The 288358-nt window shown below is 38.4% G+C and overlaps 1 protein-coding gene and 1 pseudogene across 3 annotated transcripts; both read left to right on the top strand.

Moving 5' to 3' along the window:
* The first annotated feature begins 80571 nt into the window (after positions 1-80571).
* Nhp2-ps2 (NHP2 ribonucleoprotein, pseudogene 2) lies at positions 80572-212037 on the top strand (annotated as a pseudogene).
* A 47028-nt stretch (positions 212038-259065) lies between these two features.
* On the top strand, positions 259066-276871 carry Oprk1 (opioid receptor, kappa 1). Of its 3 annotated transcripts, none has more exons than NM_001318742.1 (4): positions 259066-259278; positions 259639-259941; positions 269285-269637; positions 273001-276871. In NM_001318742.1, exons 2-4 carry the CDS (start codon positions 259685-259687, stop codon positions 273618-273620), a joined length of 1230 nt encoding a protein of 409 aa, NP_001305671.1. In that variant the 5' UTR covers positions 259066-259278; positions 259639-259684; the 3' UTR covers positions 273621-276871. The 3 variants fall into 2 exon arrangements, with proteins under 3 accessions (NP_001305671.1, NP_058863.1, XP_038965287.1); XM_039109359.2 differs by lacking the exon at positions 259066-259278 and having other exon boundaries at positions 259328-259941.
* Positions 276872-288358: the final 11487 nt, after the last annotated feature.

The raw sequence follows: 288358 nt of genomic DNA, 5'->3' as shown, positions 1-288358 counted from the left end.
CTTTCCTAAGGAGTAGTTTGTTGTATGATCAAAATTCTAGTTCTATTAAAGTAACAGACAAATTACTGGGAAAATGCTAAACATCCTGATATACAAGGTATTCACTAGGTTCATAAAGACAAACAGGATATATTTTAATGCACCTCAGAGAAGAACAACTAAGCACTCTAAAACTTATTGATATGACCAAATACTATAGCTAGTAGAGGTAATAATCATCTTTACTGTACAGGGTAAGCATTCTGTATTCAACAGGTGGTGTTCATGCCACACAATGGGTGAATGCCAAGCAGTGCACAGCTTGTGTCTGCTGAGCCTTGCAGGTTACTCTCACTTTACAGTTTTCCACATTACTCAAAGCTGTGTCAAGACTATAGGTTGTTTTGTTTCAAAGAGAAACATTTCCCCCTCAGCTTCCAAACAAAGTGCTCTTTTCCTGGTTCATGAACCTAGTCTTCAAGGAAGTGGATGAGATGTGGTGAGAGTGACATTCTGTAGCTATGGAAGCGTTGGCTTGAGGGTCCCATTTTCAAGTTCTCCATCCTAGACTTGATTGTAAATGAGGGATGGAGATGCACGGCTAGATACCATTTATCTCTGGATTTGTTGGTAAGTCTAGAAACAAGCCTCTTGGAGGGCAGTGTGAAATGGATTGGTGGTGAATCCTTGCTTAAGGTTGTACCTGAATAGCTGAGTGGAAAGATTTCTTTCCTGATAAAAGGATCTGTGAAGCTTGAGTTTTCCCTAGCTACTTGCTAACCAGCACTGAAGAGAGTAGAGACATCTTGACCTTACAGTGGGATTCAGAGGGGCTGCACTCCATTACTTATTTTAACTGTGCCAATGGGAATCACTTGCTTTCTTACTTTTAATCCCAAGGGAGCGTTTTTCCATGTTCTTTTCCTGATAGCCAACCCTGGGCCGCCATCCTTCACTAAGTTTATTTTAGGAACAATATACTAACTTAAACGTTTCTGTTTGTGAAGTTTAGACTTTTAAACATCCTCCTTTTGTAGTGTAAAAATCTTAAACTATAATTGAAAAATGATAGGAAAAAAGATACGTATTTAAAATGAAAATTAACTGTTTCATGTTTTTCATTTATTCATTTTTTTCTCATCCTTTGACTCCATGGAGGAAACCACGCTGAACTGCTATTTTGTGTCTACACACACACACACACACACACACGCACACACACACACACACACACACACACACACACAGTGTGGGACATGTTTTAAAAAAATCTTAGTATTACATTATGGATAGTCATGGCTGTATTGTGTAGAATAATTGTTTAAGTACCATTTGTTTAACTATTATTAATGATAACATAACGGTGGTTATTATTTTTGTTTTGTTCTAAATAACACAATATACATTAAATATATTAATGGCTATTGTGATTCTTGTAAGACTAAAACCATGTACAGACAATTTTGGCACCAAAGATATGGGCAACTTAGTTGGTAAAAGAACTTCCTTCTTTTTTTTTTTTTTTATTATCTTGAGTATTTCTTATATACATTTCAAGTGTTATTCCCTTTCCCGGTTTCCGGACAGACATCACCCTCCCCCCTCCCCTTCCTTGTGGGTGTTCCCCTCCCAAACCTCCCCCCATTGCCACCCTCCCCGCATAGTCTAGTTCACTGGGGGTTCAGTCTTAGCAGGACCCAGGGCTTCCCCTTCCACTGGTGCTCTTACTAGGATATTCATTGCTACCTATGGGGACAGAGTCCAGGGTCAGTCCATGTATAGTCTTTAGGTAGTGGCTTAGTCCCTGGAAGATCTGGTTGCTTGACATTGTTGTACTTTTGGGGTCTCGAGCACCTTCAAGCTCTTCCAGTTCTTTCTCTGATTCCTTCAACGGGGGACCTATTCTCAGTTCAGTGGTTTGCTGCTGGCATTCGCCTCTGTATTTGCTGTATTCTGGCTGTGTCTCTCAGGAGCGATCTACATCCGGCTCCTGTCGGTCCGCACTTCTTTGCTTCATCCATCTTGTCTAATTGGGTGGCTGTATATGTATGGGCCACCTGTGGGGCAGGCTCTGAATGGGTGTTCCTTCAGTCTCTGTTTTAATCTTTGCCTCCCCCTTCCCTGCCAAGGGTAATCTTTTTCCTCATTTAAAGAAGGAGTGAAGCATTCACATTTTGATCATCCGTCTTGAGTTTCCTTTGTTCTAGGGATCTAGGGTAATTCAAGCATTTGGGCTAATAGCCACTTATCAATGAGTGCATACCATGTATGTCTTTCTGTGAGTGGGTTAGCTCACTCAGGATGATATTTTCCAGTTCCAACCATTTGCCTACGAATTTCATAAACTCGTTGTTTTTGATAGCTGAGTAATATTCCATTGTGTAGATGTACCACATTTTCTGTATCCATTCCTCTGTTGAAGGGCATCTGGGTTCTTTCCAGTTTCTGGCTATTATAAATAAGGCTGCGATGAACATAGTGGAGCACGTGTCTCTTTTATATGTTGAGGCATCTTTTGGGTATATGCCCAAGAGAGGTATGGCTGGATCCTCAAGCAGTTCAATGTCCAATTTTCTGAGGAACCTCCAGACTGATTTCCAGAATGGTTTTACCAGTCTGCAATCCCACCAACAATGGAGGAGTGTTCCTCTTTCTCCACATCCTCGCCAGCATCTGCTGTCACCTGAGTTTTTGATCTTAGCCATTCTCACTGGTGTGAGGTGAAATCTCAGGGTTGTTTGATTTGCATTTCCCTTATGACTAAAGATGTTGAACATTTCTTTAGGTGTTTCTCAGCCATTCGGCATTCCTCAGCTGTGAATTCTTTGTTTAGCTCTGAACCCCATTTTTTAATAGGGTTATTTGTTTCCCTGCGGTCTAACTTCTTGAGTTCTTTGTATATTTTGGATATAAGGCCTCTATCTGTTATAGGATTGGTAAAGATCTTTTCCCAATCTGTTGGTTGTCGTTTTGTCCTAACCACAGTGTCCTTTGCCTTACAGAAGCTTTGCAGTTTTATGAGATCCCATTTGTCGATTCTTGATCTTAGAGCATAAGCCATTGGTGTTTTGTTCAGGAAATTTTTTCCAGTGCCCATGTGTTCCAGATGCTTCCCTAGTTTTTCTTCTATTAGTTTGAGTGTGTCTGGTTTGATGTGGAGGTCCTTGATCCACTTGGACTTAAGCTTTGTACAGGGTGATAAGCATGGATCGATCTGCATTCTTCTACATGTTGCCCTCCAGTTGAACCAGCACCATTTGCTGAAAATGCTATCTTTTTTCCATTGGATGGTTTTGGCTCCTTTGTCAAAAATCAAGTGACCATAGGTGTGTGGGTTCATTTCTGGGTCTTCAATTCTATTCCATTGGTCTATCTGTCTGTCTCTGTACCAATACCATGCAGTTTTTATCACTATTGCTCTGTAATACTGCTTGAGTTCAGGGATAGTGATTCCCCCTGAAGTCCTCTTATTGTTGAGGATAGCTTTAGCTATCCTGGGTTTTTTGTTATTCCAGATGAATTTGCAAATTGTTCTGTCTAACTCTTTGAAGAATTGGATTGGTATTTTGATGGGGATTGCATTGAATCTGTAGATTGCTTTTGGTAAAATGGCCATTTTTACTATATTAATCCTGCCAATCCATGAGCATGGGAGATCTTTCCATCTTCTGAGGTCTTCTTCAATTTCTTTCCTCAGTGTCTTGAAGTTCTTATTGTACAGATCTTTTACTTGCTTGGTTAAAGTCACACCGAGGTACTTTATATTATTTGGGTCTATTATGAAGGGTGTCGTTTCCCTAATTTCTTTCTCGGCTTGTTTCTCTTTTGTATAGAGGAAGGCAACTGATTTATTTGAGTTAATTTTATACCCAGCCACTTTGCTGAAGTTGTTTATCAGCTTTAGTAGTTCTCTGGTGGGAGTTTTGGGATCACTTAAATATACTATCATGTCGTCTGCAAATAGTGATATTTTGACCTCTTCTTTTCCGATCTGTATCCCCTTGATCTCCTTTTGTTGTCTGATTGCTCTGGCTAGAACTTCAAGAACTATATTGAATAAGTAGGGAGAGAGTGGGCAGCCTTGTCTAGTCCCTGATTTTAGTGGGATTGCTTCAAGTTTCTCTCCATTTAGTTTAATGTTAGCAACTGGTTTGCTGTATATGGCTTTTACTATGTTTAGGTATGGGCCTTGAATTCCAATTCTTTCCAGGACTTTTATCATGAAGGGGTGTTGAATTTTGTCAAATGCTTTCTCAGCATCTAATGAAATGATCATGTGGTTCTGTTCTTTCAGTTTGTTTATATGATGGATCACGTTGATGGTTTTCCTTATATTAAACCATCCCTGCATGCCTGGGATGAAGCCTACTTGATCATGGTGGATGATTGTTTTGATGTGCTTTTGAATTCGGTTTGCCAGAATTTTATTGAGTATTTTTGCGTCCATATTCATAAGGGAAATTGGTCTGAAGTTCTCTTTCTTTGTTGGGTCTTTGTGTGGTTTAGGTATAAGAGTAATTGTGGCTTCATAGAAGGAATTCGGTAGGGCTCCATCTGTTTCAATTTTGTGGAATAGTTTGGATAATATTGGTATAAGGTCTTCCATGAAGGTTTGATAGAATTCTGCACTAAACCCGTCTGGACCTGGGCTCTTTTTGTTTGGGAGACCTTTAATGACTGCTTCTATTTCCTTAGGAGTTATGGGGTTGTTTAACTGGTTTATCTGTTCCTGATTTAACTTCGATACCTGGTATCTGTCTAGGAAATTGTCCATTTCCTGAAGATTTTCAAATTTTGTTGAATATAGGTTTTTATAGTAAGATCTGATGATTTTTTGAATTTCCTCTGAATCTGTAGTTATGTCTCCCTTTTCATTTCTGATTTTGTTAATTTGGACGCACTCTCTGTGTCCTCTCGTTAGTCTGGCTAAGGGTTTATCTATCTTGTTGATTTTCTCAAAGAACCAACTTTTGGTTCTGTTGATTCTTTCTATGGTCCTTTTTGTTTCTACTTGGTTGATTTCAGCTCTGAGTTTGATTATTTCCTGCCTTCTACTCCTCCTGGGTGTATTTGCTTCTTTTTGTTCTAGAGCTTTTAGGTGTGCTGTCAAGCTGCTGACATATGCTCTTTCCTGTTTCTTTCTGCAGGCACTCAGCGCTATGAGTTTTCCTCTTAGCACAGCTTTCATTGTGTCCCATAAGTTTGGGTATGTTGTACCTTCATTTTCATTAAATTCTAAAAAGTTTTTAATTTCTTTCTTTATTTCTTCCTTGACCAGGTTATCATTGAGTAGAGCATTGTTCAATTTCCACGTATATGTGGGCATTCTTCCCTTATTGTTATTGAAGACCAGTTTTAGGCCGTGGTGGTCCGATAGCACGCATGGGATTATTTCTATCTTTTTGTACCTGTTGAGGCCCGTTTTTTGACCAATTATATGGTCAATTTTGGAGAAAGTACCATGAGGAGCTGAGGAGAAGGTATATCCTTTTGCTTTAGGATAGAATGTTCTATAAATATCCGTTAAGTCCATTTGGCTCATGACTTCTCTTAGTCTGTCTACATCTCTGTTTAATTTCTGTTTCCATGATCTGTCCATTGATGAGAGTGGGGTGTTGAAATCTCCCACTATTATTGTGTGAGGTGCAATGTGTGTTTTGAGCTTTAGTAAGGTTTCTTTTACATATGTAGGTGCCCTTTTATTTGGGGCATAGATATTTAGGATTGAGAGTTCATCTTGGTGCATTTTTCCTTTGATGAATATGAAGTGTCCTTCCTTATCTTTTTTGATGACTTTTAGTTGAAAATTGATTTTATTTGATATTAGAATGGCTACTCCAGCTTGCTTCTTCTGACCATTTGCTTGGAAAATTGTTTTCCAGCCTTTCACTCTGAGGTAATGTCTGTCTTTGTCTCTGAGGTGTGTTTCCTGTAGGCAGCAGAATGCAGGGTCCTCGTTGCGTATCCAGTTTGTTAATCTATGTCTTTTTATTGGGGAGTTGAGGCCATTGATATTGAGAGATATTAAGGAATAGTGATTATTGCTTCCCGTTATATTCATATTTGGAAGTGAGGTTATGTTTGTGTGCTTTCATTCTCTTTGTTTTGTTGCCAAGATGATTAGTTTCTTGCTTCTAGGGTATAGCTTGCCTCCTTATGTTGGGCTTTACCCTTTATTATCCTTTGTAGTGCTGGACTTGTAGAAAGATATTGTGTAAATTTGGTTTTGTCATGGAATATCTTGGTTTCTCCATCTATGTTAATTGAGAGTTTTGCAGGATACAGTAACCTGGGCTGGCATTTGTGTTCTCTTAGGGTCTGTATGACATCTGTCCAGGATCTTCTGGCCTTCATAGTTTCTGGCGAAAAGTCTGGTGTGATTCTGATAGGTCTCCCTTTATATGTTACTTGACCTTTTTCCCTTACTGCTTTTAATATTCTTTCTTTATTTTGTGCGTTTGGTGTTTTGACAATTATGTGACGGGAGGTGTTTCTTTTCTTGTCCAATCTATTTGGAGTTCTGTAGGCTTCTTGTATGCCTATGGGTATCTCTTTTTTTAGGTTAGGGAAGTTTTCTTCTATGATTTTGTTGAAGATATTTACTGGTCCTTTGAGCTGGGAGTCTTCACTCTCTTCTATACCTATTATCCTTAGGTTTGATCTTCTCATTGAGTCCTGGATAAGAACTTCCTTCTTAAATGATCACATTCTCTCTTCTTTAATATTGGTGGCTGTGACAAATATGAATACCAGGTTCAAATTCCCATTACATTTAGGTTTGGACTGAACTGCGAAATGTTCAGTTCCTTGGAGAAAGCTCCTTGAGCACAGAGAAGACCTCTGAGACACAAACAAGTTCTAGTAAGGAAAAAAAGTAACCAGGCAGTGTTGAGTAACTTCTCAAGATGCATACAGACTCAGTGTGCTGCTAAAATCAGAAATGAAAAGAGCAGGGTGCTTTTTCCGGAACTCTGAGATACTTTCCATTTCCAGTATGTATTCTAGACTACCACATGAGAATTTCATTATAAACTGTTTAATAGATAATATTTTGTTTTTCATTGGTAATCTTTCAAGGTGTATTATTCCATTTCCCATTGGAACAACAAAATGTGTAGGCTGGGTTCATAGAAAGAAAAGTTATGCTTAGCTTGGTTTTAGATTTTCTAATCTGTTCAACATGCGAGATGGACTAAGCAGGGATGTTAGGGATATACCCAGGGAGAGTGAATTTTTTCTCCTCACATTTCAACACCCCAGCATATATTCTCACCTCACTTCAAAGGTGAGAAGGAGACATACCTAGTTGTGTGCCCAGGAAGGAAAGGAAGGTTGAAGAAACAACAGATCATACTTTCTACAGGAGTGCTAGTTCAGGTACCTGAATTAAGTAAGTATTTGCTACTTAAACTAGCCTTCAGGTTAGATAGGTCTTCTGGGACATAGAACATGGATTACATATCATTGATACCACCACTGACTTTATAGGTGACTTAGAAAGATGCCCTCAATAATAAAATACCATAGTAAACCCAGGCATTGTGTGGGTTTATAAATTTATAAATTCTCATTATTTATAATGGGAAAGTGAGTTTTATAAGTATTTTAGGAGTTGACAGGGGGTTTCTAGAAATAGGAGAGGCTGACATCATGACTTGGATATGTCTCAGAATCCATGTGACATTAGGGAATGTTTCTCCAAACTTTCTACCTTCTGATATGGTCTATCCAGCCTTTAATCCAGATATCGAGGCATAGTCATGCTTATAATGAAAAGGAATTAAAGAAAAACTTAGGTTTAGGTGGTGGTACATGTTTTTAATCCTTGCTCTCTCCTGAGCCATGCAGATATCTGAGTTCCAGGTCAGTCAATATTTGGTGGCAACATGGATGTGGATATCAACATAGAACTGACTTTAGTGAGACCACAAACCCAGACATGGCTCTCTGTGACAACATGGACCCAGTAACCTGACTTTTCTATTATTTTGCTTTGAATAAAATTTCCCTAATGCTTTTGCAAATTTGTCTTAGACATTATTTCAAATCTTTGGAGAAGAGGCCACAAATCTGCAAACATCCTGACATGATCCTGACCACTGGTATCATACTTATTTGGAGCTTACCCAAAATATTGAGTTGGAAAGTATTCTATTTTCTGCCACTGTAATGAAATACCTAATAAAATCAAATTAAAAGAGAAAGGATTTATTTTGGTTCATAGTATTATGTTACTTAGTCTACCATAACAGAGAAAGCATGATGACAGAAGTAGCTTACATCGTGTCAAAGGAAGAATCAGATTTTTGGAGACGTTCTGGGGGTTGACCAGAAAGCAGAGAGCTCAGGCCAGAGCTGTAGGTGTATATTGCTTTTAAGGTCTGTTGGTAGCATAAAGGTCCTTGTGCTCACATATAGCATTAGGGAATCCAGGAATGTTAAATACGCAGGGTTGTCTTTTCAAAGGAAAATATGTATTACCTGTTTTCTACTTAGAAGTCTGAAATGGGGGGTGGCTAATCACCTAGGTGATACTTGCACTATCAAAGAGATATACCATACTACACTCTCATAATCAGGACTGGAGATGACCAATAGTCTAAGTGACCTTTGTAATAGCCATATGGCAAGGGGCTCCTGTTACCCCAAGCTTCCACAATCAGGATTGAAGATACCTAATGATCTAGGTGACCTTTGAGTTATCTATATAACTATGGACCCCCTCAAGTTCCTACAGCCAGGAGCAGAGGTAGCTAGTAACCCACATAACCTTTATGGTATTTGTATGTTTGAGATTATACTAGATCCTCCCCAGGACCTTAAGATAACAATGCATCCTAAAACATCTCTAGAACGAACTTCATGAAGAAAGTGACATGTACTTTGAGAAGAGATTTTATGTAATTATGCCTCTTTGTGTACAGGGGATGGAGTTACATCAGAAAGCTATTTTTTTCTGAATTGTGACATCTTTATATATGCCAAAAATAAATGGTCTGGTGACAGATTCTAAAAATTTGTACCAACACTGGCTACTGAGTTGTGTTGAATTGGATTACCTTCTTGCCTCATAGGGATCATAACTCTGTCAGCCTTGGTGTTTGAAGAGACCCACACAAAGTTCCACTCAGCTAACCTACTTCTGTTTGCTGAGGCATATCTGAAATGTGCCCACAACTTTGCAAAACTATAGCTTAAGAGTGGGAGGGAACATATAAATTCAAATGACCAAAGAAGGGTATTGATTCTCTCCATAATGTTGGTAGGATGAACAATGCTTCTTCATGAGACTCTGGGACTGGTTATGCTGTGTTTCTTAGTTACAATATATTGGAGTTTTGTTGAGGTTTGGTCTCTTGCTGTGCTAAGTCCTCATTGTCCCCAGAGACCACATGAAGACCCAGGCGATGCTATGTGGCCATGTTCCTCAGTTATCCCTCGTTGATAAATAAAGTTGGGCAGAAGAGACATAGGTGGGGTTTATATTTCCTGAGTTTTGGGGTGGAGGAGAACCATTCAGAGGGAGAAGAAGATAGTGAGAGGAGAAATACGTCATGGGTTAGGAATCAAGAATCATGGCCATTAGGGCTGTGAAGAGCAGCCCTGATGAAACTTAGTAAATAATAACTCAGGGTTATCAATAGGAAATAGATGTTAATAACATACAGGGTAGATATCTGCCCAGAATGAATTAATGATAATAAAGGCTTTTTATGAATATAAAGGTCATGTGTGTCTTTTTTTTTTCTTTATACAGCTCTCTGGCAGAGCGCTGCAAACTCTGTCTCATGGGTGCTTCTGGGTCCTTCCGGCTCTGTGCCCATCTGTTAGCATTCAGACTCTGCCCTCCCCTAGCCCTGCCTGCTCCTTCCCAGAAAACTACTTTTTAAAGAATCTTTCGCAACTGGCTTCCCTATAACTTGGGCCAGTGGGCATTATTAACAGAAGGTGAGAAAAGCGAGAAAGAATACTCCCATTTCTTTTTCTCTGCCTCTAGTAGATTCTCCAGCGGTGGCTGTACTTTTTTTTCCTTTGTCTCCCTTCCCTGTTGGGCAGCATTTCTTTCTGTAGGCTCCACTGGGTACCAGCCAGCCTGGTTTGGGCTCCTTCATTGGTCATTCATTCCTGAGAATGCAACAGCTTCCTGCAGTTTCTAACTTCTGGGTGGTTTAGCTTCTCAGTTTCTCTATTACCTGGCGAGACAATTACCGTACCACCTGCCCTTTGTTAGAAATACCTAGAGTGGAGCTGGGGAGATGGCTCAGTGGTTAAAAGCACCGACTGCTCTTCCTTCCAGACATCCTGAGTTCAATTCCCAGCAATTATATGGTGGCTCACAACCATCTGTAATGGGATCTGATGCCCTCTTCTCGTGTGTCTGAAGACAGTGACAGTGTACTCCATGTGTGTCTTTTATCTGGGAACTGAATAGTCAAAATGGAGTAGAAGCCCCTGATTGAGATTAAATATTTTCTACAACATATTGTCACCCACTGTCTGGCAAAAACATACTTAAAAAATTTCAGATTCTTGAATAAAAAATAGATGCTGTCCCTTTAAGACTAGAAAGACAGGGAAAGATGGTTTCTTAACCATGTCAGTTTTTTTCCCAAACCATGCAGAAGCTGTGAGGTTTAGAACAAGGGTTGAAATACATGCTGATTTGGTGCACATGATTCTAGGGTTCATAGCATGAGCTAAGACACAGCTGTGTCTTTCCCCCAACTAAATGGCAAATCAGGTGACAGAGCCCTTAAGCTATACCATGGGCTCGGATGCCATCCAACCTAAATACTTCCTGGATGCTGCTGCTAGAGCTCAGCTCTAAGCTGAGGACGGAAGTCAGCTTGATCTTGCAGTAGTGGCATAGAATCTCAGCTAGATAATAGCAAACATGGGAGACAAGACAGGAAGATCTCTAAATTTTGATACATATCAATCTTTTATTTACGTAAGATAAAGGGGAATATGAGTATATTTATAAGGCATGTTTACAATTTCTATGTTATAATTTCAAATTGAAGAACAGTGCTTTTCTCTTGCTCTAGGAAAGGTATATTCTACTGATAAATGTGAAGACTCATAATTGGGATGGGGCAGAATTCTTTCAATTTTATCCAATAGAAAAAGAAAAGCTATGATCATGAGAGCTAACATGGTATAGAGTTTCATGCTACACTGAGCAGTCAGCCTGTGTCTTTGGAATGTGGGTTTCCAGAGGAGAACCATGGGAGCTCGAGAGCTAACATAAACATATGTGTCACACTGATATGAGCAACCAGTCTCTATAAACATGGGCTTTCTCAAGAGAAATGGCTATTGCTTAGTCTGGTGCATGGCATACAGCCCATGCTATTTTGGGAGAGAGGCTCTGTATTTGTGTTAGGAAAGAAGAAAAGGCATTTGATATTTTTCCCAAGTAATAAGGATCAGAATTGTTAGAGAAGACCCCCTAAAGGTCTTTCTGCACACAGGAAAAAAACCAAAAAGACCAATTGCACTGATAATGTATATTGCTAATCTATCTATTGAAACAGCTCTGAAACTGATTGGGACATATTAGCGTCTCTAGCCAGAAGTTCAGCTATGCACAGCCAATGGATCTTATTGGCTACAGAGTCCTCAAGATTCATCATTCTATCCTTTTATATGGCATAATGGAGATTTATATTATAGTTTATACAGTTAAATATTTATATTACAGTTTGATTACATGGTAAAATCCATTTAAAATGAAGACTTGTCTTTCATCTGCTCAAACAAGGAGCAAAAATTCATCTTTAACTGACTGTGCACATTGCACATTCCAGATGGCATGTTAATATAGAAACATATATTACCTCTAAAAGCTTTATATTCACAGACTCACCTACAGGACGGCCCTGACAGGATTTACATTCTGACATACTGAGAATCTGGAACCTGCTGCTCTAGCTCCTTGCTTCATCCTACCTCAGCTGCATTGAAGTTGTTTTCTCTGAAGACCTGCTTTCAGGACATTTCAGAACAGCTAGCTTGCTCATCCAGCCATTCAGACTGTTACAGTTAGGATGTTGGATAAGCCATAAACTTTCTCAGCACATAGAGAATGGACAACAAATGATGCTAGTTACTTTTCTTTCGAGAAAACCATTTTTTTCTATTTTCTTTTGGGCCCCGACAAAAGAATTCTTTGCCCTCATTCAGCAGGAAACAATTATAAGGCCATCTTCCCAGTCCCTTAAGTTTGGGTGTATGGCGTTGGTTGTTTTATGAGTTTGGTCATTTTAGGGGATGGTTTACAAATAATTATGTTCTTGGACAGGGAGGAAACAAAATAGGAAACAGACTCAGGGATTTCTATCTTTTCTTTCCTCTTCTCTATCCTTTCTTTTTAGGTAAGGGAAAAGAGGTTGAGAAGAAAAGGGCAGGATATAGAAATATAAGAGATTAAAGAAATAGCGACAATTATTTAATCTACTATTAAACTAAAGCATTTTATATATATGTATATATATATAATCTTACATTGGTAGAAATCTTTATATTTTGATGCAGAATTGAAATTATATCTTCTTACATTGCTATGAAATTTTGTATGTTTATATAAAATTTAAGATTAATTATATTTTTATTATATATATGTATATATTTCAACTCTTAGATAGACATCGTGACTATGCAACTCATTTAAGTATACAAGATTTAGGTCTAGCCCTTTTAATAGCTGTTATTAAAAACTGTTTAGAATAATTAAATATTGTATGTTTGTCAATAAAATTCATAGTCAAGTTAGAATTGTAGCTGTAAAATTACAAAAAAAAAAAGGCTGTTTTTTGCCCCTACTAGGTCCAGCACTGCAGTGCTCCAAGATATCTGTATAGATATCTTCATCTCAATCAGCAAAGCGCCTCACCCACTCTGCTCCATCCCATATCACACTGCCAGAAACATATATCCCAATTCCGTGGTGGTTTAGTGTCTCTAGCCACCACATACTCTCTTAAACTTAAATTGCTACATGAATGGGCTGTCTTTTATCCCCACTAGGTCTGGCACCACAGTACCCCAAGATATCTGGTAGATATCTTTTCAGAAACACACATCCCAACTCTGTAGTGGCCCAGTGTCTCTAGCTGCCACATACTCTCTTAAACTTAAATCACTATATGAAAGACCACACAACACAATAACCTCTGATCTAATTGATAAGATATAATTGCCCACCTGAACATACAAAGCCCAGTACACATCTATCCCTTAAGAATATTCATAGCAACCTGTAAATACACAGAGTGGAATCTTAATGTCAGCGTCCATGTTCTCTCTGTGGCTTCCTTTCCATCTCTTCCATTCCAGTGTCCTCCTCTTTCCTCAAACTTTTCTCCTGCCCATCCTTTCTTCTCGTCTAATGACAGGCCTCATTCTATCCTGTACCCTCCCTCACCTGTATGACATCCTACAAGATATTAGTCTGGATTATCATAAATATAAATCCTGGGTTGTGTAGATAATCTGTAATAGAAGACAGGCATTCCTTAGTTGTTTAGATGCTATAAATAAATAAATGGTCTTCAAAAGTGTCAGAGATACTCAAAATATGGTATTTAAAGTTATTTCTTTATTAAAAAGATCTCTTGACCATGAGACAGGTTTGCTTCTGACAGTAACCCTATTTATTCCATTTCAAAGAAGCTCATGGGCATCATTAGCCTCCATATAGAATTACTTCAATCATGGCAGGCTAGTCACTGGGCAAAGAAAATGCCTTAACTTTATATACAGAGAGAACAAAATGAATGCAGGATAGTTGATTTCTAAGCTCTGCCACGACAAGTTAAGCTAGTTCTTCATAATTCCCGCTTCACGTAAGATCTGTCAGATGTTCTGGGCCAGAAGGCTGAAGCTCCAATGTTATAAAAACTGTTGGGAAGGGTCCAGGAAGCCATGTTTTTCTGTCATTTCTTTAATTTTTGGGAGTTATGATCCTGTACTTCCTGCAAACTTAGACAATATCTATTCCTTCTCAGATTTCTGATGGGGTTGATGACTACATAGTTATCGTCTCACAATTAAACTTAAATTGTTTAAGATTTGCAATGTTCTATGTCTAAAAAGAAGATGTTTTTAGAATGGTAATATAGGTTAAGATAATAAAATATATATAAAACTCTAAACTCATTAAGGTAGAATAGATGATAAAATACCTTATTTACATTGCCACATATGAAGACTGGGCCTTTGAATGTAACTCTTAACTGATAATTCTCATAATAATTTCATAATTGTTTATAGGAGTGCTATTTACCATTATAAGAGAAAGAGCCTTTTTATTTAGACTAAAAGGGTCCCCTTATTGAAGTTTGGTCTTTGGCTATACTGGTTGCTCACTGAGACCTCATGCAGACCCAGTTAATGCTATGTGATATTGCCTGCCCCCAAATTATCCATGATTGGTAAATAAAGATGCTAACAGCCAATAGCTTGGCAGAAGAGACATAGGAGGGGTTTAGGTTTCCTGGGATCTGGGTTAGAGGAGAACTATGAGGAAGGTGAAGAAAATGGAGAAAGGAGAAGATCCCATGGGTCTTAGACTTAGAACATTGCAAATCCTAAACATGAGTCAAGAAATCATGCCCATGAGGGCTGGCCAACTAGAGTTAAGAGCAGCTCAGGTTAAACATAGTAAATAATAATTCAGGGTTATTGATAGTAAATTGATTTTAATAGCATAGAGGTTAGATATCTGCCCAGAGTCAATGCTAATAAAGACTTATTATAAATATAAAGGTTATGTTTGTTTTTTATTTGAGAACTGAATAATAGTAGAAACCCCTGATTAAGATGAAATATTTTCTACAACAGACTTTTTTCAACAACTTAATGGAAGAAACATTTATTTTTGTTCTGTTTCAAAAGTTTCAATATATGGTTGTTTGGTTCTCTGTGCTTGACCAAAAAATTGTGGTCATGGGAGTATATGATAGAGGACAGGTGTTCATTTCATGGTAGATTAGAAAACAAAAAGCCAGATAGAAGCTGTCCAGGGACATTTTAAAGCCTGGCACTCAGTGATCAGCTTCCTTCAGCTAGGTTCCACTTAATCTCCACCCCCTGCCTCCCATAGTGCTATAAACTCAGACACAAATCACAGCAACCTGTAAAAACACATTTCAGGATATTTTTTTATGTCAGACATCTCTACTTATTTTTTTACTTTGAAACTACTTTGAGTACTCTTAAATTGGATTAGTTTCACCCAAGTTCTTATCAAATGAAAAACAAACCAAGGGATTTTATTTGAAAGAGTCATTATGAGATGAACTAGTACCCTAGAAAGGATTAAAAGGATTATTGCAACGAGGAGGAAGGCCGCCTATTGCTATGGTGCAGAGATGAACAAATTGCCTTTAGAGACCATTCATTTTTAGGGAGGAGTAAATCCTGAAAGAACGAGGGTGGAGAAATGGGATCAAAGGTGATGTAGTTGAAGAATTTATCTGAGGTATTCCTCCTTTGCACTTTAATGCCCAGCAGTGGTTATTTCCTGCCTCTGCCTAAGTATGAGCCAAAATGCAGCAGTAAAGAAAAAGAAGATGAAATTGCAGGAATATGGTTAATAAGAATTTATCATGTTCAACAGTAGGGGTAAGAGGGGCAGGCAGACATTAATGAGCTGGAAATTTGGAGGGGCTAGGTCTGTACCATCGGTACGTAGAAGGTGGGTGTTAGGGTCTCAGGACAGGGGTTTTTAGGCAGGACATTCATTCTGCTTTCTAGGATCCTAGTGATGAAGAAAACCTTCTACATTGTTGTTATTGTACTTCCATGGCTAAACAAAATTTTAATATCTAGTTTAATCTTTTTTTTTGAAACACAGGAAGTGAGATATTTTTTCTTATCATGTTCCTATGGTTCCTTGTTAAATGCAGGGAGAAGCACAATGGCTTCTCTTACTCAATGCGACTCTTCTGAATCTCAGAAGTTAGATACAGGGCATGTTGTTTTAAATGAGAATGGACTCCACAGGCTCATATATTTGAATGCTTAGTCATCAGGCAATGCCACTATTTAATAAGGGTGTTTGAAAAGGATATTTGAGAACGATGCATACTGTTTAGGAGGGTTAGGCCTTGTTGGAATAGGTTTGGTCTTGGAGGAAATATGTCACGGGCAGTGAATTTGAGGTCTCAAAAAACCCAAGCCAGACTCAGTTCTCTTCCCCTCTGCAACGAGGATCAGAATGTAACTCTAAAACTACTTCACTAGTATCAGGTTTGCCTTGCCCGATGTTATGCTTCCTGCCTTGATGAGAATGAAATAAATCTTGAAACTGTAAGCAGGCCTCCAACTAATGTTGCGGTCTTGAAAATCTCTATCTAAAACAAAACAAAACAAAACAAAACAAAACAAAACAAAACAAAACAGAAAGAGTTGCAGTGGTTTAAGACGCTGGGCTATGTGAGAAGATTAGGTATCAGAGCAATCTGTAAAACAAGAAAGATGTAAAGTATGGAGTAGAAACTTGCACTATTTAAAATGCTAACTCTTCTTCCAGATCTGTTTACTTATCTTCTTCATTTGTTATCTGCCGTCTGTATAAGACTACAAATTGTGTGAGAGAAGAGTTTTGTTTCCTGTTTTTCTACCAATGTAGAATAATATGTATATGCTTCTTCAGGACATATTAAACCATCTAGCAATTATCCATAAACTGCAGGGTTTCAGGCATCCCAGTCCAGTGCTCCAAGAAATATATTAAACCATCTACCAAATATCCATGGTATGCTGCAGAGTTCCAGGCATCATTTCCAGAACTAAGATAGAGTTGGGAAGAACTGCCAACACCAATACCTGGCCAGGACTGGTAACCAATGAGCTATAATGGAGAAGAGTGACTCAAACAAGGTGCAAAATGTTGCAGAGTGAGATGGTGTCTCATTCTAGATGGCAGACAGGGTAGACTTCTCTGGGGGACCCTTTAAAGTGATGAGAAAGCCGCCAAGTAAACTGGCAACCAAAGCAGAACAGCTCAGGAGAGTTACATTTCCCAAGCAATTTACATTCACAGAGGCTTTGTCTATTTCTAAGTGCTTTGCTGGCAGAGATTCTCAGAGGGCTAGATGCTGTTATCACGGTCTCTGGCTTATTAGAAAGGGCTCTAAAGTTTGCCTTTCATCTAGAAAATCATTTTTGCTGTTTGTTTGAATAGAGAATGGAAAGGCTAGCCTTGGGAATTTCTGTTTTAATTTGCATTTAAATCCACATTTCTTGTGAATAACAGTGAATAAGACTGAAATGAAAAGGGTAGACTTCTGTCTCCCATTTCTTCTAAATATGGTCAGAAAAAAATATTATACATAGTCTGCATTACTGTCACAGGGTCAGTATTCAAAGTTAATGTAGATTAACAATTCCAACTCCTTAAATTTTAAAATATATTCTGCCTTTAGAGAGAAAAGCAAAATTGAGTTTAATGAAAACGTCAGGAAGTAGTTTAATGAGTTGACATATAAATGAGATGGTCGCTAAAATCACTCCAAAGAAACTTTGGGATACAATCTTTATCACTCAAAGATCGTTTTAATTAGTGTTGAAGTAGAACAGAATTATATCTTTGTGAAGCGTCATCTCAGTTTTCACCTGCATGCTTACCAGACATAAACACAAACATTTTAGCAATAGAAACATTCAGTATTAGTACGGAGGCTGGAGAGATTCCTCAGGGATTAACAGCATTTGCTGCTCTTCCAGATGATCTGAGTTCAATTCTTAGCACCCATATGGTGCCCACTACCACGTCCACATTCAGTTTTAGGGGAACTGATACCCTTTTCTGCTTCTGTGGACACCAGGGGTGCATGAGATGCACAGATAATGCATGCAGGAGCACCCTCCCCGCCCCGTCCCATGAAACCCGATTCCTGCAGCACCCTAAGATAGCTACCAAAACATCTCTCACAGTCGATTCCAAATATTTTGCAGTGAGGAATACGAACTCCATAAGAATAATCTCTTTGTGCTAGTCATTGGATACTACACTGGGGATCTATGACATGCCTGACAATCTGTAACGGCTACGGACACATGTGTCTGCCTTGCCACAGGAAGGTTCCAGTTCCAACTCAGCAAGTAGTGTGCAACTTAAGTGCCATATATAAAATAAAAAATAACTCATTGTTAATATGTGCTTGCATACTTTACAAAATAATATAGAGACATTTTACTACTTATTTTAGATGTTCTAACTTGATATAATATGCGTTTTTTTTAAGGTATAGCTCAGTTCTTGACTTTTTCGTTCAGTTTTGTAGTTTTCTCAATCTAGAAATTTGAAATTTGTCTTTTTTTTTAGGTTTTCTAAGGTAATGGAGTACAGGAATTCCTTTATAATATTCTGATTTCTGTGCTGACTCTTGTAATGTTTCCCTATTCATCTCTGATTCTGTCAGTTTGTGTCCTCTTCTTTCTTTCTTTTGGTTACTTAGATTAAGGGTCTGTCACCTTACCTTCTTAAAGAACCAGCTCTTATATTCATTGTTCTATGTATTGTTTTCCTTGTTTCTGTTTAATTAATTTCTGTTATGATTTTAATTAATATTTATTATTTATTAGATTTAGGTTTGGTTTATTCTTATTTTTCTAGATCCTTGAGTTGCATGATTATTTGTGATCTTCTGGCTTAATTAATTTATTTATTTACATCCCAAATCCTGTCTCTCTCCTGGTCCCTCCCTCACGTCCCTTCCCTTCTTCTCTGAGAGTGGGCCTCCCCTGAGTATTCCCCCCACCCTGGAACATCAAGTCTCTGTAGTTTTAGGCACGTACATCCTCTTCTATTACAGCCAGACAAAACAGCCATGGGAACTGAGCTACACATCTGCTACATCTGTGCTGGGTGCCTCAGTCCAGCTTGTGCATGCTTCTTGGTTAGTGTGGCTCAGTCTCTGAGAGCTCCCAGTCTTTACTTGAGTCTGTTGTTCTTCCTGGGGAGTTCCTATCCCTTTTAGGGCCTACAATCCTTCCCTTAATCCTTCCAGAAGAGTATCAGACCTTGTCCAATGTTAGGCTGTGGGTCCCCACATCTGTTTCAGTCAGGTGCTAGGTAGAGCCTCTTAGAGGACAGTAATGCCAGGCTCTTGTCTGCAAGCATAACCGAGTATTATTATGAATAGTGTCAGGGACTTGTGCTTGCTCACTGGTTGGATCTCAAGTTGAGGCCAGTTATTGGACGGTCATTCTTTCAGCCTCTGATCTATCTTTTTCTTTGCATTTCTTTTAGACAGAACAATTTTGGGGTCAAAAATCTTGTGGGTAGGTTGGTGTCCTTATCCCTTCACTGGAGGTTCTGCCTCTTTAGGTTCCATGTCACCACTGTTAAGCATCTTGGTTCAGGTCACCCCCATTGACTCCTAGGAGGCTCCCCCATCCCAAGTCTCTGGGACTTCTTAGACATTTCCCCCAAACCCAAACCTGCAGCTGAAAAATTTTAATTATTCTCCTGGCCCTCTAGCCCTCTCTCCTGTCTCTCCACATACCTGATCCTCATTACCACATTCCCCTTGCCCCTTCCCTCACATCCAGTACCCACCTGCCTCCTATGACTATTTTATTCCCCCTAAGTTAGATTCAAGCATCCTTGCTTGTGCTTTCCTTATTGTTTATCCTCTTTCTGTCTCTGGGGGGTATATCATGGGTATCCTGCAGTTTCTGGTTACTCTTCATTTATTAGTGAGTACTTTTGGGTCTGGGTTACCTGACTTAAAATGATATTTGCTAGTTTCATCCATTTGCCTGAAAAATTCATGGTATCTTTCTTTTAATGGCTGAATAGTATTCTATTGTGTAAATGAACTGGATTTTCTGTATCCATACTTCAGTTGAGGGACATCTGGGCTGCTTCCAATTTCTGGCTATTACAAGTAAAGCTGTTATGAACATAATGGAGCAAGTATCAATGTTGTATGATGGAGCATCTTTTGGGTATATTTTGTCAGGTAGAACTATTTCCAATTTTCTGAGAAACTACCGATTAATTTCCAGAGTGTTATACAAATTTGCAATCTGACCAGCAATGGAAGAATGGTCCCCATTTCCCACATCCTCACCAGCATGTACTGGAGTTTTTAATCTTAGCCATTCTGATGGGTACAAGGTGGAACCTCAGGGTAGATTTGATTTGCATTTCCCTGATGAATAAGGGTGTTGGACATTGCTTAAAGTGCTTTTCAGTAGTTCCGAATTCCCTGTTAAGATTTCTCTATCTCTATACCTCATTTTTAAATGGGTTATTTGGTCTGTTGGTGTCTAACTTCTTGAGTTCTTTATATATTTTGGATATTAGCCTTCTATTGGATGTAGGATTAGTGCAGGTCTTTTCTCAATCTCTAGTTTGCTGTTTGCCTTATTGGCAGTGTCCTTTGCTTTACAGAAGTTTATCATGTTCATGAGGTTCCATTTATCAATTGTGGATCTTAGAGTCTGGGTCATTGCTGTTCTGATCAGGAAATTATATCCTGCATCAATGAGTTCAAGGTTATTTCCCATTTTTTCTTCTATTAGGTTTAGTGTATCTGATTTTATATTGAAGTCCTTGATCCATTTGGACTTGAATTTTGTGAAGGTTGATAAACATGGATCTATTTTCATTCTTCTATATATAGGCATTCAGTTAGACCAGCACCATTTTTTGGAGATGCTTTCTGTTTTTCATTGTATGCTTTTGGCTTCTTTATCAAAAATCAAGTGTTTATAGGTCTGTGGGTTTATTTCAAGGTCTTTGATTAAATTCATTGATCAACACATCTGTTTCTGTATCAATACCATTATTTTTCATCAGTATTGCTCTGTCGTACAGCTTGAGGTCAGGGATAGTGATTTTTCCTGAAGCTCTTTTATTGTTCAGAATTGTTTTGGCTATCTTGGTTTTTGGTTTTGTTTTGTTTTGTTTTACTGTATGAAGTTGAGAATTATTTTTTCGAGGTCTATTAAAATTGTGTTCCAATTTTGATGAGAATTGTATTGAATCTTCTGATATTTTCTTCAATTCAGGGACTTGAAGTTCTTGCTATACAAATTTTTACTGGCTTGGTTAGAGTTACACTAAAATACTTTATATTATTTGTGCCTATTGTAAAGGATTTTTTTTCTAATTTCTTTCTCAGCCCATTTATCATTTATATAAAAGAGGGCTAATGATTTCTTTGAGTTAACTTTTGATCTATTCACTTTCCTAAAGGTTTATCAGATGTAGGAGTTCTCTGGTAGAATTTTGAAATCACTTATATATACTATCATATCATCATCAAATAGTGATAGCTTGACTTCTTCCTTTCCACTTTGTATCCCCTTAATCTCTTTTTGTTGTCTTATTGCTCTAGCTTGAACTTCAAGAACTGTATTATACAAACAGGGAAAGAGTGGATAGCTTGTCTTATCCCTGATTTTAGTGGAATTGCTTCAAAGTTTCTTTCTATTTAATTTGATGTTAGCTATTGGCTTGATATATATTGCTTTAATTATGTTTAGTTACATATTTTGATCCCTGATCTCTCTAAGATTTTTACCGTGAAAGGGTCTGATTTTTCACATTAGAACATAGATTTTTCACTTTAGATCGTGTGATTTTCTTTTTCAGTTAATTTGGTGGATTACTTTGATAAAGTATATATATTGAACCATCCTCACATCCCTAGGATAATTTATCATCATCTTGATCATGGTAAATGATGGTTTGAATGTACTCTTGGACTTGGTTTGGCAGAATTCTTCTGAATGTCTTTGTGTGGATGTTCATGAGGGAAATTGTTCTGAAATTCTCTTTCTTTGTTGAGTCTTTGTGTGGTTTAGGTATAAGAGTAATTGTGGCTTCATTGAATTAACTAGGTCGTCTCCTACTCCTTCATATTGTCTAGCTGTGGAATCTTCTCTGAGAAAGTGTCTCCGAGGAAGGTTGAGTGAGCTAGTTATCTGCATCCCAGCTCAATGTGCACAGTAGGAGTCCTTGGTGGATCAGTGGATGATACAAAAGAATGGAAGGAATGCTGAAAAGGTAATGGGTCTACATCAAGAAATTGAGTCCCCATGGAAGCAAGATAAGAGTGAGAAATGGGTTTTCCAAACAGACTGTGGGAGGACTAAGAGTAAATCTTAAGACACTGGAATAGAAGAGCTACGGGGACCCTGAGTCTGTAACAAGAGGTAGAGTCAATCCAATACTTATAGAGTTATTAAAAACATACAAATTAAACAAATGAGGACTTCTAAACTCTATAAAGGCACTTTACTCTAATACACAAACCAGATAAAGACAACAGAAAAAGGAGAGAAAAGCACAGGTTTGCCAAAGAACAAAGCAAAATGACTTATTAAAATCCTCATAAGCTGAATACATGTACATATAAAAGAGGTCAATATATCATGATCCAGTTAACTTTATCGACATGTTCAAGTTAATAAATCATATTAATGGACTTGAAGATAAAAACACATAATCTCTCAATAAATGCAGAAAACACTTTAAAAAAACCCAGCATGACTTCATGGAAAATGTACTGGACAGAAGGACTGGAATTAATGAGTATGCCTCAATGTAATAACAGCTCTATATGACAAACTTAGCATTAAACTAAATAGCGAAAACTTGAAGCAATCCTATTAAAATCAGGAATGAGATAGTGCTGCTTACTGTCCTCACTCATTCAATATCATGCCCAAAGAATTAGCTGAAGGAGTAAGACAGGAGAAGAAATAGAAGGGATACAAATAGAGAAAGAAGAATACAAATGATCCTTATTTATAGATGATACTGTATTCAAGAGATTCCAAAAATTCCACGAGAAAACTTCTAGAAATGGTAAACAATGTCAGCAAAGTGGCAGGATATAAAAACAACTTAAAAATCAGTAATCTTTTTAAACACCAGCAACAAGCACACTGAGAAAGAGATCGTGGACACACATTCATTCACAATAACCTCAAAGACAATAAAATATTTTATTATAAACTTAACTAACTCGTGGTTGAGAATGAGAAACACTGAAGGATTCTATGACAGCCTCCAACTCTCATAAAGAAAAAAAAAATCCAGTCTCCAGACAAAGCCATTGAAGAGAGTCCTTAAAAACCATGACATACGCCCATAGTCACAGTTTAGTTCTTCACAGTTGATGGCTTCTGATAGTGGGTGTGGAAGGACTCAATCACCTTTAAGGGGTTAAGCACTGGGACCTTGTCCATGCCCCAATGTGTATATGAGCAACACAAATTGGATTTCGTGTATTTTTGAAATCTTTTTTGGGGGAGTGGGGAGCACAAGGGTGGGAGGGCAGACTTGGGAAGAATGGGATGTGAATGTGATCAGGGTATATTGTGTGAAATTCTTAAATGATCAATTAAAATATTATGTTGGGAATTATAAAAGCATGATGTAACTGATGATGGCAGAATGCTGACCACATTTTCTTAGGATTCAAAATAAATACATTCTCTTTCCTGCAAATAAATAAGCAATCACAACTAAAGAGGTGAAAGACCTCTACAATAAAGAATTTAAATCTCTGAAGAAAGATTAAGCAAGATACTAAAAAATGGGAAAAACTGCTACACTTTTGTATTGGTAGCATTAATATTGTGAAATGACTATCCTAACAAAAACAGTTTACAGATTCAATGGAATCCCACACAACTACCCCTACAAAACTTTTCAAAAAAAAAAAAAGAAAGAAAGAAAAAATCTCCAAATTAATATGGAACTACGATAGACCCAAGATAGCCAATGCAATCCTGAACAAAAAGAACAATGCTGGAGAGATTACTACACCAGCTAATAAACTATATCAGAGAGATACAGGTCCAGTTGAGACCTATAGATCAATGAAATATAGTAGAAGACCCAAATATAAGTCCCAGTATCATCTAATATTTGACAAACAGGCCAAAACCAGATACTTAAGAAAAGACTGCTATTTACTGCTCTAATTGACAGCATAAATCTGGTAGGGTTGTGTTGTGGATTGCCCTAGTGCTGTTTGTTTTTTATGTTAATTATGCCTCCTCATGAGGAGCTGTACCAGAGAGTGAGTCATGGACTCAGGTGATTTCATGTGAACCTTCTCCCCATTTTAACTGGTTAATAATGATGGCAGAAGCTAATCATTGGGAGAAGGAACAGGTGGGATTTCTGGTTCCCAGAAGGAAGAGGAGGAGAGAGAGGGGGAGGGATTCAGACCAGGCTGTGGAGCAGGGAGGAAGCAAGACATGTATTTCTTGGGGACCTAAAGCTTGTAGCCTCTACAGGTGGAGGAGGTTAAGGAGGATGAGGTAGGATATTCTTTACCCAGCAGTTGTGTTATCTGGCTGGTTTTAAAATATTAAGACTGGTGTTTTTCATCCACAATGACTCAGATGGGCAGGAGAAAGGGCACAGACTCTGGGCAGTCATTAGAGATTTGGCGAAGCTAGCCATGGGAGCTGGGTGAGACCACCATTGCTGGCACCAGGCAAGGAAAAAGTGTGCCATTTTAAATTGCATGTAACAGAGTGGGCTCTAAATATGAAGCAGACTAAGAGCTCACGCAATAGTCAACTTTATTCAGAGCATTAAGCAATTCATACCCAGTGTTAAGTCATCTGAGTAAGGCATTTGACACAATCAAGTGGCAAAAATGTGTTTTTCCACAGAAGCACATAAATAACAACAGGTGAAGTAACTCACTTCTGTCTGGTACACGTGGAAGGGCACAAACACATAGTCCAAGAACAATTTCCTGTTTGAAGTAACTGATGTCACAAAACTCTTTTTTTCCCTCCATCTTTATTAATGGGTATTTCTTATTTACATTTCAATTGTTATTCCCTTCCCGGTTTCCAGGCAAACATCCCTCTAACCCCCCCACTCCCCTTCTATATGGGTGTTCCGCTCTCCATCCTCCCCACATTACCACGCTCCCCCGAACAATCACTTTCACTGGGGGTTCAGTCTTGGGAGGACCAAGGGTTTCCCCTTCCACTGGTGCTCTTACTAGGCTATTCATTGCTACCTATGCAGTTGGAGTCCAGGGTCAGTCCATGTATAGTCTTTACGTAGTGGCTTAGCCCCTGGAAGCTCTGGTTGGTTGGCTTGTTCATAGGGGGTCTCAAGACCCTTTGAGCTTTTTCAGTCCTTCCTCTGAATCCTTCAACGGGTGTCCCGTTCTCACTTCAGTGGTTTGCTGCTGGCATTCGCCTATGTATTTGCCATATTCTGGCTGTGTCTCTCAGGAGAGATCTACATCTGGTTCCTGTCAGCCTGCACTTCTTTGCTTCATCCATCTTATCTAGTTTGGTGGCTGTATATGTATGGGTCACATGTGGGGAAGGCTCTGAATGGGCATTCCTTCATCCTCTGTTCTAAACTTTGCCTCCCTATTCCCTCCCAAGGGTATTCTTGTTTCCCTTTTAAAGAACGAGTAAAGCATTTGCATTTTGGTCATCTTTCTTGAGTTTCATGTGTTCTGTGCATCCAGGGTAATTTGAGCATTTATGCTAATATCCACTTATCAATGAGTGCATACCATGTGTGTTTTTCTGTGATTGGGTTACCTCACTCAGGATGATATTTTCCAGTTCCATCCATTTGCCTATGAATTTCATAAAGTCACTGTTTTGATAGCTGAGTAGTATTCCATTGTGTAGATGTACCACATTTTCTGTATCCATTCCTCTGTTGAAGGGCATCTGGGTTCTTTCCAACTTCTGGCTATTATAAACAAGGCTGCTATGAACATAGTGGAGCATGTGTCTTTGTTATATGTTGGGGTATCTTTTGGGTATATGCCCAAGAGAGGTATAGCTGGGTCCTCAGGTAGTTCAATGTCCGATTTTCTGAGGAACCTCCAGACTGATTTCCAGAATGGTTGTACCAGTCTGCAATCCCACCAACAATGGAGGAGTGTTCCTCTTTCTCCACATCCTCGCCAGCATCTGCTCTCACCTGAGTTTTTGATCTTAGTCATTCTCACTGGTGTGAGGTGAAATCTCAGGGTTGTTTTGATTTGCATTTCCCTTATGACTAAAGATGTTGAACATTTCTTTAGGTGTTTCTCAGCCATTTGGTATTCCTCAGCTGTGAATTCTTTCTTTAGCTCTGAACCCCAATTTTTTCTCCATCTTTATTAAATTGGGTATTTCTTATTTGCATTTCAGTTGTTATTACCTTTCCTGGTTTCCAGGCAAACATACCCCAACCCCTCCCACTCCCCTTCTATATGGGTGTTAACCCCATTTTTCAATAGGGTTATTTGTCTCCCTGTAGTCTAACTTTGTGAGTTCTTTGTATATTTTGGATATGAGGCCTCTATCATTTGTAGGATTGGTAAAGATCTTTTCCCAATCTGTTGGTTGTGGTTTTTTCCTAACAACAGTGTCACAAGACTCTTATCTTGTTTTCTGAGAGTTTTCTTACAAGCGCTGAGAACTCTCCCACCACTTCATTCTTATACTGTGTTCTGACAGAATAAATATTCAGCAAGTGGTACTGAAGAAACTGGATGTCCACAGGCAGAAAAATGAAATTCAAGTTATATAGATTATGTAGGCTACTACTGTTGCCCTTAGTAGACTCTAAGAAGTTGAAGGGAAGTCACTATTGATGAAGTCACTGCACATTTTGGACATGGGGTTGGAGTAATTAGTCTAGATCTGACATGGAACCCTCCTCACAAACTGCTAAGGAAGAAAAGCAATCAATCATCTTAAGCTATGAACCACATAACGACCAGCATGGAAAATTATCCCTAAGGTGAAATAGTAGTATTTATACCTTGGTAGTGTCCAGTATCTGTCTACTTGAAATTAAGGCCCACTCAATACATAGGAAATAATGACTGTTTCCTAGCCAAGTTGGTTGTGGTATGTTTGGTGATGTCATGTAACCTAGGGGAGAAAACACTACTGCAACTTTTCAAATCACTGTAATATCTAACTTCATATTTAATTCTTATGCTCATATTTACATCAAAGAAGCCATCACCCAGAATCAAAAAAAAAAAACCTTCCTTTGTAGCTGTCAGAGACTGTTAATTAAAAAGTTAAATTGGTCAAAATGCAGAAAGCAACTGACAATACTGTGCTTTGTCCCTAAGACTCAGAGAACACTGAAGAAGGGGGTAGAAAGACTGTAAGAGTCAAGGACCAGTACATATGCTGTGAAATTGAATCTTCTAGATATGACAGAGAAGTTATACTCATGAAATCTCAATAGCCTGGTTGCCTAAACAATACCTACACATGCCAACATGAATGGGGGAATTTTTTTTCTTTTTTTTTTTATTAACTTGAGTATTTCTTATATACATTTCGAGTGTTATTCCCTTTCCCGGTTTCCGGGCAAACATCCCCCTCCCCCTCCCCTTCCCTATGGGTGTTCCCCTCCGCCCTCCCCCCATTGCCTCCCTCCCCACAACAGACTAGTTCACTGGGGATTCAGTCTTAGCAGGACCCAGGGCTTCCCCTTCCACTGGTGCTCTTACTAGGATATTCATTGCTACCTATGAGGTCAGAGTCCAGGGTCAGTCCATGTATAGTCTTTAGGTAGTGGCTTAGTCCCTGGAAACTCTGGTTGCTTGGCATTGTTGTACATATGGGGTCTCGAGCCCCTTCAAGCTCTTCCAGTCCTTTCTCTGATTCCTTCAACGGGGGTCCTATTCTCAGTTCAGTGGTTTGCTGCTGGCATTCGCCTCTGTATTTGCTGTATTCTGGCTGTGTCTCTCAGGAGCGATCTACATCCGGCTCCTGTCGATCTGCACTTCTTTGCTTCATCCATCTTGTCTAATTGGGTGGCTGTATATGTATGGGCCACATGTGGGGCAGGCTCTGAATGGGTGTTCCTTCAGTCTCTGTTTTAATCTTTGGAATGGGGGAATTCTTAAAGGAGCCATGACTATTTGAAGAGCTAGCTACAAGTAACTAATAGCTTATGAGAAAGGCAAAATCAGTTTATCCCAGAGATGAATCTCCTAGTTGTTTATCCAAAATCAAGTGGTCAGTACTAGAAGAACATGCATATAAACACCACCAAAATTTCATTTATATCCATTCATTTATATATGAACCAATAATAATGAAAGAAAGAGTCTGAATATAAGGAGTAGGCAGAGCATGAGGGGAGTCCAGCGAAAAGGTGAGGATTATAATTGTATATATGACATTAAAAAAGCCAACAAACCCCAAATCTCAAAGCAATAATGTATAGATTATTCTATGAATGTCAAATCTCAATACCATCATTAAATATTGCTGTTCCCATTTGCTGCTTGGCCCCTGTTGCTTCACCATCTACAGTAGTCCTAGAAACAGACTAATCAGTCAGTCTTATGCCACAAATAGGACTATATTTAATGTACAGGACTGCTAACTATGATACTAAAATCAGAAAGGACTTGAGAGTTTCATGAAACTAATTTAAAATATTAAAAACTGGGTTGCAAGATTGTCTAGTGTGTAGAAGTGCTAGGAGCTATGTCTGAGGACCAGAGTTTGATACTGGGCCTCACAATGTGTAAGGAGAGAACAGTGTTTTTAATGTTATTCCCTGATTTCTATGTATGTGTTCTGGCACATGCCACACCCCATAGTAAATATGCATACACACATGTAAACACTAAGCATATTCATGGCTAAAAATTTAACACAACAAAGAAATGTGTGAGGTTTAAGGGTATAAGCTATTTTCCTTAAGCATGATCTTCTCTCAAATTTTTCCTTCTGTATTTTTTTGTGTGTGTAGTTTATGAATTTGTTGAGTTTGAGTGACACTTGCGGTAGGATTTTAATCCTACTCTAAACATATTTCTATACTCTACTAAAAATTTACTAGAAGATGTACAAGCAGCATGAGGCTCCTGATTCATGGAGTGCTGCTATGGGCTATGATCTTAAATAAACGAAGTAAACACTTTGAGATGAGATGTGTTTGCCTATCTACAGTCTGCCATAGATTCGAACAGATGCTACTATTCTCCAAATGACACTTTCTGGAGGAGACAAGACAAATATTGAAGACGAGCTTTTTTCTTTGTTATAGCAAATTGAAATGTAACCCTGACTGAAGTTGAGCTGTTGTCTACCTAGAGCCTTCACGCCCATGGACAAGTGTTCACGGTGATGGATAGTACCCTCCACACTGCTGTGATGTAAACACTAACCCAGCTACAAAGCCTTTGATCTACAATGTGACCTACCAAGAGGATATGATGATGTAATGGTGGCACAAAAGTTGTGGGAGTAAGACCCACTCCATAAGATAGAACCCATGCTTGATACTACTCAGGTAGCCAAAAAACCGAGACTAGATAGATCACCAATCTAGAGAAAACTAAATACTAGTGTTCTGCTAAAGGAATGTAGCAATGACTCCGAATGGCATTCTACTATACTTATAGATAAGTGCCTTGTTCAGTCATCATCACAGAAACTTCCTCCTGCATTAGATAGGAATCAATACAGAGCCCCATAGCAAAACAATGTGCAAAGTCACAGTGATGAACTTTGGAACTAGGAGCATCTTAGGACTAGGAATCCAGTCCTATATGGGATGTCTCCATCAAACCTCTCCTTTCAGAGCAAAGGAGGAGGCAGAAAGATTGTAAGAGCCAGTGGGGTTGAAAGATACCAAGAAAACAAAGCCTTTTAGTCACAGCAGAACTGATGCATGTATGAACCCACAGAGACCAGCAGAATGCATAAGGTCTGCACTGATTTAAGCCAGATGGGGTCCCAGCACTGATATGGAGATAGACACAAGCCTTTATCCCTATCATAGAAGCTATCTCCAATTGACAACTGCTTGCAAAGGAAAAATTAGTTTTCTTCAACAGTCTCAGTGAGTATACAAGCCACACCAGGGAGGTTCCATGCCCACCACTAGATAGCCAACACACAAAGATTTCAGTGGTATTTTTGTAAGGTATTTTGTAATGCTAATTCTGGGCCTTTTAATTTTAAACCCTTATAGGCATTTTGCATACATATTAGGGTTTCTGACTTTGTTTTTTATGGGATTTCTTTGTATGGGGCTGTGTATGTCTCTATATTTATATGTTTATATGTTTTTCTACTTTGCTGTTTTTTTCCATTTAACCTGCTAGGAAAATTCTGTGAGCACAGCTTCTCTCAGTTCTTCAACAGACTTTCTTCTTACTGCATGTGATAACCATTCTTTATATTTCAAGCGCCAGTCTGATCAAATGGCTGATGTGCAAAAATGCTAGGCTTCCATGTATACTTTGTCCCCATTGTGTGCCCAGACTGTTTCATGATTTCCAGATTCCTGGGAGTTCTACTCTCAGGCCAAATTTTATTATTGTTTTTCCCCAAATCAGTTATAGCTGGTTACAGAGAAAGTGAAGACAGTTTTTAAACATAGTAAGAGGATGGTCTTATCTAGCATCAATAAGAAGGGAGAGCCATGGTCCTGTGAATGCTCTATGCTCCACTGTAGGGGAATGCTGGAGTGGTGAGGAGGGAGTGGGTAAGTGGGAAAGGAGTACCCTCATAGTAGGAGGAGGAGGAGGTTGGGATAGGGGGTTTTGGAGAGGAAACTGGGAAGGGGAATAACATTTGAAATGTAAACAAATGAAATATCCAATTAAAAAATAAACACAGTAAGAGTATATAACAAAAAAAGAGTATATAATAAAAAATAAACATAGTAAGTTGCTATATAGCTCTGGAGAATATATAGCTTGACAGTTTCCTCATCATCTTTTGGGATAGATTAGACTGGAGTCTTGATATCCAAGTTGTTATCTGGTGGTCAGGAATGCCAATCTTACTTGGACCAATGAACGTGTTAAGTCTCACCCGGACTTATTAATAAAAACACAGACATTGCATTTAGACTGACCCGAAGTTTGAGGTCTTCACATGCATACTGCCCTCTCTTTTGAATTTCTCTTAGAGTTTAGCGTTCTCAAATTAACAGCAGCAGCATCTACTGGGTAATGTTGATTTGAACACCCTTCAGTTAGAGAACTGTCATAGGTAGCATAGGCTAGTCCTCTCAGCTCTCACTGACTCACTGAATCAAATTTTTTGTAAGAATTCCAGCTTAGAACCAACTTCTCTGATTATTTACACCTGATTTCTCCTGACAGAGATCTTGTAGGTGGGTAGACATTAATAAGCCATGTTACAGAGCCTCAAGTTTCATAGAAACTATGTTCTAGGTAAGAGAACAGCAAGAGGAACTGACAGTAAAAGGTAGGGGCAGGGCAGCTAAAATAAGTCTGTCCAAGTGACTATGGAATGGAGAAACCAATATGGGTCTGTGAGTGTCAAAGGAGTGGTCTGAAGTTGATGTGTGGCCAGGCCTCTTGAGGATGGCAGTCATCTGTGGATATCTAAATAATTGTTGCCTGCAGGAACAACTGAGATTCTAATATTGCTGACCACTGTAGTTTCCCACTCAGTAGGCCAGTGTGCAGCCCCATGGGGTCACCGAGGGGCTGCTGCTGCTGCTGCTGTTGCTGCTTCGAATACTTATCTAAGGAGAGAATTCTAAAACAGAAGGCACAGTATATGTTATACCAAGTCACAGAGAAACAAGAAAGTGGGACAGGCCACATTGTGGATCCCAGTATGGAAAGTTGTGGGATATCAGGAGGGCAGACAGAGCCTAGGAGTCATCATTGTCTCTCAGACTGTAGAATTCTATTCTCTGAGAGGGGAAAGGTCTATGTGGGTTGAGGTAGGGAAGAACATGGTCTGATTTGCATTTGTCAAAAACTGGTTTGTTTTTCTCTGGGAGCACGGGCTTAGGGATAGAAATAGAAGTGAATGGATCATCAGAAAGTAACAGCATTGCTCACGGTGCTGGCTAATTTTGTGTTAATTTAACACAATCTAGAGATATCTGGAAGGAGGAAACCTCAATGGAGAAAATACCTCTATAAAATCTGGCTGTAAGACATTTACTTAATTAGTGATTCTGAAGGAGGGTCCAGACCATTGTGTGTGGTGCTATCCATGCTCTTGTGGTCCTGGAATCCACAAGAAAGCAGGATGAGCAAGCCAGGTTGCTCCACATGCATCACTTCTCCATGGCTACTGCCTCCAGGTTCCTGTCCTATTTTGAGTTCCTTTCCTGACTTCCTTCAATGATGGACTACGATATGGATATACAAGCCAACTAAACTCTTGGTTCCCCAACTTAACTTTGGTCATGTTTCATGACAGCAATAGAAACCCCAACTAAAGACAACTTCCTTGGGAGATAATGGTGTCAAAGACTGGAGCAACCACAGTGCAGACATGGAAAACAGGGCTAATGGAGATATCTCTCAACATCAGTTGGCTGAGAGGAAGAACAGATGGCACTGAGGTATATATGTGGGATACACGGTGATCATTCTCCTGAACCAGGAATGTGGAGGCAAGAAGCAGGTTGGAGAGGGGGTGAAAACCAAGTGTTCTTTTTCAGCTATGTCATGATTAACAACGAGGATGAGACATACCAGGGGAAATACCAAATTGGCATCCAGGCAGAATGGTCAGAGAGGTAGTCAAGGCTACAGACATAACTCTTGGAGTTACCAATAGAGAGGTGCTCTTTGAAATCTTTGGCCAGCTTGGATGGTGAAGCCTGTGGATGTCCTCCCTCCCTGATGCATGCCAGCATTCCTAGTGCCCTAGGTTCTTCTGAGCCTGCCTGGCTCTGGTTTCCATAAAGCAGGACTGTTATGTCCCCTTGCTCTGAGTTCAGCTGGTACCCTGCTAGAAAAGGAGAAATGCTCAGAATCAACATCATTTCCTATCAGATGCCATGCTGATTTTAGGCTGAATCATGTCCCCTGTGTTTCCTACTCAACTTCACTTAACTGAACAGAACTGAGTGAACTTACTTAGGTTTTGGACATTTGAGCAGCGTGACCTTTGATAATAGCCACAAGCAAGTATCTTACTGGCGTAAGTTCCTGGATTGACTCACCTGCTGCTCCTTAGTATTCTGGATCCAGCTGATATCCCCTCCTTACCCTGACATCACCTCTTAGCCATAATCTCTTCATCCTATTCCTTGCTTGTTTGCTTGCACTTTGCCAATCTCTCTTTTCTCCCCACCTGGCCACTGATTGGATACATTTCTCAAGTATTTTAAGCCACAAGATTTGCAGTAGGATGGGGGTTTTTTACTAAAAACTACACTCCTCACATAATCTTCAGATGGGCTCTCTTAAAAATTCTCTTTACAGTTTAATCTTGCAAGCCCAATTGGTGGTTTGGAGGTTTTTCAATACAGTTTTCTGTTCTTTCCTCTGATTGTGTTTGCTTCTTTGACCTGAATATGACGTCCCCAGGGTTGATTAAGCTATCCTGGGGCTGTGCTAAGATAGACAAGTACCAAATTTCACTCACTGACTTTCCCTGGCAAGCCCATGAGGAATCTTAGATTTAAAGACTGCACATTTTATTCTGGAATGTTTGTTTGTGGATTTCCATTCCTGAGCTTGCTAAGAGATGTGTTTAAAAGGCTTCCACACTGTGGTTCTTTTTTTAAGCAAAAAAATATTAGGCCAGTTCATCATAATCAGCAACAACAAGTTTTGACTTTAAGTGATCGCACCAAGATGAGCCAAATGAAATGCCAGGGACTTCAACGTGTGCTTCCTGGATGACCCTAATTAAACTTGGTGCTGAACTTGAATACAGTGAGTCCAGTCAGGGATGGATTTTTACGGCCAAGTTGGTTTGGGCTTATTTTTACAAGGTCATCTAGTAATCTGTATTTGCATGGTTTGCTTTCTGCCACTTTCCCACTCTTTTTCTTCTGTGTTTTGTTTTATGTGAATTTTTCCAGTAAGTTTTTTGCACTAGGAATTCTGCTTCCGCTGTTGTTTAGAAGTTGCTGTAATTCCCATGATGTACAGGCATTCCTGATGCTGACTTGAATTTGGTAGGAGGCATTTTCATATTTTGTGTGTGCCTCCAATTAAGATTCAGCGGGGATGGTTGGAGAAAATAGTTTCCATATTTTTTGAGGTAAGGATATTAATATTTAAATAGGAAGCATGGTGAATACCTTTATTTCTGAAAATTCTTCCATTTTACAGAAATGGAACTTTTTTTTAGATCTTGCCATCTAGTTAATAATATACCTTGAGATCATTTAAAACTATGTCCTTAACCTGCTATCCTACTGTTTAAGTTTAACATGTCTGTAAATGTAATAAACCTTATTATAACTTGGATTTCTTATGTAATCAGGTGCTACATTACCTAAGCTAAATGTGTAGCTTTAACCTTAAGGTATATATTATTCCATGTCCCTGACCAGAGTAATATTTCTGCGTATTTGCTAGTTGTGGTAATCATTTGCTGAAAACAGCAGATTAAGAGAAACCTTAAGTAAGGCAAATATAGCACAATTTTTAGAAGCATCATGTGGTTATAGGTTGATGACATCTGTATGCAATTTGGGTGCTATTCTGGGTCAGTAGAGGTTAGAGAGTAACTTCTTTTGTAAAGCTCAAATTTCTGTAAAGAATTCCTTGCTCTGTTCACATTCCGTGTTTTCTTTGCTATTTAACAACTGTTGTTGGGGATAGAAAGATACAGAACACTGACACTCATTTTAAGCTTAGTTTATCTATATCAGGGTCTAAATATATCACAAGCCAACAGCCAACTGTGCCTGCCTGTGATTCTTTTAAGTGTTCGTTTCCTGAAGCCTGCCAGTCCTTGCATGCTTGCTTTGCCTACCACTGTGATCTTGAAGACACAGCACAGATGCCCTGGAGCTAAACTGTTGTGTCAATCTCCAGAGAAGACAGAAAGTTAGGGTCTCTCTTAGTTCTCTGTTCTTAGTTCTCTTGCTTCTCCATGCTACAGTGTGTCAGGATAGGAGTAGGCAAATGCCTTTATGCTCCCTTACACATAGTTGTAAGCACCAATCCTTACATTCTGGCCAATCCTCTTTCAATGCACATTGCTGTCATGTAGATATCCAGTACAGTGGGATGATGAGTGCATATCGATTTTATTAGCCTAAACAAATGCATGGAGGTTTATTTTCCAGATACAAGTGTAAAAGTTATTAATACTTTCTCTTTAGTAAAAGTCTTCACCAGAACCTGGTGTGCCAGAATAAAAAGATCCTATAATGTTTGTCTTTGACTGACATTAAACCCAAAATAGACTCAGATCCAGAAATTTCTGTTACACATTTCAGAGTCTTTTGTGTTTCCATGGAAAAGCATGCTTGGCTTGGCAAAAATATTGTGTGCTGAGCATATTTTTCAAATGATCCTTAGCTTTGGCAAGTTTCTTGAAAAAGAGCATGAAAGAATCTATTGGCAGTCAAGAGAAGAAGCCTCCTTTCCATTCTCTTCTTGGTGGGCTAGTGTTCACAGTTCTTATCAGAAATTGAATTATATGTCACCACATTTGTTTCTAAAAATCAATTATGAGTAAATATACATGATCAGTTTGATCAGCTATTTTTTAACAAACATTTTATTTTGCTTGTTGGATGTTGGATCTCCATGAGCAATTCTTTAGTTCCTCTTTCTTTCGTCCCTTTGCTTTCTCCTGTCTTATTTTTCTTCTTAAATCTGTAAGAGGTGTCAAACCTCTTGTCTCCTTTACTGCTATAGTTGTCCCACAAAGCTTATGCAGAAGTCTTATTGAGAGTCAATCAAACCTTGAAGGGTCGGAGCCTAATGGGACATCTTTAGATCATTGGATCTGTACTGTTGAAGGGATTTTGAGATTTTGTTCCTTTTCCCTTTGCTTGTTCGCTGTCACTAGCTGAAAAGCATTTTTCCTGTGCTCACAGTGATGTGCTTTCCCAGGTCCAGATAAACTTGTCATTTGGCTATGAACTAAAGTTCCCAAACTATGAATCCCAGTAAGCCTTCATCTTTTCCAGCTGATTTATTTCAAGTGTTTCGTCAGAGGTGGAAAGCTTACTCTCCTACCCATTCAGTACCAGTCAATATTTCCTTCTCCTCCTCAGCATGTTTTCAGCCTGTGTATGGAAGCTTGACACTCTGTACAACAAATCAGTTCACAATGACCTACCTGAGGTTCGGAATGCCTTTCTCATATTGAGCAATCTTGAGAGTTTCTTTACATGTGAAACACACACACACACACACACACAATTATTTTTATGTTCTATGATAAATTATCTTTTTTGCATTCCAAATAGCATCAGAAACTCGAGAAAGGAGGGACCATGTGGTTATTGCTATGGAGTGGTATTTCATGAGTTGGCTAAAGAACAATGATGCAGTACAAGTCTTAGTGGACAAGTACATATGAGGAAAGGCTGCACAAACTAGAAAGAGTCACGGGACATTTAAGATGAAAGCATAACTTCTAGGCAAGTAGCCATGCCCTAGCAGGCCATGACTATGCTTTGAATCAAGTATGGTTCAGGGACAAAAGGCATCTTACACCTCTCATGCTGGTGTAACCCTTTTGAACCCTTTGCTTGATCATATGGGTGTAGTGGAGGCATTACCACAGGACCAGACACATAAAGGATGGAAAACCTCATGGTCGTGGGAAGCAGTAATTTTCAACAGGTCTTGTCTACTCTTTTCCTACAGCACTGCCTGACATTATTTTATTTATCCAGTTTTTATGCTTTTATATTACATATTTTTTCATGTAGTTTTAACATCTAAACTTGAAATATGAGGAGACTAATCTAAAGAGGAGGCAGCTCTGCTCAAGTACATGGTAATGGCTAAAACAGCTCAACCTTTCATGCCTGCCTTAGACCTCCTAGTAGACTGGCAGAGCATTTCCTTTTGTCCTCCCCTACCTGTCCATCAGAGACACTCTGTAGTGTAGTGATTTGATCACAGCTGTAAAAGAGAAGCTACTAGCAAAGAACAGGGCTTGCTTCCTTAGCCTCAGATCAGTAGTGGAGGGTGGTTTTCTCAGAAGGGTTAGTCTGGCCCATTCCTACAGCACTCTTTGGTATTATCTATCCATTGCTATTATTGTTGTATTGCATATTTATCGACCCAGTGCTTGACTAAAGCTGAATTACCATCTATTTCATATAGATATTCTTGTACAATTGGTTAAGGAAATAATGCTGGCTATGATGTACATTATTCTTGCCCTCAGAAGCCAAGGAAATATGGTTTCAGGTTTTGAGGCCATCTTGAGCTACAAGGTAAGGTCTTATCTAAAAACAGCATTGACAGCAATAACCAAAGAGCTATTACTGACCTGTATAAAACTCAACTTCTACCAAGATATATTTAGGTTTTTTGTTCCTGCTGAAATAGACTTACATGGAAATAACAACATGATATATGTTGAGTGTGTGCAAAAGCACTAAAAACACAAAAGCGAAGAATTGGGTTATATTAAATGCTTTTGTATGTAAAAACATGTAGTCTATACAAAAGGTTACATTGTCAAATGATTTATATATGATTATATAATAAATTAAGAGCTAGATCAAAGAAAAAGTAAAATGTAAACTATTTTACTGCAGTCTGTATAAAAACAGGCTGACTCCTATGTTTTTTAAGTCATCTTCATCATCTGCTCCATGACTTATGTCCAAGTTTATATTGCTTTCTAGGGTTTAGCAGTCTCATATGAGGAGCTCCATAAGTCTATGCTAAAAGTGATGAAGCCTCAGTGCTAATGTTCTTTAGGTCACAATGTAAGAATATAGGGAAGCACGTGAAACTTAGATTTAGTGGGATGGGAGGCTGAAAAAATGAGAAACTACAGAAGCGCTCTAGCTCTTCAGTCTTGCTGTACTATTTTTTTCTCAGAACACAGTTGACATTTCTTTGACTGCAATGAAGAATATCTTTATATAGCTGTCAAAGAGGAGACTTATCACATATGCCATCTGCCCTTCCCAGAACCCACACACTGCACTGTGTAGGTGGGGCCTCTTCAGGCTGGCTTTTCTAAGGTTCACACACATCAGCTTTCACACTATGCCATTTATAAGAGAATTTATATCAGCAGAATTTATGTGTTGTTAAAAAAAACACATTTCTTGGCATTACCTATGTCCTCAGGTCAGGATTTCTATTTGAGTTATATTACAATCTGAAAGTTACCCCAAAGACAAATTAAAGAGGAAGAAGGAGGAGGAGAAGAAAGAAGAGAAGGAAAAGGATAAGGAGGAGTAGAAGAGAAGGAAGAGGAGGAAGATCATGATGAACTTCCCATTTTAATCATCGTGCCCACTTGATTAAAACCAGCAGGTGAGATCCAAAGCATTCTGTTATTCAGGGATGCTGAACTGTTCATGTACCTGAGACAGAAAAATAACTAAAAAGCCCACATAAACCAGTCAAAAATGCCACTATTTTTAGAGACGCACACCTTTTAGTGCTTTGTATGTTAGAAATCAAGATGGAGGCACTTGTTTATTAACAGCATTTTAAAGGTAGAAGCTCCCTGAACAGAAGCAGATAATGTAATGATGAGTTCTCACGCTGCTTTCTTTCACATGCCAAAGCTGTCCATTAATGGTTATATGTCTTCTTTACATCTAGGCACATTCACAATTTGCACAGCATTAAAGCATTTGCAGTTTTTATAAAAGTATAGATCATGCTTCACCGCATTTGTGGTGTCTGAATTGATGCTATAAGTCTCCCTACAGACTCATGCTGAGCAGACATTCTCCACTGGACAAACAAATGATACAATATTCCCAGACCACCTTGGTGTGGCTGCTAGCTTTCTGAATCAATTGCAGACCCCTGGAATAAATATACATTCTTGAGTGTGCATTTGAACCACAAACCAATGCAAAGGCCAGACCCAACACTCTGTTTTACCTTGCCAGACTCTTACACATTGGGCTTATCCCATGTCTTAATCACCAGGCCAGGTGCTAGGTAGCTCCCGCCCTGGACAAACTGCTAATCACTCAAACTCATGAATCGTAAGCTTGGTTTGTACTTGGTACCTTCCCTTTAAAACCACATTGAAGTCTTTTGTATGTGGCTGATTCTTCCTCTCTGCTGTGCTCTGGGAACTGCCCCTGTGGCCCTGTATGGTTCTGCTCTTTCTCAAGGAATTGTGAGTGTAATGAACTTCTTGCTTGATTTCCATCAATCTTTTTCTCAAGCAGTAGAAGAAATTTCTTTAATACATTTTTTTGGGGGCTGGTGAGATAGACGGTTCAGTGGTTAAGAGCACTAGCTACTTTTCTAGAGGAACTAGGTTTGTTTTCTTCAACTTATAACCATGTTCCACAATTTTAGTTCCATGGAATACAAGCCTCTACAAGCACCAGACATGTAGTGACGCCTAGATGCTTATCCTGGTGAAATACCTATACTACTACTATTACTACTACTACTACTACTACTACTACTACTACTACTACTACTACTACTACTAATTTTGTCAACATGATTGGTTGAGTGTTATTAATGAGAATTTTGATAGGAATTGAAAGTACTCCTAGCTTTTGACTGAGACCTGTGGTGAAAGATTGGAGTATTCCCTTGGGAGAACATGACGATGCTTGTTGGCAAAGAGGGTGATTAAGGAATTGAATTTAACCCAGTTTAGATTTACAGAAGTAAGGAGACTTCTCTACATCTCTGGCTTGCACACGTGTAGCCTCCCTGTTTGTCAGCACACCATAAGAGAAAATTAGTATATTTGTTAGCATTCATGAGTATAGATTTAAATATGCTTATCAGGCAAGTCTGTGGTTTGTATTGAGTTCACCCTTTGCCTTCTGAGATCTGTGGGTTTGGACAACTATATAATGATGAGTATCTGGCTTTATTGAGTTAAACAGAATAGTTTTATTGCAATAAAAATCCTTTTAACTCTACTTCTCCATCTTATAGTTTAGAATTTATACTCTCTGACATTTTCATAAAAAGAATAAAAAAACCTTGAAAATGAATGAAATTCCCAGGAGCATTCTGAAAGTAGGAGAGGGGACAACTGCCTATCTATCACTAAATCTTGAGGAAAATATATAGGCAAGAAAGAGATGAGCCATGCATGAGATGCCTATGTTAGGTTGAGAAACAATGGGAGCAGCATAATTGCTTTATTATCTCATTTAAGACATATTATAAGTGCCTATAATGTGCCCACCATTGTAATGACAGCTAAGTATTTGGGGAGTAATATAAAAGAAACATAATGTTGAAGTTATTTTAAGAATTAACTATGGTAAAGCAAATGCACATGGATTATTACTGGCTTTATGAAGAGAACTTTGGGTAGAAACATAAAGACAGATGTGTAGAAGGGCTGGTGATGCACAGGTCTGAGGATGAGTGCAGACAATCTTGTAAAGTAATTTGATTCTGGGCAAAGAAGGTGGGATCTGAATGATAAATGAGAGTTCTAGGATACAAGGAGAAAGGTATTCTAGAAAAAAAAAGGTGAAGAGAGGAACCTGATGCTTTACTCTCCATAAATACAGTACAAGCAAAACAGAACAGTTTTGGAATTCTACAAATAATCAAACACAGTAAGCCTTAAAGAAGCATTTGAAGAAAACCATTGTAATATTACAACAGCTCTATCCTAGTGAAGGTATAAAAATCCTCCTTCGGGAAAAATTGTTGGATTCAGTGTATCCTGTCTGATGACTTGCTGGTAGTCTTCCTCGAAGGACTAGTACTTCCTTCTAACTCATTCCTAACTCAGTGCTTGAGATACTGCTAATGGGATGCTTGTCAAAACCAGGCTCAGGAAGATGCTCTATTTGTCACTTCCTGATGTTACAAATATTAAACAATAAACTATGCAAAAGGTTTAGGAGAAAAGCCTAGTAAAATATTTGTAAAAATTTAACTTTTTCCTTCACATTTCTAAGAATCCAGAAAGGCATTAACATAATCAAGGACTATGGTATTTATGTTAGCCTTTAATTTTTTTTTATAGATTTATTTACTCTTTTTTTTTTATGTAAGTACACTGTTGCTGTCTTGAGACACACCAGGAAAGGGCATCAGAATCCATTACAGATGGTTGTGAGCTACTATGTGGTTGCTGGGAATTGAACTCAGGACCTCTGGAAGAGCAGTCAGTGCTCTTAACTGCTGAGCCAATGCTCCCGCACCTATATACCCAATGTGGAGAGACAATTTCCTCTGGGTTTGACACAGCTGATGCACTCTTATAGTCTCAGCAGCAGTGTTTATTGTCTCAGATTGGTCATACCAACATTCTGACATTCTGTCGTGGAGTGTTGAGGGGATCTCACAGACCCATCGATGCCTGAGACTTTAAATGCAGTTAATGGATGATGGAGGGGGTAGAAACATTTTCTTCAGTAGTATAGGCTCCTGCAAATAACCTCACACTTATGTTCCTACATGTGACCCTAATTAAATCGAATAAGTTACAAAACAAAACAATGAAAGAAAAAAAGCATGACAACTGAAGGGGGGATATTTGGGCAGAGGAAAAGGGTTAAGAAAGGGAAAATCAACATTCATAAAGATAAATATAATTTAGGATACATTATATTGTATGAAAATGTCATAAATATACCATACATAATCCATGTTAATAAAAAACAACTTCAAATGTTAAAAGTCTTCCAGGAGGCCAAATACAGTAAAAATGGGTAGACATGTACTTCAGACTTAAGCTGTTTTTTCAATTATATGGTTGATAAGGGTCTAGAGTTTAGAACTGAGCCACAAAAAGTCAAATAACTCAAGTAAAAACTGTCAAAGAAATGAAAAGTTGTGCTGGGCATGTAACGCAGTAGGAAAGTTCAATTACAAGAACCACCAAACCCATGAACATTAAAAATGGGTAAAGGATTTGAAAAGACAATTCTCCAAGTATTATATGTAAGTGAGAAAATCTGCTCATGAAAAATTCTACCTATCTTTAGAACTAGGGGTTGTCAAGAGCAAACATAATGATATGTCACTTCTTGCTAGACAGCTAGAATAAACTCAGATAATTATATGTCTCAGTAGAAACCTGGAGAAATCAGATTTTCTGTACCGTTGACAGCTGGATAAACAGGTGTGGCCACAAAATGATTTGACAGTTCCTTGAGGATTAACTATACAATCACCATGTGATTCAATAATTCTGCTTCCAAGTATATAAAAGGGAATTGAAAACATAATAAAGCCACCTAAAAATTTGCAAAGAACAGCTCATGATCAGAATAACAAAATGTAGAAATAATCTAGATGTTCATTTTCTGTTGAATAGGTAAAGAAATGCATTTTAAAATGAAATACTATTCAACCTTAAAAAGAATATACACATAGTTGAATTTTGAAAGCTTTATTCTAAATGAAGATGACCACCAAGGACCACATGTAGCATGATTTCTTGCATGTGTAATGTTATTAATAGAGAATCACTGAATATATTCCAGTATTTGTGAGGGGAAAGGTTGAGAAATGGAAACAGAATGAGGAATAATATATTTATTCTATTTCTTCTGATGAAAGTATTCTGGTGGTATTTTCAAAAATTCAATGACTACCAAATTTTGTAGTTTAAATGGTGAATTTCATTTGAATTCTATATTTTGATGAACCTGCATAAGTTATATACATTAGTGGGCTTCAATGTACTATTTCAATATATATGTATGTGTTGAACTCCTGGTGTGTTTCACTTCACCTGGAACAAGTCTGCCTCTCCAGAAAAAACACAGGGTCATTTGCTACTTTCTAGGAATGTGTAAGCTTGCAATGTGAGATGTGTAAAATTTGGCTCACCCTAAAGGATGAAAGGCAGAATTGAAGGTGAAATGACGAATGTAAATGGACGAAGAGGACACTGAATGAGGAATATAGTCTTCAACTAGAAATTTAAGAAGTAGTCCATGGAGGCCTGATACAGACAGAAAAGGTAAGTACAAGAGTGCAAAAGAGAAGATGTAAGTACAGCCTAAAGCGTGTGATAGCTGAAATAGTATTTTGAAGCCATTCAGTAAATAATGAAGTTGAGGTGCAGCCTCAGAGGTGAATAGCTGCCGTTTGCAAGAAGACTTTGCAAATGATTAAGGCAAGCACCAATGAATACAAAGAAAGAAGAAGCTGAAAGGATGTCAAGCTTTGGGGTGAAAAGAAAGAATCTGATGTCCTTGTGGGACATCTATGGTAGGAGAGGCCCTTGGTCCTGTGAAGGCTCCATGCCCTAGTGTTGGGGAATGCCAGGAGTGTGTGGGTGGATGAGGGGAGCATCCTCATAGACACATGAGGAAAAGGGTGGAATAGGGGGGTTCTGGAGGAGAAACCAGGAAATTGGAAAACATTTGAAATGTAAATAAATAAAATATACCCCCCCTCCCAAAAAAAGAATTTGATGTCAAGATTTCCTCTTTTTTGTTTGGCTTGCGCTTTATGCAGGTAATAAGGACCTAAAGTTCCTTGGTCCCTGATAATCAGGTGGGTTTAAATGTACTAATTAAAGTGGTCATATCTACATAGCAGGTATTTAAGTACATTTGGTGCAACACTTAACAGAAAACCCAAATTTTAAGAGTGGCCAATGGACCTTAATGGGTATGTCTTCAATGGAAAGAGATGAACAGGTATGTGAAAAGGTGTTTAACATTACTACTCATACAGGAACATGAAAACCCAAACCAGAATGAGGTATTGCTTCACACATATTAGGATGACTATTATCAAAAAAGTAGAGGGTGGCAAATGTTGGTGGAGAAAGAATTCTAGTATGTTTTTCTTATAAATGTAAATTAGGACAGTACCATGATTGTGTTATTTAAAAACCATAGGTTAAGATGATTGCGTCTTTCTACAGTGTCAGAATTTATTAAATAACAAGTTTACAAGTTTTAGCAATTTCAGTGACCACAGTTTGTTATAAAACTCACTCACATTGGTAATCTGGGTGAGGTGAGTTCAGGTTCTAGCCTACCAATCCCAATTGCTATGATAATTCTCATGTAATATACCATCAAACTGAGCAGGTGGCCCCAATGGAGGAGTTAGAGAAAGGACTGAAGGAATTGAAGGGGTTTGCAACCCCATAGGAAGAACAATAATATCAAACAACCAGACCACTCAGAGCTCCCAGGGACTAAACCACCAACCAAAGAATACACGTGGAGGGACCCATGGCTCCACCTGCATACGTAGCAGAGGATGGCCTTGTCTGGCATAAAGGGAGGGAAGGTCCTTGGTCCTGTGAAGACTTGATGCCCCAGCATAGGGGAATGCTAATGGTGAGGCGGGAATGGGTGGATGGCTGGGTGGGGGAACACTCTCATGGAGGCAGGGGGAAGGGGATGAGATAGGAGGTTTTCAACGAGGAAACTGGGATGGAGGATAACATTTGGAATGTTAATAATCAAAATAACAAATAAATAATTAAAAATATAACATACACTCTGGAAATCTATATATTTATAGATCAGTTACAGAATGAAGACACATTATGCAGCTGTAGCAGAGTTCAGAAGGATTTGGAAGTAGGATAAGAAAGATATGTATGCATGTATTGACCCTCTAGCCAGCACATATGGATATAGAAACCAGATAAACTCTATGCTTTCCCCCTTACAGTTCCCCTCCATTTGGGATCCCTGAGCCCTGTAGCTGATTGCAAGGGACCGCCACATCTTCCTAGCTTGTGGAGAACATGAGGTCCTTATGTAAACAGAGAAGCATTAGGGAAATATTAAAGAGACTGTCTTGTGTCTTCATCAGAACAGATGTATGCCTGTTACTGTTCAGAAAGTTGGAAAAGGATGTAATGAATAGCTTGATGATATATACTATCTCTAGGACCAGGCCTCGACTGAATCCTCAGACAGTTGTATTAATCTAGACTCTTTTTCCCTAGACCTTTATCTTGATCATGGCATCTCAGTCAGTAGAACCTGTTCTTATTTTTATTTATTTACTTATTCACTTTACATCCTGCTCACTGCTCCCCATCATACCCTCCCACAATCCTTCCCCTGTGCCCTTTTCTTCTCTCCAGAAGTGGAGGGACAACCCCTGGGTATTCCTCCACCCTGGCTCTTTAAGTTTGTGCAAAGCTAGGCACTTCCTCTTCCACTGAGGCCAGGCAAGGCAGACCAGCTAGAAAAACATATCTCAGACAGGCAACAGCTTTTGGGATTCCCCATTTCAGTTGTTTGGAACCCACATGAAGACCAAAGTGTCCATGTGCTACATATGTACTGAGAGACCTAGGTCCAGCCAGTGTATGTTCTTTGGTTGGTGGTCCAGAGTCTAAGAGCCAAAGAGTCCAGGTTAGTTGACTTTGTTGGACTTCCTGTGGAGTTATCCATTTTGGTGGCCTGCAATCCTTCCTCACATTCTTCTACAGAAGCCCACAAGCTCCATCCACTGTTTGGCTATGGGTGTCTGTATCTATCTAAGTCAGCTGCTGGGGAGAGCCTCTCAGAGGACAACATACTCCTGTGTGCGAGCATAACAGAATATCCTTAATATGTCAGGGACTGGTGCTTGCCCATGGAATGTTTCTCAAGTTGGCCCAGTTATTGGTTGTCCATTTCCCAAGTCTCTTTTCCATGCCCTGTGCTGGAATTTCTTATACACAGGATAAATTTGGGGTTGAAAGTTTTGTGGGTGGTTTGCTGTCTCTGCTGATCCACTGGGATTCCTGCCTTGCTATAGGAGGTGACTGCTTCAGGTTCTATATTTTAATGATGTGAATCAACATTGATTCTTGGGTGCTTTCCTTATCCCAGGTCTCTGTCTCATCCTGGAGATTCCACCCACCTTCTTACCCCCTCTCAGTTTCATGGACATCTAGACATTCTTCCTGTCCTTCCCCACACCTGTTTCTGAACCCCCTTCCCATTCCCTTTCTCTCTTAGTTCCCCCCCCCCTCCATTTGCCTCTTATGACAATTTTATTGCCCCCTCTAAGTGAGATTCACGTTTTCTCACATGGACCTTCCTTCTTCTTCAGCTTCTTTGGGTCTGTGGAGTACCTGCATTTTATGGCTAATATCCACATACAAATAAATAAACAGCATGCATGTCCTTTTGGGACTAGATTACCTCACTCAGAATGATCCTCAAGTTTTTGCTTGCAAAATTCATGATGTTTTTGTGGTATAGCTGGTTCTTGAGGTAGAAATATTCCATTTTCTGAGAAACCACAAAATTGATTTCCAGAGTACTTGCATAAGCATAACCACCCAGCAGAAGTAAAGAAATGTTCTTCTTGCTCCGCATCCTGAGGACATGCATTATCTCATGAGATTCCGTCTAAGCCATTCTGATGGTTGTAAGATTTAACCCGCGAGCATTTCCCTCGTGACTAAGGACTTTGAACATTTCTTTAAGTGCTTCTTAGCCATCTGGGATTTCTTTGTGGAGAATTCTCTGTTTAGCTCTGTATCCCATTTTTAAAATTGGGTTATTGGGATTGTTGGTGTCTAATTTCTTGAGTTCTTTGTAAATTTTGGATATTAGCCCTCTGTTAGATGTGGGGTTGATGAGGATCCTTTCCCATTCTGAAGGCTGCCGACTTGTCCTATTGACAGTGTCCTTTGCTTTACAAATGTTTGCAGTTTCATGAGATCTGATTTATTAGTTACTGATCATAGAGCCTGAGCCATTGGTGTTCAGTTCAGGAAATTGTCTCCTATACCAATGTGTTCAAGGGTGTTTCCTATTTCTCTACTATGAGATTTAGTGTTCCCAGTTTTATATTGAAGTTCTTGATCCACTGGGACTTGAGTTTTGTGCAGGGTGATAAATATGATCTGTTTACATTCTTCTACATGTAGATATCTAGTTAAACCACCACCATTTGCTAAAGATGCTTACTTTTTTCCATTGCATACTTTTAGTTTATTTATTAAAAATCAAGTGTCCATAGGTCTATAGATTTATTTCCAGGTCTTTGATTAGATTCACTGATCAACATATCTGTTTCTGTACCAATACCATGCAGTTTTTATCACTATTGCTTTGTGCTACAGCTTGAGGTCAGGGATAGTAATTCTTTCTGAAGTACTTTTATTGTACAGGATTGTTTTGGCTATATTGTTTCTATTTCATATGAAGTTGAGAATTGCTCTTTCAAGGTCTATAAAAATTGTGCTGGAATTTTAATAGGGATAATGTTGAATCTGTTGATCACTTTTGGTAAGATGGCCATTTTCACTATGCTCATTGGAGAAACATGTTCATGTTCATATTTCATGTGAGCAATTGAGATCTTTCCATCTTCTTATATCTTCTTCAACTTCTTTCTGCAGGGACCTGATGTTCTTATCATACAGATCTTTCACTTTCTTGGTTAGAGTTACACCAAGATATTTTTTATCATTTCGGCTATTATAAAGAGGACTGTTTCCCTAATTTCTTTCTCATCTAACTTATTATTTGTATAAATGAGTGCTATTAATTTCTTTGAGTTAATTTTGCATCCAGCCTGTTTGCTGAAGCTATTCATCAGCTGTAGAACTTGTCTGGTAGAATTTTTGAGGTTGCTTATGTATACAATCATATCATCTTCAAATAGTGATAGTTTGACTTCTTCACTTCCAATTTGTATTCCCTTGATCTTCTTAATTTTCTTATTGTACCAGTTAGAACTTCAAGTACTATATTGAATATACATGGAGAGTGGATAGCCTTGTCTTGTTTCTGATTTTAGTGGAAATGCTTTAAATTCCTCTCTTTTTAGTTTAATGTTGGCTATTGGCTTTGATTGTGTTTTGGTACGTGCCTTGTATCCCTGATATTTTTAATACCTTTAACTTGAAGGGGTGTAGGATTTTACCAGAACCTTTTTAGCATCTGTCAGATAATCATGTGGTTTTTCTTCCAGTTTGTTTATATGGTGAATTTCATTGATGGATTTTCATATACTGAACCATCCCGGCATCCTTGAGATGTAGCCTACTTGATCATGTTGGATGTTGTTTTTGATATGTTCCTGGATTAATTTTGCAAGTATTTCACTGAGTATTTTGCATTAGTGTTGGTAAAAAAAAATCCATCTGAAGTTCTCATTTTTTGTTGTGTCTTTGTGTGGATAGATAGTGTTTAAATTTGGATTTGTCTTCAAATATCTAGTTTTCTCCCTCTATGGTGATTGAGAGTTTTGCTGGGTATAGTGGTCTGTATTGCTAAGACAAGATAAGCAAGTCCTTTATAATTCATGCTTCACAAAAATGTCTGTCAGTTATTATTGACCATAAAGCTGAAGATGACACTCCAATGTTTAAAAATAGTGTATAGCTATTCAGGCAACCAACTGTCTGTCTTTTCTATAGTTTTTGAAATGCTTACCTGCATTTACTGCATACTTAGGTAATATTAACTCCCTTCTCAAGTCTCTGATGGGGTTAAAGACTGGATAATTATAGCCTCATAATTATGCTTGAGTTATTTAGGATTTAAGAAGATGCTTTAGATCTAGAAATATTTTTTAGGTTGATAATTCAAGTTAGGATAAAATTTGAGTTAGGCACAAAGCTTTGAATATACCAACATAGGATAAATAATAGAAAGTTTTCCTTAATTGTCAAATACTACAGACTGGACACTGTAAATATATATCATACCTTATAGTTTTCATAATTATTATAATTGTATTAAATTCATATTAGAATGAAAAAGAGACTTTTGTTGGACTATAAAGGGGGAATCGTGGAGAGAATAACTGTGTATGATTTGGATGCATCGTCTGTCAATTAAAAAAACCTATGGCCTACAGATATTGGTAGAATAGAAGATGGGCCCTCTGGAAGATAGAGAGAATATAGAGCCAGGCATGGAAGATTTACCTGGAAAGATGTGATAAGAAGGACACAAAGTACCTGAACATAGGTAACCAGCTATGTGGCAGAATGTAGACTATAGTAAATGCATTATATAAGTTATGATCAAGTCAAAGAGCCTAACTGTATGCACGAGGTATATGTAAATTTATTTTGAGTCTGAGTCTTATTTCTGGGAGCATGGAACTGAAAGGAAGAACCAGGGCCAAATTTCTTTTTCTTCTTTTTAATCTTTATTGAATTGGGTATTTCTTATTTTCATTTCAAATGTTATTTCCTTTCCCCGTTTCCAGGCCAACATCCCCCTAACCCTTCCCCACCCCCTTCAATATGGGTATTCCTCTCCCCATCCATCCCCCCATTACTGTCCTTCCCCCAACAATCCCGCTCACTGGAGGTCCAGCCTTGGCAGGACCAAGGGCTTCCACTTCCACTGGTGTCCCTACTAGGCTATTCATCGCTACTTATGAATTTGGAGCCCAGAACCACTCCATGTATGATCTTTGGGTAGTGGCTTAATCCCTGGAAGCTCTGGTTGGTTGGCACTGTTGTTCATATGGGGTCTCGAGCCCCTTCAGCTCTTTCAGTCCTTTCTCTGATACTTCAACGGGGGTCCTGTTCTCAGTTTAATGGTTTGCTGCTGGCATTCGCCTGTGTATTTGCCATATTCTGGCTATGTCTCTCAGGAGAGATCTACACCCGGTTTCTGTCAGCCTGCACTTCTTTGCTTCATCTATCTTATCTAGTTTGGTAGCTGTAAATGTATGGGCCACATGTGGGGCAGGCTCTGAATGGGCGTTCCTTCAGTCTCTGTTCTAAACTTTGCCTCCGTATTCCCTCCTAACCGTATTCTTGTTCCCCTTTTAAAGAAGGAGTGAACATCCGCAGTTTGGTCATCCTTCTTGAATTTCATGTGGTCTGTGCATCTCGGATAATTCGAGCATTTGGGCTAATAGCCCCTTATCAGTGAGCGAATACCGTGAGTATTTTTCTGTGATTGGGTTACCTCACTCAGGATGATATTTTCTAGTTCCATCCATTTGCCTATGACTTTCATGAAGCCACTGTTTTTGATAGCTGAGTACTACTCCATTGTGTAGATGTACCACATTGCTGTATCCATTCCTCTGTTGAAGGGCATCTGGGTTCTTTCCAGTTTCTGGCTATTATAAATAATGCTGCTATGAACATAGTGGAGTATGTGTCTGTGTCTTTGTTGTATGTTGGAGCATGTTTTGGGTATATGCCCAAGAGAGGTATAGCTGGGTCCTCAGGTAGTTCAATGTCCAATTTTCTGAGGAACCTCCAGACTGATTTCCAGAATGTTTGTACCAGTCTGCAATCCCACCAACAATGGAGGAGTGTTCCTCTTTCTCCGCATCCTCGCCAGCATCTGCCGTCGCTGGAGTTTGTGATCTTAGCCATTCTCACTGGTATGAGGTAGAATCTCAGGGTTGCTTTTATTTGCATTTCCCTTATGACTAAAGATGTTGAACATTCCTTTGGGTGCTTCAAAGCCATTCGATATTCCTCAGCTGTGAATTCTTTGTTTAGCTCTGAACTCCATTTTTTAATAGGGTTATTTGTTTCCCTGCAGTCTACATTTGTAAGTTCTTGTATATTTTGGATATAAGCCCTCTATCAGTTGTAGGATTGGTAAAGATCTTTTCCCAATCTGTTATTTGTCATTTTGTGCTAATGACAGTGTCCTTTGTCTTACAGAAGCTTTGCAGCTTTATGAGATTCCATTTGTTGATTCTTGATCCTAGAGCATAAGCCATTGGCGTTTTGTTTAGGAAATTTTCTCTGGTGCACATGTGTTCGAGATTCTTCTCCACTTTTTCTTCTATTAGTTTGAGTGTATCTGGTTTGATGTGGAGGTCCTTGATCCACCTGGACTAAAGCTTTGTACAGGGTGATAAGAATGGATCAATCTGCATTCTCCTACATGCCGACCTCCAGTTGAACCAGCACCATTTGCTGAAAATGTTCTATTTTCCATTGGATGGTTTTGGCTCCTTTGTCAAAAATCAAGTGACCATAGGTGTGTTGGTTCATTTCTGGGTCTTCAATTCTATTGCACTGGTCTATCTGTCTGTCTCTGTACCAATACCATGCAGTTTTTTAATCACTATTGCTCCATAATACTACTTGAATTCAGGGATAGTGATTCCCCCTGAGGTCCTTTTATTGTTGAGGATAGTTTTAGCTATCCTGGGTTTTTTGTTATTCCAGATAAATTTGCAAATTGTTCTGTCTAACTCTATGAATTATTGGATTGGAATATTGATTGGGATTGCATTGAATCTGTAGATCTCTTTTGGTAAAATGGTCATTTTTACTATATTAATCCTGCCAATCCCTAAGCATGGGAGATCTTCCCATCTTCTGAGATCTTCTACAATTTCTTTCTTCAGAGACTTGAAGTTCTTATTGTACAGATCTTTCACTTGCTTGGTTAAAGTTACACTGAGGTATTTTATATAATTTGGCACTATTATGAAGGGTGTCGTTTCCCTAACTTCTTTCTCAGCTTGTTTATCTTTTGTGTAGAGGAAGGCTACTGATTTGCTTGAGTTAATTTTATACCCGGCCACTTTGCTGAAGATGTTTATCAGGTTTAGTAGTTCTGTGGTAGAACTTTTGCGGGTCACTTAAATATATTATCATATCATCTGCAAATAGTGATATTTTGACTTCTTCCTTTCCAATCTGTATCCCTTTGATCTCCTTTTGTTGTCTGATTGTTCTGGCTAGGACTTTGAGAACTATATTGAATAAGTAGGGAGAGAGTGGGCAGCCTTGTCTAATCCCTGATTTTAGTGGAATTGCTTCAAGTTTCTCTCCATTTAGTTTAATGTTAGCTTCTGGTTTGCAGTATATGGTTTTTACTATGTTTAGGTATGGGCCTTGAATTCCTGTTTTTTCCAAGACTTTTATCATGAAGGGATGTTGAATTTTGTCAAATGCTTTCTCAGCATCTAATCAAATCATATGGTTTTTATCTTTCAGTTTGTTTATATAGTGGATTATGTTGATGGTTTTCTGTATATTAAACCATCCCTGCATACCTGGGATGAAGCCTACTTGATCATGATGGATGATTGTTTTGATGTGTTCTTGGATTCAGTTTTCAAGAAATTTGTTTTTGTTTTGTTTTTTCTTTTCTTTTTTTTCGGAGCTGGGGACCGAACCCAGGGCCTTATGCCTCCTAGGCAAGCGCTCTACCACTGAGCCAAATCCCCAACCCCCAGTTTGCAAGAATTTTATTGAGTATTTTTGTGTCAATATTCATAAGGAAAATTGGTCTGAAGTTTTCTTTCTTTGTTGAGTCTTTGTGTGCTTTAGGTATAAGAGAAATTGTGGCTTCATAGAAGGAATTCGGTAGTGCTCCATCTGTTTCAATTTTGTGGAATAGTTTGGACAATATTGGTATGAGGTCTTCTATGAAGGTCTGATAGAATTCTTCACTGAACCCATCTGGACACTGGCTCTTTTTGGTTGGGAGACCTTTAATGACTGCTTCTATTTCTTTAGGAGTTATGGGGTAGTTTAAATGGTTTATCTGTTCCTGATTTAACTTTGACACCTGCTATGTGTCTAGGAAATTGTCCATTGCCTCCAGATTTTCAAGTTTTGTTGAATATAGGCTTTTGTATTAGGATCTGATGATTTTTTGAACTTCCTCTGGCTCTGTTGTTATGTCTCCCTTTTCATTTCTGATTTTATTAATTTGGACACACTCTCTGTGCCCTTTGGTTAGTCTGACTAAGGGTTTATCTATCTTGTTGATTTTCTCAAAGATCCAGCTTTTGGTTATGTTGATTCTTTGTATAATCCTTTTTGTTTCTACTTGGTTGATTTCAACTCTGAGTTTGATTATTTCCTGTCTTCTACTCCTCCTCAGCGTATTTGATTCTTTTTGTTCTAGTGCTTTTAGGTGTGTTCTCAAGCTGATAATATATGCTCTCTCCTGTTTCTTTCTGCAGGCACTCAGAGCTATGAGTTTTCTTCTTAGCACAGCTTTCATCGTGTCCCATAAGTTTGGGTATGTTGTACCTTCATTTTCATTAAATTGTAAGAAGTCTATAATTTCTTTATTTCTTCCTTGACCAGGCTATCATTAAGTAGAGCATTGTTCAACTTCCATGTATATGTGGGCGTTCTTCCCTTATTTTTATTGAAGACTAACCTTAGCCCATGGTGGTCTGATAGGATGCATGGGTTATTTTTATCTTTAGGTATCTGTTGTGGCCTGTTTTGTGACCAATTATATGGTCAATTTTGGAGAAAGTACCATGAGGTGGTGAGAAAAAGGTATATCCTTTTGTTTTAGGATAGAATGTTTTATAAATATCTGTTAAATCTATTTGGTTCATGACTTCTCTTAGTCGGTCTATGTCTCTGGTTAATTTCTGTTTCCATGTTCTGTCCATTGATGAGAGTGGGGTGTTGAAATCTCCAACTATTATTGTATGAGGTGCAATGTGTGCTTTGAGCTTTAGTAATGTTTCTTTTATGTATGTAGGTGCCCTTGTATTTGGAGCATAGATATTTAGGACTGAGAATTCATCTTGGTGGATTTTTCCTTTGATGAATATGAAGTGTCCTTCCTTATCTTTTTAATGGCTTTTAGTTGAAAATCGATTTTATTCGAATGGCTACTCTAGCTTGCTCCTTCAGACCATTTGCTTGGAAAGTTGTTTTCCAGTCTTTTACTTTGAGGTAGTGTCTGTCTTTGTCTCTGAGATGTGTTTCCTGTAAGCAGCAGAAAGCTGGGTCCTCATTGCGTATCCAGGTTGTTAATCTGTGTCCTTTTATTAGGGAATTGAGTCCACTGATGTTGAGAGATATTAAGGAATAGTGATTGTTGCTTCCTGTTATATTCATATTTTGATGTGAAATTATGTTTGTGTGCTTATCTTCTCTTTGTTTTGTTGCAAGACGATTAGTTTCTTGCTTTTTCTAGAGTGTAGCTTGCCTCGTGTTGGGCTTTACCATTTATTATCCTTTGTAGGGCTGCATTTGTAGAAAGATATTGTGTAAATTTGGTTTTGTCATGGAATATCTTGGTTTCTCCATCTATGTTAATTGAGAGTTTTGCAGGATATAGTAACCTGGGCTGGCACTTATGTTCTCTTAGGGTCTATATGACATCTGTCCAGAATCTTCTGGCTGTCATAATCTCTGGCGAAAAGTCTGGTGTGATTCTGGTAGGTCTGCCTTTATATGTTACTTGACCTTTTTCCCTTACTGCTTTTAATATTCTTTCTTTATTTTGTGCATTTGGTGTTTTGACTATTATGTGACGGGAGGGGTTTCTTTTCTGGTCCTATCTATTTGGAGTTCTGTAGGCTTCTTGTATGCTTATGGGCATCTCTTTCTTTAGGTTAGGGAAGTTTTCTTCTATGATTTTGTTGAAGATATTTACTGATCCTTTAAGTTGGGAGCCTTCACTCTCTTCTATACCTATTATCCTTAGGGTTGATATTCTCATTGTGTCCTGGATTTCCTGTATGTTTACGGCTAGTAGATTTTTCTGTTTTACATCATCTTTGACAGTTGTATCGATGTTTTCTGTGGAATCTTCTGCTCCTGATATTCTCTCTTCCATCTCTTGCACTGTGTTGGTGATGTTCGCATCTCTGACTCCTTGTCTCTTCCCTAGGTTTTCTTTCCCAGGGTTGTCTCCCTTTGTGCTTTCTTTATTTTTCTATTTCCATTTTTAAATCCTGGATGGTTTTGTTCATTTTCTTCTCCTGTTTTGTTGTTTTTACCAATAGTTCTTTAAGGGATTTTTGTGTTTCCTTTTTAAGGGCTTCTAGTTGTTTACTTGTTTTAGCCTGTATTTCCTTAAGGGGTTTTTTATGGCCTTCTTAAATCCTCCATCATCATGTTAAAATGTGATTTTAAATGTAGATTTTGCTTTTCTGTTGTGTTTGGATATTTAGAGTTTGCTTTGGTGGGAGAATTGGGCTCTGATGATGCCATATAGTCTTGGTTTCTGTTGCTTGGAATCCTGCACTTGCTTCTCACCATCAGGTTGTCTCTAGTTTTAGCTTGTCTTGCTGTTTCTGACAGTGGCTTGACTATCCTGTAGGGCTGTGTGTCAGGATTGCTGTAGACCTGTTTTCCTGTTTTCTTTCAGCCAGTTATGGGAACAGAGTGTTCTACCCTCAGGTGTGTAGTTATTTCTGTTGGCTTGCTTTCAGCTGTCACTTTGGGCGGGAACCAGAAGGGCCGCCACTACTTCTCCTAGGTCCCTGTGAGCAGGGGCACAAGGCGTTTTCCTCTTGAGTCAGGAATGTGGGCAGAGGGTAGTCTCCTCTGCTTTCCCTGGAGTGTCTCCAGCTCCTTAGGTCAACACCGCCCCCTCCCCCCCAACCCTGCCACCAAGGGATTTGGTTGCAGGGAGCTGGTTGACCTGTTCAGTTCAGATCCAGGCACAGTCTGGACAGCAGGGCTCCTGCAGCTTGACTGCTCCTATCTTCCTGTGTCCAGAGGCACTATTCAGTTTCCTCTTGGGCCAGGGATGTGGTCAAAGGTGGGCAGAAGTGGCAGTCTGTTCTGCCATCCAGTCTCAGGATTGCCCACACTTCTGTGTGAGCAGCTTTCTCTCTCATGGGGTTTGGGAGCAGGGAGCTGTGGGCCAGGTCACTTGGAGCAGAAAAAAGTTGGTCTTACATCTGGTCTTGGGCCTCAAGTCATTCCTTGGGGTTGCCTTTCAGCTCTCCCTGAGAGCGCCAACCAGAAGGGCCTGCCCCTACTGCTCCTGGGTCCCTGTGTGCAGAGGGCCCAGATGGTGCTAGGCGTTTTCTTCTAGAGTCAGGGATGTGGGCATATAGTAGTCTCCTCTGGTTTCCCAGGAGTGTCTGCTCCTCTCCAGGGCCAAACTTCTACTGATATTTGTTTAGCTTATTTACTTTTGGTAAGAGATATAAAAATCATATTCTATTTACATAATACATTTTTTTGTATCCAAAATACAAGTCTGATATTCCCCCAAATCCTTCATGCCAACTGTGACAGCTGGTTTTATTCACCAATTTGACAGAAAATTACCAGAGAATGGGCCTCTAAGTATGCCTTTGAGGGATTATTTTGACTATGGTAATTGCGGTGGGAAGATCCATCTTAATTTTGGGCAGAACCACTCCCCAGGCAGGGGTTCTTGGGCTCTGTACAAGTGATGACACTATGAAGGGCAAGAGCACTCTTTTGTCTGTTTCTTAACTGGGGATGCAATGTGATCAGGTGATTTGGTTCCCACTGCCGTGACTTCCCCACTGTGGTGAATTATACCCTTGAACTGTAAATTGAAATAAACCTTTTCTCATTAAGGCAAATTTGCTTTGCCAGGTTATTTTATCTCAGAAACAAGAAAATAAAATAAGATATGAGTTATTCCTCAGTGAACAACTGTTGGATTCTTTTTTTTTTCAATTTAATTGTAACACTGATAGCACTGGTTAAAAATTCATACAACACATTCCCTATTTAATACATCACTACTATATTACATGAGGTCTCCCATACTTTAGGCATAGCAGCATTTTTTTATTAGATATTTTATATATTTAAATTTCAAATGTTATCCTCTTTTCCATTTCCCCTCTCTCCCATTTCCTCTTCCCCTTCTTCTATGAGGATGCTCCCCCTTCCACCTACCCACTCCAACCTCATCACCCTGGCATTCCCCTACACTGGGGGAATTGAGTTTTTACAGGACCAAGGGCTTCTCTTCCTATTGATGCCAGACAATGCCATGCTCTGCTACATACATGACTAGAGCGATGTGTAGTCTTTGGTTAGTAGTTTAGCCCCTGGGAGCTCTGCTGGCTCTGGTTGGCTGATATTGTTGTTCTTCCTATGGTGTTTCCAACCCCTCAGCTCCTTCAGTCCTTTATCTCCTCTACTGGGTTCCCCACACTCAGTCTAATAGTTAGCTCCAAGCATCCTCATCTGTATTTGTTAGGCACTGGCAGAGCCTCTCCAGAGACATTCATATCAGTACCCTGTCAGCAAGCACTTCTTGGCATCAGCAATAGTGGCTGGGTTTGGTGGCAAATGGGATGGATTCCCAGGTGCGGCAGTCTCTGGATGGCCTTTCCTTCAGTTTATGTTCCACTCTTTGACTCCATATTTTCTTTAGATAGAAGCCATTCTGGGTTAAAATTTTGAGAAGAGTGAGTAACTCCATTCCCCAACTGGGGGCCTAGCCTAACCTCTGGATATGGTTAGATTCTCCTTCCCCTTTGTTAGGCATTCCAACTAATCTCATCCCTGTTGGTTCCTGGGAGCCTCTTGCTTTACTGACATCTGGGACTTGTTGGTGGGTACCCCCCAGTTCCCCATCCCTGATTGCTGCACACCTCTGTTCAAATTCCTGACCCTCTGTATATCATCTTTGTCTCTTCTCCTACCCGATCTTGCCCCACTTTCTCCCTCCTCCTCCTTTCTTCCTCCCAAGTCTCTCCCACCCTCTACCTTCTATGAGTATTTTGTTCCCCCTTCTAAGGACTGAAGCATCCACATTTTGGTCATCCTTCTTCTTGAGCTTCATGTGGTTTGTGAATTGTATCTTGGGTATTCCAAGCTTTTGGGCAAATAGCCACTTAACAGTGAGTGCATACCATGCATGTTCTTTTGTGACTGGGTTACCTCACTCAGGATGATATTTTCTAGTGCCATTCATTTAGGCATTGCGGCTTTAAATTGGAGTTTCCATTATTCTTTCTTAGGGTTTAATTATCTTGTAAAGACAGAAAAAACAAAAAGCCTGGCTCACTGGGTCTTATAAGCAATATCGCAAATGATATGGTTAAATAGACAGATGGAAAAGATTCACAGGGCAAGGAATCAGGAAGAGACACAAAGTCCATGCCCTGGTTGAGTCCTCACTATCCAGTCATCTCCAATGCATCGGGCACTGCAGAAGTCCACTGAATCTTGCACACAGTCAAAAGTGTATAGACTCCAGCTCATCCCCACTTTCACCTAGGCTCTAACTCTAGTCTAACCAGTATTTCTAGCAACAAGCGCCATGCATCTATCTGGGGTATCCACCACCTGTCATCCCATTTACATAAATACAGATCCAACTCTGTTTGTTAAGAAAGAATAACAGATAATTCTACCTCATTAAGCAAATCCAAGTGCTTTAGAAGCTCTGGGAAATAGGCCAAATACATTTTATATTACACCACACCTTCAAGTTGTCTCAAATACCTCTTCCTGTTCTGCTCATAATATGTCAGGAGTCTGAATGAAGCAATAAAGTAACACAGGTATAAGAAACAGGAAATTAAAGGAGATTTTATCCCTAGCACCAGCCTTTATCATAGTAGAAAAACTGCATCATCTACATGAGTGGAACATTTTATATGTACTCCATTTACCAGCAAATACTTTTTCATTTTTCAAACTTATTTATTTACTTTTTATCCCAATATCACCACTGTTTTTAGTACTCCCTTATATAGATCCTCCCCCTAATTACCTCTTCCCCTTCTCTTCTGAAGAGATAATACCCCCACCCCCCACACATGAAGTCACTGCAGGACCAGTCAAATCCTCTCCCACTTAGGCCAGACATGACAGACTATTAGGGAAACTGGATCCACAGGTTGGCAATAGATTCAGGGAAGACACTGGACTAATTGTTTGGGGAACCTGGATGAAGACCAAGCTGCACATATGTTGTGGATGAGCAGGGGCCTAGTTCCAGCCCATATTTGGTCTTTGGGAGCCCCCAAAGTTGTAGGTCAGTTGACCCTGTTGTTTTGCCTGTGGATTTTCTGTCCTCTTTCAGGTTCTGCAATCCTTCCCCCAACTCTTTCACAAGACTCCCTAGCTCCATCTAATGTTTGACTGTGAGTCTCTGCATCTTTTTCCATTGGCTGCTGGGAGAAGCCTCTCAGAGGACAATTATGCTAGGCTCCTGTGTGCAAGCATAACAGAGTATTGTGAATAGTGTCAGGGATTGGTGCTTGGTCATGAGATGGGTCTCAGTTTGGAGCAGTCATTGGTTGTCTATTCCCCTTTTCTCTGCTTTGTCTTTGTCTCTGCATATCTTGTAGGCAGGACACATTTTGGGTGAAGGGTTTGTGGGTGGGTTGCTGTCTTTATCTCTCCACTGGGAGTCCTGCCTGGCTACAGAAAGTGGTTACTACAGGATGCATATCCCTGATTTCTAGGAGTCTCAGTTAGTTGCCCACTTAGACACCCTGGTCTCTGGCATGTCTTGGAGATGCCCTGCTCCCATGCACTCACCACTGATTTCCATTCTTATTCTCCTGCTCTCCCTATATTTGACATGCCCCCTTCACTGTCCTCCCCCTTCCCTTTCCCACTCAGTCCTCTTTCCATCCACCTCTGATATCTATTTTGTTTCTCCTTCTGAGAGAGATTCAACTATCTGCTTTTGGGCCCTCCTTGTTATTTAGTTTCCTTAGGTCTGTGGATTGTAATATGGTTTTCCTGTACTTTAGGCTAATATCAACTTATAAGTGAGTAGATACAATGGGTGTATTTCTGGGTAGTTATCATACTTCGGATGATATTTTCTAGTTCCATGCATTTGCCTGCAAAATTTATGATGGTCTTGTTTTTAATATCTGAGTAGTATTCTGTTGTATAAATGAAACACATTCTTTTATTCATTCTTTAATTGAGGGACATCTTGGTTATTTTCAGTTTCTGGCTAGTAAGTAAAGCTTCTATAAACATAGTTGAGCAAGTGTCCTTCTGGTATGGTGGGACATCTTTTGCATATATGCCCAGGTCTGGTATGTCTGCATCTTGAGGCAGAACTAGTTCCAAATTTCTGAGAAACCACATGATTTCCAGCATGATTGTACAAGTTTTCATGTCCACCAGTAGTGGAGGACTTTGCTCCATATCCTGGCTAATATGTGCTGTCCCTTGAGTTTTGATATCAGCTATTCTGCTGAATGTAAGGTGGAATTTCAGGGTTGTTTTGTTTTGTGTTATAACACAATTTATTATATTATAATACACACAAAATGAATACATATTTTCAGGTTTATGAAAAGTCCAGATCATTCAGCAAAGGGAAAACAAACTCAGGACATAAGGCCTGGGACAATTCAGGTCAATTCTTATCAGTTGTACTTAACTTTCAAGCAAAATACTAATTAAAATTTATCTTTCAAATTTTATATCAAAACAATGTAAATATAGCTATATACTTAATAATGAGAGTTAAAAACACATCTCTAATTTTTATCTTTCTTACTCTTTCATTACAATAAGATTAAACACAGTCTTTCTTAAACTCGAATCTTTCCAATTTATGCCATTCTTGGTTAAGCAGATGTCACCGCATCCCCCATCCTGCCTTAGTGGATAGGGCTTCTTCCCCTGCACTCTTGGCAGTTTTGCATGGAGCAGAGGTAGGGATGGCATTTTGAATTCCTGCAGCTCTTTGTATTGCTGCCAGTTATTCCTGCTTTTGGTAGATTACCTTCTTCCTCCACTGCTTTCTACGGACACTATGGCTTCATGGAGTGAAGCTTTGGAAAGTAAAGAACTCTCATAATAATAAAAACAAAACATGAAGTTTAGGTGTTTTTAAGACAGAAAGGAATCATCTTTGCCAAGGGTTTCATTTGAGGATAGAATTCTCTGAGTGGCTGACACTTGCCTAAATAAAGATATGTTTCTTCATCCTGGGCCCAGAAAGGAAGGAACTCACTGTTCCCCTAGTGAATAACATCCTTGTTCCAGGCATACTATTCCTTTTCCTGAATATCCTTTAAGCTTTGGTCAAAACATTTCAGAATTTAGTGTGTGTGAGATTAACAACAGGTAGAGTGAGAAAATAGACTGCCTGGAAAATGTGCTCTTTTTGTTCACTCTGAAGGTCTAGGTGTCAAAAGAAGCCAAAGGGATGAACAAATCAGATCTGAAACTCAAGTGCTACATGAGTTTCCTAATTTTTATGTATTTAGGAGTATGTGAAAATATGTACAGTATGTAAATATTTAAAGATATATATATGTGATTTTCGTGAAAGCCTATGTCGTATTCCATTTTGGAAGGGTGAGGCATCAGTCATTTTTTCTGATGGAGGCTGTTATTTCACAGCTTGGCAACCTAAAATAAAATATTTTCTGTAGAAGCATGATGTTCTTGTCTAAATTCTAATCACTGAGATTTGACAAGATGTTATAAAAGTCTGTGAACAGCTATTTAGATGACTATCACTGGTGTTTGGTGTTTAATCCTAAATCTACAGACTGCGGTCTGTGATTATTAGAGGCACACAATGTTTCTAAGGGTTGAAGCTTGATTTTTAAACATTGTAGACTCTAGCTTTATGACTGTTATGATCTATAGCTGTATTCAAGTTTTAATTTCTTGGAATCTTAAAGGTTAAAAAGAGGATAATTTTCTTTCATTTACAGAATTATTATGGTTATGTGTAATTTCAAAAGAAATATTATTTTGCTTTGGACAATCTTTGGTTCCTAATAGAAATTAACTACATACCTGGGAGAAAGACCCCTTTCACTCATTTTTGACAAGTATTTATTTCAAGTATTTTTAAGCTATAATCATATCTATTCCTTGGGATAACTAATAAATCAACCAAGAAAATATGTTATGTTTGGGTTTACATTTGTGCACATGCCTATATATGTTACTGATAAGTAAAAAAACAAGCAGTTAGCTAGTGGCTTGTACTCTAGGAAGATACCTAGGAGAAGAGAATGTCATAAAGTACAGAGGAGTCTCTCTGATGAGGTTCAGTCTAATGGAGCTTGGAATGAGCAAACACATAATTATGTATCCTTAGTTAAATAGAGGAAAGAATGGGCCATTCTTCTTCATGGAAAGCTATGCCATCAAGTCATTAGTTGTGACAGCTTACATATAAATCATAGGTTATTGTAAGGATGGTAAGTTTTAACTTCATGATGTTGTTTTGTTTTGTTTGAAAACAAAGCCTCACTAGATACACCATACTGCCCTTTAATAGGCTCTACTGGGGTTTTGAGTGTGTGGCACCACAGTGGGTCTTAAGTATTTGGATTTGGAATAACAGGCTAAAGTAATTGAGTGATGAAGTTTGATTTACCTTTTAAATGGTGAGTTAGTATAGCTAAGACATAGATTGCATAAGGAGAGGATATACGATCCAGGAGATGCAGGAGGAAATTATTGTAAGCTGAAGCTAAAATACAACTTATGCTTAGACTGTGTGATAATCATGTTTGTGGTAATAATTAATTAGATGAGGCTAAATTTCCAAGAAGATAAAGCATAGGATATGCCTCTCCTTTCACTCTGGAAAATTGTAGGATTAGATATATATTTATTGGAATGATTAAGAAATGGGGTGACCAAATTTTGGAGCTGAGCTGGGGCTTTGTGCCTGTTCAGTAACTATTGTACACAGAGTTGTGTTGCCATTTTTAAACCTTTCATAACAGCATTTATGTAATGTCTAGAACAATTCAAACCAATTTTTAAAATAAACTACTGCCTTTTCTGGTTGGGCCATGTTCTAAATATCTATATGATCTCATAACAGTGGTTGATGTTTGACTATTTCATATGTTATATCGAAGGAACTTTGGAATCTATTTGAGCAGGAAATCAAGTCCAGCAGTATATAAAATATGCTGTGGCAAAGAACTTAACCTATGAATGAAAAGTTGACTGTATGTCCCAATGTTAAATATAAAATAACAATGCAAAATGAAGAAAATAATAGGCAAATAAGTTATATCAAAATTAATATTTGAACATGGAACCATGATTTTAAAGCCAAGGACCATATAAATTTTTAAGATAAAGCTTTATAGTTTTGGTTGTGGACTTAGCCTTTAATAAATAACATCTGAGCTTTCAACAAAGATTCTAAATCTAAAGGTAGGGCCTGGACAGATGTCTTGCAATAAGTAATCCATAATTCTGCTGTATGCAGGAAACACAGTTCAGCAACAAAGACAGACATTACTTCAAAATAAAGAGCTGGAAAGTTTTCTAAGCAAACAGACCCAATGAGCAAGCTGGAGTAGCCATTCTAATATCCAATAACATAGAGTTTTAACCAAACTTTGCCAAAAGAGATGGGGAAGGATACTTCATTGTCATCAAAGGAAGAGCTCACCAAGATGATATCTCAATTCTGAACTTCGATGCTTCAAATGCAAGAGTACCACATCCATAAAAGAAATAATACTAAAGCTTAAATCACACATTGAACCTTACACATTAATAGTTGGAAACTTCAACACTCCAGGCTCACCAATGGACAGGTCATTGAGGAAGAAACTAAACAGAGAAATAATGAAACCAGCCCACGTTATGAATAATATGGCCCTAACAAATCTTCAGACTACCTCATCCAAAGACAAAAGGAAATAATTTCTTCTGAGCACTTCATGAAATCCTCTCCAAACTGAATACATAGTTGGTCACAAAGCAAGTCTCAACAGATACAAGAAAACAGAAATAACTCCTTGTATTTTATCAAACCATCACGGATTGAACCTGGACTGCATCAACATAAACAACAGAAATCCTACAAACTCACGCAAACTGCAAACTAAACAATTCTTCTCTCAATGATCACTGGGTTAAAGAAAATAATTAAAGGCTTTCTAGAACACATGGGCACTGGAAAAAATTTCCTGAACAAAACACCAATGGCTTATGCTCTAAGATCAAGAACCGACAAATGGGATCTCATAAAACTGCAAAGCTTCTGTAAGGCAAAGGACACTGTGGTTAGGATAAAACGGCAAACAGATTGGGAAAAGATCTTCACCAATCCTACAAAAGATAGAGGCCTTATATCCAAAATATACAAAGAACTCAAGAAGTTAGACCGCAGGGAGACAAATAACCCTATTAAAAAATGGGGTTCAGAGCTAAACAAAGAATTCACAGCTGAGGAATGCCGAATGGCTGAGAAACACCTAAAGAAATGTTCAACATCTTTAGTCATAAGGGAAATGCAAATCAAAACAACCCTGAGATTTCACCTCACACCAGTGAGAATGGCTAAGATCAAAAACTCAGGTGACAGCAGATGCTGGCGAGGATGTGGAGAAAGAGGAACACTCCTCCATTGTTGGTGGGGTTGCAGACTGGTACAACCATTCTGGAAATCAGTCTGGGGGTTCCTCAGAAAATTGAACATTGAATTGCCTGAGGATCCAGCTATACCTCTCTTGGGCATATACCCAAAAGATGCCCCAACATATAAAAAAGATACGTGCTCCACTATGTTCATCGCAGCCTTATTTATAATAGCCAGAAGCTGGAAAGAACCCAGATGCCCTTCAACAGAGGAATGGATACAGAAAATGTGGTACATTTACACAATGGAACATTACTCAGCTATCAAAAACAATGACTTTATGAAATTCGTAGGCAAATGGTTGGAACTGGAAAATATCATCCTGAGTGAGCTAACACAATCACAGAAAGACATACATGGTATGCACTCATTGATAAGTGGCTATTAGCCCAAATGCTTGAATTACCCTAGATGCCTAGAACAAATGAAACTCAAGACGGATGATCAAAATGTGAATGCTTCACTCCTTCTTTAAAAGGGGAACAAGAATACCCTTGGCAGGGAATAGAGAGGCAAAGATTAAAACAGAGACTGAAGGAACACCCATTCAGAGCCTGCCCCACATGTGGCCCATACATATACAGCCACCCAATTAGACAAGATGGATGAAGCAAAGAAGTGCAGACCGACAGGAGCCGGATGTAGATGGCTCCTGAGAGACACAGCCAGAATACAGCAAATACAGAGGCGAATGCCAGCAGCAAACCACTGAACTGAGAATAGGACGCCCGTTGAAGGAATCAGAGAAAGGACTGGAAGAGCTTGAAGGGGCTCGAGACCCCATATGTACAACAATGCCAAGCAACCATAGCTTCCAGGGACTAAGCCACTACCTAAAGACTATACATGGATTGACCCTGGACTCTGACCTCATAGGTAGCAATGAATATCCTAGCAAGAGCACCAGTGGAAGGGGAAGCCCTGGGTCCTGCTAAGACTGAACCCCCAGTGAACTAGACTGCTGGGGGGAGGGCGGCAATGGGGGGAGGGTGGGGAGGGTAACACCCATAAGGAAGGGGAGGGGGGGGGATGTTTGCCCGGAAACCGGGAAAGGGAATAACACTCGAAATGTATATAAGAAATACTCAAGTTAATAAAAAAAGAAAGGCTTTCTAGAATTCAATGAAAATGAAGCACAACACACTCAATCTTATGGGATACAGTAACAGTGATAATAAGAGGAAAGTTCACATCAGTAAGTGCCTTCATAAAGAAATTGGAGGATTAGCAATTTAAAAGTACATTGAAAGCTTTAGAACAAAAGAAGCAAACACACCCAAAGGAGCAGATGACAGGAAATAGTTAAGCTCAGGGCTGAAAACAACAAATTAGAAAAAAAAGAGACCAAGACAAAGAGTCGACAAAACTGAGAGCTAGTTATTTGAGAAAATCAAAATGATAGACTAACCTTTATCTAAACAAATTTAAAGGCAGAGAGGCAGTATCCAAATTAACAAAACCAGAAATGAGAAGGGAGACACAAAACAGAGGAAATTTAAAGAATCATTAGATCTTATTTAAAACACCTGTACTCCACAAAAATGAAAAATCTAAATAAAAGGATGAATTTTTTAGATAGATACAACAGTTTAGATAGTCCTATAACCCCTAAGGAAATAGAAGCAGTCATTGAAAGTCTCCCAAACCCCCTCAAAAAGAGAAAGAAAGAAAGGAAGAAACAAAGAAAGAGAGAAAAAATAAAAGAAGAGGGAGCAAGGCCAGGAGTAGATTGCTTTAGCCTAGAATTCTACCAGACTTTCAAAGAAACAGAAGGAGCATTGTGAAACTCATTCTATGAGGCTATAGTCACCCTGATATCAAAACCACAAAAAGACTCAACAAATAAAGAGAAAATTTCAGATCAATTTCCTTTATGAATATTGATGCAAAAATACTAAATAAAATATTCATAAACTGAATCCAAGAACACATCAAAAGCATCTTCCACCATGGTCCACTATGTTCATAGCAGCCTTATTTATAATAGCCAGAAGCTGGAAAGAACCCAGATGCCCTTCAACAGAGGAATGGATTAAAAAAAAATATGGTGCATCTATACAATGGAGTACTACTCAGCAATCAAAAACAGTGACTTTGTGAAATTCATAAGCAAATGGGATGAACTAAAATATCATCCTGAGTGAGATAACCCAATCACAGACAAACACACATGGTATTCACTCATTAATTAGCCCCAAAACTCGAATTACCCAAGATGCAATCTACAGACCACAGGAAGCTCAAGAAGAAGGATGAGCAAAATGTGGATGCTTCCACTCCTTCTTAAAAGGGGGAACAAAATTGTCCATAGGAGGGGATATGGAGGCAAAGTTTAGAGCAGAGGCTGAAAAAAAGGCCATTCTGAGCCTGCCCCACATGTGGCCCAAATATAATCAGTTAACAAAACTAGATAAGATCGATGAAGCTAGAAATTGCATGCTGAAAGGGACTAATATAGAGCTCTCCTGAGAGACACAACCAGAACATGTCAAATACAGAGGTGAATGCTAGCAGCAAACCACTGAATTGAGAACAGGACCCCCTTTGGGGGAATTAGAGGAAGGATTGAAAAAGCTGAAGGGGCTTGCAACCCCATAAGAATAATGCTAACCAACCAGAGCTTCCAGGGACTAAACCACTACCTGAAGACTATGGACTGACCCAGGGCTCCAACTCTATATGTAGCAGAGAATAGCCTTGTTGGGCACCAGTGTAAGGGGAAGCCCTTGGCACCCCCAATGCAGGGGAATGTCGGGGCGGGGAAGGTAAGGGGGTGATGGGAGGGACACCCTTATGGGGGAAGGGAAGGGGATAGAGGGCTTATGAACAGGAAACCGGGAAAGGGAATATCATTTGAATTGTAAATAAAGAAATATATCCAATAAAAATTTTGTAAGCAAAAATCAAACAAACAAAAAAGATAAAGGAGGACACTTCATACTCGTCAATGGAAAAATTCACCAAGATGAACTCTCAATTCTAAATACGTATGCTCCACATACAAGGGCACCCACATTCATAAAAGAAACCTTACTAAACCTCAGAGAACTCATCGCACCTCACTCAATAATAGTGGATGACTTCAGCACCCCATTCATACCAATAAACAGATCATGGAAATATAAACTGAACAGAGAAACAGTGAAACTAACAGAAAAAATGAACCAAATTGATTTAACAAGTATCTATAAAACACTTCATCCTAAAAAAGAAAATACCTTCTTTTCAGCTCCTCATGGTACCTTCTCTAAAATCGACAATATAATCGGTCACAAATCAGGCCTCAACAGATACAAGAAGACTGAAATAATCCCATGCATCCTGTCAGATCACCATGAACTAAGGCTGGTCTTCAGTAACAACAAAACAACAGGAAGCACATGTGCACATGGAAGCAGAACAACACTACTTAATGATCACATGGCCAAGGAAGAAATGAAGAAATTAAAGACTTTTTACATTTAAATTAAAATGAAGGCAAAACATCCCAAAACTTATGGGATGCAATGAAAGCAGTGCTAAGAGGAAAGCTCAGAGTTCTGAGTGCCTCAAAAAAAGAAACTGGAGGGAGCATACACTAGCAGCTTCATAGCACACCTGAAAGCTCTAGAAAAAAAGCAGCAAATACACCTATAAAAACCACACCTAAAAAAGGCCTATACTCAACAAAACTGGAACATCTGGATGAAATGGACAATTTTCTAGACAGATATCAGGTTCCAAAGTTAAATCAGGATCAGATAAATCATCTAAACCATCCCATAATCCCTAAAGAAATGGAAGCAATCATTAAAATCTCCCAACCACCAAAAGCTCAGGACCAGATGCTTTTAGTGCAGAATTCTATCAGACCTTCAAAGAAGCCCTAATACCAATATTCTCCCAACTGTTCTACAAAATAGAAACAGAAGGAGCACTACACAGTCCACTCTATGGAGCCACAATTAGGTTTGTAGCTAAATCCTACAAAAACCTAAGAAATAGAGAGACCTTTAGACAAACTTCCATTATGAATATCAATACGAAAATACTCTATAAAATTCTCACAAGCCAAATCCAAAACTCTTCAAAACGATTGTCTACAATGATCAATTAGACTTCATCCCAGGGAAATCTATGGAAATCCACTGTATAAACTAACTCAAAGAAAAAAAAAACCCACATGATCATTTCATAGATGCTGAGAAAACATTTGAAAAAATTCAACACCCCTTCATAGTTAAATTCTTGGGAACGTCAAGAATTCAAAGCTCATACCTAAACATAGCAAATACAATATACAGCAAATCAGTAGCCAACATCAAGCTAAATGAGAGACCTGAAGCAATCCCACTAAAATCAGGGACTAAACTCTCTCCCTACCCATGCAATATAGTACTTGAAGTCCTAGCCAGAGCAATTAGACAACAAAAGGAGGTGAAAGGGATACAAATTGGAAATGAAGAGGGAAAAATATCACTATTTGAAGATGATATGATAGTATATGTAAGTTCTACCAGAGAACTACTAAGCCTGATAAACAACTTCAGCAAAGTTGCTGAATAAAAAATTAATTAAAAAATCAGTAACCTTTCTTTATTCAAAGGATAAACAGGCTAAGAAAGAAATTAGGGAAAGGACACCCTTCATAATAGTCACAAATAATGTAAAATACTTTGGTGTGACTCTAACCAAGCATGTGAAAGATCTGTGTGACAAGAACTTCAAGTTTCTGAGGAAAGAAATTGAAGAAGATCTCAGAAGATGGAAAGCTCTTCCATGCTCATGGATTGGCTGACGTAATATAGTAAAAATGCCATCTTGCTAAAAGCAATCTACAGATTCAATGCAATCCCCATCAAAATTCCAACTAAATTCTTAGAGCAATTTGCAAACTTATTTGGAGTACCAAAAAATCCAGGACAATAAACTATTCTGAACAATAAAAGAACTTCTGGAGGAATCACCATCCCTAACCTCAGCCTGATTACAGAGCAGTAGTGATAAAAACTGTATGTTATTGGTATAGAGACAGGCAGGTAGATCAATGAAATAGAATTGAAGACAGAAATGAACCCACATACGTATGGTCACTTGATCTTTGACAAAGGAGCTAAAAATATCCAGTAGAAAAAAGATAGTATTTTTAACAAATGGTGCTGGTTCAACTATAGGTCATCATGTATAAGAATTCAAATCAACCCTTTCTTATCTCCTTGTACAAAGCTCAAGTCCAAGTGGATCAAGCACCTCCACATAAAACCAGATACACTGAAACTAATAGAAGAGATAGTGTGGAAGAACCTTGAACACATGGGTATAGGGGAAACTTTCCTGAACAGAACACTAATGGCTTATTCTCTAAGATAAGATTCAACAAATGGGACCTCATAAAATTGAAGAGCTTCTATAAGGCAAAGGATTAGGACAAAATGGCAAATCACAGATTGGGAAAAATCTTGCCCAATCCTACATCTGATAGAGGGCTAATATCCAATATATACAATGAACTGAAGATGTTATACTTCAGAGAATCAAATAACCCTATTAATAATTGAATACAGAGCTAAGCAAATAATTCTCAACTGAGGAATATCAAATAGCCATGAAGCACCTAAAGAAATGTTCAACATTCTTATTCATCAGGGAAATGCAAATCAAAACAACTCTGAAGTTCTACCTCAAACTAGTCAGAATGGCTAAGATAAAAAACTCAAGTGACAGCAGATGTTGGTGAGGATGTGGAGAAAGAGGAACACTCCTCCATTGTTGGTGGGATTGCAAGCTGGTACAACCACTCTGGAAATCATTCTGGTAGTTCCTCAGAAAACTGCACATAGAGCTACCTGAGTACCCAGCTATACCACTCCTGGGCACTTACCCCAAATATACTCAAACCTATAAAAAGGACACATGCTGTACTAAGTTCATAGCAGCCTTATTTATAATAACTAGATACTGGTATATTTATATAAATGGAGTACTACACATTTATTAAAAACATTGACTTCATGAAATACTTTAGCAAATGGATGGAACTAGAAAATATCATCCTGAGTGAGGTAACCCAAACACAAAAGAACACCATGGTAAGTACTCAGTGATAAGTGGATATTAGACCAAATCTCAGAATATCCAAGCTACAACTCCAGACTACATGAAGCTCATAAAGAAGGAAGACCAAAGCGTGGCTTGGGTCCTTCATAGAAGAGGGAACAAAAATTCTCACAGAAGGAAATATGGAGACCATCCAGAGACTCTCCCACCTGGGGATCCATCACCTATATGGACATCAAACCCATACAATCTTGCAGATGCCAGAAGTGCATGCTGACAGGAACCTGATATAGCTGTCTCCTGAGATACTTTGCCAGAGCCTGAAAAATACAGAGGTGAAGGCTTGCAGCCACCCATTGAACTGAGAACTGGATCCCCAATAGAAGAGTTAAAGAAAGGGCTGAAGGAGTCAAAGGAGTTTGCAACACCATAAGAAGAATACCAATATCAACCAACCAGATCCCCCAAAACTCCCAGGGAATAAACCACCATCCCAAGAGTACACATGGATGGCTCTATGTTTCCAGCCACATATGATTCAGAGGATGACCTTGTCAGGCATCAATGGGAGAGGCCCTTAATACTGTCAAGGCTGGATGCTCCAGAGTAGGGTAATGTTAGTGTGGGGAGGTAGGACGGAGTTGGGGGAAGTATGGTCATAGAAACAGGATGAGGGGCATGAGATAGTAGGTTTCTGGAGGCAAAACTAGGAAAGAGGATAACATTTGAAATGTAAATAAATATTCAGAAAAATAAAAAAGATAATGCTCTATAAGACCAATATATGTTTGACAAAAACCCTCCCTTTTTTCCCATGAATGTAGCATCTTTATTCATAATTATTACAATTTGGATGTCCATACAATAAAATGAAGGCATGAAAGTTATGAAAATATATAAAGTAATCTTTAAAATACATAGATAATTGAAAGAGACCAATCTGAAGAAGCTGTACAGCATGAAATCAAATGTAACATATTCTAGAAAACAAAATTTTGAGAGCTGTGTTTTTCAGGGAGGGAAAAAGAAACAAAAGTTGAAAGGGTAGATGAATATATTGACTGCAGGTTCTTTGGGGGCTGTAATAATGTTATATGACAGTAAAGATACATACATGCCATTCATATGTCAAAACACATAGTTCATATGTACAAGATACTTGATCCATAATATAAATTGTAGTATTTAGTTAATAATAATAGCATAGTAATATGTGTCTCTAGTTTGTAAAAATTGCTCATCTATAATATAAAAAATAAATAGAGAATATGGAACTTCCTAATCATATTTTCAGTAAACATATATAATAATATAATAGTGGTGTATGGATTAATTTCTGAAGTTAGAATAGAAAAAATGTACATATTAAAGCAAGCAACCTCTTTGAAATTATACTAGCAAGTTATCTGAACTTGTACAAGAATTGGTCTCCATGAACTTAATATTAACTGGCCTCTGAAAGATAGTTAATAGTCTTTTCCATATGTTCCTCTGAAAACACAAAATCACTTTATTCTAACAATTAAATATTACAATTCCAAATAAAGTCCATGACTGTACTAACCCAGTGCTCAGTCTCATCCCAAATCCCCTAGAAGGTAAAAGGATGAGGTAAGTATTTTATACAAAGTCTAATCTTTAAGTAATCTCAAAATAAAACTGAAAACATTTTAGTTAAAATAAAAATTAATAATTAAAATATGTTGCTTAACATTAAGTAGATCTTTACCAGAACATTATCTGTACCACTAAGTAGCTATAGGATCTTTGGAAAGTTATTTAACATCTGCGAGCTTCGTAGTTCTCATTTCTAAAGCATGGATAATAATACTTGCTCTGAGTATTTCACCTAATATCTCAGTGTTACCAGTGCTTTGTGAACTTCAGAGTGCTTTACAAATAGAATTAGTATTAATGTTTAAATAAATCTTCTCTTAGAGTGAAAATGCAGCTATAACTAATGAAGTGTGAATTAGAACTTTCATGGTCTTGTTCTAGATACCTTGAATTCTAGATAGATTACCAAGTCTAAAAAGCTTTAACCAATAAAATAATGGTAAAATTAATGTCTGGATCTCATCTTACAATGGGAAAGTCTGGTATCCCCTCCCCGCCATGCTGGCAGTAAAGTTAATTTTATGATAGCATGACTCATATGGACTTTTCATACTGGCTAATCAATCACGGTGTTTTCAGACCTAAAATATTTAAGAAACCTATTGCATTTTTGTTTGATCTGTTTAAGCAAAAAATTTCTCTGACAATGAAAGAGACTGCATTCAGTAATGGCAAAAGGGAATATCAGGCCACAAACCAATTTCCAGCCTAGAGCTAGTTTGTAGACCCAGAAACCCTTGAATAAAGGAAATAAAGGGATGACCAGGTGACCATGAAGGACTTTAATGAAGTGCTTACATTTTACTGTTAACCTTTCTCCAGGGGGATTTATGACCCTTTACAAGGATAATTGTACACTAGGGGAAAGGAAATAATCAGGCCTCCTGGTATCTACTGGATACTGGTTCTGAATTGACACTAATTTTGGAAAACCTCAAGAAACATTGTACTCCTCCAGTTAAGGGAGGGTCTTATGGAGGTAAGGTGATTGATAGAGTTTTGCCTGAAGTTCAACTCCCAGTAGGCCCAGTGGGTTTCTGAACTATTCTGTGGTTATATCCATAGTACAGAATGTATAATTGGGATAGATATGCTTAAAAGTTGACATTTTCATGTTAGATCCTTGACCTGTGAAATAAGGGATATTATGTTTGGAAAGGTTAAATGGCAGTCATTAGTATAGCTCATGACAGGGGAAATTGTGAATCAAAACCAATATTGCATCCCTGGAGGAGTTACAGAACTTAGTGACATCATTAAGGATTTTAAATGTGCAGAGGCTGGTAGTTTCCACATCTTGTTTTAACTCTTCTATCTGGCTAGTGCCCAAGACAGGTGGATTGTGGAGAATGTGAAGAGTAAGAGTTGTCTATTGAAAACTCAATCAAGTAGTGACTATGATTGCAGCTTTAATCAGATGTGGTGTCCTTATGAGGACAAATTAACACATCTTCTCATACATGGTATGCAGCTATTGATCTAGCAAAAACTTTTTTCTTGATACCTGTCCATAAGGACCACAAGGAAAAATTTGCTTTCAGTTGTCAAGGTATATCTTTTCAGTTTTACCTCAAGGATATATTAATTCTCCAGCCCTGGGTTATAACTTAGAAATTACTTTAGTAGTCTGACTATTCCACAAAACTACCATATTGGTTTACAATACTGCCCATGAACAAAGTGGCCATGGAGGTAGAGATATAGATTATTCGTGGCCTTAACAGCATAGACTTATCAAATCTGAACTGGCTACAGTTGCTGCTGTGTGCCTGATTTGCCAATAGCAGGGACCCACACTTAACCCAATAGTGAGCCCACTATTCTCTAGGGTAACCAGCCATAGACCTGATAGCGGGTTGACTCTTTTTGATCACTTCCTTGAATAAAAGGACAATACTTTTTCCTTAATAGAGTAGATTATTCTGGTAATGGATTTGTCTTTCATGCATATAATGCTTCTGCGAAAGCACCATCCATAGACACACAGAATGCCTTATTCACCATCATGGTCTTGTATACTGTACCTTGATTTTGACCAAGGAACTCAACAGCCAGATAAGTGCAACAGTGGACCCATGATCATGGAATCCACTGTTTTTACCACGTTCTTCACCATATTAGAGCAGCTAGACTAATAGAAAGAAGTAATGACTATTTGAAGACACAGTAACAGTGCCAGTGAGGTGGCAGCAGCCTGGAAGGTTGAGGCACATTCTCCAGGTGGTATATGCTTTAAATCATCACCCAATATATGGTGTAGTTTATCCCATAGCCAGGAATCATGGGTCCATAAATCAAGGGAAGAAAGAGAAATAGTTTCATTCACTATCATCCCTAGTGACCCACTAAGAAAAAAAAAATTATGCCTTCTGGTTGCTGTCCTCACGGAGAGCTGACACCTGGCTCTGAGGAGCGACTCCAGGACCGAGACCAGAGGTAAGACCAAATTTTCTGCTCCAAGTAACCTGCCTGGAGGACTCAGAACACACAGAAGCAAAATTCTTCTGGGACCAGGCATTTCCAGTTTCTAGCTGGGTCCTGAACCTCGCTGATCCTGGCCCACAGCTCCCTGCTCCCAAACCTCGTGGGAGAGAGAGCTCGCGGCCCAGACAGGTGGGCACTCCTGAGACTGCAGGGCAGGAGAGACCGCCAGTACTGCCCACCCTTGCCCACATCCCCAGCCCAAGAGGAAACTGTACAGGGCCTCTGGGAACAGGAAAATAGGGGCACTCAAGCTGCAGGTCCCCTGCAGTCCAGACACCACCCGGATCTGAAGCAACCCAGTCAAACAGCTCCCTGCACCCAACACTCGAGGAAGGGAAAGACATGCCTGGGAAGCCAGAAGAGACTACACTCTGCCCACATTTCTGACTCTAGATGAAAATGCCTAGAGCCATCTGGGCCCCCTGTGCACGGGGACCCGAGAAAAGGTGGGGCAGGCCCTTCTGGTTGCTGCCTTCACAGAGAGCTGAAACGCAGCCCCCTAGGAGCAACTTTAGGCCTATGACCAGATATATGACCAACTATTCTGCTCCAAGTGACCTGCCTCGTTGACTCAGGACACACGCCTACAGAAACAGCTGAAGACCAGTAGACAGGAAAGACTACATGCCTGAAAGCAGAATACTCTGTTCCCAAAACTGGCTGAAAGAAATCAGGAAAACAGGTCTACAGCACTCCTGACTCACAGGCCTATAGGACAGTCTAACTACTGTCAGAAATAGCAGAACAAGGTAACACCAGAGACAACCTGATGGCAAGAGGCAAGCGCAGGAACCCAAGCAACAGAAACTGAGACTACATGGCATCATCGGAGCCCAATTCTCCCACCAAAGCAAACACTGAATATCCAAACACACCAGAAAAGCAAGATCTAGATTTTAAATCACATTTGAATGATGGAGGACTTCAAGAAAGACATAAAGAACTCCCTTAGAGAAACGCAGGAAAACATAAACAAGTAGAAGCCTATAGAGAGAAATCACAAAAATCCCTGAAAGAATTACAGGAAAACACAATCAAACAGGTGAAGGAATTAAAAATGGAAATAGAAGCAATCAAGAAAGCACAAAGGGAGATACCCTGGATACAGAAAACCAAAGGAAGAGACAAGGAGCTGTAGATACAAGCATCACCAACAGAATACAAGAGATAGAAGAGAGAATCTCAGGAGCATAAGATTCCATAGAAATTATCAACACAACTGTTAAAGATAATGGAAAATGGAAAATGCTGCTGGCCCAAAACATACAGGAAATCCAGGACTCAATGAGAAGATCAAACCTAAGGATAATAGGTATAGAAGAAAGTGAAGACTCCCAGCTCAAAGGACCAATAAATATCTTTAACAAAACCAAAGAAGAAAACTTCCCTAACCTAAAGAAAGAGATGCCCATAAACATACAAGAAGCCTACAAAACTCCAAATAGATTGGACCAGAAAAGAAACTCCTCCCATCAGATAATAGTCAAAACACCAAATGCACAAAACAAAGAAAGAATATTAAAAGCAGTAAGGGAAAAAGGTCAAGTAACATGTAAAGACAGACCTATAAGAATTACACTAGACTTCTCACCAGAGACTATGACAGCCAGAAGATCCTGGACAGATGTCATATAGACCTTAAGAGAACACAAATGCCAGCCCAGGTTACTGTACCAGCAAAACTCTCAATTAAAATAGATGGAGAAACCAAGATATTCCATGGCAAAACCAAATTTACACAATATCTTTCTACAAATGCAGCCCTACAAAGGATAATAAATGGTAAAGCCCAACATAAGGAGGCAAGCTACACCCTAGAAAAAGCAAGAAACTAATCGTCTTGCAACAAAACAAAGAGAAGATAAGCACACAAACATAATTTCACATCAAAATATGAATATAACAGGAAGCAACAATCACTATTCCTTAATATCTCTCAACATCAGTGGACTCAATTCCCCAATAAAAGAACACAGATTAACAACAGATACGCAATGAGGACCCAGCTTTCTGCTGCTTACAGGAAACACACCTCAGAGACAAAGACAGACACTACCTCAGAGTGAAAGGCTGGAAAACAACATTCCAAGCAAATGGTTGGGAGAAGCAAGCTGAAGGAGCCATTCTAATATTGAATAAAACCGATTTTCAACCAAAAGTCATCAAAAAAGATAAGGAAGGACACTTCATATTCATCAAAGGAAAAAATCCACCAAGATGAATTCTCAATTCAAAATATCCATGTTCCAAATACAAGGGCACCTACATACATAAAAGAAACATTACTAAAGCTCAAAGCACATATTACACCTCACACAATAATAGTAGGAGAGTTCAATACCCTACTATCATCAATGGACAGATCATCGAAACAGAAATTAAACAGAGACATAGACAGACTAAGAGAAGTCATGAACCAAATGGATTTAACAGATATTTATAAAACATTCTATCCTAAAACAAAAGGATATACCTTCTTCTCACCAACTCATGGTACTTTCTCCAAAAGTGACCATATAAAAGGTCATAAAACAGGCCTCAACAGATACAGAAAGATACAAATAATCCCATGTATCCTATCAGACCACCACAGGCTAAGGTTGGTCTTCAGTAACAATAAGGAAAGAACGTTCACATATACATGGAAGTTGAACAATGCTCTACTCAATGATAACCTGATCAAGGAAGAAATAACAAAAGAAATTAAAGACTTCTTAGAATTTTATGAAAATGAAGGTAAAACATACCCAAACTTATGGGACACAATGAAAGCTGTGCTAAGAGGAAAACTCATAGCACTGAGTGCCTGCAGAAAGAAACAGGAGAGAGCACATATCACCAGCTTGACAGCACACCTAAAAGCTTTAGAACAAAAAGAAGCAAATACACCCAGGTGGAATAGAAGGCTGGAAATAATCAAACTCAGAGCCGAAATCAACCAAGTAGAAACAAAAAGGACTGTACAAAGAATCAACAGAACCAAAAGTTGCTTCTTTTGGAAAATCAAGAAGATAGATAAACCCTTAGCCAGGCTAACCAGAGGACACAGAGAGTGTGTCCAAATTAACAAAATCAGAAATGAAAAGGAGACATAACTAGAGAATCAGAGGAAATTAATAAAAATCAACAGATCCTACTACAAAAGCCTATATTCAACAAAACTTGAAAATCTGGAGGAAATGGACAATTTCCTAGACAGTTATCAGGTACAGTTAAATCAGGAACAGGTAAACCATTTAAGCAACCCCACAACTCCTAAAGAAATAGAAGCAGTCATTAAAAGTCTCCCAACCTTTAGAGCCCAGGTCCAGATGGGTTCAGTACAGAATTCTATCAAACCTTCCTAGAAGACCTCATACCAATATTATCCAAACTATTCCACAAAATTGAAACAGACGGAGCACTACCGAATTCCTTCTATGAAGCCACAATTACTCTTATACCTAAACCACACAAAGACCCAACAAAGAAAGAGAACTTCAGACCAATTTCCCTTATGAATATCGACACAAAAATACTAAATAAAATTTTTGCCAACCAAATCCAAGAGCACATCAAAATAATCATCCATCATGATCAAGTAGGCTTCATCCCAGGGATGCAGGTATCATTTAATATATGGAAAACCATCAATATAATCCACTGTATCAACAAACTGAAAGATAAAAAAATGAACATTTCAGTAGATGCTGAGAAAGCGTTTGACAAAATTCAACATTTCTTCATTAATCTTCTTCAAATTCTTGGAAAGAGTAGGAATTCAAGCCCATACCTAAACATACTAAAAACCATATAAAGCAAACCAGTAGCTAATATTAAACTAAATGGAGAGAAACTTGAAGCAATCCCACTAAAATCAGGGACTAGACAAAGCTGCCCACTCTCTCCCTACTCATTCAATATAGTTCTTGAAGTTCTAGCCAGAGGAATGAGACAGCAAAAGGAGATCAAAGGGATACCAATTGGAAAGGACGAAGTCAAAATATCACTATCTGCAGATGATATGATAGTATATTTAAGTGATATCAAAAGTTCCACCAGAGAACTACCTTCAGCAAAGTGGCTGGGTATAAAATTTACTCAAATAAATCAGTAGCTTTCTTCTACACAAAAGAGAATCAAGCCGAGAAAGAAATTAGAGAAACAACACCCTTCATAATAGTCCCAAATAATATAAAATTCCTCAGTGTGACTCTAACCAAGCAAGTTAAAGATTTGTTCGATAAGAACTTCAAGCCTCTGAAGAAAGAAATTGAAGATCTCAGAAGATGGAAAGATGTCCCATGCTCATGGATTGGCAGGATTAATATAGTAAAAATGGCCATTTTATCAAAAACGATCTACAGATTCAATGCAATCCCCATCAAAATACCAATCGAATTCTTCAGAGAGTTAGGCAAAACAATTTGCAAATTCATCTGAAATAACAAAAAACCCTGGATAGCTAAAACTATCCTCACCAATAAAAGGACTTCAGGGGGAATCACTATCCCTGAACTCAAGCAGTGTTACAGAGCAATAGTGATAAAAACTGTATGGTATTGGTACAGAGACAGGCACATAGACCAGTGGAATAGAATTGAAGACCCAGAAATGAACCCACACACCTATGGTCACTTGATTTTTGACAAAGGAGCCAAAACCACCTAATGGAAAAAAGATAGCATTTTCAGCAAATGGTCCTGGTTCATCTGGAGGTCAGCATGCAGAAGAATGCAGATCGATCCATTCTTATCACTCTGTGCAAAGCTTAAGTCCAAGTGGATCAAGGACCTCCACATCAAACCAGATACACTCAAACTAATAGAAGAAAAAGTGGGGAATAGTCTCAAACACATGGGCACTGGAGAAAATTTCCTGAACAAAACACCAATGGCTTATGCTCTAAGATCAAGAATCGAGAAACGGAATTTCATAAAACTACAAAGCTTCTGTAAGGCAAAGGACACTCTTGTCAGCACAAAACGGTAAACAACAGATTGGGAAATGATCTTTACCAGTCCTACAACTGATCGAGGGCTTATATCCAAAATATACAAAGAACTCACAAAGTTAGATGGCAGGGAGACAAATAACCCTATTAAGAATTTGGGTTCAGAGCTAAAAAAAGAATTCATTGGTGAGGAATGCTGTATGGCTGAGAAGCAGCTAAAGAAATGTTCAACATCTTTAGTCATAAGCGAAATGCAAATCAAAACAACTCTGACATTACACCTTACCCCAGTCAGAATGGCTAAAATGAAAAACTCTGGGAACAGCAGATGCTGGCTAGGATGTGGAGAAAGGGTAACACTCCTCCATTGTTGGTGGGATTGCAGAGTAGTACAACCATTCTGGAAATCAGTCTGGAGGTTCCTCAGAAAATTGGACATTGCACTACCTGAGGACCCAGCTATACCCCTCTTGGGCATACACCCAAAAGGTGCCCCAACATATAACAAAGACACGTGCTCCACTATGTTCATAGCAGTCTTATTTATAATAGCCAGAAGCTGGAAAGAACCCAGACGCCCTTCAACAGAGGAATGGATACAGAAAATGTGGTACATCTACACAATGGAATATTACTCAGCTATCAAAAACAACGACTTTATGAAATTCATCGGCAAATGGATGGAACTGGAAAATATCATCCTGAGTGAGGGAACCCAATCACAGAAAAGCACACATGGTATGCACTCATTGATAAGTGGATATTAGCCCAAATGCTCGAATTACCCTAGATGCACAGAACATGTGAGACTCAAAAAGGGTGACCAAAAAAGCGAATGCTTCATTCCTTCCTTAACATGGGAACAAGAATACCCTTGAGAGGGAATAGGGAGGCAAAGTTTAGAACAGAGGCTGAAGAAATGCCCATTCAGAGCCTCCCCACCTGTGACCCATACATATACAATCACCAAACCTGATAAGATGGATGAAGCAAAGAAGTGCAGGCTGACAGGAATTGGATGTAGATCTCTCCTGAGAGACACAGCCAGAATACAGCAAATACAGAGGCGAATGCCAGCAGCAAACCACGGAACTGAGAATGGGACCCCCGATGAAGGAATCAGAGAAAGGACTGGAAGAGCTTGAAGGGGCTTGAGACCCCATATGAACAACAATGCCAAGCAACCAGAGCTTCCAGGGACTAAGCCACTACCCAAAGACTATACATGGACTGACCCTGGACTCTAACCTCATAGGTAGCAATGAATAGCCTAGTAAGAGCACCAGTGGAAGGGTAAGCCCTTGGTCCTGCTAAGACTGAACCCCCAGTGAATGTGATTGTTGGGGGGAGGGCGGTAATGGGAGGAAGATGGAGAGGGAAACACGCATATTGAAGGGGAGGGGGGGTTAAGGGGATGTTTCCCTGGAAACAGGGAAAGGGAATAATAATTGAAATGTAAATAAGAAATATGCAATTTAATGAAGATGGAGGCCAAAAAAAGAGAAAAAAAATAATTGCATCTTGTTCCAGTGACATTAAGTTCTACTAGCCTATAAATTTGGTTCTAGAACAGGGAGCAATTCTACCAGAAGTCACACTTAATACTCCATTATACTCGAAGCTCATACTTTTCCCTGGCTCTTTTGGTCTTCTGGTTTCCTAAACTAAAAAGTTTTGCAGGCATAACACAAGTTTAGGAGGCATGATTGATCCAGATTACCAAGAGGGAAATGGATTCATCCTCTATGGAGGTAAGAAAGTTTTTATCTAGAGTTGAGGGGGTGCTTTAGGATGTCTCTTCGTGCTATCATGTCTTGTGATTTAAATAAATTGGAAACTATAATAACCTCATCCAGGTAGGATAACAAAGGGTACAGCCTCTCCCAAGATGAACTGTGGTCATTCTTCCAAGAAAAGAGCCAAGATATTTTGAGATGTCTGAAGAGTATAGGGGAAATACCAATTGGGCAGTTAAGGATGGTAATTATAAATAACAGATAAAGCCAAGGATTATAGTTGACATGAGTGTTTCTATAATATTTTGTTAAGAATGTATTTGAATAGATATTTAAGTTTTCTTTCTTTGATTTCTTTATCTTGTCCTATAACATCAATTAAGAGAATATCAGTAGTTATGATCTTTAAAGTTTGAGATACCAAAAGAGTGCCCTTCAAGGCACATTGCCATCTATCCTCAAATTTATAATGTATTTGCATTATGTTAGGAACAGTTATATCATGTTATATGTAATTATGTCTGGCTTAAATATACAACGTGTTTATGATTGTATATGGGATAGTTATATCATGTTAGAAGCAGTCATGACCTAGCTATTATTTTTTTTTTGGAAATTAAACATGGGATGAAGAGATATGATTGTGTGTTAAGTAGACAAGGGGTAGACTTGTAATGGCTATTCTTGGTTGTTGACTTCATCTGGAATTAACTAAAAGCCAAGCAACGGGGTACACTTTGTGAAATTTTTCTTAATTAAAACATTTGAAATGGGAAGGCCCATTTTAATTTGGACCTTAAAAATCACCTTTAATTGAGGCTATACTCTCTGGTGGCAGTGTATATAAAAGATATAGAGAAAGGAAATTCTGACAGTCTTTGTCTGCTTGCTCTTGTACTGGTTAACAAATTCATTTCTTTTTTGGTTTTCTAGTATACACTGAAGACAAACTTATACATCCTGCTGTGAACTGGATAACCATTGGATTCTTGGATTTAGTTGGTAGATAGCCATTGTTGGACTACCTGGACCACAGCCTGTAAGCCATTCATATATCCCCTTTCCTTCCATACATAGACTCATTCTATAAGTTCTGTCACTCTAGAGAACACTGACTAACACAACTATTTATGCATGGATGACCCTCACCGCCTTTGATGAGGGAAGTTCTTCTTCCTCCACTTTACCAGTTCATATATTAATCTCTTCTGCAAATATGCTCATAGGCATATTAAGGAATGAAGTTTATAAACTAATTGTGTATTCTGTAGGTCAACCAAGTGTTATTCACTTGAAAGAACTATTTTTTCCAGTAGGACAGGAAAAAATAGTTCTTGTCAATAAAAATATGTAATTAACTTAGTAACACAATGATCTGGTTTTACCTCAACAGCTCTAATGATGATGAAGAAGATGGTGTATGTACAGTGTGTGTGTGTGTGGGTGTGCGTGCGCGCGCGCGCGCTTCTATGACTGATACTATTTAAAGGCTTCACGTTCTGGTTAACTGGGGTTAACTATAAACAGGAATTTCAGATCTTTATTTGATAAGAGGTGTACCAGCCATATAATTCATTACTCCTTATTTTGTGAGATACTCTCTCAAACTACCAGCTGTGTTTGCTGAAATAGACAGTGAATTATTTAACCTTTAAAAACCATTTTCTATAATTTTAGGGTGGTATTTGCACATGTACTTTGCTCTCTTTATAAACAAACCATATAAATCTTATTCCACACTGTTAGTGAATGTGGAAAATCCAGGCACTAAGGACAGGGTGATAACATTTGGGCTAATTTGGGAACCATTTAAAAAAATGGTCTGCTCTTGAAACAAACTCCAAATTGTTTGTTTACATAAACATGGTACCATAGAGAATGGCAAGTTTAAAAATTTTTAATAATTACTCATCAGTAATAAATGACATGGAAGAAATGAATTTTACAGACATTTTGAGCGGGATCAAAAAATCTAAAGGCTCATTGAGGGAAATAGCTTCCATTAAGAGAAAAATAAGAAAAAACATGCCATGAAGTGTTGAAATGATTAAGCTGTGAAGCCAATTAAGACTTTTACAACTTAGTTTTATGATTCAGGATGTTTCCTGAGGAAGAAAATTGAGGCTTTGGGTTTTCATCAGGCATCTTGGTCAGGGGTAAAGGGAATGGCATTTGCTTTTCCTAGTGGTTTGAGAGTGTGTGGGGGAGGTGTATGCCACTGGCATTTCTATGACAATGAAACCTGGAACAGCTCATCGTAAAAAATTACCTCAAACAATTTGCTTCATTTCACTGTAGAGTTTTTTTCCCCCAGAAAGTAATTGGAAATTATGCTGAGGGAGAATAGCCGCGGACCTATAATGTAAACAGCATCTGTACAGCCTGCACCACTTCTTAGCAGACTAAGGAAGCTGGCCCTGAGGGCGCTAGGAAAGCTGTGCAGGCAGCTGCCTTGGCAATGAAGTCACAAAGGATCTTCTCTGTCTCAAAACAGATGGATTCATCTGCATGACTAGTATAAGGAAGCGGGGAGAGGGACATATGCTATTTGATTGCTATAATGTTTGAAAAGGTGATCCTGTGATTAGGAATTTTTAAAAAGTCAAAGTGCAATGACGTACCTAGTTTTTATAAAGGCTATGCTGACAACAGAAGAAAGTGTTAGAGCATCCGCAAACTTGACAGGGAGGCTCGTAAGGACAATGGGGATACCAGGCCACAGATCTGAAGAATTGGGCCCATGACTTAACCTCTCTCCACCCCTGATTCCACTGATGAAAGCCTGCCTGTCTCAGAGGCTAAGGTAAAATTGTGGCAGCAATGACAAGGACACTGAGAATGAGTTGTCACAACTGCGAAGGAATCTAGGGGACATGAAAGAGTGGAGGCTTGGATTTAGTTGGTTGATAGCCATTGTTGGACTACCTGGACCACAGCCTGTTAAGTCATTCATAAATCCCCTTTCCTTCCATACATAGACTCATTCTATAAGTTCTGTCACTCTAGAGAACACTGACTAACACAACTATTTATGCATGGATGACCCTCACCGACTTCGATGAGGGAAGTTCTTCTTCCTCTACTTTACCAGTTCACATACCAGCTTTTTCTCTTTCTTTCTTCCTTCCTTCCTTTCTTTCTTTCTTCCTTCCTTCCTCCCTCCCTCCCTCCCTCTCTCTCTCTTTCTTTCTTTCTTTCTTTCTTTCTTTCTTTCTTTCTTTCTTTCTCTCTTTCTTTCTCTTTCTTGTTTGCTTGCTTGCTTCCTTCCTTCCTTCCTTCCTTTCTTTCTTTCTCTTTCTTGTTTGCTTGCTTTCTTTTTCTTCCTTCCTTCCTTCCTTCCTTCCTTCCTTCCTTCCTTCCTTCCTTCCTTCTTTCTTTCTCTATTTCTTTCTTTCTCCTTCCTTCCTTCCTTCCTTCTTTCTTTCTCTATTTATTTCTTTCTCCTTCCTTCCTTCCTTCCTTCCTTCCTTCCTTCCTTCCTTCCTTCCTTCCTTCCTTTCTTTCTTGCAAGCATGTCTCTAAGAACATTTGAAGGAAGAGTGATCTCATGTAGACGTCACTGCAGAGCTTTAAATGGAGGACTGACACAGATCTTATTACTAAATACGTTTTAGAGAAGTGTTAGATTTTCAGACCAAGATACAGAGTTTCTACCTGGCCTGCTCCTGGGCTTCTATTATTGATAGTTTGCCTCACTGCATTGGTACACACTAATGGGCTAGAATTGATGCATCTTTTCTTTTCTCCTGGCTAAGATTATCATAGAGAGTAGTTTGTCTTGGCAGTTATAAATTACACAAGAGTAAAGTTAGAAGTTACATGAGCATCTATCCCTGCAAACAACTTCCTATGAGAGGAACACCTAGTCATAGTGTGGATGATTAAGCACTAGGTCGTTCTCTAAGACAAAAAAATATGGCACTTGTCCGGAGCACCATCATGTAAAGTCTAGAGTCTAATCACTATTTTTCTTAAGAAAAACCTAAGTCAAAATCACAAAAAAATGTTTAACTTACCATTGTGCTGGTATATGTACATTTGTGGTGTGTTTAAATATTCATTTACTTTTGATACGACCCCAATGGAGAAGTTAGGGCAAGGACTATAGGAGCTGAAGGAGTTTGCAACCGCAAAGGAAGAACAATATTTACCAAGCAGACCCTTCCAAAGCTCTCAGGGACTAAACCACTAACCGAAGACTACAAATGGAGGGATCCATGGCTCCAGCTGTATATATAGCAGAGGATTGCCTTGTCTAGCATTAATGGGAGGGGAGCTCCTTGGTCCTGTGAAGGCTTAATGCCCCAGCTAGGGCACTGAGGCATGAGTGGGTGGCTGAGTGGTGGAGCACCCTCATAGAGGCAGAGGAGGCGGGGAGAGGATGGGGACTTGTGGAGGGGAAACTGGGAAAGGGGATAACGTGTGTGTGTGTGTGTGTGTGTGTGTGTGTGTGTGTGTGTGTGTGTGTGTGTGTGTGTGTGAGTCTGTGCCTGTGTGTGTATTATAGAGTAAACAGATTTTAGGAGATTAGAAAAAATTATGAAAACTAAGTCCAGCTGGGAACTAATGGTGATTTGACCCAGGATTACTACAGACAAATATTTGTTAACTTTTTGTCTTTATTCTATTTACATTCCCTTTGTTTTTATTCTGTTGTCTTTTGTTTAAAGAGATCATATCTTTATATAGTTTATACTTCACTTTTTTCAGATTCTTCTTGATTGGATATTTTTTATTTACATTTCAAATGTATTTCCCTTGCCTGGTAGTTTCCTGACCCTAGGCCCCCTATGCCATTCACACTCCTCCTTCTTCTATGAGGGTGTTCCTCCTCCCCAACAACTCCCCCTTCAGACTCCCCACCCTAACATTCCTCTACCCTGACGGTTCAGCCTTTGCAGGACCAAGGGTTTCTCCTCCCATTGGTACCCAGCAAGGTGATCCTCTGCTACATATGCAGTTGGAGCCATGGGTCAGCTCATGAGTAGTCTTGGGTAGTGGTTTAGTCCCTTGGAGCTCTGGTTGGTTGATAATGTTGTTCTTATGGGGTTGCAAGCCCCTTCAGCTCCTTCAGTATTTTCTCTAATTCCTACAACTGAGACCCTGTTCACAGTTTAATTGTTTGCTGCTAGCATTTGCCTCTGTATTTGTCATGCACTGGGTGAGCCTTTCAGGAGACAGCTATATCAGGCTTTTGTCAGCATGTACTTCTTGGTTTCATCAATTTTGTCTAGTTCTGGTGGCTGTATATATATGGGCTAGAATTCCAGGTGGGGCAGGCTCTGAATAGCCATTCCTTCAGTCTCTACTCCAAACTTTGTCTCCATATCCCCTCCTACTAATATTTTTGTTCCCTATTTTAAGAAGGACTGAAGCATCTGCACATCAGTCATTCTTTTTCTTGAGCTTCATGTAGTCGTGGATTGTATCTTGGGAAATTCAAGCTTTTAGGCCAATATCCACTTATCAGTGAGTGCATACCATATGTGCTTTTTTGTGACTGAGTTACCTCACTCATGATGATATTTTCTAGTTCCACCCATTTGCCTATAAATTTCATGATGTCATAGTTTTTGATAGCTGACTAGATGTAGATGTACCATATTTTCTGTGTATATTCCTCTGTTGAAGGACATCTGGGTTCTTTCCAGCATCTGGCTATTATAAATAACGCTGCTATGAACATAGTGGAGCATGTGTCTTTGTTGTATGTTGGAGCATCTTTTGGGTATATGCCCAGGAGTAGTATAGCTGGATCCTCAGGTAGTGCAATGTCCAATTTTCTGAGGAAACTCCAGACTGATTGCAGAATCTCAGGATTGTTTTGATTTGAATTTCCCTGACGACTAAGGATGTTGAACATTTCTTTAGGTGCTTCTCATCCATACAATATTCCTCAGCTGAGAATTCTTCGTTTAGCTCTGTACCCCATTTTTAATAGGATTATTTGGCTCTCTGGAGTCTAACTTCTTGAGTTTTTTTTTTTTTTGTATATTTTGGATATTAGCCCTCTATCAGATGTAGGATTGGTAAAGATCTTTTCCCAACCTGTTGGCTACTGTTTTGTCCTAATGACAGTGTCCTTTGCCTTACAGAAGCTTTGCAGTTTTATGAGGTCTATTTGTTGATTCCTGATTTTAGAAAATAAGTCATTGATATTTCGTTCAGGAAATATTTTCCTATGCCATTGTGTTGGAGGCTCTTCCCCCACATTTTCTTCTATTAGTTTGAGTGTATCTGGTTGTATGTTGAGGTCCTTGATCTACTTGGACTTAAGCTTTATACAGGGTGATAAGAATGGGTCAATTTGGGGCTGGGGATTTAGCTCAGTGGTAGAGCGCTTACCTAGGAAGCGCAAGGCCCTGGGTTCGGTCCCCAGCTCCGAAAAAAAAGAACCAAAAAAAAAAAAAAAAGAATGGGTCAATTTGCATTCTTCTATGTGCTGACCTCTAGTTGATCCTGCACCATTTGTTGAAAATGCTGTCTTTTTTCCACTGGATGGTTTTAGCTTCTTTGTCAAAGATCAAGTGACCATAGGTGTGTGGGTTCATTTCTGGGTCTTCAATCTATTCCATTGATCTACCTGCCTGTCTCTGTACTAATACAGTTTTTATCACTATTGCTCTGTAACTCAGCTTGAGGTCAGGAATGGTGATTCCTTCAGATGTTTCTTTATTGTTGAGTAAAGTTTTCACTATCCTGTTTTTTGGGGTTTTTTTTTGTTTTGTTTTGTTTTTGTTTTTTGTTTTTTTTTTGTTTTTTTGTTTTTTGTTTTTGTCATTCCAGATGAATTTGCAAATTGCTCTTTCTAACTCTATGAAGAATTGAGTTGGAATTTTGATGGGGATTGTATTGAATCTCTAAATTGCTATTGTCAAAATGGCTCTTTTTACTATATTACTCCTGCCAATCCATGAGCATGGGAGATCTCTCCATCTTATGAGATCTTCCTCAATTTCTTTCTTCAGAGACTTGAAGTTCTTGTCATACAGATCTCTCACTTGCTTGGTTAGAGTCACGCAGAGGGATTTTATGTTCTTTGTGAATATTGTGAAGGGTGTCCTTTCCATAATTTCTTTTTCAGCCTGTTTATTCTTTGAGTAGGGAAAGGCTACTGTATTGTTTGAGTTAATTTTATATCCAGCCACTTTGGTGAAGGTGCTTGTCAGGCTTAGTAGTTCTCTGGCTGAACTTTTGGAGTCACATAAGTATACTAGTATATCATCTGCAAATAGTGTTATTTTGACTTCTTCCTTTCCAATTATTATCCCTTTCACCTCCTTTTGTTGTCTGATTACTCTGGCTAGAACTTCAAGAACTATATTGACTAAGTAGGAAGAAAGTAGGCATCCTTGTCTAGTCCCGGAGTTTAGTGGGATTGTTTCAAGTTTCTCTCCACTTAGTTAAATGTTAGCTACTGGTTTTCTGTATATTGCTTTTACTATGTTTAGGTATGGGTGTTGAATTCCTGATCTTTCCAAGACTTTTAACATGAATGGGTGTTGAATTTTGTCAAATGCCTTCTTGGCATATAATGAGATGATCATGTGGATTTTTTCTTTGAGTTTGTTTACATAATAGATCACATTTTCTATGGTTTCTTGGGTCCCTGGGATTCTCTCTTCTATCTCTTGTATTCTGTTGGTGATGCTTGCATCTATGACTCCTGATCTCTTCCCTAGGTTTTCTATCTCCAGCATTTTCTCCCTTTGTGATTTTCTAATTGTTTCTATTTCCATTTTTAAATCCTGAATGGTTTTGTTAAATTCCTTCACCTCCTTGGTTGTATTTTTCTGTAATTCTTTAAGGGATTTTTTGTGTTTCCTCTTTAAGTGTTTCTACTTGTTTACCTGTATTGTCCTGTATTTCTTTAGGGAGCTATTTATGTCCTTCTCAAAGTCCTCTATTATCATGATGAGATGTGATTTTATATCCAAATCCTGCTTTCTATTGTGTTTAGATATCCATTTTTTGCTTTGGTGGGAGAACTGGGCTTTGATGATGTCAAGTAGTATTGGTGTCTGTGGCTTATGTTCCTCAGCTTGCCTCTTGCCATCAGGTTGTATTAGCATGTCTTGCTGTTTCTTAACAGTGGCTTGCCCTTCCTGTAAGCCTGTGTGTTGACACTCCTGTAGACCTGTTTCTTTCAGCTGTATCTAGGAACAGAGCTGCTCCTGGGTTTTTGTGTGCTGAAGCTTTCAGGTCAGTCTCTAAGAGTAGAAGAGTTGGTCTTACCTCTTCTTTTAGGTGTGTCTGAGCTCCAGGAGACTGGCTTTCAGGTCTCAGTGCAGGCAGAAACTAGATCCTGCCCAGGATTGCTCCTAGGTTCTGGTATTCAGAGGGCACTAATCAGGTTCCTCTTGGGCCTGGAATGTGAGCAGAAATGGTGGTTTCCCCTGAGCTCTCAGGATTATCTGCACTTCTGATAGTCTAGCTCTCTCCCGCACAGGATTTGGGTACAGAGAGCTCCGGGAGTGATTCAGCTCTGCCCAGGCAGAAACCAGAAGCTAGACTTCTCTTAATTTTGTGGTTTTCCTGCCTCACCCAAGTACTGGGATTTCAGATTGTCGTAGTCATGCCATGCTTAAATTCTTTTGAGGAAACTTCACATAAAATAATTTAGTTTTAGTTTTCATGAAAATTTTACCTAGTTTAACTCACTGAATGTTTGTGTGTGTGAGGTCTACAGTCACTGTCTCTACTTCATAGCTGAGGAAAATGAGGCAGAGATGTTTTTGTCACTGTTGGGAAGTGTCATCTGGGATTTTGGCTCTGCCCATCAAGCTTTATGTCCTGCGGTTTTAACCAGATTCAAATTTCCTCACTCAATTAAATTTCTGAAATAATGAGTATGTAAGGATGATAATCATTTCATTTAGCTTCTGCAAACTTCCAATCTACACCATTATGAATTATGATGAGTAAAAACTAAGGCATTAAAACTCTGATCATATAAAACTGTAGTTTATAATAAAATAAACAGTGCTTTCCTGGGTAAAAAAGCCAATATCCTAAGTTTGCTGTCATTCATGACCTGGTCCACTGGCTGTGAGCTGTGACATGTTGTATGAGCTGTTCTTTGTGTTTTGTATTCATAAATTTCCTTTAGGAACAGACATATTGGTCCTAACCCAGAAGGAAATGATCATAGTCATTATAAACTCTACCTTTTAAAATAAAGATACCAATAAAAATGACACTTTAAAAAAATCTGTTCAAATAGTTATAAAAGAAGTGCAGCCAGTGGAGGGGGCCTGTCCATTTATACTTTATAGTCAGGTGTGATATTTCCCTTAAGAAATAAGGAAGATCATGTAACCAATTGAATTTTACCATTATATGCAAATTTGTTTTTAGACACTGGTGTGAACACTTGAAGGCATATTGTGTCATCATTTATAATTAAATAATGATGATCTGTCACTGGCCCTTTGAGTATTAATTGGATATCTAATGATCTTATGCTGCCAAAGTTGTTAATGTCAGAGCCTGGGCCCTGGCAGCTCTAACAAGCAAGGCTTGGTCACCCACTCTTATTATGCCAATTAAAGAGGAAAGTAACAGTGAAAACTCGAGGATAGATTTATTCAGTGTGGCCACATAGGAAAGAGATACATAGTGGTCCATTGACCCTCCTCAAATTTATCTTCAAGGTACTAAGATAATTTTTGGTTTACCTAGAGGATGAGAGATATACATATCTAAGTATTCCTGGTGAATTTGTAGTCCCAATCATTATTAGCTCATCATTGTCTGGGCTTCTGTTCCACCTGCAAGGTGATCTTGTAAGTTGTTATAGCCCTGTGAAACATTTTCCTAGAAGACAAACTCCTTCCGGCTCATACCAGGTGTCAGCTTTTATCTTCTTCCAAATGAGATTCCTGGTGAAATTCCAGTTCCTTTGGGAATCATTGTGTTAACATTCTAATAGCCAAAGGCATTAAAATGTCCAAAGTAATGGGTGCAAATGATTCTTAGAATGTATTAATTCCTGGGCTATGATACAATGCTACAAGACAGCCCTTGCAAGCTACTTTCATATGTCAGTGCAATGCTTATGGACTTCCCAGCATTTATAATAGTGAACCAAAGTAAATCTTTTTTCTTATAACTTGTCCAGTCTGAGGCATTTTGTTATAACAATAGAACATGAACTGAGACTGCATGAGAACAGGGAACTCTCAAAAGTTATGCTTTAGGCAGCATTATATCTTGAGATAAAACTGGTGGCATATAATATTAGTAAAATTCTTTGTGACTGACATTGGGCTTACTAACCTGACACAGGATGGTTCAAATGGATAAGGATGTGAGAACTCCAGAGAAATCTGAGAACTGTACACCAATGACTTGTTCTTTTTGGGGTGGGGGTATTTTATGGATTGCTGAAAGGTACAGATGTCTATTGATGGAATGGATGATTGAAAGAATAGAATAGATCAACAAGAATAGGTTAGAAGAGAGTATATAGAATATGCAAGTTTAATGACTGTACATCTCATTTGTTCACATGGGTACCACCACCTATTCAGGGTTAGCCACGAGAAACTTACGTCCTTATCTGTCTTAGTTTCCTAATATTCTAAAAGAATGTCAGTGGTTGGGGACAATGGGGGGAGGGTGGGGAGGGGAACACCGATAAAAAAGGGGAGGGGGGAGGGGGATGTTTGCCCGGAAACTGGGAAAGGGAATAACACTCGAAATGTATATAAGAAATACTCAAGTTAATAATAATAAAAAAAAGAATGTCAGAAACAGAAACTAGAAAAGGAAATTGACTTATTTATAGTTTGGCTAAATGTAATGGGAGGAGTCTACTTGTTTTTCTCACTATGAGACAAACCATGAAAAGGGGCCAGAACATATGTAAATTAATTGTGGTAAGGTTTGGTTGTTCTTGTCTCCATTTATCATTATAGAGATGATGTTTTACTCATGGTACTCAACAAATTCATTTTAAAGAACCCCCAGTTTTGAAAGAGAAAAAGAATCATTAAGGCCTTATGGATAGATTTAAACTCTCATTATTCTTGGCCTAGCAGAGTCTTTGTTCTTAAGTCCTTCGATAGGTTTGGAGGAATGCTTTTTGTATCTCTTCTTTGGAGATTGTCTTCTTTCTGTATGTCTGTTTCACACAGATTTTGCCAGTGCAAAAGCTATAGCTGGGTGGCTGAGGGGAGGGGCATATGTGTCTCTCATTAAACTATTTCATTTTCTCCAGAGTTTCACCACGAAATCTTAGCTACATTTCCAAAGATGGCCACCTTTTCTACTCTTACAGGCTTAGAATGGAAGCAGAAAAAGCAATTCAGCCTTCCAGTCAGTCAGCCACCATAGTATCCTGGGTATCTAGAGTTCTCCCTTTTGTAGAGATTAAGCTATGTATTTTCTGAGTCACTCCATATTGTACAAGATAATGACTTTTAGACTGTGCCCTGTCAAGGGTAATCCCATTTTAAAAAGTAGCGTTTCACCATATTTTGTGTATAAGTAAAGATGAAGAATGACTCTAATTATAACTAATGACCATAGATATGCTAACCTGTTCAGCACCATAGATTAGTAGATAATGTACTCCAAGTAAAAAGGCATTACCTTCAAACTTACCAGAATTGATTTGGAATATATGAGGTCATGGGCTGCGAAAACTATATCAGAAAAATAGTTTCAAGAACTTTGTTGAGCATGCTAGAACAATAAAGGGTGTGGTGCGTTAACCTTTACTTTATAAGAACACCTGATGATAACAATCATCTGGTTACCTGGTGTACTGATCACTGGATTGACAGGAAGAGAGTTAATGAATGCCCTTGAGACTTCTTAATGTGGTCCCCACTGCTTTCTGTTTGACAGGGACCACATAAATCACCTTGCAACCCATCCATCCATCCATCCATCCATCCATCCATCCATCCATCCATCTCTACCTCCAGTCCTGTTCTGTGGTTCGGAGGCTGAACTGTGGATCTGCTGAGCTATGTGGGTCTCCATTAGTTCTCCAACTGTGCTCCTTAATAGCTAATGCTGTGATTCTCTGTCTGGGTCAGCTCTATAACTGTCTAGTAAGACATCTTTGAATTCTGTGGCCTCTAAAATCAATTCATTGTTATTCTAAAATTTCTCTCTTTTTTGTCTATATCTGTGTCCCTGTGTGTGTCTGTCTCTCATCTAACTATCATATATTTATATGAAGTATAATATGTGTTTTGAGAGTTAATATTTACAATTAATATCAAAATAAAAGGAATTGATATCAAGGGAAATCAAGACTGCATGGTAAAATAATTCAATATAACTTGTGAATGAGTTTTTTTCAATAAATTTTAACCTTTTAGAAAGTCACAAACATATCTATGTTCCTGTATAGTATGTTCATAGCACTTCCCAACCATTTTAGTAATTAGAGGTCATTTCTCGTCCATTCTTCACATTCTATTAAGGTTATGGAAAATTACAAGACTTTTTCCATGTAAGATATCACAAAAGATGATGCTTGAAATCCTGGCAAATATCTACCCATCTCCATAAAAAACACCAATATTCCCACATTGTGCCATACAATTCTACCTTCACATCTTTCTTATACCAAAAACTTCCCAATTATGAAACAGTAGAGCAGTTGATAAGTTTATATTTCACTCTGTTCTTGCGTAAAAATAAACGTCTCTTTTTCTTACACTACCAGCACTGACTGTTATTGTTACAGTGTGCAGAGCAGAAAAGAACCTAAGTTGGGGTTAAAAATTAGGAACAGTACCCTTAAGACATATTCTCAGGTCAGGGATTCAGATTCAATCCTGACTTCATTCTGCTTTTTACAGGAGCTTTAGTTTAAGAATAATTGTGTCAGCCCACACCCGCGGATCCCGGCCCGCAGCAGCTCTCTGCTCCCAGACCCGGTGAGAGAGAGACCCAACCGCCTGGTCAGGTGGGCACTCCTGAGGCTGCAGAGCGGAATAGACCACCAACACTGCTCACCCCTGCCCACATCCCTGGCCCAAGAGGAAACTGTATAAGGCCTCTGGGCTCCCGTGGGGGAGAGCCCAGGAGCGGCAGGACCCCTGCCTGAGACACCGCCGGAACCTGAAAGAAACAGACCGGATAAACAGTTCTCTGCACCCAAATCCCGTGGGAGGGAGAGCTAAACCTTCAGAGAGGCAGACAAGCCTGGGAAACCAGAAGAGACTGATCCCTGCACACACATCTCGGACGCCAGAGGAAAAAGCCAAAGACCATCTGGAACCCTGGTGCACTGAAGCTCCCGGAAGGGGCGGCACAGGTCTTCCTGGTTGCTGCCTCTGCAGAGAGCCCCTGGGCAGCACCCCACGAGCGAACTTGAGCCTCGGGACCACAGGTAAGACCAAATTTTCTGCTGCAAGAAAGCTGCCTGGTGAACTCAAGACACAGGCCCACAGGAACAGCTGAAGACCTGTAGAGAGGAAAAACTACATGCCCGAAAGCAGAACACTCTGTCCCCATAACTGACTGAAAGAGAGGAAAACAGGTCTACAGCACTCCTGACACACAGGCTTATAGGACAGTCTAGCCACTGTCAGAAATAGCAGAACAAAGTAACACTAGAGATAATCTGATGGCGAGAGGCAAGCGCAGGAACCCAAGCAACAGAAACCAAGACTACATGGCACCATCGGAGCCCAATTCTCCCATCAAAACAAACATGGAATATCCAAACACACCAGAAAAGCAAGATCTAGTTCCAAAATCATTTTTGATCATGATGCTGGAGGACTTCAAGAAAGACATGAAGAACTCCCTTAGAGAACAAGTAGAAGCCTACAGAGAGGAATCGCAAAAATGCCTGAAAGAATCGCAAAAATCCCTGAAAGAATTCCAGGAAAACATAAATAAACAAGTAGAAGCCCATAGAGAGGAGACACAAAAATCCCTGAAAGAATTCCAGGAAAAACACAATCAAACAGTTGAAGGAATTAAAAATAGAAATAGAAGCAATCAAGAAAGAGCACATGGAAACAACCCTGGATATAGAAAACCAAAAGAAGAGACAAGGAGCTGTAGAAACAAGCTTCACCAACAGAATACAAGAGATGGAAGAGAGAATCTCAGGAGCAGAAGATTCCATAGAAATCATTGACTCAACTGTCAAAGATAATGTAAAGCGGAAAAAGCTACTGGTCCAAAACATACAGGAAATCCAGGACTCAATGAGAAGATCAAACCTAAGGATAATAGGCATAGAAGAGAGTGAAGACTCCCAGCTCAAAGGACCAGTAAATATCTTCAACAAAATCATAGAAGAAAACTTCCCTAACCTAAAAAAAGAGATACCCATAGACATACAAGAAGCCTACAGAACTCCAAATAGATTGGACCAGAAAAGAAACACCTCCCGTCACATAATTGTCAAAACACCAAACGCACAAAATAAAGAAAGAATATTAAAAGCAGTAAGGGAAAAAGGTCAAGTAACATATAAAGGGAGACCTATCAGAATCACACCAGACTTTTCGCCAGAAACTATGAAGGCCAGAAGATCCTGGACTGATGTCATACAGACCCTAAGAGAACACAAATGCCAGCCCAGGTTACTGTATCCAGCAAAACTCTCAATTAACATTGATGGAGAAACCAAGATATTCCATGACAAAACCAAATTTACACAATATCTTTCTACAAATCCAGCACTACAAAGGATAATAAATGGTAAAGCCCAACATAAGGAGACAAGCTATACCCTAGAAGAAACAAGAAACTAATCGTCTTGGCAACAAAACAAAGAGAATGAAAGCACACAAACATAACCTCACATCCAAATATGAATATAAGGGGAAACAATAATCACTATTCCTTAATATCTCTCAATATCAATGGCCTCAACTCCCCAATAAAAAGACATAGATTAACAAACTGGATACGCAACGAGGACCTTGCATTCTGCTGCCTACAGGAAACACACCTCAGAGACAAAGACAGACACTACCTCAGAGTGAAAGGCTGGAAAACAACTTTCCAAGCAAATGGTCAGAAGAAGCAAGCTGGAGTAGCCATTCTAATATCAAATAAAATCAATTTCCAACTAAAAGTCATCAAAAAAGATAAGGAAGGACACTTCATATTCATCAAAGGAAAAATCCACCAAGATGAACTCTCAATCCTAAATATCTATGCCCCAAATACAAGGGCACCTACATATGTAAAAGAAACCTTACTAAAGCTCAAAACACACATTGCACCTCACACAATAATAGTGGGAGATTTCAACACCCCACTCTCATCAATGGACAGATCATGGAAACAGAAATTAAACAGTGATGTCGACAGACTAAGAGAAGTCATGAGCCAAATGGACTTAACGGATATTTATAGAACATTCTATCCTAAAGCAAAAGGATATACCTTCTTCTCAGCTCCTCATGGTACTTTCTCCAAAATTGACCATATAATTGGTCAAAAAACGGGCCTCAACAGGTACAGAAAGATAGAAATAATCCCATGCGTGCTATCGGACCACCACGGCCTAAAACTGGTCTTCAATAACAGTAAGGGAAGAATGCCCACATATACTTGGAAATTGAACAATGCTCTACTCAATGATAACCTGGTCAAGGAAGAAATAAAGAAAGAAATTAAAAACTTTTTAGAATTTAATGAAAATGAAGATACAACATACTCAAACTTATGGGACACAATGAAAGCTGTGCTAAGAGGAAAATTCATAGCGCTGAGTGCCTGCAGAAAGAAACAGGAAAGAGCATATGTCAGCAGCTTGACAGCACAGCTAAAAGCTCCAGAACAAAGAGAAGCAAATACACCCAGGAGGAGTAGAAGGCACGAAATAATCAAACTCAGAGCTGAAATCAACCAAGTAGAAACAAAAAGGACCATAGAAAGAATCAACAGAACCAAAAGTTGGTTCTTTGAGAAAATCAACAAGATAGATAAACCTTTAGCCAGACTAACGAGAGGACACAGAGAGTGCGTCCAAATTAACAAAATCAGAAATGAAAAGGGAGACATAACTACAGATTCAGAGGAAATTCAAAAAATCATCAGATCTTACTATAAAAACCTATAGTCAACAAAATTTGAAAATCTTCAGGAAATGGACAATTTCCTAGACAGATACCAGGTATCGAAGTTAAATCAGGAACAGATAAACCAGTTAAACAACCCCATAACTCCTAAGGAAATAGAAGCAGTCATTAAAGGTCTCCCAACCAAAAAGAGCCCAGGTCCAGACTGGTTTAGTGCAGAATTCTATCAAACCTTCATAAAAGACCTCATACCAATATTATCCAAACTATTCCACAAAATTGAAACAGATGGAGCCCTACCGAATTCCTTCTACGAAGCCACAATTACTCTTATACCTAAACCACACAAAGACACAACAAAGAAAGAGAACTTCAGACCAAATTCCCATATGAATATCGACGCAAAAATACTCAATAAAATTCTGGCAAACCGAATTCAAGAGCACATCAAAACAATCATCCACCATGATCAAGTAGGCTTCATCCCAGGCATGCAGGGATGGTTTAATATACGGAAAACCATCAACGTGATCCATTATATAAACAAACTGAAAGAACAGAACCACATGATCATTTCATTAGATGCTGAGAAAGCATTTGACAAAATTCAACACCCCTTCATGATAAAAGTCCTGGAAAGAATAGGAATTCAAGGCCCATACCTGAACATAGTAAAAGCCATATACAGCAAACCAGTTGCTAACATTAAACTAAATGGAGAGAAACTTGAAGCAATCCCACTAAAATCAGGGACTAGACAAGGCTGCCCACTCTCTCCCTACTTATTCAATATAGTTCTTGAAGTTCTAGCCAGAGCAATCAGACAACAAAAGGAGATCAAGGGGATACAGATCGGAAAAGAAGAGGTCAAAATATCACTATTTGCAGATGACATGACAGTATATTTAAGTGATCCCAAAAGTTCCACCAGAGAACTACTAAAGCTGATAAACAACTTCAGCAAAGTGGCTGGGTATAAAATTAACTCAAATAAATCAGTTGCCTTCCTCTATACAAAAGAGAAACAAGCCGAGAAAAAAATTAGGGAAACGACACCCTTCATAATAGACCCAAATAATATAAAGTACCTCGGTGTGACTTTAACCAAGCAAGTAAAAGATCTGTACAATAAGAATTTCAAGACACTGAGGAAAGAAATTGAAGAAGACCTCAGAAGATGGAAAGATCTCCCATGCTCATGGATTGGCAGGATTAATATAGTAAAAATGGCCATTTTACCAAAAGCAATCTACAGATTCAATGCAATCCCCATCAAAATACCAATCCAATTCTTCAAAGAGTTAGACAGAACAATTTGCAAATTCATCTGGAATAACAAAAAACCCAGGATAGCTAAAGCTATCCTCAACAATAAAAGGACTTCAGGGGGAATCACTATCCCTGAACTCAAGCAGTATTACAGAGCAATAGTGATAAAAACTGCATGGTATTGGTACAGAGACAGACAGATAGACCAATGGAATAGAATTGAAGACCCAGAAATGAACCCACACACCTATGGTCACTTGATTTTTGACAATGGAGCCAAAACCATCCAATGGAAAAAAGATAGCATTTTCAGCAAATGGTGCTGGTTCAACTGGAGTTCAACATGTAGAAGAATGCAGATCGATCCATGCTTATCACTCTGTACAAAGCTTAAGTCCAAGTGGATCAAGGACCTCCACATCAAACCAGACACACTCAAACTAATAGAAGAAAAACTAGGGAAGCATCTGGAACACATAGGCACTGGAAAAAAATTCCTGAACAAAACACCAATGGCTTATGCTCTAAGATCAAGAATCGACAAATGGGATCTCATAAAACTGCAAAGCTTCTGTAAGGCAAAGGACACTGTGTTTAGGACAAAACGGCAACCAACAGATTGGGAAAAGATCTTTACCAATCCTACAACAGATAGAGGCCTTATATCCAAAATATACAAAGAACTCAAGAAGTTAGACCGCAGGGAAACAAATAACCCTATAAAAATGGGGTTCAGAGGTAAACAAATAATTCACAGCTGAGGAATGCCGAATGGCTGAGAAACACCTAAAGAAATGTTCAATATCTTTAGTCATAAGGGAAATGCAAATCAAAACAACCCTGAGATTTCACCTCACACCAGTGAGAATGGCTAAGATCAAAAACTCAGGTGACAGCAGATGCTGGCGAGGATGTGGAGAAAGAGGAACACTCCTCCATTGTTGGTGGGATTGCAGACTGGTAAAACCATTCTGGAAATCAGTCTGGAGGTTCCTCAGAAAATTGGACATTGAACTGCCTGAGGATCCAGCTATACCTCTCTTGGGCATATACCCAAAAGATGCCTCAACATATAAAAGAGACACGTGCTCCACTATGTTCATCGCAGCCTTATTTATAATAGCCAGAAGCTGGAAAGAACCCAGATGCCCTTCAACAGAGGAATGGATACAGAAAATGTGGTACATCTACACAATGGAATATTACTCAGCTATCAAAAACAACGAGTTTATGAAAATCGTAGGCAAATGGTTGGAACTGGAAAATATCATCCTGAGTGAGCTAACCCAATCACAGAAAGACATACATGGTATGCACTCATTGATAAGTGGCTATTAGCCCAAATGCTTGAATTACCCTAGATCCCTAGAACAAACGAAACTCAAGACGGATGATCAAAATGTGAATGCTTCACTCCTTCTTTAAATGAGGAAAAAGAATACCCTTGGCAGGGAAGGGAGAGGCAAAGATTAAAACAGAGACTGAAGGAACACCCATTCAGAGCCTGCCCCACATGTGGCCCATACATATACAGCCACCCAATTAGACAAGATGGATGAAACAAAGAAGTGCAGACTGACAGGAGCCGGATGTAGATCGCTCCTGAGAGACACAGCCAGAATACAGCAAATACAGAGGCGAATGCCAGCAGCAAACCACTTAACTGAGAATAGGTCCCCTGTTGAAGGAATCAGAGAAAGAACTGGAAGAGCTTGAAGGGGCTTGAGACCCCAAAAGTACAACAATGCCAAGCAACCAGAGCTTCCAGGGACTAAGCCACTACCTAAAGACTATACATGGACTGACCCTGGACTCTGACCCCATATGTAGCAATGAATATCCTAGTAAGAGCACCAGTGGAAGGGGAAGCCCTTGGTCCTGCTAAGACTGAACCCCCAGTGAACTAGTCTATGGGGGGAGGGCGGCAATGGGGGGAGGGTTGGGAGGGGAACACCCATAAGGAAGGGGAGGGGGGAGGGGGATGTTTGCCCGGAAACCGGGAAAGGGAATAACATTCGAAATGTATATAAGAAATACTCAAGTTAATAAAAAAAAATAAATAAATAAAAAAAAAGAAAAATTGTGTCAGTAAACTTGAGGTCTGTTTAATTAGACCATCTTGGTCAAGGTGTGCTTCTGTCTGTCTACCATTCACTTATTGTCTCAGATTCAGTCTTTAAGGGCAGGCCAATACAGTATTTATTACTGTCATCAACTGAGAGGATCAATCTGGCTTCTATGAGATAATTTTCACAAGTGTGCAACCTTGCCCTTTCTATTCAACATTGTGTCATTTTCTTCCTTCTCCCCTTATTCCTCTTTTCTCTTCTTAACATCAAGAACATTGTGCTGCCTGAATGTTCTTGGATGTGTGGATTTCCACGGAAGTATGGTTGAATTATCAAGGTATTCTACAGTCTTAGAGAAAACTTACATTTTCTCTACTAATAGCTAAGAATTGTTAATATTTTTTGCATGTAAAAGTAGAGCATTCTGCCCAACTTCCTTCTCCATGCTGATATTTGGTCTGACTTGAGCATGCACAGGTTTTATGCATGGTGTCTCAACCAATGTGATTTTGAATGTACAGCTGCTCCATTGTGTATAGAAAACAGTTTCCTTGTATTTGTCCATTGCCTCTGGCTTTTACATTCTTTCTTTGCTTTCTTCCACAATCCCTGAGCCTTTGGGTGAAGGGGAAGAATATATATGTATCAACTAGGACTGAGGGTTCTCTGGTTTCTTATTCTGTATACTTTGCCAAGCATCAGTCTCTGTATCATCATCAACTACAAATAGAAACTGCTCTGATGAGGGTTGAGAGATGTTGCAATCTATGGATATAAAGTAGGTCATTAGGAGTTGGTCCAATACTGTGTTCATTTAGTAGAATAATTGTTCCCTATTAAATAATAGTGTCTATGTTCTGTCTAGTCTCCTAGTGCTTATATTCTGTCTAGCCTTAGATTCTTACCAGAAACCTAACTTTAGCTGCCTGAGTTTAGTCACAGATATACTTTCTGTCATTTATATTATGTTGGTATTCTCCTTTATTCCATAGTGGTCAGACAGAATGAAGGATATGACTTCAGTTTTCCTATATTTGTTGAGACTTCCTTTGCATGTTCAATTCTGTTTACATATTGTTGGATCTGGGGATCAACCTGAAGGGAAGTCTGGAGGAAACACCCATTATAGCACTCTTCCATTTCTTTATTTTTAGGCCTCCAGGGATTGAACTCAGGGTCTTGTGGATGCTAGACAAGCACTATGCCACTGAGCCATATCCCTAGCTGGTTAACACTCTTATTTTTAAAGATGTTTGTATGAAAACTATGTCACTTCCATCTCAGCGGTATTCATGGCAGATTTGTTATTCATGCTGAAATTCTCAAGTCTCTCATGATCTACTTTGCTTTCTCTTGTTGCTTCTGGAGATAGACAGAGCTTGTCCAGAATCTCAGATATCACTTCATGCCACACCTTAAAGTTCTCTCCAGTCATTAGCATGGCTATTATCATGCCCTAATGTGAAACTAGCACCTAAATCTTTTTTTACAGTAAAGTTTATTTAGCATATTGATCTAATTGTAGTATCATTAAGTTAAAAAAATACTGGCTTAAAGATCAAAAATGTGTTTTATATTTATTTATTTATTTTATCTTTAATATCTATCTATCATCAATCTATCTATCTATCTATCCATCCATCCATCCATCCATCCATCCATCCATCCATCCATCTATCTATCTATCTATCTATCTATCTATCTATCTATCTATCTATCTATCTATCTATCTATCTCCAGTCCAATTGTTATCCCCTTCCTGGTCTACCCTCCCAAAGTTCCTCATCCCATTTCTCCTCCCTGTTGTCTCCAAAAGGATGTCCCACCTCCCCAACTACACCCCCCCTACACCAGGCCTCCGTACTCCCTGGGGTTGGTCTTAAGTCTCTCAAGAGTTAGGTGCCTTTTTTCCTCACTGAGGCCTGACCAGGCAGTCCTCTGCTGTATATGTGTCAAGGGTCTTGGACCAGCTAGTGTACGCTGCCTGGTTGGTAGCTCAGTGTCTGAAAGATCTCTGGGGTTCAGATTAGTTGAGAGTACTGGTTTTCCTATGGGGTTGCCCTGCTCCTCAGCTTCTTCCAGCTTTCCCCTAATTCAACCACAGGGGTCATCAACTTCAGTCCATTCGTTGGGTTTAAGTATCTGCATCTGATTCTTTCAGCTGCTTGTTGGGCCTCTCAGAGGACAGCCATGCTAGGTTACTGTCTATAAGCACACCATAGAATCAGTAATAGTGTTATCCCTTGAAATGGATCCCAATTTGACTGGTCACTGAACCTCCTTTCTCTCAGTCTCTTCTCCATTTTGTCCCTTCAGCTCTTTTAGAGAGGTACAGTTCTGGGTCAGAATTTTTGACTGTGGGATGGCAAACCAATCCCTCTACTTGATGCCCTGTCCTTCTACTGGAGGTAGACTCTACAATTTTCCTCTCTTCACTGTTACACATTTCATCTAAGGTCTCTTTCTTTGAGTCCCAAGAGTCTCTCACCTAACAGGTTCCTGGTAAATTCTAGAGGGTACCCCCAACTCCCAACTCCCACCTCCCAAGATTGCCTGTTTGCATTTATTCTGATTTCCCTCAGGGATTTAATCCTGTTCTCCCTAATACCTGATTATATTCCCCCTGTCCCCTCTCCCACCCAGGTTCCTTCTTTCTGCCCCATGTGATTGCTTCTCCCTCCCAAGTGGGATTGAAGCATCCTTACTTGGGCCCTTTAGCTTGCTAACCTTCTTGAGGATTATAATCTTGTGGATTATAGCCTGGGCATTCTATTCTTTTTGACTAATGTTCACTTATTAGTGAATATATGGCAGCCATGTCCTTTTGGGTCTGAATTACAGCACTCAGGATGATATTTTCTAGTTTCATCCACTTGCCTGCAAAAATCATGATGTCCTCTTTTTTTAATAACCAAATAGTATTCCATTGTGTAAATCAATCACATTTTCTGTATATTTTCTTCTTTGTGGGACATCTGGGTTGTTTCCAGCTTCTGGCTATCACGAATAATGCTGCAATGAAAATATTGGATCACATGCCTCTATGGCATGCTGGGGCATATTTTGGGTATATGCCCAAGAGTGATATAGCTAGGTCTTCAGGTAGATCTATTTCTAATTCTCTGAGGAACTTGGTTGGACCAGTTTGCAATCCCACCAACAGTAGAGGACTGTTCCTCTTTCTCCACCTTCTCACCAACATGTGCTATCACCTGAGTTTTTGATCTTAGCCATCAAATCTCAGGAACATTTTGTTTTGCATTTCTCTGATGACTAAGGGCATTGAACATTTTTTTAAAAGTGCTTTTCAGTCATTTGAGATTCCTGTTGTGAATTTCTGTTTAGTTCTACAGTGCATTTTTCTGTTTCTTTTCTTGGATATTTTCTTTATTTACATTTCAAATATTATTGCCTTTCCAAGTTTCTCCTCCAGAAACCTACTATCTCCCCCTGCTTCTATGAGGGTGCTCTTCTACCCACCCACCCACTCTTTCTCACCTCCCTGCCCTGGCATTCTCCTACACTGGGGCATTGAGCCTTCACAGAACCAAGGGCCATTCCTCCCACTGATGCCTGACAAGGCCATCCTCTGCTACATATGTGGCTAGAGCTATCGGTTGCTCCATGGTTGGTGGTTTAGTTCCTGGTAGCTCTGAGGTATTTGGATAATACTGTTGTTCTTTCTTTGAGGTTAACATCCACCTAAGTTCCTTCAATCTTTTCTCTCACTCCTCCATTGGGAACCCAGTTCTCAGTCCAATGATTGGCTATGAGCATTCACCTCTGTGTTTGTCAGGCTCTGGCAAAGCCCCTCAGGGGACAGCTATATCAGGCTCCTGTCAGCATGCACTTCTTGACATCAGCAATATTGTCTGGGTTTGATGTCTGTACTTGGTATGAATCCCCAAGTGGGGCTGTTTCTGGATGGCCTTTCTTTCAGTTTCTGTTCCATCCCTAACCTCACACTGTATTACATAGCTATAGAGATAACAGTCTGCATGGTAGTTGTACAGAAACAGGCAAGTAGATCAATGGAATAGAATAGAAGACCCAGAAATGAACCCACATACCTATGGTCACTTGATCTTTGACAAAGGGGCTAAAACCATCCAGTGGGTTAAAGACAGCATTTTCAACAAATGGTGCTGGTTCAACTGGTGTTCAGAATATAGAAGAATGCAAATAGATCCATTCTTAATCACTTTGTACAAAGCTCAAATCTAAGTGGCTTAAAGACCTCCATATCAAACTAGATACATTCAAACTAATAGAAGTGAAAGTGGGAAACAGCCTTGAACACATGGGCACACAGGAAAATTTCTTGAACAGAACACTAATGGCTTATGCTCTAAGATCAAGAATCAACAAACAGGACCTCATAAAAGTACAAAGCTTCTGTAAGGTAGGACACTGTCATCAGAACAAAATGGCAACCAACATATTAGGAAAAGATCCTTACCAATCCTACATGTGATAGAGGGCTAATGTCCAATATATACAAAGAACTCAAGAAGTTAGATTCCAGAGAATCTAATAACCCTATTAAAATGGGGTTACAGAACTAAACAAAGAATTTCTCAGCTGAGGAATCAAATGGCCACAAAACACCTAAAGAAATGTTCAACCTAATCATCAGGGAAATGCAATTTTTTGATTGTGTTATTTGGTTTTCTTGGAGGTTATACTGGGTGATTTGTTTTTCCATGTGAAGTTGAGAATTGTTCTTTCCATGTAATTAAACTATTGTGTTGGAATTTTGATGGGGATTGCACTGAAACTGTAGATTGCATTTGGTATGATGACCATTTCTACTACACTAATCCTATCAATCCATGAGCATGGCTATATTTCCATTTTTTGAGGTCTTCCTTGATTTCTTTCTTCAGAGACTTGAAGTTCTTGTCATGCAGATCTTTCACTTGTTTGGTGAGAGTTGTTCTAAGATATTTTATATTATTTATGAGTATTGTGAAGGGTGCTGTTTCCTTGTTTTCTTTCTCAGCCCATTTGTCATCTGTATAAAGAAAGGCTTCTGATTTGCTTGAGGTAATTTTATATCCTGCCACTTTCCTGAAGTTGTTTATTAGAAAATCTCCAGTAGAATTTTTGTGATTGCTTATGTATACTTTAATATCATCCTCAAATAGTGATATCTTGATTTCCTTGCCAATTTGCATCCCATTGATCTCCTTTTGTTGACTTATTGCTCTAGCTAGAACTTTGAGTACTATATTGAATAAATACAGAAGAGTGGACATTCTTGTCATGTCCCTAATTTTAGGGTGATTGCTTTAAGTACCTCTCTATTTAATTTGATATTGGCTGTTGGTTTGCTATATATTGCTTTTATTATGTTTAGATATAGGTCTTTAATTCCTGATCTTTCCAATACTTTCAACATGAAAGGGTATTGTATTTTGTCAAGTGCTTTTCCAGAATCTAATGAGATGATCATGTGATTGTTTTGAGTGTTTATATTGTGGATTACATTATTTGATTACTGTTTATTGAACCAAACTTGCATCCTTGAGATGCAGCCTACTTGACTGTTGTGAATTATTTTAATGTGTTTTATTCGGTGTGCCAAAATTTTATTGAGTATTTTTGCATCACTATTCATAAGTGAAATTTGTCTGAAGTTCTCTTTCTTATTGTGTTTTTGTGTCATTTAGGTATCAGAGTAATTGTGGCTTCAAAGAATAAATTAGGTAGTGTTCTTTCTGTTTTTATTACATGAAATAGTTTGAGGCATATGAGTATTAGCTTTCCTTTGAAGGTCTGGTAGAATTCTGCAATAAAACCATCTGGCCATGGGAATTCTTTTAGTTGAGAGGGTTTTAATGACTTCTATTTCCTTAGGGGATATGTGCCTATTTAGATAGTTTACCTGCTCTTGATTTAATTTTAGTACTTGGTGTCTCTCTAGAAAGTTATCCATTTCATCTAGATTTTCCAGTTTTGCTGAATATAGATTTTTGTTATAGGATCTGATGATGTTTTGAATTTCTTCAGTGTCTGTTGTTATGTCTCCCTTTTTAGTTCCGATTTTGTTGATTTGGATACTGTCTCTGAGCCTTTAGTTAGTTTGGTAAAGGGTTTATCTATCTTGTTGATTTTCTCAAAGAACCAGCTATGATTCTTTGTTAGTTCTTTTTGTTCTATTTGGTTGATTTCAGCCCTGAGTTTGACTATTCCTGCCTTCTACTCCTCTTGGATGTATTTGCTTCTCTTTGTTCTAGAGCTTTTAGATGTGCTGTCAAGATGCTAATGTGTGCTCTCTCCAATTTCTTTTTGGAGGCACTCAGAGCTATGAGTTTTCCTCTTAGCATCCTGTTGGATGTGTTTGCTTATTTTTGTATGTAGGGCTTTTAGGTGTGCAGCTAAGTTGCTAGTATGCTCTAATTTGTTTATGAGGTCACTTAATGCTATGAATTTTCTTCTTAGCACTGCTTTCATTGTGTCCCATAAGTTTGGGTATACTGTACCATCATTTTCACTGAATTCCAGGAAGTCTTTAATTTCTTTATTTCTTCCCTGACTGAGTTATCATTGCATAAAGAGTTGTTCAGTTTCCACGGGTATGTTTTTTTTTATTGTTATTGCCTTAGTTCATGGTGATCTGATAGGATGCATGAGATTATTTCAATCTTCTTGTATCTGCTGAGGCTTGTTTTTATGACTGATTATTTGACCAACTTTGGAGAAGGTTCCATGAGATACTGAGAAGATTGTATATTCTTTTGTCTTAGGGTGAAATGTTCTGTGTATATCTGTTAAATCCATTTGGTTCATAACCTCTATTAGTTTCACTGTATCTGTGTTTAGGTTTTGTTTCAATGACCTGTCCATTTGTGAGAGTAGTGTGTTTTATCTTTTTACAAAATGAGCCATTTAAGATCTGGTGATTCTGTTTTATCCATTGTTAGGTTTGGAAGTTTGAGTAAAATTCTTTTTGTTGGATAGCCACTGACTTTGCTATGGAAAAAACATATTGATGTCATAATCATAAGTTAAAAACCACAGTAAAATATTCATATTTACATATATGCATCAACACACATCTTAAACTAAGCATACAAATTTCAGTACCCAATAAGTAAAAAATAAAATAAGAAATAAAAATGTAAAGCCAAACCAAACAATGAAAAACTGTAAAAGGAAGTGGTTGCAAATTTTTCCACAGTTATTTTAAGGATTTTAGGAGTAGATTGATTTATATACCATGCTGTTTTAAAGTTAAAATGATACAAGGAGTCAATTATCATCATGCACAGTCTGATTACATTAAATCAGGTTGTATCAGGTAAAAACAGTTATTGAAATGCAGTAAAGGCTCAGTAAAACAAAAGTGTCAATAAACGAAACTTCTGTTATATAGTCTCAGGTTGATATCTTCCCCAGTTTACGATGTAATCATCAAAGAGAGACAGATGACAGGTAGATGATAGAGACAGAATGCTTCCTAAATTGAAAATGTATTTGCCCTCCTGATTTCATCCCATAATATACATAATTGGATATAGCAATATTTACTGTTAGTGTAGAATTTAGTTCTGCTTGTAGATAAAATGGTGAAGACATTAGGTCAGAAAAGGATAAACAAGAGTGGGGGATTGATAATAGGCCTCTTCAAAATAATTTGACCTGATACAACACGTTAAATTTTCTAAACTCAATAACATCTCTTTCTATTTTAATACGGTTCCTAACTTTTTGTTTATTGGTTTTTTTTGTAAATAAGCAACTTTATCATTTCTTGTCCTTAGATACTTTTAAATTCAAATTATAGTAGGATTTTCATTTATGATCTTTAATTCTATTGCTTAGGACTTCCAGTGTATGTGAGAAAACCCAGTTTAGGAATTTCAAGTGTTCCCCATTGAAGGAAATGTGAATCAAAGTCATCTTTAGTTATTTCCCCATTTTCCACATACCATGAGTTAAATTAGTACAATTATGAAGAATGAAATCAGCTAGTGTATCAAATGGCAATTTTCTCAAGTATCAGCTCCTCGCTTGTATCTCATTTGAATTCCCCAATTTCTACTGAAATTTATAGACATCTCTATGCTTGCTAGATCGTAGATGAACTTGATTAAATTTACGTGCTGCTTTGGAGAACAATTTCCTTATCTTGATTCCAACATGGAGTCAGTCCTCTTAACTACTAAGCCATCTCTCTAGCCTTGAATATTTTATATTCTTTAAAAAATGGCTTCAGCCTGACAAATACAGAGGCAGATGCCCACAGGCAACCATTGAACTGAGAATAGGGTCCCCACTGGAGAAGTTAGAGAAAGGACTAAAGGAGTAGAAGGGGTTTGCAACCCCATAAGAAGAACAACAATATCAACTAACCAGAACCCCCAGAGCTCTATACAGTTTGGACCTATGGCTCCAGCTGCATATGTAGCAGAGAATGACCTTATCAGCCATCAATAGGAGGAGAAGGCCTTTGGTGCCCCAGTGTAGAGGAATGTCAGGGTGGGAGGTGGGAGGGAGTGAGTGTGTAGGTGGGGAAGCACCTTCATAGAAGCAGGGGGAGATAGTGGGTTTCTGGAGGGGAAACCAGGAAAGGAGATAACATCTGAAATGTAAATAAATATCCAATTAAAAAGTAAATAAAAATGGCTTAAATTGCTGTGTCAGACAGGAGATAATCACCACCTACTCAAAGCCCACATGCATATATCCTTTCACATATGCATATGCATACACATACACACACATACACATACACACAAAGCACATGCACAAACACATAATGAGGATAAAAAAATCTTAAAGCATATAAAAGACTTCAGAGTACAGATTTGCAGCAGATGGCACTGAGTAGTACATATGTGAATGACCCTATAAACAGTCCAGGGATGAGCACTTCAGTGATTATCAGGATGCTCTTCCAAATCTGTTTCACATTTTTTATTTTCTATTTGAAGCCAAGAACTTCTTCTATAGGTCCTGGAGGTGTACAAGTTAGTCTGCACTATTTTTAAACCATAGCAGTGACCTCCTAATTTATATCTTCCACCTTCCTTCTCAAAATCTAGCTAGTCAGTATTAACCACAGCATGCCTTTAGGATCCTGAGAGCACACCTTTCTATCCCCTCTTTGGGGTCCTGACCTGTGACACATGCTATTGTTTTCCCATACTTATGACAGATCCCCATGAATCTGTGTATCACTGCTTTCTTCTTTCTGATCCATCTGCTCTTTCCCTCACCAGACCCTGGGTTTACACACTCACTTGTACAGGTGAAAGAGCAAACTAACAGAGGGAATTTTGTAGTTACATTTCTTCCATTTAGTCTGATCACAGCAACTTTGAGATACAAGGTATTGACGGAAACACATAAGAATATCTCCTGAGAACCTCTTTGTTTCTGGTTGAGAAATGTTTATTTGGTTCTGGCTTTGGAGGTATTCTGAAAGAGCCTTACTGTGTCAACAGGCATAAGAGAATTGGCAGAGGCAGAGAAAACAAATTTGTTTCAAGCCTTCCACAGCATGTGGGGGGGGGAAGGGAAGTATATCCAACATGGCAAGCAGACATGGATGGGACTTCAGGAGTGTTCAGACCTTGAGGATTGTGCTTTTTCCTTTATCCTCTGAATGGCTGTTTGTGCTCCATGCATTTTCCCGAGCTACATTCCCTGAGCTTATTAAAGAAAGTGGCTCCCTGGGCACTGGCCAAGTACTGATTGCCACTTCCTTATGCTACAGAATTTTCTTTGACAAATTCACTCATGTCACTGATATATTATTGTTTTCTCTTCTCTCTTTAGGCCCTTTAGAAGTTCTGCAAAATTTCCATTGTCATGTTAGATTTTCATTTTGATTTTCTGAGCTGGTCATCTTCAGGTACTACCACAAGGTGCATCATAAGTAGAGGGGAGGCACAAGTGTGAGTATATGTGTGTCACTTGTTGCTGTGACAGGCGTTGAGGAATATCTCTTGCTAAAATTCATTGGCTTGAGCCCATGTAATAACTGAAAGTGTATATAGATGGTCACTCTGCCTTTCTTTGCTTTTTCTCCTTCATTTTGAGTCAACTGGTTAATTGTTCATTGAGGTGCTCATTCCTCAAGGAGTATTTCAATGTCTCTCATTCTTTTTTAAGCCAGGCCAAGAACACAGAGATGAGACTCATTATCTTAAGACTGTAGTCCCCTTGCATTCTAAGAATAGCGAACACTAACAGGACCTCCATCCCCAATGAGGACATTATCTATAATGGCAATCTGCACATTGTAGCAGGAATAATCATCTTGCGATGGTTACTCTTAATCTTCAATTTGACATTGTGTAGAATCACCTAGAAAGAGAGTCTCAATAAGTAATTATGTTGCTTATAGGCATATCTATTGGGATTATTTTATCTTGTTAATTGAGGTGAAAAGATTTACTCATTGTGCATGACATCATTACCTGGGTAGGGAGTCCTGGATTGTGTAAGAGTGGACAGAGTGATCTGAGTACCAGTATGCATGTATTAGTTCTTCCTCTCTTTGCTTTTGGCTGTGGATATGACTAGCTGCTTTAAATATCTGCTGCCTTGTTTTACCTAAATGATAAACTATAACCTGAATTTATGAGCCAAATAAATATTTCCTCCCCTAAGTTTCATCTATCATAGTATTTTTAAAGTTTAATTTGTTGATAATTTCACATATGAGTAGTGTGTTTACAGTACTTTTGTTCCTTTCTTCCCAACCCATTTCCTCCAACATCCTCAAGCAATGTTTTGAGTTCATATTTTCTTTTAAAATTACAATTATGTTACACACAAACATACACACACACACACACACACACACACACACACACACACACTCACACTCACACTGTTTCCATGTGAGAAAACTGACTCATTCTTAGCAGACATTGGTTGTCTGAAACTCTTCATCTAGATGTAGGAGCTTGTGAAATTTCCCCAAGTCATACTTCATGGTAGAAGCTCAACTCGTGTTAGTATTAGGTAGGTTTTGTTTTGGTAACAATATTATTGACTTTTTGTTGGTACAATTTCCCTGTCATGTATACTAGGCCCTACCAAGCAGTGGGTACGCAGTTCTTTGGCTTTTACAGTCTTTCCAGTCTCTCTTTCATGATATTGTTTAAGCCTTAGGTATAGCAGTTGTGTTATAAATGTACCAAATTAGGACTGGCAAACAAAGCCTCCATTTTACCCATTTTAAAATTTCTGTAATAGTTTCTATCTTATCAAAGAGACTTCTTTGATAAGAGATGTGAGCTACATTATTCTGTGTGTAAAGATAAATATTGAGAATATAGTTTTAAGTTATAGTGGTTTAAGGAAATGGGAGTAATATGTTTTCCTTCAGGGTTATTGGGATAATTGTACAATTTTGTCGTTATATCTATTTCAATGACTTATATGTATTTGCTTTCCATGTTTTCAACCTTCCCTGCATCTCCAGGGTGAAGCTAACTTGATCGTCATGAATAGTCTTTTTGATATATGCCTATATCAGGTCTGCAAGTATTTTATTGAAAAAAATTGCATCTATGTTCATTAGGGTATTGATCTATAGGTTTATCTCTGTCTCTCTGTCTCTTTTTCTTTCTCTCTGTGTGTGTTTATAGTTAAAGAGATATCGACTTAAAAGAAGGAATTTTGAAGTGCTCCTGCTTCTTTCTTCCTTCCTCCCTCCCTCCCTTCTTCCTTTCTTTCTTTCTTCCTTTCTTCCTTTCTTCTTTTCTTAAATATAATTTAAGAAACATTGGCTGTAGCTCTTTGAATGACTGAAAGAATTACTTGTAAATTCATTTAGGCCTGGACTTTTTATTAGTCAGGAGACTTTATTATTACTTCAACATCTTAATTTGCTAACAATCTGTAAGTTGTTGATTTCTTCTTGGTTCAATTTTAGTGGTTTTGTTAATCTTTATGCATTTCTTTTAGATTTTAAAACCTAACAGAGAATATGTCTTTAAAGTATTTATTTCCTTATGATTTTCTAAATTTCTTCATTTTCTGTTGTAATATTTCTCTTTTCATCTTTGATTCCATTTATTTGAATTTATTTGTTAATTGGGCCAATGGTCTATAAAACTTCTTAGACATGTTGATTCTTTGAATTATTTTTTCTGTTTCTTCTCCATTAATTTTTACTCCGATGTTTATTATTTTCTCTCACCTACTGTATTTGTGTTTGATTTGTTCTTGGTTTTTCAAACTCTTGAGCGGCAATTGTTAAATCATTTATTTGTGCTCTTGTAATTTTTAATGTAGACATTTAGAACTCTAAATTACCCTCTTAAGGTTGCTTTTAATGTATCCCAAATGCCTTTTTTTGTTGTTGTTGTGCTTACAATTTCATTTCTTTTTTCCATTTGTAATTTAGCAATGTGTTGTTTTAATATTCATGTGTTTGTGGAATTGCTAGAGATTCTTTTGCTGTTAATTTTATGCTTTATTGCTTTCTAGTCAGATAGGATACATATAGTTATTTTAATTTTTCTCCATTTGTTGAAATTATTTTTGTTCCCCATGGTGTGATATAGTTTTGAGAGACTTTCATGTACTGCTGAGTATAATGTCTAGCTTTTGATACTTTGGTGAAATATTCTCTAGACATCTGTTAGATGCAGGTGATGTATAATGTCATTTAACTCTTATGTTTCTCCCTTTATTTGTTGTTCAGACAACTTACCAATTGGGGAAAGTTGGGGGTTGAAATCACCTACTACCTCTGAGTTAAGAGTTAATTTGTGCCTAGTTTAATAGTTGCTATATATTAAATTGGGGAGTCAGAGTTTGATATGTTTTATTTGGGATTATAATTTCCTCTTGGTTAATTTTTACTTTTTGTCAGAAGGAAGTGTTTTTATCTTCTTTGATTAGTCTTTGTTGGAAATGTATTTTGCCAGATATTAGGATGGTCAACCATGCTGGTTTCCTGATCCTATTTGCCTGGAATACTTTTTTTCCCCCATCATTTCACTGTAAATGATGCCAATCCTTAAACATGAGATTTTTTAAAATAGTGCCAAGATGAATTTTGTTTCTTAATCTATTCAATTAACCAGTGTCTTCTTATTGGAGAGTTGAGGCCATTCGATATTTCAAATTATTACTGAAAGGTGTATGTTAGTTGCTATCCTTTATTTTTTACTTGCAGTTTCAGTCCTGTTTTGTTTTTGTCTCAATAATTATAGCTTCATTTGCTTTTACTTCTGAAGCCTCCTGGATGTTTTTATTTCTCCTCTCATTCTGAAGCATTGCTTCCTATATTTGTTAAAGGTCTTGCTTCTTGGATGGGAATTCTTTTAGCTTATTTATGTCTTGGAGCATTTTTCTTTCTGATTAGCTATGAAAGAGAGTTTCATTATTTAAAGTAGCCCCGGCTGGTACCTGTGGTCATTTGGAACTAAAAGAACATTGTTTCAGTTTTTAGACTTAAAAATTTTTATAGAGATATGATCCATCTTGTTTCCATCCATGCAACCCCACCCCACCCCCAGAGCTAATCTTTTGACACAGCTATCTGCATCCCAAACCCACCTGGAGAAAGCTTGTATCTTGGGAGTGCTAACACAATTAAGATCACAGGTGAAACCACCACTACTGCCCCAATCTCTGGCCCAAGTGTAACCTGCTCAGAGCCAAGAAGAACTAGGAACTGTGAAGCAGTCTGGGACATGCAGCTAGGGACAGGGAGCTGGGGACATGATCCATTCTGTTTCCATCTGACCCCCAGAGTTGTACTGTGCCATAGTTATCCACACCCCAATCCCACCCAGAGAGATCTTGTCTTCCAGGAGTGCTGACACACATAAGACCACAGGCTAAAAGGCTCAAAGGAAAGACAGGTCCCAGTCAGAGACAGCAAGAATAGCTAACGTCAGAGCTAATCAGTTGGCAAGAAGCAAGTACAATAACCTTAGCAACACAAACCAAGGGTACATAGCATCATCAGAACACAGTTATCCCAACAGAGCAAGCCCTGGATATCCCAATATACCTGAAAAGAAAGATTCTGATTTAAAAATCACATCTCATGATGATAATAGAGATCTTTAAGCAGGACATAAATAACTCCCTTAAAGAAATGCAGAGCACAGGTAAACAAGTAGAAGCCCTTAAAGAGGAAACACATAAGTCCCTTTGAGAATTGTAGGAAAACATAACTGAACAGGTGAAAGAATTAAACAAAACCATCCAGGATATAAAAATGGAAATAGAAACAATAAAGAAATTGCAGAGAGACAACCCTGGAGATAGAAAACCTAGGAAAGAGATCAGGAGTCGTAGATGCACACACCACCAACAGACAACAAGACATAAAGGAGAGAATCTCAGGTATAGAAGATACCATAGAAAGTATTGACACAATAGTCAAAGAAAATGCAAAATACAATAAGCTCCTAACCCAAAACATCCAGGAAATTCAGGACATGATGAAAATACCAAACCAAAGGATAATAGACAGAATAGAGGAATGATTCCCAACTCACAAGGCTAGTAAACATCTTCAACAAAATTATAGAAGAAAGCATCCCTAACCCAAAGAAAGAGCTGCCCATAAACATACAAAAAACCTAGAGGATGCCAAATATATTGGCACAAAAAAAGAAATTCTTCCAATTACATAATAATCAAAATACCAAATGCACAAACAAAAAAGAATATTAAGAGCTGTAAGGAAAAAAGATCAAGTAACAGAGAAAGGCAGACCTATCAGAATTACTCAGATTTCTCAACAGAGACTTTAAAAGCTGAAGATCTTAGGCTGATGTCACACAGACCTCAAGAGAACAAAAATGCCAGTCCAAGCTATTATAACCAGCAGAACTTTCAATTACCATAGATGGAAAAAACATGATATTGCTTGACAAAACCAAGTTTACACAATATCTTTCCACAAACCCAGCCCTACAAAGGACAATAGATGGAAAACTCCACCACATGGAGGGAAACTAAATCCAGGAAAAAGGAATAGATTAATCCCAGAACAAATGCTAAAGAAGAGATCCAAACAAACATAATTCCACCTCTAATAACAATGAAAAAATAACAAAAACAGGATGCAACAGTCATTGGTCTTTAATACCTCTTAATACCAATGGACTCAGCTCCCCAATAAAAAGATATAGCCAAAAAGACTGGATACATAAATAGGATCCAGCATTTTCCTGCATACAGGAAACACATCTCTGTGACAAAGACAGACACTTCCTCAGAGTAAAAGGTGAGAAAAAAATATTCCAAGCAAACAATCTCAAGCAACAAGCTGGAGTAGCCACTCTAATATCAAATAAAATTGACTTATAACAAAAAATATGAAAAAGCATGAGTAAGGAACCTTCATACTCATCTAAGGAAAAGTCCACCAAGATGAACTCTCATTTCTGAATACCTATGCCTCAAATGCAAGGGTACCCATATTTTTAAATATTACAAAAGCTCCAAGTACACATTGAACCTCACGCAACAATAGTGGGAGATTTCAATACCCACTCTTATACAGGGACAGATCATGGAAACAGAAACTAAACAGATATACAGTGAAATTAACAAAAGTAATGAGACAAATGGATTTAACAGATATCTATAGAATATTTCATTCTAAAACAAAAGAATATACCTCAGCACCTAATGGCACCTTCTATAAAATTGACAAAATAATGAAACACAAAACAAGCCTCAACCACTACAAGATTGAGATAATCCCTTGCATCCTACCAGATCACCATGGACTAAGGCTGGTCTTCCATAACAAAAACAACAGAAAGCCCACATACACATGGAAGCTGAACAACTCTCTACTCAATGATAACTTGGTCAGGGAAGAAATAAAGAAAGAAAATAAAGAATTTTTAGAATTTAATGAAAATGAGGGCAAAACATACCCAAGCTTATGGGACACAATCAAAGCAGTCCTAAGAGGAAAGCTCATAGCTATGAGTGCCTCCATAAAGAAATTGGAGAGAGCATAGACTAGCCGTTTAATACAACATCTGAAAGCTCTAGAACAAAATGAAGCAAATACACCCAAGAAGAGTACATGGCAGGGAATAATCAAACTCAAGACTCAAATCAACCAAGTAGAAACAAAGAGAAAAATATAAAGAATGCAGAAAAGCGGGGCCCGAATCTCACTGATCCTGGCCCACAGCACCCTGCTCACGTGGGAGAGAGAACTCACAGCCCAGACAGGTGGACACTCCTGAGACTGCAGGGCAGGAGAGACCTCTAGTACTGCCCACCACTGCCCACATCCCTGGCCCAATAGGAAACCTTATAGGGCCTCTGGGAACAGGAAGATAGGAGCACTCATCACTGCAGTCCAAACACCGCCCAGATCTGAAGGGACCCAGTCAAACAGCTCCCTGCACCCAAATCACCTGGGTGGGAGAGCAAGACCTTCAGAGGGTCAGACACACATGGGAAGCCAGAGGAGACTACTCTCTGACCACATTTCTGAAGCTAGAGGAAAACTCCAAATGCCTAGTGCCACCTGGGCCCCCTGTGCACAAGGTCGCAAGTGAAGGTGGGGCAGGCCCTTCTGGTTGCTGCCCTCATAGAGAGCTGAAACATGTATCTGAGAAGTGACTCCAGGCCTGAGACCAGAGGCAAGACCAACTTTTCTGCTCCAAGTGACCTTCCTGGTAAACTCAGTACACATGCCCACAGGAACACCTGAAGACCAGTAGACAGGAACGACTACACACATGAAAGGAAATCCAGGACTCAATGAGAAGATCAAACATAAGGATAATAGGTATAGACGAGAGGGAAGACTTATACCTCAAAGGACCAGTAAATATCTTCAACAAAATCATAGAAGAAAACTTCCCTAACCTAAAGAAAGAGATGCCCATAAACATACAAGAAGCCTACAGAACTCCAAATAGATTGGTCCAGAAAAGAAACTCCTCCTGTCACATAATAGTCAAAACACTAAATGCACAAAACAAAGAAAGAATATTAAAAGCAGTAAGGGAAAAAGGTCAAGTAACATATAAAAGCAGACCTATCAGAATTACATCAGACTTCTCACCAGAGACTATGAAAGCCAGAAGATCTGGGATAGATGTCATACAGAAGCTAAGAGAACACAAATACCAGCCCAGGTTACTGTATCCAGCAAAACTCTCAATTAACATAGATGGAGAAACCAAGATATTCCATGACAAAACCAAATTTACACAATATCTTTCTACAAATCCAGCCCTACAAAGGATAATAAATGTTAAAGCCCAACCCAAGGAGGTAAGCTACACCCTAGAAAAAGCAAGAAACTAATTGTTTTGCAACAAAACAAAGAGAAGACAAACACAAACATAATCTCACATCCAAACACAAATATAACAGGAAGCAACAATCACTATTCTTTAATATCTCTCAATATGAATGGACTCCATTCCCCAATAAAAAGACACAGATTAAAAAACTGGATACGCAAGGAGGACCCAACATTTTGCTGCCTACAGGAAACACACCTCAGAGACAAACACAGACACTGCCTCAGAGTGTAGAGTAAAAAACTGGAAAACAACTTTCCAAGCAAATGGTCTGAAGGAATTAGCTGGAGTAGCCATTCTAATATCAAATAAAATTGATTTTCAACCAAAAGTCATCAAAAAAGATAAGGAAGGACACTTCATATTCATCAAAGGAAAATTCCACCAGGATGAACTCTCAATCCTAAATATCTACTCTCCAAATAAAAGGGCACCTGCATACATAAAAGAAATCTTACAAAAGCTCCAAGCACACATTACACCTCACACAATAATAGTAGGAGATTTCAACACCCCACTCTCATCAATGGACAGATCATGGAAACAGAAATTAAACAGAGACATAGACAGACTAAGAGAAGTCATGAGCCAAATGGACTTAACGGATATTTATAGAAGACTCTATCCTAAAACAAAAGGATATACCTTCTTTTCACCACCTCATGGTATTTTCTCCAAAATAGACCATATAACCGGTCATAAAACAGACCTCAACAGATACAGAAAGATAGAAATAATCCGATGTGTCTTAGCAGACTACTACGGGCTAAAGCTGGTCTTCAATAACAATCAGGAGAGAATGCCCACATATGCATGGAAGTTGAATAATACTCTACTCAATGATAACCTGGTCAAGGAAGAAATAAACAAAGAAATTAAAGACTTCTTAGAATTTAATGAAAATGAAGGTACAACAACCCAAACTCATGAGACATAATGAAATCTGTACTAAGAGGAAAATTCATAGCTCTGAGTGCCAGCAGAAAGAAAGAGGAGAGAGCATATATAACCAGCTTGACAGCACACCTAAAAGCTCTAGAACAAAAAGAAGTCAACACACCCAGGAGGAGTAGAAGGCAGGAAGTAATCAAACTCAGAGTTGAAATCAACCAAGTAGAAACAAAAAGGACTATACAAAGAATCAACAGAACCAAAAGCTAGTTCTTTGGGAAAATCAACAAGATAGATAAATCCTTAGCCAGAGTAACCAGAGGACACAGAGACTGTGTCCAAATTAACAAAATCAGAAATGAAAAGGGAGACATAACAGCAAAGCCAGAGGAAATTCAAGAAATCATCAGATCCTACTACAAAAGCCTATATTCAACAAAACTTGAAAATCTGGCAGAAATGGACAATTCCTAGACAGATACAAGATGCCCAAGTTAAATCAGGAACAAATAAACCATTTAAACAACCCCATAACTCCTAAAGAAATAGAAGCAGTCATTAAAACTCTCCTAACCAAAAGGAGCCTAGGTCAAGATGGGTTTAGTGCAGAATTCTATCAGACCTACATAGAAGACCTCATACCAATACTATCCAAACTATTCCACAAAATTGAAACAGATGGAGCGCTACTGAATTTCTTCTATGAAGCCACAATTACTCTTATACCTAAACCATACAAAGACCCAGTAAAGAAACAGAATTCCAAACCAATTTCCCTTATGAATATGAATGCAAAGATATCAATAAAATTCTTGCAAAGCGAATCCAAGAGCACATCAAAACAATCATCAATCCTGATCAAGTAGGGTTCATTCCAGGGATGCAGGGATGGATTAATATATTGAAAACCATCAGTGTAATCCACTATATAAACAAACTGAAAGATTAAAAAAAAAACATGATCATTTCATTAGATGCTGAGAAAGCATTTGACAAAATTCAACACTCCTTCATGATAAAAGTCATGTAAAGAACAGGAAATCAAGGCCCATAACTAAACATAGTAAAAGCCATATACAGCAAACCAGTAGCTAATATGAAAATAAACAGAGAGAAACTTGAAGCAATCCCACTAAAATCAGGGACTAAATAAGGCTGCCCACTCTCTCCCTACTTATTCAATATAGTTCTCAAAGTCCTAGCCAGAGCAATCAGACAACAAAAGGAGACCAAAGGGATACAAATTGGAAAAGAAGAAGTCCAAATATCACTATTTGCAGATGATATGATAGTATATTTAAGTGATCCCAAAAGTTCCACCACAGAACTACTAAACCTGATAAACCTTCAGCAAAGTGGCTGGGTATAAAATTAACTCAAATAAATCAGTAGCCCTCCTCTACACAAAAGAGAAACAAGCCAAGAAAGAAATAAGGGAAATGACACCCTTCATAATAGTCCCAAATACTATAAAATACCTCGGTGTGACTTTAACCAAGCAAGTGAAAGATCTTATAATAAGAACTTCAAGCCTCTGAAGAAAGAAATTGAAGATCTCAGAAGATCGAAAGATCTCCTATGCTCATGGATTGGCATGATTAATATAGTAAAAATGGCCATTTTACCAAAAGTGATCTACAGATTCAATGCAATCCTCATCAAAATACCAATCCAATTCTTCAGAGAGTTAGACAGAACAATTTGCAAATTCATCTGGAATAACAAAAAACCCAGGATAGCTAAAACTATCCTCAACAATAAAAAGACTTCTGGGGAAATCACTATTCCTGAACTCAAGCAGTGTTACAGAGCAATAGTGATAAAAACTGCATGGTATTGGTAGAGAGACAGATGTATAGATCAGTGGAATAGAATTGAAGACACAGAAATGAACCCACACACTTATGGTCACTTGATTTTTGACAAAGGAGCCAAAACCATCCAATGGTGCTGGTTCACCTGGAGGTCAGCATGTAGAAGAATGCAGATCCATTCATGCTTATCACCCTGTACAAAGCTTAAGTCCAAGTGGATCAAGGACCTCCACATCAAACCAGATACACTCAGACTAATAAAAGAAAAACTAGGGAAACATCTGGAACACATGGGCACTGGAAAAATTTTCCTGAACAAAACACCAATGGCTTATGCTCTAAGATCAAGAATCGACAAATGGGATCTCATAAAACTGCAAAGCTTTTGTAAGGCAAAGGACACTGTTTTTAGGACAAAACAGCAATCAACAGATGGGGCAAAATCCTTTACCAATCCTACAACTGATAGAGGGCTTAACAAAATATTCAAAGAACTAACGAAGTTAGACTGCAGTGAGACAAATAACCCTATTTAAAATGGGGTTCAGAGCTAAACAAATAATTCACAGCTGAGGAATGCCGAATGGCTGAGAAACACCTAAAGAAATGTTCAACATCTTTAGTCATAAGGGAAATGCAAATCAAAACAACCCTGAGATTCCACCTCACACCAGTCAGAATGGCTAAGTTCAAAAACTCAGGTGACAACAAATGGTGGCGAGGATGTGGAGAAAGAGGAACACTCCTCCATTGTTGGTGGGATTGCAGACTGGTAAAATCATTCTATAAATCAGTCTGGAGGTTCCTCAGAAAATTGGACATTGAACTACCTGAGGACCCAGGTATACCTCTCTTGGGTATATACCCAAAATATGCCCCAACATATAACAAAGGCACATGCTCAACTATATTCCTAGCAGCATTATTTATACTAGCCAGTAGTTGGAAAGAACCTAGATGCCCTTCAACAGAGGAATGGATACAGAAATGTGGTACATCTACACAATGGAATACTACTCAGCTATCAAAAATAATTGCTTTATGAAATTCATAGGCAAATGGGTGGAACTGGAGAATATCATCCTGAGTGAGGTAACACAGCCACAAAAATACACACATGGTATGCACTCATTGATAAGTGGATATTAGCCCAAATACTCGAATTACCCTAGATGCACAGATCACATGAAACTCAAGAAGGATGACCAAACTGCAAATGCTTCACTCCTTTAAAAGGGTCTGATAGGATCCGTGTGATCATTTCTATCTTTCTTTATTTGTTGAGGCCTATTTTATGACCGATTATATGGTCAATTTTTGAGAAAGTACCACGAGATGGTGAGAAGAAGGCATATCCTTTTGTTTTAGGATAGAATGTTCTATAAATAAAATAAAAATAAATAAATGTTCTATAAATAAAAGTCCATTTGGTTCATGACTTCTCTTAGTCTGTCTATGTCTTTGTTTAATTTCTGTTTCCATGATCTGTCCATTGATGAGAGAGGGGTCTTGAAATCTGCAACTATTACTGTGTGAGGTGTAATGTGTACTTTGAGCTTTAGTAAGGTTTCTTTTACATATGTAGGTGCCCTTGTATTTGGGGCATAGATATTTAGGTTTGAGAATTCATCTTGGTGGATTTTTCCTTTGATGAATATGAAGTGTCCTTCCTTATCTTTTTTGATGACTTTTGGTTGAAAATCGATTTTATTCTATGTTAGAATGGCTATTCCAGCTGGCTTCTTCAGACCATTTGCTTAGAAAGTTGTTTTCCAGCCTTTTACTCTGAGGTAGTGTCTGTCTTTGTCTCTGAGGTGTGTTTCCTCTAGGCAGCAGAATGCAGGGTCCTCCTTGCGTATCCAGTTTGTTAATCTATGTCTTTTTACTGGGGAATTGAATCCATTGATATTGAGATTTATTAAGGAATAGTGATTGTTGCTTCCTGTTATATTCTTATTTGGATGTGAGATTATGCTTGCGTGCTGTACTTCTCTTTGTTTTGTTGACAAGACGATTAGTTTCTTGGTTTTTCTAGGGTGTAGCTTGCCTCCTTGAGTTGGGCTTTACCATTTATTATCCTTTGTAGGGCTGGATTTGTAGAAAGATATGCAAATTTGGTTTTGTCATGGAATATCTTGGTTTCTCCATCTATGTTAATTGAGAATTTTGCTGGATACAGTTACCTGGACTGGCATTTGTGTTCTCTTAGGGTCTGTATTACATCTGTCCAAGATCTTCTGGCTTTCATAGTCTCTGGTTAGAAGTCTTCTGTAACTCTAATAGGTCTGTCTTTATATGTTACTTGACCTTTTTCCCTTACTGCTTTTAATATTCTTTCTTTGTTTTGTACTTTTGGTATTTTCACTATTATTTGATGGGAGGAATTTCTTTTCTGGTCCTATCTATTTGGAGTTCTGTAGGCTTCTTGTATGTTTATGGGCATCTCTTTCTTTAGGTTAGGGAAGTTTCCTTCTGTAATTTTGTTGAAGATATTTACTGGTCCTTTGAGCTAGGAGTCTTCACTCTCTTCCATACCTATTATCCTTAGGTTTGTTCTTCTCATTCTGTCCTGGATTTCCTGTATGTTTTGGACCAGTAGCTTTTTCCATTTTTCATTATCTTTGACAGTTGTGTTGATGATTGCTATGGAATCTTCTGCTCCTGAGATTCTCTCTTCCATCTCTTGTATTCTGTTGGTGATGCTTGTATCTACGACTCCTTCTCTCTTCCTTTGATTTTCTATATCTAGGGTTGTCTCCCTTTGTGCTTTCTTTCTTGCTTCTATTTCCATTTTTAATTCCTTCACCTGTTTGATTGCATTTTCCTGTAATTCTTTCAGGGATTTTTGTGATTTCTCTCTATAGGCTTCTACTTTTTTATTTATGTTTTCCTGCGTTTCTTTAAGGGAGTTCTTTATGTCTTTCTTGAAGTCCTCCATCATCATGATCAAATGTGATTTTAAGTCTAGATCTTGCTTTTCTGGTGTGTTTTGATATTCTGTGTTTCCTTTGGTGGGAGAATTGGGTTCCGATGATGCCATGTAGTCTTGGTTTCTTTTGCTTGGGTTCCTGAGTTTGCCTCTCGCCATCAGGTTGTCTCTGGTGTTACTGTGTTCCGCTATTTCTGACAGTGGCTAGACCATCCTACAGGCCTGTTGTTAGGGGTGCTGTAGACCTGTTTTCCTGTTTTCTTTCAGCCAGTTATAGGAACAGAGTGTTCTGCTTTCAGGCATGTAGTCTTTCCTGTCTACTGGTCTTCAGCTGTTCCTGTGGGCATGTGTCCTGAGTCCATCTGGTAGGTCACTTGGAGCAGAAAAGTTGGTCTTACCCCTTGTCCCTGGCCTGAAGTCATTCCTGGGTGCCAGTGTTTCAGCTCTCTGTGAGGGTGGCAACCAGGAGGGCCTGCCCTGGCTTTTCTCAGGCCCCTGTGTACAGGGGGCCCAAATGGCTCTAGGCATTTTCCTCTAGAGTCAGAAATGTGGGCAGAGTGTAGTCTCTTATGGCTTCCCAATCGTATCTGTTGCTGTGATGGTTTAGCTCTCCCTCCCACGGGATTTTGGTGCAGGGAGCTGTTGACCGGGTCTCTTCAGATCCGGGCGGTGTCTGGACCACAGGGGACTTTCCACTTGCGTGCCCCTATCTTCCTTTTCTCAGAGGCCCTATACAGTTTCCTCTTGTGCCAGGGATCCCTGCTATCTCTTAACTTTAATGGACTCCATTCCCCAACAAAAAAAAAAACATAGAATACCAGATTGGATATATAAACAGGACCCAGCCTTTTGCTGCATACAGGAAATGCAAGTCAGTGACAAAGACAGGCACTGACTAAGAGTAAAGTTTGGGAATAAAATTTTTGAGCAAATGGTCCCAAGAAACAAACTGAAGTAGCCATTCTAATATCGAATAAAATCGTCTTTCAACCAAATGTTATCAAAAAAGATAGGGATGGACTCTTCATACTCCTCAAAGTATAAATCTACCAAGATGAACTCTCAATTCTGGACATCTATGCTCTAAATTCAAGAGCACCCACATTCATAAAAGCAACATTACTAAAGCTGAAAGCATACATTGTACCACACACACAATAATAGTAGGAGACTTCAACCCCACACTCTCATTAATGGACAGATCATGCAAAGAGAAACTAAACAGATATTTTCTCTGATATGAGTTTTTGGCTTCATTATCAACAGCTATTACTATTTTATTTTATGTGTATAGGTGTTTGCTTGAAGCATGTCTGTGTAACACAGACATGTGTATGATGGACCCATGAAGGCTAGAAGGGGGTCAAAGATTCCTGTAACTAGAGTTACATGTGTTTGTGAGCTGTCCTATGAGTGCTGGGAATCAAACTCAGATTTCCTGGGAGAGTAGCTAGTTGTCTTAACATTGAACCATCTCTCCAGTAACAAGCATAAATATTTTGATATTAGTCACAGACTAATTTATATTGACAAGAGTCAGACTCTGGTGAGAGAGAAGCAGGGGTTCATCTGGGAAGGCTAAGGAAACTTCAGATGATGTTGAGTGCTTTGTGTTTTGTTATGGGTGGTACTGCATAGCAATAAATGATTGCCAAACTTATTAAACTTAACTCTTCTTATCTTTCCAGAATATGTAAATATTGCTGTGATTTTTAAAAAGCAGTTTTAAGAATTTAAGTAGCAAGTAATTACATATATATGTGTGAGATATATTTTGACACATGTTTACAATATGAATTATCACATCAAATAAACTATCTTTTCTAGGGGCAGTGGAAACCTTTAAAGATTTATTCTTTTAGAAATTTGGAAACAAAGTGTGCATCATCATTTACCACGGTCCCCACTCTGTCTAATGAACAACTAAAACTTGTGCCCCTTTCTGATTTGAATGTGAACTCTTCCTCCATCCCCCCTTTTCTGCATAGCCTGTGGCATCTTCCATCCAAGGTCTAGTTTCCATATATAAGCATAAGGTATTGGTTCTTATGTATCTTACTGACTTTTCATAATGTGCTCTTCATCCATGTTATGACAGAACATTTTGTGTTTAAAGTTTAATATCACTCATTGTATAGATGCACTACAGTTTATTCATAAATCTGTCTGGATGCTGGACGACAAGATTTCATTCATGCTATAGCTATTGGGCTTAGTGCCACAGTGAGTATGGGAGTACAGATATTGTTAATGTACTGCACTGATGGATCAATTGATGCTATTGGTTTTAGTATTATGAAAGCTTCCAAACTTTTCTGTAATGAGTATGTTAATTCAAGTTGCTACTTACAATAAAAAGAGTTCTATTTTTTTAGCCACATTCCAATCAATACTTGTTTTTCCCCTTTTATCTTTTAAAATGTGTTTTATTGAATATATGTAGAGTTTTCTTGTCATAATTCCCCTAAGAATACATACAAGAAGGTTTAAGTTACTATTGGCTAATTAAAGTGCATAAAAATTATGTATAAATATATAAACATTTTATATAAGAGATTTGAGAATCAGTGGATTTTGACACTTTTTTTGTCTTTTCTAAAATAATAAAATAAACCAAACAAATTTTAATAAAAACAAGATCTTAAGCAAACTGTGCTGGGGGACTGCCCTGGCCTTCAGCGGAATGGTACTGGGTGGGACGCAGCATCAGAAAAAGGTTAAAGATTGATGAACACTGGCCATATGATCTTATTTATACTTTAATAAGCTCTTGTTTCTTACTCTGTAACTCTCTCATTATTTGTGCTTTAACGAGTGCTAGTCTCTTTCCTCTCTGGCTCAAGGGTCAATTGTTCATATGACAAGAGGTTTGAGACTCATTAACTCTTTCTGAACCAGAGAAAAAAGAAAGGGAAAAAATTAAAATTTTTTACACAGGTAATATGCAGAACCACACACATACTCATACCCATACACACTCTGGCTGGGCCTGACCAGTTGTCTCATCAACTCCACAAGCATTCATGCATACTTACATACATTTATGTATGCCTACACATGTATGTATTGAGAAGCAAACATGTACATATATACAATACATATTGACCAGCACACATATACATATATACATTTGGTGGATGGACTGAGTCCCAAATGCCACACTTTATTCTTTCTCTCTAGCTTTCTTATACCTTCTTAGAGAAATGTTCTTTAAAAAATTATCTCATAGACAAAATGTTGCATAAAAGGATAATTACAGAAGAATGTTGATATTAAGTTCAAGGCAGTGTTTATAAACATTCATTGTAAATTCAAAGCAATAGTTTCACATAGCTTTGCTTTATCATAGTGCATGCCTGTGACTGCATCCTTGGATCTGAATCTAGGATGAATGTTTTTCCTTGGTCACTAATTTGTCCCAATCCTCTTTCTCCTTTTAGAGTAACTGTGAAAACTCATTGTATTCCTTATTATGTAGTCTTTACTTACTGTTTTATGACTATAACTTTATTATATCTTTCTGGAAAAACAACTAAAACCATCTATTACAACTTTCTTCCAAAAGTTATTTGAATCAAGCCAGGAATTCTATAAAAATCATCTATTGATATAAACAGCATTAATTCATGAAAGTTCATTTTTATGTTGATCCTCAGAAAATCTGCCCAATAGGATAGGCTAATATCCAGGAATCATTAAACTATGTAATAGTGATCAGAAAAGGCATATTAGCTGCAAGAAGCAATCCTGAAAGGAAGTCTTTTGTGACCTTGCCTCTCAGAGCTCACAAGTCTTAGGCCATGCAAAAATAGTGACTCACCTCTAGGAAAGTTATCTGCTAGCCATAACTTCTCTTAGATGTCTTCTGACAAACCTGGGTTTTCGAGACCAGTATAGAGTGAGATAATATATTATGGGAAACTCGATAAAGAGAAAGAATCATAAAGTTATTGTTCCATCTATATTTATAAATAGCTATATTAAGACTTGTTAATCATATCACCTTCTAGACAAATTTGTTGGATATCTATATGTACACGCACATACTCACATATGAGCACATACACAGAAACATAACACCATCTGCCTGTATAACAGAGTATCACTATATGTTTCAGAGATTGGTTCTTGTCTATTGGATATCAAGATGGGACAGTTACTAGTTGGCTACTTCCTCAGTCTCTATGACATAATTTTTCCTCTACTTCTTATAGGTAGGACACATTTTGGGTCAAAGATTTTGTGGGTAGGTTGGTGTTCTTATCATGCCATGGGACTCCAGTCTGACTACAGGAGGTGGCCAATTCAGGTTCCATATCTCCCACCAGTAGGAGCTTCGCTTCAGCTAGAGTCATCCTCAGAGACCACTTGGAACCTCCCTCATCCCAGTCTCTTGTACTTCCTAGAAATGTCCCCTTCCACCCCAGCCAATTTCCTTTTACTTTCTGAGTCCTCTCTTCCCTATTATCCTAAATCTATCTGATTTCTGCCCCATTCCTTCCATTCCCCATTCCCAATTCCCAGTTTCTTTCCTTAATCTACTCCTGATGAGTAGTAGATTGTTTCCCCTTCTGAGTGAGATTTAATTATCAGCCCTTGGGCCTTCCTTGTTATTTAACTTCTCTGGGTCTGTGGGATGTAGCACGGGTATCCTGTATTTTGTGGCTAATATCCACTTACAAATGAATGCATACAATTCATGTCCTTTGGTCTCATTCAGAATATTTTCTAGTTTCACCCATTTGCCAACAAATTTCGTAATGTCCTTATTTTCAATAGCTGAGTAGTATTCTATTGCATAACTGAACCATATTTTCTCAGTCCATTATTTGAGGGGGATCTGATTTGTTTTCAGTTTCTGGCTACTATGAATAAAGCTGGTATAAATATAATTGAGCAAGTGTTTTGTGACATGGTGGAGCATAACTTGAGTATATGCCCATGAGTGATATAGTGGTATAGTGTGGTAAAACTATTTTCAATGTTGTGAGAAACTGCCAAATTGATTTCCAGAGTGATTGTGCAAGTTTATAATCCCACCAGCAATGGATGAATGTTCCTCTTGCTCCACATCCTAGTCAGCATGTGCTATTCCTTGAGTTTTTATTTTAGCCATTCTGATGAGTGAAAGTTGGAATCTGAGTCATTTTGATTTGCATTTTCCTGATGACTAAGGTCACTGAACATTTCTTTAAGAGCTTCTCAACCATTAGAGATCCCTCTGCTGAGAGAATTCTGTTTAGCTCTGTACTCTATTTTTTAATTGTGTTATTTGGTGTCTAACTTCTTAAATTCTTTATATATTTTGGATATTAGTTCTCTGTCAGATGTACAGTTGGTGAAGATCTTTTTCCCAATCTTTAGGCTATTGCTTTGTCCTGTTGATGGCGTCTTTTGCTTTACAGAAGCCTTTCAGTTTCATGAGGTCCCATTTATCAATTGTTACTCTTAGAGCCTGAGCCACTGGTGTTCTGTTCAGGCAGTTACCGCCTGTACCAATGATTTCAAGGATATTCCCCACTTTCTGTTTTATTAGATTTAGTTTATCCAGTTTTATGTTGATGTCCTTGACTTGGACTTGAATTTTATGTCAGGTGATAAATATGGATCTATTTGCATTCTTCTACATGAAGACATCCAGCTATATCTGGACCATGTGCTGAAGATGCTTTCTTTTTTACATTGTATGGTTTGGGCTTCTTTGTAAAAAATCCGGTGTCCTTGAGTGTGTGGGTTGATTCTACGGTTTTCCATTCCGTTCCATTGTTCAACCTGCTTAATTCTATTCCATTGCCATGCAGTTTTTTTTTATTACTATTGCTCTGCAATAGAGTTAGAAATCAGAGAAGATGATACCTCTAGAAATTCTTGAATTGTACAGGATTATTTAAGCTATCTTGGAATTCTTTCTTTTTCCTATACGAAGTTGAGAATGTTCTTCAATTTCTCTCTTCAGAGACTTGAAGTTGTCATACAGATTTTTCACTTACTCAGTAAGAGTCATTCTAAGATATTGCACATTATTTGTGGCTATTGACAAGGATGTTTCACTGATTTCTTGCTCAGTCCATTTATCATTTGTAAAAGGGAGGGATACTGATCTTTTTTGAGTTAATTTTGTATCAAAACCTCTTTGATAAAGATGTTCATCAGCTGTAAAAATTCTCTGGTAGAATTTTTGGGGTCTCCTATACATACTATCATACCATCTCTGAATAGCAATACTTTGACCATCCTTTTCCTTGATTTGTATCTCCTTGATATAATTACTCTACTAGAACTTCAAGTACTATATTGAATATATAGGGAGAGAGTAGACAGCTTTGTTTTGTCCCTGATTTTAGTTGGATTGTGTTAAGTTTGTTTCTATTTAATTTGATGTCAACTATTGACTTGCTGTGTATTGTCTCTATTGTGTTTACACATGTACATTTTTTCACTGACCATTCTAAGACATTTAACATAAAAGGGTGTTGAATGTTGTCAAAGGATTTGCAGCATCTAATGTGATAATCATGTTTTTTTTCTTTCATTATGTTTATATGATGAATTATATTGATGGATTTTCCTATATTGAACAACTCCTGTATCCCTGGGAAAAAGCCTCTTTGATCATGTTGGATGATGTTTTGGATGTGTTCTTGAATTCTGTTTGCAAATCATCTGGCCCTAGTCTCTGTTTGGTTTGGAGACTTCTAATGACTACTTGTAATTTCACTACTGTATGTAGAAATGTTTAGACTGTTTAACTGGTCTTGACTTAATTTTAGTCAATCCAATTTTAGTGGAATCCATGTGGCAAATCATCTATTTCATTCATATATATATATATATATATACATATAATATATATAATACATACATAAACATACATATATATACATATATACATATAATATATATAATACATACATAAACATACATATATATACATATATACATATATATATATTAGACTGCAGGCTTTGGATGTAAGACATAATGATTCCTATTATTCCATCAGTGTCTGTTGTTATGTCCTCATTTCATTTCTGATTTTGTTAATTTGGATATTGTTTGCATGCCTTTTAGTTAATTTGGCTAAGGGTTTGTCTTTCCTGTTTATTTTCTCATAGAACCAGCTCTTGGTTTTATTGATTCTTTGTATTGCTCTCTTTCTTTGTAATTTTTTTTTATTTCAGCCATTAGTTTATTTTCTGTCATTTACTCTTCTTGGAGGTGTTTGGTTCTTTATTCTATAGTTTTCAGGTGTACTGTTAAATTGCCAATATGAGATGTCTCTAATTTCTTTATGAAGGTTCTTAGTGCAAAAAACTTTCCTCTTAGCACTGCTTTCATTGTGTCCAATTACTGGGTATATTTTTGTCTTCATTTTCATTAAATTCTAGAATGTTCTTAATTTCTTTCCTTATTTCTTCTTTGACCTAGTGGATTGAGTAGAGTGTTGTTTCATTTCCATGAATTGGTAGGCTTTCTGTTGTTTTTCTTGTAGTCCAGCTTTAATCCATGACAGTATGATAAGATGCAAGGAATTATATTAATCTTGTTTCTTTTGAGGCTTGCTTTATGACCAAGTATATTGTCAATTTTGGGGAAAGTTCCATGAGATACTGAGAAGAAGGTATATTCTGTTGTGTTTGGGTGAAATGTTCCATAGATATCTTTTAGATCCATTTGATTCATAGCTTCTGTTAGTTTTGTTATTTCTCCATTTAATTTCTGTCTTGATATCCATTGGTGAGAGTGGGGTGTTGTTTTCTCCCAGTATTAATGTGTGGTATTCAAATCATGATTTAAGCTTTGGTGATGTTTCTTTTATGAATGTTGGTGTCCTTGCATTGGGCCATAGCTCTTCAGAATTGAGACCTCTTGGTAGACTTTTCCTTCAAGACATATGAAGTGTCCTTTTTGTTTAATCTATTTTTTGATTGAACATCCTTTTTTTTCTAGATATTAGAGTGGTTACTCCAGCTTGTTTCTTGGGTCTGTTTGCCTAGAATATCATTTTTAGGCCTTAGGTACTTGCTATCTTTGTTTCTGATGTGTGTTTCTTGTATACAACAGAATGATGGATCCTGTTTAAATATTCACTTTGTTAGCCTATGCCTTTTTACTGGGGAGTTGAGTCCATTGAGTTCAATGATGCTGAGAGACATTAATGACCAGTGATTTTTGATTCCTGTTATGTTTATGGTGGTGATGGTAGTGTGTGTGTGTGTGTGTGTGTGTGTGTGTGTGTGTGTGTGTGAGGGAGAGAGAGAGAGAGAGAGAGAGAGAGAGAGAGAGAGAGAGAGAGAGAGAGAGAGAGAGAGAGAAGAGAAAGAGAGAGATTTTCTTCTTTAGGGTGTTACTGGTGTGAAATCACCTTTTTTGGTGTGTGTTTGTGTGTGTGTGTGTGTGTGTGTGTGTGTGTGTGTGTAGTTAGTTTCACTGAGTTGGATTTTTCCTTTTAGTATCATCTATAGGGATAGAATAGTGGAAATTTTTTTTAAAAATTGATCTTGTACAATATTTTGTTTTATCCATCTATGTGATTGAATATTTTGCTGGGGATATTAGTATGGACTGACAACCATGGTCTCTTAGGGTATGCTAGGCATCTGCCCCAGGCCTTCTTGTTTTTAGAGCTTCTGTTGAGAAATCAGGTGTAGTTCTGTTAGGTCTGCCTTTATTTGTTCTTTGGCCTTTTCCTCTTGCAGCTATTAATATTCTTTCTGTGTTTTGTACATTTAGTATTTTGATTATTATGTATTGGGAGTATTTTCTTTTTGGGCTAATCTATTTGGTCTTGTGCATGCCTCTTGTACATTTATAAGCATCTCTTTATTTAGGTTAGGGAAATTTTCTATGATTTTTTGAAGATATTTCCTGGGTCTTTAAGCTGGATATCTTGTCTTTCTTCTCTTCCTATTATTTTCAGCTTTGTTTTTTCATAGTGTTCCAAATTTCTTGCATGTTTTGTGTCATTATCATTTTAGATTTTACATTTTCTTTGATAGATGTATCAATTTATTCTATTGTATTCTTCTATGCCTGAGATCCGTTGTTTCATCTTTTGTATTCTGTTGATGATGCTTGTCTCTATAGTTTTTTTTTTCTATTCCCTAGATCTTCTATCTCCATGGTTGCCTCAGTTTGTGTTTTCCTTATTGTTTCTATTCCCCTTTTCTCTTCTTGGACAGTTTCATTAATTTTCTTCATCTGTTTTATTGTATTTTCCTGTATTTCTGTAATGAATTTATTCATATCCTTTTAAAAGACATCTATCATCTTTATAAGATTGAATTTCAGGTCATCTTCTTGTCCTTTAGCTGTGTTAGATATTCAGGGCTTGCTGAAGGAAGATAGCTGGACTCTGGTGGTGCTATATGGCCTCAGTTCTTATTGATTGTGCTTTTATGATGTTCTTTCACCAACTGGTTGTCCCTGGTGTTTGTTGAATAATCCTGATGCCAGCAGGACTCCCCAGGAAGGCAGAGAGTCTTGGGTTATATAGTGGGGATTAGGGGGTAGCATACAATTCACCTCTGCTGGCTTTGCCTCAGGCTAACCCAAATGTAAAGGGATTATTTGGAGGGATCCTAACTAGTTGTTTTTGGGTCTCCCTAACAGGTTTTCATAGGGAAGCCAGATGCTCTTGAGGTCACAAAAGTCTCCTTGGGAAGGCAAGGTGAGCCCAGAGACATACAACGCACCCCTGCTGGCTGTACCCCTGAATTTTGACATTTGATTGGTGGGTCTGGATCATTCTGGCAAGGAAGATGATGGCTAGCTCATTGTAATTTTTGTTTGTATTTACCCAAGTTAATAATGGTAAGCAATTTTTTTTTCGGAGCTGGGGATTGAACCCAGGGTCTTGCGTTTGCTAGGCAAGTGCTCTACCACTGAGCTAAATCCCCAACCCCCGAGCAATTTTTACATACTCAATGGATATTATGTGCCTTCTTTCGAGAAGTGTCTCTTTAGATTATTTATCTTTCCTCCCTATTCTTAGTGGTGCTATTATGCAAGGCAAGCACTGTGTCTCTGAGCTATATCACCTGACCTTATTCACTTGTACTTTTTAAAATAGTGGAAAGATGTGCATGTGCTTGTGTGTGTGTGTGTGTGTGTGTGTGTGTGTGTGTGTGTGACTTACATATGCAATATATGTGTATGTGTACATGTATGTGCAGTAGAGGAATAGCTGAGTGAGAATAATAAATGAGAATCCTTTCCAAAGATAGGGTTGAGGAGGCAGTTACTGATTTCCTCAAGGGATCAGGTAACTCTGTCATGTGAACTAGATATTTTTAACAGTAGAAGTTAACGAACTTTTAAAACATTTTGCCTAGGAAGGGACATCAGAAATGTATGTTATAATCTCTCTTGGGTGACTCACTCTGACACAGCAGGCCTATTATAGATTTCTATTCATTTGCATGTGATCAACAAACATTGGGAATTTTTTGACAAAATATAGTGAAAATATAATAAATTATCAAGGAGTCTTTCTCTTGGATTTTGAATCATTTTGGTTAAAAAAAGTGCCACTATGTGAACCCAACATGTCAGGGTACACAGGGGTATTTGGCATGTTTAGTGAGCTAGCATGCAGTGAAAATCTAAAATGAGTCAGAAATCTGTCAAATACATTAGTCCATTTACACCAGGTGATCAACTGAGAAACCTCTCTCATAAAAGGGAGGACAGGATCAGATCCTAGTGCATCAGATCCAGTTGTTATCCAGCTCTCTTGATGGTTTGTGTGTAAGTGGCTGCTTCAGAAAGTACTTATGGGTGCTTTTGACCTAGATTTGTTGGTTTCTGTTGATTATATAATAGCTTGTAAATGAACACCTGCAATGGAGTCTGCAGCCTTTCAAATCTAAACATTTTAAACAGGAAGTGATACCTAGATATTTAATCATTTTATTACAAAAATTACAATGAAACAGTATGCATTGAAAAGTTACTATAGTAAATAGAACTTGTAATGAAAACACAAAGTGTAGTGGGGAAGAACAATGTAAAAAAATCAACCATGAGAAAATAGCCATCCTCAAATAAGGATTAGGTGAGAGGTTCCTTTCCACAGGATACCAACAGGTACTTAAGATACAGACTGTGGGTGCTTCGACTGATCGGCAATGACTTCTGATTTCAATAAAGGCTCTTCCATTTGCATTTTATTAGTTTTAAAAATAATTGAGCTCTCAGGAATCTTAATTATAACTTTAAAGTCATAGTTCTTTAATTTCTTTCCTTTGGTAACAATGTTAAAATAGAGTGTCACTACATAGTTCAGAGTGGTTTTGAATTCTAATCTTTCTGCATCGACCTCCTGAGTGTTAGGATTACAGTCATGCATTATCACACTATGACACACAATCTTTAGTTTCCATATATTTCATACCAGTGCTACGACTAAGATTTATGAAGAAGTGTCTTGTTTCCTCTGGACGTGATCCCAACAGAAGCCTTCATCCTTGTATTTGCAAAATAAAATGCTGTCTGGTCATAAAGGAGAGCAAGTAGTCAAGGCTTTCTTTAGACTTGTATCCAACAAGGAAGGAAGAATACACTTTTTTAAAAAGGGAAAGCCCAGCTAAGTGGCAATGGCCCCTATCTGAGCAGGGAAGAGATTATATAATTATTTTTCCTTTCTTGGTAACTTCTTCCTTTGTATCTTCCTGAGTGTGGGGAAAAACTGGCTAGCAAAAAACCAAGCAACATGTAGAGAGTTGGAGAACTCAGTTCTCTGCAAAGTATAGCCTCAACTTAATAGCTTCTCTTCATGACCACCTGTAGACAGTATTTGTGTTTCATGCAATTAGGCATATCTTCAGAAGAATTCATAACTGGACTTTTCACTATTTTGTAGGTTTTCTTTTCTTCCACTCTTCACCCACCCATTTTCTTCCATCCTACCAAATCCCCAACCTTAGGTAGGAAAGAAAGACTAGAGAGGAGAGGAGGCATTATATCATTATACTATTTCCTACTGATTGGGTGTGTCCAGTTCCTTGGGACAAATTTTATCTTCATTGTCAGAATATTAAATTTCTTCTTCCTGTCTTGTTGCCCACGACCACTTGATAAACTATAACAAACCCCAGCAATAGCAACCAGCAACCTTCAACCAGCAACCAGCAACCAGCAACCAGCAACCAGCAACCAGCAACCAGCAACCAGCAACCAGCAACCAGCAACCAGCAACTAGCAACCACCACCACCAGCAGCAGCAGCAATAGCAGCAACAGCAGCAGCAGCAGCAAGACACAGAAACAGCCATAGGAACAGCCACAGCAACCCACACAGCCATCAATTGTGCTGTTTAGTGAGAAATTATAAAGAGAAATTTTCAATGAACTAAATGTTTTTGTTTGTTTGTTTGTTTGTTTGTTTGTTTTCCCATTAGTGACCAAAGTTTTCAGGAGCTCTCTCCTGACCACTTCTAACCACTGTAAGCTTTGATGGTATCCAAAGCTTTTCATTTGCCATGGAAATATAAACAAAGGATGAAGATCCCCAACTCGAAATGTTTGCAGGTTTCCATTCTGATGTTAACACATCCTTATATTATGTAGAGTGATTTAATTTTTTATTTACATTTCAAATGTTATTTCCTTTCCCGTTTTCTGTACATAAGTTCCCTATCCCATCTCCCCTCCCCCTTCTTCTATAAGGGTGTTCCCCTCCCTAAGCAACCCCCTCTCCTGCCTCCCCTCTGCGACATTCCCCTACACTGGGGGTTCCAGCCTTGGCATGACCAAGGACTTCTCCTCCCACAAGGCCATCCTCGGCTCCATATGCAGCTGGAGCCATGGGTCTGTTCATGTGTACTCTTTCGGTTTTTTTCTATAACCCAATGTCTCCCAGCTGCTGTTGTTCCTTTCCCATTAACATTCAGAAAATATAAAATTAACAAAGCACTATTTACTCTATATCTGGGATTTTTATTTCCCCTTTTTGTTTTATAAGCATTTCTTTTAAGGTAAAATTAGATCATTCTATTGTAGCTTAACTTGTAAGATTTTTGTGGTGTATATGTAATATGTTTTATAATATTCAAAGAATTGCTTCTTCTTACTGGAGATGTATGCAGGAGCATTGTCAATCTTATTTTATAGGTTCCCCATAATAGATATTACTTCCAGTAAGTGTATAATTTCAGAATGCGTCTTTTCAGAATTCAAAGAAGTGGCCCATCAAAACCCTAAATGTATATCAGTATTCAAACTTTAACTTTTTTAATTCTGCAAAATGGAACATATCCATCTGCTATATTTCATTTCTTTTGGTACTCCTAGGGTTACTTCTGGCAGGTAATGGAATTTGATTACACAAAGAACAAGTAGGACATTTTCTCAAAATTTCATTGGCATATTGCCCAGTGATAATTTTTTTCCTCAAAACTTTACTATTGACATAATGTTTTATATAAAAAATGATGCTTTTTACACACATTTCCTATTAATAATTGTTTAATTTCTTCATCTTCCTGTGCTGGTGGACCTGTAAAGCTGGTATGAGATCAAATATGGGTGATATATAATGGGTATTTTCTATTGCTAATTGACTGTTGCAGTTACATAAATAAAAGGTTAATTCTGAATATCAGGAATAAATTTTGCAGTTCCTATATCCAAAACAACTCTTTCTGCATAATGAGAGTAATTTTGTTACAATATTCAAAAAAATGTAATAATACCATAAGATTTGCATGAAACTCTGATTTTTGAACTGCAGTGTTTGGGCTTTGAATTACTTTCCTTATTTTATCTTACTTTTCAGCCTGCCATTCCCAACAGATTTTCATCAGTATAGAATATAGATGCTTCATGGATTGGCATTCTCTTGATAACACATGGGAGAATCCAATTGTCTGTTCCTGACAATTACCTTTTATGATTAACTTTTACGATTAAATCAGAAACTTTTTCTATGCAAGTTTTAAATTTTTTACTTTGTGTGCTAGGAAAAGTAAAATACTTTGTGTGTGTATTCTATTTCTCTAGGTAAGAGAGAAAGAAGCTGAAACAGACAAGAGGCATTAATACCTTTAGGCAACTTCCTGCTGATAAAGGGTATATAGTCAGTAGATTAGGAGAGTGAGTTGAAAGCAAAATCACCAAAATAAAATCAAGTTTGTGATTTATGTGATCCATGTATGCCCCTTGCAATCTCTCTTCCACCAGAGTTAACTTTCTCTCTGCTTCAACTGCTAGCCATATTGAACAGTAATTTGAATTAAATTACTTAATTCTTTTGTAGTTAACCCAATGATAGCCAATTAATGTCTCCCAATAATTTTTGAAAATCATTAAGACTTTGCAACAAATCTCTGCTGATTGATACCTTTTGTGGTTGAATTTTTGATTGACTTATTTTATAACTCAAAGAGTTAACATAATCTACTCTTTGTAGCTTCTTTCTAAAACTATCTGTAACCCTTAGTATGGAAGAATTCTTTATGTTTCTTAAAAAATTTTCTCTAAAGTATCTGTGTGAAAATTTGTCAACAAAAAACATCCACGTAATGATGAATAATGGATTGAGGAAATTGCCTACAAGTTATTTCTAGCAGTTGTTGCACAAAATATTGACATAAAGTTGGACTATTTAACATTTCCCCTGGAACAACTTTCCAGTGATATCTTTTTATCGGTCCACCATTATTATAAGTAGGTACTACAAAAGCAAACCTATCCCTATCCTGCTCATGTAACAAGATTGTGAAAAAAGCAATCTTTTTAAGTCAATTACTACCACAAATCATAATTTAGGTAATAAAGAAAGTAAAGGAATTCCAGGCTGTACCAGGCCTATTAGTTAAATTACTCTATTCACCATTCTCAAGTCCTTTAATATCCTCGATTTTCCTGATTTCTTTCTTTCTTTTTTTTTAAACAAATACAGGGAAATTCCATGGGCTGGTAGACTCTTCCAAAAGTTGAGTCTCCATCTGTTTTTGTACCAACTGCTCAAGTATCTGTGATTTTTCCTTAGTTAATGACCACTGATCTACTCGTATAGGCTTGTCAATTAACCATTTTGTAAAGGTAGCCTGTTGGTATTTCAGCAGTGCCCCTCCACCTACAAATTTAGAAACTCAGTTTCTGTGATATCTTATGCCAGAAAATTGGCATAGCATGAGATGGGGGGCATCTACTATCTCACCCCTAATTTTATCATGAGTTATCTCTGGGATTGCAGGTATATTAATCTTGGTATCCTATTGTTGTAATAGATCCCTTCCTCAGATTATTTATGGGTATGTCAACCAAATAAGGTCTTAATTGTCCTATTTGACCTTTAAGTACCACATATTTAACCCATTGTACGCTTTGTTTTAGCTGCGATAACTTACCAATGACTTGAAACTATGTACAAACCCTTTTTAACCTCCAAGGCTTTTGGAAATGATAGTTACATCAGCTCCTGTATTTGCCAAATATGTTTCATCCCCATTGGCTTGAAGGTTTACTTTGGGCCTCTGATCATTAACTGTTTGCCATTTAACTGGAACATTTCTGTTTCCAGTATTTCTGAACTGTCTTGTTCTTTCTACTGGAGTGATTTTTGCCTTTGATATAAGCAAAGTATCAGCTGAGGGATTTTTTTTAAATTGTTTTGTTTATTTACATTCCAAATATTGTTTCCCTCTTCCTGGTCCACCCTGTAAGAGTTTTTTACTTCATCCCCCCCCCTTTGCGTCTGAGACAGTGCACCCCACGGGGGCCCTAGCTATCTACTAGAGGTGGTGTTTTTAGGTTCTATTTGCCACTTTTGGGCATTTTGGCTAAGGTCATTTTTATTGAGCCTTTCATATCTTAGGTCTCTGAAACATTGTAGATGTTCCCCTTCCACCCTTCCACCCTACAGCTGCATGTTTTCATTTATTCTCCTGTCCCTCTGGGCTTCTCGCCTGTCTTCCCCCATACTAGATACTATCCACTTTCCCTCCCTCCCCCTCCATTCTTCCCTTAGGTCCCTCCCTTCCTCTGTGTCCCCTGATTATTTTGTTCCCTTTTCTAAGTGGGATTGATGTATTCTTACTTGGGCCTTCATTCTTGTTAAACTTCTTAAGGTCTGCAGGTTGTATCATGGGTATTCTGTCCTTTTTGTAGCTAATACCTACTTAGCAATGAATAGTATGCAGACCCTTTGGGTCTGGGTTACCTGACTTAGGGTATCTTCTAATTCTGTCTATTTGCCTGGAAGATTCATGATGTCCTCATTTTTAATAGCTGTATGTATAATGTGTGGATAGCTTAGTGACTGCATTTATCCTCTCCTGGAGGTGGTCTCTTCAGCTTCTATCTCCCCACTCTGGCATTTCAGCTAAGGTCATCTCAATCCTGGAATCCTGGAGTCCTGGAATCCTCTGTATCCATTCTATGGTTCAGGAACATCTGAGTTGTTTCCAGGTTCTGGCTATTATGAATAAGGCTCTATGGACATAGCAGAGCATGTGTCCTTGAGGTAGAGTGGAGCATCTTTTGAGTATATATCCAGGAGTAGTATAATTGGGTCCACAGGTAGACCTATTTCCAATTTTCTGAGGAACCACCAGAATGATTTCCAGAGTTGATGTACCAGTTTGCACTTCCACCATCAATGGAAAAATGACTTCTTTCTCCACATCCTTGCCAGCATGTGATGTCACTTAAGTTTTTGATCTTAATCATTCTGATGGATGTAAGATAAAATCTTAGGGTTGTTTTGATTTATAGTTCCCTGATGTGTAAGAGTGTTGAACATTTCTCTAAGTGCTTCATGGCCATTTGAGATTCCTCTGTTGAGAATTCTGTTTAGCTTGGTACCCCATTTTAAAAATTGGGTTATATAGTTTTTTAGAGTTTAACTTCTTGAATTCTTTATATATTTTGGATACTAGCCTTCTATGAGATGTAGGGTTAGTGAAGATCTTTTCCCAATCTGTAGGTTGACATTTTGTCCTATTGACAGTGTCCTTTGCCTCACAGAAACTTCAGTTTCATGAGGTCCCATTTGTCAGTTGTTGATCTCAGAGCCTGAGTCATTGATAATCTGTTCAGGAAAATTTTCCTTCTATCAATGTGTTCAAGGCTATCTCCCACTTTATCTTCGATTAGATTCAGTGTATCTAGTTTTATGAGGTCCTTTGTGGAGCTTCGTGCTGGGGGTTTTCCATGGAGATCTTTGGTGCACAAGTCCAGGCAAAGAGAGAGAACTTGGGCAGGGAGGAGAGACTGCTTTAGCCACAGCCACATCTGCTGCTGGTGCTGCTCCTTTCTGCCACTGCCACTTTGGTTGCTCAGGCGGGCTGAGCCAGCAGGAGACTGACTTGCTGGTGAGGGGTGCAGGGGAGCTTCCAGAGGCCATTTTGGGAGGGCAGATCTCTTTCTCATGAGGCGCTGTTACAGTTCTTATGACAGAAGCTCTCAAATGATGGAATAATTTCTGCACACTTTTAATCCTCCTGAACATGATTCTTATATTTTTGGTTGTGAGCCTAGCCTTTAACGGCTGAGCCATCTCTCCAGCCCCTGAACATGATTCTTAAATACAGGTTTTGAATGGGTCACTGTCTGACAGCAGGTACTTCTTATTAGTTTAGCCTGAGAGCTTGGGAAGACCTCATCTACATATTTGGAGGTGTGGTCCTGCTTCTATGACTGATCTGTTTTGAGCCTATGTGACCCGTGGTCACATCCTCATCTGTGGAGAAGGGGCTTGGGGCATTGCCCTTTGTGACTGATCTGTCTTAAACCTCTGTACAGGGGGTTGAGGGGGGCTGTAGCTATGTGAGAAGGCCCTCATCTCCTGGGAGACTTAGAATGTGCCTGCTGTCCCCTTTACCCTTTAGGGTCCCCCAGGGATTTGACTTATCTTGACCAGGAATCAGGGTACCTTTTACAGCCTGCTGCCCTACAGTCCTTGATCCACCGGGACTTGAGCTTTGCACAGTGTGATAAATATGGATAAATTTGCCTTCTTCTACAAGCAGACTGCCAGTTAGAACAGCATCATATGTTAAAGATGCTTTCTTTTATTCACTATACTTTTGGTTTCTTTGTCATATACCTAGTGTCTAAAAGGTGTGTGGGTTGATTTTTGGGTCTTAAATTCGATTCCATTGATTGACTTCTCTGTCTCTATACCAATAATGTGGTTTTAACACTATTGTTTTGTAGAACAGCTTTAGCTCAGAGATAGTGATTCCCTCAGCTTTTTTGTTGAACAGTTACATCACCTGTGCTAACTTTCATCCTTTTTATATATGCCATAATTTTAATATCTCCTTTGAACTCCCTATCTAAAATTCTTGAATACAAAATGAATCCTTGGGAAGCCAATTCATTCTTTCTAAAGATCATCCCTAGTTTCCCTAAGAGCAAAAGACTATAATTTCCAGTAATTATTTTATAACATTGAATTTTTAGGGATAAGGTAAGAGGTATATCTAGTCCCAAGTCTAGATCAGTACTGCTCATAGTAGTGTGCCTGGTATTGGCAGTATTTAATTGTGTTTTTTATGCCTGCTTATTATTTTCCTGGTTGATAAGAGGGAAACACCTCATCATTTTTGCTGTGGGGACTCAAGTTGCTAAGCTTCCAATTTCATTTCCTGGTGGCAATAAGTTGCCTAAAATACACCTCTTGTACCTACACTCATTAGTTTTGGCATAACATTTGCATACCCTAGGAAGCCTAGGTACTTTTTCTTCACAGTTTTTATGAAAACCATTGCTCCTAGAAAAGGAACACTCATTTTTTCCAGCAGAAAGTACCATATTTCTCACAGTTAATGCACCAGCAATTTGGAGATCTGAGGCCTTTAGGGAACTTTGGTCACAGTCTCTTTGTAAATAACTGACTTTCCTGCAATTTAAGCACCAGACATTTTGATATTGGGAACATTTAGCAATAGCTTGTTCTATGATGTTAACATGATACTTATGAAAATAAAAATCAGTTGTATTCTTTATCTCCTTGTCTACTGTTCCTGACTAAGCCTTTAATAGTCTAATGACTCTTTATTGCATTCTCAAAAGCAAGGGTCTCTGTCAATATCTGCCTTGAGTCAGGCTATGATACACCTTTGTTTACAGCTGAGATCAATATTTTTAAAAAGATCAGTGAGGGCTTTACCAGAGCCTTGTATAATTTTAGTAAATGAAGTGGACACTTCCCCACTCTTCTCATCTTTGTCCCTTAGAGCAGCTAAGTGACATTGTTCTGTAGTAGCATCAACAAATGGGAATTATTCTTCAAGGTCAGAGTACAAACCTTCACTCAGCAACTGATCTTTGACAATATTCATTCCCCTCAGTCTGTTTTGCTTTTCAATATTCACAGTTTCTTTGTTCTACCATGTTAACCATGGCAACTGCTGACCAGCCTTTAGCACAGATATTTCCAGCCCCTTCCAGTCTTTGGGGAATAATTCTATGTTGAGTATTCTGGTTACTTAGAATTTGTTTTACATTCTAAGGTGAATGCATGCCATAGGAAATCATGAACTCTTTGTAATGCCTTAGACCTAGCATTACTATAGGATGCCATCCTATCTCCTCATAATCATTACCTGCACCATTAACAGGCATGTGTTATAAGATTACTGAGAAAGCTGATGATGATTTTATAATCCCAGATCACCGCTCATCTATCTCTTGTGGCCCAGTTGGTTCTAGATTAACCATTACTTTCAAAATGGATTTCAGCTTTTCTTTTACCTTGTCATCCTGCACAACCTGCTGCCTCCCCACCCCACCCCACCCCCGGCCACATATTCAGCTGCCTACTCACCAAGAAATACAGAGTGCCAGGCAGGGCTGTGATCTATGCCTTCTAGCATAATTTGTTTCCTGTTTTCCTCCTGAGGGGAACTCCCACTCTCTTGTTCAGTTAATGAATATGAGCCTTTTATTTCCTCTCTGGGAGTGAAGGAGACATCATAGGGACAGCAGCTGCTATAAACTTTTTTTCTGACTTCCTGAAACAGAATATCCATCCCTTCTTCCCCTGCTGTTTCCTCTATGGCATTTGAAATCAAACTTACCATTCTGTGTAGCCCCACTTTGATTACCACTTATAACAGGCCTTTTTGCTGTTTTGTGGGTTCCTTTCTTTCTACCCTTCGTCCACCCTTCTTCTTCTACCCTTCCTATGCCCCAAGCCTAGGTAAGAGAGAAAGAAGGCTAAAGGGGAAGGGGAGCATTGATATCATTAGACTCCGTTTTTGCTGATTAGGGGTGTTGAGTTCCTTGGCACAAGTTTGATCATCACCATTAAGACTACAATTTCTTCTTGTCTCTTAGTGCACCGTGCCTTGACAGACAACCTGTAACAAACCATAGCAATAGCAACCAGCCAGAAGCAGCAGCAACAGCAGCAGCAGCAGCAGCAGCAGCAAAAAGAACAGCACCAGCTGCAGCCGCTCTGGGTGCTCTAGTATTTATATAGACTTTCAAGAGTCCCCAGAATTTCAAAGATCATACATTTGGATGAACTATCTGCAGCTGCCAAAATCATGCCCCTGAACCAGGCAAATCATAGTCAACTGCTGTGGACAGACTAAAGGAGTCCCATATTCCACACCTGGGAGAAAACAGAAACATTTTCCTGTAACTTTTATGTGGGTTTTTTTTAAAGAGACCAAAATTGTCACTACAAAATTCATAAAACCGTTTCATAAGTGCAACTGTCTTTTGTGGAGGGAAGCCTTGTAAGTCTTAGCTCTCCTATGATAGGAAAAAGGGGGTTTCAGCTGAACCAACCAAGAAATAAAAAGCAGTTAGCTTGTCTTCTTTTAGAAATATTAGAAGTGAAATTTTTACTAATTTTAAGCTTTCACAGTGCAAGACAGTAGTTTGCTACACTAGGTACTATAATTGTAATAACTCAATAAATATATAATATTTATTTCTTTCTCTTCATTAGGAGTGGGAAGCTTTTTTAGAAGCCCAATTATCACCAAATTCATCTTTATAAGTAGGTGTATAAGAGAGACCATATGTCTATCTATCTGTACATTGGTGTATGGGTTTATGTATTCTGAAACTATAACAGGTGCCATGCTGTCATACATTGTTATTCAGTCTTCATACTGTATAAGCATACATTTTCATTTCCTAAGCCTAATATATCCTGCAAAATATGTTTTTCAACCAACACAGAACTTGTAATCCCATGTTCTATGCTCACCCTTTGCCTTGCTAAAATCCTGAACTTATGTATGATTACCCCTTTGCCTTACACAAATGTGACTAAGATATTGTGATGTCTCCCATTGCACATGATGTTTTCTTGCACTCATCTATCCCACAGGCAGCTTTCAGCCCTCATTTCCCCACTTTTATGTCCCCAGTGCTACAATCACATTTATGTACCCCACAGGCAGCCTTGAGCCCTGAGTCACCTACTCTTCTGTTCAGGTGTTAACAACCCAATTATCTCAATGGTTGTTTTTTCAAGCCTTCTTCATCAAAGGGACCTCAAAATCCAGTGAAGGGCTGCCCTATCAAATCCTGACTTTAGGAGAGGCAGCCAACTGGATAGTTCTAAATACAACTTGGTTTAATCAGACAGTCCTGAAAATGGTTCTTTCCTCAGGTCTAACAGTATCCTTAAAATGGAAATGTTTATAAGAAGAAATATTCTACATATGCTCCTGTCTTGATTAATCTCTGAAGCCAGTTCAGGTGATCCAGCTGAAGAGATTACAACCACCTATGCTTTACTTCCTTTTTGGGTGGCCTGAGATGATCCATCTGAAATTAAATGCTATTATACTAATCATACTATCATTACTAATCAACCTGTAACATTATCTTTACCCCCTTTTTCAGAGCCCTAAGCTTCCTAAGCTGGATTCAACTACCATCACCTATTTTTCTTTTATGTCTTATGTTTGGCAGTTTATTGGTCAGAACTTTTCAGAGCTAACCTTCTTTGTAATAAAGGCATCCTTCTAATTCTACAGAAGAAAGCCTCACAGTGATTAGCATATGCACATGACTATCAGTCTAAGTTCAGACTTCACGTTTATCAAAAATACTATTCTAGTTTTATGAAGGCTAAATGATGCAATTTAACAAAGCCTAGGAAGGAAAAGAAGTAATGGCCACAACAACCACACTTATTACTTTTAATAACTCCTTTTATAGTGACTATTCTTAATAAATCTTGAATTGATTTGTGTAGCTGTCAAAGCAAAGATAATAATTGTTTCAATATGTTAATCTACAAGATCCAACGTTGAGAATTTAATAAATGTGCCAAAGCACATTTTTGATTCTACTATAAAGCAATGGGCTTTGGTGGATAAAACATTTTCTGCTTTCTCTTTCAGGAGAGTTCTTGACATTATTTTCAAGTGTAAAATTATATTCTGTGTTTGACCATGAAATTGGACTGCCCTGTTTTTGAAGGCAAAACGTGATAATTGTAATGAATGGCTATAGGTGTTAATAGAATCCTTTTCGAAAAAAAATGATTACACTTTTAAGATTACACAACCGAGTAAATTAGAAAATGATAAATGCGGCAGACCAAGGTTGTCTAGTTCAATCCACTGTGCCACTGTGCCCTGTAGAATTGCTCAGAGGAAGATTGACTTCCTTAAATTCAGTCAAGGAAATTGACCCCAGGGTCAATTAGCTTTAATGTTTTCAATAATGCAAGTTGACGTAGGCCAGTAGTCTGGGAAAGTCATGGAGCATGGTTATAAAAGGGCTTAGTAGAAGTATATATTAGGTATAAATTATTCATTGTCCCATAAAGCCCAACTTAAACCACCTTTGCCTAGTCAAAGTCATACTATGTGTGCAAACAGAAGATAAGGGTACATTTACAAATACCATGATACATACACACATAGCTTGACACAGGGCAAAGGAAGTTGAATCATTAATAGCTCTATTTAATTCGTCATCGAAGAGCAATCATTTTTAAATAAATTGGATACATAGCAAATATCACTACAATGTATATACTTAAAGTATAAAAATCCTTTAATACTGAAGCATATTTATGCATATATAAACATACTTATCCACAGACACAGATATCTGTATAAAGTACACTGTTACTCTGTGCCAATTGCCTCTGATATAAAACATTCCATCTTGGAGTGATGATAAGTAGATGCAGGATGTTCTAAAGTGAGGAGGAACATTCTATCCTGCAGAAAAGCTCTTTAAACGCAAGAAGTAACAAAATAGCTCCAGAAGTCTCTGAAACAGACCATATTCATCAGGTCCAGGCTTCACCAAGGAAGTACTACTGAGAGACATTTTCAGACCAGCAGAACTGCCTGGAACAAGCAGAGACCAACTGATCTGCCTGGAAAAGCTGGTCTCCAACCTGCTTGTTGACTATGCATTTCTATTCAGATTTCGTCATTTCCTAAACTGTCAACAGTCATACACATTGGAATGGTCTTTGTAATGTAGTTGACTAATTTTTTAATCAATTATCCCTAAATATTTACTCTTCTAAGCTCTGTCTTGTGGTCTCTTTATCAAGGATTGTGATTTGTGGTCTATGGGCATTCTATAGAGTGGAACAACGTTTTTTTAAAAATTTTGATTAAAATAGTTTTTCATAAAATATATTCTACCCCAACTCCTCCCAGTTTCTCACCACTTCTTTTCTAATCCAGATCCACAACCTTTGTCCCTTGTTAGAAACAAAATAGGCATTTAAAAAATAAAAATGAAATAAGTGAAAACAAAACACAACAATCAGAATATGACAAAACAAACAGAAGAAAACCAGCTGAAAAATGCATGAGAAATTCCATAAAAATACAAAATCATAATGTATATGCCATAATGTATATGCAAAGATCTCTGAAGTTAAAAAATGCTCTGACATAACACTCCGAGACAAAGAACTTCCAAAAATACCACTGAATTAATTAGTCTTGGCCATCTAATGTTGAACATGGAGTCAATTTTAAGAATAGTTTTTTCCCCAATGAGACTTCTTTGGAGAAAACTAACTTTTAATTTGCAACTGATTATAAATTATACCAAGCTTCTGGGTTATGAATGGGTATGCATGTTCACTTCTCTCAGATCTATCATATCATCGGTATAGACCTATGCAGGCCCTATGCCTGCCACAAAAGTCTCTGCAAGTTCATATGTGTATGTGTCTTGCTGTGTTTTGGTCTTTTTTCTTTAGCGTCTTCCATCCCCTCTCTGCATCTTACATTCTTTCCTCCTCTTCTGCAGGATTACCCGGGCCAAGGGAAGGAATGGTGGAGCTATCCCATGTAGAACTGAATGTTCCATGGTCTCTCACACTGTGCACAGTGCCTAGTTATGAGTCTTTTTCCTATCTACTATGGGAGAAAGCATCTCTGATGATAGATTAGCAAGGCACTGGTATATGAGTATAACAGAATGTCATTAGCAGTCATTTCACTGCTCCAGAACAGTAAGTAGTATTTCTTTGGTGGATTTTTTTCTTTGATGAGCATGTACTGTAATTCCCTATCTAATCTGGTTAGTTTTAGTTCTTTTCTTCTTGTACCTTGAAAAGCACCTCCTTTAGGTTGCAAGAGTTTTCTTTTAAAAATTTGTTTTAAACATTTTCTGTGACCTTTACCTGGCTTTCTTCTCCTTCCTCTATTTCTATTATTCATAGATTTGATCTTCACTCACATGTTTCTGGATGTTTTGTACTGGGTTGATTTTAGATTTAATATCTTCTTTGACTGGGGTATCTGGGTTTTTTCCCTTTTGTTTGTTTGCTTTTCTATCATGTTTTCAATTACTGAGAATCTCTTATCCATCTCATGTATTTGTTGGTGAGCCTTTTCTCCAATGTTACTATTCAAGTTTGTAATATCTTTATCTTTAGTTTTCCTAAGTTTAGGCTTTCTTTATTGATTCCATTTTTGCAAGCTGAGGATATAGTTAGGGAATTATATTCGGACGAGAGGAAAGAGAGCAAAGATTGCCTACCTACTTCCCTGGCTGGTAGGACTATGAGTTCCCAGAAAATGGCTCTTTATGTTTGCAGCCAAGAAATAGGTATAGGGTGGTGAGAAATGCTGTGAGAGAAGGAGCTGCATTGAGGTACTGCTTTTATCAGAGGAGCCTAAGCAATTAAAAAAAGATGTTACAATATCACTTAAAGGACTGGATGAATTTTTAAAAAGCCAATTATATTTGATCTAAGAGTTACTTCTATGCTTCAATGTTTCTTAAAATTGGCCATCAAGAGTTGATTTGTTTTAATGCCCTAATATTTGTTGCTTGCCTCCCTTCAACCTTGGGTCAGATCATAGGATCCAAACTAGATATCATTCCCTCATAAATAAAGAAACATGAGCAAATCAGTGGATGGTTAAATTGAATATCTTTAGAGAAAGTTGTTCAGAGCAATTGGGAACATCATCAGACTAGGAATCAAAGTGAAACTCAGCAGTACCTAGAAACATTTGCCAGTCCTCCCAGCATTTGGGAAGATAAGCAGGAAAATTATGAGCTTGAGACCTATCTGAGCTTCATGGTGAGATTCTTTCTGAAAGCCAAAACATAATGCAATAATTGGGCCAGCTCTTCTAAAAGTGAGTAAAGTGGGAAGGTTATGGAAAAATAGTCTTCAAGTATTGTCACCATCATAACCTGAGTATCTTCTAATCATATTTTTTATTTCTAGTCTGCTTAAAATATTTTTTCTGATGTAGAAATATCTTCTTTTCAAATAATAATCATTGTATCACCCCAAACCTCCAGAGTGAAACCTAAGAATACGAGAGGAAAAATTTAACTGACATAAAAGGAGAGAAGACATTACAAAGATCTCATGCAAAAAAAATGTATTGCTTTCATGGGATATAACAAATTGTTTATATTTAATAAAGTTTAAGACAAATCATGAAATTATTTGTGATTTAAAAGAGCAGAGCTTTTTTCAATTTTGATATGTTTATTTGTTTCTTGTCTGCTGTGCCTTTCAACCTCAGAAAAGTCTCCCTAGTTTGACTTTTTAAACCATTTTCAGTATAACTGCTTGATGTTGCATGTGCTATATATGATGGATAGTTTGTCAATTTAAATATGCAGAGTCACATAAGAAGGGACTCACAGTGAGAAATTTTTTATTTTAGGTTGAGCTATGGGCATGTCTGTGAGGGTTATTTTAGTCAAGTTAATTGAGGTGAGAAATGTACTATGAACGTGGCTGGCAACATATCATGGGATAGACATCAATGTCTGTAAGAATGAAAATCAAGAGAACTGAGTAATAAGCAGGTATGCTTTAGAACATTATTCCTTGCTCTTGACTATGGGTGTAGTAAGCTACTTAAAGTTTCTGTTAACTTGACTTCCCTCTGGTGATGGATCTTGAACTAAGAACCAAATAAACCCTTTCTCCCTGAAATCGCTTCATTTCAGGAACAGGTAATGAAACTAGGGCAGCCTACTTTGGTTCATAGAGTTTTATACAAGATAGTTCCCTCAGTGTTATAAAGCTTCACTAACACTTGGATGGTGCTATATTTCATATTATATAGATCTTATATAAAAGATTGTCCTGGCATTAGTGAATAAAGACCAGATGGGACATTAGCATATTCTATATTATAAGGGCATGTTTGTGCTTCATATTATAAAGAAGAATCTGCATGTTTGCATTTTAAATACAACATGTGATGCCGGGAGGGGAATTCAAGGAGCAGAGTCCTTGGGACATGCAAACCCATTACCACAGAAGGACAATAATGAAGGTAAAATGCAGGAGGTTGGGGTGATAAAGAAGGAAGCATCAATACCATGGACCTCAGAGCTCTCTGTGACCACCTGACCGGAATAACTTTGGAATGTTTAACTTACTTTGAATCCACTGACTCTAAAAGTTTTGTAAATGGAAAGGAAATGGAAGACAGCTTTCATCAGTGTTAATCTACTGTCTTAAGATTGCTGACTCCATGAATAAACACTATTGCTTATAAACTTATTTCCAATCTTGTCTCTGCTGCTCAGAATTTTGATTTACTGTAAGCATGAACTCTACTATTCTAGTTAAACCTCAACTCCCAACAAAGGTATTATGGAAAGAGGAAAAAATAATGTGAAAGCTCTATTTCCTTAAGATAGTAACATCTCTAAGTCGTAGGGCTGAAAACACCTTTAAAAATTACTGAACATAACAGCTGTAAGGTGTATGTCAGAAAACAGAGCATAAAACATTGAACCAGAGACACAGAGGAGGGGAACAGAGTTTGACATGCTTTGGAGAAAGGAGAACCAGGCAACTGTGGGATATCTCAAAATAAAGTGGCCACGCAGGACACACTAAAGCCAGAAGCTGGAAAGAACCCAGCTGACTTTCAACAGACGAACGGATACATAAAATATGGTACATTTACACAATGGAGTACTACTCAGCTATTAAAAACAATGACTATATGAAATTCTTAGGCAACTGGATGGAACTAGAAAGTATTATCCTGAATGAGGTAACCCACTCACAGAAGAAAACACTGAATCAAACCCAGGCTCGAGAGTCAGAAAATCTAAAAGATTTGCCACTGAATCTTTGCATGGTATTAGGTCAGGCATCTTATATTTTGAATCTCAGTTTTTTACCTGGAAAATAAACATGATTATACATTCTTTCTTTTAAAGATAGAAATAATATGAATCTAAGTAAGTAATCGTAAATGTAACTTTTATTTGCCTAGTGTAATTGTTGTCTTTGAGGTTTACCACTGAATAAACTCACCCTTTCTAGTTCTTTCTGAAATCTGCAAGCTAGTTCAACTGAGCTCTTCTGGCTCAAACTCATCTCCACGATGAATGATTTAAACTGGCTTCTCTCAGCTCCTCCCTGAATTACTCTGCTTAGCCTCAAACTAACTCTGTTAATATGTTCTAATCTTCTGGCTCCTTCTCATTCTCTAGCTCATTCTGTCTTCTCTTGCACCCTTTCTCTGTAAAACTATCTTAGTAAATCTCCCTTCCCATGCCCTTCTCCCTGTGCTTCTCTCTTTTTTATTGGATATTTTATCTTTTTACATTTTAACTCTTATCCCCTTTCCTGGTTTCCCCTATGGAACCACCCAATCCCATCCCCCACCCCTGCTTCTATGAGAGTGTCCCCCTCCCACCCACTTACTCCTACCTCACCACCCTAGCATTCCCCTATACTGGGGAATTGAGCCTTCACAGGACCAAGGACTTCTCCTATTTGATGCCTTTGCTACATATGTGACTGGAGCCATGGGTTCCTCTGTGTGTATTCTTTGGTTTGTGGATTAGTCCCTAGGAGATCTTAGGGGGTCTGGCTGGTTGATATTGTTGTTTCTCCTGTGAGGTTTCAAACCCTTCAGTTCCTACAGTTCTTTCTCTAACTCCTCCTTTGGGGTTCTCGTGCTCAGTTCAATGGTTGGCTGTGAGCATCAGTATCTGTATTTGTTAGGCTCTACCAGAGGCTCTCAGCAGACAGTTGTATCAGACACCTGTCAGCAAGCACTTCTTGGCATCCACAATAGTATCTAGGTTTGGTGTCTGTATATGGGATAGATCCCCAGGTGGGGCAGTCTCTGCATGGCCTTTCTTTTAGTCTTTGCTCCACACTTTGTCCCAGTTAGACAAAAACTGCTCTAGGTTAAAAATTTGGAGACAAGTAGGTGGCCCCATAGCTCAACCGGGGCCTTGCCTAATGTCTGGATAGAGTTTCCACAGGTTCTCCCTCCCCTCTGTTGGGCATTTCAGCTAATCTCATCCCTGTTGCGTCCTGGGAACCTTTTGCTTTCCTGGCATCTGGGACTTGATGGTGGCTGTCCTCAATTCCTTGTGCCCCATTGCTACACTCTTCAAATTCTTGACCCTCTGTATATCATCCCCATCTCCTTCCATACCTGATCCTGCCTCACTTTTTTCCTTCTCCCCCTCTCCTCTTCCTGCCAAGTCCCTCCCACCCTCTACCTTTAGTGAGTATGGATGCTTCTGTGCTGCTCTCTTTTCTATGCTGTGTCCTCTTAAATAGCTTCTTTTTCCTGTGATGCTCTTTGGAGAGTTGGGTGCATCCTATCTCTGACTCATTCTATCAAATCTTTCTCTGATTTGTCACTTTGTCTACTCCTCAAACAGATGTCTCCAGAGTAACTTTACCTTTATTGTTTGGGATTGAAGGTGTATTCCAAGGAAATGTCTCCATTCTAGCCATAGGGATTAAAAATGTGTACCAAGTGAGTGTTTGATTTTCTAACACTAGAACTAGTGTTCTAATTTTCTAATTGCAAAGCTCTAGGTCTTTAGCTGTGTTGATCTTGCCAGAGCAACAATGTTACTGGATTAAAATTCCTTTACATATAATTGCATTACCTCTTCATCATATTGCTATTCACGTGGAAGAATATAATTTGCAGCTTTTTCAAGGAGTGATTAAGTCATTTTATCTTCACTGGGTGGAGTTTATAGTAGAGAGATCAGATTTGATCTGTGTTGTATCAGAATCTTGTCCTGGGGAAGATCCACTATGTGTTAGTGAGGATCTTAACAAGTTAGCATTTCAGAGCCTGTTATTTTTATTTTTATCCTATTAAATTTTTAAATTAAAATATAATGGTATGAATTTTCACTTTCCTCTTTCCTCCATCACATTCCATTTCTCTTTCTCCAAAGCTACTCATACCACATTAGTCACTCTTAAGTTGATGGGTCTCTCTTTCTTTGATTATTGTTTTAACATACATACATACATACATACATACACACATATATATATATGAATAAATTTTTAAATATATGCATAATACAGAAGTATAACCTGCAGAGTCCATTTACTATGGCTTGGGTAGATATTATTTCAGGACTGACCACTGCATTGGATAACCAGTTTTGGAGCTAATCCCTGGGAAAGACTAATTATCCCTCTTACTGCAGTCATTAGTTGTCCATAGTGCTTTCTATAGGGTTGTGATCCTGGGCTGTTTGAGTTTTTCAATTTAACACAAACCTAGATGTATCTGAGAAGAGAAAACCACAATTGAGAAATGTTCTGTAATACTAGCTTGTGGTTAAATCTGGTGGACATTTTCTTAATTAATTATTCATATTGGAGGATATTGTCTATTGAGTGGCTGTACTACTTGTGATTAGGTGGTCTGAGGCTGTGTAAGAAAAAGACCGAGCAAGCCCTGAAGATCAATACAGTAATTAGCATTCATCCATGGTCTCTGATTCTGTTCTGGATTGCAAGCTTCTGCCTTGAGTTCCTGCCATGACTTACCTGGATGATGGTTTACAACCTCTGTGGTGAAATAAATCCTTTCTTCCTGGAATTGCTTTTGCTCATAGTGTTTGTCATAGCAACAGAAACTCCAATGAAGACAGGTGACATTTTTCCCTGTCTACATCATTGTTTTGGTCTTATTTAGGAAGCCATATGGCTGAAATGTCATATCTAAAATACACACCCTCACAGGCAACTTTCTGGTCCCTTGCTTCTTCTATCTGAGATGTTACCTGATATTTAGGTATAGAGGTTATGTTGTATATGTAGGAATGAAGGTCCCCATGATCAGTTCTTCTCTGCATTATGACCAGTTGTGGTTTTCTTTAATGGTGTTCATTAAGATTCTTTGATGAGAGGTGAGAGCTACACTTATCTGTGGTTATAAGGATAAATTTTAGAATGTGGTTAAGAATTATGCTAGTCTAGTAATTGACAGTTATAGGTTCTCTTCTAACATCTAGTCATGGTGATTGTCTAGGTTTCTAGTTCTTTATATATGATTTTCTTATTGCGTGGGTCATCAGTCCAATTAGACAACTGTTGGTTATGGCTAAGCTGGAAGTGACATAGATCTCTTCCTATGCTTGACATTGTCATGGTTCATAGGCATCACAGCTGGCTAGGACTAAGTACATCCCTCTCTCAGTATCTTAAATAGTAATTTCTGGCACTATGAAAACTTCATTGTAGGAAGTATGCTCTCAAGTCAGATCCACTTTGAATCTTAGGAGTCCTATGTCTGAAGTGTGAAATGTCTTTGTGACTTAAGCATTAGAGACACACCTCAATCTCCGAGTGGCAACCAAAGGTCACAGCAAATATACATATACATATACCTATACCTATACCTATACATACACACACGTGTGTGTGTGTGTGTGTGTGTGTGTGTGTGTGAATTGTGTGAATCTCTTGGACTACACTGAAACAATTCAAATAGAGATTATTGGGAAGCATTGTCAGCTCAAGTGAAACAACTTTATTTAAGTTGTATGTGTGTAGATTCATGAATATGTGTGTTGCATATAATGGTAAATAAAAAATACTATTTCTTGAAGCTTTATTAAATATATTTGGCATTATTTGTCTCCTTTCCCAGGTATGTTCCTGAAGCACTAAATCATGTAAAATTCATATAAAACCTTATAATGATGTATGCTAAATAATTGTCCTAAATATCATTTAAGATTTAGTCTTATTTCATAATCACATTCCTTTTGTAAACATTTTCACTTTCTTATGGCATTTTATGTTTTATAGCATTTCTGTAATTATAACATAAGTTGATGAGTCTCCTGAGGGTAACATTCAACCTAATATGTTCCACAACTATTTTTGACAGAACTCTAAGCATAGTTATAATGATTTTTATTTCTCTGGTTGCTGTTTAAAATCCCTAACTACAGAATTTCAATGGTTCTATTGCTACTTTCAACAGTTAATGAGGCATTTTTTACTTGAATTTCATTTCCTGAATATCTATAATGCTTCCGTCACTGTTATAATGGTTTATCCTCCATTAATGATAAAGATGTAAGAAATAACTGTAACATGTAAAGAGGATCTGTTTCAATCTGACTGAGAATGAAGAACAGGATGTGAGAATGAACAATTTGCTTAGCCCATCTGGCAGCACATTATAAGGGGCTAATGTGTTATTTGCAGCTCTGTTCTTTAGTTCTGAGAAAGTGGTTTGTAGTGAGCAAACATAACTCTTACTGGACATTTGCTATATGCCAGAGACTCTTCTGGTACCTTACTTATTAAGGCTGTGCAATGACCTCAGTGGTGCAGGCTTTATTAATTCATCCATGGTACTGACATCATGGAGCCCTTGTGAGGCACAGAATCTTTTCTAGACTTGGAGACATAAATCTAAATGAAGCATATGAGATTTAGGTCCTGTAACATTTGTTTCTGAGTCATGTGGTATTACACAGTAGGTTAGACTATTCTTCCTCTCTGCAACCTCTGGTACTTGTAATCTAGAACTAATACACCTTATTCATTGTAGTTAAAAGCTACAATTTGGATGAAGAAAAATTATAAAAATGAATAGAAAGGGTAAATTTATAAAATTCATTAGTGTACATTAACTGCCAAGTATGTTTAGAGTTTTATTTGGTTTTATATATTTTAAATTATTATAATATTTAAAGAGGTAATGTTCATTTGTGGATTATATTTCTGATATGCATATTTAAATAGAATGTGGTGGCTATTGCACAAAAAATTAATATTCTACACATGAATCTTCCTTGTACATGAGTCTGTGATGAATTTTTATATATAGCTGTTGATCATTTAGTTATATAACAGATAAATACAATTTATATTTCATAAGAAAAATATAAACTGAGCTCAGCACTTTTAGTCAATGTGTTTGATTGTTGTGTAGATGTTGTCAGGTGTGTTGTTCTTCATTTTATTTCTCATCTTTTACCTTTGTTTTACTGTAATGATTGATGGTATTTGAAGAAATTAGCTCCAGAAGTCAAGGAAAGAGATATTATATGTTTTAATGTGTAATTAGGAGATAATGAGAAGTTGGCCATGTAAACTGAGGCTCTTCCTGTCAATGTGGAAAACATACCCATATGCCCATCACTAAAATCCAAACCAAAACCAAAACGGGTTATACATATGGTGTTAAAAATCAGGATCTAACACTGAGATGTAATGTAGAGAGAGACAGACAGAGAGAGAGAGAGAGAGAGAGAGAGAGAGAGAGAGAGAGAGAGAGATTATTTACAACTGGGTCAAACTTGAGTCACTCTTGATAGGAGGATGATCTGACCCAAGCAGGAATAATTCTTTATAGCAATTGAGCACATGATTATGGAAGTGGAATTTTGCAGTTATCTATATGATCATGGAAAAGGTAAATGTTATGGTCAGATGGTTCCTCTAACATACCATGAGACAATGGAAACAATTTATGACTCATGAATCACAAGATTATAGACGAAGAACATGTCCAAAAAACCAAGCTGATCTTCATCTGAAAACATGATTAGAGAGAAGAAAATCACCATAAAAATAAATCAAATTCTAACATTATGTTTAACTAGGAGAAGAAAAAAATTGAGTCAGCTGTACCTGTATGAGAGGAAGTGTGAAAAAAAGACACAGGTTTTTGAAATATGAAACACACTAGTCCCATACTTTTGCTTCTTGATGAGAAAAATATTTTCCAGATTATGGAATACATAAGTAAATGATATTTTGGAAATAATTGTTTTGGCACACGACAATGTAGCAGCCTATGTTTGCACTGCAATATATATACTAACTAGTTAAACATTTTATATAAGGAATTTACATATATATGCAAATGCATGCATGTGAAATCAGACAGACAGACAGACAGACAGACAGACAGACACACACACACACACACACACACAGAGTGATGATTCAGGGTGATAACTGGGACTATATTTCTACCACTTTCTCTTCTATCGGGTTTAATGTATCTGGCCTGGTGTTGGGGTTCTGATCTACTTGGAGTTGAGTTTTGTGTAGGGTGATGAATATGGATCTATTTGTATTATTCTACATGCAAACATCCAATTTGACCAGCACCATTTATTGAAGATGTTGTTTTCCTTTCAGTGTGTGTGTTTCTGCCTTACTTACTAAAATCAGGTATTCATAAGTATTTAGATTTAGCATGGGTCTTCAATTTGATTCCATTGTTGAACATGTTTGTTTTTATGCCAATACCATGCTGTTTTTATGGCTATAGCTTTGTAGTACTGTAATCACCAGCACTTATTTACTGGGCCAAGATTACCTGATATGAATTAATGTTGTCCAGGCACAAGTTGGGAGGGATCATAGCAAGACTGAGATTGTGACAAGTTTATTGCAAGCAATGAGACTTTTTATACTCATATTAGTAATAGAATATAATAATGGTTGCCATGACTAACACATAAGTAGTTGCCAAAATACTATAACATTTACAAGCTATAAAAGGTACACAAGATTAAAGTCTGAGAACAGTTGTCCTTTCAAGTTTCTATAGGCCCCACTGACTTCTAAGAAACCCAAAAGCAGCCTGAGTGATTCACTGCCTAAGGAGTACCTTGCTTTCTCAGAAACTAGGAGACCACAGAGTATAACCTGAAAAAGCCATGATATGTGCCTCTCAAGGAACCTAGACCAGGCCAAATTCCTCTTTCTCTTATTCTTTAATTTTAGGTAATGCAAATACATCTTCAAAGCATAGAGTAGCAAATTAATCTTAAGGCTGTGATGCTTCTCAGCACCACCACCATTACCACCACCAGTAAATTCCCAGAGACATTCCTATGGACCACAATTTAGAAGTTCAATTAGAAACAAACTAACAAAAAAATAATGACCCAAAACACTTGGTAGGTTTTGTATAGCGATAGAGAAATGTAATTCGTCTAACTTTGAATGTTGAATAGGTAATATTTTATCATGCAAGGACTGGGCATCAATACTTAAATGAACATGTGCCCATCTTTGCCCAGGGAACAATACAATCAGCAGTGGGGACACACAAGATCCAAGTCATCGACATAAACAAGAGTGTTATTCTCTTCCCACTTAACAAATGAAGTGCAGGTGGATCAGGCAGATGAGCCTGGTTTGTTTCCACAGTAACAGATGCAACCAACAGGGACAAATATCAAGAAGCATCAATTCAGCAGTCACACCCTTTCTCTGTTATTTTACTAACTCTTTTCACCCTGTCTCTAGTTTCTTCATCTGCATCATTGTTGGTAGAGAGACTCTTTTCTTCATGGACCCATGTCACACTCTTCTTACTTTCTTTTCTTTAGGTGTTGCCTATCTAGATATCTTGGAACCTCTTTGTCCATTTTTCACAGGTGGAGTCAGTCTTTCAGGTATTCACAATGATTTTTTAGCACTCTGAGGATAAAACAGAAACATGGCTTTGGCTCCAATGACTTACTGGAAACCAGTCATTCTGTTGAAGTGACCGGTTCTGAAGAAATGACATAACATTTCTTCAGAGTACCGTGACCCTGAATTGTTTTAGACAGGCCCAAAAAATGTTCTGCAGTGGAAGGCCATCCTTGCCAATTTCTTACAAAATTTAAAGTACATAAAATAGAAAATATTTTGAGGAATAGTATTGTACCCCTCTCCAATTCCTTTGTTTTAAAATAGCACTTAAGTTATTCTTTAGGTTTTCCATAAGAAGGTGGCCATAAGTGTTATATGGAATGCCTGTGATTGTGATGGGGGTTATATCAAACTGTTGGCAAGATTCCTTAAAAGGCTTTGCAGTGTATGCAGGAACACTGTCAGGTTTTTAACACTTTGCAGGCATTTAAAACTGCAAAATATCTGAGGAAAAAAGTAACAACATCTGTAACTGCTTCTCCTGAGAGGGAACAGCCAAACTGAGCAAAGAATTAAGTGTTCACAGTGACATGAACGTATTTCAGTGTCCCCAAATTAGGGACACGAGTAACATCTATGAGACAAATATTATTGGTAATAATCTTCAAGGAGTCCAACATAAGAGGGTAGAAGCATGATACTAACTTTTATATATGAAGGACATTCCTTAACTATCAAGTGAGCCTTCTATTTAGTTAGTGAGCAATTCCATTTCAAAGGTAGAGCATTTTGATGAAAGTGTGCATAAGATTTTCATACTTTCTTTAGATTGTTATCTCCTAGGAAAAGAGATAGTATTTAAAGAAACCTAACTCTGACCTGTGCATTTCCCTCAGACAAAGGTTTGGAAGTTTAGAATGAGATCTAATGTGACCAAAATAAACTGGGTTCTCTTGTATCTGTAATTCCTGTTGAATTAATTGTAATAAATTATGAATAGAGGTGTCTGATTAAATGATCTGTGCTACATTTAGATGCTGTGCTGCCAAGACTGCATATTGTGAATCAGACTGTAAATTTAGAGGCTGAAGACGATGTTGTAAAGCAATGCAAAACATGCATAATTCCATCTGTTGTACAGAAATACCTGAGTAAAAAAAATCACTAAAGCATCTCTAGAAAGCAGGACACACTGCCCATCTTTTGTGGCATCTACAAAGAATACTTTTACAGAGGATATGGCTGAAGCTTAGTAATTTTCAAAAATAGAGTAGTATGTTTTGATGAAAAATCAGTAAGTTTAGTGAAAGGAAAAAAATGATTGTCAGCTTGAAAAGGATAACAGCAAATGTCATTGCTAAGTTACTTGAAGTATTCAATAAAAATTTAACTCTCTTTTGCATAAAGAGGAATGCAAATTTAAAGGGTTAATTAATTTTTCTTTTGCAAATGAGTCTTTAAGCATTTTACTGTTTTCAACAAAATGTCATCTATACAGTGTATAATAAAAGCAAGAGGAAACAAATCTCTCTTTTTAAAGCAGTAGCAACAAAATTTTAATGTACTTGAGGTATCATGTTTCCTTTGAGGACCACAGACAGTGTTAACACTTTAGAATAGGAATGTCAGCTCAATCATTGTTATCTCTCTTCTTCTGGAAAGGACTCATGGCAGTCTAGCGTGCAGCATTAGCATTATCATATGCCAGGATCTTGACAATAATAATTCCTATCTCTCCAAACAACTGTCCACCTGTAGAAGATGAGAAACAAGACCTTGCTTGTGGCTCATTAGGTCCCTTTCTATCTTTAGAAAATTCCGTCTCTGCACCCAAATCCCGTGGGAGGGAGAGCTAAACCTTCAGAGAGGCAGACAAGCCTGGGAAACCAGAAGTGACTGCTCCCTGCACACACATCTCGGACGCCAGAGGAAAAAGCCAAAGACCATCTGGAACCCTGGTGCACTGAAGCTCCCGGAAGGGGCGGCACAGGTCTTCCTGGTTGCTGCCTCTGCAGAGAGCCCGTGGGCAGCACCCCACGAGCGAACCTGAGCCTCGGGACCACAGGTAAGACCAAATTTTCTGCTGCAAGAAAGCTGCCTGGTGAGCTTGGGACACAGGAAAGCAGAATTTCTCTAGGACCGGGCACGTTCTGTGTTTACCGGAAGTCCCACACCCGCGGATCCCGGCCCGCAGCAGCTCTCTGCTCCCAGACCCGGTGAGAGAGAGACCCAACCGCCTGGTCAGGTGGGCACTCCTGAGGCTGCAGAGCGGAAGAGACCACCAACTCTGCTCACCCCTGCCCACATCCCTGGCCCAAGAGGAAACTGTATAAGGCCTCTGGGCTCCCGTGGGGAAGGGCCCAGGAGCGGCAGGACCCCTGTGCCTGAGACACCGCCGGAACCTGAAAGAAACAGACCGGATAAACAGTTCTCTGCACCCAAATCCCGTGGGAGGGAGAGCTAAACCTTCAGAGAGGCAGACAAGCCTGGGAAACCAGAAGTGACTGCTCCCTGCACACACATCTCGGACGCCAGAGGAAAAAGCCAAAGACCATCTGGAACCCTGGTGCACTGAAGTTCCCGGAAGGGGCGGCACAGGTCTTCCTGGTTGCTGCCGCTGCAGAGAGCCCGTGGGCAGCACCCCACGAGCGAACCTGAGCCTCGGGACCACAGGTAAGACAAAATTTTCTGCTGCAAGAAAGCTGCCTGGTGAACTCAAGACACAGGCCCACAGGAACAGCTGAAGACCTGTAGAGAGGAAAAACTACACGCCAGAAAGCAGAACACTCTGTCCCCATAACTGACTGAAAGAGAGGAAAACAGGTCTACAGCACTCCTGTCACACAGGCTTATAGGACAGTCTAGCCACTGTCAGAAATAGAAGAACAAAGTAACACTAGAGATAATCTGATGGCGAGAGGCAAGCGCAGGAACCCAAGCAACAGAAACCAAGACTACATGCCATCATCGGAGCCCAATTCTCCCACCAAAATAAACATGGAATATCCAAACACACCAGAAAAGCAAGATCTAGTTACAAAATCATATTTGATCATGATGCTGGAGGACTTCAAGAAAGACATGAACACACTTAGGGAAGCACAGGAAAACATTAATAAACAAGTAAAAGCCTACAGAGAGGAATCGCAAAAATCCCTGAAAGAATTCCAGGAAAACACAATCAAACAGTTGAAGGAATTAAAAATGGAAATAGAAGCAATCAAGAAAGAACACATGGAAACAACCCTGGATATAGAAAACCAAAAGAAGAGACAAGGAGCTGTAGATACAAGCTTCACCAACAGAATACAAGAGATGGAAGAGAGAATCTCAGGAGCAGAAGATTCCATAGAAATCATTGACTCAACTGTCAAAGATAATGTAAAGCGGAAAAAGCTACTGGTCCAAAACATACAGGAAATCCAGGACTCAATGAGAAGATCAAACCTAAGGATAATAGGTATAGAAGAGAGTGAAGACTCCCAGCTCAAAGGACCAGTAAATATCTTCAACAAAATCATAGAAGAAAACTTCCCTAACCTAAAAAAAGAGATACCCATAGACATACAAGAAGCCTACAGAACTCCAAATAGATTGGACCAGAAAAGAAACACCTCCCGTCACAAAATTGTCAAAACACCAAACGCACAAAATAAAGAAAGAATATTAAAAGCAGTAAGGGAAAAAGGTCAAGTAACATATAAAGGGAGACCTATCAGAATCACACCAGACTTCTCGCCAGAAACTATGAAGGCCAGAAGATCCTGGACTGATGTCATACAGACCCTAAGAGAACACAAATGCCAGCCCAGGTTACTGTATCCAGCAAAACTCTCAATTAACATTGATGGAGAAACCAAGATATTCCATGACAAAACCAAATTTACACAATATCTTTCTACAAATCCAGCACTACAAAGGATAATAAATGGTAAAGCCCAACATAAGGAGGCAAGCTATACCCTAGAAGAAGCAAGAAACTAATCGTCTTGGCAACAAAACAAAGAGAATGAAAGCACACAAACATAACCTCACATCCAAATATGAATATAAAGGGAAGCAATAATCACTATTCCTTAATATCTCTCAATATCAATGGCCTCAACTCCCCAATAAAAAGACATAGATTAACAAACTGGATACGCAATGAGGACCCTGCATTCTGCTGCCTACAGGAAACACACCTCAGAGACAAAGACAGACACTACCTCAGAGTGAAAGGCTGGAAAACAACTTTCCAAGCAAATGGTCAGAAGAAGTAAGCTGGAGTAGCCATTCTAATATCAAATAAAATCAATTTCCAACTAAAAGTCATCAAAAAAGATAAGGAAGGACACTTCATATTCATCAAAGGAAAAATCCACCAAGATGAACTCTCAATCCTAAATATCTATGCCCCAAATACAAGGGCACCTACATACGTAAAAGAAACCTTACTAAAGCTCAAAACACACATTGCACCTCACACAATAATAGTGGGAGACTTCAACACCCCACTCTCATCAATGGACAGATCATGGAAACAGAAATTAAACAGTGATGTCGACAGACTAAGAGAAGTCATGAGCCAAATGGACTTAACGGATATTTATAGAACATTCTATCCTAAAGCAAAAGGATATACCTTCTTCTCAGCTCCTCGTGGTACTTTCTCCAAAATTGACCATATAATTGGTCAAAAAACGGGACTCAACAGGTACAGAAAGATAGAGATAATCCCATGCATGCTATCGGACCACCACGGCCTAAAACTGGTCTTCAATAACAATAAGGGAAGAATGCCCACATATACGTGGAAATTGAACAATGCTCTACTCAATGATAACCTGGTCAAGGAAGAAATAAAGAAAGAAATTAAAAACTTTTTAGAATTTAATGAAAATGAAGATACAACATACCCAAACTTATGGGACACAATGAAAGCTGTGCTAAGAGGAAAACTCATAGCGCTGAGTGCCTGCAGAAAGAAACAGGAAAGAGCATATGTCAGCAGCTTGACAGCACACCTAAAAGCTCTAGAACAAAAAGAAGCAAATACACCCAGGAGGAGTAGAAGGCAGGAAATAATCAAACTCAGAGCTGAAATCAACCAAGTAGAAACAAAAAGGACCATAGAAAGAATCAACAGAACCAAAAGTTGGTTCTTTGAGAAAATCAACAAGATAGATAAACCCTTAGCCAGACTAACGAGAGGACACAGAGAGTGCGTCCAAATTAACAAAATTAGAAATGAAAAGGGAGACATAACTACAGATTCAGAGGAAATTCAAAAAATCATCAGATCTTACTATAAAAACCTATATTCAACAAAATTTGAAAATCTTCAGGAAATGGACAATTTCCTAGACAGATACCAGGTATCGAAGTTAAATCAGGAACAGATAAACCAGTTAAACAACCCCATAACTCCTAAGGAAATAGAAGCAGTCATTAAAGGTCTTCCAACCAAAAAGAGCCCAGGTCCAGACGGGTTTAGTGCAGAATTCTATCAAACCTTCATAGAAGACCTCATACCAATATTATCCAAACTATTCCACAAAATTGAAACAGATGGAGCACTACCGAATTCCTTCTACGAAGCCACAATTACTCTTATACCTAAACCACACAAAGACACAACAAAGAAAGAGAACTTCAGACCAATTTCCCTTATGAATATCGACGCAAAAATACTCAATAAAATTCTGGCAAACCGAATTCAAGAGCACATCAAAACAATCATCCACCATGATCAAGTAGGCTTCATCCCAGGCATGCAGGGATGGTTTAATATACGGAAAACCATCAACGTGATCCATCATATAAACAAACTGAAAGAACAAAACCACATGATCATTTCATTAGATGCTGAGAAAGCATTTGACAAAATTCAACACCCCTTCATGATAAAAGTCCTGGAAAGAATAGGAACTCAAGGCCCATACCTAAACATAGTAAAAGCCATATACAGCAAACCAGTTGCTAACATTAAACTAAATGGAGAGAAACTCGAAGCAATCCCACTAAAATCAGGGACTAGACAAGGCTGCCCACTCTCTCCCTACTTATTCAATATAGTTCTTGAAGTTCTAGCCAGAGCAATCAGACAACAAAAGGAGGTCAGGGGGATACAGATCGGAAAAGAAGAAGTCAAAATATCACTATTTGCAGATGATATGATAGTATATTTAAGTGATCCAAAAACTTCCACCAGAGAACTACTAAAGCTGATAAACAACTTCAGCAAAGTGGCTGGGTATAAAATTAACTCAAATAAATCAGTTGCCTTCCTCTATACAATAGAGAAACAAGCCGAGAAAGAAATTAGGGAAACGACACCCTTCATAATAGACCCAAATAATATAAAGTACCTCGGTGTGACTTTAACCAAGCAAGTAAAAGATCTGTACAATAAGAACTTCAAGACACTGAGGAAAGAAATTGAAGAAGACCTCAGAAGATGGAAAGATCTCCCATGCTCATGGATTGGCAGGATTAATATAGTAAAAATGGCCATTTTACCAAAAGCAATCTACAGATTCAATGCAATCCCCATCAAAATACCAATCCAATTCTTCAAAGAGTTAGACAGAACAATTTGCAAATTCATCTGGAATAACAAAAAACCCAGGATAGCTAAAGCTATCCTCAACAATAAAAGGACTTCAGGGGGAATCACTATCCCTGAACTCAAGCAGTATTACAGAGCAATAGTGATAAAAACTGCATGGCATTGGTACAGAGACAGACAGATAGACCAATGGAATAGAATTGAAGACCCAGAAATGAACCCACACACCTATGGTCACTTGATTTTTGACAAAGGAGCCAAAACCATCCAATGGAAAAAAGATAGCATTTTCAGCAAATGGTGCTGGTTCAACTGGAGGGCAACATGTAGAAGAATGCAGATCGATCCATGCTTATCACCCTGTACAAAGCTTAAGTCCAAGTGGATCAAGGACCTCCACATCAAACCAGACACACTCAAACTAATAGAAGAAAAACTAGGGAAGCATCTGGAACACATGGGCACTGGAAAAAATTTCCTGAACAAAACACCAATGGCTTATGCTCTAAGATCAAGAATCGACAAATGGGATCTCATAAAACTGCAAAGCTTCTGTAAGGCAAAGGACACGGTGGTTAGGACAAAACGGCAACCAACAGATTGGGAAAAGATCTTTACCAATCCTACAACAGATAGAGGCCTTATATCCAAAATATACAAAGAACTCAAGAAGTTAGACCGCAGGGAAACAAATAACCCTATTAAAAAATGGGGTTCAGAGCTAAACAAAGAATTCACAGCTGAGGAATGCCGAATGGCTGAGAAACACCTAAAGAAATGTTCAACATCTTTAGTCATAAGGGAAATGCAAATCAAAACAACCCTGAGATTTCACCTCACACCAGTGAGAATGGCTAAGATCAAAAACTCAGGTGACAGCAGATGCTGGCGAGGATGTGGAGAAAGAGGAACACTCCTCCATTGTTGGTGGGATTGCAGACTGGTAAAACCATTCTGGAAATCAGTCTCGAGGTTCCTCAGAAAATTGGACATTGAACTGCCTGAGGATCCAGCTATACCTCTCTTGGGCATATACCCAAAAGATGCCTCAACATATAAAAGAGACACGTGCTCCACTATGTTCATCGCAGCCTTATTTATAATAGCCAGAAAATGGAAAGAACCCAGATGCCCTTCAACAGAGGAATGGATACAGAAAATGTGGTACATCTACACAATGGAATATTACTCAGCTATCAAAAACAACGAGTCTATGAAATTCGTAGGCAAATGGTTGGAACTGGAAAATATCATCCTGAGTTAGCTAACTCAATCACAGAAAGACATACATGGTATGCACTCATTGATAAGTGGCTATTAGCCCAAATGCTTGAATTACCCTAGATCCCTAGAACAAACGAAACTCAAGACGGATGATCAAAATGTGAATGCTTCACTCCTTCTTTAAATGAGGAAAAAGAATACCCTTGGCTGGGAAGGGAGAGGCAAAGATTAAAACAGAGACTCAAGGAACACCCATTCAGAGCCTGCCCCACAGGTGGCCCATACATATACAGCCACCCAATTGGACAAGATGGATGAAGCAAAGAAGTGCAGACCGACAGGAGCCGGATGTAGATCGCTCCTGAGAGACACAGCCAGAATACAGCAAATACAGAGGCGAATGCCAGCAGCAAACCACTGAGCTGAGAATAGGTCCCCCGTTGAAGGAATCAGAGAAAGAACTGGAAGAGCTTGAAGGGGCTCGAGACCCCAAAAGTACAACAATGTCAAGCAACCAGAGCTTCCAGGGACTAAGCCACTACCTAAAGACTATATATGGACTGACCCTGGACTCTGACCCCATAGGTAGCAATGAATATCCTAGTAAGAGCACCAGTGGAAGGGGAAGCCCTGGGTCCTGCTAAGACTGAACCCCCAGTGAACTAGACTATGGGGGGAGGGCGGCAATGGGGGAGGGTTGGGAGGGGAACACCCATAAGGAAGGGGAGGGGGGAGGGGGATTTTGCCCGGAAACCGGGAAAGGGAATAACACTTGAAATGTATATAAGAAATACTCAAGTTAATAAAAAAAAAAAAAAGAAAGAAAATTCCTCTGCTTTTCTTCCAGAATCTACTAACTTATACCATGCTTGTACCAAAACTTATGTATCCATCAGTCTTAACATGTAATGTGTCAGTGAGCATCAGTGTGTGTGAGTGTGTGTATGTGTGTGTGTGTAGTCTCCTGCTAATATTTTAAATGTTATGGCTACACTATTTTGTTCATTTCTAATAGCTTGGTCCTGTCATCTTTCTGGATAATCAGTCATCCACAGTAAATATTCATCTACAGTTAGGCAAGTCAGAGGGAACAAAAAGTATCTCCAAATATAGAATCAAGGAGAGAAAAGGTAAAGGAGCAGTCAACCCATGATGAACACAACTGCTTAAGATCCTTAATCGTCTTAAATGAAGTGGATTTATTATTTCTAACTTGATGCACTGGGTTATTAGGATCAGCCAGCTTGCTCACAGGTTGGAGGAGGAATCCTTCATGTCCTCTTACATCACCCAGGCAAGATGCAGAGCCTCTTGCATTAGAGACCTGTATCTCAACTTAGAAAGTGGATGAGAAACCTCCATAGTAACTTCAGTAAGAGAGGAAACAAAGGAGGGAAAACAATTCTCCATGCGATCATGAATAATTGATAGTTAGGGATTTAAAGTGAATGGAATTGAAGCAGGAGGTTGTGCGTACGTGTGTGTGTGTGTGTGTGTGTGTGTGTGTGTGTGTGTGTGTGTGTGCAAAATCAGCACAAGGAGGAAGACTGTCCACCTGAGCACAGAGAGAGACATTAGATAATATATCTTCAGGTTCTAATTTTTCTTTTATTCCCAGTGTTAGTTACACTTTTTTTCCTGATCCCTTTGATTTTTAATTTAAACTGTCACTTGTATTTATTAGAGTTTTATTTCTTTCTGAACATGAAAAGCTTCACTGGGAATCTTTTCTGATCCCCTTGCATCTAATTCTTCCTGAATTACTTTTTCTAACCAGACTACGTTCTGAGAAAGAGACATCCCTCTTCAGGGAAAGAAGACTGAAGTTCACTAATGAACTCCAGGAATTTCATCAACTGATGATGTTTGCTTTAACTTGTCCATGCAACAACATTCACAGAACATTTCCAAATAAACATCGCTCCTTTAACCCTGATTGTCCCATTTTTTTAAACCTCCAATCAATTGATTTTCTGCCTTTTTATACTTGTGTGTGCACCACAACCCAGGAGTTCCTCACCAATTAACCTTAATATTTTCATTTTTTCTTAAATTCCCATATTTCAAGTTCCTGTTACAAGTGCCATCCAGAAGCAGCAATGCTTACTAAACCAGCCTAAGGTCACATGGAATGGACAGTAAGACGTGACTTGTCATGTTAATATTACTGATCTATCAGCATGGGAGATCTTTCCATCTTCTGACATCTTCAGTTTCTTTCTTCAGAGACTTGAAGTTCTTGTCACATAGGTCTTTCACTTGTTTTGTTAGAGTTACACCAAGATATTTCATATGTTTGTGGATATTGTGAAGAGTGTTGCTTTCCTAATTTCTTTCTCAGACCATTTAACATTTGTATAAAGGAGGGCTACTGATTGGAGTTAATTTTATATCCAGCCACTTTGCTGAAGATATTTTTCAGCTGTAGGAGTTATCTGTTAGAATTTTGGGGTCACTTTTGTATGTCATCATATCATTTACCCATAGAAATTCTTTTTGATTTCTTTATTTCCAAATTATATCCCCTTGATCTCCTTTAGTTGTATTATTGCTCTAGCTAGAATTTCAAGTACTATATTAAAGAGATAAGGAGAAAGTCAGCAGCCTTGTCTTGTCTGTGATTTTAGTGGAATTGTGTTAAGTTTCTTTCCATTTAGTATGATGTTGTTTATTACATTGCTGTATATTGCCTTTTTTGTATTTAGGCATGTACCTTGTATCCCTGACCTCTCCAAGACTTTAATATGAATGTGTGCTTGTTTTTATCAGAGGTTTTTTCAGTGTCTAATAAGATAATAATGTGATTTTTTATTTCAATTTGTTTATACGGTAGATTATGTTGATGGATTTTTATATAGTGAACCATTTTTGCATGCTTGGGATGATGTCTACTTAATCTTGATGGATATTGTCTTTGATGTGTTCCTGGATGCAGTTTGTGAGCATTTTGCTGAGTATTTTTGTATTATTGTTAATAAGAGAAATTGGTCTGAAGTTCTCTTTCTTTGTTGAGTCTTTATGTGGTTTAGGAATCAGGGCCACTGTGGCTTCATAGAATTCATTTGGCATTGTTCCTTCTGTTTCTATTTTGTACAATAGTTTGAGGAGTATTGGTATTAGCTCTTCTTTGAAAGTCTCAGAATAATGGATGGAACTAGAAAATATCGTCCTGAAAGAGGTAACTCAGACCCGAAAGGACATACATGGTATTTACTCATAAATGGATATTAGTCATAAAGTACAGGATAACCATGCTATAATCCTAAGACCCTCCCGCTAAAAAGCCAAATAGGATGACCCAAGGGAGACTGATTGAATCTTTCTCGGAAGGGGAAATAAAATAGATCTCAGAGGAGGATGGAGGGGTGAAACTGGGTGGGTAAGGGAGTGGGGAGAATAGCATGGCAGGATCGTTATAGGGAGACCAGGGGAGAGAGAAAGGAAACAGGTGGTGGGCAATAGGAGGGCATCTCTAGGAAGTGCCAGAGGTCTGAGGCAAGGTGAAGGGGGCCAAGGGCATCTATTGTGGTGACTCTAGCTGAAACTCCTAGCAAGTGAGGGATATGGATACTAAAGTGTCCACTTCCTACAGCCAGTTAAGACTCCTTGTGGTGGGATAAGGACAAAAACCCACACGAAAAAACCTTTGATCTAAAATGTATCCTGCTTACAAGATGTGCAGGGCCAGAGATAGATCAGAGATAGAGGAAATGGCCAAACAGTGACTGACCCAAATTGAGTCCTATCTTATGGCCAAAAACCAATCCTTGGCACTAAATGATACTGTGTTAAGTTTGTTAAGTTTCACGTCACTGTCCTCCGAGAGGCTCCACCCAACAGCTGACCAAAACAGATACAGAGATATACGGCCAATCATTAGATGGAGCTTGGTGTGTTTTGTGGAAGCCAGGAAAGGACTGAAAGTACCCGAAAAGAATAAGGACTTCACATAAAGGAAAACAGAGTCAACTAACCTGGACCCTGTAGGGTCCCAGAGACTGAACACGAACAGAAGAATGAGTATGGACTGGACCAAGGCCCCACACGCATATATAGCAGAAGTGTAGCTTGGTCTTCATGTGGGTCCTCAGCAACTGCATAGGAGATTTTCTCTGAAATTGTTCCCTGCCTGTGGATCTCATTCCCCTTACAGGGCTGCCTTGTCTGACATCAGTGATAGATGTGCCTAGTCCTGTGGTGACTGATGAGCTGGGGTGGGGAAAAGGTGGGGAAAGTCGGGGTTGGAGCAGTGGTTGATACCCAGGTGGGGATCCCCCTTCTCAGAGGAAAGGGGAAGGGGAGGGGAAGAAACTGCAAGAGAGGGAGAATGGGAAAAGGGGGCTGATATTAGGATGTAAAGTGCATAAGTAAATTATTTTTTAAAAAAATTAAAAAGAAAAGAAATGAATCATAACCAGGTACTGGTTGGAGGTGTCACAACCAGACTGAGGCTATGACAAGTGTATTAAAAGCCATCAAATGTTTTATACCCTTATCAGTAACAGAATATAATATATATTGCTGGGATCGATATAACAGTAGTTGCTAGGATACTATGACCCTTGCAAGCTATACAGAGTGCACAAGATTAATGTCTGAGACCAACTGTCCTCCCAAAATTCTATATGGCTCATTAACTTCTAAAGAACACAAAGAAACTCAGAGGCAGTCTGAATGTTTCACTGCCTGAGGAGTGTCTTGGTTTTTCAGAAACTAGACGCACCCTAGGAGCAAGAGACTCTAACCTGAATGTCTTTCCAGGCAACTGGACCAGATCACCTCCTGCTTGATTTCTTTCTCAGGCAGTTTGTCACTTGTATACAGCCAGGCTACTGATTTTTGTGAATTTACTTTGTATCTATTTACTTTGATGAAAGTGTTTATCACCTGTAGGAGTTCCCTGATAAAATTTTTAGAATCACTTATGTGTACTATATCTGGATATAAAGATACTTGGACTTCTTTTCTAATCTGTATCCCATCGATTTTCTTCTACTGTTTTATTGCTGTAGATAAAACTTTAAATACTATATCAAATAGATATGGAAAGAAAGTAGATAATGTAGAATTGTTACTGATTTTAGTGGAATTGATTTGAGTGTTTCTCCATTTAAGTTGATGTTAGCCATGGGCTTGCTCTAAACTGCCTTCATTATGTTTAGGCATGTCCCTGGTGTTGACTTTTGCCAAAGGCCTTTTCTGCATCTAATGAGATGATTGTGTGTGTGTATATAATTTTTGTTCAGTTTGTTCATACAGTGAATTATAGTTTTTGATTTTCATATATTGAATCATCCCTGAGTCTCTGTGATAAAGCCTACTTGATCTTTGTGCAGGATCTTTTTAATGTGTTCTGGGATCCAGTTTGCAAGTATGTTACTAAGTATTCTTGCATCCATGTTTCTAAGGGAAATTGGTCTGTAATTCTCTTTCTTGTTGAGTTTTTGTATGGTTTTGATATTAAGCTTACTGTGGCCTCATAAAAATACTGGGGCAATGGTCCCTCTCTTTCTATATATTGGAATAATTTGAGTATTATATTGTCATTAACTCTTCCTTGAAAATCTGGTAGAATTCTGTGTTAAAACTGTTTAGTCCTAGGGATTTTTACTTAGAAGAATGTCATTGTCTGCTCCTATTTCTGTAGGGCTTATTGGTCTATTTAAATTGTTTATCTGGTCTTGAATTAACTTTGGTAAGGGTACTTATAGAGAAATTATTCATTTCTTTTAGATTTTCTAATTTGGTGGAGAAGAGACTTTCACAGTATGTGCTTATAATTCCCTAGATTTCCTCAGTATCTGTTGTTATATCCCTGATTTTGTTTCTCATTTTATTAATTTGGATATCTATTTTCATCTTAGTTAGTTTGGATAAGGGTTTGTCTGTCTTGATTTTTTTCAAAGAACAAACTCTGTTTCTTTGATTTTTTTTGTATTTTTCTTTGTTTCTATTTTTTATTTTAACCTTAAGCTTAATATTTCTTGTACTCAACTCATTTTTAGTGTGATTTCTGCTTTATGTTCTAAAACTTTCAGTTGTGCTGTCAGGTTGTCAGTATGGGATCTGTACAGTTTTATTCTGTAGGCACTTGCCTACAGAATGAGTTTGCCTCTTAGAACCCCTTTTATTTTGACCCCTAAGATTAGGTTTGCTATGTATTTATTTTCATTGAATTCTATAAAGTCCTTAATTTACTTCTTAATTTCTCTGTAGATACATTTTTCACTCAGCAGAGAGTTTTTCAGTTTCCATGGGCTTCTAATCTTTCTATTGTTTCTATTATTAATATCTTGTTTTAAGTTGTGGTAATCTGATGGGATGCTGGCAGTTATTTTAATGTTTTTGTATCTGTTGAGACTAGCTTTCTATCTGAGTTTGTGTTCAGTTTTGGAGAAAGTTCCACAAGGTGAAGAAAAGTAGATGTATTGTGTGTGTGTGTGTGTGTGTGTGTGTGTGTGTGTGTGTGTGTGTGTGTGTGTGTTAAATATTCTATAAATATCTGTTAGGTCCAATTGGTTTAAAACATCTATTAGGTCCATAGTTTCTCTGTCATTGGATTTTCAGATACTGTGTTCCCTGGTAGGGAATTTCTGTGGACCTGTTTCCCTAAAATATTCAGATGGAGTATTTTCTGGCTATGTCTGCTGCTGTTAAAGGTTTGAATAATGGGATGAGTTGGGATAATAAAAGTGGAAGAAGACCTTTGTGTTTCATTGGTGATGAAGTCAGAGTGGAAAGGGAAATCAAAGCCAGTGTCCTGCTACAGAGCTTGCAATGAGCCTAGGTGGTTGGATCTAAAGGAGCAGAAGGAGAGTTAAATATCTGTAGTTAGCTTTCCTTCTCCTACCAGGATTGCCTACTAGGGGTGCAAGCTGAGGTATAGCAATGAGGGGGAGGAGGGATGTTAGAAGGGGAGATGTGTGGAATGAAGAGGAGATAGGGACAGGCAGGGCAGGAAAGGCTGGAGTGGGTATTCTGTTATAGAGAGTTTGTTGGGGTGAGAGTCTAGCGCATTTTTCTAATTATTCCTTCCTAATTTTCTATGAGCCTGGGCTTCACAGTTATCATGGACAGGAAGAAGCAATGTATGTGACCCTTCTCTAGCTTAAGAAAGAACATTTGCAACTCACAATACTTTCTGTAAACACAGATGCTGATTTATATATTATTACTATGGCAACAAATTTGTTTCCTCACAGATATTTAGAACTTTAAAGTTATTTTTACAGAAATAAAATTTCCTTAATTCTGGATACATTATTTAAAAATCCCTTCTCAAAAATGACTTTTATTTGAGGACACTTTAATTCTAAAGGACAGTGTCTGCATTTCTGCAAGTACATGAAATAGTGATGATTTTCTAACCATCTTGATAATACTTTCAAACCACATAGCAGAAAGTGCTATAATTTTAAGACAATATGATGACAAATCTCCTTAGAAAGAAGCAGTCTAGAGAAGCACTTACTGCAACACATGAGCTAAAGGACAATCAGAAAATGTACATGGTCAATGTTCACTTTCTTCCCTCAACAGTTATAGGGGTACAGACCCAAGCAATTATACTTAGAGAAAGACACACACACACACACACACACACACACACACACACACACACACACTCATAAGCAAAATTCATTTGAATTTTGATAAGTCTAAGAAGTGTACTTAATCAAAAACTTTTCATGGATAGTTCTATCAAGATTATGTCTCATATTTAAGACAGATATGCCTTGGTTTTAGAAATGCAAGCATTTACAAAGAATAAATTGGAATAGTACAAGTCATAAAACCGGAAGCAAACCACCATTGCAAATGCCATACCAGACATATTCAATGACTTGGAGATACCACAAAGAGAAGAAAACAGCATCCTACCAAAAAAAAAAAAAACAAAACTAACAAACAATAATAAAAACAGAAACAGCTCACAGTGTTAACAGTGACTAGTAGTTTAAGAGTGACCATCACTAATGTGTTTGCTTGTAGTCATGTGTGTATATTACTCTGACCAATTTGTTTCTGTAGATTTGTTAGCAAAATTTCCATCTCTAAATTCAAAAGGCCCAAATAGATTTTCCTAAGTTATTGACAAAGTTAGAATCAAAGATTTGATAGTTTGACTCTATAAAGACTTTGACAGAGTGTAGGAAAGATAGACCAATTGGTATAGTGCATGCTGTCCAAGAATAAGGAACTGAGTTCTAATCTCAGTACCTATATTGAAACTGAATGAGTCTATAACCCCAGTACTAAGTGAAACATGACAGATAGATCCTGTGGGCTTGCTCGCCAGCCAGCCCCGCCAAACTGACAACCTACTGGTTTGTTAGACACAAACATACATGTGTGTGCACACATTTACAGTCACACATAAAATCATACTCTGATACATTTACACACATATACATATGCCCACACCACGGTCACAATAAACTCATACATACTCACATTTATGCACATACTTACATGTGCCAATTCTCATATACATACTCACATTCACATCCACATTCACATATAAACAAACACACAGACACACACTCACATACACACACTCTCATATACTCATATAATACTCTCACAAACATAAACATTCAAACAAAAACTCTTATATACTTAACATTATATATATATACTTAACACTTTCTCTCATTCAAAAACTCACACATTCATATATCAACACAGAGATATACACATACACACAGACTCACATTCATAAAGGGACACAAACACACACACACAGACACACACTCAAAGGCAAAAATCACACACTCTCACACATGCACACAATACACACATAAAGAAATACTCACATTGATACAAATACTAACACACTCACACATACACACATGCAAAATCTCACAACACTACCATTCTGAATAATTTCATGAACTTTCTCTCTCTCTCTCTCTCTCTCTCTCTCTCTCACACACACACACACACACACACACATATATATATATATATATATATATATATATATATATATACACTTACATAGAAACACACATATATACACAAATATTTGACCAAAATTTCAAAAATGGAACAAATTTCAAATATGACCACGAGGTTGTCATGAACTGGAATATATCTACGACCAAAAGAGACTCATATCTCTATAACAAAAAGCTTTAACCTTTTCTAAATCACTATAACAAAATCCAACATCCAATAGAGTAGGGAGGGCAGAAGGAAGGGAGGGAACGATAGAGACAGAATCAATAATAAAAGAATGCAAGATTCTCAAACTCTCCAGTCTTTGGGGAGAAATTACCATCACAAGTTTACAAAAATCAGAGAAATAAAAAGCATTGAAATAAGAGGACTCTTGTCTCACAACTCTTACCAAAATATGAATTATATTGTGTTGTGTAATTTGTGACACTGTTCAGTGAGCTCCAGTCCTTTGAAGCATCACTCCCACATATAAATATTTATTAAAAGGAAATAATTTTTAAAAACCCTCACATGGTAAATGGACAAGTCAGGTCACTGTACAATCTTTTCTAATACAGAAATATAGCACTCACTATCATAAGCTCCTATCATAACAAGTAATTGAAATGATCAACTTAATTCCAAAGAGAATGAAGTTCATTGTTTTTAGTTGATGATTGGCTGTCTGCACTGGTTTGGATCTGTGGTGAGGCACCATTTCCAGGTAGATGTGCTGGCAATTTTGCAAATCATTCATCTAATGCTTAAGAGGTAAGAAAATGAAGGAGCCAAATTCTAGGATGCCATGTGAGAGGTCAATTCTAGGGAGTCTGAAGGCCTTCTACAATGCCCTATCTCCAAAGTATCTTTGTGATCATCCAAAGTGACTTCTTGGAGAGAATGATCCCAAATCCTTTAGGGACAATCAAGATCTAATCTATATAGGATCATCTAAGAATTCAGGTTGGTTAACAAAATCATGTATGCTACCACATCTGGCCAGTAAAGGTACAGACTAGTAGTCATTAACATGGAAGGTGGATACATATTCAATGGTACAAATTACCCCAGTTCGGAATACCTTGCCTGTGACATCATGCCACACCAAACACTGTGACCAAAAAGCAAGTTTCAGAGAAAACTGTTTGTTCAGCTTAAACTTCCACAAAACTGTTCATCATAAGCCAAGCAAACAGCAAAAAGGGAGTCAAGACAGAAATACAAGCAGGGCGGGAGCCAGGAAGCACGAGCTGATGCAGAGGTCATGAAGGAGTGCTGCTTATCTTCTTGCTTCCCAATGGCTTCATCATCCTGTTCTCTCTGGTGGTCAGGAACACCAGAGCAGGGATGGCATCATCCACAAGAGACTGGCCCTTCTTCCATGAAAAACTATTTAAGAAAATTCTTACAGACAGATCTTTTTCATTTATTTATTTTATTGGATATTTTATGTATTTACATTTCAAATGTTTTCCTCTTTCTCATTTTTTCCCCATATCCCTCCACTGTTCACCTGCTTCTATGAAGATGCTCCTACTGCCACCAATTCAATCCTACCTCACGACTCTGGCATTTCCCTACACTAGGGAAACAAGCCTTCACAGGACCAAAGGCTTCTCTTCACCATTGTTGTCAGACAATGTCATCTTCTGCTACATATGTGGCTGGAGCCATGGGTTCCTCCATGTGTACTCTTTGGTTGGTGATTTCCTCAGATTCTGTTGTTATGTCTCCCTTTTCATTTCTGAGCTTGTCAATTTTGATACTGTCTCTGTGCACTCTGGTTAGTCTGGCTAAGCATTTGTCATTCTTGTAGATTTTTCTTAAAGAACCAGCTCCTGATTTTATTGATTCTTTGTATAGTTCTTTTTGTTCATACTCCACTGATTTTAGCTCTTAGTTTGATTATCTCCTGCTGTCTAATCTTGACTGTATTTGCTTCTTTTTGTTCTAGAGCTTTCAGGTGTGCTGTCAAGCTGTTAGTGTACGCTCTCTCCAGTTTCTTTTGGAGGCACTCAGAACTCTGAGTTTTCCTCTTAGCACTGCTTTCATTGTATCCTATAAATTTGGGTATATTGTACCTTCATTTTCCCTAAACTCTAAAACGTCTTTAATTTCTTTATTTCTTTCTTGACCAAGTTATCACTGAGTAGAAAGTTATTCAGCTTCCATGTGCTTTTGCACTTTCTGCTGTTTTCATTGTTATTGAAGACCAGCTTTAGTCCACGGTGATCTGATAAGATGCATGGGATTATTTCAATCTTCTTGTATCTGTTCAGGTCTATTTTGTGGCTGATTACGTGGTCAATTTTTGCAAAGGTATCATGAGTTGCTGAGAAGAAAAATATTATTTTGTTTGAGGGTGAAATGTTCTGTAGATATCTGTTAAATCCATTTGGTTCATAACTTCTCTTAGTTTCACTATATCTCTGTTTAGTTTGTGTTTCCATGGTTTGTTGGCTGATGAGTGTGGGGAGTTGAAGTTTCCCACTATTATTCTGTATGGCGCAATGTGTGCTTCAAGCTTTAGTTTCTTTTATGAATGTAGGTGCCTTTTCATTTGGAGAACAGATGTTCAAAATTGAGAGTTCATCTGGGTAGATTTTTCCTTTCATGATTGTGAAGTGTCCTTCCTTATCTTTTTTGATAACTTTTGGTTGAAAGTCAATTTTATTTCATATTAGAATGGCTACTCCAGATGGTTTCTTGGGACCATTTGCTTAGATAATTTTTTCCCAGCCTTTTACTCTGAGTTAATGTGCAGCCACCAAACCTAGTCATCTTGTTCATGCCTAGAAGTGCTGGCTGATAGGAGCCAGATATGGGTGTCTCCTGGGATGTTCTTCCAGAGCCTTCCTGATACAGATGAGGGTGCTTGCAAATAACCATTGGACTTAACAAGGGAACCCCAATGGCAAAGTTAGAGAAAAGACTGAAGGAGTGGAAGAACTTTGCAACACCATAGGAAGAACAACTATATCAAGTGACCAGACCCCACCAGAGCTCACAGGGACTAAACCACCAACCAATGAATACACATGGAGGGACCCATGACTCCAGCTACATATATAGCAGAGGATGGCATTGTCCAGCATCAATGGGAGGAAAAACCCTCATTTCTCCAATGTAGAACAATGCCAGGTATTTGCATTGGAGTGGGTGTGTGAGAGTTGGAGCATCTCATAGAAGCAGGGGGAGGGGGAAGCAGTATGGAAGAGTGGGGAAAGGGAATAACATTTGATGTAAATACATAAAATATCCAAGAAAAATAAAATTTAAAAAAGAGTAGTCATAAGGGTGTTAGTGCTATTTGCGGGAAATAAATCGATTAACAATCACAAAAAAAATATTTTCTAAAATACTAAAGCCCCTATTCGAAGTGTGTGAGTGTATGTGTGTGTGGTTGTGCATGTCTGTGCGTGTAAAGCAAACTCCAATTTAAGCACTGGGTGAGTCCCCTTCTCTAGAGGAATCCCTCTCCTCCACCAGTATAGATCCTAGGATAGAGTCAGGACAAACCCTAGTAATGGGATATGAATCAGCAGCCTTCACTGCAAATGTAAGAAATGACACTTCAGCTTGTGTGACTGTTGAAGAACACTTGAAAGCATCATGTGGCCATCGGGGAGTTTTGCTTAGCAGAGACTAATGCTCTACGTGGCAGAAAAGAGAGATAAAAGAATATATATATAATATATTCTTTTAATTTCTTATTGTTGTTTTCCTATCTGGAGAAACAAATGCATGGTCCTATTGTGCTTTTTACTAAACTTGGAATTGTGGAACACGCAGATAAAACAATCTTCTTTATGAACTGTTTCTCCTGTAGCAGGAACAGTAGCAAAGTCTCGTCACCCCACATTCCCCATGATGTCTGCTGTCATGCTTTTCAATTGCCTCTTAACCTATGTGCTCTGGTGTGTGTGTGTGTGTGTGTGTGTGTGTGTGTGTGTGTGTGTGTTCTGTGATCTGAATAGAAGACTGTTGAAAACAGATAATTATATTTTTAAGGTATGTATTTTAAATGAAAATGGTATCATTTGGCAATGAATAAAATGCCTCAATTTGTTAACTATTGACTAAATACCTAGTATCTTGAGGACTTTGCAAAGCATTTAGAAAAAGAAACTACAAAAATATATAAGGTTTTACATGGTATTCTAACCAAAACTTTCCACTACTTTTAGGGTGATTTTCAGGTCACCTAACTCTATACAGTTGGATTATTTCAACATGAAAGAAAGAGAATTCAATAGAGCCAAGAAACTGGCAAGCTTTTACTCTTGGGACAAACCAAATAAAACACTTGACAGCATTTTATGGACATTCCATCTTCATAAGTTGCTTTTGCAGTGCTTACTTGAATATTGAAAGCAAATAATTCTGTGTAAGAACTACCTTATTTAGTGCCTGAACTCAATGTCTGAATATCCACTCAGTACTCAGGACCTTCCTTCAAAAGCAACTCCTTTTTCCAAGGCAGACACTTATGAACTTTTAATGACTTGTGTTCTAATAAGTTCATTAAAGTTAAAGTATCTTGGGCCAAAAATTCATTTAATGCTTTTAGGACACAGAACATCACAGTGTAGCTTATCTTATCCTAAATCAATTCAGAAAATGTATGTTGGTCTTCAGTCAGTTAAAATTATTTGACATCTGAAGATTTTGCAGCTTTATTAAATATCTATATTAGTCACATTTGCTGTGACCAAATTATTAACAAAATAACATAAGGGGAGAAGAGTTTTAGCTCTAGGTGTTATCTACATGGGGAAGGGGAGGGCTAATAGTGTAGACCACTTCAGATCTCAGAGGACAACAATCAGAGAAAGTAGGGACTACAGGAGAGACCAGAGTGAGATACAGTCACTAGACACAAAGCTCTTAAAAAGAGCCTTGCTTAACTTTGTTCATTGTCTCTCTGTGGCTCGTGAAAGCTCTGTAACTGAACTTTCTGTGTTTACCTTACTAATTTTAACCCACATTCTGGTTTGAATGTGAACTGTCCTTCACAGGCCCACAGGTTTGTATGTTTGGTCTTCAACTGTTGCTACTGCCTGGAAAGGTTGTGGAACCTTTAGGACATAAAGTCTATCACGAGGACATGACAGGCTTTGAGAATTTATACCCTGGTCTTGCTTCCTGTTTCCTCTCTCAGGTGCTGATTGTATATGTAACATATCTAGGCAGCTGCTTGATCCTGCACCTTCTCAACTTGCTGCCATGTTTCTCTGGAAAATAAACTCTCTTTCATTCAAGTTACTTTTGTAGAATTTTTTATCACAGTAACATGAAAAGAAACTAACACAGGATCCAAATCATTATCTTGCAAATAAAGTGGTCATGTCTCTCTATTGCTTATAACAGTGTTAAATCATGAGGACATTCAGATAAACACATGTGTCCCAGAAGCTGCTTATGTAATTTTTTGATATGGTCACTAGAAAAATCATAGGATATTGTTCCCCAGTTCTTTTCTTTAAGCATCTTTGGAATAGTGGCTAAATGAATTGGTAAACACATCCCTCCAAATTCAATGCAAATGGTTGATGCAGAGTCCAATAACAACATATAAGATAGGATGATTATCCCAGCATTCCAGATGCTAAGACAGATGAGGCCAAAGACAGCATGGACTACATAAAAGAACCAGGCTAATCTGGTATGATAGTTCATTTTGACTGTTAATTTGATTAGACTTAGAGCACTGTGGAATTAAATCTCAGTATCTGTGAGGGATTATCTGGATTAAGTTAGCACCAGAATACCCATCTTTAATGTGGGTGGTTATCATTCTACATGCTATGATCCAGGACCTAAAATGAAAAAATGAGCTGAGCATTAGCATTCATCACTGTCTGCCCACTGTGTTTAGTCACAAATGTGTGCTAAACCATGGTGGTCAGATCTGGTCAGATCCGTGGAGCTGCACAAATGCTCTTATTCTGGCTTCTCTCCTGTACATAGCCTCCTGTGAGTCCTCTGTGCTCTTCACTTGAAAATGTCACCCTGGCACAATCCTCAGCTCTGCTTACTCTGTGGCACTCTGAAAGGTTTAAGATTCTATTGTTAAAGGGGCTAGCACAGGTTCTCCCAAGACTCTGTCCTCTTTAAACCCAATGCTCTCTTAAACCCAGAACTTAGCTGTGTGGCATAGAGCACTTAGAAATGTTTCTTCCTGAAGGACTATGAAGAATCCATTATTTTTGCTTATCTGTATGTGTATATACACAGTCAAAGCTGTAATAGGTTTTATGTTGTATCTGATTACATTGCTTCATTCCTGCTAATGAAGGATAGAATATTCCTTTAGACCTGGTTACTGAACAGTAATGGAAATGTCTTCTGTTCTTCTGCTTTATGAAATAAGAAGTAGCATTAGTATAAAATGAACTTGGTATTTGATTTGTTTCAGGTTGTAATTTAAGCATCCTGTCATTAGGCTTGTCAAAAGCCTTTCAGCGTCATATCCATGCTCACTCTCCTGTATTATAATAAAGCAGAGAGATCTTATTACTCAAGAAAGAGCGCCAATGAGAGAAGCTAGCACTGGACATTTTCAAAGCTGAAAAGAGATCCTAGGAGCATGCAGAGATTTCACATGGTAGCAGCTGATTACAGTGTTTAAAAAACAAAATGAGCTTGAAAACCAAGAAGCAAAGCAGGAAGTAAGTTAAAATCTCCTAGAAAGACCAAGTTTTCTCTGTGTTAGATAATCATCTATGCTGCTTTCCATGGGAAATTGATAAGCCATTTCTTTCTGGCAGTGTTTTCCTAGGGACAAAGTGAACTCCAACTCACTTTGTAAACTAGAGATTGTAAACTGGCAGAGCATAGAGCGGAAAACATGCTGATGGGAAGGAGTGCCTGGAAAATGAAGAAGGAAGCATTTTGTTCTTGTTGGAGATTTTCGGCCCTTTTGGAGGGGTTGTCTGGTTTTTGTTTGTTAATGTAGTAATAGAGTGATTAAATGAAGCAATCTATGTGGGATGATGTCATTACACAGGTGAAGACAGGTACAAGATAGAGCAAGGCCTGTCATTGGACAAAAAGGAAGGATGGGCAGGAGAAAAGTTTGAAGGAGGAGTAGGAGACTGGAATGGAAGGCAGAGGAAGACGCAGAGAGAACATGGAGGCTGATGTTAAGATTCCACTCTATGTATTTACAGGTTGTTATGAATATTCTTAAGGGCTGGATGTATATAGGACTTGGTATATTTAGATGGGCAATTATATCTTATCAGTTGGATCAGGCGTTATTGTGTTGTGTGTTCCTTCATGTAGTGATTTAAGTTTAAGAGAGTATGTGGTGGCTAGAGACACTGGGCTACCACAGAGTTGGGATGTGTGTTTCTGGCATGGTGGCAACCTGCCTTGGGAACTGGATGGGTAGAGAGATTGCTGCCAGACTCAGAGAGAAGCCATCGGCAGTGTGATATGGGATGGAGCAGAGAGGGTGAGACGCTTTGCTGATTGAGATGAAGAGATCTACCAGATATCTTGGGGCACTGCAGTGCCAGATCTAATGTGGGATAAAGACAGCCTTTTTTTTTATAATTTTTATAGCAACAAATCTGTTGCTCAATTTTCCAGAAAATATTCTAAAGGCTCCCTTTAAACGTTTTTTGTGTGAGTCTTAGGGAGCTTGCCTCTTTTCCATTTTTTCAAATGATAAGACACAGAAGCCTAAAGCTGTCACTAGTATATGCAAGCAGTACAATGGAGACTAAAGAAAGTTTTAAAAGAAAAGAATCATCCAACTATAAAATAGAATCATCGCTCTGTAAACAAGAATGTCAGCATACCCACAACAGGAAGTTGCACCCAGATATGAAGCACATCTAAACCTAAAAGCAACAGCTTTTGGCTAATCCAGCTAGGGATTCTAGTCCAGCTAAGGGAGCAGCTGGCATAGAAGGAATGAGAATGGCAGTCACACTGAGCATTATGTACCTCTCTCTAAGCATGCAAAGCTCACAGCACTGTTTCTGAATTTGTTATTTATTGTTGAGCTTCTCTTTTTCCAGTGAACTTCTATCAAGTTCTAACTTATATGTATTTTACTCTTGGAAGCCTTTCCCAATTAGCCCAAGGATTCCAATTGCCCTTTCTTGTTCCCTGATAGCTTTTTGTTCATGCCCTGCTTAAAATTACTTCATAAATGCACGCCTTTGACTTTGTATTCTCAGCATGGGCTCCTGAGTAATGAAGAAGAGTTAATCTATTCCTTTAGCCAGTATCTGGCAAGAAGGAACTGCTTAGCAACAAATTAACATAATTGAGATGGTTTGAGCTTTGGCATCCCAATTGTTCTGACAACCATGATGAAAGTTTGTCAACATTGGATGGTTTGAGTCAGGGTTCCACAAGTAGAATTATCCTGTCCCTTATTATTTAAATCTACTTTACTAAAATGGTGTTACACATCTCATGAGTCATGCTCGGGAAAATGTCTAGATAAATTTGTCAAGTATATTGTTAGAATATTGTATAGCATCTTTCTAAAAGCTTCCAAACACACTTATTCTTCACTCTTACAACTACATATTAAAATGATTAGAGTTACACTTTGGGCGGTAAAGGTCTGGAAAGGAAGGAACACTACTGAGTAACTCCATGTATAGATCTACCTTGGTGAAACATCAGTCATCTTGAGTCATAAGCAGCACCACTGCACAGTTTAAGACATACACAAAACAATTCAAGTGGTATGTGGCACTTTATAGTAGAACCTCCAACTCAGGGGTCTGCTTAACTCTTTGATACTAGTTTGAGATGAACTGGGTACACGATGACTGACTAAACGCATTTGTCCTAATGCTTCCTTTGCTAGAATGTGCAGATCTGCTTTGTCCTGCTATTCCCCAGGAGTCCAGATTAGTTGATTCTTCTGGTCTTCCTGTGGAGTCTCTATTCTTTTCAGGTTCCTCAATCCTTCCCAAAACTCTTTCCCCAGATTCCCCAAGTTCCATCTAATATTTGGCTGTGGGTCTCTGTATCTGTTTCCGTTGTTTGCTGGGTAAAACTTTTCAGAGGACAATTATGCTAGATTCCTATCTGCAAGCACAGCAACTAATACTGTTAGGGATTCATTCTCGCCCTTAGGTCATTGGTTTATCATTCCCTCCATGTCTACTCTGTCTTTGTTCCTGTACATCTTGTAGGAAGGACACATTTTCAGTTGAACCTTTTCTAGGGAGGTTGCGGTCCTCATCTCTCCACTGGGGGTCCTGCCAGGCTAAAGTAAGTGACCACTGTAGGGTCCTTATTCCTCACTTCTAAGAGTTTAAGCCAGAGTCACCCTTATAGACACCCTGGGGCTTCCCTCCCCCCGCCCCCGCCACAGCCACATCAGGTCTCTGTTCTCTCTCCCTTGCTCTCCCAATACCTGATCCTCTGCCAGCTCTCCTCCCCATCCCCTCTCCCACCCAGTTGCATCCCTCCATCTACCCCCTATATCTATTTTATTTCACCTTCTGAGAAAGATTAAACAATTCTCCTTTGAATTCTCCTTGTCACTTGGAGTCTTTGGGTTTCTGGACTGCAGCTTTGTTATCTTGTACTTTATGGCTAATACTCACTTATAAGTGAGTACATACCATGCATATTCTTTTAGTTCTGGGTTATGTCACAGAGGATGACATTTTCTAGCTCCATCCATTTGCCAGTAAATTTCATGATGTCCTTGTTTTTAATAGCTGAATAGTATTCCATTGTGTAAAAGAATAACACTTTATTCTTCACATTTATAAAATTCTTCAGTTGAAGAATATCTAGGTTGTTTCAAGTTTCTGGCAATTACAAATAAAGCTGCTATAAACATAGTTGAACTGGTGACTTTGTGGGTTGGTGGAGTATCTTTCGGAAATATACTGAGGAATGTTATAGCTGCCTCTTGAGGCAGAACTATCCCCAAGCTCCTGAGAAACCACTAAAATGATTTCCAGAGTGGTTGTACAAGTTTGCACTCCCACTAGCAATGGAGGAGTGTTCCCATTGCTTCACATCCTCGCTAGCATGTGCTGTCCCTTGATTTTTTTTTGGTCTCAGCCATTCTGATGAATGTAGGAAGAATCTCAGAGTCCTTTTGATATGCATTTCCCTGGTACTTAAAAACATTTAACATTCTTTAATTGTTTCCTAGTCAGTATAAATGCCTCTGCTGATTAGTCTCTGTTTATCTCTATACCCCAGTTTTAATTGGGTTATTTGGTTTTTTGGTGTCTAATTTCTTTAGATTTTGGGTATTAGTGCTCTGTTAGATGTACAGTTGATGAAAACTTTTCCAAATCTGTAGGCTGTCATTTTGTCCTATTGACATTGTCCTTTGACTTACAGAAGATTTTCAGTTTCATGAGGTTCTGCTTATTAATTATTGATCTTGGTGCCTGAGATAAGTGTTTATGTGCAGGCAGTTGTATCTGTCACCAATGATCTCAAGGCTACTTCCCATTTGGTGTTCCATTAGAATTAGGGTATCTGTTTTTTTGTTGTTGTTGTTGAGGTTTGAAGTTCTTTTTCTTTGTTGAGTTTTTGTGTGGCTTAGGTCTCCAGTGACTATGGTGTTATAGAATGAGTTTGACACTGTTCCTTCTGTGTCTATTGGAATAGTTTGAGGAGCATTGCTATTAACTCTTCTTTGACTATCTCATAGGATTCTGTGCTAAAACTATCTGGCTCTGGACTGCTTTTATTGATTGACTGATTGATTGGGAGATTTAATGACTGCTTCTTTTTCTTTGGTGTTTATAGGATTATTTAATTATTGTTCACCTGAATTTGAATTAATTTTGGAAAGTGTTATCTGTATAGAAAACATGCATTTCATTTATATTTTCTAATTTTGTGCAGTACAGGTTTCTGGAACAAGACCTAATGGTTCTATAAACTTCATCATTGTTGGTTGTTATGTCTCCCGGTTTATTTTGGATTTTGTTAATTTGGGTAAGTTCTCTTTGCCTTTATGTTAGTTCAGCTAAGAATTTCTTTATCTAGCTGGTTTTCTCAAAGAATCTGCTCTTGGATTCACTGATTCTTTGTATCATTCTCTTTTTTTTCTAATTTATTGATTTTAACCCTGAGTTTGATAATTTCCCGCTGTCTACTCCTCTTGTGTGTATTTGTTTCTTTTTTTCTAAAGTTTTGTTGCTGATAGTATTTGTTTCTTTTTTTCTAAAGTTTTGTTGCTGATATAAGAACTCTCAATTTCTTTATGAAGTCACTTAGTACTATGAGATTTCCTCTTAACATTGCTTTCATTGCATCCCATAACTTTGGGTATACTGTGCATTCGTTTTCATTGAATTGTAGAAAGTCTTTAATTTCTTTTTTTTATTTTTCTTGACCCAGGCAACATTGAGTAGAGAGTTGTTCAGTTTCCATGAGTTTGTAGGCTTTCTGTTGTTGAAGTCTAGCTTTAATCCACGGTGGTCTGACAGGATACAAGAAGGTATTTCAAATTTCTTTTATCTGTTGAGGCTTGCTTTTTACCTGTTTATATGGCCAATTTCAGAGAAGATTCCATAAGGTGTTGTGAAGAAAATATAATCTTTTGTTTTGTATCTGTTAGGTCCATGTGATTCATAACCTCTGTTAGGTTAATTATTTTTTAGGCTGTCATTTTGTCATTTTTTGCCTTGCTGTCCTGTCAATTGGTGAGAGTGGGGTGTTAAAGTCTCCCATTATTAATGCATGGATTTTGATGTGTGATTTAAGCCTTAGTAATGTTTCTGTTACAAATGTTGGTGCCCTTGCATTTGTTCCATAGATAGTAGAATTGAGACCTCAGTTTGGTGGGTTTTTCCTTTGATGTGTATGAAGTGTCCTTCTGTATTTCTTTTCATTAATTTTGGTTGAAAGTTTATTTTATTAGATATTAGAACGGATACTCCCATTTTTTTCCCTTAGTTCCATTTGCTTAGAATTCCTTTTACTAGCCCTTTACTCTGAGGTACTATCTATCTTTGTTACTGTGCTGTGTTTCTTTTATAGAGTATAATGACGGATTCTGTTTATGCATCCACTCTGTTAGCACATGTCTTTTTATGGAGAAATTGAGACAATTGATATTGAGAGACATTAATGATGAATTATTGTTAGTTCCTGTTATTTTTATTTTGGTAGTGGTTTCTCTCTCTCTCTCTCTCTCTCTCTCTCTCTCTCTCTCTCTCTCTCTCTCTCTCTGTATGTGTATGTGTGATTCTCCTCTTTTGATTTTGTTGGTGTGGAATTATTTATGTCTTGTATTTTCTTGGGTATAGTTACCCTCCTAGTGATAGAGTTTTTCTTTCAATATCTTCTGTAGCACTGGATTCCTGAAAAGATATTGCTTAAATTTCTTTTTTTTTCATAGACCATCTTGTTTTAGCCTTCTATGGTGATTGTTTTCCTGGGTATAGTATTATGAGCTGGCATATGTGATCTCTTAGACAGTGTAGAACATCTTCCCTGAGGTTTCTGGTTTTTAAATTCTCTGTTGAGAAGTCTGGTGTAATTCCTGTCTTTATATGTACCTGGGCTTTTAATATTATATATATATATAATATATATATATATATATATATATATATATATATATATATATATATATATATATATATATATAGTGTTTTGCTTATCATGTGCTGGGAGGATTTTCTCTTTTGGTCCACCTTACTTGATGTTCTATAAGCTTCTTGTACACTTATGAGCACCTCTTTCTTTGGGTTAGAGAATTTTTTTTGTATGACATTGTTAAAGATACTTTCTGAGCCTTTGAGTCTTCACCTTCTTCTATTCCTATTAATTTTAGGTTTGGTATTTTCATAGTGTCCCAAATTTACTGAATGTTTTGTTTTAGAACCTTTTCAACTTCAGCATTTTTTTGGACTGATGTATCAATTTCTTTTATGGTATCTTCTACACCTGGGATTTATTCTCCTATCTCATGTATTCTGTTGATGATTCTTATGTCTGTAGTTTCTGTTCTCTTTGCTAGGTTTTCCATCTCCAAGATTGCTTCCACTTAGGTTTTTATTATTACTTCTATTTCCATTTTAAGGTCTTAAACAAAATTATTCATTTCTTTTATCTGTTTGATTGTTTATTTAAGGAATTTATTCATTTCCTCTTTTTTTTTTTTGGTTCTTTTTTTCAGAGCTGGGGACCGAACCCAGGGCCTTGCGCTTCCTAGGCAAGCGCACTACCACTGAGCTAAATCCCCTATTCATTTCCTCTTTAAAGGCCTCCATCATCTTCATAAGAATAGATTTATGGTCATTTTATCCCGAATCAGGTGTGTTAGGATATTCAGGGCTTGCTGTAGTAGACTAGATGGGTTCTGATGGTACCATATTGCCCTGCTTTTTGTTTATTCTATTCTTAGGCTGGCATTTAGCCAACTGGTTATTCTTAGTGTTGGCTGCCCTGATAGTCCCTGACAGGAGTAGTTGTTTGGGGCTGCAATTGGAACTGGTAGTCCCTGATGCTATCAGGCTTCTGGGATTCTGGTTGTCCCTGTTGGCAACAGGCTTCCAGGAATAAAGGCAGAGTTGTAGCCTGGAAAATGAAGTTCAGAGGGAGTGGTGGACCTTGTGCATGTTGGGTTTGCTAGAATGGCCAGCAGAAAGGGAACTGGGGAGAAGGTCTTTCCTGGTAGTTGCTGATGGCTACACGTATCTGAGGTTGTCATTAGAGGTATGGACTGGAAGATTCAGTTAGGGGAGACATGGTAGACCTCGTGGCTGCTAGAATTGCTGGGGAGACAGTAGATAGTGTCTTGGGTATTGGGGGCTTCACCTGATTGTCCCTAGCAACAACAGGCCTCCAATGACGTAGGCAGAGCTGTGGCCCAGGAAATAGAATGCCTTATGTGATCTTTGGACTTGCCTTAAATGTCAGGAGTAAAGTGTAGTTATTATTCATTTAGCTTAATCAATATTAGAATCAAAATGGAAATTTTGAGACTACAGTGGAAATTTAGTTCATAATTTAAATAAATAATTAAGTTATCTTTAGAGAAGGATGCAATAATTTGTTCTCAAAAACATCATGTTAGAAGGTGAATCAATAAGAAAGATCACTGAAAATTAAATCTCTCTTGATACCTGGCTTTTTATTCATGAAGTAAAGAAGTGAAAATCAAAGCAAATCTCAAATGCTTATTTTTTAATCATAACTGTGACCCATGCTTTTCTATTAAACTCCAACATAGCCATCACTCTCATCTTAATCTCTTTGAAGTTAACTTGGAATTTAAAACTCAGAAACAATTGGAAAAAACCCTCACTGTCATTTGATTTATCATTCTACCTACTTATAGGTATATATATATATATATATATATAATATATATGAACATCACACACACACACACACACACACACACACACACACACAGAGCACACACACACACAGCACACTTTGACTGTCTAGCATGGGATTTGGATTTTTGTCTTGTTATAAGGTATTTAGAAAAGCTTCCCAGTTTTGGTTTTCTTTTAAGCTGGTCCACATCTTCAACACATTAAAATATACAAGTTAGCTCATTTCATATTCATCCATGACAAAATATCTGAAGACTCTTTAATTAAGACCTAAATTAAGAAAGCCTGATAGTGGAAACATGTGAGAAACCAACATAAATACAGTATGTAGTAACAACCTATTATCATAAATGTGTATCAACATACAAAGTCCATACCAAATATAAAATATTTGGCATATCAATGCTCTTTGGTCTAAAAGTAAATTCAATAACCTACCCTTTTTCTTTTCACCATTTCTCCTCTTCTTCCCCTATCATTTGATAGGAGAGAAAGAAGGATTCAAGAAAGAAAAAGAGAGAAATGAGTACCAGAATCTAATCCTCCTGATTTTGTTTTCTCCCTGACTAAGACAATTACCAACTTATAACCAACCCTACTAAAACAAAAACAAACATCCATCACCCAATGAAAGAAAAAAACTGTCCTCCCCAGTTCTTGTGAATAGGCCATCATTCTCTAAATTTCCTTCTTGATATCTGGGGCATCATTATTCCCTTTGAGGGCCCAAATAGAATTAGGATATTCTCTTGCCTTAAGAAAGAAGTAACATTTGCTGTTGAGACTTTGAGTGCTGAGAAAGGGCAGGGTTTAAAGGAAGTCTCAATGGGAACAATCTGAGAGGCTTGACCAACTAGAGTCAGCATCTTTGAAGCTGCCCTGGAAGCAAGTATTGATGAAGCAGCTTATTAGGTAGTCTGATGTTGAATGAAGAAGGATGCTGGAGTAAATATCTCTCAGCATCTCAGCATCTCAGCATCTCAGCATCCTTGAGGTTGAATCTTGACCAGGTCTTTTAAACTTCATTGTATTCTGTAAACTATAAACTTTCACAGGTAATATACATTTCTGCGTTAATGTATTATAAAATGTATGATGTGTGTAATGAGCTAAATATGACTCTCTGCTTTCTGTTTAAGGTAAGGTAACTTTCTTTTAAATTTAGTTTGGACTGTATAACTAAACCATAATATTAATTTTTATCAGTGCCACTAAATGGCATAATAAGTCCTGAGGATTTTGTAGCTGTCAAGGGCCATGCAGGAAGAACAACAGACTTTACAACTCATGGAATGCACCTTTCTGGTTAACATACTCAAGATAGATGTAACTCAGAGAGAAATGAACCCAATGACTACATGTCTTGAGGATTTCATATTGTTTGGTGTTTTGTTCTACTTGTTTCCTTCATATCTTTCTTAATCTAAGAATTGTATGAAAACTCCCATGAGCTTCTAACCCCTCACTGGGCAGTATCACTGGCACTCACAATAATAGTGCTTGATCTTTTCCAGGCATTGCTGCTGGAGCAGATTAATTATTCAATCATTATCCTAGGAAAGAACTTATAGATTAGATTAACAGCAGTGGCTACTACCCTTAGAAAAATAAGTTGTTAGTGGAACTAGATTAAGATGTTTTTGCTCATGACTGTAAAAAATCTTAGGGAAGAATTTGAAGTTCAGAAAACAAACTCTAATTAATTGAGCTACAGTCTTTTGAGGTTAAGGAACAAGAACAATGGCATCACTGGCTGATATGACTCCCACAGAGGCCAGACTAGTAATGGTTGACATCTTGTACCTATGCTGAATCCTGTCATGCAAAAGGAATGGTATGACACAGTTCCTACCCCTGGAGCAGAGCTAGCAGGACATGAGCTTCCATGAGTACTGGCAGCTTCAAGGTGTAAGGCTTGTTTATATAATAGTGTACATATTGTTAAGGAAAAGATCCTACCCAGCTAAATTTATTGTTTGTGCTTGCAAAGGCAAGCCAATTCCTGACTTCAAGGACAGCCTGGGACAAAGTTAGTTTAAGCCCAGGCATTGTTGAAATTGTGCTCTCAGAGCTGGATGTTACCCAGCTAGATAGATAGACCCATAGCCAAACTAACTAAAGGGCACAGAGAAATAAAAGGGAGACATAACAACAGAAACTGGGGAGATTAAAAAAACCTTCAGATCTTACTACTATGACTATATTCAACAAAACTGGAAAATCTAGACAAAATGGATGATCTCTGAATAGATACAATCTTTCAAAGTTAAATCAAGATCAAGTAAACTATCTAAATAGTCCTACAGCCCCTAAGAACATAGAAGCAGTTACTAAAATCCTCCCATCTAAAACTATACCAGAACCAGATGGCTTTAATGCAGACTTCTACCAAACTTTTAAAAAGAGTGCTAATACCAATACTCCACAAATTATTCCATAAAATAGAAACAAAAGGAAAACTGCCTAATTCATTCTATGAAGCCTCAGTTACTCTGATACCTAAAGAATACAAAAATGCAACAGAGAAAGAGAACTTCTGTCCAAAATTTTGCTTATGAACACCAGCACAAAAATACTCAAAAAAAAATCTCATAAACTGAATCCAAAACCATGATCAAGTAGGTTTCACCCTAGGGATGCAGAGGTGGTTTAATATATGAGTGACCATCAACAAAAACCACCAAACAACATAAACAAACAAAAAGAAATCATATTAGATGCTGAAAAAAGCCTTTGAGAAAATCCAATACCCCTTCATGTTAAAAGTCTCCAAGAGTCTAGTAATTCATGGAACATACCTGAACATAATAGAAGCAATATAGAGCAAACCAACAGCCAGTACCAAGTTAAATAAAGAGAAACTTGAAGAAATCCCACTATATCAGAGACAAAACTTGGCTGCCCACTCTCTTTCTATTTAATACAGGACTTGAAGATCTAGCTAGAGCAATAAAACAGCAAAATGAGATCGCGGGGCTAGAGATTGGAAAGGGAGAAATCTGAGTATCCAAAGAGTTGCTATTAGCAGATGATATGATAGTACATATAAGCAACCCTAAAATTTCTACCAGAGAACCCATACAGCTGATAAACAACTTCAGAAAAATGGCTGAATAGAAAATTAACTCAAACCAATTAGTAGCCTTCTTTTGTACAAATAATAAACAGATTAAGTAAGAAATTAGGGTAACAACACCCTTCACAATAGCCTCAATAAAATAAAATACTGTGGTGTTACTCTAATCAAGCAAGTGAAATATCTGTATTACAAGAACTTCAAGTCTCTGAAGAAAGAAATCAGAAGATTTAAAGATCTCTCATGCTCATGGATCAGCAGGATTAACATAGTAAAATTGGCCATTTTACCAAAAGCAACCTAAAGATTCAATGCAATCCCCATCAAAATTCCAAGTCAATTCTTCACACAGAGAGGAAATTCATCTGGAATACCAGAAAATCATTCTCAACAATAAAAGAACTTTTAGGGGAATCACCATCCCTGACCTCAAGTTGTACTACAGAGCATTAGTGATTAAAAACTACATGTTATTTTTGATTGATGGAAAAGATGTGTAGACCCAGAAATAAATGCACACACCCACATACTTCTACAAAGAAGTCAAACCCACACAATGGAAAAAAAGAAAGCATTGTCAACAAATGGTGCTAGTCTAACTGGTGGTTTTCATGTAGAAGAATGCAGATTGATCCATATTCATCACTCTGCACAAAGCTCAAGGCCAAGTGAATCAAGGATCTTAACATAAAACCAGATACACTGAATCTAATAGAAGAGAAAGTTGGAAATAGCCTTGAAAACAGGAGAAATATTTCTCAACAGGACACCAATGGCTCAGGCTGTAAGATCAACAATTGATAAATAGGAACTTTTGAAACTAAAAAGCTTCTGTAAGGCAAAGAAGACTGTTAATAGAACCAAAATGACAATCTACAGATTGGAAAGGCATCTTTACTAACCCTACTTCAATATAGCACTAATATCCAATATATAAAGAAGTAGACTCAAAAAACAATTTAAAAATTCATACAGAGCTAAAGAGAATTCTCAATATACGAATCTCAAATGTCTAGTCAAGAAGCACTTAAAGAAATGTTCAAAGTCCTTCATCATCAAAGAAATGCATACCAAAATGATCCTGTAGTTCTACCTTACAACAATCAGAATGGCTAAGATCAAAAAGTCAAGTGACAGTACATGCTGGTGAAAATGTGGCCAAAGGGGAACACTTCTTCATTGCTGGTGGGATTTCAAACTGGTACAACCCCTCTGGAAATAAATCTGGAGGTTCTTCAGAAAATTAGAAATAGTTCTGTGTGAAAGCCCAGCTATACTGCTCTTGGGCATATACCCAAATATTTCTCCACCATACCACAAGGACAATTGCTCCCCTATGTTCATAGGAGCTGTATATGTAATAACCAGAAACTTGAAGCAACCCAGATATTTCTCAATGGAAAACTGGATATAGAAAATGTGGTTCATCTATACAATGGAATATTACTCAGCTATTCAAAATGAGGACAATACAAATTTTGCAAGCACATGAATGGAACTAGAAAATATCATACCGAGTGAGGTAACGTAGACCAGGAGAACATGTATAGTATGTACTTACAGATAAGTGGATATTAACCAAAAAGTACAGAATACTCATGGCACACCCCACAGAACCTAAGAAGTTAAACAAGAATGAAGACCCATGTGAGGATGCTTCAATCCCACTTAGAAAGGATAACAAAATAATCATGGAATGCTTAGGGAGGCAGGGACTTGAGCATGAGAGACTAGGGGAAGAGGAAAAGGGCAGCAGGATCAGATGTGAACAGATATAGGAGAGAAGCCCAGAGGACCAATAGAATGAATGTAAATATGCAGCTACTGGGGGGTGGGGATGGGGATGAGGGGAATCTTTAGAGATTCCCAGAGACCTGGGATGTGAGAATTTACTAAGTGACTGGTTCAACTTGGGATCCATACCATGGATGGACCCCAAACACTATACTATTGCTAATGTTATGTGTTGATTTAAGACAGGAGCCTAGTGTGGTTGTCCTCCGAGAAACTCTACCAGCAGCTTACTGAGATATAGAGGCAGATACATCCAGCCAACCATTGAACTGAAGTCTGGAACCCCATGGAAGAATTAGAGGAAGGTTTGAAGCAGCTGAAGGTGATAGCACTCCCATGAAAAGACCAATAGTGTCAATTAACCTGAAGCCCAGGAGGTTCCCAGAGACTAATCCACCAATCAAAGAGCATATATGGGCTGGTCTGAGGTCCAAGCACATATGTAGCAAAGACTGTTTTGGCTGGCTGTAGTGGGAAAGAAAGCATCTAATTTGTTTGAGACTTGATGCCCTAAAGAAGGGAGAGCCATAGGTACCCTCTCAGAGGTGAAGGAGATGGGGGATGGGATGAAGAACTCTGAAAAGGGGCATTGGGAAGGGTGACAACATCTGGGATGTAAATAAATAAAACAAATATGTACTTGCTGTCTTCTACTGATAATCAAGGGGCTAAAGTCATAAAATGCTGATATATTGGATAAGCAAAAGGGTTCCTGGGGTGAATGAATTGATATGTAAAAAAGACTGAGCTTTGATCTACAAGGACAGAGCGATCTACTCAGCTGCCTGGAAAGCCAGCTGGAGCAGGACCCAGAGCTATCAGCTTGTACTCAGGATTGACTTGGATTTGTTTCTTCCATCCTCCCCAAAACTCCTTCCTCAGGAAACCCTCTTTAAGCTGAGGCTGGTACTTAGCATATGCATTTTTGCCTTCAGCTTCCTGATATGATTTAACAAATATTGCTGATGAATAGATGTGCATTCTGAGGATTTAAAATAGAAATGGCTTTTTATATAAAACTTTAGATTTATGATTCTTTTAAGATATTTTGTAAGATTACATTTTAGAATGAATAATACAATATTGATCCTTCCTTTGTAACCTCAAATTACTGCCTGCCAGTATAAACAACTGTTGAGAAAATTACCTTGCTTGCTTATACTTTGCTAATCTTTAACAAGTTCTTAACTATGAATATACATGGGTTCTTGGGAATAATTTGTTTTCTTTGTATGTACTACATAATTTTTGATGTAATGTATTGGGGAATGTACTTTTTTCATAGTCATTAACTAGAAGAAAAATAAAATGTAATTACATATATTATAATTTTATACTGCTTGAATATTTTGCTGAGATAAATCAGCTATGAGACAAAAAAAGTTCTTAGAGCTTAGTTTCATCCATCAAATATTTCTCTCTCTCTCTCTCTCTCTCTCTCTCTGCATGCGTGCGTGCATGTGTGCATGTATGCGTGCACATGTGTGTGTGTATGTGTGTGTGTGTGTATGTGTATAATTTGTTGGAGCTTTCCTCCAACCAGTCACCAAATGTGTGTATGTGTATACGTAAAAAGTGGTGGGAGTTTGTTGAAGCTTTGCACCATCTACCGAATGTGTATATGTGTATATATTATATGTATATGTGTGTATGTGTGGAATGGTTAGAGTCTGCTTGCTGGAACTTTATTTATATTCACTCAATGTGTGAATGTATATGTGTCATATATGTATGTATGTATATATGTATTGGTATGTATGTATGTATGTATGTATGTATGTATGTATGAAGTTGTTTGTACCTGCTTCAATGTGTGTGTGTGTGTGTGTGTGTGTGTGTGTGTGTGAATTTCTTCTTTTTCTTTCTCACTGGCACCCAAAGAGTTAAAAGAGTTCAGAGTTTCTCACCAGTCACAGGGAGAGCCTGTCCCAATGAATCAAGCCTCTATGACAAGTCTATTGACTGATTACTCTAATTGCTGGCTGTCATAGTCAGCAAATCCCATTGATTGCTATCTGAACAGACCACCTGTCAGTCCTCTTAGGGCTAAGCTCCATGGGCTGCTTTTAGCACTGAGTCCAAATGCTGACTACAAACCTTGCCGTCTATGGTGTCAAAGCTGATCTTTGACATTAAACCAGGAAGATTTATTGGCTATGCTTAGCTGAAGTCTTATCTTAGAGCTATTCCAATATAAAGGAATTGTCTTGTTAATGTTCTTGATTTCTTTCATGTCTACAGTGAGGATCCTCAGGGTTCTCCTGTCAAATCTGATTTTATTAATTTTGAAGGAATCCATAGTTTTTCTTCTGTGGAAACAAATATAAAACCTCTTCCCTAATGTACCACAATTCCTTCCTTCCATTCTGAGGTTAGAGCATCCTTAATGCAAGCAAGATGATTTAATTTAGCAGTTGTTTTTTTTTCCATAATCTAGTGTATCTCAGTAGCCGTTTTTTTCTTTGTTTTGTTTTTTTTTTTTTTTTGCTCCAAAGCATTTAAAAAATTTAAAGTTAATAAAGCATTATATGTAAACTAACTTTGGTGTCTTTGCTACTCCTTTTTGTTTGTTAAGCATCTCTTTTAAAGTACTATTAGATCCTTGTACGACTGTTTTTCCTGTAGAATTGTGTGGTATAACTCTACGATGTCTTATTATATGTAAAAACTTGCTTCATTTTACTAGAGAAATGTTGGAGCATTGTCAGTCTTTATTTTTATAGGCACCCCCACAATATCCATAATCTCTAATAAATTTGTAATTACAGAATCAGCCTTTTCAGAAGTTAAAGGGGTTTCCTGTTGAGATCCTGAATATGTGTGTACTTTATGGTGCACTAATTTTAATTTTCCAAACTCTGCAAAATGAAACACATTTTTTAAATTTTATTTCTTTGGGTATGTTTTGGGTTGTTGCTCCCTGCAGGTAATGAAATTTAGTTATGCTAAAGACAAGTAGGACATTTCCTTTTAATTTTTTTGGATTCTTGCCAAGTGATAGAAAAATTATGTTTAAACCTTTCCTGCTAGCATAGTGTTTTTGTGATATTCTAAAGCTTCATTTCCTATCAATAGCTGATCAATTTTATCATGATTATTAGCTAGAGAATCTAGTACAGCTACGCAAGATCTAATATATTGAAAAAGTATCTTTTATTTGCTTGATGTAATTGTCATCTCAGGCTTGCTGCCTCCATCTGCTAACCTAGGTCTAGTCCTGGAAGTTTCTAGCCTCCCTACGATCTTCTCTAGGTCTCCGATGTTTTCAGTCTCTGAGATTTATTGCTGAATAAGCTCACTCCTTCCTATTTTTTCTGAACTCTGGCTGGCTGATTCAACCAAGCTGTTCTGGCTCAAAACTCATCTCCAAGCTGACTGATTCAACTTGGCTTCTCTTTTGGCTTCTGGCATTTTGCTCTGTTTAATCTCAAACTAAATCTGGTAATGTGTTCTAAACTTCTGACTTGTTCTCATTATCTAGTTCATTCTGTCTTCCCCTGTATTTAGCTTGTTATCTCTTTGCAATGGATCTCTGTAAAAGTCTTCCAGTTAAACTGCTTCCTCCCTCTCTCTGCTGCTCTCTCTCTCTCTCCCTTCTGTTCTCACAAGAATCTGGCATATTCTATTATATAAAATCTTTCTCTGATTTGTCATTTCATTTGCCATACAATTGGCCATCATTTTCAAACATCCTTGTACAAACTAACTTTGCCTTCATTGATTGGGATTAAAGGTATGTACTAAGTGCATTCTAACCATAGGGATTAAAGGTCTGTGCTAAAACTGAGCCACACCACAACTAGAAACAGAAAAATCTTTGGGCTCACAATTTGCTCAAATATCTTGCAGCAATGTGTTACATGAAATAAATTATTTCTATTTTTGATCACTTGTTATAGTTGAATAAACAGTGAACCATCTTGAATAGGTTCTGATATTTTTGTTCTACATATAAAAACTACTCTTTCTGCATATTGATAGTAACTATATAAAGAGAAACAGGAAAATCCAACAGTAAGACAAAAATTCCATATAATTTTGATTTTATAGTTGAATTATATGAACTTTGAACTTTTTTATTTATATTTTCTAACTTATATCATGCCTTTTCTGATTTACAGAATGCAAAGGTTCCAGGACACCAGGAACTTGTGTCCTTTAACAATATGTAGGAGAATCAAATTAGTTCTTTTTATAAACTGAAGTCACTTGCTTTTGGGATGCTTTTTGTTAATTTCTCCCCAAAATTTACTGCAAGTTCTTTGTCAATACTCATTTTCTTTTGCTTATAATGAGGCAACTTCAGCATTAGGAACAGATTCCAAAATTGCTGCAAGATCTATTCCTGATAATTGAAAATAGTGTCTCATTTTTCCTTTTAGAATCAATTTGTTAACCCTTTCTACAAAGGGCTTTATTTTTTATCCTGTGTGCTAAAAATATCCATTCTAAGATATAATCTTCTCTCTTTTTAAAAATTCCTGTGGGAGAATGAGTAGAAGGCAAAATAGCTAAAATAGAACCATCTTAGATCCAAATGATCCTCATGTACTTTTTATAATTTCTTTTTTACCAGACCTAATTCTGTCTCAGAATCAGCTAATAATTTTCTTGGAGTATTTAAGTCCTAATCCATCTAAGATTTGAATAAATTCCTTAGCTTTGAATAATTAATCCGACTATGGGTCTTAGCCAATTAATGTCTCAACACTTTTTGAAAATCCTTAAGAATTCTTAATTGGCATCTCCTGATTTTTACCTTCTGTGGTTAAATTTTTTTGCAGATTTACCTTATATTCTAGATAATTTAAAGAATCTTCTTTTTGTATTTTTAGGAGCAATTGTTAATCCTCAATAGGGCAAAATTCTCTTTATTTCATCACATTTTATTTTTCTCCAGGGTATCTACATTTGAATCAGTCAGCAAACTATCATCCATATAATGGTAAATTACTGATAGATGAAATAGTTTATGATTATTTCTAACAACTGTAGTACAAAATATTGGCATAAGATAGGACTATTCAACAATCCTGTGGTAAGCCCCTCCATTGCCGTCTCTTGATTTGCCAATGTGGTTATAGTGGCCACAGTGAAATCAAGTCTTTCACTATCTTGTTCTTGTAAAAGGATTGTGTAAAAGCAATCTTTCAAATCAGTATGCTGTGTACTGGCTTGCTACCTTTGGCTTTTTCAGCCTGCTTTTTTATAGAACCCAGAACCACCATCCCAGAGATGAGATAATCTACAATGAGCTGGGCCATCCCTTATTAATCACTAATTAATAAAAGGCCTTATAGCTCTTTATAATGGAGACATTTTCTAAAGTAAGGATCCCTTCTTCAGATAACTGTAGTTTGTGTGTCAAGTTGGCATAAAACTAGCCAACACATTCCTCCATTGCTGATGGGATTACAAGGTGTTCAACCACTCTGGAAATCAGTCTGGTGGTTCTTCAGAAAATTGGACATTGTACTGCCTGAGGACCCAGCTCTACCGTTCCTGGGCATATACCCAAAAGATGCTCCAACACAGAACAAATACATGTGCTGCACTATGTTCATAGCAGCCTTATTTATAATAGCCAGAAGATGGAAAGAACCCAGATGCCCTTCAACAGAAGAATGGATACAGACAACATGGTCCATTTACACAATGGAGTACTAATCAGCTATTAAAACAATGACTACATGAAATTCTTAGGCAAATGAATGGAACTAGAAAATATCATCCTGAGTGAGGCAACCCAGTCAGAAAAGAAAACACAAGGTATGTGTTTCTTATACTCACTGATATGTGTATATTAGCCCAAAAGCTTGGGATACTCAAGAAACAATCCACAGACCATATGAAGCTTAAGAAGAAGGAGACTAAAATGTGGAAGCTTCAGTACTTCTTATAAGGGTAAACAAAATACTGGCTGGAGGAAATATAGGAACAGAGATTTGAGCAGGGACTGAAGAAAAGGTCATCCAGAGACTGCCACGTGTGAGGATCTATCCCATATGCAGCTACCAAACCCAGTCACTATTGCTGATGCCAAGAAGTATATGCTGACAGGAGCCTGATAAGGATGTTGACTTAGACACTCTGCCAGAGCCTTATTGAAAGACGAGGATTCTTGCAGCTGACAATCAGACTGAACAAGGGGGCCACAATAGAGGAGTTAATGAATGGACTGAAGGAGCACAAGGAATTTGCAACCCCAAAGGAAGAACAACAACATCAATTAACTCAGGAAGCAATCCACAGACCATATGAAGCTTAAGAGGAAGGAGACCAAAATGTGGAAGCTTCAGTCCTTCTTATAAGGGAAAACAAAATACTCACTGGAGGAAATATATGTAGCAGAGTATGGCCATGTTGGGTTCCAATGGGAGGAGAAGCACTTGATCCTGCCAAAGCTGGACTCCCTCCACCCCCAGTGTAGGGAAAGGTCAGGGCAGGGAGGAAGGAAGTGGGGATGGTTGGGGAGGGGGAGCACTAGAAGAAGGGGAAGGGGGTGGAATAGGGTGCTTATGGACGAGAAAACGGGAAAGGGAATAATATTTGAAATGTAAAAACAAAATATACAAACAAACAAGCAAACGAACGAATGAATGAAAAAGCTAGGATTGGTGGTATTTCCAGTGCTAGTGAGACAGAAACAGGTAGATCTAAAAGAAAAAAATGAATAAAAATATTTATCTCTCTGCTCTCTCTGCTTTCTACTCTGCCTCTTTTTCTGTTCTCTTCTGCTTCACTTCTTCTTTTCTACTTCTGCAGTATTGTCCTCAATCCTAGTTTGTGTACTTTTTCAGGATATATAATCACATGGTATTTTACGCATATTTTTCTACAATTCACAAAAAACTTCAAAATAAATTCAAATGATAAATCGAATAAGTTACAACAGAGATGTTTACATGTGTTTTCATTAAGACTATTTATCTAACTAAACATTCATTATCTACCACTAGCTCCACAGGTTCATTAGGTTCATTAAGAGTTTAAAACAATAATTCTTATGTCTCAAGTTAGCATGGTTTTGTCAAGAGACAAATTATCTGCCTCATGTGTGTCTCATTAGTATTGCCGTTTTGTATTGATAAATCCATTCAATATTTTATCTTTTCTCCCATCCCCTACAATAAATCCTTCATTCTTGGTTTACCTTCATTTATCAGATAATGGTTTCATACCCAGCCCATAAGGAATGCTTTCGTTTATCATCAATAAGTCTGCTTTTTATCTTAATGTAGTTACTTCATGACAGATGAAGGTTTACAGAACTCTAATTGCAGCTTTCATGTTATAGAGGGCTCAAAATTATTTGAATACATTTAGGAATTCTATAGAATCATTATTAGGATCTATAAAGTCATCAATTTGTCTATATAACATTGTTACAAAAGCCTACATCTATATTCATCTGTAGAAAAACCTGCCAAATAATGAGAGAAAAGGCATATCAGCTGCAAAAAGCAATCCTGAGATAAAGCCTCTTTGTGCCTTGCATCTTAGAGCTCACCCATCACAGACCATGCAAAAATAGTGTGCTATCTTCAGGAAGGTGAGCTACTAGCATTTAGCCTATCCTAGATGGCTCCTGACACCAACTTATTTTTTTTAGTGTATTAAATATAACTTCTTTAATTGAACTGTACTTTTATGACAAAACTTGAGTATCATATTAAGTCTTAAATGTCTTGATAAAGGAGAAATTAAAAAACATCTAAGTAGTTCTTTGACCTTTTTAGGATACATTCAAATTTTTTATCTTGATAATTTTCTTGTCAGCAATGTGAATATATGAATGTGGATGAAAGTTACTTCATAAATGTGTGCGATTTGTGTTTAAAGAAAGCAGAAGCAAAATCCAAGATTAAGAACACTTGACACCACCCCAAAATATTTTGCCTCATTGTGTTTTGGCTTCGAAGTGACATAATAAAATACCCAGGGCACAGAAGCCTCATAAGGCACATTACTTCAAACTTTGATCATGCTTACTGATTCCTCAGTAGTCCTCCTTTTCTGTGATGGATTTTCTGGTAAGAACAGAAAAGAAAGTCGCAGAAACTTTCCTCTACAGATCCAGTAGTGTTTCCTGGTGTTGAATACTTTAAGAGAAGTTTAGCACTATATACATCCGGAGAACTAGATTTGATTAGGGGAGACCCTGACCTAAGCTGTAAAGATAGAGGAACAAGACCACACACACACACACACACACACACACACACACACACACACACACACACACACAAGCTACAAGGCCACAATATTAGTCACATATGATTAAAAATGGCCAGAAGATGATCATTATTTTTTGCCTACACTGTCTTTGACCCCCAAGCTTCAATTACTTGCCAAATAATTTTACATTAAGGAAACATATATTTTCACACTACAGGTCATTACTAATTCTCAAAAGATCAAAGTCCAAACACAGAGGCATATGGCAACTAAAAGCTGAATGCAATTACCCATTTAGGTAGTGTAGTTCTTACCTACTTCTAACTAGACAATAATTTGCATTATTTTGAGGGACCTGGAGAGCACTCTAGTTTGAGCTGTATGACCAAGCTAAAAGAGTGAAAGTCTGACCCAGTAAACAATTAAACCTTTCAGGAAAGGTTACAGTAGAAGAAGTCTGTAAGTCAGGAGATATGTTCTGTAATGTTTGTGCACTTAATCAACCAGGATTCTCACACCTGTCATGTCCTTTGCTCAGTTTTATTTGTTATACCATATTGTCAACTGTAGTTCTACTGACTGTTTACCAGGTGGCCTTTGCAGTGTACTCTCATTTACACCAGTACCAATGAGGTGATCTCAGAGACTGACCTCACTGCCAATCTCTGCTTTGCATAGTTGTCTACCTATGTTTACAATCCATGGCCTTTCTCCGTATTTACTAGCACTTGAAAAGTGCCAGTAAAAATGTTAGCTGATTTTGCTACTCTAAATGTTAACAAAATTTTAAGAACAACACTTCAAAGTCTAAAATAACACAAGTGAAAAAATTTAAAATCCCTAAGGGAGCTCCTTGCTGTTAAGTTCAAATTGAAAGAGCACACTCTCCAGATTTATCACATAGACTTGAACATGCCACTTCTAGGTAAGGCTTGACCGACCATTTGGAAAGTGAAATGGATGACCCAAGAAGAGAAAAATGAAAAGAGTGGAATCACCATGGACCACACAGAATTCTTAGGTGCTCTGGGCAACCCTGATGAGGGGAGAATGTAATCTCTAGGAAAGATAAGAAAATAGTTTGCTCTGGTCATTCTTTATACCTGTCCTTAAATGTCTTATTTGCATTTAGCAAATATCTCTGTAAACTAGAAATATAGTGGTCAACAATACAGGGGCCACATATTTTTATGTCTTTAGAGAACCCAAGCAGACCTCAATAAGATTCAGAAGCATTATTTATATAACACAGTTCTCATAACTATGAAACACAATAATGATATTCTACAAGAAACTTACAAAGCCCAAGGAAAAGAACAACTAAATACTTTCTTGTTTTGCTTTGATGATAACTAGCTTAGTATAAGAAAATTAAAATGAGAATTTTAGGTAGTTGTTTATACAGTTTTAAAATTATTTCTATTAAAAAGAAATGAATTGCTTTGAAGCCTGAGTGTTTAAATTGATGGTTCATACTAGAGAAAATCATGTTGTTGCTACGTGATTCTCAGTTTTGCTGTGCTCATTGAAAAGAACAGAGATGACAGCCACAAGCAGCCACAAATGCAGTTCCATTTTCATTTTCTTTGCTATTTCTTTCTCTTTTTCTATTACTCTACTTGTATCATCATTAAAAAAATAAAGAAAAATATTCAATTTCCCATGTAGGCTGGTGGTGTGAAATAAATGGATCTGTGGGAATCAGGTTTAGATTTGGATTTAACATCCCTACTGATTTATTAGTAAGGCTGAAAATTGTATTAAACCTGCTAATTTAAATGTGAAGAATACTTTGCAAAGCTAAGAGCAGCTGAAATGCAAAGCTGCCAAGGATTTCTAGGAATATTTAAAAGAAGAAGAAAAATTAAAGTGGAGGAATAGTATAAACTTGTATCCTCACATCCCAAAATAATATTAAAGAAATAGGATTTTTGAATAAGATGGAATAAGTAAATGCAATCTATTTTTTCTAATATTCTTTACCTAAACAATAAAAATTAGATTCCTTTAGTCTAGAACCAAAAAGTTATCTTAAAAATAAGAATTTTGTTGTTGTTGTTTAATTATGATGACTCCCATGCTACAGATGCTGCCATGAAAACCTTGGCGAATCGATGCTAAATGAAAATGGGCATTGAATTCTTTTTTGTTGTTATTGCATTTTGGGTTTTGGCGTTTTCAGTTTTTTTTTTCTTTTTGTACAAAGTTTCTCTGTGTAGCTTTGGCTGTTTCATAACTCACTCTGTAGGCCAGACAGATCTAAAATATCTGCCTGCCTTTGCTGAGAGTAAAGGTATGTACCATCACTGCTGGCTGACATTGAATTTTTTGAGTGGGGTGGTAGGAATGGTGGGTAACTAATTGTAACAGTGTGGCCACATTATAATACAAAATGAATTTAGTACAACTTCAAAAGTCCCCTTAGTCTTTCTGTCTTGAGGCTGTTTAAAAGTCCAAAGTCTCTTATGAGAGTCAAGACAATGTCTTAATTATAAGTCCTAAGAAATAAAAACTGAAATTACATACTTCTAACATACAGTGACACAGAATATACATTACCATTCCAAAAGGAATGAACCGGCTTATAGTGAGGATCTACTAGACAAAAACAAGTCTGAAACAGTGATCTACTTTTCTTTTCCTCATATCTCTATATACCCCTTTTCTTTTCATTCCTCTTTTCCCTTCTTTCCCCTAACACTAGATAGGAGTGAAGAAGGATATAGGGGAGAAAGAAAATGAGAGAAAGAGATTCATGACCTCCCTGACCAAGACTTATAACTTGCAACCAACCTATCTAAACAATTACAAACACCCATAACCCACTAAATGACCAAAACCACAGACCCGACCTCTCATGACTGGGACATCATGTTCTTTAAATTGCTTCCTCCTGTGTGAAGGTGACAGCATTTGCTGGGGAACTTAAGAAAATTGGGATATGGCTATGTTTTGAGAGAGTCAGCTGTTTCACTTCTTGTACAGGCTCTGTGTGATAGGAAAGTTTAGGGCTTAACTGAAATCCTGGTTGAAACACTCCATGAGGCTAGACCATCTGAGCTCAGTTGCTTTGAAGTTGTCCTGGATTCAGAAACTGAGGCTGGATCTTCTGGGCTACTTGCTTTTTCTTTGTTGGTGTTTGGATTTTTTGCTTAGAAAACACACAAATTTTCCAAAGTAACATACACGTTTGTATTAACACATATATGGGATGTGTTCTGTGCACAAATCATCTAAAGATGTTTCTCTGCTTCATGTCAGAATGTATAAAAGGCACCAAACTTTATAAGTCCATTTGGACTGTATAACCAAACTATAATATAAATTCCTATCCATGCCATATGAAAGGATGGCATGTAATAATATGTCATGAGGAATAAGTAATAATCAGGATCTATTAGCTTCTGCAGAGACATTCACATGTCATCTAGTCTCCTGAGGTGTCCCAGTGGAAAGGGGATCAACATTTGTGACACATCTTTTGTTGTAATTCTGGGTCTGTACGTCCATGTTTGTAGCCAAGATTTTCAGGAAGTTTCCCTGGTAAAATCTAATCTTTATTAATTTTGAAGGAATCCTTAGCTTTTCATTTCTTATAGAAAAATATAAAATCCCTTAGAGAATCCCATAAAGAATCATAGGAAAATACAACCAAACAGGTGAAGGAAATGGACAAAACCATCCAGGATTTAAAAATGGAAATAGAAACAATAAAGACAGCACAAAGGGAGACAACCCGGGAGATAGAAAACACAGGGAAAAAGAGATCAGGAGTCATAGATGTGAGCATCACCAACAGAAAACAAAAGATAGAAGAGAGAATCTCAGGGGCAGAATATACCATAGAAAAGATCAACACAACCATTAAAGATAATGTAAAATACAAAAAGCTCCTAGCACAAAATATCCAGGAAATCCAGGACACAATGAGAAAATCAAACCCGGGTTGGGGATTTAGCTCAGTGGTAGACCGCTTGCCTAGCAAGCGCAAGGCCCTGGGTTCGGTCCCCAGCTCCGAAAAAAGAAAAAAATATATAAATTTAAGAGAAAATAAAACCAAAGGATAATAGGTATAGAAGAGAGTGAAGACTCCTAACTTAATGGGCCAGTAAATATATTCAACAAAATTATATAAGAAAATGTCCCTAACCCAGTGAAAGTGACACACATAAACATACAAGAAGCCTACAGAACTATACATAGATTGGACCAGAAAAGATATTCCTTCTGTCACATAATCGTCAAAACACCAAATGCACAAAACAAAGAAAGAATATTAGAAGCAGTAAGGGAAAAAGTCAAATAACACATAAAGGCAGACCTATCAGAATTATACTTAGGTGACCTCAAAAGTTTCACCAGAGAACTACTAGTCCTGATAAACAACTTCTGCAAAGAGGCTGGGTACAAAATTAACACAAACAAATCAGTAGCCTTCCTCTACTCAAAGGATAAACAGGCTGAGAAAGAAGTTAAGAAAATGACACCCTTCACAATAGTCCCAAATAATATAAAATATCTTGGTGTGACTTAAATCAAGCAAGTGAAATATGTGTATGAAAAGAACATCAAGTCTCTGAAGAAAGAAATTGAAGAGGATCTCAGAAGATGGAAAGACCTCCCATGCTCATGGATTATCAGGATTATAATAGTAAAAATGGCCTTTTTGCCAAAAGCTATCTACAGATTCAGTGCAATCCCCATCAAAAGTCCAATTCAATTCTTCATAGAGTAAGAAAGGGCAATTTGCAAATTCATTTGGAATAACAAAAAAACAAGGATAGCACAAAACTGTATTCAACAACTAAAGAACTTCTGGGGGAATCACCATCCCTGACCTCAAGCAGTATTACAGAGCAAGTGATAAAAAAATTGTATAGTGTTGGTACAGAGATAGGCAAGTAGATCAGTGGAATAGAATCACAGACCCAGAAATGAACCCACACACCTATGGTCACTTGATCTTTGACAAAGGAGCTTAAACCATCCAATGGAAGAAAGAGCATTTTCAACAAATGGAGCTGGTTCAACTTGAGGTCAGCTTGTAGAAGAATGCAGATCGATCCATTCTTATCACCCTGTACAAAGCTTAAGTCCAAGTGGATCAAGGACCTCCACATCAAACCAGATACACTCAAACTAATGGAAGGAAAAGTGGGGAAGAGTCTCAAAGACATGGGCACTGGGGAAAATTTCCTGAACAAAACACCAATGGCTTATGCTCTAAGATCAAGAATCGACAAATGGAACCTCATAAAACTGCAAAGCTTCTGTAAGGTATAGGACACTGTCATTAGGACAAAACAGCAACCAACAGATTGGGAAAAGATCTTTACCAATCCTACATCTGATAGAGGGCTAATATCCAAAATATACAAAGAGCTCAAGAAGTTAGACTCCAGAGAATCAAATAACCTTATTAAAAATGGGGCACAGAGCTAAACAAAGAATTCTCAGCTGAGGAATATCCAATGGCTGAGAAGTACCTAAAGAAATGCTCAATATCCTTAATCATCAAGGAAATGCACAGGAAAACAACCCGAAGATTCTACCTCACACCAGTCAGAATGGCTAAGATTTAAAAAAAAACTCAGATACTGGCAAGGATGTGGAAAAGAGAAGCACTCTTCCATTGTTGGTGGGATTGCAAACTGATACAACCACTCTGGAAATCAGCTGGAGGTTCCTCAGGACATTGCTCTACCTGAGGATCCAGCTATACTTCTCCTGGGCATATACCCAAAAGATGCTCCAAGGTACAACAAAGACACATGCTCCACTATGTTCATAGCAGCCTTATTTATAATACCCAGAATCTGGAAAGAACCCCAGTGGCCCTTCAACAGAGGAATGAATACCGAAAATGTGGTACATCTACACAATGGAGTACTACTCAGCTATCAAAACCAATGACTTTATGAAATGCATAGGAAAATGGATTGAACTAAAAAATATCACCCCGAGTGAGGTAACAGAATCATTGAAAAACATACATCTTATGCATTCACTGATAAATTGATATTAGCCCAAAAGCTTGAATTACCCAAGATACAATCCACACACCACATGAAACTCAAGAAGGATGACCAAAGTGCAGATGTTTCACTCCTTAAAAGGGGAAACAAAAATATTCATAGGAGGGGATATGGAGAAAAAGTTCAGAGCAATGGCATTTCAGAGCATACACACACACGCACACACACACACACACACACACACACACACACACACACACACACATATATATATATATATATATATATATATATATATATATATATATATATATATATCGCCACCAAAACTAGATAAGGTTGGGAAAATATCATCCGGAGTGAGATAATCCAATCACAGAAAAACACACATGGTATGCACTCTTTGATAAGTGGATATTAGCCCAAATGCTCGAATTACCCTAGATGCACAGAACACATGAAACTCAAGAAGGATGACCAAACTGCAAATGCTTCACTCCTTTAAAAGGGGAACAAGATTACCCTTGGGAGAGAATAGGGAGGCAAAATTTAGAACAGAGGCTGAAGGCATACCCATTCAGAGCCTGCCCCACATGTGGCCCATACATATACAGCCACCAAACTAGATAAGATGGATGAAGCAAAGAAACAGGTTGACAGGAACCAGATGTAGATCCCTCATGAGAGACACAGCCAGAATACAGCAAATATGTAGGCAAATACCAGCAGCAGATCACTGAACTGAGAATGGAAGCCCCGTTGAAGGATTCAGAGAAAGGTCTGAAAGAGCTTGAAGGGGCTTGAGACCCCATATGAACAACAATGCCAACAAACCAGAGTTTCCAAGGACTAAGCCACTACTCAAAGACTATATGGACTGACCCTGGGCTCCAACTGCATAGGTAGCGATGAATAGCCTAGTAAGGGCACCAGTGGAAGGGGAAGCCCTTGGTCCTGCCAAGACTGAACCCCCAGTGAACGTGATTGTTGTGGGGAGGGCGGTAATGGGGGGAGGATGGGGAAGGGAACACTCATAGAGAAGGGAAGGGGGAGGGGTTAGGGGGATGTTGGCCTGGAAACCGGGAAGGGGAATAACAATCGAAATGTAAACAAGAAATACACAAGTTAATGAGGATAAAAAAAAAAGAGTGATAAAGCTAAGAAGTGCATGCTGACAGGAACTGGATATAGATATCTCCTGAGAGACTCAGCCAGAGCATGTCAAATATAGAGAAGAATGCTAGCAACAAACCAATCAACTGAGAACTGGAGGAATTAGAGAAAGGATTGGAAGAGCTGAAGGGACTTGCAATCCAATAAGAACAACAATGCCAATCAATCAGAGCTCCCAGGGACTAAACCACTACCCAAAGACTACACATGGACTGACCCATGACTCCAGCTGTATATATAGCAGAGGATGGCCTTGTTAGACACCAAAGTAAGGAGAAGCCCTTGGTCCTGCCAAGGTTGGACCCCAGTGTAAGGGAATGTCAGGAAGAGTGGGAAGGGGGTATGGTTGGGGAGGGAACACCCTATAAAAGAAGGACAGGTAAGAGGCTTATGGACAGGAAACCAGGAGAAGGAATAACATTTGAAATATAAATAAAAAAATCTGAAAAAAAAGAATATTCACCTTCACCAAACAAGTGATCATTGACAATATTAATGCCTCTAGTCGTATTTCATTGTTCCATAACTGAAGCTTCATCTTTTCACCTTTTTTAAAAATCTTTTCACCTTTTTAGCCATTGTAGTTGAAGGCCATATTCTAAGATGGCTGACATCAAATCTCTCCAGTCTTTGAAATTATATGATTTTGTGTGTCTCAGTTATTAGGTATCTGCTTTATGTAAGTTAAGTGCATGTCATAAGACATTATTGCTTCTTCAAATCTCTTTAAGTCTAGCATCTCTATGAGCTTCCATGTAAATTTCTCAAGCCCTTGTAGAATCTCATCTCTTATTATAACTGAAAAAATTATTGTGGGTTTTCTAATGGATATGAAATGCCATTTTGTAGTCTCATCGTAGGGTAGAGCTGTAGGTTCTAGATTGGATTTCCTGAAGATTATTTATGCTGATTTAAAGGATCTTCCCGCCTCTGTTCTATTGCTTGTATTGTAGCATTACGTTTCTCAGTATTCACCTCATCTAAGTCTGCTTAAATAAGCAGCAACACAGCTCTGGAAAATGCTTGTTTTGCAACATGTGTTCCACAGACTGCAGCCAGGGCTCTATGTTCCCTGCCTTCCATCTTAAAAGCCATCTCTTAGCTTCTCTTGTGTTTTTGTCACACACTGGTCACAGAGCAAGGCATGGCTGATTGCTGCTTCTGGGCCTGGATCCTACTGCTTAAATCTAGTGTCCTAAGCTTGGATATCTGTTACCATCTTGAATGCCAAATATAGTGAGACAGAACCTCAGTTAGCTCAATCTAAATTAGTGTTACTATTTGAGCCCTAAGTCCTGTCACACAGCTAGTTCTTTACCTCTTTGCTCCTTTTCATGACCAATCACCTCCATGCCCAGCTGGCACATCTCCCACTTCACCCTCTTTCATTAGAGACCCTTCTGTGCATGGAAGTTCTACCTTCCCATTCCTGCTCAGCCTTTGGCCATCAGATTTTTATTAAGCCAATCAGCAAGTGAGGAGCATGACTGTTTACAAAACAGAAAATCTGATGATGGGCCATACCTATCCTATGATACAGAATTCACAATTGAATAAACAGAGACACCCTTTCACACAGTGAACTCGAACATTTCTTTCTTCTTTACCAATGCTCCTCATAGAAGGTAACTGCTAGTTGAGAAGTAGGACTGAGACCCTTTATATCCCTGCTTAGGAATCTGTCTAGATGTTAGCAGAAAGAACAAACAGCTTAAACATCTGGAATCTGAGGATTCCAACAGGAAGAAACAAAGAAAACTGAACTATTAATTGAGTGAGGACCAAAGTTACAACTTAAAACTAGCTATATTAACAACATTGTGACAGGTTATAGGACCAGATCTAATGTATTTCTCTACCCATAATCTGACCCAGTCATGAATTTTTAATCAAGTCATTTAACATTTTATGCTACTTTTAATTTTGATAAGTTTCTTTGTACCAAATTCATATTGTTTACTCTGAAGCAACTGGTGTCATTACTATGAGCACTGGTGACACTTACCTTTGTGATAAGAAAGTCTAGGGCTTTCCACGTTTGAAGGACCATGCCAGCAAATGAGTCATGACAGTGTTGCTGAGCTTTAAGTGGTTAGATTATGGAGATCCAAGTAGATTGTGGGAAAAGTTATGAGTACTTAATTGAAGTTTAAGTATAGTGAAGCCAGTAAACATAAAGAAATTTTTAAAGATGGAAGAAACCATTACAGATGGTTCCTGAAATTATCTTTGGAAAGTGGAGGGTTGACCAAATCTAAATCACCTTTTAATGAGAGAGAACATTGTTTTCAAAGGAACATTCTCCATCATTTCCCATTTGGTCATGGGGTAGGACAGGTTTATGACCTGGAAGTGATCTTGGAGGCGGTGGCAGCTATTCTACTGTGCAATGACTTGGTTGGCAGAGTTGACAAGATAACCAAAATAAAGGTTGTTCCTGAGGAGTCTGAGGCACAGGCAGAGAGCTGCAATGAGAAGCACATATACCAAGAGCTACTGGTCAACTTGAACCCCATCTTGCTACCACTGCCTTGACAAAACCTGCCATGCAAGCCTACATGCAAGCTTTACAAGTGCATGAAGAAGTCCATGAAGAAAAATCAGATTCAACATGAAGTGAAGGAATTTCAGAAATTTGTTAACAAGGGTGATAAATGGATCATGGTTTTATCAGGAGACACATTGCTGACTGAGGTATTCCAATTATGTGAGAGGACCAGAAGTTGCCCTGTGTCTATATACCCCCTAAGACAGACTTGTGTGCAGCTACAGGCTCCAAGCATCTCACCTACTTGATTGTGGTGGAAGCCCCAAGAAAATATCAGAAGGCCTATGACAAGTGCCTGAAGGATTTGCAGGCTATGTCAACACCTATCTGAGATACTTGGGTCTGCATTGTTTGCATTCAGAATGTTAAATGATTGAGGTACCTGGCTTCCCCCACAGTTGGATCCTGCTTGTGCTTCATACTTTCCACCAGTGCAAAGACCTCAGAGGCCCAGGGATTACTCTGTATCGCTAAACATGGGTTTTTGTTTTTGTTTTTCTGGTAGATGTTGTAGATTGTCTGCCTTCTTCATCAATAACTAATCTTGGTGGATGCGGACATACTATTTTTCTTTCCTGTGTAGAGTATATAATCAGTTATCTGCAAAACAAATGAAGAGACAGAGAAAAGCCATATTCCTTATAAGTCTTGCTCTCAACTTAGTATTTGGGGTGTTCTGGTTTGATTACAGCTTCATTCTATGTCCTCCTTTCCCACTTTGTTCTCTGTTGCAAGACATATGTTACCATTGATCATCACTTTTTGGCTTTCTACAGGTTCAGCCAAATGGAATCCTAGAGAAATTTGAGTGAGAGCAGACAGAATAAGCTAAACCATTTCTTACCTTGTCTCTTCTTTAAATAGTATCTCATGCAGTAGATATACCCTTATGAGTGTCTCTCTGTGTAGTCTCTGTGTGGTCTTAGGCAATACTAACTTTTATCACATCTTTTCAGCACTACATACACAGTGCTCCTCAAAGTCCTCCATTCCTAGAGCTGGTACAATTCCTTATATTCTCTAGTACTCATTCTATCTCATTTGTTAGAGTTGTCTCAGCAATTCTATCTATTTTGTAACTAATACCCATATTCAATATCTTCTGTTTAAATACCTAAGCCAGTAGTCACTTTTCTAATGGGGCTCCAAGTCAAATATGTGTTTGCAAATTACGGCCATTGTTCAAAACATCTAGGGGATCCTTTTTGTAAATGTGATTGTAATGTGCTGGAACCTCCCTTAGTTTGTGTTGCTACAACAAAAATACCACTGGCTAGATAATTTATAAACAACATGCTTTTATTTATTTATAATTTGGAGGTAAAAGGCTAATGTCAGGGTGTCAGGGTCTTGTACCTTTGGGTTTTGTATCTACTGAGGGCTTGCTTCCAAGATGGCACAGAGCCAGAGGAAAAGGCCTTATCTTATTCCCTCTGGCCCTTTAATCCATTGGAGGGGGGCTTGTATATTTTATTCCTTTCTCAAAAGCCTCTGCCTTTTACTGCCTCTAAAAGAAGAATTCAATTTCATATAAATTTAGAGGATTCAATCAAGTCTTTGTACTTTCAAAACAATATCTGTGTAGTTTGACTTAATACACAAGTCTAAAAGTGTGCTTTGACCGATTTCAACATCAAGAAGACCTTTAGAAACACATACTTTTTGAATAAAATTATAGAATATTTTATTCTTTTATTTCATTGAGAAATAGCAAAACTGATGGAGTTTTGCTTCCTTCCTCCATTCATCCAACCCTCCCTCTGCCTCTCTTTTCTTTGTTCCTTTCCAGCTTTCTAAGTCCTCTCTGACTTTTTTTGGCAATGATATTAATTTAAGATTATAAAAACTCAGTTTCTTCTTCATAGATTAAAAGCAAAGTATCTAATAGATAATTGATACTCTAGAAATGTTGACTGTTACCATGCTCTGCCCATATTTACTACGTTTGCACATTGCCAAGCATCTCTCCCTCATTCTAGGAGCTGTCATATGGAATTAATTCTATACAAGATATTTGCCTCTTCCCCCAAAGAAGTACAAACATGAGATGTTTGACATGGTAAAGGGAGAAACTAGAATAAATGTATGTTAGTGTCTTTGACAGAAAACAAAGAAGTGTATAAGCAAATGTTACACAAATGGATGTCAGTATAACTAAGGGGTGGACACCACAATGTCACACTATGTAACAGATCTCAAGCAAGAGGTTAACTAAGGGAGTGGAGTATGCAGAGGCTACATGTGAGCTTGGGTGGAAGGGAAAGAAGGTAGGGAGAGGAGGCATTGGTTTTTTGTCAGTGCATGCACATATGTGCGGTACCCTACTCATAGTGACAGTGAAAATATGTCACATATTGGTTGCTGGTGATGAAGTATCCTGCTGTTTTTAGGTTATTGAAGGTACAGGAGTGGGGCTGTACGACAGTCAGCTATGTAGATCTTAAAATAAAAACTCACTGTGTTCCTCATAGGTGCTATGGCTCCAGTAGAGAGAGCCCTTTCCAAAGAAGTATGGCTATCACCACAGGAGTCATTTGGAAGGACCAGGGATAGCAGATAAAAGGCCCAGTGGAGACTTGTCAAGAATTATATTCAGTGCAATTCTCAAATGGTATGAGCAAAGAAATACTGTCCTCATAATCAAAGATCTTTGTCATTGAATCAATGTTTGATGAACATTTTTTTTTATTTTCTACAAAAAAAGTAATCGAGAACCAGATATTTGACTTGTACTCTGACCAGAAGACATGAACACATTATAATATATTTCAAATTTCAAAAGTATGTATTTTAAAATATGTCTATGAATTTTTACCTAAACCTTTTACCACAAATTCTGCTATTTGAACAGCTATAACAACCCTTGTTTCTATTGTGCATTTTAATGAAACATGATGTTTCAATTTGTTATTAAAGCACAGTTTTGTATATACCTATGTTTCTGAAACCAGGATGCACAGCACAAGCTCCTCTGGACACCCCTCCCTCATAATCACCCCCTCCCTCATCATCAGCCCTTCCCTCAGTCTCTCCCTCCCTCATCATCACCCCTTCCTTCATGGTCACCCCTCCCTCATAGCCACCTGTCCGTCATAGTCACCCTTTCCCTCATAGTCACCTTCTCCCTCATATTCACCCCCACCTCATAATTACTCCTTCTTCCTCTAGTCACACCCTTCTCCCTCTAGAGTGCCGCAACAGTCAACATTGTGGAGAAATTTCTGCTACTCAGGAAAGAGAGATGGGGAGGCAGATTTAGTTCTTGGCACTCACTAAATTTTAAAAGTAGTATATTAGTCTATGGAGTTGTAGTTTGCCAAAGTACCTCAAAGTGAGGGTTAACTGTGAATTCTTCTTATCATATAGTTACTTTTTTCCAATTCATTTCTTTTGACCCATGACAAATTTATAAATTCTTTTTAAATGTGCCTTTGTTATATACATTACATATTTAAAGATACTCATTTTTGATTCAAAAAATGCAAAATATCCAGAATGGATATTTTGGCTTGAAAATGAACAAGTCTTTATTCTACTCTGGTGGGATGCTAATATTTAATTACAAAAATATCTTATTATATTGACTACTCAGTATTGAAATATAAGAATTATGACCAAGGTCTTCATGATGAAGTTATATAAAATACACCATGTATTATTGTTTTGGAAATTTTGAAAATAATGATAGCTCCTAAAATACAAGGATGTGGGAGCTTTGCATAGGATTATGGACCTACAACTAAATTTGAGGCTTATAGTTGTACATTCTTTATAGTCCAAAATCAAACAGCAATGATAGAGAGAAAACAGTGGTCCTGAATGTCTCTTTCATGATGACAGGGGCACCAATACAGAGTGTATTGTGAAAGACACTAAACAGAGATGCCGCTGGTGAACTTTGTCTAAAGTTAAAATTAATAATTGGATAAATTCAGGCTGACAAGAGAAGGAAGGAAATATTTAAACAACTTTTATGATTCCTGTCAGCCTTCATTTCTGGTATGGTTTGCTGTGGTGTGGTATGGTGATGGTGATAGTAGTGGTGGTGTGTGTTCGTGTGCATGTATGTGTGTGCATATGTGTGTGTATATGTGTGTGTATGTGTGTGTGTGTGTGTGTGTGTGTGTGTGTGTGTTGTAAGAGCCCACATGTGTATTAGTACCTACGGAGGTCAGAAAGGCTCATATCTCTTATATCTGGGATCACAGGTGGCTGTGGGGCCTGCTGTGCCTGCTGAGAACCAAGCTCAGTTCTCTGGCAGAGGAGCGAGTGTTCTTAACCATGGATATGTCTCTCCAACTAAGGTCTCTTAAAAATTCTTTAACATCTGCTGGATGCTTGCTTGTAACCACAGACTTTACCACCTTCAAGCAAGTTCATGAAATAACAACCCTGAGACTGAATTGTTTCTTTAGTAAATGTCTAGGGTTCCTGTTAGTTTCCAACTCATTTATCCTGGTAATTCCAAGTTCCACCATGTGGCTTGTAACCTTTTTTCAATTTCATGTGACAATCTTCCTCAGAGTTCAGGGCAAGTATCTCCTCCCAGGCCTGTCTCTCTCCCAGGATCTCAATCTCTCTGAAAGGTGTCCCACCTTCTAATCCTGCCTCAGCTCACTGGCTAATAACATTTTATTGACAGGTAATGCTTCTATATATTACACAAGAGATTCTCTTTACATTTCCCTTCTTTAGTCCAAATAAAACCTGCCTTTTCTTTTTATTAATCATTCTATTCATTTACATCTCAAATAATATCCCACTTCCTGGTACCTCTACCAGCCCCCATCACTCCTTCCCCCTCCCCCTTGTATGTACAAGATTGCTCCCCCACCTTCCCACACTCTCCTGTCCCACTGCTCCAGCATCCCTCGATGCTGGGACATCAAGCCTCCCCAGGAGCAAGGGTCTTTCTTCCCATTGCTGTCAGACAAGTCCATCCTCTGCTACATATGTATATAGAGCTATGAATCCTTCCAGGTACACTTCTTGGTTGGTGGTCTAGACTCTGGGAGAAGTGGGTGGTCAGACCAGCCTATGTAGTTTTTCTAATTCCCCCTCCACTCCTTCAGTCCTTCTGCCAGATAACCCACCAGTTTCCCTGAGCTCCTTCTGATAGTTGGCTCCAAGCATCCACATCTACATTGGTCAGTTGTAGGTCCAACTCCTTTTCTTATAAAAATAAACTATATTCAATAATAGCAATTATGAAAATTATCAGGTAAGGTTCTAAGTAAATTTTCATCATAATCTGAATTGCCAACCTAAAGTACCTTCTTAGATTTGAGAACATTTTCTTAAATCCCAAACAACTGAGGTTTAATTGTGAGACTATAACTATCTAGCTTTCAGTTCCATTAGAGACTGAGAAGGAATTAATATTACCTGAGTATGTACAGAGTACAAATGAGCAACTTCCAAAACCACAGAATGACACAAGACTTGGTTTCTTCAAGATTTAGTTGTGTCATGCAATGTTTCTGAAAACATCTGGGCCGTATTTCTATTATTCCTGGATTATTCATATAGCCACCTTTTCAACCCTTATTTTATTTTATTTTCACCCCTTCTTCCCACTTCTCCCTAGCACAAGATAGGATAGAGAGAAGGACAGAGGAAAAAAGAAAAGGAAATCCTGGAATCTAATCTCTATTAGTTTGTTTCTTCCCTCACAAACACCATCAACAATTTATAATTACTCCTCCCCTTTAATGGTGACAAACCCATCAAATGACCAAAACCATCCATTCCACCTCTTGGGAATAGAGACATCACTCTTTTAAAATTACTTATAGCTAAATTAAGGCATTGTTTTCCCTTGGTAGGGGCTAAAAACTTGGGATACTGATCAGTCTTTAGGAAGCTGTAGCTTTGGCTAGTCAGTTTCCGTATGCTGAAAATTTTAAGGGCTTGACTGAAGTCCTGACTGGAACATTCTGTGATGCTGGATGATCTAGCTAGCTGTTTTGACATTGTCCTGGATACAGATTTTTCAGGAAACATCATTAAGGCAGTCTGAGATAGGGTTAAGCAAGATGCTGGAACAAATATACCTCAGTGTCTCAGCATCATTTTCAGGAGCACTGAGGGTGAACCTTGTCAGAGCTACTTTAACTTCATGGATGTCTGCAGACATATAAATAAACTCTTGCTAGCAATGTACATTTCTGCAATAACATATGTATGGAATGTGCAGTATGCATGATTCATTTAAACATGATTCTCTGCTCTCTGTTCAAGCAGGTAAGGCATGTGTCTTTCTTTCTATACTAGTTTGGATTACATAATCAAACTGTAATATAAGTTTTTATCTATACCATTTGAAAAGAGAAGGTATAGATTCTTTAGCCAAAAAGATTTTTGGCTATGAGTAGCTTAAATTCTGGCTGGAGACATTTTCATGTCCCTTCTAGTTTCAGAGCTATTCCCATTTAGGGGGATCAGCAATTTATGTTTCCTGTGTTGTTCTTCATGATTACTTTCTTCATGGGTTCAGCCTTGATCTTCAGGATGTCTCCCCATGACAAATATGATTTTTATTAAATTGGAAGAAACCCATACATTTTGTTTTTCTGTGGAAACAAATACAAAATCGCCTCCCCAGTACAATGTATTTCCTGCCCTCCATTCTGAGGCTACCACATACATAGACTGATTTAGTCCTGCAGCTTTTCTATTATCCAGTGTATTTTAGCAGTTATGTTTTTTGTCTAATTGGCATTTAAAAAAATTTCACGTCAATAAAGTATACTTTACCTAAACTATCTTTTGGAGGGTCACTATATCATTTCTGTTGTATGAGCATTTCTCCAAAGTCCTCTTAGATTTCTCCATAATTGCTTGACCTGTAGGATTGTAAGATGTATCTGTAACAGCTTTTATGTTATAACATATACAAAATTGTTGTATTCTAGTAGATACACATGTTGACACATTATCAGCTTCAATTTACAAATGCATCTCTAAGACAGCCACCATCTTTAATAAATGTGCAGTCTCAGAATGAGCCTTTATACAACTTAAGGAAAATCATATTGAAATCCTGAGTATGAATTAACTGTATGATGCATTAACATATGTATGTCCTTTAATTCTCCAAACTCTACAAAATGAAACATATATCTATTGTATATATTGCTCTAAGTTAGTATCATTAGGCAGCATGTGGATTCTTAACTCAGAATATTGTATCTTTGTGGGCTGCCATTCCAATTTCTCAAGAGTTTATGGACTCTTCTCATCTGAAACCTCCCATTTTACTTTTATTGTAAGTTCTAAATTGGATTCTTCTGAAGATTTTTTTACTCTGATTTAAAAAGTCCTGTAACCTCTGAGCTATGATCTGTAAACTAGCAATCCATTCTTCAGTACTCTACTTATCTAAGTCTGTTTTATTCTGATCTTTCTTAAAGAGAATCTATAAAATTATAATAGTGACTGAGAAGATAGTTATTTGTATGCGTATAGGTGAAACAAAATCATATGGGTTCAAGATGTATTGTGTCATTGTGTTTTCTTTTTCTTAGCACATTTTTTAAATCTCTAATTCTCAACTTAAAGACTTACCAAGTATTTTACCAAATATGTTTCAGCTTTTGCTGTTTTTTTCCTCTTGTCTATAATTGGCTTCTGCTGCTCAATTAGCTTATTGGGCTGTGTTGGTTTTTGGCTCCACCCCTTTCAGTAGCTCCCTCTCTCTAGTCAGTGGTTGTAGGCTCTTCAGGCCAGCATATATTTATGGTGGCTAACTCCGTTCCTTAGCTCAGTCTAGCAGGCTGCTGTTCTAGGTTCATTAAAGCTTTACCTTTCTTTGGGATAGACACTTTCTCTGGGCTGTTGTAGATTTTTCCCTTAGGGACACTGGTATGGATATAAATATGCTTGGCCCATGGGAAGAGGTGCTGTTAGGAGGCTTGGCCTTGTTGGAAGAAGTGTGTCACTGTGTAGGTGGGCTTTGAGTTCCTAGGCTTAAGCTGCACCTAGGGTGGAAAAGACCCTCCTCTGTGTGCCTGCAGAAGATAGTCTCCTTCTAGCTTTCTTTGGATCAAAATGTAGAACTCTTGACTCTTCTAATATCATGTCTGCCTGGATACTGCCATGCTTCCCATGGACTGAACCTTTAAAATTGTAAAGTAGCCCTAATTAAATGTTTTCCTTTATAAGAGTTGCCTTGGTCATGATGTCTCTTGACAGCAATGGAAACCATAACTAAGACACACCATAATTGAAACATCTACCTCTCTCTATTGCACTTCTTGACCTATTTTTTGAATCTGTGCCATGCTTGAGAGTAGCTGCAGCTATAGTACCCTCACTCTGAGAGACTGAAGGGCAAGTCTGGCCTCTGACTTGGCCCATAGGCTCTGGTCAACTATCCAACAGCCAGCCTTGCTGTACAGCAGGTACTGTAAGGCTGCAGGAGACCTCTCTGAAGAGATACAGTTATTGTTTTATTGAAAAATAGAAATGGAAATGAAATGGTAAAAGGGAAACCACATGATTGGCTTCCAACTTCCAAACTTGGTCATGATCCCAGGTCTATTCTTCAGCTTTAAGAGTCCAGAAATATATTACACTACTTCATTGTTGGTATTTTCCTCATAATCATGATACTTATCACTAAAATTAAATTTATTGATTATAATGAGATATTGGATTTTATTATAGGCAATCATGTTTTCTGGAAGTGATTAATGTTATGTGTCTGCAGGAAAAGATCCAGGGGAGATGAAATATAATGAAAAGCTTGCTCAATGAGGCAAGGCCTCTCTCCTGCTTCACTACATCCACAGCATTTTTCTTTTGTAACAAATTTATTGAAATGTTATTCTCATAAAATTAAAACCAGTCAATTAATGCATCAAATACAATAATTTTAGTGTATGCTTTTAAAGTACTTTCCTCACTCCTGAGAGAGATGATCTTCACTTTTTGGGTCTAGTCAACAGCCAATATGATCTGTGTAACTAAATTTCCTATACTGGATGTTTCATAATCATGTACTACATGGTATTTTCTATTGGCTTTCTTCCCTTATTGTAGTGTCTTCAAGGCTTGTCCAGATACTATTGAATATTAGCTATTAAGACATTTTTCTCAATTTTTGAATGATTAATATTTCATTAAGTAGATACAAAATTTATTTTTCTACTCATTCACCTACATAAACTCCAGTTGCTTCTATTTTCTATGAATGATATTTTTATTAGTAAACATGTATGCAAATTTTTAGTACTACAATGGACTGCAGACCTAGCACTTACCAAGTAGACGAATGCTCTGACACTGGGATATATGTCCCACCTGTCACATATGTGGGAGTAGAGTAGCTGGATAAAATGTTAACTCTATGGTTACTACTTTGCAACTCCCAAACTCTTGTTCAAAGACAGATGATGATACAATTTTCAGACCAAAAATTTCAAACTCTCCGCATTTTCCTTTATCACTTATCATATTTTCAGTTACAACTGTGGTGAAGGGGTATCTCATCCTGGCTTTGATTTGCATTTCTTTACTGATTAGTGGGGTTGAAACTCTTTCCAAATGTGTCTTGGTCTTTGATCTGACTTTTTATGGGTCATCTGTGAAGTGGAAATTTCTGGTTTCTTTGGAGACTCAGTTGGGTCATGTGATTCTTTTTTGAATACTGCTGAAGCAGACACATGTGGGGATGTTTTGCAAGAACAGATCTGTGGTGTTTTTCTAGACGCTGCCTGGAAAAAGGGCATGAGAGGTTTTGTTAGAGTGGATGCTTGAAAGAACATGTGATATTTGGAAAAGGTATATAAATACAACCCAACAGACAGTTGACAATGCTGTGTGGCACTGATCACCTTGCCACTATTTGCTGGTCTTTGTTGGGCTTTGCTGACACTGGTTTTCACTGACAATATTGTGGCATTGGCTTGCCTTTCCTTTGTCATTGATCATCATTTGTAGTAACTTTGTAGAGAATAACTCACCAAAGAACTTCTCATGATATTCTGGCGCAGACTTGGGCTTATTGGCAGAACCTCACAGTTTCTTCTGAATCAAACTCCCATTGCTGATTTGTGAATGGTGTTTGTGAGTGGATTGAGCTGCGGTTACTGATTCGTGTGAACTGAACTGCTGCTATTCTGACAGCAAAGATTGGAATAACCCCAAATAACTTTCTAAACAGGTCCACATATCTTTTTGTCCTATTAACCTTTCCTTTCCAATACCTCTGGTGGGTTGAGGGCTAGAAGGGAGGATGTAAACCTACAGATCTGCCTGTTTTAGATCATATGAGAGTTTCTTATTGGACTTAAAAATATTGTTACTGAATTGTTACAGACCCTTATAGATTTTAGCTAGGTGTCTAAACACACATATGTTACACACTTTTTCTACAGCCAATTTTCTTTCCATTTCTATCTATATAATAGCAGTAATGTTTTTAATTCCAATAAAGTCTATTTATCCAGTTATCATTCATCCTGTGCTTTGGTATCAGTTAAAGTTGCTAGTTAACAAAGCTCTTGCAGCTTTGTTCATATCAAAAATGATTTTGAAGACTGTAGTATATGCTGTTATTTTAGCTATGTGTCTATTTTGAGTTAGTCATTTAAAACCAAGAATTTGGAGAAGATATCTAAGATAGAAGAACAGGTTAAATGGCAACATGAAAAAATAAAGACATAAAGGTAAATTAGAAATTTCAGGAATACCTGAATCCCTTAGTCTTAGTCTAGAAATAAAATTTCTAGATTGGGTTCTCCTATACTCCATTGGACTGTTTCTTTTATTCTAGCACCACACTCCATTGATTATTCCAGATTTGACCTAAGTTTTTCAATTAAGAATTATGAATTTTCCAAAGTAATTTTTCAGATATTTGTATTCAAAGACCATTGCATTTTCTATAATTTTGGGATTACTTTGTTAATCTTTTTACAAAAATGAAGCATTCTTGTTTTGAAATTGCAACTCTTCTGACTCTGGAGATTACTTTATTGCTATTATGAATCTCAAGTCTTCTGACCCATGAGTGTGGAAATTTTATTGAAAATATATTTTTCATACAATATATTCTGATTATGGTTTCCCTCACACAAGTCCTACTGAAAGCTCTCCACCCACCCTAATACACACTCTTTCTTTCTGTCATTATAAAACATACAGATGTCTAAAAATATAGTAACAACAACAGCAACAAGAATAGGACAAAATAAGTAAACAGAAAAAAGGAGAAAAACAAAAAATGAAAGAAACATATAGATGCAAAGACATACACATTCACATTTGCACAAAGAAATTTCATAAAAACACAAAACTGGAAACCCTAATATATAAGCTAGAGACCTGTAAGGCAAAATAAAATGGCTAGATAAATTGTTATGCAATAAAATCCTACAAAAAAATCCCACTGAGTAGATTTTGTGTTGGGTATCTACTTCTGGTTGTGAGTTTGCCCTTAAGAGTGAATTGTATACCCACTGAGATCCTATTAAAAAAAGCAACGAATTTTCCCTTTGTGAAGAGGAACCAATTGAAAATAGCTTTTTGGGTTAAGTATGAGGGCATTTGTCCACTTCCCCTCTTAGCACTTGTGGAGAGCTTTTGGGGCCACTTCTAGAAATCTGGCAAGAATTTGACATTGGGCTAGGACAAGGAAATAGACTCATGGTAAATAACTAAGGAATGTGCTCTTTGTATCTTGATGGGTGTTGTTAATACCATGAATACAGTAATCATGGAACATGTGTTTATGTTTTGTTTGCTCTTTAACTACTCTGTTTATGCTTTGCTTTCTCCCTTGACTACTTTGTTTATGCCTTAGGACTGACCATATTCTTTGTATGTACCTAGAATGATGTATAAAAGCAGAGTGGAAAAAAATAAACCAGCTTTAGAACTGGCTGGAGTTATTCTATAGTGTTGTCTAATTATCTTTTCCTTTTCAATCCTCACTCCTTTCCCCAAGATACTGATGATTGACTGAGCTGGCTTGGTCAGTTGGTACCTCAACATTAGAGCTTAAGTACAGGAAATACAGTGAAGGACACCACAGGGAAAGGAAGCAAGTGCAAAGGAAAATTTGGGTCAGTGGTGAAAAAAGTCCTGTAAGAATGGGGCAAGGTAGAATGCCTTTTATATACATATGCTTAGAGATATGCTAACACCTAGAGGAGGAAAGATAATTCTCATAGATGCTTTTAGTCTGTAGACTCTGATTAAAGATAGTGTAGACCCTAGATATGAGAAGGAGAATGGATTTCAGAAAAGTAGTCCCTCACTCTGTCCAAAGATGCTTTGACATAAGAGAAGGAAAATGAAAGCAAGCTGTTTCAGAAGTCTCCTAGGAAACAAAAGGAGGTCAGGAGACAGAGACAGGAGGAGGTCAGGAAATTCCGTGCTTCCTCTTTGGTTCCCACTGGGGAAATGCCTAGTTCTTGTTCTGGGTCCCTTAGGTAGGATACCTGGGTCCCTTTGGTAGCATACCTAGTTCTCTTTCCTCTCTGTCTATTGTCTGTCCTTGGTACACCAGTCTGGCAATATCTGTCAGATTATGTTTGTGGTTTCATTTCATTGCTTGATTGTTGCCCTGTGTTTCATATTCAAAAGAAAGAATGGACAAAACTTTAGCTGCCAATCATTCACCCCTTGATTTAACTCATCTTTTTTTTTAAAAAAATAGTAATCTCACTTGACACAACGGAAACTGATAAACTGTTTTTAGAGTCCTGTACCTGTAGGTAGGAGTCTAGCAGTGCTGGAGAAGCTCTACTAGAGGCTGGTTGTCTATACAAGCTGCTTTTAAAGGGGCCAGGAGCTTCTCGACTTCTCTGGACAGGAAACTGATGGCTATTTTTCCTAGAAAAATCTCTGTGACTGTGTTTATTGGGTTCAGCAGGTGACAGGGTGTTCCTCCCTTGAAATTACAGCTGAAAAAGTAAAGAAATTTTGTCTGTTTAGTCTAAATATATAAGATCTGTATAGCTACTTCATGTTTATTTCTGATTGTTCTACATGTCTTGGTTATAGATTGTTAGCTTATAAATTATTGGGTAGGGTTAAAAATTTATATCATTGGTAACAGGAAATTGGCTTAAAACTGGTAACTCAGGGTTGGAGTCATTCTAGACAACAACACATGGCATGATCCAACCTAGGAAAACAGGTCTCTAAAGATATCTCTGAATTGCGATAATATTTTCTATAATTCTTATCCTAGAAACTAAACATATAAAACATAGGATTTAAAGCAATGATGTACTAAAAGCTGTACCATAATGCATTCGTATACAAGAACTGGCAGTCAAATTTGTAACATGCAAATAATGCACTTGGTATTGATTTTACACTGTTAAAAAATTGGTTTTGCTTTCCAAAATTATGGAATTATGGTTATGCTCTGAAATTACAAAAGAAACTTTTAAAAACTACACACACACACACACACACACACACACACACACACACACACACATTGGAAGTTCATAATTAAATCACAAAAGCCTGATTGAACATGTATTTCTTATTCCAAACAGCAATTAAATTGGTTATTTCAGAATGTGCACACTTTTCAGACAAAATTGATAATCATTATCCAAAGACAAGTTGTTACAATTTGCCTCTATGCATGCTTTTGTATTTCCTATAAATTTGCACATACAGCCCATAGAGAATTCACTTACTGTTTTTATATTTACAGGCAGTTCATCTAGTGGGAAGGCAGCATATGTAATTGGGTCATATATTTACTCTCTTGCATATTCTCAAGCAATTGAATTATGTGTTGCAGAAGTTGTTTTTGAAATGTTGAAAAAAATCAAGCTTTTAATTTGTATACTGATAACCATGATACTCATGGCTTGCAATTGCTTGAAACTGTTCCTTTTTTAGGTACTGCTAATTCTTTTTTTTTTTTTATAGTTATAATTTTTTTTCTTTTTTTTTTTATTAACTTGAGTATTTCTTATATACATTTCGAGTGTTATTCCCTTTCCCGGTTTCCAGGCAAACATCCCCCTCCCCCCTCCCCTTCCTTATGGGTGTTCCCCTCCCAACCCTACCCCCATTGCTGCCCTCCCCCCATAGACTAGTTCACTGGGGGTTCAGTCTTAGCAGGACCCAGTGCTTCCCCTTGCACTGGTGCTCTTACTAGGATATTCATTGCTACCTATGGGGTCAGAGTCCAGGGTCAGTCCATGTATAGTCTTTAGGTAGTGGCTTAGTCCCTGGAAGCTCTGGTTGCTTGGCATTGTTGTACTTTTGGGGTCTCGAGCCCCTTCAAGCTCTTCCAGTTCTTTCTCTGATTCCTTCAATAGGGGACCTATTCTCAGTTCAGTGGTTTGCAGCTGGCATTCACCTCTATATTTGCTGTATTCTGGCTGTGTCTCTCAGGAGCGATCTACATCCGGCTCCTGTCAGTCTGCACTTCTTTGCTTCATCCATCTTGTCTAATTGGGTGGCTGTATATGTATGGGCCACATGTGGGGCAGACTCTGAATGGGTGTTCCTTCAGTCTCTGTTTTAATCTTTGCCTCTCCCTTCCCTGCCAATGGTATTCTTTTTCCTCATTTAAAGAAGGAGTGAAGCATTCACATTTTGATCATCCGTCTTGAGTTTCGTTTGTTCTAGGGATCTAGGGTAATTCAAGCATTTGGGCTAATAGCCACTTATCAATGAGTGCATACCATGTATGTCTTTCTGTGATTGGGTTAGCTCACTCAGGATGATATTTTCCAGTTCCAACCATTTGCCTACGAATTTCATAAACTCGTTGTTTTTGATAGCTGAGTAATATTCCATTGTGTAGATGTACCACATTTTCTGTATCCATTCCTCTGTTGAAGGGCATCTGGGTTCTTTCCAGCTTCTGGCTATTATAAATAAGGCTGCGATGAACATAGTGGAGCACATGTCTCTTTTATATGTTGAGGCATCTTTTGGGTATATGCCCAAGAGAGGTATAGCTGGATCCTCAGGCAGTTCAATGTCCAATTTTTGAGGAACCTCCAGACTGATTTCCAGAATGGTTTTACCAGTCTGCAATCCCACCAACAATGGAGGAGTGTTCCTCTTTCTCCACATCCTCCCCAGCATCTGCTGTCACCTGAGTTTTTGATCTTAGCCATTCTCACTGGTGTGAGGTGAAATCTCAGGGTTGTTTTGATTTGCATTTCCCTTATGACTAAAGATGTTGAACATTTCTTTAGGTGTTTCTCAGCCATTTGGCATTCCTCAGCTGTGAATTCTTTGTTTAGCTCTGAACCCCATTTTTTAATAGGGTTATTTGTTTCCCTGTGGTCTAACTTCTTGAGTTCTTTGTATATATTGGATATAAGGCCTCTATCTGTTGTAGGATTGGTAAAGATCTTTTCCCAATCGGTTGGTTGCCGTTTTGTCCTAACCACAGTGTCCTTTGCCTTACAGAAGCTTTGCAGTTTTATGAGATCCCATTTGTCGATTCTTGATCTTAGAGCATAAGCCATTGGTGTTTTGTTCAGGAAATTTTTTCCAGTGCCCATGTGTTCCAGATGCTTCCCTAGTTTTTCTTCTATTAGTTTGAGTGTGTCTGGTTTGATGTGGAGGTCCTTGATCCACTTGGACTTAAGCTTTGTACAGGGTGATAAGCATGGATCGATCTGCATTCTTCTACACGTTGCCCTCCAGTTGAACCAGCACCATTTGCTGAAAATGCTATCTTTTTTCCATTGGATGGTTTTGGCTCCTTTGTCAAAAATCAAGTGACCATAGGTGTGTGGGTTCATTTCTGGGTCTTCAATTCTATTCCATTGTTCTATCTGTCTGTCTCTGTACCAATGCCATGCAGTTTTTATCACTATTGCTCTGTAATACTGCTTGAGTTCAGGGATAGTGATTCCCCCTGAAGTCCTTTTATTGTTGAGGATAGCTTTAGCTATCCTGGGTTTTTTGTTATTCCAGATGAATGTGCAAATTGTTCTGTCTAACTCTTTGAAGAATTGGATTGGTATTTTGATGGGGATTGCATTGAATCTGTAGATTGCGTTTGGTAAAATGGCCATTTTTACTATATTAATCCTGCCAATCCATGAGCATGGGAGATCTTTCCATCTTCTGAGGTCTTCTTCAATTTCTTTCCTCAGTGTCTTGAAGTTCTTATTGTACAGATCTTTTACTTGCTTGGTTAAAGTCACACCGAGGTACTTTATATTATTTGGGTCTATTATGAAGGGTGTCGTTTCCCTAATTTCTTTCTCGGCTTGTTTCTCTTTTGTATAGAGGAAGGCAACTGATTTATTTGAGTTAATTTTATACCCAGCCACTTTGCTGAAGTTGTTTATCAGCTTTAGTAGTTCTCTGGTGGAACTTTTGGGATCACTTAAATATACTATCATGTCATCTGCAAATAGTGATATTTTGACCTCTTCTTTTCCGATCTGTATCCCTTTGATCTCCTTTTGTTGTCTGATTGCTCTGGCTAGAACTTCAAGAACTATATTGAATAAGTAGGGAGAGAGTGGGCAGCCTTGTCTAGTCCCTGATTTTAGTGGGATTGCTTCAAGTTTCTCTCCATTTAGTTTAATGTTAGCAACTGGTTTGCTGTATATGGCTTTTACTATGTTTAGGTATGGGCCTTGAATTCCTATTCTTTCCAGGACTTTTATCATGAAGGGTGTTGAATTTTGTCAAATGCTTTCTCAGCATCTAATGAAATGATCATGTGGTTCTGTTCCTTCAGTTTGTTTATATAATGGATCACGTTGATGGTTTTCCGTATATTAAACCATCCCTGCATTCCTGGGATGAAGCCTACTTGATCATGGTGGATGATTGTTTTGATGTGCTCTTGAATTCGGTTTGCCAGAATTTTATTGAGTATTTTTGCGTCGATATTCATAAGGGAAATTGGTCTGAAGTTCTCTTTCTTTGTTGTGTCTTTGTGTGGTTTAGGTATAAGAGTAATTGTGGCTTCGTAGAAGGAATTCGGTAGGGCTCCATCTGTTTCAATTTTGTGGAATAGTTTGGATAATATTGGTATGAGGTCTTCTATGAAGGTTTGATAGAATTCTGCACTAAACCCGTCTGGACCTGGGCTCTTTTTGGTTGGGAGACCTTTAATGACTGCTTCTATTTCCTTAGGAGTTATGGGGTTGTTTTACTGGTTTATCTGTTCCTGATTTAACTTCGATACCTGGTATCTGTCTAGGAAATTGTCCATTTCCTGAAGATTTTCAAATTTTGTTGAATATAAGTTTTTATAGTAAGATCTGATGATTTTTTGAATTTCCTCCGAATCTGTAGTTATGTCTCCCTTTTCATTTCTGATTTTGTTAATTTGGACACACTCTCTGTGTCCTCTCGTTAGTCTGGCTAAGGGTTTATCTATCTTGTTGATTTTCTCAAAGAACCAACTTTTGGTTCTGTTGATTCTTTCTATGGTCCTTTTTGTTTCTACTTGGTTGATTTCAGCTCTGAGTTTGATTATTTCCTGCCTTCTACTCCTCCTGGGTGTATTTGCTTCTTTTTGTTCTAGAGCTTTTAGGTGTGCTGTCAAGCTGCTGACATATGCTCTTTCCTGTTTCTTTCTGCAGGCACTCAGCGCTATGAGTTTTCCCCTTAGCACAGCTTTCATTGTGTCCCATAAGTTTGAGTATGTTGTATCTTCATTTTCATTAAATTCTAAAAAGTTTTTAATTTCTTTCTTTATTTCTTCCTTGACCAGGTTATCATTGAGTAGAGCATTGTTCAATTTCCACGTATATGTGGGCATTCTTCCCTTATTGTTATTGAAGACCAGTTTTAGGCCGTGGTGGTCCGATAGCACGCATGGGATTATTTCTATCTTTCTGTACCTGTTGAGGCCCGTTTTTTGACCAATTATATGGTCAATTTTGGAGAAAGTACCATGAGGAGCTGAGAAGAAGGTATATCCTTTTGCTTTAGGATAGAATGTTCTATAAATATCCGTTAAGTCCATTTGGCTCATGACTTCTCTTAGTCTGTCTACATCACTGTTTAATTTCTGTTTCCATGATCTGTCCATTGATGAGAGTGGGGTGTTGAAATCTCCCACTATTATTGTGTGAGGTGCAATGTGTGTTTTGAGCTTTAGTAAGGTTTCTTTTACATATGTAGGTGCCCTTGTATTTGGGGCATAGATATTTAGGATTGAGAGTTCATCTTGGTGGATTTTTCCTTTGATGAATATGAAGTGTCCTTCCTTATCTTTTTTGATGACTTTTAGTTGGAAATTGATTTTATTTGATATTAGAATGGCTACTCCAGCTTGCTTCTTCTGACCATTTGCTTGGAAAATTGTTTTCCAGCCTTTCACTCTGAGGTAGTGTCTGTCTTTGTGTCTGAGGTGTGTTTCCTGTAGGCAGCAGAATGCAGGGTCCTTGTTGCGTATCCAGTTTGTTAATCTATGTCTTTCTATTGGGGAGTTGAGGCCATTGATATTGAGAGATATTAAGGAATAGTGATTATTGCTTCCCGTTATATTCATATTTGGATGTGAGGTTATGTTTGTGTGCTTTCATTCTCTTTGTTTTGTTGCCAAGACGATTAGTTTCTTGCTTCTTCTAGGGTATCGCTTGCCTCCTTATGTTGGGCTTTACCATTTATTATCCTTTGTAGTGCTGGATTTGTAGAAAGATATTGTGTAAATTTGGTTTTGTCATGGAATATCTTGGTTTCTCCATCAATGTTAATTGAGAGTTTTGCTGGATACAGTAACCTGGGCTGGCATTTGTGTTCTCTTAGGGTCTGTATGACATCAGTCCAGGATCTTCTGGCCTTCATAGTTTCTGGCGAGAATTCTGGTGTGATTCTGATAGGTCTCCCTTTATATGTTACTTGACCTTTTTCCCTTACTGCTTTTAATATTCTTTCTTTATTTTGTGCGTTTGGTGTTTTGACAATTATGTGACGGGAGGTGTTTCTTTTCTGGTCCAATCTATTTGGAGTTCTGTAGGCTTCTTGTATGTCTATGGGTATCTCTTTTTTTAGGTTAGGGAAGTTTTCTTCTATGATTTTGTTGAAGATATTTACTGGTCCTTTGAGCTGGGAGTCTTCACTCTCTTCTATACCTATTATCCTTAGGTTTGATCTTCTCATTGAGTCCTGGATTTCCTGTATGTTTTGGACTAGTAGCTTTTTCTGCTTTACATTATCTTTGACAGTTGAGTCAATGATTTCTATGGAATCTTCTGCTCCTGAGATTCTCTCTCCATCTCTTGTATTCTGTTGGTAAAGCTTGTATCTACAGCTCCTTGTCTCTTCTTTTGGTTTTCTATATCCAGGGTTGTTTCCATGTGTTCTTTCTTGATTGCTTCTATTTCCATTTTTAATTCCTTCAACTGTTTGATTGTGTTTTCCTGGAATTCTTTCAGGGATTTTTGCGATTCCTCTCTGTAGGCTTTTACTTGTTTATTAATGTTTTCCTGTGCTTCCCTAAGTGTGTTCATGTCTTTCTTGAAGTCCTCCAGCATCATGATCATATATGATTTTGAAACTAGATCTTGCTTTTCTGGTGTGTTTGGATATTCCATGTTTGTTTTGGTGGGAGAATTGGGCTCCGATGATGGCATGTAGTCTTGGTTTCTGTTGCTTGGGTTCCTGCGCTTGCCTTTCGCCATCAGATTATCTCTAGTGTTACTTTGTTCTGCTATTTCTGACAGTGGCTAGACTGTGCTATAAGCCTGTGTGTCAGGAGTGCTGTAGACCTGTTTTCCTCTCTTTCAGTCAGTTATGGGGACAGAGTGTTCTGCTTTCGGGCGTGTAGTTTTTCCTCTCTACAGGTCTTCAGCTGTTCCTGTGGGCCTGTGTCTTGAGTTCACCAGGCAGCTTTCTTGCAGCAGAAAATTTGGTCTTACCTGTGGTCCCGAGGCTCAGGTTTGCTCGTGGGGTGCTGCCCAGGGGCTCTCTGCAGCGGCAGCAACCAGGAAGACCTGTGCCGCCCCTTCCGGGAGCTTCAGTGCACCAGGGTTCCAGATGATCTTTGGCTTTTTCCTCTGGCGTCCGAGATGTGTGTGCAGGGAGCAGTCTCTTCTGGTTTCCCAGGCTTGTCTGCCTCTCTGAAGGTTTAGCTCTCCCTCCCACGGGATTTGGGTGCAGAGAACTGTTTATCCGGTCTGTTTCCTTCAGGGTTCGGCGGTGTCTCTGGCAGGGGTCCTGCCGCTCCTGGGCCCTCCCCCACAGGAGCCCAGAGGCCTTATACAGTTTCCTCTTGGGCCAGGGATGTGGGCAGGGGTGAGCAGTGTTGGTGGTCTCTTCTGCTCTGCAGCCTCAGGAGTGCCCACCTGACCAGGCTGTTGGGTGTCTCTCTCCGGTACTGCTAATTCTTAAAACTTGCGATTATTTATGCAAATACAGCTTAATTTAAGATAGTATACTGTTCCTTACTTTATAGGACATTTAAGAACTCATGCTGGATTTCTCACACCCCTTAGTGAGGGAAATGCCACAGCAGATTTATATACCAGGCAGATTATAAGCCTTACACAGAAACAATTAGCCAGAGAGTTTTATTTGGTATTTCTAGAGAATATACATGTCAAATTGTAATGATTTATTCTCAGTGTCCTCAGTTTCTTCTCATATCACATAATAGTGTGAATTCTTGAGGACTTGTACCTAATCAATTATGACAAATGGATATTATTTATATTTCTGATTTTAGAAAATTAAAATGTGTATATGTGAATATTGACGCTTCAGGATTTCTTGTTGCAACTGCTTTAACAGAAGAAGCATCTAAAAATATAATTACTCATTGCCTGCATTGATTCTCTATGCTGAGTGTTCATATTAAAACAGATAATGAAACTGGCTATTACAGTTGTACATTTGAGACATTCTGTCGACAATTTAATATTACCCATATTACTGGGATTCCATACAGCCATCCTGGATTTTTTTATATTTTTATATGAAACTGAAAATTGTTCTTTCAATTTCTTTGAAGAATTGCACTGAATTTTGATGGGGAGTGAATTGAATCTGTAGATTGATTTGGTAAGATGGTCATTCTCTCTGTATAAGCTATGCCAACTCATGAGAATAGGAGATCTTCTCATCCTCTGGTATTGTCTTTAATTTATCTGTTTAATATCTGAATTATTTTTATTGTACACATCTTTCACTTTCTTAGTGAGTTACCCAAAGCCTTTTGGGTTTCTTTGACGCTATTGGGAAAGGGACTGTAGTAATAAAATGACAACTAATGATTTCATTTTGTTTCTTTGTCATTTTTGTGTGCTGATGATTTATTCTGCATTTGTCTAAAAATATTTTTCAATTGTAGAAGTTTCTTGGAGTTTTAAAGGTTATTTATGAATACAAATATACATTTACAAACTATATTCAATATGCATCCAAGTATCCAAATGAAGATACTTTGACTTCTACATTTCTAATTTGTATTTCTGTCACTCCCTTGGTCTTAAGTTATTCTATTGCTCTAGCTAGAATTTTAAATATTATATTAAGTAGATATGGAGAGAGTAAAAATATGTGTCTTGTATCTGATTTCACTGGAATTGCTTTAAGTTTCTGTAAATTTAGCTGTTGACTTGATGCAAATCTCCTTTATTATGTTGAGATATATCCTTTGTATACTAATACCTCTGGAACTTTTATTATGAGGAAGTATTTGACTTCATCAAAGGCCTTTTCTGCATCTTATGAGATAATCATGTTGTTTTTGTCTTTTAATCTGTTTGTGGATTACATTTTCAAACCATTCCAGCATCTTTGGTATGAAGACTTCTTGGTCATGTAGATGATCATTTAGATGTGTCCTTGGAATCAGTTTGCATATATTTTATTGAAAATATTTGCATTTTTTCCATAAGGAAAATTGGTCTATACTTTCTTTGTTGGATCTTTATGTGATTTGGGTATTAGGGTAACTATGACCTCATAAAACAAATGGGAAATTTCTATTTCTATTTTGTGAAATAACTTGAGGACTGCTAGCCTGAACTGTTCTTTGAAAGTCTGGTAGATGCTACATTAAAATAATCTGGGCCTAGAGATTTTATTTTAGGGAGTGGGTGGGGAGATTTTAATGGCTTCTTTTATTTTATTAGGGATTATATGTTTGTTTATATTGCTTATTTGAACTTGATTTAACTTTGGTAAGTGGAATCTATTAAGAGATTATCCATTTCTTTTATACTTCCAATTTGGTTGAAAATAGTCTTTTAACTTAGGTCTTCATAATTATCTGGATTTCCTCAGTATCTACTATTTTGGTACTTTTCATTTCTGAGTTTGTTAATTTACATATTCTCTTTATATCTTTTACATAAATAGGCTAAGACTTTATCAATCTTACTAATTTCTCAAGAACAAACTTGTGATTCTTTGTAATTTTTTTTTCTATTTTTTTTTACTGCAGCCCTTGAGTTTCATTATTTCTCAGTGTCTACTCCTTTGGAATGTGATTTTTTTTGTTTGTTCCAGAGATTTCAGGTGTGCTGTTAAGTAGTAAGTATGGGGTCTCTCCAATTTTTTTATATAGGTACTTAGCAATATGAACTTGTCCTTTAGAACTGCTTCAGTGTATCCCCTACTTTTGAGAGTGTTGTGTTATCAGCTTATTAAATTCTGAAAAGTCTTTCATTTCTTTCTTAATTTCTGTCTTGACTCAATTTTCTTTTAAGTGTGAGTTGTTCAGATTCCATGAGTCTGTAAGCTGTCTGTTGCATGAAATGTTTCCTTTAAATGAAAAATTGGGTTGTTGTATGAGTAAAATTAAAGTAGGAGAATGTCCTGTGTAACATGAAGCTGAGCTGAGTCCCTACTCTTCCTTGAGCAAGGTTGGCTATATTTATGAGCCAGAGACGAATGGAAATCATTTTCTGAAGTCTTATTAAGGTAAAGCTCCACTATAAGAGGAATGCACTTAGACATTAAGCAAGGCAAGGAATGAATAACCAATTCCACAGTTATTTAAAAGGGAAGTGTTGAACGTGTGAATACTGGGAAACATTTCATGCAACCTGGAAAAGTAAAAAAGTCACTGATTTTGGACTTCAAATATTGTTTCTATTCCTACTTCCTCCACTAATTAATTGCTTGTGGTTTTCTACCTTAACTTCTTATAATCTATTTTTATAAAAATAGAAATAGGATTTTTTTGCATGAAGTACAGGAAGATATTATAACCAAATGGGTTATCATTATAGAAAGCGCTTTGATAAAATCAAAGGTTTTTAGAAACTGATGACATTATATGCTAGATAGATTTAGAACGAAAGGTATCTTTGAAGTAAAGCTGTGTTTGGGTTTTTTTAATTATCGAAAGCACTTATGTCAGTTCTGTCTTTGTTTACTTTTATCTCTTTGCCAAAAGTATCATTTTATAGCACCTATTCCCTCTGCTGTTCTCATGTCCTTGTTTGAACATTTGTTAAACCAGGATAAGAAAAGCAGGAATAAAACCAACAGACCTGCATCACCCAACAAACTCCTGTAGTCTCCCTTTTCTTCCTTCCTTCCCTCCCTCCTTCCCTCCATCCCTCTCTTCCTCTGCCTTTGTCTTTCTTTTTGCTGGTAGGTTGTCATTTTAATGATACATGCTATAAAATGCTGGAAATGAGAAGAGACCTTTTGCTCATAAGACTAGAGGAAATCAGAATGATCTCACAGAAAGCACCAGAAACTATGATTCCTCCACTCAGGATGGTTTCACTTCTGAACTCTTCATACTAACTGAATAATTATGAAATTTGTCACAAAATAAGTGATATTTTGGACAAGGACTGCCTTCAGATTAATGTTACTGAAGATGACTTGTCTAGAGTCCTGAGATCCTAAATTCGGTGAAGCTAAGAGAATATATTGCTCTTAAAAAGTGTGCACAGTGTTCTGTAGGACCTGAAGGAACCCTCTGGTTTCCTGTCAGTTCTATCTCTGACCATGACTTCACTTTGTGATCTACATCACAAAAGACATTACTAAGTTGAAAACTCAAAGTAACCACTGTCTCACTGTAATGCCTCTTTCCAGACATGTGCTAATAATCTATGAATACCATTCCTAATCCCATCTACGTTGTTCACTTCTTCACTGTGAGATGTACCGTATTACCCATTGCTATTCTTAAGTCATATAGTCCATACATCCTTTGTAGATGGCAGAAATTATATTGCAGACATAAGTAATCAGCATTAATACAAATGTTTACCAAGTTAAAATATTGTTCAATCATTGCACACAAGATATTAGGGATAATTAGTTTGAGTGTCTGAAAAATTTATCATGACTATACCAAGTACTGGGTTACCAATTTTTCTAGGCTTGGTAGAAAGACTGGTCATATGACAAGAGATGGCTGCTCTCGGCAGAGTGCACAGTATGCACCACTGTCTTTGCTGAGATTCCCATACCAGCAAAAAGCTGAATGGCGATGTCTGTCACCCATGGGCTGCATGATTATCTTCTTGGAGTTCTTTTCATACTCTCTCTCCTGAGGGATTCAAGGGCAGGGCAGAAATGAGTCATTAAGAGACTGAAGAAAGGAGGTTGGAAAGATGGCTCAGCAGTGATCATTGGCAGCTCTTCCAGAGGACCCAGACTCAATTGTCAGCACCTACAAGGCAGATAATAACTGTCTGTTACTCCAGTTCCAAAAGAACCATCTCACAAGCATACATGAATCAATGCACATAAAAAATAAATAAATGAGAGATTGAGAGAGAGAGAGAGAGAGAGAGAACAACATTGTGACTTGAGCCTGTGCATATATATACCTTTAAAATGACTTTTCCAATTCAATCTCAGAAGTCAAAGAACTGAAGTGCTTCCAGCTACATTCAAACCAATGGCTTCATGTAGAGCAAGCAAAATTTGGGGCAAAGAGAAAAGCTGCTGTTTTGTGCCCAGTCCTAATCCTGAAGGTCCAATGTACAACCAGAAAGTCTGAGGCCTTCTCCAGCAGAGCAGGGGCATCCTTCACCTCATTGACTGCTCCTCTCTGTAACTGTTATTACTAGGTGGGTGTCTGTGGTCCCACAGTAGTGATATAAAATGAGGAATGTCTTCCAGTCACTGCCAGGGAAGGAGGGACTTCAGCATGCCTCTTGACTCATCTTGCCCCGAGGACTCCTTCAACTGGTAACTTAAAATTTACATTTAAAATTTCATTATATTTTATTATCTGTTCATTTTGCTGCAATGGTCAGATTCAACCTCTAATACAAAATGTAGATAATGCTGGGAACCCACTGACTTCCTTTTTGTTAAACATGTTATTTTATTTTTCTTTCCTGTTGACTAGTTCATCTTCCCTGAAGCCTCTCTTCTCTGGATTTCTCTCTTCTCCATTCACTTCTGTTCCTTATCAGTCTTCCTAGATTACTCTTAATGCAGTATTTCAGAATTATCAGTTCCATTTCAGACATTCCTGCCTCAGATGCTCTTGTTCACAGACCTGGATTCAAACACTCTCTGTGTTGACTACACTCACCACCTCCCCCATTATATACAATAGAATACCTCACTGGTGCCTCGATCGCAGCTGTCCAGAGCTCGGTATGCTCTAACCAAAGCTCTGTGTTATTTCCTCAAATTTTCTTTCTGGTTACTCAGGCATCATTCTAAAGTAATTCTAGGTTCTTCATCCTTCTTAACTTCCAAATTCATTCGCACTACAGCTCCTGTCAATTTAATCCCCTACATGGTTCTCAAAATTACCATCTCCTCTTCATCTTCTTAGCAATTGCATTGCTTTAATACGTAGTCATCCTTCTCACGGCCATTAGTTGAGCTTCACCATCTTCTCTGCCCAAGGAGTAAACTGCCATCTATTTCTCCCTTAGGCAGCCTACTCTTTTCTGTGCTGTGCTGTCCTAGTGCTGCTGCACTAGCTCACAGTGGCAGCATAAAGCATTTGTGAATCAGCAAACTCCACACTCCCAGGCTTTCACATCTTTGATATGTGCCACTGGGGCCTTTCCTCTTGGTAAATTCTCTCTCACATTTCAATCCTTACCTTTGCTACATGCTATATAGCATGGAGAATCCTGCTTGCATTTGAACCAATTCTGCCCATACATCCTGTTCTGGTTTGCTTTTTGTTGATGTGATAAGGATGATGACAAAATGTAGTATGAAGAGGAAAGGATTTATTTGACATGTCACATCACAGTTTATTACCTAGAGAAGCTAAGGCAGGAACCAAAGCAGGTCAGGGACCTAGATTTAGGAACTGAAACAGAGGTCCTGGAGGACTGGTGCTACTGCCTTGCACCCTATGACTTGTTCAACCTGCTTTCTTATATCATCCAAAATCACTTGCTCTGAGTTTTTTTTTTTTTGCACCCATAGGAAACTCTGTACTCCTACATCACTCATTAATCAAAAAATGTCCTAGATTAGCCTACAAGCAATCTAATGAAGAAAATTTTAAAGTTGGGTTCCTTTTCCCAAATAACTCTAGCTTATATGAAATTAACAAAACTAACCAAGATATGCCAGATAAACCATTCTGGCCTTGTGTTGCAAACAGTTTCTCCCACCACCAACACGATTGTCTAATATGTGACTGGCTCTGGTTTTTACATGAATAGATTTGATTCACTGAAGAGACTTAATGTAAAAAGGTTTTGTGTTTAAGTCTAAGAGGATGGGTGTTCTTTAATCTTTTGTGTATACTGTATGTATGACACAGAGATGAACATGCTGGTTTAGCATAGGATACCTCACTCACTCCCTTCAAAGTGAAGAGGGCAGTGTTTCAAAATCAATACCTGGGGCTAGGAAGATGGGTCCACTGGTAAAGTGTTGAACAAACATGAGAACCTGAGTTCAGATCTTAAGATCCCACATAAAACGCGGGTTGCAAAAGTGTGTATCTGAAGTTTCATTGCTAGGGAAGAAGACAGAGAAGAGTCCTTGGGAGATTTTCCCAAGAGCTGTCAGAATCAGTGAGTTCCAGTTATATTAGTGGTAGAAATTAATTAACAAAGACACCTGACATCTCTACATGGCCTCCACATACACCAGCAGACACCGATCCACATTCACGCACACACTCACACACACACACACACACACACACAGAGAGAGAGAGAGAGAGAGAGAGAGAGAGAGAGAGAGATAGAAAGAGAGAGAGAGAGAGAGAGAGAGAGAGAGAGAGAGAGAGAGAATAAATGATCCAAGTTGTACCATGGACCATTCCCCTTCTTGTCTGAACATCTTCAGCATTTCTTTGTTCCTTCAAGATTAAAAACCAAGATAGTTGGCCATCTATAAGATCTACCATTTTACCTTAGTTTTTGGTGGTGGTAGAAGTTTTTGTTGTTGTTTTTGTTGTTTTACCATTATACTCAGATAGATTGGCCACAACTCCAAAAACAGTCTCCTGCCCACCAGTCTCCTTCACATGTACTGTTCCCTGCCTATTATGGCCCATTTCCCCTTTCACCATCAAGTGACAACTACAGTCACTGTGACTTCTTCCAGAAGGATGCCCCCTTAATTTTCTTACTGCCTATGACACCTTGGCATCTGATCTTCCCTCTCTTCCACACACATGAGCAGTGGTAGTGTAGCATCTCAGATTAATGTGCGAGAGATTTGCACATTAATGATGACACTTTACTGAAAGATGTAAGCAAAGTATCACTAAATATGAAGCCATTTTATGAATTTTAGACAAAGTTTGCATTCAGTTACTCTATTTTGTCCTTTTTTTATCCCTACCAAAGGTGGCATAATTGCTATTAATTTTTCCTAAATTCTATAATTTAGATTTGGTCTCCCATGCCTGAGTATCCATCGTAGTTTAGAAAGGTTGTTCATATCTAGTTTCCAATCATATTATCCGGGCCTGCCCTGTCCTCTGCAACTTGGGGATACTCAGCAACTTGTGGTCCTGCCTGGACCCTGGTATAGTGTAGTGGGCCGTAGTAGATGAAGCTGTGTCTTAACACTGACTCTTCAGCTCTGAATCCATGGCAGGTTTATGTGTCATAAAAGTTAGGAGAAATCGAATTATGCACAGCTGGCTAGGGGGTCTCTGGTCTTTCTGACAGGAATGTCAAAGCTGCCCATCACCTAAGGCACTACATAGTGCTAACATTTTTCTTTGTAAAGGGGCTTTCATTATAGTTCTCCCTGACATTTGCAATGAGTACAGTAACAAGCAAAGGCAGAATATTAGTGAATTATTTACTTATTGTTTTAATACTTTATGTATATGGGTGCTTTGCCTGGACGTATGTCTGTGAGCCAAGTATGCCTGTTACCAACAGAAGATTTCCTGACACTCCTTCATTGTTGGTGGGATTGCAGACTGGTACAACCATTCTGGAAATCAGTATGGAGGTTCCTCAGAAAATTGGACATTGAACTACCTGAGGATCCAGCTATACCTCTCTTGGGCATAGACCCAAAAGATGCCCCAACATATAAAAAAGACACGTGCTCCACTATGTTCATAGCTGCCTTATTTATAATAGCCAGAAGCTGGAAAGAACCCAGATGCCCTTCAACAGAGGAATGGATACAGAAAATGTGGTACATCTACACTATGGAATATTACTCAACTTTCAAAAACAATGCCTTTATGAAATTCATAGGCAAATGGTTGGAACTGGAAAACATCATCCTGAGTGAGCTAACCCAATCACAGAAAGACATACATGGTATGCACTCATTGATAAGTGGCTATTAGCCCAAATGCTTGAATTACTCTAGATGCCTAGAACACATGAAACTCAAGACAGATGATCAAAATGTGAATGCTTCACTCGTTCTTTAAAAGGGGAAGAAGAATACCCTTGGTAGGGAATAGAGAGGCAAAGATTAAAACAGACACAGAAGGAATACCCATTCAGAGCCTGCCCCACATGTGGCCCATACATATACAGCCACCCAATTAGACAATATGGATGAAGCAAAGAAGTACAGGCCTACAGGAGCCGGATGTAGATCTCTCTGGAGAGACACAGCCAGAATACAGCAAATACAGAGGCGAATGCCAGCAGCAAACCACTGAACTGAGAACAGGACCCCCGTTGAAGGTATCAGAGAAAGAACTGGAAGAGCTTGAAGGGGCTCGAGACCCCTTATGAACAACAATGCCAAGCAACCAGAGCTTCCAGGGACTAAGCCACTACCTAAAGACTATACATGGACTGACCCTGGACTCTGACCTCATAGGTAGCAATGAATATCCTAGTAAGAGCACCAGTGGAAGGGGAAGCCCTGGGTCCTGCTAAGACTGAACCCCCAGTGAACATGATTGTTGGCGGGAGGGTGGCAATGGTGGGAGGATGGGGAGGGGAACACCCATCATGAAGGGGAGGGGTAGGGGTTAGGGGGATGTTGGCCCGGAAACCGGGAAAGGGAATAACACTCGAAATGTAAATAAGAAATACTCAAGTTAATAAAAAAAAAGAGAGAGAAAAAAATAGTCCTAGGTCAATTAATTCCAATAATTATATTTGACAACCCTAGTGTTATGTTAGAATATTTGTGTACTTTGGGGAATGTAGGTAATTTTATGTTTACAAACAGTGTCTGGTTTACAATAAATGCCAACCAATTGGCTACTTAAAAAAAATGTCCTGGAACTGGAGATCCAGATGGTTGTAAGGCACCGTGTGGTGCTGAGAACATGTCCTCTGCACAGCAGTCAGTACTCGTAATTGCTGAACCATCTTTCCAGCCTTAGTCTTAGGAGCTTAGTCATATGTGCTGCATAACGGTGTGTACTAGTGCACAACAAACTGGTAGTTTGCTTTCATTATGGTTTACCCTATGTTATGATTTTAAAAGCAAAACAAACAAACAAACAAGCAAACAAACCCTCATGTTTCTGAGAACTCCAATCCACAGAAACAGCCACACTTAACTTCATTCAGAGCCAGCAGGTCTCCTGGCCGTGGGCGATATCTAAGGCATATCATTGCCTGCTCTATCTTGAGTTCACATTATTTGGGCCATTAATTCTATTTAAATAAGGATGGGAAATATAGTTTTAAAATAAAAATCACTTTTATTATCTTTCGTGTTCTTCTAAATTCCAATGACTATCTCAACTTGGAAAGGTGTCCTATTAGTGGTGGAGTTTAGCATAACATTTTACATTTGCCTCCCGAGATATTTAGAGTGTATCCCAGGGATGTCCTTTTATCCTCACTCTTTACACCCTGTCATCTCCATTGATGAGTTTTACAATCACAGACGCGACCAAAGGTTGAAAGAAACTTTCTTTAATTAATTTTTTCTATTGAATGTATCAGACTTTTTTCAACAATTCCTAAGTAATACAAATATTATTATGCAGAATTTGCTTGTATTAAGTTTTTTTTGAGGAACTAGAGGTGGCTTGAAGTAAAAAAAAAAGAACTGTACACTGGCTGCATGCAAATACTACAGTGTCTGTGGGAATAACTTGGAAATCTATGGAGCCTACTATCTGTGTGATTCTTTAACCAATCCTCCAAGAGTTTCCGAGGGAAAAAAGTGTGTGTGTGTGTGTGTGTGTGTGTGTGTGTGTGTGTGTGTGTGTGTGTGTTTGTGTGTGTGCCTAAAAGTTTGAATTATTCAAACTGCATGAGTGTTTAAAAACATTCGTCTTTAAAGCTTCATGTATATCTGTTAAAAAAAATGTGTCTTTCTTCCTTTCTGTCATCACCAAATACTTCTCTCCTAAATTTGGTTTGTGGGAAGAGGGCTCTGTATTTGTCTTCTCCAATGGATAAATCTCTTCAACAAGCACATAACAGAAATCATGGTTACATTGTGTTTGAACCCTGATTCTGCATTAGCAGTTGTGTGAATGACCTTTATCTAAGCAAAGAAAACAGGCACTGTGTACATAAGAGCAAAAGGAGATGAGGTAATACAGGCACACTTCAAAAGTGTGTAGCAAAAAGGCATTTATGCATTTAATGCACAAAATGGCAGATAAGTAAATCCTATCTAGATATGAGAGATGGGTAATTCTATATTGCCTAAGAGTTTCCTCTGAAAATTATTTTTAACTTCTTCTTAATTTCAGTATTGCTCAGTTTTTTTTCTCATTTCCAGTAAACATGTTTTGGTGAACTGCTTTGCTGGCAACATGTCACACCTTTGATAAGAATTGATTCCCATTATGGACACAAAGTCTGGAGCAGAGACTGATGGAATAGCCATTCAGAGTCTGCCTCATATGGGTATACAGCCCATATATATACAGCCACCAAAACTAGATAAGATTGGTGAAGCTAAAAAATGCATGCTGACAGGAGCCAGATATAGCCGTCTCGTGAGAGGCATAGCCTGAGCATGTCAAATACACAGGCAAATGCTAGCAGCAAACCATTGAACTGAGAATGGGATCCCCCATTAGAGGAATTAGAGAAAGGATTGAAAGAGCTGAAGGGGCTTGCAACCCCTTAAGAACAACAATGCCAACCAACCAGAGCTCCCAGGGACTACACCACTACTCAAAGACTATACATGGACTGACCCAGGGCTCCAGCTGCATATGTAGCAGATGATGGCCTTGTTGGTCACCAAAGGGCAGAGAAGCCCTTGGTCCTGCCAAGGCTGGACACCCAGTGCAGAGGAATTTCAGGGGAGACTGGAAGGGGTGGTTGGTTGGGGTGGGGAACACCCTTATAGAAGAAGGGGAAGGGGATGGGATAGGGGACTTACTTCCGGGAAACCAGGAAAGGGAATAACATTTGAAATGTAAATTAATACAGCCTCTGGGTTCCCATGGGGGAGGGCCCAGGAGCAGCAGGACCACTGCGCCTGAGACACCGCCATAACCTGAAGGGACCTACTGGATAAACAGTTCACTGCACCCAAATCCCATTGGAGGGAGAGCTAAAACTTCAGAGAGGCAGACACGCCTGGAAAACCAGAAAATACTGCAGACTGCACATATCTCTGATGCCAGAGGAAAAGACCAAACACCATCTGGAACCCTGGTGCACGGAAGCTCCCAGAAAGGGCGGCACAAATCTTCCTGGTTGCTGCCGCCGCGGAGAGCTCATAAGCAAAACCCCACAAGCAAACTTGAGCCTCAGGTAAGACCACAGGTAAGACCAACTTTTCTGCTGCAAGTGACCCCTGGTGAACTCCAGACACAGGCCCACAGGAACAGCTGAAGACTTGTAGATAGGAAAAACTACACGCCCAAAAGCAGAACACTCTGTCCCAATAACTGGCTGAAAGAATCAGGAAAACAGGTCTACAGCACTCCTGACACACAGGCTTATAGGACAGTCTAGCCACTGTCAGAAATAGCAGAACAAAGAAACACTAGAAATGATCTGATGGCGAGAGGCAAGTGCAGGAACCCAAGCAACAGAAACCAAGACTACATGGCATCATCGGAGCCCAATTCTCCCACCAAAGCAAACACGGAATATCCAAACACACCAGAAAAGCAAGATCTAGTTTCAAAATCATATTTGATCATGATGCTGGAGGACTTCAAGAAAGACGTGAAGAACTCCCTTAGAGAACAAGTAGAAGCCTACAGAGAGGAATCGCAAAAATCCCTGAAAGAATTCCAGGAAAACGTAAATACACCAGTAGAAGCACATAGAGAGGAGTTACAAAAATCCCTGAAAGAATTCCAGGAAAACACAATCAAACAGTTGAAGGAATTAAAAATGGAAATAAAAGCAATCAAGAAAGAACACAGGGAAACAACCCTGGATATAGAAAAACAGAGAAGAGACAAGGAGCTGTAGATACGAGCTTCACCAACAGAATACAAGAGATGGAAGAGAGAATCTCAGGAGCAGAAGATTCCATAGAAATCATTGACTCAACCGTCAAAGATAGTGTAAAGCGGAAAAAGCTACTGGTCCAAAACATACAGGAAATAGAGTACTCAATGAGAAGATCAAACCTAAGGATAATAGGTATAGAAGAGAGTGAAGAGTCCCAGCTCAAAGGACCAGTAAATATCTACAACAAAATCATAGAAGAAAACTTCCCTAACCTAAAAAAAGAGATACCCATAGGCATAAAAGAAGCCTACAGATCTCCAAATAGATTGGACCAGAAAAGACACACCTCCTGTCACATAATAGTCAAAACACCAAACGCACAAAATAAAGAAAGAATATTAAAAGCAGTAAGGGAAAAAAGTCAAGTAACATATAAAGGCAGACCTATCAGAATCACACCAGACTTTTCGCCAGAAATTATGAAAGCCAGAAGATCCTGGACAGATGTCATACAGACCTGAAGAGAACACAAATGCCAGCCTAGGTTACTGTATCCTGCAAAACTCTCAATTAACATAGATGGAGAAACCAAGATATTCCATGACAAAACCAAATTTACACAATATCTTTCTACAAATCCAGCACTACAAAGGATAATAAATGGTAAAGCCCAACATAAGGAGGCAAGCTATACCCTAGGAGAAGCAAGAAACTAATCGTCTTGGCAACAAAACAAAGAGAATGAAAGCACACAAACATAACCTCACATCCAAATATGAATATAACAGGAAGCAATAATCACTATTCCTTAATATCTCTCAACATAAATGGCCTCAACTCCCCAATAAAAAGACATAGATTAACAAACTGGATACGCAACGCGTACCCTGCATTCTGCTGCCTATAGGAAACACACCTCAGAGACAAAGACAGACACTACCTCAGAGTGAAACACTGGAAAACAACTTTCCAAGCAAATGGTCGGAAAAAGCAAGCTGGAGTAGCCATTCTAATATCAAATAAAATCAATTTTCAACTAAAAGTCATCAAAAAAGATAAGGAAGGACACTTCATATTCATCAAAGGAAAAATCCACCAAGATGAACTCTCAATCCTAAATATCTATGCTCCAAATACAAGGGCACCTACATACGTAAAAGAAACCTTACTAAAGCTCAAAACACACATTGCACCTCACACAATAATAGTGGGAGATTTCAACACCCCACTCTCATCAATGGACAGATCATGGAAACAGAAATTAAACAGTGATTTCGACAGACTAAGAGAAGTCATGAGCCAAATGGACTTAACAGATATTTATAGAACATTCTATCCGAAAGCAAAAGGATATACCTTCTTCTCAGCTCCTCATGGTACTTTCTCCAAAATTGACCATATAATTGATCAAAAAACGGGCCTCAACAGGTACAGATAGAAATAATCCCATGCATGCTATCGGACCACCATGGCCTAAAACTGGACTTCAATAACAATAAGGGAAGATTGCCCACATATACGTTGAAATTGAACAATGCTCTACTCAATGATAACCTGGTCAAGGAAGAAATAAAGAAAGAAATTAAAAACTTTTTAGAATTTAATGAAAATGAAGGCACAACATACCCAAACTTATGGGACACAATGAAAGCTGTGCTAAGAGGAAAACACATAGTGCTGAGTGCCTGCAGAAAGAAACAGGAAAGAGCATATGTCAGCAGCTTGACAGCACACCTAAAAGCTCTAGAACAAAAAGAAACAAATACACCCAGGAGGAGTAGAAGGCAGGAAATAATCAAACTCAGAGCTGAAAACAACCAAGTAGAAACAAAAAAAACCATAGAAACAATCAACTGAACCAAAAGTTGGTTCTTTGAGAAAATCAACAAGATAGATAAATCCTTAGCCAGACTAACGAGAGGACACAGAGAGTGCGTCCAAATTAACAAAATCAGAAATGAAAAGGGAGACATAACTACAGATGCAGAGGAAATTCAAAAAATCATCAGATCTACTATAAAAGCCTATATTCAACAAAACTTGAAAATCTGCATGAAATGGACAATTTCCTAGACGGATACCAGGTACTGAAGTTAAATCAGGAACAGATAAACCAGTTAAACAACCCCATAAATCCTAAGGAAATAGAAGCAGTCATTAAAGGTCTCCCAACCAAAAAGAGCCCAGGTCCAGACGGGTTTAGTGCAGAATTCTATCAGACCTTCATAGAAGACCTCATACCAATATTATCCAAACTATTCCACAAAATTGAAACATATGGAGCACTACCGAATTCCTTCTATGAAGCCACAATTACTCTTATACCTAAACCACACAAAGACACAACAAAGAAAGAGAACTTCAGACCAATTTCCCTTATGAATATCGATGCAAAAGTACTCAATAAAATTCTGGCAAACCGAATCCAAGAGCACAACAAAACAATCATCCACCATGATCAAGTAGGCTTCATCCTAGGCATACAGGGATGGTTTAATATACGGAAAACCATCAATGTGATCCAATTTATAAAAAAAGTGAAAGAACAAAACCACATGATCATTTCATTAGATGCTGAGAAAGTATTTGACAAAATTCAACACGCCTTCATGATAAAAGACCTGGAAAGAATAGGAATTCAAGGCCCATACCTAAACATAGTAAAAGCCATATACAGCAAACCAGTTGCTAACATTAAACTAAATGGAGAGAAACTTGAAGCAATCCCACTAAAATCAGGGACTAGACAAGGCTGCCCACACTCTCCCTACTTATTCAATATAGTTCTTGAAGTTCTAGCCAGAGCAATCAGACAACAAAAGGAGGTCAGGGGGATACAGATCGGAAAAGAAGAAGTCAAAATATCACTATTTGCAGATGATATGATAGTATATTTAAGTGATCCAAAAACTTCCACCAGAGAACTACTAAAGCTGATAAACAACTTCAGCAAAGTGGCTGGGTAGAAAATTAACTCAAATAAATCAGTAGCCTTCCTCTACACAAAAGATAAACAAGCCGAGAAAGAAATTAGGGAAACGACACACTTCATAATAGACCCAAATAATATTAAGTACCTCGCTGTGACTTTAACCAAGCAAGTAAAAGGTTTGTACAATAAGAACTTCAAGACTCTGAAGAAAGAAATTGAAGAAGACCTCAGAAGATGGAAAGATCTCCCATACTCATAGACTGGCAGGATTAATGTAGTAAAAATGGCCATTGTACCAAAAGGGATCTACAGATTCAATGCAATCCCCATCAAAATTCCAATCCAATTCTTCAAAGAGTTAGACAGAACAATTTGCAAATTAATCTGGAATAACAAAAAACTTAGGATAGCTAAAACTATCCTCAACAATAAAAGGACTTCAGGGGGAATCACTATCCCTGAACTCAAGCAGTATTACAGAGCAATAGTGATAAAAACTGCATGGTATTGGTACAGAGACAGACAGATAGACCAATAGAACAGAACTGAAGACCCAGAAATGAACCAACACACCTATGGTCACTTGATTTTTGACAAAGGAGCCAAAACCATCCAATGGAAAAAGGATAGCATTTTCAGCAAATGGTGCTGGTTCAACTTGAGGGCAACATGTAGAAGAATGCAGATCGATCCATGCTTATCACCCTGTACAAAGCTTAAGTCCATGTGGATGAAGGACCTCCACATCAAACCAGATACACTCAAACTAATAGAAGAAAAACTAAGGAAGCATCTGGAACGCATGGGCATTGGAAAAAATTTCCTGAACAAAACACCAATGGCTTATGCTCTAAGATCAAGAATCGACAAATGGGATCTCATAAAACTGCCAAGCTTCTGTAAGGCAAAGGACACTGTGGTTAGGACAAAATGGCAACCAACAGATTGGGAAAAGATCTTTACCAATCCTACAACAGATAGAGGCCTTATATCCAAAATATACAAAGAACTCAAGAAGTTAGACCGCAGGGAGACAAATAACCCTATTAAAAAATGGGGTTCAGAGCTAAACAAAGAATTCACAGCTGAGGAATGCCGAATGGCTGAGAAACATCTAAAGACATGTTCAACATCTTTAGTCATAAGGGAAATGCAAATCAAAACAACCCTGAGATTTCACCTCACACCAGTGAGAATGGCTAAGATCAAAAACTCAGGGGACAACAGATGCTGGCGAGGATGTGGAGGAAGAAGAACACTCCTCCATTGTTGGTGGGATTGCAAACTGGTACAACCATTCTGGAAATCAGTCTGGAGGATCCTCAGAAAATTGGACATTGAACTGCCTGAGGATCCAGCTATACCTCTCTTGGGCATATACCCAAAAGATGCCCCAACATATAAAAAGGACACGTGCTCCACTATGTTCATTGCAGCCTTATTTATAATAGCCAGAACTGGAAAGAACCCAGATGCCCTTCAACAGAGGAATGGATACAGAAAATGTGGTACATCTACACAATGGAATATTACTCAGCTATCAAAAACAACGACTTTATGAAATTCGTAGGCAAATGGTTGGAACTGGAAAACATCATCCTGAGTGAGCTAACGCAATCACAGAAAGACATACATGGTATGCACTCATTGATAAGTGGCTATTAGCCCAAATGCTTGAATTACCCTAGATGCCTAGAGCAAACGAAACTCAAGACGGATGATCAAAATGTGAATGCTTCACTCCTTCTTTAAAAGGGGAACAAGAATACCCTTGGCAGGGAAGAGAGAGGCAAAGATTAAAACAGAGACTGAAGGAACACCCATTCAGAGTCTGCCCCACATGTGGCCCTTACATATATAGCCACCCAATTAGACAAGATGGATGAAGCAAAGAAGTGCAGACCGACAGGAGCTGGATGTAGATCGCTCCTAAGAGACACAGCCAGAATACAGCAAATACAGAGGCGAATGCCAGCAGCAAGCCACTGAACTGAGAATAGGACCCCCGTTGAAGGGATCAGAGAAAGAACTGGAAGAGCTTGAAGGGGCTCGAGACTCCATATGTACAACAATGCCAAGCAACCTGAGCTTCGAGGGACTAAGCCCCTACCCAAAGACTATACATGGACTGACCCTGGACTCTGACCTCATAGGTAGCAATGAATATCCTAGTAAGAGCACCAGTGGAAGGGGAAGCCCTGGGTCCTGCTAAGACTGAACCCCCAGTGAACTAGACTGGTGGGGGGAGGGCGGCAATGGGGGGAGGGTTGGGAAGGGAACACCCATAAGGATGGGGAGGGCGGACGGGGATGTTTGCCCGGATACCGGGAAAGGGAATAACACTTAAAATGTATATAAGAAATACTCAAGTTAATAAAAAAAATGGGGTTCAGAGCTAAACAATGAATTCACAGGTGAGGAATGCCGAATGGCTGAGAAACACCTAAAGAAATGTTCAACATATTTAGTCATAAGGGAAATGCAAATCAAAACAACCCTGAGATTTCACTTCACACCAGTGAGAATGGCTAAAACCAAAAACTCAGGTGACAGCAGATAATGGCGAAAATGTGGAGAAAGAGGAACACTCCTCCATTGTTGGTGGGATTTCAGACTAGTACAACCATTCTGGAAATCTGTTTGGAGGATCTTCAGAAAATTGGACATTGAACTACCTGAGGATCCAGCTATACCTCTCTTGGGCATATACCCACAAGATGCCCCAACATATAAAAAAGACACGTGCTCCACTATGTTCATCGCAGCCTTATTTATAATAGCCAGAAGCTGGAAAGATCCCATATGCCCTTCAACAGATAAATGGATACAGAAAATGTGGTACATCTACACAATGGAATATTACTCAGCTATCAAAAACAATGACTTTATGAAATTCGTAGGCAAATGGTCGGAACTGGAAAATATCATCCTGAGTGAGCTAACCCATTCACAGAAAAACACACATGGTATGCACTCATTGATAAGTGGCTATTAGCCCAAATGCTTGAATTACCCTAGATGCCTAGAACAAATGAAACTCAAGACGGATGATCAAAATGTGAATGCTTCACTCCTTCTTTGAAAGGGGAACAAAAATACCCTTGGCAGGTAATAGAGAGGCAAAGATTAAAACAGAGAGTGAAGGAACACCCATTCAGAGCCTGCCCCACATGTGGCCCATACATATACAGCCACCCAATTAGACAAGATGGATGAAGCAAAGAAATACAGACCGACAGGAGCAGGATGTATATCGCTCCTGAGAGACACAGCCAGAATACAGCAAATACAGAGGCGAATGCCAACAGCAAACCACTGAACTGAGAATAGGACCCCCGATGAAGGAATCAGAGAAAGAACTGGAAGAGCTTGAAAAGGCTCGAGACCCCATATGTACAACAATGCCAAGCAACCAGAGCTTCCTGGGACTAAGCCACTACCTAAAGACTATACATGGACTGACCGTGGACTCTGACCTCATAGGTAGCAATGAATGTCCTAGTAAGAGCACCAGTGGAAGGGGAAGCCCTGGGTCCTGCAAAGACTGAACCCCCAGTGAATTAGATTGTTGGGGGGAGGGCGGCAATGGGGGGAGGATGGGGAGGGGAACACTCATAAAGAAGGGAAGGGGGAGGGATTAGGGGGATGTTGGCCCGGAAACCAGGAAAGGGAATAACACTCGATATGTATATAAGAAATACTCGCCCAGACCCCGTGAGAGAGAGACCCAACCGCCTGGTCAGGTGGGCACTCCTGAGGCTGCAGAGCGGAAGAGACCACCAACACTGCCCATCCCTGCCCACATCCCTGGCCCAAGAGGAATCTGTATAAGGCCTCTGGGCTCCCGTGGGGGAGGACCCAGGAGCAGCAGGACCCCTGCCTGAGACACCGCCAGAACCTGAAGGAAACAGACTGGATAAACAGTTCTCTACACCCAAATCCCGTGGGAGGGAGAGCTAAACCTTCAGAGAGGCAGACAAGCCTGGGAAACCAGAAGAGACTGCTCTCTACACACACATCTCGGACGCCAGAGGAAAACACCAAAGGCCATCTGGAACCCTGGTGCACTGAAGCTCCCGGAAGGGGCGGCGCATATCATCCTGGTTGCTGCCGCTGCAGAGAGCCGGTGGGCAGCACCCCACGAGCGAACTTGAGCCTCAGGATCACAGGTAAAACCAACTTTTCTGCTGCAAGAAAGCTGCCTGGTGAACTCAAGACACAGGCCCACAGGAACAGCTGAAGACCTGTAGAGAGGAAAAACTACACGCCCGAAAGTAGAACACTCTGTCCCCATAACTGACTGAAAGAGAGGAAAACAGGTCTACAGCACTCCTGACACACAGGCTTATAGTACAGTCTAGCCACTGTCAGAAATAGCAGAACAAAGTAACACTAGAGATAATCTGATGGCGAGAGGCAAGCGCAGGAACCCAAGCAACAGAAACCAAGACTACATGGCATCATCGGAGCCCAATTCTCCCACCAAAACAAACATGGAATATCCAAACACACCAGAAAAGCAAGATCTAGTTTCAAAATCATATTTGATCATGATGCTGGAGGACTTCATGAAAGACGTGAAGAACTCCCTTAGGGAAACACAGGAAAACATTAATAAACAAGTAGAAGCCTACAGAGACGAATCGCAAAAATCCCTGAAAGAATCGCAAAAATCTCTGAAAGAATTCCAGGAAAACACAATCAAACAGTTGAAGGAATTAAAAATGGAAATAGAAGCAATCAAGAAAGAACACATGGAAACAACCCTGGATATAGAAAACCAAAAGAAGAGACAAGGAGCTGTAGATACAAGCTTCACCAACAGAATACAAGAGATGGAGCAGAAGATTCCATAGAAATCATTGACTCATCTGTCAAAGATAGTGTAAAGTGGAAAAAGCTACTGGTCCAAAACATACAGGAAATCCAGGACACAATGAGAAGATCAAACCTAAGGATAATAGGTATAGAAGAGAGTGAAGACTCCCAGCTCAAAGGACCAGTAAATATCTTCAACAAAATCATAGAAGAAAACTTCACTAACCTAAAAAAAGAGATACCCATTGGCATACAAGAAGCCTACAGAACTCCAAATAGATTGGACCAGAAAAGAAACACCTCCCGTCACATAATAGTCAAAACACCAAACGCACAAAATAAAGAAAGAATATTAAAAGCAGTAAGGGAAAAAGGTCAAGTAACATATAAAGGCAGACCTATCAGAATCACACCAGACTTCTCGCCAGAAACTATGAAGGCCAGAAGATCCTGGACTGATGTCATACAGACCCGAAGAGAACACAAATGCCAGCCCAGGTTACTGTATCCTGCAAAACTCTCAATTAACATAGATGGAGAAACCAAGATATTCCATGACAAAACCAAATTTACACAATATCTTTCTACAAATCCAGCACTACAAAGGATAATAAATGGTAAAGCCCAACATAAGGAGGCAAGCTATACCCTAGAAGAAGCAAGAAACTAATCGTCTTGGCAACAAAACAAAGAGAATGAAAGCACACAAACATAACCTCACATCCAAATATGAATATAACGGGAAGCAATAATCACTATTCCTTAATATCTCTCAACATCAATGGCCTCAACTCCCCAATAAAAAGACATAGGTTAACAAACTGGATACGCAACGAGGACCCTGCATTCTGCTGCCTACAGGAAACACACCTCAGAGACAAAGACAGTCACTACCTCAGAGTGAAAGGCTGGAAAACAACTTTCCAAGCAAATGGTCAGAAGAAGCAAGCTGGAGTAGCCCTTCTAACATCAAATAAAATCAATTTTCAACTAAAAGTCATCAAAAAAGATAAGGAAGGACACTTCATATTCATCAAAGGAAAAATCCAGCAAGATGAACTCTCAATCCTAAATATCTATGCCCCAAATACAAGGGCACCTACATACGTAAAAGAAACCTTACTAAAGTTCAAAACACACATTGCACCTCACATAGTAACAGTGGGAGATTTCAACACCCCACTCTCATCAATGGACAGATCATGGAAACAGAAATTAAACAGTGATTTCGACAGACTAAGAGAAGTCATGAGCCAAATGGACTTAACGGATATTTATAGAACATTCTATCCTAAAGCAAAAGGATATAACTTCTTCTCAGCTCCTCATGGTACTTTCTCCAAAATTGACCTCATAATTGGTCAAAAAATGGGCCTCAACAGGTACAGAAAGATAGAAATAATCCCATGCATGCTATCGGACCACCACGGCCTTAAACTGGTCTTCAATAACAATAAGAGAAGAATGCCCACATATACGTGGAAATTGAACAATGCTCTACTCAATGATAACCTGGTCAAGGAAGAAATAAAGAAAGAAATTAAAAACTTTTTAGAATTTAATGAAAATGAAGGCACAACATACCCAAACTTATGGGACACAATGAAAGCTGTGCTAAGAGGAAAACTCATAGCACTGAGAGCCTGCAGAAAGAAACAGGAAAGAGCATATGTCAGCAGCTTGACAGCACACCTAAAAGCTCTAGAACAAAAAGAAGCAAATACACCCAGGAGGAGGAGAAGGCAGGAAATAATCAAACTCAGAGCTGAAATCAACCAAGTAGAAACGAAAAGGACCATAGAAAGAATCAACAGAACCAAAAGTTGGTTCTTTGAGAAAATCAACAAGATAGATAAACCCTTAGCCAGACTACCGAGAGGACACAGAGAGTGCGTCCAAATTAACAAATGAAATGAAAAGGGAAGACATAACTACAGATTCAGAGGAAATTCAAAAAATCTTCAGATCTTACTATAAAAACCTATATTCAACAAAACTTGAAAATCTTCAGGAAATGGACAATTTCCTAGACAGATACCAGGTATCGAAGTTAAATCAGGAACAGATAAACCAGTAAAACAACCCCATAACTCCTAAGGAAATAGAAGCAGTCATTAAAGGTATCCCAACCAAAAATAGCCTAGGTCCAGACAGGTTTAGTGCAAAATTCTATCAAACCTTCATAGAAGACCTCATACCAATATTATCCAAACTATTCCACAAAATTGAAACAGATGGATCACTACCGAATACCTTCTACGAAGCCACAATTACTCTTATACCTAAACCACACAAAGACACAACAAAGAAAGAGAACTTCAGACCAATTTCCCTTATGAATATCGATGCAAAAATACTCAACAAAATTCTGGCAAACCGATTCCAAGAGCACATCAAAACAATCATCCACCATGATCAAGTAGGCTTCATCCCAGGAATGCAGGGTTGGTTTAATATACGGAAAACCATCAACGTGATCCATTATATAAACAAATTGAAAGAACAGAACCACATGATCATTTCATTAGATGTTGAGAAAGCATTTGACAAAATTCAACACCCTTCATGATAAAAGTCCTGGAAAGAATAGGAATTCAAGGCCAAACCTAAACATAGTAAAAGCCACATACAGCAAACCAGTTGCTAACATTAAACTAAATGGAGAGAAACTTGAAGCAATCCCACTAAAATCAGGGACTAGACAAGGCTGCCCACTCTCTCCCTACTTATTTAATATAGTTCTTGAAGTTCTAGCCAGAGCAATCAGACAACAAAAGGAGATCAAGGGGATACAGATCTGAAAAGAAGAGGTCAAAATATCACTATTTGCAGATGATATGATAGTATATTTAAGTGATCCCATAAGTTCCACCAGAGAACTACTAAAGCTGATAACTTCAGCAAAGTGGCTGGGTATAAAATTAACTCAAATAAATCAGTTGCCTTCCTCTATACAAAAGAGAAACAAGCCGAGAAAGAAATTAGGGAAACAACACCCTTCATAATAGACCCAAATAATATAAAGTACCTTGGTGTGACTGTAACCATGCAAATAAAAGATTTGTACAATAAGAACTTCAAGACACTGAGGAAAGAAATTGAAGAAGACCTCAGAAGATGGAAAGATCTCCCATACTCATGTATTGGCAGGATTAATATAGTAAAAATGGCCATTTTACCAAAAGCAATCTACAGATTCAATGCAATCCCCATCAAAATACCAATCCATTTCTTCAAAGAGTTAGACAGAACAATTTGCAAATTCATCTGGAATAACAAAAAACCCAGGATAGCTAAAACTATCCTCAACAATAAAAGGACTTCAGGGGGAATCACTATCCCTGAACTCAAGCAGTATTACAGAGCAATAGTGTTAAAAACTGCTGGTTTTGGTACAGAGACAGACAGATTGACCAATGGAATAGAATTGAAGACCCAGAAATGAACCCACACACCTATGGTCACTTGATTTTTGACAAAGGAGCCAAAACCATCCAATGGAAAAAAGATAGCATTTTCAGCAAATGGTGCTGGTTCAACTGGAGGTCAACATGTAGAAGAATGCAGATCGATCCATGCTTATCACCCTGTACAAAGCCTAAGTCCAAGTGGATCAAGGACCTCCACATCAAACCAGACACACTCAAACTAATAGAAGAAAAACTAGGGAAGCATCTGGAACACATGGGCACTGGAAAAAATTTCCTGAACAAAACACCAATGGCTTATGTTCTAAGATCAAGAATCAACAAATGGGATCTCATAAAACTGCAAAGCTTCTGTAAGGCAAAGGACACTGTGGTTAGGACAAAATGGCAACCAACAGATTGGGAAAAGATCTTTACCAATCCTACAACAGATAGAGGCCTTATATCCAAAATATACAAAGAACTCAAGAAGTTAGACTGCAGGGAAACAAATAACCCTATTAAAAATGGGGTTCAGAGCTAAACAATGAATTCACAGCTGAGGAATGCCAAATGGCTGAGAAACACCTAAAGAAATGTTCAACATCTTTAGTCATAAGGGAAATGCAAATCAAAACAACCCTGAGATTTCACCTCACACCAGTGAGAATGGCTAAGATCAAAAACTCAGGTGACAGCAGATGCTGGGGAGGATGTGGAGAAAGAGGAACACTCCTCCATTGTTGGTGGGATTGCATACTGGTACAACCATTCTGGAAATCAGTCTGGAGGATCCTCAGAAAATTGGACATTGAACTGCCTGAGGATCCAGCTATACCTCTCTTGGGCATATACCCAAAAGATGCCCCAACATATAAAAAGGACACGTGCTCCACTATGTTCATTGCAGCCTTATTTATAATAGCCAGAACTGGAAAGAACCCAGATGCCCTTCAACAGAGGAATGGATACAGAAAATGTGGTACATCTACACAATGGAATATTACTCAGCTATCAAAAACAACGAGTTTATGAAATTCGTAGGCAAATGGTCGGAACTGGAAAATATCATCCTGATTGAGCTAACCCAATCACAGAAAGACATACATGGTATGCACTCATTGATAAGTGGCTATTAGCCCAAATGCTTGAATTACCCTAGATCCCTAGAACAAACGCAACTCAAGACGGATGATCAAAATGTGAATGCTTCACTCCTTCTTTAAATAAGGAAAAAGAATACCCTTGGCAGGGAAGGGAGAGGCAAAGATTAAAACAGAGACTGAAGGAACACCCATTCAGAGCCTGCCCCACATGTGGCCCATATATATACAGCCACCCAATTAGACAAGATGGATGACGCAAAGAAGTGCAGACCGACAGGAGCTGGATGTAGATCGCTCCTGAGAGACACAGCCAGAATACAGCAAATACAGAGGCGAATGCCAGCAGCAAACCACTGAACTGAGAATAGGTCCCCCGTTGAAGGAATCAGAGAAAGAACTGGAAGAGCTTGAAGGGGCTCGAGACCCCATATGTACAGCAATGTCCAGCAACCAGAGCTTCCAGGGACTAAGCCACTACCTAAAGACTATACATGGACTGACCCTGGACTCTGACCCCATAGGTAGCAATGAGTATCCTAGTAAGAGCACCAGTGGAAGGGGAAGCCCTGGGTCCTGCTAAGACTGAACCCCCAGTGAACTAGACTATGGGGGGGAGGGCGGCAATGGGGGGAGGGTTGGGACTGGAACACCCATAAGGAAGGGGAGGGCGGAGGGGGTTGTTTGCCCGGAAACCGGGAAAGGGAATAACACTCGAAATGTACATAAGAAATACTCAAGTTAATAAAAAAAAAAAGAAATACTCACGTTAATAAAAAAAAGAAATGTAAATTAAAAGAAATCCAATAAAAGTAAAAGAAAAAATAATTGATCCCCAGTACATGAAGAAAATATTCTGCCATATTCCTGATGAACAGGGATGTCTTAGATTCATTATGCTTCATTGGAGGCCAATGTTCGCAGAACTCTGTGTTAGTGAGGCTTCAACTGCTGTGATGAACACCATGACTAGAAGCAGCTAAAAAGGAAAGGTTTTATTTCAGCTTACAACTCTCAGGTAATACTGCATCCCTGAGGGAAGACAGGGCAGGGACTCAAGGCAGGAACCTGGTGGTAGGAACCTGGAGGCAGGAACTGAAGCAGAGGCCATGGAAGGGTACTCTTTATTAACATTTCTCCTCATAGTTTGCTTAGCTTGTTTTCTTATGTACCCCAGGACTTCCTATCCAGAAATTACAAGACCCGCCCAGAATACATGCCGTGTTGCTCCTTCTGGGTCCCTACAGCCATTTATAGGGAGGCATTTTCTGAGTTGAGATCCTCTCTTCCAAGATATGTGTAGGTTTGTGTCACAGTGACAAAAACCAACCAGTAGTCTTTCCAATGAAGGTTTGCAAGACTTGATAATGATCCTCAAAGCTTGTAGTGGAAAAAACTTTCATCAAAGGAGTATGTTTGTCCTGGCTTATATGCAGCAAAGTACATTTGTACACCTGTAGCTTGAGCAGACAGATAGCCAAATTTCCTTCAGTTAGTATGCAGTGAAAGTTCACGAAGTCCCCCTTCTACCATCATCTGATGGATAGACTTGAGTCTGCCCTAAAATGCTCTCCTGTGGACATGGTGTACATTAGGGGAAACAGTGGGGAACTGGTTAATCTGAGTCCTTGGAACCCCTGGGAAAATTCAAGTGTGGCTTGAATTTTAAGTGGCTCCAGTTCCACAGCACTTCCTTTTCTTCAGGAAAATTTCTTAGGGACCCGGCTCTGGATCCCCAAGAGCATCTTTTCTCTTAGGACCTCTTTTACCCAATAGTCTGACAAGGACATTTAGGCTGTCAGTGTTTTACAAATAGTGGAGACTGGGGTTCTCCACAAAGGTTTGAATTCTCTGCATTCAGTCAAGGAGGCAAACCCTTCATGACTGAGGATTAAAGTAAGAAACAGTAACTCTCCTGCTGCAGCAGTGGAGCCCAGGAAAGGAGAGTCTGTGTAGTAATAGCAGTACAAACTGTACTGTAAGTACAGTTTTCTTGCAGCCTGCCATTCTAGTCAGAGCAGAGTGACAAGATGCACAGAAACTTTCTATTAATAGATCTTAAACCACTAACTCTATATGACCTGTTTGATTCTGACAAGATTATTTTGCCATTTTATTTGTATACTTAATAAATAAAATACAATACTACCACGGCTTGCTTCCCTGCTTCAAGAGACTGGTCCTGCAAATCCTGAAGATACTAAATTCCAAACACACTGAATGATTCCATGCTCTCTTGTCACTGCACAAGGCGCTCTTTTCTGCTACTGGACCATAGCTAAGCATCGGACCGCCTGCCAAGAAGCTGCAGGGAGAGAAGCAGAAAGCAGCTTGGGCAGTTGGAGTTAGTGAGCCTTGGCGGAGTAGCAGACCCGTCTGGGTCAGTTCTGAGGGGCGGGGCAGGGATAGGAGGGAATGGGCGGGGACTGGAGGGGATGGTGAGCAGTGTGGGGGCAACCAGCCCCCCGCTGCTCTCAGCCTGCCTGTCCGCTGTGCGCCTTGACTGAATCCCAACCGGCAGAGCTTCTTCCAGTCTTGGAAGGCACAAGTTAAACATCAGGGACGTGGACCCATCGAGGCTGAACAGCTACCCCGGAGCCGAAGTGGTGACCTGGAAAACTGACGCTGATTTGGGAAGGGAGGTCGGCAATTCGCGATCCGGAGGTGAGCTTGGGGCTTTCGAGGTACAGTGGGGCAATTGTTGTGCTTAGTGAAACAGGGTGGCGGGTGCTTCTTGTGGTTGCTCACACAGACAGGGTAGGAGCAGCTACAGGAGTGGACAGCACGATGCCTAAGGGTGAAGCAACCTCAGGGCTCCAAAAAGGAGCAAATACTCAGTTTAATAGCAGCGGTGGGTGTAGGGGTAGAGGGTGGGAAAGGGGATTTCAACAAAAGTCCTCCCAGCTTCTTCCTCGGGATGCGCTGCCAGACTGAGTCCAGGGGTTGCGGGCTCCTGCGCCTCCAGCCCTGCCTGCACAGGCAAAGTTTGTCTCTCTGGGTCCAATCTGTCCTCTGCTCCTGCAGCCCGGCAAGTGCCATCGCTCCTCGGTTTCCAGCTGCAGCACTCACCATGGAGTCCCCCATCCAGATTTTCCGCGGAGAGCCAGGCCCTACCTGTGCTCCCAGTGCTTGCCTACTCCCCAACAGCAGCTCTTGGTTCCCCAACTGGGCCGAATCGGACAGCAATGGCAGTGTGGGCTCCGAGGACCAGCAGCTGGAGCCCGCGCACATCTCTCCAGCCATCCCTGTTATCATCACCGCTGTCTACTCTGTGGTGTTTGTGGTGGGCTTAGTGGGCAATTCCCTGGTCATGTTTGTCATCATCCGGTGAGTTCTGGGGCAGGTGGAGATGGTGGTGGTGGTGGTGGTGATGGGGTGGTGGGTTGAGGGTAAGCAGTTTGTGGGGTGTGTGTGTGTGTGTGTGTGTGTGTGTGTGTGTGTGTGTGTGTAGGAGTGCGGCAGCCAGCCAAGTGCTGGGTCTCTTCTGTGCAGGGTTTCGGAGAGATTCTCCAAGGTGACATCTTAAAAGAATTTCCTGGGAGTGTTTTGCCAGGAATTGTGGGTTTCACACAGGGCTAATCCAAGGTACTTTTAGGATTTAAGAGCTGTCTGACCATGTCAAAAGGGAGGCTCCAAACCTCTGCTAAGAAAACACCTCAAGAAAATGCCAGGGTTCTCATCACAAGGTCATCTCCTGGTAAAGAAATTAGAATTTCTATATGAACCTTTCCTTGCTTACCTGCTCTGGATTGAAGCACTTTACTGCCCTGTCTAAATATTTCCTTAAATAAATTCTGGGCCCACAGAATGCATGGGAAATAATTCAGATTGTGTGTGTGTGTGTATGTGTGTGTGTGTGTGTGTGTGTGTGTGTGTGCTGTAGCTTATGAAATGAAGACCAGTGGGCTATTTAGTGTTGTGAATATCCACTAGCAGGATTTTAAAGTACTCAGGATTAAACCCAATGAATATGCTAGGCAATCACTCAAGCTAGAGTGTGTGGCTGTCTCAGAATTAGATAGTGGCCCAATTGAAGATTCTGCAATAGCATTGCTCCTTCCGTGTCAGATCTTTCATCCCCTCCTCATAGTCCCCATAATCCCTGCACTAGACGTTCTGTCCTTGTCTTTAAGAGTCTCATGTCATAAAAGTCTCATCAATTTGGCGTCCTTTTATATATTGCAAACCATTGCAGAAGAGCATAAAGAAGGCTGGGGTGCAGCGTGGCCACGTCCTATCGTTCACCACTGATCGCTCCTGAAACTTTATGCTGGGCTTTGAATGAACCAATGTGCTCTCACCTTTCTGCATTCTGTCTTGGAACAAACATTAACATTTCCCTTTACTCAAGAATAGCAAAAGCAGTCTCAGAAATTAAGAACCCGTCTTCCTCTCCCCAGGTATTTTGTACATGTTTGAGAATATCTTTAAAGAGAGTTGGTTTCGTGGCAGCTGCTTGTGTGGATTGGCTATGATTATTTTCTTTCAGTGGAATGTATGATCCCCGTGAAGTATGGAGTCGGCACGGCCATTTCAGTCATAAACTAAAAGCGATGGGAAATAAAGGTTGGGGAACGGAGGGAGGTGTATAGGGTATCAGCCGGCTGGGTGGTGGCATAGCAGGCTCGTAATCCCAGCTAGTTGGGAGATGGAAGGAGGAGAAATGTGAGCTCAAGGCCTGTTTGGACAACTTAGTGAAAGCAAATTACATTTCAAAATAAAAACTAAAAGCACAGAGCTGGAGGAAATGCCTCAGTGTTTGAACACTTACTGAACACACATAGGGCTCCAGCGTCGTAGAAAAGAAAAACAAAAGTGCGCTCTTTATACTTGAGCAAATCTCAGACAAAACCTACTCAAGTGTTCCGGTGCTCCCTTGCCTTTGCCTTTACGTACTTTTCTGGTGTCGATCTCAGACCTTCAGGAGTTTGCTTCTTATTGGGAGGGAAGAATTCCTCCTCATTGCTATTACCCTATATCCCCGAGTGGCAATATCTTCCCGAGAACTGTGCATGGGGTCCCTCCTTCAACCCAGCTTGACTTCTGGATGCAGGCAATCATGGTAGTCCCTGGAGGCTCTGTGCTCAGCTACAAATCTAAAATTCTGTGGCTGTAAGATCGCCGTCATTCTAAGATGGATTGGGTTTCAGTAGGGCAATTAATACAGGCTTAGAATTTTGAAGATAACGGTTACTTGTTCCTCACATTCTCTTTAGAGGCTGTGCCAGCTTATGGTTTAGAGAAGGAAAACTTTGATTAGAAAAGGAGATGATGGTGGTCATTGTTTTTGAGACAGTCTCACTAAATTCCCCAAGCTGATCTCAAATTCGGAATCCTCTTATTTCACCCTACTGTGGAGTAGGATTATAAACCTGTACTACCACATCTCACTGGAGAAAGGATTTTAGGAATGGGGTTAATGCTGCAAAACACATACGGGTTACTGTTTGCTCATTTGCTTAGCACTCATTATCCAAACTGGCCAATTGAGTCAGAATTTACATGACCACTCTTCAGATTTCTGTATGAACTCAGAGAAATAAGTTTAAATATGTATGCCTTTTGGTGCTCAGATGGTGATGCCCTGATGAATACATTGGGATTTGTTGTCAGGGCTCATTGCCATATAGTCATATCAAGAGGAAGGGAGGGAGTATTCTAAGGTATGAATTACTCCAGTGAGGTTGTTTCTTGGGCATTCCTCATCTTCCTTGGCCACAGTCCTTCAGGTATAGCCTGCCCGTGTGTGATGTTTGTCTTGGGTTATTGCTGAACTTGGCTATCCATGTGACAACTGAAAGGCAGTTTGGGCTACTGTTCCATCTCTTATGGTGCTGGCTCTCTGCATAGGCCAGAGCACTGGAAACATCCTGGCTCCAGTGGGAATCAGGTTGCACCGAAAACTGTGTGAAAGACGGCTCAGAAGCAAGGACCACACTTTCTTTGCTTTTCAGAAATGACAAAACTACTGCTTTTTAGCAAGCAACCTTGGTTTCAATATCAAGTAATCCAGAAGAATGTTTAGCAAATTAATTTCATTTATATGAACTGGAGAATTTAATGAAACAAACTCATTACATTTTCAAATCATTCAACTGAGAAGTCATTTTAGGGAAATCTTCATTCCTGATAATTTTTTATTTAATATCTTTAAAAGAGGATTTTCTAAAATAAGAGTTGAGTTCATGGGAAAAGTTGAATAAAAGGCATAGATCCTCCACATCCTTTCCCTTCACATGTAGTATTCCTCCCTAAGTCTCCTCCCCCAGGCGCAATCAGGCAACTGGCAAACCTGGGCTGCCTCAGGACTGTCATCCACACTCCATAGTTACCACTGAAGTTGTTTCACCCTATCAGGTCCTACTGAAGCCTAATTGACAAATGAAAATGACTTATGCTGAAGTTGTGTGTAGATCATTTGTGCTATGAGTTCATTATAAAATGTCTCCTGAAAACACACGTTTTGAAGTCTTTGCCACTCTTCTTCAGTGCTGCTCAGAAGTGGTGAAATGTTTAGTTTAATGCAAGGAAATGAGACCACTGGGTGTATGCTGTCAAAGATATTTAAGGGGGTGTGCAGCCATGAGCTAGTTCTTTCTGTCTCTCTTTTTCTCTGTCTCTGTCTGTCTCTGTCTTTCTTTGTCTCTCTCAGTCTCTGTCTGTCTCTGTCTCTCTGTGTCTGTCTCTCTCTCTCTCTCTCTCTCTCTCTCTCTCTGTCTCTCTCTCTCTCTCTCTCTCTCTCTCTCTCTCTTTCTCTCTCTCTCTGTCTCTCTCTATCTCCTTTGCCCATTGCAGACTGAGATAAAGAGATCTTCTCTACCATGGTACATTGGGCCATCACAGTGTTCTGTCAACAAATGGACTAACTGTAGACTGAAACTTCCCAAAGTGGAAACTAATACAAACTTTCCCTCAGTACAAGTTGACTACCTTCAAAATTGTGTTGCTGTGACAGAAAACTAGCACTATTTAATACATGCATGCATTGTGAAATATTTAACTTAATCAAGCGAAAACACACTCTCCATTACCACACAGAATTACTTCACTGTGAGTGCCAGTTATGTGGGAAGCACACTTGAGATCTGCCCTCTGCAACTTTCAGATTCACATTACAGTATTCCTAACCATAGTCATCATTTACAAACAGCCCCCCCCAGATATTCCTAAACATGAGTCTAAGCACTATTTGCATTGTATTTGTATTACGCTGGGCATTATAAGTTGGAAATACACAAGAGATGCCCAGGCTATGTGTGAACAATATACCAACTCACATAAACGTCCAAGCAAGCATTCACGGATTAGGATATCTGAGGAGCTACCCTCTGTAGATACCAAGGGACAATTCTAGGAACTATGGAAAACCTCAAATGCAATAAATATGTGGCAGTGCTTCAGCTCTGCAGGGGCAGCAATTCAGTGCTTTACAGCACTGTTGCTTTCTTGATTATGCCATCTTTCCTAGTGTTTAGTGTTTTCTACACTCAATGTAGATTTGCCACATTGGTCAGAATGTTTTCCAACTGTTGTTTGCAAAATGTGACAGGATTCAGAGTCTTAGTATTTTTCTGACAGAATACCTGGCTCCTTGAGCGTCTTTGGAAGAAGACAGGACTGAATTCTTTTACCAAACCATCATGGATTCCAAGAGCTCTCAAGAAACAAAGAGAATATTTCTAAGATTATTTCGTATTTTCCTTTTCAGAAAAATGAGGAGGAGTAGTATCTTACAGCATTGTGCTATGATTTGTTAGAACAGGGCCATGGCAGGTTATTGCACTAACAAGAAGAGCAGCAGCTGCCTTGATGGTGAAAGTGGAGGTCAGCATCACCTGAGCACTTATAAGCCAGGCCCCTGCTGTGTAACTTAGTGTGTGTGTGTGTGTGTGTGTGTGTGTGTGTGTGTGTGTGAGAGAGAGAGAGAGAGAGAGAGAGAGAGAGAGAGAGAGAGAGAGAGAGACCTCATCATCATCACAGCTTTGTCAGGTCATATGAAACTCCCAACACAGTATCTGTTGCTTTGTAGGCCACCAGTAAATGCTTATAATAGTTTTGTTCTTGTTGGATCCTAGGTCATCTCTGGCACAAAACCATCCATCCTATCTTTTATCAAACCCCATAAAGCCCATCTCTGCACTGCCTCCTATAAGAGATACTGGATATCAAAGCTATCTCTGTATCCCTGTCATCTGGCAGGCTCAAGCTCCCATGAGCTTTTCCTGTTTATGTCATTGGTACAGATTTCTCTGGTTTCAAGCTTTTTTCCATCTCTCGGTTCCCTAAGTTTACAATATAATTTAGACTCTGTTTCTAGTCATCAGATTTTAGTGTGCCGCAGATTTAGGGGTGGGCTTTTGAGAACTCAGGGTAAGCATCTTGAAAATGAAGGGATTAAAAGGGAAGAGACAAGCACGAATGGTAAGAGAAAATAGCTTTGGAGCTCAACATGAAGCAAAACCGCAGGTAAAGGCTAACAGAGTGGGAGATAACAGATATCAGCACATGTCAGTGTGTGGTATCAAGGTACCAGGTCTTCAGATTTATTGTGCTTTTGTCATGAAGGTCAGTGACATTAAAATAACAAGAAGAAACAGGGCGATATCTCTGATTGGCAAAGGATGCAAGCAATGCAGTGTTGTCTCATCCATCTCTGTGTTGTCTGTACACGACAGGCACAGAGAAGTGATCAAAAGTCCCAGGACCCTACCAGGCCACAAAGCCAGCATTTCCTCTGGCACATTTCTAGCACTGTGGGTACCACATTCTCACAGAAACCCTGCTCCATGACACTTGCTCTTGATATCAAGAAAGACAACTCAGATCCTTTTGTGTCACACAAATACCAATGAATTCCATTTACATGCAGTGGTGATGCCCACAATGGGCTTGAATTAAGGAGTTCATAGGGAACATTTCTAACTCTCTGGAGTAGAGTCCAGTGAGGGTCCCATTCTCCACTCTGTAACTGACCCTTCTTCCTGGTTTCTCTTCCCCTTCTGTCTAATCTACAGTACTGTGACTCAGGTTTATATCTCTGTGGAGATTCGTTTTTGCTTTACTCTTTGTTACCATACGCTCCTGAGATGTATATGACAAAAGGGCAACCACTTGCAGCCAGCCCACCTTCAGCTTTTACAGACAAGTCAAGCTTCTCATCTAGATGGTGCCATTTTACTTAAAATGCTTGCAAATTTTTGGAAAGCATTATGGATGAAGTAGCAAAACATACTCTAAGAAGGAAAAAAAGCTTAGTTGTTTTCTCAGTGGATATACAATGACTGAAAAGACTGGCTAACGATTAGTTCTAGTTAACTAGAAGTAACTTCTGTGGGCTCTGGTAGAGTCTCTGGCAGTAGAAGTTTCCACTTATGTGTTATGGAGTCCAGTACAGTGTTCTTCCTGGTAGACTGTTGACAATGTCTATTGAACTTCTGGTTTATTCTTTCCTTCTGTTCTGATTGTGAGATCTTCTCTAAATGTGGCAGGATTCTAAGTAACTGTCTGGATGATGGAGCCCTGCTCTGTTTCTCAAAGGAAGGTCTGTCTCTGAGTACACTGCACAGATCAATAGCTTTATCCAAGCCCAAATTTCTCCAGCTAAAGGAGCGAATAGACATAAATTTCAGAGACAACTTGACAGACATGAGTGAGACTTAAGTAATTGAAGTCAAAATTCTAGATTTTAAAAGTCATAAGAAGTTGAAATGATGGATGAGGAATACATGGCTTGCCATCTATCTCCTGCATTAAAATTTCTGCAGTGTCACTTGTAATTATATTTCTTTAAGATTTTTGAAGAGAACTCCATGATTGTTAGCTGCTTCATCTATAGAAAAGAAGTAAGATCTACCACATGGAGTTATTGAGAGACCTAAGTGAGGTAATAGCTACTTAATGGACAGAAAGCTTTTTGAAATGAGTGATCACTGTGATTATTGTCAGGGCTCACTTCTTTTTTTTTTTTTTTCTTTTTTTCGGAGCTGGGGACCGAACCCAGGACCTTGCGCTTGCTAGGCAAGTGCTCTACCACTGAGCTAAATCCCCAACCCCTCACTTCTTTTATTATGAAATCAGATAACAAGATTTGGATTCTTTATAAATTCATTTCTTAGGCAGTTCCGTTCACCTATTGGTTGTAAATATTTTTGAAAAGCTAAAATCCAGGTATCCCTCAACATTTATGATAACTTTAGATCTATAACTTATTCTATAGTTTTAGTATTATTGAATTTATGTTTGTCTATGCCATGGCTCAAGTTTAATTTTACTGCCGTCTTAATTTTCAAGCTAGATTGGATAAAAATAGCCATAGATATTATCTGGAAGCTACAGTCCACTTTGATTGCTGAGCTAACTGTTAAATTCTCCCTACATATGAAGGGAAGAAAGATTTGAGGAACATGAAATAAATTAGGCATGATTATCAGGAGAGTGGGGAAATACATTTTACTCCATATCCCTAAGTTATCTTTGGAATACTATGCAATAAACATGCACATTACATTTTGTATACAAGAAACTGAAGCTTATGGTAATAAGTTGTTGGTCTCCTCTGAGCCTTGCAGATTGCTTAAAGGCCTATGCATTAGATATGTGGCCTCAGACCTTTAATAGATACAAGGTAATCAGAGGTCTTTGGTTACTTTCAAGTGTGCCCTTAAATGTGGCCTTGGGACTTCATGCCTCTCTTCTTGTTCTTCATTACTGGTGGAAAAGTGAATGGCTTTGCTCTGCTGTGTTCTCCTATCTTGAGGTTCTGCCTTACCATAGGCCTGAAGCAACAGAGCCTGCAAGGCATGGTCTGGAACCTCCAAGAAAAGGAAAAGAAATAATTCTTCATACATACAAATTGACTAACTCAGATAATTTCTATTATGAGGCAAAACTGATTAGTACACCCTATAGAAGTTTATCCATTGGATGGATAGAAAAAAATGAAAGACAAGGGCCCAGGTATCTCTAATATATAAAGCAAAGAAAACTAATATAAGGTCATGAAGACACAGGCATCTTAGAGACTCAAAACACAAGAGTAGATGCCAAAGCTATCCCTTGCTGGAATCTATTAGAGATTTTGTTAGAGAAAGTTGAAGGAGTTGAAAGTATGTCTATAACCTGAACTTTTTAAACATGAAATAGTATTTTCAAACAGGCAGTATTCATATATATTGCATTCTATATTTTCTCATTAGGAATATCACATGATTGTGCTTGGTTCGTTATCTGTACCTTTAGAAAGATAGTATGAATCTTTGATTATATAGTTTTAATCAATTTCTGAAACATTATAGGCCACTTAACAATATTTGCATAATATATCCAAGGGCAAAAAGTGTTTCTCCACTCCCCACTCTTTTAGAAATGAATCATAAAGGTGCAAATCAGAACATGGTAGCTTTAGTACTAATCCTTGCAGTGTCCTCCCACCTAGTCAATAACATATCTCATTTCTCACAGAATAAGAATGGTAGACAGGGAGGACAAAGCCAGTGGATGTTGAGGGTGCATTGCACCTCTGCCTGACAGATGTATCAAGCTGAAGCTTAGACTGACCTCTCTTCTAAGCTCATAGCTTGTTATCCTTATGTATCAGGAACTGATTCAGGAAGTTTAGACTCAGGACTATAACTTCATATTAGACCACACATTGCATCACTCTGATGTCACTGACAGTTAACCTTTTAAGAGAAAAAATATATATCTAGTGGAACATGAATGAATTCATTGTAATAAAGTTTATAATACTGAGGTACAGAGAAAAGGAATTAACAGACAGCTTTTTCCTCTTGGCTTCAGAGAGGTGAGACACTATGGGTATTTACTGGTCAATGGATTCTGGAGGAGGCATTTATTTCAAAGAACAATGCTGTCGATTCAGATTTGAGTGAAAATATTGTCACTCTAAATTTCCTGTTGTAGCGTAGAGAATGATTTCAGTTTCCAGACAATCTTGCTAACCCATCTTGAACATTATTACTGTCCCCTTGTCTGAAAAGTGATACAATTGGGCACTTGAAAAAAAAAACTTCCCAGACATGGGATAGGAAAAAAGTGTTATTTTTGTGTACCATGGTACTGCTGTATCAAATATAACTCATCTTGCTCTGTTTTATTTATATAATGTACTTATAAAGACAAGTTAGTAGCTATTGACATGCAGAAATCAGTGTGTCTAATTGTGCTTTGGAAACTACAAATGGATATATTTTAAAATTGAACATCATTTTGTACTTTCAAAAGGTTAAATAATTATAATGATTGATTTCTTAAAATAACCATGAGGATATTTGTTTTATACAAACAAAAGAGAAATACTTCAAAAAGACTCAGTCAAGACCTCTGTGGAGGATGAAAATGAATCACCTCTGACATGAAGGACTCCACAGAATTTCAACTTGTCTGCATACGCATCTAGTTATCGATCTATGCTGTCTTCCTGCTCATTTTTATTTAACTTATTTGAACAAGGCACTGAGACAGAACCTTAATGAGGACTTTCCTTATCTTTCCCAATACTCTGGCATATAAGAAGTTCTTTTACATGCTGCACACACAATGGCTGCTTAAGAAATAAGTACAGGCAAAGCAAAATTAATAATTAAGCTTAATTATTATCTAGGTTTTGGTTGCAAAGATGAAGGAAATGTTATTGTTTCTTATCTTTCAGATACACAAAGATGAAGACCGCAACCAACATCTACATATTTAACCTGGCTTTGGCAGATGCTTTGGTTACTACCACTATGCCCTTCCAGAGTGCTGTCTACTTGATGAATTCTTGGCCTTTTGGAGATGTTCTGTGCAAGATTGTCATTTCCATTGACTACTACAACATGTTTACCAGCATATTCACCTTGACCATGATGAGTGTGGACCGCTACATTGCCGTGTGCCACCCTGTGAAAGCTTTGGATTTCCGAACACCTTTGAAAGCAAAGATCATCAACATCTGCATTTGGCTACTGGCATCATCTGTTGGTATATCAGCGATAGTCCTTGGAGGCACCAAAGTCAGGGAAGGTAAGAGCCATTTTTTCCATACTATTTATAAAAGTAAAAGTTTTTATGAGCTGAACTTTTACCATGGAAATGAGTGGAACACATATCTATTAGGAAACAGGTAAACAAAGCAACAAAAATGTAATTCCTAAATCCATGAAATATTAAAAATGAAACAATTGTAAATTTTTCCACCTCTAAACATGGAGTATGGTGATAACCCTGCCAGAGCATAGACACCCAGAAGGCTCTGATTCTTGAAGTTCTCAGTGAACTTGGAAGGACTCTAAATTCAGAGAGAGAAGACTGTATACCCTGGCTTCCTTTTTATTTCTCTTCTTCCCATATTTTTACAGAAGTTTTTGATACAGTAAAGTTGCAGTTAACATCCTACAAACTCACTTTGGAAACTAGTAGCCTAAACATTTATATCTTAACTAATGATGTGTCAAAGCAACTAGAAATTGAGTGTGAACAATCTTGACAGTATTACCGTGGGTTATAAGAAGACATTGTGCGTACATAAAGCCTTTAACTGTTACTGGATCACATCATGCTCATTATTCTTATGTCTGTGAGAAATGAACTCTGCAAGATGGAGATGAATTAAGGAAACAAAGGCAAGAAGTTTTTGAAAATACAACGTAGCAATCCTATGGCTTACCTTCTTTTTCCTCTCTAAATTGTTAGAGACACATGTGGGTTCTTTTTCCCCTTCTTGCTTTAAGGTTACCCCTCATATATCCTTTCTTCATTGGTTTAGGTAAGCTCATATTCAGGTTCACAGTTCTTGTCTTATGCAAACAGGGTAGCTACACTTCTGTGTTTATATTACATTGGGATGAGGGATGAAATTGGTTGAGTACTTTAGAATATACCGTTGCCTGGGCTGTATACTTGAAGAATTTGGTTTAATAAAGCTATAGTGTGAACTAGGTTAGTCTGACCTACAACCAAGGTGAGAACAGCTGTCTCAATAGTTTTGCTTTATTAGCAAAAAAATGAAGCTATGTAAAATATGTTTGATCTTAATAGAGATTCCCTAGAGGGAAGCAGACAAATGGATTGTGAAATATATAAATGGCATCTAATGCTTTTGCAGATGGTCCAGATGTATTCTTTTATAAAAGAGCTTTGTAGTACCTGTGATTACAGATAACTGAATACATATAGCAAGGATTTTTCAGGACATAGTAAAGGGCAGATGCTAAAATCATCGCTTATCTTACTTGATACATGCAAAGGTTATTTTTGTTCATTCTATGTGGTTTCTTTTAGTGAAATTTTAGGGTTACAGCAAAATTGAAATGGAAAGAGTAGAATTTCAATTTGTCTCTTACTACCACACATGCACATAATCAATATGTCCATTAAAGTGACACATTTGTCAGAGTTCAGCTTGAAGTAACACATTATCAGCTGAAGTTGATAGCTTATGTTAGGGAGCATTCTTAGTGTTGTATTCGCTATAGCTTTTCATCTAAACTGTGTTGTGAGTGTCTAGCACAGCTACAGCAGGTGATAGACTAAGACACTTGTCAAGTGTATTAAACAAGCAGTCACAAAGATTAGTAACCACACAATGGGATACGTTTTGTTGCCTAGATTGAAGGGAAAATAAATTGCAAGAAACTCTTCAGAAGGTCAGGTGTCGGTGCATCACAAGTCTCACTCAGGAGCAATGCTCTTCATGCTCTAGGGGGAGACCGTTCTGAGCAAGAAAAGGTGATAGATGACTTTCCAGGGCAAAGGAAGACCTGGTTTTATATCTTATGCTCTACTTGCAGGTTTCAACACTTTATTACTGCTCACATTTTTCAGAGAGTGATACCCTAGAAGAATGGGTTTCAGTAGGCTTTTGAAGGAAGAAATGAAGAGAGATGGGTTTCTCAGGTGTATATTGCTGGAGACAAATACATTGATGCCAAAGAAAATATGCACCAATGTCAGTAAGGATTAATTTGTGCAGCAAAAAAGAAGATTAAAATGATCTCATAGGATACCTGTTCTTTCCTTTTGTTGTTCAAGGATTTTGTTTATATTATGCAAGATGATTTTTGTGGACTGCATTCATTTTGTACTGTTGCACCATGCTTTCTGCTAAGATTGTTGTAGAGCTAGGGATTTTAGGGGTCATCTTTCTATCTGTTCAGGGCTGGCTGGTTTTGTTCTTTAGCATGCTAGTAACATTCGTCACCAGCTTGAGCCTGAGAGGTTATGGCTTTTAATATGTTTATCAGTGTCTACTGATGCCCATACAGTACTGAGGACTCTTGTATACAGCAGTATATTTTTACTTTATGGGTATTATATGTTCAGTATTATGTTTCTACATTATTTATTTTAGTAACTCATACTCTGCCTATCTGCCTATTGCCAGTACTCTATAGTAGACAACTCTAGACAAAAACTATAGTCAGGTAAGCTATCTTAAGGATGGGAGAAATAGCCTTCCCTGGGGAATAATCCTCAGTTATACAATATCAAATGATCATCCCTGAAAATATACAAGTAAAAGTATACAGACTGAGCCGGTTATATTTCTATATTTAAGAATATAATACATATACAAGCAATAGCAATTAAAAAGTCTCTCTCTCTCCATATATATGCATACATATATACTCAGTTTCATGTCATACCACCCACCCAGGTTGTTTAATATTTTGTTTTCTGACAATGGTGATGGTTTTTAAACTGTACTTTAAATCTTTTCACATAAGAAGTAACACAAAGATTAAAGTAGATGCTTATTGGTTTCTCTTGGTTTGTTTTCATTTACCTTTCAAGCTTTTGTTCACATTTCAATGATGCTGAGTGATACTATTAAATCACAACACCTGAGTCATATTTAGTCATATTTCATTATCAATTCTTATGGACCCACATAAACAGTTGATGTTTTAAGACAAGTTGGTATTTGTTAAATCCAGTAGAGAGATTAAAAATGTTCAGTCATTTATCAGAAATAGATGGTGACTTTTTTAAAAATGTTAACTCTTGTCAGAGCTGTGGGTGTGGGAACATTGTTAAGACACAAAAATACAAATATGTACCACAATAAAAGTAAACAGTTTAGCTCCTCTGAAAGCCACAAATGTCAAGACAACCTTCACAGCTGGATGAATATATTGTTAGCCAGCTTTGCTTGTTTATTCTTCGTAACACTCTGTGTTTGACAACAGCTCTGAAGAAACTTTTTTTTTATTGACTACTCAATATAGTGGACCATCAATTTCTGATTTGCTGTTCTCCTTCCAGTACTATCTCACTATATCTGGACCTGTGAAAACAAAGGGAGTGGTTAATGTATAACACTGCAGTCACAGGACAGACAGTAACAGAATTCTCTGTCATTTTGTTGTCTCTGGTCACCTCTGGCAGATGTGGATGTCATTGAATGCTCCTTGCAGTTTCCTGATGATGAATATTCCTGGTGGGACCTCTTCATGAAGATCTGTGTCTTCGTCTTTGCCTTTGTTATCCCTGTCTTAATCATCATTGTCTGCTACACCCTGATGATCCTGCGCTTGAAGAGTGTCCGGCTCCTCTCGGGCTCTCGAGAGAAGGACCGAAATCTCCGCCGGATCACCAAGCTGGTGCTGGTAGTGGTTGCAGTCTTCATCATCTGTTGGACCCCCATCCACATCTTTATCCTGGTCGAGGCTCTAGGCAGCACCTCCCACAGCACAGCTGTCCTCTCTAGCTATTACTTCTGCATTGCCTTGGGTTATACCAACAGCAGCTTGAATCCTGTTCTCTATGCCTTTCTTGATGAAAACTTCAAGCGGTGTTTTAGGGACTTCTGCTTCCCCATTAAGATGCGAATGGAGCGCCAGAGCACAAACAGAGTTAGAAACACAGTTCAGGATCCTGCTTCCATGAGGGATGTGGGTGGGATGAATAAGCCAGTATGACTAGTCATGGAAATGTCTTCCTATTGTTCTCCGGGTAGAGAAGAGTTCAATGATCTTGGTTTAACCCAGATTACCACTGCAGTCTGAAGAGGAAAGATGAGGTATTCAATAACTTAGCCATGTTATGCAATCTAAAGGTGCAGGGCACATTAGTGATCTAGCTGAGTAGGGGCAGCAAGTGTGAAGAACAGAGCACATGTCCTGGCAACAATACACCTCTTTCCTAGGACAGAGGAGAAGGCAATCTAATCTCAACCCTTCGATAAACAGACAGCACTCTTTCTTCTGGCCCCTTGATTTACTGCACCTCCATCTGCGTGGCCTTTCTGTGTAACATAGTTCCAAAGCTCTAGAGAAGAAAATGAAAGAAAAAGTGCATTTGATCCAAAACTTACTGGGCACCCAACCTTCGCGTTAACACAGGCAAAACCAACTTCGTATACAATGAGGCCATACCAAGGGTCATATCCAACTCACTTTCTGCTGGTGATCATGTCTTATGTGTGATGAGAGTGAAACTTAGGAAGAACCTGGACTCAGACCCTGACACTGGGGGAGAGCACCATATTGACATTTGTGAACCTATTTAAAGTTGTGGGTGTTCTCGTCTCACAGTGTCTAATGCCTCGAAAAACTACAGTTGCTTCTTAAGGTCTCTGGTTTTTAGCATGCTATTCAGGAAGATAATCTTCTGAGAAAACATGAACTGATATTAAAAGGTTGAAGCTTAAATACCAGCAAAGTGTGTGTAATTTCATCTGTAAATAGTGGTCTGTATATAAATAAGGACCAGGTTTTCCTGTCCAGCCTGTACATTTCTCAAGGATGCCGTAGACACACCCCTGGAGGCATGGAAAGTTCATGCTGGGATATTTTGCTTCACTATAAGCTACTTTCTTGATTTGGTCTTGGTGTGATTTCTACTAGATTACTCAAACATCATTTACTCTAACACTGATCATAACTTGGTGTTAACAATTCCCCAAACTTTGAATTCATTCTAAAGTGTTAGCATTGATCAAATCTACTTTGTGGTAGCATCTGTTTGTAAACACACACATATTGCCAGATTCTCTACTCAGGTAGAGGAAGTTGCTTTGATCATGTACACCTTCAAATGTTATGCTCTGGCTTTCCACAGAAAGTGGAATTGTTTCAAAATGCATGCTGAAAAAGGAAATAGGATTTGAGATGGCTTAGCACAATTTGCATGGTATTGAGTAAGAGGGTACCTGTGGAAGTTACTATCTGAGAAGCCCATTTAGGATACTTTTGCTAAATCTTCCAAATGAATATAAATTCTCCATTCTTTCCTTCAAAACTTATAGTTCAGAGATAATAAGAGGGTTTTTTTGTTTTGTTTTGTTTTTGACAATTTTCCTTGAAAGAAGAAAGGCATAATTTAAAAATAACATCTATTTCTTCAGCTTGCACATGGTTAGGGCAGCACCCCTTGGGGGCTAATAGATGATCTGATGTGTAAACCTGGATACTGTAGGCACAGTTCCATCTGTAAGTTCTCACCACCAGCTGTCTCACGGGGGTTGTTCCCTCACTTTCTGGAGATGGAGGCCTGTATAAAGGTATGACACACTCTCCAGAGTCACTGCCATTATGTTTAACTCCATATGAGACATTTATGCAGCTGAATTCAATGACAATGACATTGCAGAGATATTTCATAGTGAAGATTAAATGCTCTTTTGAGTATTTCTTACATTTCACTGAATACCTTGATGCTCTGGAATTCTTTTGTAATGACACATAGCTAGAACTTATTAAGAGACAGGTATTAATGTAGATTTAAGCATGAAGTCTGACAGAGGACAAAAGACATATAAAAGAGGGACATGCCCTAGAGTGGACACAAAGTTCTTTTAAAACTTGCTGTTGATATTATTATTATTATTATTATTATTATTATTATTATTATTATTCATGTGAGGGCATGCATTATGGCATGCATATAGAGGTCAGAGGACAGCTTTGCACAGTCACTTCTCTTCTCTTTCTTTCACATATGTTCTGGGGATGGTACGCACATCAGCTGTCCTGCATTGTCGAGTAGCATGTACCTTCACTGAGCTATCTTACCAGCCCAGAGTACAGCTTTCTTATAAGAGAGAGTCACCATCCTTGCATTCTTAAAACTAGATATATAGATAAGAATGACTTAAATATTGGGAAATATTAACCCAATAGTTTAAAACTTTGGCTAATATAGTTAAGATATATATATTTGGACAAAGCAGTTCCTGAACAAATCCTTCTGAAAAGCCTCTACAGTATAGTAAGATGCAGAAGATGCTTATAGATTCTTCCCCAGAAAAACAAAGCAAAACACAATGTGGTTATCACATCACCTCAGGATGGACTTAGAATGGTGAGTTCTTTATCATTCCATGTGCTCTCCTAATATCTCTGTTTCCTGCACTTTCCAATACATAAGTTTGAATCCCATGGAAGGGACAAGAATAGCTTTACTGCCATTGAGATCTATTCTGAGCTTCCCCATGACCCTCAGGTTGAAAGTGAAGAATAGATGACAGCCACTTTAGGATACTAATTTAAAGAATAATAAACAGACTTAGACACTGGAAGGGAAGTATCAATTACATATAAGTGTTCTACTGTTGAACTATATACATGTACATGTATACATGAAAGAGAGCAGATTCATACATATGTGCACATGTGCATGATAATAGATGGCAGTGGTCATACTACTGTGCTTGCTTAATGCAAACAGTGCATTTGTCTAACTCCACATCCTCAAACGATTCCTCATCTTTGAGGTCCCCAGAAGCCTTTTCCATTAAAGAGAGAAGGATTTGCTTGCTATGTCTGAGACCTTGAGATCAACCCTACCTGGCCTCTATCTTCCCATTCTAGTAGCAAATTTTGAAAAACAAAATTTGTCTGGAGATATAAGAAGAATATTTGAGAAAAGTGTTTAATTTTGTGATTGATATGTTAGGTTGTTGTTAAACTTGTTTCTAACAATTTATAGATATTGCATCTAATACTGGGACATAAAATGAATACAATCAAAGAATATAGGCTTTAAGTGAATTTTAAGGACAGCCTATGACAAATTTGTATGTCATTGTACAAATTTTATTTTTCAAGAAAGAGTTGTTTTGATGGGTTTCTATCAGTATGCAAGTCCTATAAGGTTAAAAATTAGCTCAGACCTTGACAGTTTTCCTATCTGAAACTCAAAAGTGTGTTCTTTACTATATCAATATTGTTTATATATTATACTGTTAGAGAGTAATTATACATTGTATATATGATTGTGTACCTTGAAATAAAACCAAAATTGTACCTGCTAAAAATTCCAAGCATCTGCTGGTAAGTCATTTGTCCTTCGGTGGCTTCAGTGATACCTCTCACAGCTTCAAGACCAAGGTTAACTGTTTCTAGAAACTGTGTGTGTCACTAAGTTTCCACCAGTCACAATGTGGCCAATGATTAATGGAACAGATCAAAACAAACTACAATCTTTGATTCCTATACCTGTAGATAACATTGGAAAATTTACCCTTTTTCAATGTAATGCTACCAAATCCTAGAATCAATGGTAAACACTGTCTTTCCAACAAAAACTTCCTTTTAAAAATACACAAACATGCAAAATTTTAAAATAAGCATTCTGAAAAAAATACTTTAAATCAAATTCAACCTATGAATGTATTCAATTTCCTGTCTTTCTATCAACATTGTAACACATCACGCTGCATCTTAACCTCATGATATTTGTTCACTTAAGCAAAAGAAATTTTAGAATCACCACTAGATTTTCATACAGTTTTATGTAGCTCAGATTGGCCTTGACCTCACTTTACAACTGAGAATTATCTAAAACTTCTGATCCTCTTATGTCCATCTCCCAAGTGCTGAGATTATAAGTCTGTGCCAATATGCCCAAATTTTATGTGATGTTGAGGACAGAACGTTGGGTTTCTTATATGGTATGATCTACAGGCCACAGGAAGTGAACTGGTTTGAACTTCTAAGACCTTATAACTCTACTGCATAGTGACACAGTTCTTCCAGCACAACCATACCCACTCCAACAAGGCCACACTTCCTAACAGTGCTATTCCCTTTGGGCTAGTCCTTCAAACACATGAGTCTATGGGGACCATTCCTATTCAATCAAGTACAAGTTTTCTGCATGTTTCCATCAATTGCTGGATGAAGCTTCTCTGATAGCAATTGTGTTAGGGCTCAAGTATAGTAACAGAGTATCATTAGGAATCATTTACCTTCCTTCCCTCCCTCCTTTCCTCCCTCCCTTCTTTTTTCTCTGATATCTTTTATGTTAATTTTTTGCTGGTTGTATTTGGTTCTATCCTAGGTCTCTGGGCTATCCAGACTCTGGTTCCTTGCCCTCCATCTAGCAAGTGAGGGTGGGCTACCTCCCAGGGCAATGGGTTCAAGCTGGACCAATTGTTGATTGGCTACTCCAACAGTTTCTCCGCCTCCTTTAATATAGTGTATCTTGAAGGCAGGACAAATTATATGTCAAAGATTTTGTTGGATAAGTTAGTGTCCCAATCCCTCCATTGTAAATCTTTACTGCTTACAGAAAGTCAACTGAGGCCCCATATCCTCCATTACTAGGAATCTCAGCTAGGTTCACCCTAATAGATTCCACAGAATTTCCACTTCATTTCTTCTACTTTGACTCTAAAAGGCCCCCTAATTCCAGTTCTCTTCCTCAGTACTCTCTCTCTCCATTTTTCTTCCAAATGATCCCCCCAGTTCCTGTGCCTACCCACTTCAAGCCCACCCACAATATCAATTTTATTTCTCCTTCAACCTTCTTGAGCCCTCCTTGTTACCTAACTTTTCTTGTTCTGTGGATTGTAGACTGGATATCTTTTACTAATATCCACTTTTAAGTGAGTAAATATGTTTGCCTCTCTAGATCTGGGTTACCTCACTCAGGATGATTTTTTTTCTAGGAACCTCCCCGCAAATTTCAAGACGTCATTTTTTTTCTCATAGTTGAGTAATTTTCTATTGTGTGCATGTACCACATTAAAAAAAAACATTCTTCAGTTGAGGGACATCTAAGTTGTTTCCAGTTTTGGGTTACTATGAATAAAGCTGTTATGAAAATAGTTGAGCAAATTATTCTTATGGGAAGATGGAACATCCTTTAAATATATGTTCAGGAGTCACATAGCTGAGTCAAGGCAGATGAATTCCCAATTTTCTGAGATGCTACCATAGTGATTTTCAAAGTAATTGTACAAATTTGTACTCCCACCAGAAATGGAGGAGTGTTTCTCTTGCTCCACATTTTTGCCAGCATAAGCTGTCACAGGTGTTATTGATCTTAGCCATCCTGACAAGTGGAAGATGGAATCTCAGAGATGTTTTGATGTACATTTCCCTGATGGCTAATGGTGCTGAAGATTTCTTAAAGTGTTTCCTGGATATCTGAATTCCTCTGTTGAGAATTCTCTGTTTACATCTCTACTCTAGCTTTTCATTAGATTATTTGCTATGTTGTCTAGTTTCTTGAGCTTTTTAGATACTTTGAAAATTAGCCTCCTGTTAATTGTGGAGTCAGTGAAATCATTTTCCACTCTGTGAGCTGCTGTTTTCTCTGACTGACAGTGTCCTTTGCCTTATAGAAGCTTTAAAGTTTCATGAGGCCCCACTAATTAATTTTTAATCTTTGTTCCTGTGCAATTGGTGTTTGGTTTAATAAGTTGTATCCTGTGACAATATGTTCAAGACTATTCTCCACTTTCTCTTTTATCAGTTTCAGTGTATTTGGTTTTATGTTGAGGTCTTTGATGCACTTAACACTTGAATTTTGTGCTGAGTGATGGGCGTAGCTCTATTTGCAGGTGTCTACATGCTGAAACCAGTTAGACCAGCACCATTTGTTAAAGAGGCTTTCTTTTTTCCATTGTATAATTCTGGACACTTTATCAAAAAACAGATGTTCATATGGGTGCAGATTTACATGTGGGTCTTGAATTCAATTCTATCAATCAACCTATCTCTACAAGTTCTTTATGAAGGCATTTAGTGCTATGAAGTTTTCTCTTAGGACCACATTCACTGTGTTCCATTAGTTTTCATGTGTTGTATATTCATTTTCTTCCAATTCTAGAAAGTCTCTCCTTTCTTCCTCCCTCCCCCTTCTCTCTCCCTCCCTCTCTCCCTCCCTCCCTCCCTCTCTTCTTCTTCTTCTTCTTCTTCTTCTTCTTCTTCTTCTTCTTCTTCTTCTTCTTCTTCCTCTCTCTCTTTCTCTCTCTCTTTCTTTCTCTCTCTCTCTCTCTCTCTCTCTCTCTCTCTCTCTCTCTCTCTCTCTCTCTCTCTCTCTCTTCTTTGACCTGGTAGTCATTCAGTACAGAGTTGTTCTATTTCTATGAGTTTGTTGACTTTCTTTTGTTTCTGTTGTTATTGAAATCCAGTTTTAATCTGTAGTGGTCTGACAGGGTGCCGGGGGTTATTACAATTTCCTTGTATCTGGTAAGACTTACTCTGTGACCAAATATGTAGTCAGTTTTCAAGAAAGTTTCATGGTGCACTAAGAAGAAGTTATATTCTTTTGTTTGGGGCTGAAATAATCTATAGATACCTGTGAAGTACATTTGAAGTCTGTTACCTTCAGTAATTCTCTGCTTAGTTTTTGTCTGGATGTTCTGTTTATTGGTAAGAGTCAGGTATTAAAGTCTTCCACTATTTATGGGGTTTGATGTGTGATTTTCGCTTTGATAATGTTTCCTTTACAAATGTGGGTGCCCTTGCATTTGGGGTATAGACATTAAGAATTGAAACATCTTCTTGATGAGTATGAAGTGTCCTTCCACAACTCTTCTTTACTTTTGACTGGAAATCTATTTTATTTGATATTAACGTGGATGCACTAGCTTGCTTCTTGTGTTCATATGCTTAGAAAACCCTTTTCTAACTTTTTACTCTGAGGTAATATCTATCATTTATGCTGAGGTATGTTTATTGCATACAGTGTATATTGGGTTTTTTTGCTTCATTCTGTTATCCTTTGTCTTTCTAATAGGGAATTGGGGTCCATTGAGAAATAGTAATGGCCAATAACTGTTAAATCCCATTATTTTGTTGTTGATGGTGGTAGTGTGTTTGTGTTTGTGTTTGTGTGTGTATGTGTATGTGTGTGAAAGAGAAAGAGAGAGAGAGAAAGAGAGAGAGAGGAAAAGAGAGAGAGAGAGAGAGAGAGAGAGAGAGAGAGAGTTTTCCTTTTGTTTTTTTCTGGTATGAAATTATTTATTTCCTGGATACATGTGTTTTCATGGATATAGTTAACCTCCAAGGGATACATTTTTCTGTCTTGTGTCTTCTTAGACCTGGAATTGAGGATAGATACTGTTTAAAGTTACCTCTGTCATGGTATATTTTGATTCTTTATCTATGGTGATTGAAAGATTTATTGGTATACAAGTCTGGGCTGACATCTATGGTCTTTTAGAATCTGCAGGATATTTGTCCAAGGCCCTTCTGGCATACTGAGTCTTCATTATGTGTTCTTCTGGTTCCTTGTGTGCATGTGTGTGTTACCAGGGAATAGGATGAGCTATTTTTTTCCTGATCCAAATAGCATGAATGTTCATCCAAAAGAGAAATTCTATACTAAAGAAGAGAAAGGGATGATAGAAAGACCAGAGATGATATAGCCAGTCTTTATCTATTCAAAATTTCATTCTTTCCACAGCAGGTCACCAGGAAGAAAACAGATGAATCTTGTAGGAACCCAAAATTATAGTGACAATCTTTGAAAGTAATTTGGATATAAAAATGAACTTCATATATGGGTGGAGATAGGGTGAGCATAGAGTAAGAAAATCAGTATTCTCGTTAGCCACAGATGTAGTCACAGGAATTCTGACACTGAAATCTCCCCTTCCATTCTGCAAACTGTGCTCTAGAAATGTATATTGCCAAGAAGAAACCCCACACTAAAAATTTATTTTCTTATTAATTCTAAATAGCAAGAAATATCTAAAATTACAAAGTTTGTATTATTGAAAATGAATGCAAGATTCTTAAAGTTAGCAAGCAAAAGGTAACACATATGGCAGAGAGTAAATAATACTTCTGAAGAGTTTTAACAGCTACAATATTTTATAATTGACTCACAGTACAATTTGTTATAAATAAATGCATGTTTGCAGCTGTTAGGAATTTTTATGAGTGGCACAACCAAAACAAATAATCTACAATCATTTGGTGATATTAAAGCTCATCCTACGTCTTCTACAATGATGGACATTAAGATCCATGAACTGATGTATGGTGACTGTCCTTTAAATTATCCAGTCTAAATCAAATGCCATTTTGAAAGGCATGTGCAAAAGCGATTGGGTTATAGGAACACTGAGGGGAAAAGATGCTAAATGCCATGTCCTTACAGAGAAGGTTTTGCCAGCCTCCTTACAAGCACTCAGAACTCTGACCTGTTCTTATTATTTTATTTTTTTCAGGAAGTAACACAGTTTTGGAGTTCACACTGTGATTAAATATCCTGAAACTTTGTGTGTGAGCACAATTGCCTGTAGAGGATATAAGAAGCAATGTGATGACCTGGAGTTAAAGTTACAGGCTACTGTGAGACCCCTGACACGGGTGCTGTGAACTAAACTCAGGTCTTTTGCAAGAGCAACATGCACTCTTAACCACTGAATTGATCCCTTTAGGCTCTTTAAATCATATTTTGAAATTATTGCTGTTCTGATTTGGACCTTAAATGTTCTCCAAAGGCCAAATACTGAAATCTTGGAGCTAGCACTAATAGGGGATGGTTAGAAGCTTTGAGCATTGGATGTTTGTGAAAGGAATTAAGTCTCCGAGTTAAGTCACTGGGAGGATGTGCCCTTGAAGAGGATATTGAGAAACCATTTTCTTCCTTTTTTATTGTTCATACTCGACAAGAATAGCTCTGTCCCACCATTTTGTTCTTGGTTTATACCAGCTATCACAGGAATAAAGCAATGCCCCGAGTCACTATAAAGAGGCACTTCTGTAATCACAAGCTAGAATTAAGTTTTACTGTCTTTCTATCGTCTCTATCACCTCAGGCAATTTGGCATAGCATCAGAAAGCTATTGTAATTGTTCTCTGTGTGAGGTTTTATGTCTAAGTACTGATTTGTAAAAATGGAAGGTGCTTTCATTTAGAATAAAATGGGACAGAATTCATCTGATTTGTAAACCATCTTCAGAATATGCTACAGAAATATTAAAATTCATTTATAATAACAAACGTAAGCAATTTCCCTGTCTTGTCCCCATGATTACCACGATACCTTGTTGGGTTCTCAGTGTGTATGTGGAAGTGGAGTGAGGGTAGGACAACCTTATCTTTGCTTTGAGTAGTTTTGGTTGTGCCTTCAGTGCTGCTCTGCTTTTATGATGTGCAAATCAGCAACATGAGCTGAGTTTCCCAGCCTCATCTGAAACAGACTTTGCTGCTTTCCATAAACCTAACTGACTGGCGTAGTAAAATACTAGCTGTATTTTTTGACTTTTAAACAAAGTCCCAATAGTTTGATTTTTTTTCTAAATGAAGCATCAGGAGCCAGATGCTGGGGTGAAAGCCTGCTAACTCAGAGAGGCAGAGAAAGCACTCAGCTGACCTTCCTCTTCAATGTACCAGAAGGAAAAGACCAGATCTCCTGCAGTGTCTTAAAAACCCTTGCATCTGAATGCCCCTCCTTTCTACTTTGTACACATCTCTAGATTCATCCTCATAATTTCCTTTCACTATCTATCATGTTTTTTTCTAAATTATGTTCATTTTTTCTCAACTGGTTGCTTGCTATACCCCTTAAACTTTGGATGACTTTATTCAATCTTGTTTGCAAAAAACAGAAAGATTTTGGATTAAAGTTATGTGCTAGGGCTAAGTCCCACCACAACTAGAGACAGGATTATCCAGTATAAACCTCAGGGTTCAATATGATCAAATATCCCTCCACAGCCTTTGATCATACATGTTAGAGTGTAGAATCATAGAAGCAGCCACAATCTAAGCATACAGACCTTATGTACCTTCAACATTCAGTAGCCTTTAGGGAGAGTATGTGCCATACTATGAATAATATAAATGCCAAACCATTCCAAATCATTGATTTTTTATGCTTACTCATACACCAGGAAATAACAGGGGACAAATTAAAAGTCTGTATTTTTTCCTGTTACATATACACCTGGAGCCATGGGTCTGTCCGGGTGTACTCTTTGGGTAGTGGTTTAGTCCCTGGGAGCTCTGGTTGGTTGGTAATGTAGTTCTTACGGGGTTGCGAGCAATTTCAGCTCCTTAAATCCTTTCTCTAACTCCTCCAACAGGGACCCCATTCTCAGTTCAGTGGTTTGCATGTCAGCATGCATTTCTTGGCTTAATCAATATTATTTAGTTTTGGTGCCTGTATATAAATAGACTGAATAACAAGGAGGGGCAGGCTCTGAATGGCCATTCCTTCAGGCTCTGCTCCAAACTTTGTCTTCATATCCCCTCCTATGAATATCTTTGTTCCCCCTTTAGGAAGGACTGAAGCATATGCACTTTGGTCATCCTTCTTGAGCTTCATGTGGTCTGTGGATTTTATCTTGGGTACTTCGAGATTATGGGCTAATATCCACTTCTCAGTGAGTGAATACAATGTGTGTGTGTGTGTGTGAGAGAGAGAGAGAGAGAGAGAGAGAGAGAGATTGGGCTGCCCAATTCAGGATGATATTTTCTAGGTCCATTCACTTGTCTATGAATTTCATGAAGACATTGTTTTTGATAGCTGAGTAGTAATCCATTGTATAGATGTACCACCTTATCTGTATCCATTCCTCTGTTGAAGGGCATCACGGTTCTTTCCAGCTTCTGGCTATTATAAATAAGGTTGCTATGAACATAGTGGAGTAGGTGTTCTTGTATGTTAGAGCATCATTTGGGTATATGCCCAGGAAAGATATAGCTGGGTCCTCAGGAAGTGGAATGTCCAATATTCAGAGGAACCTCCAGACTGATTTCCAGAGTGGTTGTACCAGTTTGCAATCCCACCAACAATGGAGGAGTGTTCCTCTTTCTCCACATCCTCACCAGCATCTGTTGTCCCCTGAGTTTTTGATCTTAGCCATTCTCACTGGTGTGAGGTGAAATCTCAGGGTTGTTTTGATTTGCATTTCCCTGATGACTAAGGATGTTGAACATTTCTTAAGGTACTTCCTGGCCATTCAGTATTCCTAACTGAGAGTTCTTTGTTTAGCTCTGTAATCCATTTTTTAATAGGGTTATTTGTCTCACTGGAGTCTAACTTCTTGAGTTCCTTATATATTTTGGATATTAGCCCTCTATCAGATATAGAATTGGTAAAGATCTTTTCCCAATCTGTGGGTTGCCATTTCGTCCTAATGACAGTGTCCTTTGCCTTATAGAAACTTTAAAGTTTTATGAGGTCCATTTGTCGGTTCCTGATCTTAGAGCATAAGCCATTGGTGTTTTGTTCAGAAAACGTTCCCCAAAGCCCAGTGCTCTGAGATTCTTCCTCACTTTTTCTTCTGTTAGTTTAAGTGTATCTGGTTTGATGTGGAGGTCCTTGATCCACTTGGATTTAAGCTTTGTACAGGGTGATAAGAATGGATCAATTTTCGTTCTTCTACATGTTGAACCAGCACCATTTGTTGAATATGCTATCTTTTTCCCACTGGATGATTTTAGCTCCTTTGTTAAAGATCAAGTGACCAGAGCTGTATGGGTTCATTTCTGGTTCTTTAATTCTATTCCACTGATCTACCTGCCTGTCTCTGTACCAATACCATACAGTTTTTTATCACTATTGCTCTGCAACACTGCTTGAAGTTAGGGATGGTGATTTCCCCCAGAAGTTCTTCTATGGTTGAGGATAGTTTTCACTGTCTTAGGTTTTTTGCTATTCCAATGAATTTGCAAATTGTTTTTCCTAACTCTATGAAGAATTGACTTAGATTTTTGATGGGGATTGCTTTTGGCAAAATGGCCATTTTTACCATATTAATCATGCTAATCCATGAGCATGGGAGGTCCTTCCATCTTCTGAGATATTCTTCAATTTCTTTCTTCAGAGACTTGAAGTTCTTGTCATACAGATCTTTCAGTTGCTTGGTTAGAGTCACTCTGAGTTATTTTATGTTATTTGGGACTATTTTGAAGGGTGTCATTCCCCTTATTACTTTCTCAGCCTGCTTATCCTTTGAGTAAAGGAGTGCTACTGATTTGTTTGCATTAATTTTATAACCAGCCACTTTGCTGAAGTTGTTTATCAAGTATAGTATTTTTCTAGTGGAACACTTGTGGTCACTTGCCAATAGTGATATTTTGACTTCTTCCTTTCCAATTTGTATCCCTTTGACTGCTTTTTGTTGTCTGATTGCTCTAGTTAGGACTTCAAGAACTATACTGAATAAGTAGGGAGAGAGTGGGCAGCCTTGTTTGGTCCCTGAATTTAGTGGGATTGCTCCATTTAGTTTGATGTTGGCTACTGTTTGTTTGTTTGTTTGTTTGTTTGTTTCGTTTTGTTTTTTGTTTGTTTGGGGTTTTTTTATATTTCTTTTACTATGTTTAGGCATGGGCCTTGAATTCCTAATCTTTCCAAGACATTTATCGTGAAGGGGTGCTGAATTTTGTCAAATGTTTTCTTAGCATCTAATGAGATGATCATATCGTTTATTTTTCCTTTGAGTTGTTTACATAGTGGATCATGTTGATGGATTTCTGTATATTGAACCATCCCTGCATCCCTGGGATGAAGCCTCCTTGATCATGGTGGATGATTGTTTTGCTGTGTTTTTGGATTCAGTTTGCGAGAATCTTATTGAGTATTTTTGTGTCGATATTCATAAGGAAAATTGGTCTGAAGTTCTCTTTCTTTGTTGGATCTTTGTGTGGTTTAGGTATAAGCGTAATTGTGGCTTCATAGAAGGAATTGGGTAGTGCTCCATCTGTTTCTATTTTGTGGATGGTTTGGACAATAGTGGTATGAGGTCTTCTGTGAAGAATAGATTTCTGCACTAAAACCATCTGGTCCTGAGCTCATTTTGGTTCAGAGACTTTTAATAAAGGCTTCTATTTCTTTGGGACTTATGGGCTTGTTTAGATGGTTTATCTGATCCTGATTTAACTTTGGTACCTGTTATTTGTATAGACAATTATCCATTTCATCCATATTTTACTGTTCTGTTGAATATCAGTTTTGTAGTAGGATCTGATGATTTTTGTAATTTCTTTAGATCCTGTTGTTATTTCTCCCTTTTCATTCCTGATTTTGTTAATTTGGATATAATCTTTGTGTCCTTTGGTTAGTTTGGCTAAGGGTTTATCTATGTTATTGGTTTTCTCAAAGAACCACCTCCTGGTTTTGTTGATTCTTTGTATAGTCCTTATTGCTTCTATTTGACTGATTTCAGCCCTGAGTTTGATTATTTCCTTTCTTCGACTCCTCTTCTGAGTATTTGCTTCTTTTTGTTCTAGAATTTTTAGGTGTGCTTTCAAGCTGCTAATGCAACCTCTCCCCTGTTTCTTTTTGGAGTCACTGAGAGCTATGAGTTTTCCTCTTAGCACTACTTTCTTTTTTTTTTTTTTTTCTTAGCACTACTTTCATTCTTGTTGTGGTTTGCCCTGAAGTTATCTGTATTTTGATGCTAATTCTACTGCCCCAAGGACCGCTGCCTAGTCTTGTACTCAGAACTCAGGTGACTTCACCAGAACCACCTCCCCACTGAATTTGTAAAGTACAGGTGAGGGGCAGGTACAGCATAGAAGGAGGCCTATCATTGGAGGAGAAGGAAGGATGGGTGGGAGAAAAGTTGGAAGGAAGAGGAGGAGACTGGAAGAGAAAGGAGGAGACAGGAGATAGGGGAAGGAGAGAAGCCGTGGCAGGACAATATGGCAGGCGATGTTAAGATTCTTCTCTGTGTATTTACAGGTTGTTATTAATGTTCCTAAGGGATGGATGGTACTGGGCTTTGTATGTTTAAGTGTGCAATTATATCTTATCAATTGGATCTAAGATTATTGTGTTGTGTGTTCTTTTATGTTAGAGTTTGAGTGTAGGAAGGTGTGCGGCTGGGATGTGTTTCTGCCAAGATATCTAGCAGATATCTTGGGGCACCGCGGTGCGGACCTAGCAGGGTAAAAGATCAACAATACTTTTTTTATTTTTGTATTTTTACAACAACACATTCTGTCCTATAAATTTGAGTGTGTTGTGTCTTCATTTTCATTACATTTTAAAAAGTCTTTAATTTCTTTATTTCTTCCTTGACCAACTTATTATTGAATACAGCACCGTTCAACTTCCATGTGTATGTGAGTTTTCTACAGTTATTGTTGCTATTGAAGACCAGCCTTATCGCTTCTCGGCCTTTTGGCTAAGATCAAGTGAAGACCAGCCTTAGTCCGTGGTGGTCTAATAGGATGCATGGGATTATTTTGGTCTCTTTGTTTCTGTGGAGGCCTGTTTTGAGACACATTATATGGTCAATTTTGGGGAAGGTACCAAGAGGTGCTGAGATGTAGGAATATTCCTTTGGTTGTAGTATGAAATGTTCTAGATATATCTGTTAAATACATGTGATTCATAACTTCTGTTAGTTTCACTGTGTCCCTATTTAGTTTCTGTTTCCATGATCTGTACATTGATGAGAGTGGGATCTGAACTCTCCTACTATTATTGTATGAGGTACAACGTGTGCTTTGAGCTTTAGTAAGGTTTCTTTTATGAATGTAGGTGCCCTTGCCTTTGGAGCATAGATATTTAAGATTGAGAGTTCATCTTGGTGGATATTTCCTTT

Source organism: Rattus norvegicus, chromosome 5 (genome assembly GCF_036323735.1).
Source record: "Rattus norvegicus strain BN/NHsdMcwi chromosome 5, GRCr8, whole genome shotgun sequence".
Classification (NCBI taxonomy): Eukaryota; Metazoa; Chordata; class Mammalia; order Rodentia; family Muridae; genus Rattus; species Rattus norvegicus.
This window is presented reverse-complemented; position numbering and strand designations above follow the sequence as displayed.

Bases quoted from the DNA above. Each gene is read 5' to 3' on its own strand.
- Oprk1 (XM_039109359.2), top strand. From the start codon at position 259,532: ATGCGCTGCCAGACTGAGTCCAGGGGTTGCGGGCTCCTGCGCCTCCAG. The intron at 259,942-269,284 runs GTGAGTTCTGGG...CTTATCTTTCAG, and splicing joins GTCATGTTTGTCATCATCCG to ATACACAAAGATGAAGACCG. The intron at 269,638-273,000 runs GTAAGAGCCATT...CACCTCTGGCAG, and splicing joins AGGCACCAAAGTCAGGGAAG to ATGTGGATGTCATTGAATGC.